At 35.8% G+C, this 288,358-nt stretch overlaps 4 protein-coding genes, 3 non-coding genes and 1 pseudogene across 9 annotated transcripts; 4 read left to right on the top strand and 4 right to left on the bottom strand.

The window, feature by feature from the left end:
• Positions 1 to 41,450: 41,450 nt before the first annotated feature.
• Positions 41,451 to 41,557, top strand: LOC124978390 (U6 spliceosomal RNA). Its single transcript, XR_007107421.1, has one exon. It is a non-coding gene; the product is annotated as a U6 spliceosomal RNA (small nuclear RNA).
• A 72,775-nt stretch (positions 41,558 to 114,332) lies between these two features.
• On the top strand, positions 114,333 to 157,598 carry Mis18bp1 (MIS18 binding protein 1). Its single transcript, XM_047542521.1, is given in 20 exon segments — positions 114,333 to 114,619; positions 120,942 to 121,436; positions 121,439 to 121,570; positions 125,489 to 125,521; positions 125,524 to 125,592; positions 125,866 to 126,201; positions 126,204 to 126,349; positions 130,292 to 130,365; positions 132,530 to 132,660; positions 135,481 to 135,568; positions 136,491 to 136,648; positions 141,022 to 141,158; positions 142,321 to 142,417; positions 144,587 to 145,457; positions 147,740 to 147,912; positions 148,582 to 148,739; positions 151,741 to 151,889; positions 154,989 to 155,076; positions 157,136 to 157,187; positions 157,489 to 157,598. Coding segments are annotated over 19 exon segments (3,399 nt in total). The 5' UTR covers positions 114,333 to 114,619; positions 120,942 to 121,033; the 3' UTR covers positions 157,593 to 157,598.
• A 3,363-nt stretch (positions 157,599 to 160,961) lies between these two features.
• Positions 160,962 to 230,424, bottom strand: Fancm (FA complementation group M). The gene is made up of 23 exons (XM_047539938.1): positions 229,831 to 230,424; positions 229,133 to 229,305; positions 226,756 to 226,833; positions 223,247 to 223,405; positions 221,740 to 221,871; positions 219,436 to 219,568; positions 218,965 to 219,090; positions 218,147 to 218,227; positions 215,475 to 215,659; positions 197,799 to 198,005; positions 194,733 to 194,946; positions 191,452 to 191,606; positions 190,054 to 190,206; positions 186,566 to 188,465; positions 181,662 to 181,756; positions 181,489 to 181,551; positions 178,987 to 179,115; positions 177,563 to 177,719; positions 168,801 to 168,907; positions 167,564 to 168,070; positions 164,607 to 164,973; positions 162,610 to 162,901; positions 160,962 to 161,231 (listed from the first exon to the last, which is right to left on the bottom strand). The coding sequence occupies exons 1-23, from the start codon at positions 230,336 to 230,338 to the stop codon at positions 161,096 to 161,098; spliced, it is 6,057 nt and encodes a 2,018-aa protein (XP_047395894.1). The 5' UTR covers positions 230,339 to 230,424; the 3' UTR covers positions 160,962 to 161,095.
• On the top strand, positions 221,963 to 222,819 carry LOC124973941 (F-actin-capping protein subunit alpha-2-like; annotated as a pseudogene).
• Positions 230,425 to 231,728: 1,304 nt separating the features above from the next.
• Positions 231,729 to 246,399, top strand: Fkbp3 (FKBP prolyl isomerase 3). The gene is made up of 7 exons (XM_047538650.1): positions 231,729 to 231,878; positions 234,199 to 234,300; positions 235,648 to 235,755; positions 241,817 to 241,952; positions 242,873 to 242,940; positions 244,583 to 244,680; positions 246,059 to 246,399. The coding sequence occupies exons 1-7, from the start codon at positions 231,771 to 231,773 to the stop codon at positions 246,111 to 246,113; spliced, it is 675 nt and encodes a 224-aa protein (XP_047394606.1). The 5' UTR covers positions 231,729 to 231,770; the 3' UTR covers positions 246,114 to 246,399.
• A 316-nt stretch (positions 246,400 to 246,715) lies between these two features.
• Prpf39 (pre-mRNA processing factor 39) lies at positions 246,716 to 277,078 on the bottom strand. 3 transcript variants are annotated; one of them, XM_047538647.1, is made up of 14 exons: positions 276,942 to 277,078; positions 263,276 to 263,628; positions 262,494 to 262,619; positions 261,712 to 261,830; positions 255,934 to 256,101; positions 255,348 to 255,513; positions 254,434 to 254,541; positions 252,789 to 252,953; positions 252,349 to 252,475; positions 251,714 to 251,982; positions 250,421 to 250,605; positions 248,994 to 249,068; positions 247,760 to 247,880; positions 246,716 to 247,454 (listed from the first exon to the last, which is right to left on the bottom strand). In XM_047538647.1, exons 2-14 carry the CDS (start codon positions 263,597 to 263,599, stop codon positions 247,398 to 247,400), a joined length of 2,010 nt encoding a protein of 669 aa, XP_047394603.1. In that variant the 5' UTR covers positions 263,600 to 263,628; positions 276,942 to 277,078; the 3' UTR covers positions 246,716 to 247,397. The 3 variants fall into 3 exon arrangements, with proteins under 3 accessions (XP_047394603.1, XP_047394604.1, XP_047394605.1); XM_047538648.1 differs by lacking the exons at positions 263,276 to 263,628; positions 276,942 to 277,078 and adding exons at positions 261,959 to 262,121; positions 262,225 to 262,293 and having other exon boundaries at positions 262,494 to 262,621; XM_047538649.1 differs by lacking the exons at positions 263,276 to 263,628; positions 276,942 to 277,078 and adding an exon at positions 261,959 to 262,121 and having other exon boundaries at positions 262,494 to 262,618.
• LOC124978546 (small nucleolar RNA SNORD127) lies at positions 251,570 to 251,654 on the bottom strand. The gene has a single exon (XR_007107522.1). It is a non-coding gene; the product is annotated as a small nucleolar RNA SNORD127 (small nucleolar RNA).
• An 8,976-nt stretch (positions 277,079 to 286,054) lies between the features above and the next one.
• On the bottom strand, positions 286,055 to 286,131 carry Trnav-uac (transfer RNA valine (anticodon UAC)). The gene has a single exon. It is a non-coding gene; the product is annotated as a tRNA-Val (tRNA).
• Between the last annotated feature and the right edge of the window lie 2,227 nt (positions 286,132 to 288,358).

The raw sequence follows: 288,358 nt of genomic DNA, 5'->3' as shown, positions 1-288,358 counted from the left end.
GAGCTTCTCCTGAAGAAAATGAATTGGCTTACAGAGGCAGTCAAGTAGAAAGCAGAAACCATCATTTTCTAAAGGTTTTCAAGGTAAAAATCCTCAGGGACAATCTTTTGTCAGTGTCTAAGGCTTGATTAACTGTCTTAATTCACTATGATTAATGACTTTTAGAACTCTAGAGCACCGAGTTTCTTTATATGTTGTATTATATGAACCTTGTAAGTGGAATGTTCTTCAAATGAACATCATAACCTACACAAAAAACACATCAACAACTGTAACAGGTAATTATGCATTATGTCATTCAGTTAGTAGGAAAGACATTTCCAAGGGAGGCCCCCCATTCATTTAAATAGAGATGTCAATTTCTCACCCCAAATGCACCATCTCATCACACAGAAAATATTTCTTTCACCAATAAATGACACTCTAATCTTTCTGTTTCCACTGTGACTATGTCTCTTTGAAAACCCATTAATGATTCATTTTCATCAAACCCAGATTTAAGTCAGAGCATTTAAAAATCTCTTTGCTTTTTAACTGCTAGTGACTAGAAACTATTAAACAGAAATAAATGAATATGAATATGCATGGAGTATCAAAATTCTACATATTCTTAAAGATAATAAAGTTCAAGTTCCACCAGCCAATGCAGATTATATAAAATTTGACAGACTACTATGATCTAAAGTGAATAGGACAAAGATTCCCATCTTTAATCAAAATTAGAATCAATCAGTCACAAACTTTGGTCACAAAAGTTGTGAAGCTACTACAAAAGTTATATTGACAATGCCACAGTCTTTCCCTGAGGGATGCAGAGAATGAAAACCTAGAACTTTCTTTAGATCCTAGTATAGACCTCAGAACAGAAGCCAAAGATGATAGCACTGTTGAGATTGCTTGGTTGTCTTCTTTAGATTCATTTACTCAAAACCAATTTATTTCAAGTGTGTATGCACACAGGAAAGCAGCCATGCCTCATGCAACTAGGTTCTCCCTACGTGTATCAGGCACATGCAACTCAAATTCTTAAGATTTCCTTATATCTGCCAGGCTTTAGAATAAGGATCATAAAAAGCAACCCAAATTAGTCAGGCACCAGAGCATCATCCTATTGGCACTATTGCCTTAAGGGATTTGTTTCAAAAGCATAGGTTAACTTTAGAGAGAGAGGGTTACATCGCACCTGGGCTGAAACTGGATATACGTATCCGATTGATTATATGAAGCCTTCAGAAGTTAATTGAAATTGAAAACCAAAACAGGGAAATTTTACAAGGAAATAGAGCCTCAATTGACCAACCTCCTTCCCTAAACAAACTTAAATAATTCTAGCTAGTGAAACAATTATAAATTATAATTTTCATGAGTCAAATAATTTAAATAGAAATTACCTCTTCTCTAAAGTTTATTTCATTCTAGATAGAGAATTCATCATTTGAATTATCTTCTCCTCTTCCAAAGGGAAATAATGAGTTTAATTTTACATGGTTGAAATGTGTTTATGATAGCTTTAAAAAAGAGTACCACAGGAGGACTTTATTCATGGAAAATAAAATTGTTTCAGAGAATGCACTGGATGGTCATTAGATTTTTTTTCTCTACATTTCTCTTCTATGTGAAGCTTACTTGATGATGCAGCTCAGCTATCTCTTAGAAATGTAAAACTTCTTTGATGTCAATTTTTTTAAAACGACAAATTAATTCACAAGGGGAAGAAATGAATACACAGACACAGGATCTTTAGGGTGTTGATAGGTGATCATTAATCACTCTTGGAAAGTTAAATAGTACAGGCCTCAATAAAACTCTGCAACATTTTCTTTAGTGCAAGGTCTGTGACAGATGAAAAATCCATTCTATTTCTTCCTTTGTTAATAAAATGAACAACTTATGTCCCTGAAAAGTTTTACAGCTAAACCTCGAGTGACTGACTTTCTGTATTGTATGTAAAAGGAAAATGTGCAGAATCACAGCCTTGGGAATGGATGACCTTGAAGAGTTTATTCATTGGATTATTTTAGTCTTAAGTATCAATTTGATGTAAGTGAATATTCACCATAAATAAAAGCATTGCTCTCTTTAGGCAAAAAGCTACATAACAATAGTGTATTTAAATATATACATATGTATATGTATATATGTACATATATATATAATTACCATATAATACACAATATTTTGCTAGCTGGTAAAAGACAAATGGACATTATCATGCTAGTATCAGTTAGCTTTTTCCAGGTATCAAACTACAATAAAACTTAAAAGCTTAAAACAATAGTCATATGTTATTATAGTTTACATGCCTGTAAATCTCCTTAGAGATTTGCTCAACTCAGTTGGGCTCATTATGCATCTGCTCATCCTACAATCAGAAAGTTATGCTGGTCACATCATGGTGATGGTAGAATTACTGGAGAACACAGAAAAATCACCAAAAAATACTTTTTATGGCCTCTACTTACATTATGACTCATAACTTCTCATTGGCCAAAGCAAATCATAAGACAAACACAAACTTAATGAGAGGCAAATATATTCTGCCTCTTTTTAGAAGGAGTGTCAAGTTTACATGGCAAAAAGCGTGGAAAACAAAAGGCAGTAAAGAATGGGGTCATGCAGGTAACCAAGCAGCTCATTGATAAGATCTGGTACACTATTAGCACTATTTTGTAGAAGGGAATTTTTCCCAAATTCTTGCTCCTCATTTTTGCAAGGGAGGTAGGTATCGAATGCACAGTTCCTCTAGTCAACATTTCCCAAACACTCATTTCATCAGGGAATAATTATTTCTAAGATCCCTTATGTCAACTAGCGAACATTTTGGTACTTATTTAGATAGTGATGCTTGAATTGTCTGCCATAACAACCTCTGGAATGTATATTCCTCATTAAGGTGCTCCAGAGAATAACCAACAACTTTGGGAATGTAAATTCTAATTAGGACATCTCTAATGTTAACTAACAGTCCCTTAGCTGTAAAACAAAATTAAACACACCGCTTACCTCATATTTTTGTCCTGAAATATTTAAAAATAAATTATAAGTAATATAATCCTCACAAATGTAAATTATAAGGAAAAAATCTTCAAAATATAGTCTGGCAGTATAATTACATAATCCCTCCTAATACTGTTCTTTTTCTCAGTAGTGAGATACCCAATAGTGGAATTGCTGGATCATATGATGGTACTTCTACTTTTAATATTTTGAGGAAAATTCATACTATTTTTTCATAATAGGTGTACTAATTTACATTCTTACCAGCAGTGTGCAAAATTTCCTTTATCAAAAAGATGAAAGCTAACAAGAATTGGTGAGAATATGACAATAAGATTCATTCTTCTCAAAAATCTCTCTGAAGCATTGACTTTGATCAACATCCCTTTTCTAACACTATCTTCTACAGACTTCTAATCCCCTCTGATGGTTCTTAAACTAGCTCCTCTGCATTCTCCTTCCCCTCATGTATGTCTGAACACCTCACCTCCCACCCCACACTTAGGCAAATCAGTTCCCCTTTGCACCTCTCTCAGGGAAAATTTCTCATTGACTTCATGAAAAGTTTACCTGCACCTTTCACCTTCATCTGTCATCACAAGATGGAAGACCACTAAGTTCACCTCTCCCACACACTGCAGCTGGTCTTCAACATCATGTCATCAATGTATCTCCTTTTCTCTTAAATTTCTCTCACCAAATTAGCAGTCATTCAGTCCTTTGTCATCCTTTCCAAATGTTCCAGTTCTCATTCCTTACTTTTTTAATAGTTGTTATGCTTTGTTCTCAACACATTTGACAAATATTTACTATTTTCTTGAGACACTGCTCAAGAAATTATGGATACAGCAATCAACTAGGCACCTTACGTAGACTTTCTAGTTCCCACCTTTCCTTCAAAGAGCCTTCTCATGATCAGAAATGCATCCCATTCCCAATTCCTACTCCCCTGTGGTTTTCTAATTCTAAAGTTCACTCCCATTTTTCCTTGGATCTAACCTGTACTTTATCATCTGACCCTTGACTTTAGTATAATTTTAATTGTGACTGCATTCATAAATAATTCATTCATATATATAAATGTACAGATGTTTCTCAACTTATGATGGGATTATTTCTCAATAATTCATCCTAAATTGAAAATATTGCACAAGTCAATAATGCATTTAATACATTAATGCATTGTCCTACAAACATCAAAGCTTAGCAAACATCAGAGTATCAGTTATTTACCCTGGTGATCACATGACTGATGGAAATGTGGCTTCCCATCACTGCCCAGCATCACATGAGACTACCATATTGCATATCACCAACCTAAGAAAATAATTCATGATTCAAAGTATGATTTCTATTGAATATGTATCACTTTCACACCATTGTAAAGTTGGAAAATTGCAAGTCAACCCATTGTGAAATACACAACCATATGTGTATTTAATGTATACATTATACAATTTAGACAATATGCAAGAAAGTATATGGAAATTTTTCCAATTACTTTGTAAGTTCCTTAAGAGATGACATATTTCTACCTTATTTCCCTAGCACAGAGTAAGAATATTAAAACATTTAAAGAATGAATCAATGAGAATACCACCAGAGAAAATATATATATTGGTGCATAATTGAAACAGGAAAAGCACTGACTTAATTTCTCATTGCAATACTAACAGGTAATTAATGAACACTTATGTATGCCAAGCATCACTATAAGTACTTGACATACATTTAATCCTCAAAAAATATTCCTATGAGAAAGTTACTATTATTATTCCCATTTTTATATGATAAAACTGAGGAAAAGAGAAGCTATATATTGCTTCAAAGTCAGTAAATTGTGGTATCAGAATTCAAATCCAGGTAAATTTGATTTCAAACTCTATTTTCCTACTGTCTTTCTTACTTCAGAATCCATAGACTTAGTCTTTTTTTTTTTATTTCATAGACTTAGTCTTTTGACACTACCAAATGCCTCTATTCTGATAACTTTCCTAAGTATCTGCATACTAATGTCATAGTGAAGGCTTCAGTTATCAATAAAAAAAATTCTCTAATAAATTCATGAATGAGACTTATATTAACATATCACCTTTATAGAGAGTCACCTTATAACTCTTCATCCAAATCAAGACACTTTTGAGAATGGAATGGTTCTGTATTTGTTCTATTTTGCTACATAAAAATTACCCCAAAATTAAGTATCTTAAAACAAGGAATACAATATCTTGCACATTTCTCAGAGTCATGAAGCTGGGAGAAGGTAGTAAGCTCACAGTTCTGCCTCGTGGTCTCTCATAAATTTGTCATCAAGATATAGGCCCAAGTTCTAATCATCTAGGCTTGATGGGCCCAAGATATGCTTCCAAAGTCACTTAAATGACTATTAACAGAGGCTACAATTCCTCACTCCGTAAGGCTACTGTTGACAAGGCATCAGGCATCTCCTAGCGGGAATGATGAGAGAGAGTCTTTTACAATCTAATCTCAGAATCCTTATTCTATAGTTAAACCAACTGTGGTACAATGTGGTAGGGGGTTTCCTATATATGAATACTGTGCAGAATATCACTGTATCATGGGTATTATTAATTATGCCAGTACAACAGGCATAAATGAGGCTGGTCCTTGACAAATCGAGGTTTATAGTCACCCTATCTTTATCTGTGCCTCAATTTACATTTATCACATCAGGAAATAATTTTCTACCTCTGAAATTATTTTGTTCTAGGACTAAGTCCCTAAAATTCCATAATATGAATAACTGCCCTGCTCTGTCCTACTCTCTCCAACCAAATCCCTCCATGACATTGCTGTGGAAGCTACCAGAAATCAACAACCAGTGGCTTCTCAACCAGCTCTCCTCTCTTCCAGAGCAAACACTACCCTGTTTTTCTCATAAACTTGCAATCCCAATCAGGCTCCTAAACATCTCTATGTGTCTCCTTAGAAATCTGGGAGGTTCATGAATGAGAAGATCTTTAGGGTCCTTGCAATACATTGATAATATTGAAATCTAATTAAGATCTAAGTTGGTCTTGATAAAATAAGTCCTGAAATAACAACCATGATTTTTCTATGATAGATCAATCTACTGGAATAGAAAAGCACTAAAATCCAAACATAATTGTCTAGTAATTATTGATACTCTCAACCCTGGGCATTTTCCCTTTTACAGTTATCTAGATCATGTGTTAATTTCCAAGTGAATTTGGTCCTGGTGCTAAAGTAAACTCAAACTCACCTTCTGGTCTTTAGAACAAAAGCTAAAGCAGAGATAACTATGTTAAGTAGTTTGGTTATTAGAGTTAGTTAATTCTCCTTAGTCCTAGATATATTAAGCAGATCTACCTATACCCTGATAGAAAACAAGAAAAATAATAATGACTGGTACTGTATTATTATTATTATTATTATTATTATTATTAAATCTGAAAACAATCTACCTTTCAATAACCATCAAAGTAAAGGCAAAAAAATATTGTGAATATTGGAATTATTTGGTACTCTGAAACTATTCTTTTTCACCTTGTGTATATTGTATAAGACTATCTATTCAGAGGAGAGCTCATTAAAACTGGAGAATATGGTGACTGTCTCAAATATAGCAATAGCCATGATCACATTAAAAAGCAATTTGGGAGCCAAGCTTAAAACCAGAGAGTTCATGAATGATTTAGAGCTATTGATATATTGATACGCTGGAGAGAGACTGAGGGCAGATGGGGAGAGAATAAGTAGAGGCTCCACCAACTTCCTTCTAATTGTTTGTTCAACCCCACAATCAGGGAAGTCAGGAACTGACTATCTGAAGAATGAAAGCAACTATAAATGTCCCATGAAAATCAAACAAAAAACAATGAACCATGGGAGAAAAGAAATAAAGCCTTCCACGGATGTCTATCATGATTCATTACTTAGATTCATCCAATTTCCAGAACCATCTTGACAAGCCTGTTAGTAAGGATAAAGGAAAGTAACTGCATGACCAGGGTATATTAGATTGCTTTCCTTCATTGCCCTTTCTTGTTGTGCTGGGGAAACAAGTTGTTTGCTATTTTTCTGGGATTTTTTCCCAGTTGATCATATATCTTCCCATCAATTGTAAACCCAAATCCCTTTTCTCATTTCAGTTTTAAAACAAACCTGCTGCCAGCTGAAGCTGACTTTGCCTTGCTAAAGGCTGAGTAATTCCTCTAGGCAACAGAGTAGCTCATCAGTTACTTGAATGTTGTTTTCCTTAGTGGAGTCCTGTCAACTAATTTTTTCTATTTCCCTGTAGTTTAGGGACCACTATTGATTTACCCTATGTTAAGTCAATTTACCCCTAAATTTTCCTAGCTGTGATTTGGGAATATTCATTCAAGTGCACAAAACACCAGCCATGAATCACATTTACATATGCCTTTAATCTTACACCTTCAAGCAGCTGCTTCTAGCTTCTCTCTTGTTTTTATGGCATTTACCCAAAACATTATTTAACAGGGAAGAAAACTTCAAATCTTTTCTTTGTTTAGGAGAGGTCATAGAATAGATATTCACATGTAGAGAAAATGTTTTATGTGTCTACAAACTGCATACAACTATTCAATTGTATTTGAAAGGAACTGTAAACTGATTTTATTCCTTAAATTGTGTTTTCTAGACAAATGGAGTTACTTTTTTGGTCTGTTTTAAATTGCCCAGTTTTTCTGTCTGGATTTACTGGAATTTATAGTAATATAGCTTGTCCTGAGACTGAATTTCTGATACAATCCACAAATTCCATAAAATTAGCTGTGTCCTATCAAACATGGTCCCTACTGTTTTTCCATTACTGGTTATATAGCAAGTTAGAGAGGAATGACACTCACTCACAGCAACATAAATATGGCTTTTGCCTTTGCGTATCCTTCTCACTTTCACATCACAATAATTGCATTCATATCATAAGTATGGAGTATCTGGTATGTGCTAGGCACGAAAAAGACAAAACAACACAGTCCTTTCTCTCCAAGTGAATAAAACTTCTGGAATTTGGGGATTATTTTAAATCTAAACCCAGTGTTGTTTTTCAAACTCTCTCAGATGGATTATCATTTTTCTTGAACCTAATAATATTTCATATATACCACAGATACAAGTTGAAAAGCCTCCTTAGAAGCAGATTGAATGGGGAGCAGAAATCTGGAGCCATGATACTCAAACTCCAAAGCAAAAGATGAGACAGTCACCTGATGAGGCCCTGTAACGCAAAAGAGCATCTTTTAAACCATGGATATTGCCAATCCACCAATTTTCCAGGTTAGAAACACTGTTTGATTGTAATCAGTCAGAGGTCCATCCAGAAGTATCCATGTCTCCTGACACTCAAGTTCTGGGTTCTTTTTTTTTTTTTTTTATTGTATACAAATGAGATACATGTTGTTTCTCTATTTGTACATAGAGTCAAGGCATACCATTTGTGTAATCATACATTTACATAGGGCAATGATGTTTATTTTTTTTCCCTTCCCCCCCCACCCCTCCCACCCCTCTTTCCCCTCTATACAGTCCTTCTTTCCTTCATTCTTACCGCTCTCCTTATCCCTAACCCTAAACCTAACCCTAAACCTAATGCTAACCCCTCCCACCCCCCATTATATGTCCTCATCCGCTTATCAGCGAGATCATTCATCCTTTAGTTTTTTGAGATTGGCTTATCTCACTTAGCATGATATTCTCCAATTTCATCCATTTGCCTACAAATGCCATAATTTTATCATTCTTCATTGCAGAGTAATATTCCATTGTATAAATATGCCACAGTTTCTTTATCCATTCATCAACTGAAGGACATCTAGGTTGGTTCCACAATCTGGCTATGGTGAATTGAGCAGCAATGAACATTGATGTGGCTGTATCTCTGTAGTATGCTGATTTTAAGTCCTTTGGGTATAGGCCAAGGAGTGGGATAGCTGGGTCAAATGGTGTTTCCATTCCAAGCTTTCTGAGGAATCTCCACACTGCTTTCCAGAGTGGCTGCACTAATTTGCAACCCCACCAGCAATGTATGAGTGTTCCTTTTCATCACATCCTCGCCAACACCTATTGTTGCTTGTATTCTTGATAATCGCCATTCTAATTGGGGTGAGATGAAATCTTAGGGTAGTTTTGATTTGCATTTCCCTTATTACTAGGGATGTTGAACATTTCTTCATATATCTGCTGATTACTTGTACATCTTCTTCTGTGAAGTGTCTGTTCATTTCCTTAGACCATTTGTTGATTGGATTATTTGTATTCTTGGTGTAGAGTTTTTTGAGTTCTTTATAGATTCTGGAAATTAGCGCTCTATCTGAGGTATGGTTGGCAAAGATATTCTCCCACTCCGTAGGCTCTCTCTTCACATTTCTGATAGTTTCCTTTGCTGAGAGAAAGTTTTTAGTTTGAATCTATCCCAGTTGTTGATTCTTGTTTTTATTTCTTGTGCTAGGGGAGTCCTGTTAAGGAAGTCTGATCCTAAGCCAACAAGTGAAGATTTGGACCTACTTTTTCTTCTATAAGATGCAGGGTCTCTGGTCTGATTCCGAGGTCCTTGATCCATTTTGAGTTGAGTTTTGTGTAGGGTGAGAGATAGGGGTTTAGTTTCATTCTATTGCATATGGTTTTCCAGTTTTCCCAGCACCATTTGTTGAAGAGGCTATCTTTCCTCCATTGCATATTTTTGGAACCTTTGTCTAGTATGAGAAAATTGTATTTATTTGGGTTTGTGTCCGTGTCCTCTATTTTGTACCATTGATCTACCTGTCTATTTTGGTACCAATACCATGCCGTTTTTGTTACTATTGCTTTGTAGTAGAGTTGAAGATCTGGTATTGCAATACCCCCTGCTTCGCTCTTGCTACTGAGGATTGCTTTAGCTATTCTAGGTTTTTTATTCTTCCAGATGAATTTCATAATTGCTTGCTCTATTTCTGCAAGGTACATCATTGGGATTTTAATTGGAATTGCATTGAATCTGTATAGCACTTTTGGTAGTATGGCCATTTTGACAATATTAATTCTGCCTATCCAGGAACATGGGAGATCTTTCCATCTTCTAAGGTTTTCTTGAATTTCTTTCTTTAGTGTTCTGTAGTTCTCATTGTAGAGGTCTTTCACCTCTTTTGTGAGATTGATTCCCAAGTATTTTATTTTTTTCAATGCTATTGTGAATGGGGTAGTTTTCCTAATTTCTCTTTCTGAAGATTCATCACTTATGTATAAAAATGCATTGGATTTATGAGCATTGATCTTGTAACCTGCTACTTTACTGAATTCACTTATGAGTTCTAAAAGTTTTCTGGTGGAATTTCCAGGTTCCTCTAAATATATAATCATGTCATCAGCAAACAGGGATAGTTTGAGTTCTTCTTTTCCTATTCGTATCCCTTTAATTTCTTTGGTTTGTCTGATTGCTCTGGCTAGAGTCTCAAGGACGATGTTGAATAGAAGTGGTGAAAGAGGGCATCCCTGCCTTGTTCCAGATTTTAGGGGGAACGCTTTCAGTTTTTCACCATTTAGAATGATATTAGCCATGGGCTTAGCGTAGATTGCCTTTATAATGTTAAGGAATGTTCCCACTACCCCAATTTTTTCTAGTGTTTTGAGCATGAAGGGATGCTGTATTTTATCGAATGCTTTTTCTGCATCTATTGAAATAATCATGTGATTCTTAACTTTAAGTCTGTTGATATGGTGAATGACATTTATTGATTTCCGAATGTTGAACCAACCTTGCATCCCTGGGATAAAACCCACTTGATCATGGTGCACTATCTTTTTAATATATATTTGTATGCGATTTGCTAAAATTTTGTTGAGAATTTTTGCGTCGATGTTCATTAAGGATATTGGTCTGAAATTTTCTTTCCTCGATGTGTCTCTGTCTGGTTTAGGTATCAGGGTGATATTGGCTTCATAAAATGAGTTTGGGAGGGTTCCCTCCTCTTCTATTTCATGGAATAGTTTGAGGAGTATTGGAATGAGCTCTTCTTTAAAGGTTTTGTAGAACTCGGCTGAGAACCCATCTGGTCCTGGACTTTTCTTTGTTGGGCTTTTGATGACCTCTTCTATTTCATTGCTTGAAATTGATTTATTTAAGTTGTGTATGTCCTCCTCGTTCAGTTTAGGTAATTCATATGTCTCTAGAAATTTGTTGATGTCTTTGAGGTTTTCTGTTTTGTTGGAGTATAGATTTTCAAAATAGCTTCTAATTATGTTTTGTATTTCACTCGTGTCTGTTGTGATGTTTCCTCGTTCATTCCGAATTTTAGTAATTTGAGTTTTCTCCCTCTTTCTCTTTGTTAGTGTGGCTAAGGGTTTATCAATTTTATTTATTTTTTCAAAGAACCAACTATTTATTTTGTTAATTTTTCCAATTGTTTCTTTTGTTTTGATTTCGTTGATTTCGGCTCTGATTTTAACTATTTCCTGTCTTCTACTACTTTTGGTATTGGTCTGCTCTTCTTTTTCTAGCGCTTTGAGCTGTAGTGTTAAGTCGTTTATTTGTTGATTTCTACTTCTTTTTTTGAATGCACCCCATGAAATAAATCTTCCTCTAAGTACTGCTTTCATAGTGTCCCAGAGATTTTGATATGATGAGTCTTTGTTCTCGTTTACTTCTAAGAATTTTTTTATTTCCCTCCTGATGTCTTCTGATATCCATTCATCATATAATAGTGTATTATTTAATCTCCAGGTATTGGAGAAGTTTCTGTTTTTTATTCTGTCATTTATTTCTAATTTCAATCCATTATGATCTGATAGAGTACAAGGTAGTATCTCTATCTTCTTGTATTTGCTAACAGTAGCTTTGTGGCATAAAATATGGTCTATTTTAGAGAAGGATCCATGTGCTGCTGAGAAGAAAGTGTATTCATTCTTTGTTGGATGGTATATTCTATATATGTCCGTTAAGTCTAAATTGTTGATTGTGTTGTTGAGATCTATAGTTTCTTTATTCAATTTTTGTTTGGACAATCTATCCAGTGGTGAGAGAGGTGTGTTAAAATCGCCTAGTATTATTGTGTTGTGGTCTATTTGATTTCTGGAATTGAGAAGGATTTGTTTGACAGACGTGGATGAGCCAATGTTCGGGGCATAGATATTTATGATTGTTATGTCTTGCTGATTTATGCTTCCCTTAAGCAGCATGTAATGTCCTTCTTTATCCCTTCTGACTAGTTTTGGTTTGAAGTCCACATTATCTGAAATGAGGATGGATACTCCAGCTTTTTTGCTGTGTCCGTGTGCATGGTATGTTTTTCCCCATCCTTTCACCTTTAGTCTATGGGTGTCTCTTTCTATGAGATGAGTGTCTTGCAGGCAGCATATTGTTGGATTTTTCTTTTTAATCCAATCTGCCAGTCTATGTCTTTTGATTGATGAATTCAGGCCATTGACATTCAGGGTTATTATTGTGATATGATTTGTATTCCCAGTCAATTGACTCATATTTGTTTTTGACATGATTTGGTTTCTCCTTTATTTGGCTATTCCTTTAGGCTAGCGCCTCCTGTTACTGATTTGCTTCCTTGTTTTTCATCTCTTCCTCATGGAATATTTTGCTGAGAATGTTCTGTAATGCTGGCTTTCTTTTTGTAAATTCCTTTAGCTTTTGTTTATCATGGAAGGATCTTATTTCATCATCAAATTTGAAGGTAAGTTTTGCTGGGTATAAGATTCTTGGTTGGCATCAGTTTTCTTTCAGGGCTTGGTATATGTTGTTCCAGGCCCTTCTAGCTTTTAGGGTCTGGATTGAAAAATCTGCTGATATTCTTATTGGTTTCCCTCTGAATGTAATTTGATTCTTTTCTCTCGCGGCCTTTAAAATTCTGTCTTTATTTTGTATGTTAGGTATTTTCATTATAATGTGCCTTGGTGTGGGTCTGTTGTAATTTTGTATGTTTGGAGTTCTATAAGCCTCTTGTACTTGGTTTTCCATTTCATTCTTCAGATTTGGGAAATTTTCTGATATTATTTCATTGAATAGATTGTTCATTCCTTTGGTTTGTTTCTCTAAGCCTTCCTCAATCCCAATAATTCTTAAATTTGGCCTTTTCATGATATCCCATAATTCTTGTAGATTCTGTTCATGATTTCTTACCATCTTTTCTGTTTAGCCAACTTTGCTTTCAAGATTAAATACTTTGTCTTCAATCTGAGGTTCTGTCTTCCAGGTGTTCTATCCTATTGGTTATGCTTTCTATGGAGTTTTTAACTTGGTTTATTGTTTCCTTCATTTCAAATATTTCAGTTTGTTTTTTTTTTCAGTATCTCTAACTCTTTATTGAAATGATCTCTTGCTTGCTGTATTTGCTCTTTTAACTGTTGATTGGTGCGATCATTTAATGCCTGCATTTGCTCTTTCATCTCCTCCTTCAATGCCTGCATTTGCTCTTTCATCTCCTCATTAGCTTCCCTGATCATTTTAATTACGTACATTCTGAACTCCCTTTCTGACATTTCTTCTGCTGTGCTGTCATTGGGTTTTATTGATGTAGTATCTAGGTTTGTTTGGGACATTTTCTTCCCTTGTTTTCTCATATTGGTCAGCTGTCAGTGGGACCCTGAGATATTGCAGTTTTCCGCTATTGGCTTATAGTGTCCCGGTAGATTTCCAGTGTATCACCTCCCAGCCTTCAGTAGCCTGATGTCTTGGAGGAATCTGATAAAGCAGCGCATCCGAAGAAAACTGCCCCTAGCCCCCTACTGGTTCCACGGTTTGGAGCTGGCTCTGTGCGGAAAGGCTCTCACTGTGGGCCTGCACCGTGCAGCTGGCCTTATGGGAGGAGCCCACTGCCGGAGTGTGGAAGGCTACCTTGGGAAGACTCTAGCTGCCCTGCCCGGCTCCAATAAGCCACCTCTATCTGGGCCTGCCACCCGGGCCGAGCTTTACCCAGTGGGCAGACTCACCTGTGGCTCTATTTCAGTCCGAGTCTCTCAATGCCTCCCCTTCTTAACTCCTGGGTTCTGGAGCGACTGGGGGTGCATTCTCCCTCTAGGCCACCATCTTGGATTGCCCCATGAAGAGAGCCTGCAGCCGGAGTGGGCAGAGCTTCCTGAAGAGGTCTCTGGCTGCCCTGCCCTGATCCCAGTGGCTGCTTGCAGATCAAAGCTCTCCGTTGGTTCGGGGACTTGTGGCTGGTTCTATGTAGAAAACCTCTCACTGGGCGGTCTGATCTGAGAAGCTAGCCTTGGAAGGCACCTCCCACCGCAGGGGTCCAGGCTACTTGGGGAGGTCTCTGGCTGCCCTATCCTGGTCCCTGAAGGTGCTTGTGCCGGAGTATGTTGCGCTGCACTGGCTCCGGGACTCGGAGCTTGTTCTGGTCAGAAAGGCTCTCACTAGCGGGCCAGTTCCGTTCCGAGTACCTGGAGAAGCTGGCTGTGTGGGCGGGGCCCACCGACAGAGTGCGCAGGGCTGCCTGTGGATGACTCTAGCTGCCCTGCCTGGCTCCGATAAGCCACCTCTATCTGGGCCTGCCACCTGGGCTGAGCTTTATCCAGTGGGCAGACTCACCTGTGGCTCTATTTCAGTCCGAGTCTCTCAATGCCTCCCCTTCTTAACTCCTGGGTTCTGGAGCGACTGGGGGTGCAGTCTCCCTCTAGGCCGCCATCTTGGATCGCCAAGCTCTGGGTTCTTTACCAGGAACTATAACTACTACTTATTTTGTGTACTGTTGATACTTTATTAGAAATATTTCTGCTTGTAAATATTTACCTTTTGGTGCTTTATTCTTAAAATATATTTGATTACATCTTAGAAGCAAAAAAGGAAAATTTTCCTGAATTAGTGATTCTTAAAGTTAGATCATAGTTGACCTTTAAATGCCTTATCTCTTCCACTAAGTAGATGCATGAAGAGGGTGTCTCATCAGTCTTCACAAGATGGAATACTAACCACTACACCTCAGAAGAAATAAAATGAAAGAAATTCTTACTGCTAATAACTCCTAGTAAAAAGAAATCAGGCATACCTCCAGGATAATAAATAATGAAATAGAAGACATGGCTGCATGTCCAAGACTGCTATTTTTCCAGGCTGTTTGTCTATTTCTGTCACTTTGGCCCTTTGTAGTATGCCCCCTACCCCATGCTTCTCACAACGTTTTACAATACCTAGAGGAAGGTGTCATGCCACAGCCTTTGCCCATGTCACACATCCTACTACTAACACAGCATCCCTATTGTTGAGAATACAGTGGATCTGGGGCCCTGTGGCCAAGAACAGCAACACTACCTCCCACAACAGTGGCTCAGTATTGATCATAGCTATGCAGATACCTGAACCATTGCAAAAACTAATTTGAGCTGGCCTCATCTCTAGCTTTTAATTATAATAAAACATTCTTTCTCATTTCGTCAATTAGTATACATTCATTGCCAGGAGTCTAGCACTTTTTTCAGAAGTTATTTCTAATCCTTTATTTAAAATAAAAACATTAACCATTACCCTATGCTATGCTGGTAAAACATTAAATCCAAGTTCTGAGGCAGGCTGTTCTTATACCACAGATATTGTAACATGACCCTTGCCATTATAGACTGATTAAAAGGGAAATTTTATGGCATCCCAGCATGTAGACTGCTTTCAAAGATTTTTTGAAAAAACAAAAAGAATGAAGAATAATGAATTACAAAGGCAGTTGGAGCTATCAAAAAGTGCTTAATTTTAAAAAGTATTTCCCAGAGTCGTAGTTCAAGATGTTGATGCTCATAACCAAATTAGTTTACAACTCACCTGCACTAATTGTTTAATTACTCAATTATTACTATGTATACTATTTGAAGAGTCAAATGACTTTCAGAATAATAGCTTCATTTATTTGTTTGTTTTTAATACACATTCAGTTCCTTGAAACAGCAAATCATGTATATCAACCGATCTCTTTAAGAAAGAGCTGAGCTGTGTGTTAGATAGTGTAGAGGCAAAAAGATATAGTTCCCTTATCTCACCAATCTCAAGGTAATGGCTCACACCCTTATAACAAAGACAAATCAATAAGAAAAAAGGATAACAAATTTATTTCATCAAAATTTTTACATGACACAGGATCCTTCAAACTTGAAGATCCAAATCCCCAGAGAAAATGATGTATTTTTATAAGTTGTATGAAGAATGGAGAGCCATGTAGAAATATGATTGAACAAAAAATGGTGTGAACAATTGATAATTAACTTGGGAGAATTTTAGCAAGGCTGCTTTTTTTCTTTTTTTAAATTATTTATTTATTTTTTAATTTTTTACAGACTGCATTTTGATTCATTGTACACAAATGGGGTACATCATTTTGTTTCTATGGTTGTACAAGATGTAGATTCATACCATTCATGTAATCATACATATACATAGGGCAATGATGTCTGTCTCATTCCACAATTTTTCATACCCCCCTCCCTCTCATTTTCTTCTACATGTTCTAAAGTTCCCCCATTTTTCTCTCACTCCTCACCCCCCACCCCCATTATATATCATTCTTCGCTTACCAGGGAAAACATTCGGCCTTTGGTTTTTTGGAATTGGCTTATTTCACTTAGTATGATATTCTCCATTTCCATCCATTTGCAAATGTCATAATATTATTGTTCTTTATGACTGAACAGTATTCCATTGTGTATATATACCACAGTTTCTTTAGCCATTCATCTGTTGAAGGGCATCTAGGTTGGTTCCACAACCTAGCTATTGTGAACTGAGCTGCTATAAACATTGATGTGGCTATGTTACTGAAGTATGCTGATTATCCCACTCCTTGGTTTATACCCAAAGGACTTAAAGGTCTCTTTTTTGAGAGTCTTCTTGGTCTCTTCACAAAGCATTATTCAGGAGCAGGGTTCCCCCTAAAATGGGGGTCTCCGAGAAAGAAGGCCAGAGAGTGGCAGTTCTAGCTTTTATGGTTGCTTTGGGGAGAAAAGAGTTCTAGTTTATATGGACAATCTTGGGAAAGAGGAACTCTGGTTTCTTTGACTCACTTCAGGAGACAGGAAGGTAGAAAGTCAAAGAGATCCTGCTTCTGAGGCCTTTCCAATCTCCCTCAATTCAAAGTTCCCCACATGCTAAACACGATGTTATATACTTTGAGATATTTTGTTCTGAGCCCCTAAAACAGTCAATGTAGTTTGGAAACTTTCCCCACAATATTCAGAAGTTATGTGTTTTAACACTCTATGATGTATTATCCTCATTACACAATTATCTTGTATAAGGAGTAGTCTGTTTTCATATTTGTATAAAATGTCATAACATAATCTTATCATAAAAGTGTACACTATAATAACAACTTTGCATGGTAACTACACATTGAATTGTTCATGGATCTATGGAGAACAAACCAGAAATGTACTACCCTTACTGTTTTAACCTCATATATGTACAGATGAAGTCTCTATAAATGTTTTGGATGTGAAGAAAGAAGATACCTAAAGTTTCCAGTAAAATAGTATTTAAATAGACCCAATCTATATTATGTAAGGTAAATTTACAGTAAAAACAAAAAGTATACAGATTCATTCCAATGCTTTAAAAACACCATAGGCCTCTGTTACACAAAGGATATGTCCTCAAAAATAGAAGGAAGACCAGTAGAGGATGGGGATCGGGGGGAGAGAAGAGAGCAGGGAAAGGGAGGTACTGGGGATTAAAATTGACCAAATTATGTTACATGCATTATGAATATATCACAATGAATCCAATGTTATATATAATTATAAACTACCAATAAAAAAGATATGTCCTAAGTCGTTCATGAATTCATAAATCTCACATTTGTGAATATACTGAAACATATCATTTCCTCTATAAAATTCAATGAGTTGCAACTGAAAAAGTTAGGTGATTATTTCAGATCCTTAATGATTCCATAAATATATCTAGTCATTTGTAAAACTATTAAAATGATTCTCAGGCTGGGGAGATAGCTCAGCTGGTAGAGTGCTTGCCTCACAAGTACAAGGCCCTGAGTTCGATCCCCAGTACCAAAACAAACAAACAAACAAACAAAATGATTCTCTAAAATAAACTCACAACTACATGCCATCATGTCATTACTAGAATAATGTAACACAAAATTAACCAAATTTCTACATTCGTAAAATGTACATTCATGCATAGAGTGAATTGAGTCTTACCCAGGGATGGATTGCCAAGTGTTTGTGTGGGAGTTGAAATCCATTCGCAAGTCTGAGTTCTGGACACAGAACTGCATTGGGTCAGCATCAGCCTTGTGGAAAGGGAAACTTCTAAAAATTATTATGGAAAGCCCCAAAGGAAAGATAGAAAAGAGGAGCTCAGGGTGAGAATGAGCCAGATGCTCCAGAAGACAAAGTAGGGTATAGTATCATAGCTAAAACCTGCAGCCTCCACCTTCACTGCCTGGGACTGGGGCATAAGAGACAGGGGATGAGCAGACTAGATGGAAAAAAATAAAAATAAAAATTCTTACAAAGACTCTTCAGGTTATGCTTAAAATCCTACTTCTCCCATTACCTCTGAACAAGCCACAGTTAGGCAAAATCATATAAGTAGAGCCCAAATTATCTTTATTAGTCTACTTGTCCACATCACTGCTTAGAAGGAAACACCACATACCTGGAATACTCTCCTGAGAGAAGTGGCTATTGACTAGTTTACTACTGTGTAAGGATTTGGACCAACCTAGGCAGACAGATGTTTGGATTGCTCAGCCTGTCCTTCCATCACCCAAGCAGGATCTCTTTTGTGGGACCAGGTAACTCGGCTTACTGAACTGCACTGAGGAAGATGCAGAACTGAAACAGTGCCTGGTATATTCTCTGGGATGAACTTTCCCAATAAGGTACATACTAAATGTAGGCCAGTTTTTATCTGATCCATTTGAATAATTAGCGGGGCCTGCGGGGAACGGTCTTCTCAGGTCCTAGAGAAACTTATGGGGAAATGTTCAAATGATGAAACTGATTTTTTTCCCAGGATAAGGAAAGAAAAAGGCATAGCTTCCAAGGTGTCCAAGAAACAAAGTTCCTTTTGCAAGGTTGTCCACAGTGCTCACCAAAAAGATCAAGGCATAGAAGACAGAGAACCAGGAGTCCTTTTAAGAGTTTTGACCAGGGTTAGATCCAGGACAGGTGAAAAATTGGAACAAGCACAGAAAACCTGAATGTAATGAAGCTAGGACAGATAGTCCCTGTGCAGACTCACCCAGATCATTCCCATAGCAGTGATAATAAAACTGCTAGCCCTATTGAAAAAGGATACCAGGGAGGACAAAATGAGAAGAGGTTTCCCCTTCTCTTCCTTCCCAGGGTACTGGACTGATTAAGCAACAGGTATACTGGGACCACAGGGGCAGATCTCCAGATGAATTTGCCAGGGGCTTCCAACTACACCTGGCCACTGGCCCAAGATAGAGCCATCACTCTGCCAAGAAAGGTAACATCACTCATATTTTTATTGGCTTTGCCTGAAAAGGCAGTTCAGCATAAATAAAATTTCCAGTTTAATATTTTTATCTCTAAATAACTCTATATTAAAATTCAGGTATCAAACTTTCTCCTTGAATCTCTAGGATTGTACTAAAAACCAGTTAGTTGAAATGTGTCCACAATTTGCTTCATTGGGAATATACGATCTCCCTGATTTTTTTTTAATTTGGAAAAAGGTCTGTCTTGTGTACATGTGCCCAACTAGACTGTTTGATATAGGTGTATGAGAATGTGAAAATCTCTACATTTAATTTTTTCCAATATGGGCAATATTCCTGTGCACATTTAATGCAATAGTTTTCAGAAAATTTTAACTAAACTAATGGATAAATATTGTTATAAATTTCTAACATTTCAATTTAGGAATGAAATGTTTTAACTTAGGTCTGAATGACACCCAACAGAAAGAGAGAAGGGAGAGTATAGTTTAACCAATATTCAGAATCAGGGTTATCAAAACATTCTTCCCAGAGCCTAGAACTTTTGAAGGTTTTTTTTCTAAAAGTCATTTTAGAATGTGGGCATGAGGCCCTGACCTCTGAGCATATCAACAAATTCTCACCACCTTCAGAATCCTTCATTAATAATGTTAGCCAGCTTTTTTGCAGCTGTGACCAAAAGATCTGGCAAGAACAATTACAGGAGGAAACATTTATTTTGAGGGCTCACAGTTTTAGAGGTCTTAGTCCATAGACTGCTGACTCCATTCTTTGCAACCCAAGGAGAGGCAGAATATTATGGCAAAAGAGTGACTATGATCTCTTTAACAACCACACATTCCTTAGCCCTAGTTCTATTTGTAGTTTTCTGGTCCAACTGTAAGTTTTTCAAATCTCTCTGCTTTGCTTTCTGTTCTTGGTTATCACAACAAACTTGGCTAAAAGTAGCCAGCATTATAAACACCACCACCTGAATATTATGCTGCCTAGAAATTTCTTCCACTAGATTAAGATGTTCATCACCTTCAACTTTATCCTCAAAAAAGTCACAGGACATGGGCAAACTGTGTATGACTTCTTAGAACATAACACAGAAGGCCTCCAGTCCAATTTCTGAAAGAGTCCTCCTTCTGCTCTGAAACCTTAAGAGTCCTGTCCTCACTGTCCACAGTCTTATCAGCATTCTGGTCTTCTGAGCTCCCACCACAATCACCCATTTAGCTCTACTTACGACAATCTGAAGTTTTTCTAGCTTGAGTCTCTAAATGTCTCAAAATCCCTCCCACAAATTTCAAAAGCTCCAAAAACTTCTAAGTCACATGGTCAAATTAACCACAGTTATGACCCCACTTCCCTGTACCAATCTATTTTTTCCAGCTTTCTCACTGCTTTGACAAAAAGACTTGAAAAGAACATTTAGAAAAGTTAATTTGAAGGATCACAGTCTTAGAGGTCTTAGTCCATAGACAGCTGACTCCATTCTTTGGGGCCAGAGGTGAGGCAGAACATCGGGTCAGAAGAGTGTGGTAGAGGAAAGCATCTGGGAACATGTAATCAGAAAGCAGAGACAGAGAGAGAGAGAGAGAGAGAGAGAGAGAGAGAGAGAGAGAGACTCCACTCGCCAGGGATAAAATATATACTGCAAAGGCATACCCCGCCACAGTGACATACCTCCTCCAGTTACATCCCACCTGCCTTCAATTACCTGCACTCAGTTAATCCCTATCAGGGGATTAATTCACTGATCAGTTTAAGGCTCTCCTAACTCAAACATTTCACCTCTAAACTTTCTTGCATGATCTCACACATGAGCTTTTGGAGGATACCATATATCTAGACCATAACAAATAGTGATTTTTTTAAAGAGAATAATACATGATGGAAATGCTTTCTTCTAGGAACTCTTTCTATTAAAATATTTTAATATAAAAACAATATTAAAAGATTCAATAGAAATGAGAAAGCAAAACAGTTTACTGACGAGATTGTGTGTGTGTGTGCATGTGTGCACATGTGCTCTTATTGTGCTGAGGACTGAACCCTGGGTTTCACACATGCCAGGCAAATGCTCTATCACTTTGCCATACCTCTACTCCTCAACTATTTTTGACAAATATTTCTGGTTTTTTTAATATGGTGTTCAGATTGAAGTTGCCTACATTTTAGGTCTAGAAATTCTTAGTCTAAAATCTTTAAGACTTGAAATGTATTTTGTTAAGATTTTATGTTCATTTATTCGAATAATGAACATTATAAAATGGTAAATTTCAAATAGTCTTTTTAGAGTGAACTAAAAATGATGAGAAATAAAAAAAGGTTGCCATTGGGTCAAGAAGGATCAACTCTTTAAAACAAGCCTAAGTGTCGGGATATAGTTCTGTGGTAGAGCACTTGCTTGGCATGTGCAAGGCTCTGGGTTAAATTCCCAGCAAACACACACACAGTAAAACAATCCTAGAGAATTATTTGAATCAGTCCCACATTTGCTCCCGTATTCCAGTCTCAAACCTTGAGAACTTTAGCTGTTTTGCAGTCCCTTCTGGTCTGTAGTTTTCAATACATATCAGTATCTACTAATGCTATTTAATATCACCTTATTTTTCATTTGCCATCCTGTCTCCAATATCACAAAATAACCCTGTCATTTTTTTCAGTAATTTGTAGGACTGATAATATGCAATTATGATTGTTGTCATGACCAGGTCAAATTTCTTGCCTAGCTTCTCTTTCCTTTTTTCTATTTCTGTCAGTATCTTTTGCTTGGTGCTAATGACTAAATCAACCAACTGTTCAACCTTAGCTCAAAAACCAAACCCACTTGACATCTATGCTAAAGTGATACCTTCACTTTAACTTGTTAAGTCAGTGCTTCTGACTTTGGGGTAACAAGAACTAATGAGTAAAGATACTAAAGCACCAACTGCAGTTTAGTTCTTAGTCCCCTCAGAAGTCATTATAGAGACCAAATCTCTTAGAGACATAGGTATCTTCTTACAATCTTTTCACATTTCTAGGACCTTGGATTTCTTCTTCAAATATTTGCTCTATCCTTATCAATTATAAAACGATTTTCCTTATAGAGGAGATAAAAGCAAAGTTAGATTTGTGAATTTTCCTTTCTCTTTTTTTCACCCATCTGTTTTTCTGTGAGTCCTGAGCAAGATATGTCATTTCAATTTTACTATACCCTAAATTTTTAAAAAGTATTTTTAGTCTCATTGTATTTCTTTATTTTTTCTTTCTTTTTATTGTAAACAAATGGGATACATGTTATTTCTCTGTTTGTACATGGAGTAAAGGCATACCATTTGTGTAACCATAAATTTACATATGGTAATGTTGTTTGATTCATTCTGTTATTTCTTCCCTTCCCCCCCACCCCTCCCACCCCTCTTTTCCCTCTATACAGTCCTTCCTTCCTCCATTCTTGCCCCCCTCCCTAACCCTAACCCTAACCCTAACCCTAACACTAACCCCTCCCACCCCCCATTATGTGTCATCATCTGCTTATCAGCGAGATCATTTGTCCTTTGGTTTTTTGAGATTGGTTTATCTCACTTTGCATGATATTCTCCAATTTAATCCATTTGCCTGCAAATACCATAATTTTATCATTTTTATGACTGAGTAATATTCCATTGTAGATATATACCACAGATTCTTTATCCATTCATCAATTGAAGGACATCTAGGCTGGTTCCACAATCTGGCTATGGTTAATTGAGCAGCTATGAACATTGATGTGGCTGTATCTCTGTAGTATGCTGATTTTAAGTCCTTTGGGTAAAGGTCAAGGAGTGGGATAGCTGGGTCAAATGGTGGTTCCATTCCAAGCATTCTGAGGAATCTCCATACTGCTTTCCAGAGTGGCTGCACTAATTTGCAACCCCACCAGCAATGTATGACTGTACCTTTCTCCCCACATCCTCGCCAACACCTGTTGTTGCTTGTATTCTTGATAATTGCCATTCTAATTGGGGTGAGATGGAATCTTAGGGTAGTTTTGATTTGCCTTTCTCTTATTACTAGAGATGTTGAACATTTTTCCATATGTTTGTTGATTGCTTGTAGATCTTCTTCTGTGAAGTGTCTGTTCATTTCCTTAACCCATTTGTTGAGTGGGTTATTTGTATTCTTGGTGTAGAGTTTTTTGAGTTCTTTATATATTCTGGAAATTAGTGCTCTATCTGAAGTATGGGTGGCAAAGATTTTCTCCCACTCTGTAGGCTCTCTCTTCACATTACTAATAGTTTCCTTTGCTGAGAGAAAGCTTTTTAGTTTGAATCAATCCCAGTTGTGGATTCTTGTTTTTATTTCTTGTGCTATGGGAGTCATGTTAAGGAAGTCTGATCCTGAGCCGACATGTTGAAGATTTGGACCTACTTTTTCTTCTATAAAATGAAGGGTCTCTGGTCTGATTCCGAGGTCCTTGATCCATTTTGAGTTGAGTTTTGTGTAGGGTGAGAGATAGGGGTTTAGTTTCATTCTATTGCATATAGTTTTCCAGTTTTCCCAGCACCATTTGTTGAAGAGGCTATCTTTCCTCCATTGCATATTTTTGGAACCTTTGTCTAGTATGAGAAAATTGTATTTATTTGGGTTTGTGTCCGTGTCCTCTATTCTGTACCATTGATCTACCTGTCTATTTTGGTACCAATACCATGCCGTTTTTGTTACTATTGCTTTGTAGTAGAGTTGAAGATCTGGTATTGCGATACCCCTTGCTTCGCTCTTTCTGCTAAGGATTGCTTTAGCTATTCTGGGTTTCTTATTCTTCCAGATGAATTTCAAAATTGCTTGTTCTATTTCTGTAAGGGTACATCATTGGGATTTTAATTGGAATTGCATTCAATCTGTATAGCACTCTTGGTAATATGGCCATTTTGACAATATTAATTCTGTCTATCCAAGAACATGGGAGATCTTTCCATCTTCTAAGGTTTTCTTTACTTTCTTTCTTTAGTGTTCTGTAGTTCTCATTGTAGAGGTCTTTCACTTCTTTTGTGAGATTGATTCCCAAGTATTTTATTTTTTTCGATGCTATTGCTCTTTCTGAAGATTCATCACTTATGTATAAAAATGCATTGGATTTATGAGCATTGATCTCGTAACCTGCTACTTTACTGAATTCACTTATGAGTTCTAAAAGTTTTCTGGTGGAATTTCCAGGTTCCTCTAAATATATAATCATGTCATCAGCGAACAGGGATAGTTTGAGTTCTTCTTTTCCAATTCATATACCTTTAATTTCTTTGGTCTGTCTAATTGCTCTGGCTAGAGTTTCAAGGACGATGTTGAATAGAAGTGGTGAAAGAGGGCATCCCTGCCTTGTTCCAGTTTTTAGTGGGAGTGGTTTCAGTTTTTCACCATTTAGAATGATATTGGCCATGGGATTAGCGTAGATGGACTTTACAATGTTAAGGAATGTTCCCACTACCCCAATTTTTTCTACTGTTTTGAGCATGAAGGGATGCTGTATTTTATCAAATGCTTTTTCTGCATCTATCAAAATAATCATGTGATTCTTAACTTTAAGTCTGTTGATATGGTGAATGACATTTATTGATTTCCAGATGTTGAACCAACCTTGCATCCCTGGGATAAAAACCCACTTGATCGTGGTGCACTATCTTTTTAATATATTTTTGTATGCAATTTGCTAAAATTTTGTTGAGAATTTTTGCGTCAATGTTCATTAAGGATATTGGTCTGAAATTTTCTTTCCTCGAAGTGTCTCTGTCTGGTTTAGATATCAGGGTGATATTGGCTTCATAAAATGAGTTTGGGAGGGTTCCCTCCTCTTCTATTTCATGGAATAGTTTGAGGAGTATTGGAATGAGCTCTTCTTTAAAGGTTTTGTAGAACTCAGCTGAGAACCCATCTGGTCCCGGACTTTTCTTTGTTGGTAGGCTTTTGATGACCTCTTCTATTTCATTGCTTGAAATTGATTTATTTAAGTTGTGTATGTCTTCCTCGTTCAGTTTAGGTAATTCTTATGTCTCTAGAAACTTGTTGATGTCTTCGAGGTTTTCTGTTTTGTTGGAGTATAGATTTTCAAAATAGTTTCTAATTATGTTTTGTATTTCAATCGTGTCTGTTGTGATATTTCCTTGTTCATTCCGAATTTTAGTAATTTGAGTTTTCTCTCTCTCTTTGTTAGTTTGCCTAAGGGTTTATCAATTCTGTTTATTTTTTCAAAGAACCAACTATTTATTTTGTTAATTTTTTCAATTGTTTCTTTTGTTTCAATTTCATTGATTTCGGCTCTGATTTTAACTATTTCCTGACTTTTGCTACTTTTGGTATTGGTCTGCTCTTCTTTTTCTAGGGCTTTGAGCTGTAGTGTTGAGTCATTTATTTGTTGATTTTTTCTTCTTTTGTTGAATGCGCCCCATGAAATAAATCTTCCTCTAAGTACTGCTTTCATAGTGTCCCAGAGATTTTGATATGATGTGTCTTTGTTCTCATTTACTTCTAAGAATTTTTTTATTTCCCTCCTGATGTCTTCTGTTATCCATTCATCATATAATAGTGTATTATTTAATCTCCAGGTATTGGAGAAGTTTCTGATTTTTATTCTGTCATTTATTTCTAATTTCAATCCATTATGGTCTGATAGAATAGAAGGTAGTATCTCTATCTTCTTGTATTTGCTAACAGTAGCTTTGTGGCATAAAATATGGTCTATTTTAGAGAAGGATCCATGTGCTGCTGAGAAGAAAGTGTATTCATTCTTTGTTGGATGGTATATTCTATATATGTCTGTTAAGACTAAATTGTTGATTGTGTTATTGAGATCTATGGTTTCTTTATTCAATTTTTGTTTGGACGATCTATCCAGTGGTGAGAGAGGTGTGTTAAAATCGCCCAGTATTATTGTGTTGTGGTTTATTTGATTTCTGGAATTGAGAAGGATTTGTTTGACGTACATGGATGAGCCACTGTCAGGGCATAGATATTTATGATTGTTATGTCTTGCCGATTTATGCTTCCCTTAAGCAGTATGTAATGTCCTTCTTTATCCCTTCTGACTAGTTTTGGCTAGAAGTCCACATTATCTGAAATGAGGATGGATACTCCAGCTTTTTTGCTGTGTCCGTGTGCACGGTATGTTTTTTCCCGTCCTTTCACCTTTAGTCTGTGGGTATCTTTTTCTATGAGATGAGTCTCTTGCAGGCAGCATATTGTTGGATTTTTCTTTTTAATCCAATCTGCCAGTCTATGTCTTTTGATTGATGAGTTCAGGCCATTAACATTCAGGGTTATTATTGTGATATGATTTGTATTCCCAGCCATTTGACTCATTTTTGTTTTTTGACATGATTTGGTTTCTCCTTTATTTCGCTATTCCTTTAGGCTAGTTCCTCCCGTTGCTGATTTGCATTGTTGTTTTTCATCTCTTCCTCATGGAATATTTTGCTGAGAATGTTCTGTAATGCTGGCTTTCTTTTTGTAAATTCTTTTAGCTTTTGTTTATCATGGAAGGATTTTATTTTGTCGTCAAATCTGAAAGTAAGTTTTGCTGGGTATAAGATTCTTGGTTGGCATCTGTTTTCTTTCACGGCTTGGTAAATGTTGTTCCAGGCCCTTCTAGCTTTTAGGGTCTGGATTGAAAAATCTGCTGATATTCTTATTGGTTTCCCTCTGAATGTAATTTGATTCTTTTCTCTCACGGCCTTTAAAATTCTGTCTTTATTTTGTATGTTAGGTATTTTCATAATAATGTGCCTTGGTGAGGGTCTATTGTAATTTTGTATATTTGGAGTCCTATAAGCCTCTTGTATTTGGTTTTCCATTTCATTATTCAGATTTGGGAATTTTCTGATATTATTTCATTGAATAGATTGTTCATTCCTTTGGTTTGTTTCTCTAAGCCTTCCTCAATCCCAATAATTCTTAAATTTGGCCTTTTCATGATATCCCATAGTTCTTGGAGATTCTGTTCATGATTTCTTACCATCTTCTCTGTTTGGTCAATTTTATTTTCAAGATTAAATATTTTGTCTTCAATGTCTGAGGTTCTGTCTTCCAGGTGTTCTATCCTATTGGTTATGCTTTCTATGGAGTTTTTAACTTGGTTTATTGTTTCCTTCATTTCAAGGATTTCTGTTTGGTTTTTTTTCAATATCTCTAACTCTTTATTGAAATGATCTTTTGCTTCCCGTATTTGCTCTTTCAACTGTTGATTGTTGCGATCATTTAATGCCTGCATTTGCTCTTTCATCTCCTCGTTTGCTTCCCTGATTGTTTTAATTATGTACATTCTGAACTCCCTTTCTGACATTTCTTCTGCTATGCTGTCACTGGGTTTTATTTATATAGTATCTAGGTTTGTTTGGGACATTTTTTCCCTTGTTTTCTCATATTGGTCAGATATCAATGGGACTCTGAGATATTGCAGATTTCCTCTATTAGCTTATAGTGTCCCTGTAGATTTCCAGTGTATCACCTCCCAGCCTTCAGTAGCCTGAAGTCTTGGAGGAACTTGATAATGCAGTGCTTCCGAAGAAAGCTGCCCCCAGCCCGCTACTGGGTCCAGGGCTAGGGGCTGGTTCTGCGTGGAAATCCTCTCACTGGGTGGGCCTGCTCCTAGAAGCTGGCTATAGACAGGGCCTGCCCCTGCCTGAGGGAGCCAGGCTGCTCGGGAAAGCCTCTCCCTGCCCTGTCTTGGTCCCAGAAGCCCCCTGCAGGCTGGGGCTGGCCGCTGGGTCTGGGGCTTGGGATTGGCTCTGTGCGGAAAAGCTCCCACTGGGCGGGCCAGCTCCGAGGAGCTGACTATGGATCGTGCCTGCCGCTGGAGGGAGCGGGCTGCTTAGGGAAGACTCTCGCTGCCCTGCCCTGGTCCCAGAAGCTGCCCACTGTCTGGGTCTGCCACCCGAGCCGAGCTTCACCCAGTGAGAGAGACTCACCCCTCGGCTCTATGTTGGTCCAAGTCTCTCAATACCTCCCCTTCTTGAATCCTGAGTTCTGGAGCCACGGGACATGCAGTCACCCTCTAGGCCACCATCTTGGATCTCCTCATTGTATTTCTATAAGACTCGAATTGTTTGAAGTTACAGTCCTGATTTTACTCTTAAAAGTCTATGCCAGACTCTCATTCATCCTCAGTCATGGGCTCTTGTTTCTATCTTTTTTTCGTGGATTTAAAAATCACTAGAGACTCCTCAGTGCATTCATGATGATTTCTTTGGGTTCTTCTGCCTTTTGTCTTCATTTATAATCATGTGGCAAAACTGCCTCTTTGGTAAAATTCTAAACCTTTAGCTTGTTTCTCATTCAGGGACTTATGCCATGTAATTATGCTGGGTTTTTTTTCCCTCAATTTTATAAAATCTACCAAAAATCTAGGTTCTTCACCATACCCAGTCTTCCTCTCACTGGTTATCATTTTGTCTGCAATCATGCATTCAAAATACTAGACTAGGAGTCAAGAAGACCTAGATAGTCACCCAATATTTTACTCATAATTTGATCATGGAGAAATTATATAATCTCTGAACTCCAATTTTGTCATTTGAAAAGGTATTCCAATTTGCTAATACCAACTAATCTAATTGATAGTTTGGCATTTGGGGATAGCAAACTGTACCAAAATCCTGGGTAGAAACAGGATTTGAACTAAGTCCATCCAACTCATGTTCTCTCCAAAATACCATGCCTATTTCTGTACTGAAATTAAATATAAAAAATTCTCGGACTACTGTCGGTCCACCTTTTTGAGGCTCACAAGAAATTTCATACAAAGTTTCAAAAATCAGAAAACAGACTTCTCAAGTGCCACACTGGAAGTTAAATGTCAATGCCATAATCCCTTCAAGATTGTCTCCTAGAATTTATTATTCCCCAGAAATATTTGCTAGACTTCTATATCAGTAAGTTAGACGAAAAGACAGAATGAAGACATTTTCAACACTTTTTATACATCTTCTTAAGAAGATAAAATTGATGAAATGCCTGATGTGTTTTAACATACTGGGAGGAGATAATAAATACTTATAAAATAAAACAAAGTTATTAACTTCAAGGAAAACAAAAATTTGTGCATACATGTCTTATGGTTCACTTTCAAGAGAATATACAAAGTCACGGTAATGTAATCAATGAATTTAGATCTGACCAAAATTACAATATAGCTCAATTGAGACGAGGCACAAGATATGTATATATGAGAGTATATATACATACTAGTGAATGCATATGCAGGAGGTAGTGTGAAAAGAAAAAGTAAATACTTTATTAACAGGAAAAGAAGATATCATCCTGCATAGAAGTGAGTAGATAGATAATACCTAAAACTGAAAAACAAACAAAAATATAAACTTGTTCAAACATATGGCAAAAGAGAATGGTTAAATTGCTGAAGATGTTTGTTTCTAAAACTGGATGGGAAGCAAGAGGATAGGTAACTCTTTTATTACTTGAAACAAGCCTTGGTTTACTATTTGACTCTTCAAACTCTGTAATTAAACCCAAAAGGAGTGGGGCCTTGGGATATAACTCAGAAGTAGAGCATTTGTCTGGCATGCATAAGTCCCTGAGTTTGATCCCCAGCATTTAAAAAAATAAAAGGAAAAAAGAGAAAAGTGAAAAGAGAAAGAAATCTCTAAAAAGAAAGAAGGAAGAAAAGGACGTCACTCTCATGGTTTAATGGAAGACATCAACTGATAACTGGTTAGGATTTACTAAAGGCATAGACTAGATGTTCAGGAAGATCATAATGTTACCTAAAATAAAGTCAACCTAGTTGAAAACAAAGAAAATTCCATTTATTTGGAGCTAATTAGGATTGTAATCTAGGAAAGCAAAAGCAATCTAGGAAAATAAAAGCAAACTAGAAAATGTGCTCTGCGGTTTTACAAACTGATAGCTGTATTTATAGCTTTGAAACACAGGGGATTTAAAATTTTTTCACTTGTTCGAAATTATGATTGACGCTGTGAAAAATAAAGGTTTTTGTAAGAAACATGTTGGGTACAGTGTCAGTCTTTCGAGGTTGGGGGAAGGAGTTCACTGTACAGAAGGCCAGCAGAGGTTAATAATGTTTCAAAGGTCAACTCACACTTGGACGTGGATGAGTCTGCAGTTCAGTGCAAAGGTTTAGCTACAGATGTGCCTGAAATTAGATTAACAATTGATACTGGTATTGATCAGATTAAACACCTGAGAAATGCCAAGACAAGCACAGAAAGCAAGTTTTATTTTAAAAAGTGACAGATACAGGAGTCTGGGGTCGTAGCTTAGTGATACAGCACTTGTCTAGCCCGTGTGAGACCATGGGTTCAATCCTCAGCACCACATAAAGATAAATAAATTAAATAAAGGTATTGTTCCATTTATAACTAAAAAAAAAAGTGATAGATACAGACTTCTCTGAAGAGAAGGGGCTTCCAAGCTGAAGATTCCATGGGAGGGTGTGCATCTTTCTCTTTTATAAAACCCCAGAACTCCTCTTTTTAATTATTGTCTTCTCTTTCTTCCCCATGTTCATGCCTGTGAGCAGGGATACAGAGGTTAATTGTTAGCAACCCAGAGTGTCCAGGAGCAGAGGTTAACAACCTCTTGGAGAACCATCATCATCCTCTCTCAATTATTATTACCTATACTGACAGCCTGACCTTCGCCCCTGCCTCAGTTTGCTGAGGAATGAGACGTATCCTGTCCACTTAGACCAGGAGGGGCTGCAGGGGCAGATCGTTTTTTGGTAAAGAAAGCATGGGGGGGTCAGCACAGTGTGCCCATTTTATAGAATTATTCCCTTAACCTCACGTTCCCACCGTTCTCATCTATCTGTCCCATTACATATTAACCTCCCAACTCCATTTTAAGTGCTCTGGCCAACTGAACTCTACTTTGATTTTTTTTTTCCTTGACAATAAGGTACAATTCATTCTTCCTTGGACAGAAATAATGGTAATAAACCACACAGATTATGTCTTCTTTGAGTAGAATATTAAATTTTTAATTAGGAGTGTTCTTGGCAGAATAAGAAGGGAAAGATCATCTAGTCAGGGCAAATAGCATTAGTAAAAGAATAGAAGCATGAAATCATCTTTCAATTTTCAGCACTCTGTCATTACTCTGGCTAGGATTTGCTGTACATTCAAATGAATGTTAGGTGATGTAACTAAAAAGCTTTACATTTCAATCTATAGCAAGATACTCTTAAAAGTCACAAATCCGACTATGTCAAGTGAATGATATCACCGTCTATCCAGTGTCTTACTCTATAACTCAGGAAGCCATCCTTCACATTTTCATGTCCTTAATCTGATTTTTTCATCCATTATCAACTGACACTCTCTCCAAATGGATGAAGTCTTGTAAGTGAGTGGAGCTAGAAGCTTTTGTGCAGAGCATTACTTTTCAGAAGTATGGGGCAACTTTGTCCACCTTAGTCCAAATTTCCACCATCTCTTACTTGTACTCTCACAAGAGTTTCCTAAACATCTCTAGGGGTGGCTCTTTTCCTTCCATTCTCCACTTGCAGTCAGAATGATCTCATCAAAATGCAAATTTCACCATCTCAATGCTTCTACCTAGAATACTTTAGTGACTTTCCATTTCTATTTATCTTCGAAATTATTTTCAAAGTTCTGCAGTCAGGTCTGAACAACATCTCCATCACATCCCCCCATGATATATCACCATCTCCACTCTCTAGCCACAGTGGCTTTCTTTCAGTCATCTAAACCCTACATGTACCCTCTACCACTGGGCCTTTGCCCATGATACTTCCTCAGCCTTGAACACTCCCAGTATATCCCACCACTCCCACCCCTCTTTCACATTTAGTTCATTTCTACTCATCTTTTACATGTGTGCCCCCAGGACGTCATGTGTATACCCTTCATAGCACTGGTCACGACTATAATTTTAAATTCATTTGTAAGGTAATTTGATTACAGTCTATCTCCCTACTATAAGTTCAATGTGAACAGGAACTATATCTACAGCAATGTATATATAACAAACGCATAAAGAAAGAACTTACTGGAATCTACAAAAAAGTTAAAGATCTTAGAGAACAACAGAAACTGCTTTCTTAGCAGCAATTCCAAAAGTAACTCTCTGATACCATGAGTACTATCTAAACGGATAAGTTGTTGTCCATTATATATCAATTAAAAACACAAAAAAATATACAAATAAATATAATTGGAAGTAATCTCTTAAGTGGGGCACTTAAAACTTTATGTCAATTAAGAAATGCAGCAGATTTTCACCATATTTTAGGTGGCTCACCCTTAATTCTCTCTGATTCCTATGTAATCTTTTTAAAAATCAGCACCATGCTGAGAACAGACTGTCAGGATGTTGATAAAAATACAAAACTTATTCAATAAGTAGTCTCTTCTTCCATTTCCTTCTGAGTAAAAAGAAGTGTCATCCTTACAAAGCTTCCCGCCGTCAGCAGGCCAAATAATCCATCTGTTTCTTTAATTAAACAGACTGAACACTGCTTCATTTGAATTGGACTCTCTCCAATCTTTCTAAAGATTTTCTACCCACAGAGGTGCTTATCTATTGAAAAAGAATTCAAGGATGATACCTCATTTTTCACTTTTTATTAAATGTAAAAAGTGATTTGCTGATGCATTTACTTCCCTAACTTATTTTAAACCAGATGCTATTTCTAGGGAAAAAAAAGAACAATGATTCATGTTTTGTTTTAACTAACTTTGCATGCTTAAGTGCTGTTGCATCCTCTCTTTTCAGATAAGTAGCAGGAACAACAGACAAAATTACCAGTAAATAGCACAAAAATTCCTTTATTCTCTTAACAATGACATAATAAGCCACCAAACAGCTATCAAGTTCATGAAGGAATTCACTACAATCCTCTGTTTATTCATTTGTACTGCAAAAGTTAATATTAAATACTTGTCAAACACTCGACTTGACTAGGGTCCCTGCCTTCAAGGAGCTTAGAGTTTAGTAAAGAGAAAATTAATGTACTTCATAGATGCCGATACGGATTTTGGTCATTCCAGATGAAAGAAAAGATTTATCTTAACAAAGTAGGAGACAAACAAAATTCAGACTGAGGAAACTACAGGAACCTTTGAAAATTAAGGGGCTATTGAAAATGTTAAGGATGAAAATAAAGGCTAGAAAGGTGAGTAGGATTTATGTTAAGAAAGACCTGGAAAATCATGCTTGAGAGTTGGATTTTATCCTGAAACTAAAGAGAACGAATCATAGGAAAGCTTGTGACATTGAATTTCTCATTTAGAAAAATTATCTTGGTGCTGAAGACAAATTTTAAGGGAAAAAAACTTCCCACAAAGTCTAGAAACAATTCCTAAAATAGAACACTGTTTCATATTACTATAAATATAAAAAGATGAATATTACACTTAAGCTGACTATCCAGAGAGGTTTGAAATATTCTTTTTGAAATACTCTTGCAATACAAATAATTATAGAAACCCACCAATCCCTAAGTTCTTTAAAAACTAAACATAGTCCTAAAATTATCAACAGCTAATTTCTAACTTTATTTTTAAAATGATAAATGCAGCCCTAACATTCTCTTTAGCATAACTAAATTTTAAACAAGTTTCTTCCTGAATATAGGACCCTGATCTCCCTTTACTTAGAAGCATTTACTATAGAAATTTTTCTTTCATAAATTCTTTCTCTGCCCCTTTGGAGATATAAATACAATCCAGGAATGTTCTCTAGGATTTAAGAGCCATCCCTTGGAAATACAATCAAGAAAGATAGCTACACTGTCTCTCAGTCTCCATAGTATGTAGGATCTTAACTTCAATAAGCACCAAGAACCAAAGATAGATGACCAACCTCCCTAATGTCCTCCAGTGCTTAAAAAGTCCTCCCACCTTTCATTTCAGTGAACTTGAATTCAATCTCTCCCATACGGCTTTGCTTAGAGCACTTATTCCTGTCCTTTCTGTCATCCTTTGCATCTCAGTTTGAATGTCCCTTCCTTTATGAAGTCTTCTAAGGTATCAGCTCTCCAAATGGAGTTCTAGTACCTTTCTCTACTTAATCTTGGATAACATTTATTATACTTTATTAATTTCTCATTTACTTGTCCCTAACCCTACTAAGTTTCATCAGGACAGAGAGAATATTTACCCTGTTTATCACACTACATAGAGTTTAAATGAGTACATATTTATTGAATAAATTAATAATGAGCCATGGCACTAAGACTCCAGAAATATCAAAATATAATGCTAATATATCATCTTATCTGTTTTCACACTATATGAACCTACCTTCAATCAAAATAGAAAGCATGAACAGTCCATGTCCATAACAAAAAGCTCAGAGTTGCTCTCCTCCTAAACTTAGGCAAAAGAGTTTGAGACAAATATCCCTAGAAGCAAACTACCTTTTCCTCTACATGTATAAATTATGTATAAAGTCTAAGAAACAAGAGAGTTCAACATTACTATGAAAATCAAGAGTCAAGAGTCAAGTTGAACCAGGAAAAGTCTACATGTTTGGACCATGTTTGTTTAGTTCTTCCAAGATTCACCTGAGACTCTACATCTGAAAACCACATGGACACCATGCACTTAGAGTTCTGTGTGAAAGGCACACACACACTTCTCCTCCCTTATACACATGCTGGTGCAAGTGTACACACTTTATAGTTTATTTGAATGGAATCTTCTGGATTTACATAAAGTGGTGGTCGTGGAATTACCTCCATCAAGTTGCTCTTTTAAGCCTCTAACTTTTGTGAATAAAGCTAGACACACAAGAATTCACATCTCAGTTTTCAGTAAATATACTATTAATGATACTGTCCTCTTCAATAATCAGTATCCTCTATTTGAAATCCCACAAAGAAGTGTATTCTTGAATTTGGTGTTAGCACAAATTCAGTGCAAGTTTCTCGGAGAAATGGAGGGCTGGAGATATAGCTGAGAGAACACTTGCATGGGATGTGCAAGGCCCCTGGGTTCAAGTCCCAGCTCTGCAAAAAAATAAAAAATGAAAAATGAAATATATAACCCATCTTGAGTCTAGAGAAAAATTCCAAAAGTTCCAAATCCTTCCCTTTCCCTCCCTGTCCTCATTCACTGTGCCCCTAAGGAAGAAGAATCCTGCTGTGGATTAGGCAGATTCCAAAATAATCTTTGAGTTACTGTACTAGGTATCTTTTGGTAATGTCTGTCATGAGGGTGGAGACATGAGATAGAGAATATCATGCTAAGTGAGATAAGCCAATCTCAAAAAACCAATGGACGAATGATACCGCTAATAAGTGCATGATGACACATAATGGGGGGTGGGAGGGGTTAGTCTTAGGGTTAGAGTTAGGGTTAGGAAGGGGGGCAAGAATGGAGGAAGGAAGGACTGTATAGAGGGAAAAGAGGGGTGGGAGGGGTGGGGGAGAAGGGAAAAAAATAACAGAATGAATCAAACAGCATTACCCTATGTAAATTTATGATTACACAAATGGTATGCCTTTACACCATGTACAAACAGAGAAACAACATGTATCCCATTTGTTTACAATAAAAAAAAAAAAAAAGAATTCCACTTGCTAGGAAGTCTTATTCTCCCCACCCATATCTCCTTCCCCTTTAGAAAACCAAGTGAGAACCAGAGTTAAGTCTGAAGTAAAAGGAGTAAACCTATTCTCGGAAGGGAAAGCAACATATAAGTAATTCTTAAAGCCATGCTAATGTGGAGTGAGGAAAGACATAAGACAAAATACATTTACTTAAACAATGGTAAACAATGAATGACAGAAAAGCAGCCTGCAAAGGCTTGAGAAGGAGTAAAACAAACTGGATGAAAAATGGGAGAGTGACATGTGAAAGCAGCTAGGTGGGGAGGGATTTTTTCAGACAGGAAGGAGTCTGACATTGGGTCAACAAAGTCCAGCACTACTGACAGGACAAATAAATTGAAAAGTGTCCATTGGACTCGGCTATAAGAAAGGCTGGACCTTGAGCAGAGTAGTTTAGTGAAGGGAAAGGAAGCTATTTGAAAAGAGACTGAAAAATGAATCAATTAAGTAAAAATCATTAAATAATGAACACTATGTTCAAGAGGTCCAAACAAAAACAGGAGGAGAAAGATAAGACAGGATTAGAAAGAGTTGTGGATAGTTGGGTGTTGTGGCACATGCCTGTGGCCCCAGCTATTCAGGAGGTTGAAGTGGGAAGATCACATTAGCTCACAAGTTTGAGACCATTCTGGGCAATGTAGAAGATCCCATATCAAAAAAAAAAAAAAAAAAAAAAAAAAAAAACAGTACTACAGAAATATTTTACTGATTTAATTGGTTGCTTAGTTGCATGTTTCATTGTTTTGATCTTATTGTTTGTTATGGTTTAGATACGATGTGTCCCCCAAAAGTTCATGTGTGAGATAATGCAAGAATTTTAAGAGGTCTTATTCTATGAAGTCTATGTTCAGGAATCCACCTAACTTGAGTTATAACTGGGGACCTAATTACATGAGATACCTATAATTTGATCACATTATATGTTTTTATTAGATGAAGCCAAAATATTTTCCCTTATGTATATTGCAGTTCTGTTTAAGAGGCTGGAAGACTTGTGTTAAATTCTAATTGTGAAGATCAAATCTCTGCTGTTACACAGTTTTTCACATTAAAATTCTCTTTGAGGAAAAAAATTCAGAAGTGAAATTATTACATTATGAGAGATAGAATGTAATCAGTGGATTAATCCACTAATATAAATTAACAGGGTAGTAACTGCAGGTAGGTAGGGGGTGGTTAGAGGAAGTAGGTTAATGGGGTTAAACTTTGGGGTATACATTTTGTCCCTGGTGAGCAGAGTTAGCCAAACTTGTCATAAGCTTTATTCATTCCTCTTCATTCTTTCTTTTTTCTCCTCTGTGTATTTTTAAATAGTTTGTCTTTGAAATCACTAATCCATTCTTCTGCTTGATATATCCTGCTGTATCTATCACATTTTACATTTTACTTTGTGTATATTTCAATTTAAGAATTACTGTTTGATTTTTTTTTAATTTCTTTGATGGAGTATTGAATCATTGCTCTGTGTTCTCTTGAAGCTCACTGAATTCCCTTAATACTGATGTTTTAAATTCTTCATCTGAAACTTCATCCCTACTGTTATTATCTATTCAGTTTCTGGCACCTTATTTTGTCCATCAGGTGAAGTCATGGTTCCCTGAAAATTCTTGAGGCTTATTTTTGTGTGTTTTCAGCTGGGCATTGAAGGATTGGATATTTATTCCAGTCTTCATAATCTGGCTGTTTTTTGCTAATTTTTCCAGAAATCTAAGCAGACTAATAATTTTCTTTGAGATTTTAGTACTGAATGGTGCCTTCAGTCCAGGTTTATCACTAGTTTGCTATTTGTGTGTTGTCACTGTTTCAGCACTAGATTATAGTTCAGGCCTAGATTTGCCCCAACTTCACAGTTGAATTGTTCAGCATGAACTGAGGGAGTGCCTAAAACATGTGCTTCTCCCTGTGGTTGAGGTAAGTCTAGATATGTCATCTATAGGTACTGACCTGTAGTCTCACCCTGAAGGATTCGGCCCGATTTTGAGCATTTGACTGTGGAGGGACCAGAACTAGGCATCTGTGCCATGCCTGTGGTCACCAGTGTTGCAACGCTGTACAATATAAACAGCCCCTTTATCACTCTTAATAATAACCAAGAAAACATTATATGCATGCCTTCCTGTTCCTTGCCATTGACCAACAACTGGATATATCCAATCTTTTATTTCCTCTTTATGAAACAACAGACATTCATTGTCTTTTTGGGAGCTGATCATAAGGTTTTCTTCTTCTGCCTCCCCAGATACTATTGAACCTAAGACCTTGCACATCCAGATATTCTGCATACCAATAGTTTTCTCCTTCTGTTGTATTTTTAACTTTTTCCTTTAAATACCTTAACCTTCTGTGTTAGTTACTTATTGCTGCATAACAATTTACCAGCTTAAAAACAACACAAACTTATTATCTCACAGTTTCTATAGGTCAGAAATCTCAGAATGGTCACACTGGGTGATTTTGGCTCAGAGTACCTCATAAGTCTGCAATCAAGATATCAATCAACTGAGACTGACAGTTGTCCAAAATAGTGACTGACTCACCTATAGCAATGTTGGTAGGAGGCCTTGGTTCCTGCTGTGACGGGTCTCTTGCTAACTGTGGGCAAAAAGCCTCAGTTCCTTGGTTATCTTCACAGGACTAGAGCATCCTTACAACTTGACTGCTGGTTTTCTACAGAGCTAGTGATTCAAGAAAGCAAGGCCAAATCACAATGACTTTTATAACTGCTTTGGGAATCATACACCATAACTTTCACATTATCCTATATTTTACACAGATCTGTCCTCTTCAGTATGAAGGATGAGGTTCAGATGGGGAACTACATAAAAGCAAAATACCAGAAAGCAGGGATCATGAGGTCATCATGTGTCAGGGTCTTAAGCCCCCTTGCTCTTCTCGACCAGCGACAAGGGAAGGGGACACTCCCCAACAAGGTCAGACCGGGATAGGTAGGGCCGACTGACCACCTGCTCCCAGCCCTCCAGGCAGAAGACAATCAGACGCGTCAGGGAGACCCGTCACAGCAGGAACTCGTTTACTGAGGAAGTCACACAGCTTTTATGTAGGGTGGGGGCTAGGCAGGAACCAATCAGCTTAAAGGTCAGCAAGGCTGGGGGTTCACACAGGCGAGAGTCCCATTGGACTATATGGCAAGCACAAGCTGATCACGTTCGCAGAACTGTAGTTAACCAATCCCTGATGGTGGTCCGGTTTATCGTCATTAACTATTAAAACCGCCTTTGAGACCTTGATCCTGCTCACTCACCAGGAAGTAAGGAGTCAGCCTGAGTTAGTTAAAGTGTCATTAGTCCCAACAATCATGGAGGCTGACTCCTCCACCTTCCTTTAAATACTTAAACATATTTTATTTTCCCCTATCTTAAACAAAACAACATTTCAGTCAGCTTTTTTATTGTTGTTGTTGCTGCTGTGACCAAAAAACCTGACAAGAACAACTCAAGAGGAAGAAAAGTTTGTTTTGGCTCAGGTTTCAGAGGTTCAGGCCATGTGGGTATGCTGACTCATATCTCTGGGATCCAGGCAGGGTATAGTGGAAGAAATTGGGTCACTAGAAGCATGTCCTTAAATTATATCTTGTCTCTGGCTTCTTTCTTGCTCACTTTGCTTCCCTCTTGTCATAAGTTGGGCAATTTTCCTCTATTATGCCTTTCCACCATGATGGTCCGTCTCACCTCAGGCCCACAGCAACAGGCCTGACCATGGACTGAATTTCCAAAACAGTGAGCTCAACATAAACTTTTCCTCCTCTGGGTTGTCCTTGTCAGGTATTTTGGTAACAGCAATGAAAAGCCGACTAAGAGAGTCAGGTTCAACTCAGCCAATTCTACTCTAAGACACATTATAGTCAAACTCTAAAAGATGAACGATAATGAGGAGATTCTTGGAGAAGCAAGAGAAAATAAACAACACATAAGGTCATCCAATTCACCTGACAGCAGACTTCTAAGCTGACACATTACAGGCCAGGATGGAATGTCATGAGGTTTTCATGGTACCAAAGGAAAAAATACTGACAATTAAGAACAACGTACCCAGCAAAACTATCCTTTAGAAATGAAAATATAAAGGCATCCCCAGAAAAACAAAAGCTGAGGGAATTTATCTCCACCAAACCTAATCTAAAGGAAGGGCCAAAGGGATTTCTGATTTCTTCAATCTGAAATAAAAAGATGTTAACATAAAAGAAAAAAAAAACATTGAAAGGTATAAAACTCACTGATAAGAGTAACTATACAGAGAAATTCAGAATGCTATAGTATTGTAAACACAACAAATAAACCATTTGTATCTTAAATATGAAAACTTAAAAAGCAATTAAAAATAATAACTACATTAATATGTTAAGAGATAGGCAATATGAAAGATTAAAAGGGGACATCAGAAGTGCAAAATATTGAGAGGCATGGGGGCAGGTGTATTTTATATTCATTTTTTTTCTTTCTTTTCTGTTGTTTTTATTTGTATCTTTATGGTCATATTAAGTTGCTATCATTTCAAAATAGCTTATTATAATCAAAACATTTTATGGTAAGCCTTAAGGCAACCATAAAACAAAAATCTATAGACTATAATCTAGTCAACGGTAGAATAAATTAACCAAAATAAATGAGTAAGTAATCAAAATACAGTAAATCACTTAGTCACAAAGGAAGACTGTAAGAAATAAAGAGAAATGAACTACAATGAAAGTAAAAAACAAGTTACAAAATGGATGTAATAAGACTTTACCTATCAATAAGATAAATGGATTATGGATGGGGATGTAGCTCAGTGGTAGAGCACTTGGCTGGTATGTGTAAAGCCCTGGGACTGATCCCCAGCACTGAAAGAGAGAGAGAGAGAGAAATAAAATAAGGTAAATTTATTAAGTTCCATTAAAAAAAATTGAGTGATTAAATAGGTTTAAATTTACATGTAAGACCCAACTACATTTTGCTTATAAGAAACTCACTTCACCTCCAAGGGCACACATAGATTGAAAAGGAAGACACGGAAAAAATATTCTATGCAAACACAATCCAAACGAAAGCAGGAGTAGCCATATTTATATTAAATAAAACACACTTCCAATCAAAAGTTGCAAAAAGATACAAAGAATGCCATTATATAATGATACAGGAGTCAATTCAGCAAGAGGAAATAATAGTTACAAATATATATGCATCCAATAATTGAGCACTCAAATAAATAGAACAAATATTAAACCTAAGGAAGAGATCAACTCTAAAACAATAATAGTAGAGGGATTTAGCACCCCACTTTTAGCAATGTATAGATTATCCAAACAGAACATCAACAAAGAAATAGCTAAGTTAAATTGTACCCTGGACTAAATGGATAAAACAAATATCTATAAAATATCCCATCCAACAACTGGAGAATACAAATTTTTCTCATCAGCATATGAAACATTCTCCAGAATAGATCACATGAAAAGCCATAAAACAAGTCTCAACTGATTTTTAAAAATTGAAATCATAGTATTCACTTCAGCAGCACATATACTAAAACCAGAATGATACAGAGGAGATTAGCATGGCTGCTAAGCAAGGATAAGAAGCTAATTCATGAAATGTTCCATGTTTTTTTTGGTTTGGTTTTGGCATCATTTCTTCTAGAAAAATTGTTTCCATTTATAAAAGATTAAATCAGGAGTACAGAAATCATGTTAAAAATAAAAGTTCCATATTGTGTGATTAAAAAGTTAAAATCATGTCAAGTAGCTCTTCCAACCAGAATACAATAAAACTAGAAATCAGTAACAAGAAAAACTTTGGAAACAATATAAACATGTGGAAATAAACAATTTACTCTTAAACCACAATGGATCAAGGGAGAAATAAAGGAAGAATTTAAAAGATTCCTTAAAACAAATGAAAATGGAGACACAACATAACAAAACCAATCAGATACAGAAGAAGCTGCACTGAGAGGGAATTTTATAACAGTGAGTGCCCACATCAAAAAAGTAGAAAGAAAAAAAAAAAAAGTAGAAAGATTTCAAATTTAAAAATCTATCACTGCATCTCAAGGAACTAGAAAAACAAGAACCAAACCCAAAATGAAAGGGATGGTCCAACATATGAAAATCAGCAAACGTGACAATGAAGGACAAAAGTCATATGAACACCTCAAGAAATATATTTTAAAAACTGATTAAATTCAACATCTCCCAAGATGAGCAGAAGATCAAAGAACAAAGAAGAAATAAATTAAATAGAAACTAAAATGCTAACACAAAAGATCAATGAAACAAAGACTTGGTTCTACCATCAATGAAAGCCCTAGAACAGATGACTTCATTGCTCGGTTCTAGTAAACAATTAACAATCAATATCAATTCTTCTTAAATTATTCCCCAAAAAATGAAAAGAAGGAATTTTTAAAACACATTCTATAAGGCCAGCTTTACTTTGATACCAAAACCAGAAAAGAACCAAAAAAGAGAGTTACCAGTCAATATCCTTGATGAATATATAAGCAAAAACCATGAACAAAATAATAACACACTGAATCCAATGGAAGATTATAAAAAATTATTCACCGTGGTCAAGTGGGATTTATTCCAAGGATGAAAGAATGATTCAACATTCTCAAACCATAAAAAAACACAATACAGCACTTTAACAGAATGAAAGACAGAACCAGGGCTGGGGTTGTGGCTCAGTGCCTAACATATGTGAGGCACTGAGTTCCATCCTCAGCACCACAGAAAAATAAATAAAATAAAGGTACTGTGTCTATCTATACTAAAAAACATGTTAAAAAAAGAAAGAAAGCAAACCATATTATCATCTCAATAGATTCAGAAAAAGCATTTAATAAAATTCAACATCAAGATTAAAAACACCGTGGGCTGGGGTTGTGGCTCAGTGGTAGAGAGCTTGCCTAGCATGTGTGAGCCACTGGGTTCCATCCTCAACACCACATATAGATAAATGAATAAAATAAAGTTCCATCAATATCTAAAATATATATATATTAAAAAAATTTTTAAGGATTAAAAACACTGAAAAAATTAGGTATAGAAGGATACTACCTTAACATATTAAAGACTATTTAAGACAAGCTAACAGTTAACATAATACTAAATAGGGAAAAGTTCAATATCTATTCAATCAAATCTAGAAGAAGACAAGGATACCCACATTCACATTTATTCAACCAAGTATTGAAAGTCCTAACCAAAGAAAATAGACAAAAGAAAGAAAAGGCATCCAAAATGGAAAGGTAGAAGTAAGATTGTCACTGTTTGCAGACGTAATCTTACATGGAGAGAACCCTAAATACCTTACCAAAATTTAGTAGAACTAATAACTCAGCAAAGTTGCAGGATACAAATCAATATACAAAACTCAGTGGTGCTCTAGTACGTCACTTGTCAATTATCTGAAATATAAATCAAGAAAGCAATCCCATTTACAATAACTCTAAAATATACAATAAAAATCTAGGAATAAATTTAACCAAAGAAGTGAACAACCTATATAATGAAAACTATAAAATATTGATGAAAGAAATTAAAAGAAGTCAAAAAAATAAGTGGAAATACATCCTAAAATCATGGATTAGAAGAATAAATATTGTTAAAATTTTGATATTACACAAAATGACCTAGAGATTCAATCCAATCCCTATTAAAATACCAATGATATTTTTTACAGAATTAGAAAAAATTCCCAAAATTTGTATAGAACCACAAAAATTCCTGAAAAATCAAAGCAATATTGAGTAAAGGAGAAATTATACTACCTGACTTCAAAATAAACTATAAAGTTGTAGTCATCAAAACAGGATGGTAACTTGAGCACAATGACATACCCAGCTAACCAGAAAGCTGAGGCAGGAGGATCACAAATTTGAGGTCAGCCTCAATAACATGGCAAGACCATGTCTCAAAATAAAAATAAAAATAAAGGCTGAACATACAGCTCAGAGCTCAGTGATAATACATCCCAGGTTTAATCACCAGTACCAAAACAAACAAAAACTCTGTATAGTGTTGGCATAAAAACAGATATGTTTTTTCTCAGCAAAGGATACAATCAAAAATGTGAAGATAAAGCCTACAGAGTGGGAGAAAATCTTTTCCACACACACACTTCAGACAGAGCACTTATCTCCAAAATTTTATAAAGAACTTACAAAACTTTACACCAAAAATACAAAGAACCCAATCAATAAATGGGTCAAGGAACTGGACAGACACTTTACAGAAGAAGACATACAGGCAATTAATAAATATATGAAAAAGTGTTCAACATCTCTAGTAATTAGAGAAATGCAAATTAAAACAACTCTAAGATTTCATCTTACTCCAATTAGAATGGCTTTTATCAAGAACACAAACAATAATAGATGTTGGCATGGATGTGGGGGAAAAGGCACACTTTTACATTGCTGGTGGAGTTGCAAATTGGTGCAACCTTTCTGGAAAGCAGTATGGAGATTTCTCAGAAAACTTGGACTGGACCCACCTTTTGACTCAGTTATCCCACTCCTTGATTTATACCCAAAGGACTTAAAATCAGCAAACCACAGTAACACAGCCACATCAATGTTTATAGAAGCTCAATTCACAATAGATAGATTGTGGAACCAACCTAGATGCCCTTCAACAGATGAATGGATAAAGAAACTGTGGTATATATACACAATGGAATATTATTGAGCCATAAAGAAGAATAATATTATGGCATTTGCAAATAAATGAATGGAATTGGAGAATATCATGCTAAGTGAAATAAGCCAAACCCAAAAAACCAAAGGCTGAATGTTTTCCCTGATAAGTGGAGAATAATATATAATGGGGGTGTGTGGCGAGCCGCCTTGCCACCATGATAAGATGGCGCTGGCTTCCTGAAGTGCTTTCTAGGTAAACAAGCCCATATTTGGTTGAGCTAACTGTTGCAAATGGGAGCACCTATGAACATAGGCCAAGTGGCAGGAGTAGATTGGCTATTGCAAGAGTATAAAAGTGTATGAATTCGGCTCAAGAGGAAGAAGAAGAAAAACCATGGTTTTATAATATTAAGGTCCTTATTAAACTGCTGAAGGAAGATTCCTGTGTCGTGCTTTCTTGCGGGCGAGGGACACGACAGGGGTGGGAGGGTGGGGAATGAGAGAAGAATGGGGGAACTTTAGAATATGTTGAAGGAAATGAGAGGGAGGGGGTATGAAAAATGAATGAGACAGACATCATTACCCTATGTACATGTATGATTACACGAATGGTTTGAATCTACATCATGTACAACCATAGAAACAAAATAATGTACCCCATTTGTGTACAATGAATCAAAATGCAGTCTGTAAAAATTTAAAAGATAAATTTAAAAAAAAAAAAAAAAAAAAACAGATATGCAGACCATTGGGACAGAAGAGAGAGCCTAGAAGTAAACTCCTGCATCTTTGGCCAACTGGTTTTCAACAGAAGTACTAAGAACACTCAGTGGGCAAAGCATTGTCTTCAATAAATGATACTTAAAAAAAAAAAAAAAGAATTGGATGGCACATGAGGAAGAAGGAAACTAGACCCCTGTCTCTCACCAATGACAAAAATCCATTCAAGACTTAAATATACCACCTGAAACTATGAAACTTCTAGAAGAAACAGGGGATATTGGAATAGGCCAGATTATCTTAGGGAAGATCCCAAAAGAATAGGAAAAAAAGCAAAAGTAGACAAATGGGATTAGCTCTAACTAAAATATTCTTCACAGCAAAGGAAGCAACAAAATGAAGAGACAACCTACCTAATGGGGAAAATATTTGCAAACTATTCATCTGACAAGATTTAAATACCCAGAACATATTAGGAACTCTACAAACTCAATAGCAAAACACTAAATAACCTGATTTTAAAAGGAACAATAGACCTAAATAGATATTTCTCAAAAGAAGACATACTTGTATATAAAAGAAATTCTCAACCTCACTCATCATCAGGGAAATGCAAATCAAAACCACAATGAGATATCATCTCACTCCAGTAAGAATGGTTATCATCAAAAAGAAAAAAGGATAAGACGTACTTACAAAGATTAGAGAAAAGGGAACTCTTGCACACTGCTGGTGGGAGTGTTAATTATTAAAGCCATTGTGAAAAACTGTATGGAAGTGCCTTGAAAAATTAATGAGAATTACTATATGATTCAGCAATCCTACTACTGGGTAAACAATCAAAGAAAGTGAAATCAGCATGTCAAAGAGAAATTTGCACCCCCATGTCTATTGCAGCACTGTTCACAATAGACAAGAAATGGAAACAGTCCAAGCGTCAATAAACTGATAAATGGATAAAGAAAATGTATACACAATGTATATATACACAATGAAAGAATGGAATTCTGTCATTTGTAACATCAGAACTGAAGATCTATGTTCAGTTAAATGAGGGAAAAAAGACAAGTAGATCACTCATGTAATATAAAAAAGTTTATCTCAAAGTTGAGAATATAATGGTGGTTAACAAAGGTTGGAAGGAGAAATGGGAGAGAAGGAGAGGTAGATGTTGGTTAGTGAACATTAATTTGTAGTATGTAGGAGTAATTTTGGTATGCTATAGATAATATAGGGTGGCCAAAGATAATGTACTATATAGTTCCAAAAGTTAGAAGAAAGAATTTTGAACATTTTTACCATAAAGAAATGACCATGTTTGAAGATGTTTACCCTAATTTAAATATTACCCAATGTATACAAGTATTAAACTATCACGAAGTATCCCACAAATACGTACAATTTTTATGGTTTTTAGGTATCAGTTAAAATAGATTTAATTTAAAAATAAAAAGTGATGAAGAAAGGGCAAAGGTTTATAAGTCTAAAGGTAATTTTTAAAAATTTAAGTAGCCGCTGTGGAGAATAGGAAAAGAGATGACTAGGGAACCCAGTGAAAGTATTTCTCAATAGCATTGAGAGCCCAGTTTGTGTCAGAGATTATGAATTTTATAGGTAACAATTCTGTGAATTTTCTCCAAAATAAAGGTGAATTACAGGAATACCTGTTGATTAAGCCTCACAGAGGAACTTTGAATCACACTTCAAATTGAGGTAAAGTTGTCTCCACTAAGGTCTAATCACAGCTTGGTTATCAAAAATGGCAGGTGTAACTAAGAGAAGCACAGTGGTTTACATCTAAAAGGTGGAAAATGGTATGGCTAATCCTCCAACCACTGTTACATAAAGTTATGACTATGTAACCATTTTTTTAGAAAGGGCAACCAATCTAATAGTGTGAGAAATTATTTGAAATATTTTCTAGCTATTATTAATGATTTATTATGTTTTGGTCTTTCATGTAAACAGCTTTCCCTTCTCTTCTAGTCTCTACTATTCCTTTGATAGGCAACTATTTATACAGCCTTATGAAACTGTCCAAGAAAAAGGTAAAAAAAAAAAAAATATATATATATATATACTTCCTTCATGTTCAGATTTAATACACTATATTTTTCAGAACTGGACTATTAGCTGTTTTACCAACTGAACACAAAAGAACATAAATTTAATAAATAACAGATAATGATTGCTATTATCTAACACACTAAACAAACATTCTCTAAAAAAATGTTCATCACTGGAATTAAAATGTCAACATATTACATAAACCACCTTTTCTATATTTTGGATCTGCTGTATCCCCAAAATACCTGTGTGTTAAAGGATTGGTGGCCAGTCTATAGTGCTACTGGGAGGAGTGGAACCTTCAGAAAGTAGAGCCTAATGAAAGGAAGTTAAGTCATTGGGGGGCATACCTCGAAGAGGTCATTAGGACCTGGGCTCCATCCTGTCTCTCTTTTACCATGAGATAAATCATTTCCTCTGAGACATGCTCCTGTCATGATATACTGTGCTGCCACAGGTCCAAAGCAACAAAACCAAGTGACCATGGACTGAAACCATGAGTCAAAATAGACCTTTCCTCCTTATAAGGAAAAAAATGCCTAATTATATTCACATGATGGAAAGCTGTCTTCAATTTAACTAGTTCTATTTTGCCTTTTTAAATATTATTTTTCAAATTCCAGTATAAACCAGGATTAGACTTGAAAAGACTTATCCAATCCCACCATGCATTTTTCTGAACAATAAGCAATGATACCTTAAATAAGAATACTGCTCTTCTATATTAATCATATTCATTACAGGAGAAAATGTTTCATAGAAACCAAAAGTTTTTAGGTTCTAAATTATAGGGAATAGTATTTTTCTGCCATAACTATTTTAAAGAAAATACCTTGGGCTTTATTTCAGTAAACAATAGCACACACCAATATAAACGGATACCCTGCCAAGTCATTATTCCCATCCTTATTAAGGCAAATAGTCAGTACCACAGACTAACCTGAAGCACTATAAATAATGAGAGTGTTAAACTGAATCCAATGAATAATTCATGAAACCTAATTCTTCCAGTTCTTTGGCAGTTCTCTCACAGCTAGCTGAAGCAATGCACAATGATTACAAGGATGTATCATCTATATTGTTGGAGCGTATGCCTTATCTATTAAACTAGCTCATTTATTTAAAAAATAATAATCAACTTGTGGCTACTTTACATTCTAAATGTTTGCTTTTGTAGGGTAGTGTAATGCAAATGTACCTTCCTGGAGTTTAAAAATGAGATAATGTCCAAGCAAAGTCTGCTTCACACTCAAAACCTGATTTAGAGGTTGAGTGGAGCTCCAAGGGTAAGACAGCACACCTGGTGACTCTCAGAGGCACTGGGTTACATTTCTGGTCCAGTACTTCATCAACAAGAAGGAGTTTAGTATGGACAAAAAAGAATCCTTGGAGTTAAGTGAGCTAAGAGACTGGTTCTATTTCTGGATCTGCCATTGATTTTATTTGACCAAAGTCATGTAACAAAATTGTCTAGACTTTCATCTCAAATTCTATCACATGAGAATGCAGACTGGAATAACCATGAGGTTCCTTCCAGTCTTCATATTCAACAATCTGCATCAACAACAAACAAATGCCCTTGCTTCCAGCCATATTCTACTAGGTTGCAAGAATCACATTTTTTCACCAGTGTAGAGCACAGCATCTAACCCAGGAAGTATTTAGTTACAAATTTAGTGCATAAAACAAATAGACCTAGTCCAATTGAAAAACACAATATCAATCCCAGATTTGTTTCTTCTTTAATACAATGTTTGATATAGCAAAAACTTAGAGCAGTCAAAATAACAAGTTACTCACAGAAGCCAAAGATAACAGAATAATTATATTCAGTAACAATTATCTTTGTTTTTAGTATTCTCACCAAACTATCAGTGCAACCTATTTTCCAACTTGCTGTGGAGCAAGATTTGAAATATATTTCCTAGGGCTCAGTATAGCTAGACTCAGTACTAAATTCTGAATAATCAGCTGACTATTCTTTTTGGTGGTAATCCTATAGTACAGCAATCAATCCTCTCCCTCTCCCTATACACATATAAACATAAACATACTTAAGCCTCTATCTCTTCTCAAAATACATACTGAATTATCATACCACTAAGAAGTTAAGTAGGCACTGATAGAGGATTCTAAGAGACTATTCCGTAGGTCCTGATCACTTCATACTTATTAAACCTATCTCTCTTGTGTTTTACTTCCACTGTTTGATTCAACTTCCACTCTATGGAACTCTGTCTAAGAAAATTCCAGTTTTGCCTTGAAATTCTGTCCAAGAGTTAAGGACTAACATTGTTCCCTTCCTCAGGAATTCTTCCTGACTTAGGTTAGCAGTGGCAGGGAAGAGCTTTTAAAAAGTTTTGGACTCACATATATTTGAAATTTATTCAAGCATATTATTATAACCACTCAAAAAAAGAAGTCGATCATTTTATATCTAATGCATAGTAGATGCTTTGTGCTACACTGAACTTTGAATAATAATACAACATGAAAGATTTTAGGGTAAACATAAAATATACCAGATAATCCCAGAACCATTCAATAAAAGTAATTGTAATGAACCTTAAGAGACACCCAATATTCATTCTACCATTGTCCCACTGAGTAACAAAAATACAACCTCTGAAATTTATCTGTGTTGAAATTTGCTAATGATGAATTCAGGAATGAGAGTGTGGCAGAATTATTATTAATTAGACATGAGAATAGAAATTCTGGAAGCTTCTAGAAATATTATATTTTTCTTATGCTATAGTTTGGATGCCAAGTGACCTGCAAAGGCCCATGTGGGAGATGGTGGAACCCTGCGGAGGGGAATCTAGTAGTAGTTCTTTAGGTCATTGGGAGTGTACCTTTTGGGGCCCTGACCCCTTCCTTTCTCATTTTCTTCCTGGTCATCAGGTGAGTGGTTATGCTTCACTACACACTCCTACCATGATGTGCTGCCTCATCCCAGGCCAAAAGCCAAGGAATTAATCAATCATGAACAGGAACCTCCAAAACTATGAGCTAAAATAAACCTTTATAAGTTAATTAAGAAATTTTGCTATAGTAACAGAAGACTGATTAACTTATTAACTAGTTTATTAAAGTGACAAAACCTGGTGTCTCTCTATAGCTGGACATGAACAAGAAGACATGTAGACCAGTTGCACCCATTTAAAACAGCAAAGGGAATCAGTCTTAGTTTGAAGTCTAACACTACAGATGTCATAATGAAAAAACAGAATGAGCATAGGCCATGATGCCATTAATTAGTCACTAAAGCAATTAAACCTGCAGACTACCTTACTTACAGATTCTCTGGCATTTGAGATCATAAGTGTCCTCATTGTTTATTTCAGCTAGGGCTTCTGTCACTTGCAGCCCAAAGAATCCTGTCTGATATAGTTATGTACATTTAGTTATCTGTTTATAGAGACCATATACTACCATGATTTCAAATATACATACAATCTAAGTAATTTAAGATGATTAATAAAACAAAGTCTTTAAAATAATAGTAAACTAATGAAGAGTTCAGTCATACATAATACCAAAAAATTAGACATTATCACCCACTCTAAGCATAGTTTACTAAGCAAATACTTTCAATTTGATTTACCAGGGGTTTTCTGAATATTCACAAGTAATTTTTTTAAAAAGTTAAACATAAACCAGTTGCTCAGGAGGCTGAGACAGGAGGATCACAAATTCAAAACCAGCCTCAGCAACTTAGCAAGACCCTAAGCAACTTATTGAGACCCTGTCTCAAAATAAAAAATAAATGACTGGGGATGTTGGCTCAGTGGTTAAGTGCCCCTAGGTTCAATTCATGATACCAAAAAAAAAAAAAAAAAAAAAGACATAAAAGAGTTTTTAGGAATAAAACTTTATGTGTCAGCCTCTCACTCTATGAAAGTAAGATTTATGAAAGTAAAAGATGGAAGAACTATCTGATTTGTACCTTTGCCAAGGCATGAATTTCTTATAACATATTTTCTCATTAAAATTATACAAAGGGTCTCAATCCTGAGGCATTAGTGAATAAGCTGATTTCTAGCTGGGACTGAAATGAGATTTTTTTCCCCCTAAGGAACAGTATTACAAATACGATCAAGAGAATTAACTGAAGAATTTCACCCTACTGTACAAGACTCCTGGTCTGTTCCCAGGTGATAATTTCTAAATACAGAGAATAAGGAAAGAGACAATGTTTATCTTTAAGAGTAAACTGGAAATTCAGAAGAGAAATTAAACAGAAAGTGTTACTTCATGCTCTCAATTTCCACCACAGCCATGGACAGATACAGTGTCCGTGTGTACTGACTTACCAGTTATAAGGACCACAAAACAACCCCAATTATCTAATTTGACCTCACTCCCTAATATTCATGAATCACATTAAAGTACTTAGACTTTACAGTTTCTTACAATTTATTTGTTCTCCCATGTTTTCATTTGTGATGGCTCCTTTGTTTCTGATTAATACTCCCTTCTGCCATTTCTCCCATATGCTTCTCCTAACCTTCCTCTTCTCTGCTCTTTTTCCTCTTTTCTATCACTCATTTCACCCAGTTCCTATTTACCATTTCAGGTCTAATTCAAATCTGACCTTCTGTTGGAAATGCTCCCTGAGCACTCCTCCAAATTTCTATGAAGTCAGCAACTCACAATTTCAAAGTGTACCAATTTAATAAGGCAAAATGGTATAATAAAGAGCTTAATCTTTTTTTATTTTTTGTACCAGGGATTAAACCCGAGACACTTAACCACTGGGCCATATCGCTAGCCCTTTTTATTTTTTATTCTGAGACAGGGTCCCACTAAGTTGCTGAGGGGGGCCTCGAATTTACAATCTTCCTGCCTCAACCTCCCAAGTCGCTGGGATTAGAGGTGTGCACCACCTCATCCAGCAGTAGAGCTTAATCTTTAAGACAAAAATTCAAAGCCCAACTCTGAAATTCCTTAACTCTGTGACTTTAGAGCAAACTCTCAACAAAGAATACTAATTAATAGTAGTAACAATAGCAATTAACAATTATTAAATCCTGATTCTGCTAGTGTCTTTTTGATCTTGAATAAGACATTTAATCTAACAGATTCTCAGTGTCCCTATCTGTAAAATGAATTACATCTGTTCTACTGACCTCATAGAATCATGAGAACTGAAATAAGATATTGAGTATAATAGTGTCTATACTGATTACAGTTGCTCCTCAACTTAAGATGGAGTTACATCCTGATAAGCCCATCATAAATTGAAAATACTATCAGCTGAAAATGCTTTTCATACACCTACTTTACCAAATTTCATAGCTTAGCAACACAGTACATCACAGAAGATCAATTGTTTACATGACTGACTGGGAGCTGCAGCTCACTGCTGCTGCCCAATGTTGACAGAGACCACGGTACTGCATATTGCTACCCTGCAAAAGAGATCAAAATTCAAAATTCAAAGGACAGTTTCTACTGAATGAATATGCATTACTTTCACACCACTGTAAAGCTGAAAAACAGTAAAACTTAAACTGGGTGCAGCGGAACATGCCTGTAATCCCATGGTCTCAGGAGACATGTCCCCTTGAGACAAAAGGACCTCAAGTTCAAGGCCAACCTTGGCAAATTAGTGAGATGCTGTCTTATATTAAAAAATAAAAAAGGCTGGTGATGTAGCTCAGTAGCAGAGGCCCCTGTTAGAACAGCCCTAGGTTCAATCACCAATTTTGAAAAAGAAAAAAAAAAAAAATTGGGTTGGGAGGGTTGGGAGAGTCAAATAGTTACCTATAGCTCTGCAAAGAAAACAAAAATTAAGTAAAAGATGTTCTCAAGAAACTCACTGAAAGAGATATAATTCATATACATGAAAAACGACCATTAGAGAGTATATATTAAAGAACTAAATTGTCTGAAATAAACTGTCTTCGGCAGTTTAAAAGTAGAAGAGATGAATCATTGGCCTTACTGAGAGGACCCATCTCTCTTTCTCCACACAACAATCCCCGGTGGCAATGGCTCCTAAGGCCTTGGGTCACATGAATTAAGTCAGAGATAATTTGGCTGAAAAAATCTAGGAAGATTTTAGAGAACATATCATACTTCATTCACATCAAGATCAAAGAGGATATCTCATCCTGAGGTGGAAAGAAGCTTTCAGTAATGTCTTCTAAGTCTCCACATCACACTAATTTTGTAAGTGTCCTCCCAAATCTCCCATAACACCTATATCCATGTAGCATGGAGAGAAGAAAGAAAGGAGAAAAGGAACTTTTGTCAGGAAAGAAAGCTTACAGTTTTTGTCCTAAGATGTTTCTAGACATATCTGGTTCAGTGTCTTTACCCTATTATTTTACCTTTCAAATAGGCGAAACAGTCCTTAATAACAACAGTCCTTAATACCACAAAATAAGATTCAAAAATCTTAAACGTATACATAGTAAAAGGAGTTAGTCTTTACCATGCCTTCTTTATCCTTAAAGTCAAAAAGAGCTGTAACTGACCCTAAGAAAAAGAGCCTTCACATCTCAACTGGTTTTTAAGTAGTAAAGTGTTTTTCAAACCATGCTTTGCCATTGTACAGTGGATTGTGAAATCAATTTTTTAATTATGTTATATATTTGTATGTAGGTATATGTGTGTTGGGTCATATAAAATGCATTGTTATATGAATCACAAGTCAAAATATTTGAAAATGACTGGTGTAATCTATAGGGAAAGAGATGAACAAATAAAATTCACTATAATGATACCCAGGCATACAAGCTACATTGATATAATTTTTAACAAACAAGGGGAGGAGGCAAATTATCTGATTTGCCTGATCTTAAAATTTATATCAGATCAGTGTCAATTATTAATATGACAGTTGAACTTTCTTCCCCCTCAAAGAAGGTTCTAAAGAAAACTCCAGATCTGTACATGGGATTCATTTCCCTTGACCATTTACTGTGTAATAGCTGTCATTTCCCCTGATCTGTAAATAAAGGCATAGCCTATGGGTATTGAAGAATTCATGTGTCTATGTACAGCATATGGAAGTGTAAAAATTATGTCTCTGTATACAGAAAATGTAAGTGTGAAATGGTATTTCTTGCTAATGTGAGCAGTACTGGATCTGTTCATAATAATTAAGTGTGTTCAGGAGACTTTATCTGGTAGACCACATGCAGCATAGGCCATTACCTCATAGAGTATGGGAGAGAATGCCCTTAAGAAAAAAGCTGCTAGTTATGATAAGCTGTCTGTAAGCAATGGATAAAAGACTGCAACCAGGTGGCTAATAGGACAGCTGACAAGGAAAACAGACCTGTGTATATGTGAAATTACTTCCTCATTCATTAATATCCTTGCTTACACTGGAAAGGTCAGACCCACCAATACCAAAATTACCTTGAATATTAATCCAAGCAACTGACTTCGTCACCATTACTGCTCATAATTTTATCATTTCTATTTCTTTTTCTCCCCTTCTTTAGATGATGCTATGTTATATGCTACATATTCTTAAGTGACAAATTCCTACAATTGGTTGTTACACTTCTAGGCTATCTATATAAAGTTATTCAAACAATACCTTCCTAGGAAAATCATTGTTTCTCATGATCACAGACTCTAAATCTAAAAGAAATAGAACTTCCCACAGAGCAAAATAAATCAATTTCACTTTAGTCTCATCTCTTTATCCCCAAATATGGTCAGTATGCTACTTAAAACTGACATAAGAGGAGAAAGAAATGCATGAGGGAGAAGAGGCTGGGTAGAAGTGCTATTAAATACCATTTTCATAGCTCTTAGCAATTTTATACCACTTATGCATGTTATAACTTTTAATCAAGATTATACTGTGGCACTTAAGGCAATATTATTAATGTTCATTTTTCAGATAAGGAATAGAGGTTCAGAAAGGTAAAAACAAAGCCAAGACTCAAAACACAGTCCCTCCAATCCCTCCATTTACCACACTGTTCCTCTATTGACCCAAGATGATTGAGTCTGGTTCAAAAGGAATGAGTTGAAATCTAATAAAACGCAAAACACAACTGTAGACCTTATCACCACAATCCCTTTGATCTGACCTGTAATTCTGATTCTCTGCAGCACTACCTATGTCTCATAAATATCTGCTTTGGTCACAGGTCTCTGCTACTACTAATTATATGGTTAAACAGTCATCCAAAATTATGGTGATAATTCTCTAAAACAGAGCAAACACTCCATTCCTGCCCATCTTCTCATAGCAAAACTAATTTCTATATTTGAACTTAACAGTTAATGAAATATAATGTTCAAAATTCTGGGTCAGAATCATGAAATGTTGTCATGTCTATCTGTAAAATACAGCTACAGAACCAAAGAACCTAAGTAAAGGTGGTCCTAAGTTGTGAGAACTGATATGGGTGGGGTTAGTGAGAAAATCTGCAAGATGTGAAAAGAAAAACCTTTCCCAACACCCATTCTTTCCTAATCTCCCACATCCAATAAAGTGGTAGAAAAGATTCTAAGCTTTGAGACAAGATCACTTTGATGAGAATAGTAGTTTATTTTATATATATATATATATATATAAAACATCTCTACCGTGCAAGGTTGTGCCTGCTACAACCACCGCAAAAACACAGTGACATTGGGAGAGATTCACAGTCCCTGGCAAATAGGCAGTAACCATTCTTTGATATACTGTCTTTTTCGTCCAATGCTGCTTTCTTTCTCATAAAAAATAGCCTGTAAATCTGACTCAGAACTAAAAAATCCTAATTGTAACCACTCATATCCACAGAAAGTCAGAGAATGAACACCTCAACCTTACTATTTCCTCTGATTTAATAATATGTAACATCTTCAAAGTGTTTTAAAATTATGTTAAGTATTCCCAAAGATAGTTTGTTATTGTTGTGGAGTTTCTTGGTTGCTTCTTTGATTTTTTATTTTGATTTTTGTTTGGGTTTTTTTGTTGTTTAGTGTTTTGCAATTATAACTCTATACAATAAGCTTTAATAACAGAAAAATACCAGAGAATAACACAAAGTGATTACATTCAACGTACACATATATATCACCACACACACACATAATTTCAACCCAAATTTAAAATAATCTGGGGCTGGGGATATAGCTCAGCTGGTAGAGTGGTTGCCTAGCATGCATAGGCCCTGGGTTCAATCCCCTGCACTGCAAATAAAATAACAATAAAACAAATAAATAAAATAAAATAATCTGAATCCATAAGAATAAATATCAGAGAGTAAAATATACTTGTCACTGCAAATAACAGGCTTTATCTTTTCTTTCTTACCATATTATTTTTATCATATTGGTGATTATTCATCTTACATACTATTTAGTCTTGAGGAGACAGAAGTAATACTTTTGTTTGAAGACAAATTTTATTGTGTATTCCAAACATGTATTCTATTTTAATAATTTAAATGGATTAGGAACATAATAGTTACTCAGTGATAAGCCTTTTTGTAAAAGGAGTATTTGTACCATGTTGAAGTTCCATATTCACAAACAAGTGATATAAAGGGTTGACCATGTGTAACATTTAATGCTAAGGAGACTGAAAATACCACATAACAGCCTTAATCTAAGATCTCATTATTATTCATTTCAAGTGACCCAGTAATGTATTACCAATGCAACAAGGACTTGAACTAGAATGTCTGGTTCTTACAATATTCCTCACAAGAAAAAAAATTTTAAATGATAACCTAAGCTAGCATGAAAAGGCAAAAATCTAATGATCTAAAATACTAGTCTTTCTTTCTAACCTCAATCTATCATCCACTAACTGAATATTACCATAAGTGAACTGAGGTTTACACAGATTGAAAACTGCTTAGCCTTTCTAGAGCAGCACATTCCATAATAAAGTGCATTTAAACTTTTTTGATTTACACAAGCTCCACTTAGTTATTCTCACCAGGTATCCATACCTTATTAGCTGAAAATCTCAAAAATCAGAACAAAACAAAACAAACAAACAAACAAACAAAAAACCTCATTTTCATTCTTGAATCTTTCCAGAGAAGGAAAAGAGACAATAAAAGTAAAAGAGTATCTAGTTATCAATCTCTCCCTTGGAGAAAGTCCTCAATGGTCTAGAAAGAGTTCAGTTTTTATGCTTTCAAATCTGCTCTCCCAGTGACTTCGGTGAAAGTACAAAGGGAAGTGATAAATCAGAATGAAAGGAAGTATTTCTTGCAAAGAATGAACAATTAAGAATTCCTTAAAGTTTTCCTACTGTTATAGGTCAAGGCCAGGTAATACAAAATCACTTTATATTAAAAATGGAGGAGAGCTAGTACAGAGGGGGCAGATGGCAAGAGGACAATGCCTCCAAAAGAGAGTTCTCTGCTAATTGTCCAACTTCACTTAAGTCTGTGGCAGATGCACAGCCTTCTAGGCCGGCAATGAACTAGCCCAGAGCCCCATCTGCATAGGGATCCTGTGCTCTGACTTGTATCTGCCCTTGTCTTGGCAATGCAAACTGTTTGTCTACTATTGAGTTGACTTAAATAGGTAGCAGCCCCACTTATTCAAATAAGAAAATTCTTGCATTCAATGCCTAAATAATAGACACCAGATAAATGACAAATGTCTTTTCTCTCTGCTCCTCAGGAATTGCATATGCCATAATAACTTCAGGCACACCTTTCAGGAAGACATAATCATAAATTTTATAATTCTAATAAAATAGATTATGCTTCCAAACTAACTACTTAAATAAGAAATCCAGTAACTTTTATGTTTTCCCTATCTCTGCATGAGAAATATGAAGGAAATACTAATAATCCTGTCTTAACATTTGTTAGAATTTCAAATTTCAAGTATTTTTACCTTTCAGAAAAAAAGGAGTTTGTTTAAATATTATTTCCAGAACAACAAATTATTATATATGATGAGCAACTGAATTGAAAATTTTTTAAAAAGTTATAGGTTACTTTTTCCAGAAATAGCAACAATGTGTAAAATCCAGGCACCTTACAAGATTCCTTTGTTAGGAATAAAACTTCCAAGGATAATTTTATGACAAAAAATAAATTAAATGTGCCTGTGTTTTTGTAAATATAGAGAAAGAGGGAATAATTATCTTTTCTGTCTTGTTGTGATTTTCATCAGCAGTTAGAAGCCCCTTATAGTTCTATTGCTGGTACCAGAATTTCATTAATTAGCTTCAAGAGAAAAATGAAGGTGTTAGGTTTAAATATTAAGTGTCTCTGAAAAGCTTATGTGTGAGACAATAAAAGAAGGGTTAGAGGTAAAATTGTTGGTTCATAAGAGTTTTAATCCAATCAGTGAATTAATCCCCTGATAGGGATTAACTGAGTGGTAACTGAAGGCAGGTAGGGTGTGACTGGAAGAGGTGGGTCATGGGAATGTGCCTTTGGGGTAAATAGTGAACTGAGCTGAGCTCTCTCAGCTTCCATGTTGTGCTGTCCTGAACTGCTTTGCTCCACCATACTCTTCCACCATGATGTTTTCTGCCTTACCTTGAGCCTTGAGTTGGAGAATGGAGTCAACCTTCTATGGAGACCTCTGAAACTGTGTGCCCCAAGATAGACTATCTTCCTCTAATTGTTCTTGTCAGGATTTTTGTTCACCACAGAGGGGAGAAAGAAAAAAACCTGACTGAAATAGAAGACTAGAAAAATTTGAAAAGCTCAAATTTTACAAAATGGAAAAAGGAAAGGACCATATAAGCTTATTAGTAAGTGACTATTGGGTCATGTAATGTTTTCCATCTTCATCTGACAACTCACTAACATTATAGTTATAAAAATAACAATGATTGCTCATAAAAAGGAGGCTCCATTACATGAAGGAATTATGATAATTTGCATCGGTATTTTAAGTTTCAGAAGTCTAAATTTACCGCAACATTCAAAGTTAACACATTAATTTTAGACTTTTTTTTTCCATTTAAAAGTTGGTAAAGAGAACTAATGTCATCATCTTAAATATAAATGAATTGTAATTCCTTATAGGAATTTTGCATTGTATAAAAGGAATTTGAGAGTTAGTTTGCAGTTCTGAGGATCAAGGACCTTTCAAAATACATATAATTTTCAATTAACTATCCTGTAGAATTTTTAATTGTGACACTGAAATGCTAAGCAGAGCATTAACATCTATTATCTTTATGAATTATTATTTTCCAGGACTACACATACTGTCAGTTCTACAATAGCATTTTAGGGCACATTTTAAGTTTTTGGTTTCATTTCTTAACCATGTTAAATGGTAGTGTTTAATTCTGATTTAACTATCTTTCATGTAATAACCAAGAGAGCATCATTTCAAATCAAGGAAATAATGGTTTGCTTAATTTAAAGGATAAATTTTTTTAATATTTTAGGACAACTTATATCATTTCAAAACCAGTAAGATATTGCAAATTTCCAATGCTGTGCTATAAGGGATTATAATCTTAATGTAGTTTCTGGCTCGTTTCATCCCGTCACCAAAAAAAAAAAAAAAAAAAAAAAAAAAAAAAAAAAAATTAAATGCTAGTCCTCCATCCCACTTCCGTGAAACAAGGCATCTCTGCATAAAAGTGCCATGGGTACAGTATAAAGCCAAATTTAAGTAGAATATTGATGCACCACCAAAGACTACAATGAAAAGAAAAGATACCAGATGGTAGTTAAGAGCCCAGTTGGTGAAGTCAGTAAGTCAGACAGAGATCTCCAACTTACTAACTCTGTGACTTTGGGAAAGTTTGATTTAACCCCTTTAAGCCTGTTTCCTCATTTGTAAAGTGGGAATAATAATAATTTCTATTTCATAGAGAGGCTATGAAAATTACTAGTTAATGCAAATATAGCATTGAATCCACTTCCTGGTCCCTAGGGAGTAATCAGCAAATGTTTAAATTTTATTACATTAAAAATATGACCAATCATCCAGTCATTTCTATGTTAAGTACAATTCCAAGACAATAAAGAGATTTGAATTTGTTTATACCTCCATCAATTGGTAGGAGTTGTCTGGAAACACTGTATTAAGAATAGCCAACAGGGCTAGTATTGTAGCTCCGTGTTAAGAGTACTTGCCTTGCCTGCTGGAGGTCCTGAGTTTGAGGCCCTGAGTTCAACTCCCTTCATTGCAAAAAGTAAAAAATAAAACAGAATGTTCCCATATTTTCCACCCCTGGTATAGATATGCATTTGTTGTTACTTCAGTAATATTTCTTGTTGATGAGATTTTTTGCTTTCTAATTAGTGTAGTCCTTGTGTAAACAGGAAAATCTACTCACAGGTGTGAAAGAGCAACTGGGAGCAAATCCACAGAAAATTACTAAATTAACTTTGGTCTAAAATACTCCAAAGTGCCAATGTAACACTACCAAGAAGTTTCCACGAACTGATCATCACATTAAAAATTTATACTTTAAAAACACATTATGAAAAAAAAATACATTATGCACAAATATTAGGTTGAATATATGTGTATATTGAAAAACAACATGTAGTTTCCTTTTTGAAATGTGTATGGGATGATGGAGATCATTTTCATTGCAGGAGTTTTTGAACAAAGATGATTTTTTTTAAAAAAGGAATGAAATAAAGAGATCAGTCACAATCTCGATATCCTACCATGCTGCTGCCAACTTCCCTAGTTTATAAATAGGTAAGGTTTTAGAAAAGCAAGTAATGCAAAGGAGGGTATATTTTTTAAATAACTTTAAAAACAGAACTCATCTGCTAAATTCATGTTACACAACTTCATTAGGTTTACAAAAGATTTTTGCAACAGTTCAGATTGTGTTCTATTCAATATTTATCTCCTGCTACAGAGAATATGCCAAACTATGGATTTTCTTACCACTAAAGTAGCACAACTAATTATAGTACCAAGTAAGACATGAAAGATCAAGCTATGTTCCCCCAAATATCAACACAAATAACATGTACAATCTATCAACCTAAAGTTATTGTTAATCTATCTCCACATCTACTATAATAAGTCAGTTTTATTGCAACACAATGCTACCACATATAGTTTTGCTAATAAAATGACATTTGTTCTTAATTCTCTTTACATTGTAACATATATTCCTTAATAGATATGAAGAACATTCCACTATTACCTAAAAAGTTGTATTTCATTCATGCATAACCCTGTAAAATACTTTTGGTAAAGCAAGTGGTCTAATGTAATTTGTGTACAATACTTTTCACTAATTATTACTTTTTTTTTTTTTTGCTTTCAAAATCATCCATCTTTTTTTTTTAATTTTTTTTTATTGTATACAAATGGGATACATGTTGTTTCTCTATTTGTACATAGAGTCAAGGCATACCATTTGTGTAATCATACGTTTACATAGGGCAATGATGTTTATTTTTTTTCCTTCACCCCACCCCTCCCACCCCTCTTTTCCCTCTATACATTCCTTCTTTCCTTCATTCTTACCACTCTCCTTATCCCTAACCCTAAACCTAATGCTAACCCCTCCCACCCCCCATTATATGTCCTCATCCGCTTATCAGCGAGATCATTCGTCCTTTAGTTTTTTGAGATTGGCTTATCTCACTTAGCATGATATTCTCCAATTTCATCCATTTGCCTACAAATGCCATAATTTTATCATTCTTCATTGCGGAGTAATAATCCATTGTATAAATATGCCACAGTTTCTTTATCCATTCATCAACTGAAGGGCATCTAGGTTGGTTCCACAATCTGGCAATGGTGAATTGAGCAGCAATGAACATTGATGTGGCTGTATCTCTGTAGTATGCTGATTTTAAGTCCTTTGGGTATAGGCCAAGGAGTGGGATAGCTGGGTCAAATGGTGTTTCCATTCCAAGCTTTCTGAGGAATTTCCACACTGCTTTCCAGAGTGGCTGCACTAATTTGCAACCCCACCAGCAATGTATGAGTGTTCCTTTTTCACCACATCCTCGCCAACACCTATTGTTGCTTGTATTCTTGATAATCGCCATTCTAATTGGGGTGAGATGAAATCTTAGGGTAGTTTTGATTTGCATTTCCCTTATTACTAGGGATGTTGAACATTTTTTCATATATCTGTTGATTACTTGTACATCTTCTTCTGTGAAGTGTCTGTTCATTTCCTTAGCCCATTTGTTGATTGAATTATTTGTATTCTTCGTGTAGAGTTTTTTGAGTTCTTTATAGATTCTGGAAATTAGCGCTCTTTCTGAGGTATGGTTGGCAAAGATATTCTCCCACTCTGTAGGCTCTCTCTTCACATTACTGATAGTTTCCTTTGCTGAGAGAAAGCTTTTTAGTTTGAATCTATCCCAGTTGTTGATTCTTGCTTTTATTTCTTGTGCTTTGGGAGTCCTGTTAAGGAAGTCTGATCCTACGCCAACAAGTTGAAGATTTGGACATACTTTTTCTTCTATACGATGCAGTGTCTCTGGTCTGATTCCAAGGTCCTTAATCCATTTTGAGTTGAGTTTTGTGTAGGATGAGAGATAGGGGTTTAATTTCATTCTATTGCATATGGTTTTCCAGTTTTCCCAGCACCATTTGTTGAAGAGGCTATCTTTTCTCCATTGCATATTTTGGAACCTTTGTCTAGTATGAGAAAATTGTATTTATTTGGGTTTGTGTCCATGTCCTCTATGCTGTACCATTGATCTACCTGTCTATTTTGGTACCAATACCATGCCATTTTTGTTACTATTGCTTTGTAGTAGAGTTGAAGATCTGGTATTGCAATACCCCCTGCTTCGCTCTTGCTACTGAGGATTGCTTTAGCTATTCTAGGCTTTTTATTCTTCCAGATGAATTTCATAATTGCTTGCTCTATTTCTGCAAGGTACATCATTGGGATTTTAATTGGAATTGCATTGAATCTGTATAGCACTTTAGGTAGTATAGCCATTTTGACAATATTAATTCTGTCTATCCAGGAACATGGGAGATCTTTCCATCTTCTAAGGTTTTCTTGAATTTCTTTCTTTAGTGTTCTGTAGTTCTCATTGTAGAGGTCTTTCACCTCTTTTGTGAGATTGATTCCCAAGTATTTTATTTTTTTCAAGACTATTGTGAATGGGGTAGTTTTCCTAATTTCTCTTTCTGAAGATTCATCACTTATGTATAAAAGTGCCTTAGATTTATGTGCATTGATCTTATATCCCACTACTTTACTGAATTCACTTATGAGTTCTAAAAGTTTTCTGGTGGAATTTCCAGGTTCCTCTAAATATATAATCATGTCATCAGCGAACAGGGATAGTTTGAGTTCTTCTTTTCCTATTCGTATCCCTTTAATTTCTTTGGTTTGTCTGATTGCTCTGGCTAGAGTCTCAAGGACAATGTTGAATAGAAGCGGTGAAAGAGGGCATCCCTGCCTTGTTCCAGTTTTTAGGGGGAACGCTTTCAGTTTTTCACCATTTAGAATGATATTAGCCATGGGCTTAGCGTAGATGGCCTTTACAATGTTAAGGAATGTTCCCACTACCCCAATTTTTTCTAGTGTTTTGAGCATGAAGGGATGCTGTATTTTATCGAATCTTCTTCTGCATCTATTGAAATAATCATGTGATTCTTAACTTTAAGTCTGTTGATATGGTGAATGACATTTATTGATTTCCTGATGTTGAACCAACCTTGCATCCCTGGGATAAATCCCACTTGGTCGTGGTGCACTATCTTTTTAATATATATTTGTATGCGATTTACTAAAATTTTGTTGAGAATTTTTGCGTCGATGTTCATTAAGGATATTGGTCTGAAATTTTCTTTCCTCAATGTGTCTCTGTCTGGTTTAGGTATCAGGGTGATATTGGCTTCATAGAACGAGTTTGGGAGGGTTCCCTCCTCTTCTATTTCATGGAATACTTTGAGGAGTATTGGAATGAGCTCTTCTTTAAAGGTTTTGTAGAACTCGGCTGAGAACCCATCTGGTCCCGGACTTTTCTTTGTTGGTAGGCTTTTGATGACCTCTTCTATTTCATTGCTTGAAATTGGTTTATTTAAGTTGTGTATGTCCTCCTCGTTCAGTTTAGGTAGTTCATATGTCTCTAGAAATTTGTTGATGTCTTCGAGGTTTTCTGTTTTGTTGGAGTATAGATTTTCGAAATAGCTTCTAATTATGTTTTGTATTTCACTCGTGTCTGTTGTGATGTTTCCTTGTTCATTCCGAATTTTAGTAATTTGAGTTTTCTCCCTCTTTCTCTTTGTTAGTGTGGCTAAGGGTTTATCAATTTTATTTATTTTTTCAAAGAACCAACTATTTATTTTGTTAATTTTTCCAATTGTTTCTTTTGTTTCGATTTCGTTGATTTCGGCTCTGATTTTAACGATTTCCTGTCTTCTACTACTTTTGGTATTGGTCTGCTCTTCTTTTTCTAGCGCTTTGAGCTGTAGTGTTAAGTCGTTTATTTGTTGATTTCTACTTCTTTTTTTGAATGTGCCCCATGAAATAAATCTTCCTCTAAGTACTGCTTTCATAGTGTCCCAGAGATTTTGATATGATGTGTCTTTGTTCTCGTTTACTTCTAAGAATTTTTTTATTTCCCTCCTGATGTCTTCTGTTATCCATTCATCATATAATAGTGTATTATTTAATCTCCAGGTATTGGAGAAGTTTCTGTTTTTAATTCTGTCATTTATTTCTAATTTCAATCCATTATGATCTGATAGAGTACAAGGTAGTATCTCTATCTTCTTGTATTTGCTAACAGTAGCTTTGTGGCATAAAATATGGTCTATTTTAGAGAAGGATCCATGTGCTGCTGAGAAGAAAGTGTATTCGTTCTTTGTTGGATGGTATATTCTATATATGTCCGTTAAGTCTAAATTGTTGATGGTGTTGTTGAGATCTATAGTTTCTTTATTCAATTTTTGTTTGGACGATCTATCCAGTAGTGAGAGAGGTGTGTTAAAATCGCCTAGTATTATTGTGTTGTGGTCTATTTGATTTCTGGAATTGAGAAGGATTTGTTTGACGTACATGGATGAGCCACTGTCGGGGCATAGATATTTATGATTGTTATGTCTTGCTGATTTATGCTTCCCTTAAGCAGCATGTAATGTCCTTCTTTATCCCTTCTGACTAGTTTTGGTTTGAAGTCCACATTATCTGAAATGAGGATGGATACTCCAGCTTTTTTGCTGTGTCCGTGGGCATGGTATGTTTTTCCCCATCCTTTCACCTTTAGTCTATGGGTGTCTCTTTCTATGAGATGAGTCTCTTGCAGGCAGCATATTGTTGGATTTTTCTTTTTAATCCAATCTGCCAGTCTGTGTCTTTTGATTGATGAATTCAGGCCATTAACATTCAGGGTTATTATTGTGATATGATTTGTATTCCCAGTCAATTGACTCATATTTGTTTTTGACATGATTTGGTTTCTCCTTTATTTGGCTATTCCTTTAGGCTAGCGCCTCCTGTTGCTGATTTGCATTGTTGTTTTTCATCTCTTCCTCATGGAATATTTTGCTGAGAATGTTCTGTAATGCTGGCTTTCTTTTTGTAAATTCCTTTAGCTTTTGTTTATCATGGAAGGATCTTATTTCATCGTCAAATTTGAAGATAAGTTTTGCTGGGTATAAGATTCTTGGTTGGCATCCGTTTTCTTTCAGGGCTTGGTATATGTTGTTCCAGGCCCTTCTAGCTTTTAGGGTCTGGATTGAAAAATCTGCTGATATTCTTATTGGTTTCCCTCTGAATGTAATTTGATTCTTTTCTCTCACGGCCTTTAAAATTCTGTCTTTATTTTGTATGTTAGGTATTTTCATAATAATGTGCCTTGGTGTGGGTCTGTTGTAATTTTGTATGTTTGGAGTTCTATAAGCCTCTTGTACTTGGTTTTCCATTTCATTCTTCAGATTTGGGAAATTTTCTGATATTATTTCATTGAATAGATTGTTCATTCCTTTGGTTTGTTTCTCTAAGCCTTCCTCAATCCCAATAATTCTTAAGTTTGGCCTTTTCATGATATCCCATAATTCTTGTAGATTCTGTTCATGATTTCTTACCATCTTTTCTGTTTGGCCAACTTTGTTTTCAAGATTAAATAATTTGTCTTCAATGTCTGAGGTTCTGTCTTCCAGGTGTTCTATCCTATTGGTTATGCTTTCTATGGAGTTTTTAACTTGGTTTATTGTTTCCTTCATTTCAAGTATTTCAGTTTGTTTTTTTTTTCAGTATCTCTAACTTTTTATTGAAATGATCTCTTGCTTCCCGTATTTGGTCTTTTAACTGTTGATTGGTGCGATCATTTAATGCCTGCATTTGCTCTTTCATCTCCTCCTTCAATGCCTGCATTTGCTCTTTCATCTCCTCCTTCAATGCCTGCATTTGCTCTTTCATCTCCTCATTAGCTTCCCTGATCGTTTTAATTACGTACATTCTGAACTCCCTTTCTGTCATTTCTTCTGCCATGCTGTCATTGGGTTTTATTGATGTAGTATCTAAGTTTGTTTGGGACATTTTCTTCCCTTGTTTTCTCATATTGGTCAGCTGTCAGTGGGACCCTGAGATATTGCAGTTTTCCGCTATTGGCTTATAGTGTCCCGGTAGATTTCCAGTGTATCACCTCCCAGCCTTCAGTAGCCTGATGTCTTGGAGGAATCTGATAAAGCAGCGCATCCGAAGAAAACTGCCCCTAGACCCCTACTGGTTCCATGGTTTGGAGCTGGCTCTGTGCGGAAAGGCTCTCACCGTGGGCCTGCACCGTGCAGCTGGCCATGTGGGAGGAGCCCACTGCCGGAGTGTGGAAGGCTACCTTGGGAAGACTCTAGCTGCCCTGCCCGGCTCCGATAATCCACCTCTATCTGGGCCTGCCACTCGGGTCGAGCTTTACCCAGTGGGCAGACTCACCTGTGGCTCTATGTCCGAGTCTCTCAATGCCTCCCCTTCTTAACTCCTGGGTTCTGGAGTGACTGGGGGTGCAGTCACCCTCTAGGCCGCCATCTTGGATCGCCCCTTGAAGAGAGCCTGCAGCCGGAGTGGGCAGAGCCGCCTGAAGAGGTCTCTGGCTGCCCTGCCTTGATCCCAGAGGCTGCTTGCGGATCGAAGCTCTCCGTTGGTTCGGGGGCTTGTGGCTGGTTCTGTGACTCTATTTCAGTCCGAGTCTCTCAATGCCTCCCCTTCTTAACTCCTGGGTTCTGGAGTGACTGGGGGTGCAGTCACCCTCTAGGCTGCCATCTTGGATCGCCCCGTGAAGAGAGCCTGCGGCCGGAGTGGGCAGAGCCGCCTGAAGAGGTCTCTGACTGCCCTGCCCTGATCTCAGAGGCTTCTTGTGGATCGAAGCTCTCCATTGGTTCGGGGGCTTATGGCTGGTTCTATGTAGAAAGCCTCTCACTGGGCGGTCTGGTCCGAGAAGCTAGCCTTGAAAGGCACCTCCTACCGCAGGGATCCAGGCTACTTGGGGAAGTCTCTGGCTGCCCTATCCTGGTCCCTGAAGCTCCTTGCGTGCCGGAGTACGCTGCACTGCGCTGGCTCCGGGACTTGGAGCTTGTTCTGGTCAGAAAGGCTCTCACTAGCGGGCCTGCTCCAAGAACCTGGAGAAGCTGGCTGTGTGGGCGGGGCCCACCGCCGGAGTGCGCAGGGCTGCCTGTGGAAGATTCTAGCTGCCCTGCCTGGCTCCGATAAGCCACCTTTATCTGTGCCTGCCACCCGGGCCGAGCTTTACCCAGTGGGCAGACTCACCTGTGGCTCTATTTCAGTACGAGTCTCTCAATGCCTCCCCTTCTTAACTCCTGGGTTCTGGAGCGACTGGGGGTGCAGTCACCCTCTAGGCCGCCATCTTGGATCCACTAATTATTACTTTTTCCATAGTTTTATTGAGGCAAAATTGAAGCACAATAAAATGCACATATTTGAAATATGCAAATTGATCAGTTTTGACATGTAGATAACCTGTACAATCAATATAAAAAACATTTCCATTACTTTTTTATTTATTTGAAATCAGGTAGACTGTTTCCTGTATGATTTATTACATTAGAAATCAATCACCTTAAGATATATAGAGCCTCACCCCCACCTATCAACTATTTCAAAATTAAATGGCACACTTATAGCTATCTCAGAGGTCAAAGAAGAAAGCACAAGAAAAGTAAATAAAAAGTGCTTTAAACTAAGTGATAAAACTTAAAATATCAGGATCTATGGGATAAAATAGTACTCAGATGAACATTTATAACAAAGTACTTGTATCATAAAGAAGCTAGAGTAATAATCAAATTATTTTCAAAACATGAAGTAGGAAGGAAAAAATAAGAGTAGGAGTGAAATATATGAAATAGAAAAGAAATAATACAGCTAAAATTTGATAAAAATCAAACAAGTCTAATCAAGAAAAAAGCAAGAGCACAAAAATTAATATCAATGGAAAGAGAGTTATCGAAATAACCCTATAGATGCTAAAAATATATTAAGGCAATATTACGATGGTATGCCAACATTTGTGATAGCTTACATAACATAGTCTATATTAGAGAAGAATCTGTGTGCTTCTGGGAAGAAAGTGTATTCAGTCATTGATGGACGAAATATTCTACATATGTCTGTTAAGTCTAAATTATCAACTGTATCTTTTACTTCTGTAGCATCTTTATTTAGTTTTTATTTGGAGGATCTATCCAGTGGTGACAGAAGTATGTTTAAGTTACCCAGTATTATTGTGTTGTGGTCTGTTCGATTCTTGAAATTGAGAAGGATTTGTTTGATGTACGTAGATGAGCCATTGTTTGTGGCATAAATATTTACGATTGTTATGTCTTATTGATGCATAATTCCCTTAAGTAGCACAAAATGGCCTTCTTTCTCCCTTCTGATTAGCTTTGGTTTAAAGTCTACTTTATCTGATATAAGAATAGAAACCCCTGTTTGTTTACATGATCCATGTGAGTATGTGTTTTTTTTCCATCCTTTCACTTTAAGTCTGTGGATTTCTTTGCCTATGAGGTGAGTCTCTTGGAGACAGCATATTGTTGGGTCTTGTTTTTTAATCCAATCTGCCAATCTGTGTCTTTTGATTGATAAACTTAGGCCATTATTGCTCAAGGTTATTATTGATACGATTTGTATTCCCGGTCACTTGTGTTTATTTCTAGTTTTTGTTTTGTTTTGCTTTGGAGGGAACCAGGGATTAAACTCAGGGTCACCTGACCACTGAGCCACATCCCCAGACATATTTTGTATTTCTTTAGTGACAGGGTCTCACTGGGTTGCTTAGTGCCTCCCTTTTACTGAGGCTGGCTTTGAACTCAAGCTCCTCCTGCCTCAGTCTCCCAAACAACTGGGATTACAGGTGTGCAACATCATGCCTGGCTTATTTCTACTTTTTAAGTTGAATTAGTTTCTCCTTTGATTGACTATTCCTTTAGTATAGTTCCTCCCTTTGCTGTATGCTAGGAATTTTCATTATAATGTGCCTTGGTGTGAATCTGTTGTAATTTTGTACTTTTGGGGTCCTATAATTCTCTTGTAGTTGATTTTCCATTTCATTCTTTAGGTTTGAAAAATTTTCTGATATTATTTCATGGAAAAGATTGTGCATTCCTTTTGTTCGTATCCCTGTACCTTTGTCTATCTTGATAAATCTTAAATTTGGTCTTTTCATGTTATCCCATAATTCTCGGAAGTTCTGTTGATGGTTTCTTAACATCTTCTCTTCATGGTAAGCTCTATTTTCAAGATTATATATTTTGTCTTCATTGCCTGAGGTTCTGTCTTCCAAGTGATCTAGTCTGTTGGTGATGCTTTCTATTGAATTTATAATTTGGTTTATTGTTTCCTTCATTTGGAGGATTTCTGTTTGTTTTTTTTTTCCAGAATTTCTGCCTCTTTATTAAAGTGATCTTTCATTTCCTGTATTTTCTCTCTGATTTCATTTCTTATGCCATCCTTTATTTTGCAGATCAGTTTAACTATGTACATTTTAAACTCCTTCTCTGACATTTCTTCCACTGTGGCGTTGATGGATTCTTTTACTGGAGTATCTTGGTTTTCTTGGGGTGGTTTATTCCCTTGCTTTTTCAAGTTGTTTGTGTGTCTACCCATCTAACAGTATGGATCTGAGGCAGTCCTGTTTCTGCTCTGTGAATTTATAGTGTCCCTGAAGGTTTCCAGTACCTCAGGTTTAGGGGAAGACAAATAATAACAATCAGTGCAAGCAATGTACAGCATTAAACCAAATAGTTCCTACTATGACTTCTACAATGTTAATTATCATAGTAAACATAAATGATATGCTCAGTGATTGCCTACAATAGAAAGAGAAAGTTTGCAAAAGGGTTTATAATTTCAAATGGTGAACAGGGAGAGAACAAAAGTGATATATGATGTGATGATTATAAGAGAGGAGGAGAGAAGCAAAAAATTAAAGGAAGAGTGAAAGAAAGAAAGTCAATAGAGATTTTCTGTTTGTAGAAGAAAAGAGAGAATCAAGAGAAATAAGTAGGAGGAAAAAAAATATATATATAAATAAAGTAAAAACTAAAAATTAAAAATAAAAGAATAAAAAAACTAAAATACACTGACCAAACCTCCTAGTTCACTAAAAAGCTAATCCATGAAAAATAACTTGCTTCAAAAATACTAGAAATGAAGAAAACAAAATATGAATATGTATAAATGTTCATGTACCATTAAGGTCACAAGTAAACAGAGAAAAAGAATTTTAAAAAAAAGATCTTAATGAAAAGTTAAAGAATTCTTTCCATTGACATTCAAAGATTCTCAGTTTCTCTTCTCAGCAGTTTTAGGTGGGTGGTCTGGAGCATGAAGCTCCACCCTCTGGATTGCTGGGTGAGAGAGGTCATCCTGTACCAAAATTCTTAGAGGCCTAGGCGGGCTCCAGACTCTTCACTGAATGCCAGTTGGTCTGGAGATTTTAAGTCAGCACACCCCCAGTGCCCAGTACTTGCTGGTCCCTGCTGGAAGAATGTACCCCAGGGACATCCCCTGGGTTCCACTCATGTGGTGGTGAACTAAACTCTTAGTCCTTAGTTGGGGCAAGATGCATCTCTCCCAGCAGGTAATAAATAAATAAATAACTATTATTTTGGTGAAAAGAAAACCCTTTTATTAGAATAAGGTGTATCTAAGAATCATAGAATCTTAAGGATAGAATATTGCTTTAAAAAGTGGTTACAGGTGATCAACAAATATATGAAAAAATGCTCATCATCTCTAGTAATTAGAGAAATGCAAATTAAAACCACCCTAAGATCTCATCTAACTCTAATTAAAATGGATATTATCAAGAACACAGGCAATAATAAGTGTTGATGTGGATGTGGAAAAAGGCACACTCATACATTGTTGGTGGAGTTGCAAATTGGTGCAGCTTCTCTGGAAGCAGTATGGAGATTCTTCAAAAACAGGGAATGGAACCACCATTTGACCCAGCTAGCCCACTCCTTGGTCTACACCCAAAGGACTTAAAATCAGCATACTACAGTGATGCAGCCACATCAATGTTCATAGCTACTCAATTCACAATAGCTAGATTGCAGAACCAACCAAGATGCCCTTAAATTGATGAATGGATAAAGAAACTGTGGTATATATACACAATGGAATATTATTCAGCCATAAAGAAGAATAGAATCATGGCATTTATAGGTAAATGGATGGAGTTGGAGAATATCATGCTAAGTGAAATAGGCCAAGCCCAAAAAACCAAAGGTTGAATATTTTCTCTGATAAGTGGATGATGATACACAATAAGGGGGGGGTTCCAGGGGGTGGGGGGGAGAAGAATGAAGGAACTTTGGATGGTGTAGAGGAAAATGGGGCAGGAGAGGATGGGGGAAGTAAAGATAGTAGAATGAGACAGACAGTATGTATATATATGATTACATGAATGGTGTGAATCTACATTGTGTACAACCACAGAATGAAGAGTTGTATCCCATCTGTGTACAATGAATCAAAATGCAGTCTATAAAAATAAAAATTTTTTAAAAAGTGGTTACAAAGGTTTTATCCACTAAGGACCTCTTTTTAATTTTATCTAATGACTCACATTTTAAAAGTTTTCCTGCATCCAAAAGACTGCATTTAGAAAAAGAATGATTAATTTTCTCACTCTTAACAAATACATGAAAATAAAAATGTCCACTTTTGAATGGACTTTAGGAATACTTGACTTAGTCCATGGGTAAGTGCGAGTGTGGTATGATGATAAATGGTATGATTTCTGGAGCCAAATGCCTAGGTTGAATCCTAAAATACATCACTCACTACTTATGCCATCTCTGCTTCTTTCCTTTAAATTATCATGGAAATAATGAGAGTAATTACATCAGAGGAGAAAACACCAATATGTACCAATTCCTCTTATACAATACATGACCTTACCTTCTCATGAACTGTGAACTAATATATTAAAACTCCCATTGTAGTCCTCAGGGACTACAACAGAACTTATCTTTTCTGTGTCCGCCTAGGTCCAGCATCCTTTTTTATAACAAACTTGACTGATGGTCGTTCATCTCCTCTTGAACATGACCAACCAATATAGTATGTGTCAACTATCTGTTGACACAGTAATACTGCATAATAAAGAACCCCAAAACATAGTGACTTAAAACCATAAGCATTTATTTAGCTCATAATTAATAAATGGGTCAGCAATTTAGACTGGGCTTGCTGAGGCAGTTCTGGGCTTGGTTACACTCAACGCAGATGTCTGGAGATCTACTAGGCCTCTAACTTACTAGAGTGACTTCTGATTCATGTGAATCTCATCGTCCAATAGTCTGGTCCAAGAATGTTCTCATGGTGCTGGCAGAGGTGCAAATGAAAAACTCCAATGTGCCAGCCTACTTCAATCCTATGTTTGTGTCATATCTCCTAATATCCCACAGGCCAAGCAGTTCACATGGCTCAGTGCAGAGTTAAGGGCAGGTCGAACCTGCCCACAGTGGTATGGAGTACTGTGGAGTCATATGGCAAAAGATATGGATGCAGGAGTGATGAAGGCTTATGTTATCATTGTCACTGTATTCAGGGAGTTTACTAGATCACAAAGCAGCCCTTTGCAAATACTAGACAGATACACTTGGGGCTGAGCCAAACTGTCCCTCTCTAACTTTTCTGATTTTCTCTAGAAAATTCTCTTGAGCTAAAATGCCTGTAAGCCTAATTGTTCTTCTACATGACATGAATTACTATTAAAATACTTGATTAGATTCTTCATAAATCATATCTTTTACAAACTAAGAAAAAATTTCATTTCTTCTATTGTACTTCACATAGCTTGAGAAATGATCCTGTTTATACCATCAATATTCCCCTTAAATCATGGTACTTTATGTCAAATATATTCTGATGTTACCTTAATTATTCTGAGTACTATACATCTTTTATTGTGTTTTTAAAAATAGCATAGGCTCTTTTGCTGCCATATCACATAGCAAATTTATATGAGCTTACAAACAAATAAAATCCCCAAGTGTTTTGCATAAACTTTAAGGTAACCTCCTCTTCCTATATATTCCCATTCCCTATATATTCCTATATAGTATAACCCAATAATAGACTCTACTAAGTATATGCTTCAGTTGACAAAAAATCAGTGGAGGATCATCATAATTTCCCTGTTACCAATTTGAATTGGCATGTTTATAAACTCAGTGATCAGTCTATCCCAAACATTGGTTCCTGCATCAAGTAGAAATAAAGAATGGATCTGGGTTTACTGTGTTTCCCTCAGAACTGATTTACATAATCACATAAACTTAGTGTTGGAAGGGCAATTTGGCCTGCTCTGACTTCCTACCCAATGCAGATAATGTTCAGTAGCCTAGATGAGTGAATCCAGATAGGGTCTCAAGAACTCCAGGGAAACATCCCTTTCATGTGACTCTCTTTCCTGCTTATAGGAATACCAGGAAGAGTTTGGGGGTGAGGGGATCCTTTTACCTAGTCCCTAATACTTGTAAAACCTTTTCAATTTAAAAGTGTTTTCTTATCTGGTATCTAATTTTATCTCCTTTAATGCACATACTCAATTTCCCAAATTACTTTAATAAGGCACAAAAACTTTAATAATTATGAACTTTGAAAATATTAATACCTCCATGAGAAAAAAATAAATTTATATTTACATCAGAATCTAAATTATCCATAGTATATTCATCCTCAGATAAACTTTTACAAAGTGAAATGGAACCACTGGGGAATTCGGAAAGGCATAAATTAGTTATAAATAAACTTTTTAAACTTCATAACTTTAGCTAGATGGGAAAGTAGTGATAGATTAACACTGGAGAACCTTGACTGTCCATTAAATAAAACTGTAATTAAAATAAGTAAAAAAAAAAAAGCCATAAGCAACAATTTTTGTTGCAATATAGCAACATGGTGAACAACCAATGAGATGACATTAAAATCAAAAACCCCAGCCCCAACCAGCCCCTAATAATAATAATAAAGGAGGAAATGACAGAGTATGTGCTGAAACAAACAGCCATTTATGAAGGAAGAAGTATTCACCTATAAACAGGCACAACCATTATATTGGTGTGAACAGGAAGAAAATATCTCAAATGGAATCTCATCTCCAAGCAAATGTGGGTATTTTCCCTATAAAGGAGGAAATGACAGAGTGTGTGCTGAAACAAACAGCCATTTATGAAGGAAGAAGTATTCACCTACAAACAGGCGCAACCATTATATTGGTGCAAACAGGAAGAAAATATCTCAAACAGAATCTCTCATCTCCAAGCAAATGTGGGTATTTTCCCTGCAGAAAGGATTATAGCAGAAGTCCTCTCCTTTTGTTTGGGTTTGCTTTGTTTGTTCTTTTGTGTGAGGATAAGAATAAGAACTTCCAGGGTATGGGGATTTTGACCCAGTTATCCCACTCCTCGGTTAATACCCAGTTTTAAAATCAGCATACTACAGTGACAGTCACATCAATGCTCATGGCTGCTTAATTCACAATAGCTAGATTGTGGAACCAACCCAGATGTCCTTCAATGGATGATGGATAAAGAAACTGTGGTATATATACACAATGGAATATTATTCAGCCATAAAGAAGAAAAAATTATGGCATTTGCAGGTAAATGGATGGAGTTGGAGAATATCTTGCTAAGTGAAATAAGCCAATCCCAAAAACCAAAGGCCGAATGATTTCTCTAATAAATGGTTGATGATACATAATGGGGGTGGGGAGGTAAGGGAAGAATGAAAGAAGGATGTAAATGGGGGGGCGGGGGAAGAAAAGATAATAGAATGAGACAAACATCATTAACTTATGTACGTGTATGAAGACGCAAATGGTATGACTCTAATTCATGTACAACCAGAGAATTGGTAGTTACACTCCATTTGCGTACAATGAATAAAATTTTTTTTAAAAAATGCCAAAAAGCTTTTTCTGATAAGTGGATGATGATACATAACGGGGACAGAGACAAGAATGGAGGAAGGATGGATTGTATAGAAGAAAATGAGGGGTGGGAAGGGGATGGGTGGGGGAAGGAAAGATAATAGAATGAGACAAACATCATTACCCTATGTACATGTATGATTACACAAAGAGTGTGACTCTACTTCGTGTACAACCAGAGAAACTTAAGTTGTACCCCATTTGTGTACAATGAATCTAAATAAAGAAAAAGAATAAGAACTCCCAAATATAAGTAAAATTCCCAGTATGTTGAAAATCCTCAGAAAGAAAATGATTGTTTGGTTTTGGATTTAAATTATTAAGCTGTATTCTCTCACTCTTTCACATTCCAGATTTTAAACCAAAAACAAAACTCCATGTTCCCAGAAAGAGAAGGTAAGCAAGTTTTATTTTTCCTACTTAGATTGTCAATACAATCAAACCACTTTGCTTCTCAAATGATAATCCAGCTTCTTGGATCTATACCAACAAAATGATGGTACAAACAACTTTACTGTGCACATTTCATGCCTCAAAAAACTTTCTTATGCTGCTTTTCCAGACAAGCTGCCTTTACGGGACTCCATTCAATGTAAATCCTTCTACTGTCAAAGCATTGACCATATTGTACTATGAATTATTTGTCTATATGTCCCTCTTCTCTCCCAGAATGGGAGCTCCAATTACATTTTATTAACTTTGTATCTCCAGTACCTAGCATAGAGATCTTATACATGGCATATCACTGAATGACCGAATAAATGGAAGACATTCTAATATATATATATATATATAAATAGATATAGATATAGATATAGATATATTTAGATGGACAAAATACCTTTATTTCATTTATTTATTTATTTATTTATTTATTTATTTATTTATTTATTTCCATGTGGCACTGAGGACTGAACCCGGTGCCTCACCCATGCTAGGCAAGCGCTCTACCACTGAACCACACCTCCAGCCCCATTCCCCTCCGCTTTACCTCAGCCTCACCTGCCACACAGGCTGACTCTTGGCAGCAATTGCATAGGCAAAAAATTGATTTGGTATTCTCTTACTAAGATAATCTTCCCTCTTCTTGCACTATTCTCCCTGACTCAAATCACCTACCTTGTGCCCCACTATTGACTATGCAATGATCTCTTTAAGACGTTCATCAACAATAGCAGAAAGCATTGAACATGGAATACCTTCTACAAGATCCCTGACAAGTAACTGAAGAGTCTCTGGATAAGTTCTTAGACTTTCAGTGATGAAAGAATTCCTTCTAAATAAACACATCCATTTTCAGATAACTCTTCTATTCAAACTATCTACCCTACCCTAACACCCTCATTCTACTTTTGCCTCTGAGGTTTCCCAGAATAAATCTAATACTTTGAGATGACAATCTTTCAGCTGTTTAAAGATAAAATCAAGTCCATCCAAGCATCTCTTTTCCATTTTATGTACTTTCCATTGTCTCAACTACGCCTCACAAGATGTGGTTTCATCACAGTCTTCTCCAGATTTACTCCAGTTGGTCAGCAATTTTCTAAATGTGTCACTGACAATTAAACACAAGCCACCAGATATGTTTTGTAGGAAGAATATTTCATTCCCTTTGTGATAGAACCAATGATTGCATTATGACTTTGGGATATGGCAGGGCAAGGGGACCTCATCACTACTTCATACTGTCAATTTATTTTAAATTTACAGTCAACAATACCCCTAGGATGTTTTCACATTTGCTACATTATGGACAAGTTTGGCGGTTGTTAGTCTGTCACCTTAAAAAAAAAAAAGCTGCACTCTAAAATTAGTGTAAGGAAATTTCATTTCTTTTTTTTATTTTTTTTTATTTTTATAGACTGCATTTTGATTCATTGTATACAAATGGGGTACATCATTTCATTTCTATGGTTGTACATGATGTAGATTCGTACCATTCATGTAATCATATATGTACATTTCCCTCTACATAATCTTAAGCTCCTCCATTCTTCTCTCACTCCCCACTCCCCCACCCCAATTATATATCATCATCCACTTATCAGGGAAAACATTCGACCTTTGGTCCCAAAAAATCAGCTTTTCCCTGATAAGTGGCTGATGAAATTTCATTTCTTTAAATTTGACCTTCCATCTCCAACTAATCATTAGGATCATTTAGATGTTAATTCTATTACTCAACATATTAGCTATGTCTCCGAGCTTCATCATTTGCCAATTTAATGAGTATGTCGTTTTAATAAAATAATTTTAAATTGTTGCATTCAACATTTCAAAGGCACATTACTAGAAATATACCTTAGGCATTATTTGAACACAGCCTGCAAGTCAGTTACAAATCCAATTTCTGCATTTTTAATGTACTATGCCTTGAAAGCATGTTTGTATTTTAATGTGAAATCTCTAAAAGACCAAAACCCTGCAAGACACATAGAAATTAATTTCTAAGATGAAACTTTAGAGTTGAAAGGGGAAGTTTCCTGCCAGGAGAGTTCTATTGTAGTTATCTGTCTATTCATAAGCCTATTCTGGCCAATAGTATCTTTACCTGGTATTTTAACTTCTTATTTCCACAGTAGTGACTGAGTTGTACTGGGTTTATTAAAAGTTTTATCTTAAGTAAGTCTGATTGTGGGGGCAGTAACAATCTGCTGATTTTTCTTAAGCATAAACTGTAATACATATCACTTATGAAAACATCTGTGCCAAATAGCTCCACATACAAAACCTATAGACTCCAGGTAATCACAAGGTTTATAACAACACAATATTAAAATGACTTCCCCATGTAAAATTGGGAAGATGTCAGAGCTTCCAGACATTAGGCTTGATTTTTGGCATGCAGAGTTTATATGAACATCTTCTAAATTCATTTCAGATTCAGAAATTTTATTGCTATTTTTATAATGCTCCTATGTCACTGATAGTCCTGAGAATCAACAGTGCTGACACAGTAAAAATGAGGTGACTCATAAACTACAGTTGTTTTATTTTTAATGTACAGCACAATCCTGAGGAAGTTGCAGATGTTCAGAGACCAAAAAATTAAAATAAAACAAACTAGTAAGGCCAAAATAACATTCCCTTGCACCATAAAGACAGTGCCTATTGTTACGTGAATCTTTTTTAATGTTTTTATTAGTGCATTATAGTTATATGTAATAGTGGGGTTCATCTTGACATAATCATACATGCATGGAATATTATTTCCTCCATTTCAGTCCACAGTACTTCCTCTTTTCCTGCCTATCTCCCTCCCTCTTTTCCTTTCCTCTATCCTGCTGGTCTTCCTTCCATTCATTTATCGTTTTTTTTTTTTTAATTGGTACTTTATAGATATACATAAAGGTGGAATTCACTGTGGTATATTCATATATTTACATAGCATAATTTGGTCAATTTCATTCCTCAGTTTCTCCTTTTTCCCATCCCTCCTCCCTCCCCCTTAGTCCCCTTTCTCTACTCCACTGATCTCCCCTCTATTCTCATGAGATCCACCTTCCCACTTTGTTGTTGTTGTTGTTGTTGTTATTTTGCTCTAGCTTCTGCATATGAGAGAAAACATTTGATCATGAATTTTCTGCATCTGGATTATTTCACTTAACATGATATTTTCTAGTTCTATGTGTTATGGTTTAGATACAAGTTACCCAAAATCTCATATGTGAGACAATGCAAGAAAGTTTAGAGGTGAAATGATTGAGCTGTGAGAGTCTTAACCTAACCAGCACATTAATCTACATAAATGGACTAGGTGATAAGGCAGGTAGGGTGTGACTGAAGGAGGTGGCTATTTTTTTTTTTTTTTTTTTTTTGGTACTGGGGATCGAACTCAGGGCCTGGTACTTGCGAGGCAAGCACTCTACCAGCTGAGCTATCTCCCCAGCCCAGGAGGTGGCTTTTTGAGGGGTGTGTCTTTGGGGTATTTTGTCCCTGGTGAGCCAAGCTTGATCTCTCTGCTTTGTGGCGGCCATGTCTTCCTCCACCACTCTCTTCCACCAGTATGTTCTGCCTCACCTCAGGCCCAAAGCAATGGAGCTGGCGAACTATGGTCTGAGGCCTCTGAAACCTTGAAAACCAAATAAACTTTTCCTCCTCTAACACTGTTCTTCTCAGGTCTTTTGGTCACAGCAGTGAAAACACTGCTAAAACACCATCCATTTACCTGCAAATGCCATAATTTCATTCTTCTTTATGGCTGAGTAAAACTCCACTGTGTATACATACCTCATCTTATTTATTCATTCATCTGTTGATGGGCACCTGGGCTGATTCCAAAACTCAGCTAATGTGAATTGCACTGCTATAAACATTAATATTCCTGTGGGGCTATAATATGCTGATATTAGTTCTTTTGGATAAATACAAGAGTGGAATAGCTGGGTCATATGGTGATTCTATTCCTAATTTGTTGAGGAATGTCCATACTGTTTTTCAAAGTGGTTGTACTAATTTACATCCCACCAACAATGTATTAAAAAAATGTATAAGCAAATAAAATGCAGAATCATTCTGGATCAGAATCTGCATTTTAAACAGAACACCAGGTGATTTCTAGTCACATTAAAGCTTAAGAAACATTTTCAGCATAGACTTTAAAGGTACTCTTCTAGCTCTGATCTTCCACAGCCAAAATTCTGTACTTCCATTTAAATAACTAAAACACATTAATAAAAGCAAAATTATTGAGTCCTGTGTTCCTTTTAAATGAACATAAAAAATTAATGAACTTGTCAAATAATGAACATATAACTGACTGTGGTGGAATCAATGAAGATTACATGAAAATTGTAATTGATCACGAAAACAAATCTGGTGACTATAACACATCTTTTCAGTATAGTTTACCTCTTTAAAGGTTGAAAAAGATACTACTACTTAAGATAAAATGAAGCAGCTACACAGAAATCAAAAAGCACATCCAAGAAAAAGGCAAGAAAGCAAACAGTGCCAAGGCTAAGTCTTATTTCAAATAGGAAACACTGTGATGCAGAAGACCCTGTTGGCCCGACAGTGACAAAGAGCACAATGAAGCAGGTCCCTCCCTCCCTTTTGACTTTTTGGCCCACCCTGTCCGTAGGTTGATGGGGAAAGCCTAAGTTCTATTTATGGACAAAATTTTTCTTAAACAACCCCCCACAATAGTCCACATAATAATTTTGTGTCAATTTCTTGAATCTCTCCAAGCTGTTACCAGGGTGAAATTTTAACTTTCATTGAGGTAAAACTGAAATACCAAACAAGCAAAATAAAAACCTGTATCTGTGTAATTTATACCCTCTATGAGTTCCAATATATGCGTGTGCCAATCGTCACAAAGTAGTAAATATATCCATGACCTCCAAAAATATGTCCTTTTGTATGCTTTGTTACATATTAAGAACACAATTTGAGATCTTCCTTCTTAACAGAATGTTAAGTGCATGATACTGTATTACCTACATAATCACTAGATCACTAGAATTTATTCATCTTGCATAATTGAAACTTTATACCAACAGAGCGACAACTCCCTACTTCCTCCTCCTTCACTCCAGCTCCTAGAAAATATTATTTAATGCATAGATTAGTTACTTCCCAGATTAAAGCCCTTCAACTAGGATTAAGACAAACACCCTTCATAAACTGCTTAAGATTTTCCAGGCTCCTCTCCTGCCACTTCCACATGCCCTGCCACAGTCATCCCACACTGCCACCTCAAATCCCAAAGCCTCTGCACTTTGCTCCTCCTTTGGTCCTGTTACTTTCCTCCTAGCTTTTGGGTGCTGCTCTTTCAAACCTCGGGTTTCAAGTAACTTATGCAGAATTACTCTTTCCTCTGTACTACCAGTGTAGAAGTGTATTCAGACTGAGTGGTATCTCTGAATTTTCCACTATGCTAAGTTCCTTGAGGACAGAAATGCCTTACTCGTCTCTAACTCCAGCTTCTAGTACACAGTCCAGCACTTATCACTATTCTCACTAGATATGTCTCCACATATGGATTCTCTACTTTTTAACTAATTTAATGATTAGCTGAACTTCTTTTGAAAGATCTTGATGGGTTTCTTTTTTCTCTTTTCTCTTAAAAGAACTCTTAAATGCTTATTCCCTGAATCCTTTGTATTTGAATGATAACATGGGTGGATATAATATTTTGTCTAAGAATGTGGTAGTACAATCAGCACTGAATGTTTCTGTAAAAAAAAAAAAAAATCTGATGCAAGCTTGAATTTCCCCCTTGTCAAATAACTTGCTTTTTTTGTTTTCTCTCTAAAGAATTTTTTTAATCCATAATAACAAAAAAAAATTTCTCAATGTTGATAATTCAGTATCTAATTGTCCTGTTAAATATAAGCAGTTGTTTTTGTTTTCCGGTTTTTTTGTTTTGTTTTGTTTTGTTTTGTTTTTGGTACTGGGGAAGAACCACTGAGCCACATCCTATCCCCTTTTTTGTATTTTATTTTGAGACGGGGGTCTTACTGAGTTACTTAGGGCCTCAATAAGTTGCTGAAGCTGGCTTCAAACTTGCAATCCTCTTGCCCCGGCCTTCTGAGGCATTGGCATGCACCACCATATGCAGCGTATGCACTTTCTTATTAAAGAAAATTTTTATTATTATATATCTGAATATTTTTCCTCTCCATCTATTGTCTACTTTGGAGATGTCAATTATTTTGTCAGTTGTCCATGCCTGTCAGTCTCTTCCTAGTTGCTTTCATCTCCATCTTGCTTTCATTTCACTGTTATGACTCTCTTCAATCACATTAATTTGAATTTTAACTGACTCTTCTGTTCCTTATTAATATATTTATTAAATTTAAAAAACCGTTTCACATCTGAGTGTGTTTCCTTGACTGCATTTACTTTTTCCCCCATCTTTTGTTTTATACTCTTACCTTTAAACTTTCATTTTATTGAATTTGTATTCGTACAAAATTCTTCCACAGCAGGAAGCACTCACGGAGAAAGTTTTTGTTACTTGAATTATGATTTCTTTTTTTTTTTTTAATTGTAAACAAATGGGATACATGTTGTTTCTCTGCCTGTACATGGCGTAAAGGCATACCATTTGTGTAATCATAAATTTACATAGGGTAATGTTGTTTGATTCATTCTGCCATTTTTTCCCTTCTCCCCCACCCTTCCCACCCCTTCCCTCCCTCTATACAGTCCTTCCTTCCTCCATTCCTGCCTCCCTCCCTAAACCCAACTCCAACCCCAACACTAACCCATCCCACCCCCCATTATGTGTCATCATCCACTTATTAGCGATATCATACTTCCTTTGGTTTTTTGAGATTAGCTTATCTCACTTAGCATGATATTCTCCAGTTTCATCTATTTGCCTGCAAATGCCATAATTTTATCATTCTTTATGGCTGAGTAATATTCCATTGTATATATATACCACAGTTTCTTTATCCATTCATCAATTGAAGGACATCTAGGTTGGTTCCACAATCTGGTTATTGTGAACTGAGCAGCTGTGAACACTGATGTGGCTGTATCTCTGTAATATGCTGATTTTAAGTCCTTTGGGTATAGGCCAAGGAGTGGGATAGCTGGGTCAAATGGTGGTTCCATTCCAAGTTTTCTAAGGAGTCTCCATATTGCTTTCCAGAGTGGCTGCTCTAATTTGCAGCCCCACCAGCAATGTATGAGTGTACCTTTCTCCCCACATCCTCGCCAACACCTGTTGTTGCTTGTATTCTTGATAATCGCCATTCTAATTGGGGTGAGATGGAATCTTAGGGTGGTTTTGATTTGCATTTCTCTTATTACTAGAGATGTTGAACATTTTTCCATATGTTTGTTGATTGCTTGTAGATCTTCTTCTGTGAAGTGTCTGTTCATTTCCTTAGCCCATTTGTCGATTGGATTATTTGCATTCTTGGTATAGAGTTTTTTGAGTTCTTTATAGATTCTGGAGATTAGTGCTCTATCTGAAGTATGATTGGCAAAGATTTTCTCCCACTCTGTAGGCTCTTTCTTCGCATTGCTGATAGTTTCCTTTGCTGAGAGAAAGCTTTTTAGTTTGAATCTATCCCAGTTATTGATTATTGCTTTTATTTCTTGTGCTATGGGAGTCCTGTTAAGGAAGTCTGGTCCTAAGCCGACATGTTGAAGCTCTGGACCTACTTTTTCTTCTATAAGATGCAGGGTCTCTGGTCTGATTCCGAGATCCTTAATCCATTTTGAGTTTAGTTTCGTGCATGGTGAGAGATATGGGTTTAGTTTCATTCTGTTGCATATGGATTTCCAATTCTCCCAGCACCATTTGTTGAAGAGGCTATCTTTTCTCCATTGCATATTTTTGGAACCTTTGTCTAGTATGAGAAAATTGTATTTATTTGGGTTTGTGTCCGTGTCCTCTATTCTGTACCATTGATCCACCTTTCTATTTTGGTACCAATACCATGCCGTTTTTGTTACTATTGCTTTGTAGTAGAGTTGAAGATCTGGTATTGCGATATCCCCTGCTTCACTCTTTCTGCCAAGGATTGCTTTAGCTATTCTGGGTTTCTTATTCTTCCAGATGAAGTTCATGATTGTTTTCTCTATTTCTATGAGGTACGTCATTGAGATTTTAATTGGAATTGCATTGAATCTGTATAGCACTTTTGGTAGTATGGCCATTTTGACAATATTAATTCTGCCTATCCAAGAACATGGGATATCTTTCCATCTTCTAAGGTTTTCTTTAATTTCTTTCTTTAGTGTTCTGTAGTTCTCATTGTAGAGGTCTTTCACCTCTTTTGTGAGATTGATTCCCAAGTATTCTATTTTTTTCGAAGCTATTGTGAATGGGGTAGTTTTCCTAATTTCTCTTTCTGAAGATTCATTGCTTATGTATAAAAATGCCTTAGATTTATATGCATTGATCTTATATCCCGCTACTTTACTGAATTCACTTATGAGATCTAAAAGTTTTCTGGTGGAATTTCCTGGTTCCTCTAAGTATACAATCATATCATCAGCAAATAGGCATAGTTTGAGTTCTTCTTTTCCTATTCGTATCCCTTTAATTTCTTTGGTCTGTCTAATTGCTCTGGCTAGAGTTTCAAGGACGATATTGAATAGAAGTGGTGAAAGAGGGCATCCCTGCCTTGTTCCAGTTTTTAGAGGGAATGCTTTCAGTTTTTCACCATTTAGAATGATATTAGCCATGGGCTTAGCGTAGATGGCCTTTACAATGTTAAGGAATGTTCCCACTACTCCAATTTTTTCTAGTGTTTTGAGCATGAAGCGGTGCTGTATTTTATCAAATGCTTTTTCTGCATCTATCGAAATAATCATGTGATTCTTGACTTTAAATCTATTAATATGGTGAATGACATTTATTGATTTCCTGATGTTGAACCAACCTTGCATCCCTGGGATGAAATCCACTTGATCATGGTGCACTATCTTTTTAATATGTTTTTGTATGCGATTTGCTAAAATTTTGTTGAGAATTTTTGCGTCGATGTTCATTAAGGATATTGGTCTGAAATTTTCTTTCCTCGATGTGTCTCTGTCTGGTTTAGGTATCAGGGTGATATTGGCTTCATAGAACGAGTTTGGGAGGGTTCCCTCCTCTTCTATTTCATGGAATACTTTGAGAAGTATTGGAATGAGCTCTTCTTTAAAGGTTTTGTAGAACTCGGCTGAAAACCCATCTGGTCCTGGACTTTTCTTTGTTGGTAGGCTTTTGATGACCTCTTCTATTTCATTACTTGAAATTGGTCTATTTAAATTGTGTATGTCCTCCTCGTTCAGTTTAGGCAATTCATATGTCTCTAGAAACCTGTTGATGTCTTAGAAATTTTCTATTTTGTTGGAGTATAGGTTTTCAAAATAGCTTCTAATTATGTTTTGTATTTCAGTCGTGTCTGTAGTGATATTTCCTTGTTCATTCCGAATTTTGGTAATTTGGGTTTTCTCTCGTCTTCTCTTTGTTAGTGTGGCTAAAGATTTATCAATTTTGTTTATTTTTTCAAAGAAGCAACTATTTATTTTGTCAATTTTTTGTATTGTTTCTTTTGTTTCAATTTCATTGATTTCAGCTCTCAGTTTAACTATTTCCTGTCTTCTACTACTTTTGGTGTTGGTCTGCTCTTCTTTTTCTAGGGCTTTGAGCTGTAGTGTTAGGTCGTTTATTTGTTGAGTTTTACTTCTTTTATTGAATGCACTCCATGAAATAAATTTTCCTCTAAGTACTGCTTTCATAGTGTCCCAGAGATTTTGATATGATGTTTCTTTGTTCTCATTTTCCTCTAAGAATTTTTTAATTTCCTTCCTAATATCTTCTGTTATCCATTCATCATATAATAGCATATTGTTTAATCTCCAGGTGTTGGAGTAGTTTCTGCTTTTTACTCTTTCATTTATTTCTAACTTCAATCCATTATGATCTGATAGAATACAAGGTAGTGTCTCTATCTTCTTGTATTTGCTAACATTAGCTTTGTGGCATAATATATGGTCTATTTTAGAGAAGGATCCATGTGCTGCTGAGAAGAAAGTGTATTCGCTCTTGGTTGGATGGTATATTCTATAAATGTCTGTTAAGTCTAAATTATTGATTGTGTTATTGAGATCTATGGTTTCTTTGTTCAATTTTGTTTGGAAGATCTGTCCAGTGGTGAGAGAGGTGTGTTAAAATCACCTAGTATTATTGTGTTATGGTCTATTTGGTTTCTGAAATTGAGAAGGATTTGTTTAACATACATGGATGAGCCACTGTTTGGGGCATAGATGTTTATGATTGTTATGTCTTGCTGATTTATGCTTCCCTTAAGCGGTATGAAATGTCCTTCTTTATCCCTTCTGACTAACTTTGGCTTGAAGTCCACATTATCTGAAATGAGGATGGATACCCCAGCTTTTTTGCTGAGTCCATGTGCAAGGTATGTTTTACCCCATCCTTTCACCTTTAGTCTATGGGTATCTCTTTCTATGAGGTGAGTCTCTTGCAGGCAACATATTGTTGGATCTTTCTTTTTAATCCAATCTGCCAGTCTATGTCTTTTGATTGATGAATTCAGGCCATTAACATTCAGGGTTATTATTGAGATATGATTTGTATTCCTGGTCATTCGGTTCATTTTTTAAATTTTATATATTTATTTATTATTTTGACACGACTTGGTTCCTCCTTTATTTGACAATTCCTTTAGGATAATTCCTCCCTTTGCTGATTTGCTTCTTTGTTTTTCATCTCTTCCTCATGGAATATTTTGCTGAGAATGTTCTGTAATGCTGGCTTTCTTTTTGTAAATTCTTTTAGCTTTTGTTTATCATGGAAGGATTTTATTTCATCGTCAAATTTGAAGGTAAGTTTTGCTGGGTATATGATTCTTGGTTGGCATCCATTTTCTTTCAGAGCTTGAAAAATGTTGTTCAGGCCCTTGTAGCTTTTAGAGTCTGGATTGAAAAATCTGCTGATATCCGTATTGGTTTCCCCCTGAATGTAATTTGGTTCTTTTCTCTCACAGCCTTTAAAATTCTGTCTTTATTTTGTATGTTAGGTATTTTCATAATAATGTGCCTTGGTGTGGGCCTGTTTTAATTTTGTGTATTTGGAGTCCTATAAGCCTCTTGGACTTGATTTTCCATTTCATTCTTCAGATTTGGGAAATTTTCTGATATTATTTCATTGAATAGATTGTTCATTCCTTTGGTTTGTTTCTCTAAGCCTTCCTCAATCCCAATAATTCTCAAATTTGGCCTTTTCATGATATCCCATAGTTCTTGGAGATTCTGTTCATGATTTCTTAGTGAATAAATTATTTAATTTCTGTAACCTGCTTTGCAAATTCTAAAATGAGAGTAATAAAAAACACTGGGGGGTTGGGGATATAGCTCAGTTAATAGAGTGCTTGTCCTCACAAGCACAAGGCCCTGGGTTCAATCGGCAGTCACCACAAAAGAAAACAAGAAAAATGCTTAATTTCACTGGTAGAGAAAGTGAATTAAACAAAATATGATCATACATAGGTATTTAATGTTTGTCAAATGAATGAATGAATATATATTCTTCAAATAGAACTATAAACTATCAATATATTTTTCTTTTTCTGACGAATAACTTGATTCTAAATTTGGCTCAATTTGTGAATCAATGCCTTTATTATTTTTTGATACAAGTGCATGTGTCTCAAGTAAAGATGTAAGTTTTAAATAGCAGCAATATTTTAGCTTGATGCCACTAAGAAATTGAAAGATGCTGCTTGCCATCTAGTGGAAATCTGTAAAATCCAATAACTCTTCTGAGTTCTGGCAAATTCTTGATTAAAGTGAAATATTCATTTTATAAAAACTGATTGAAGAACTCCTTCACATATCATTTGTGTACATTTATTGGGGGGAAATGTTCTGTAGTACAGCAAAATAATAATAATAGTAAACTCGAATTATCCTCTGATCAAACAAAATTTGCTTTACAAGATAACATATATCATGGTATCTTTAAGTCTGGCTTGAAAGAGAATTTTAGAAAAAAAAATTAACAGTCCAAAAAACACCTATTTAGTCAGGCATGTTGGAGCATGCCCATAATTCCAGTAACTTGGGTTGAGGCAGGAGGATTGCAAGTTTAAAGCCAGTCTCAGCAACTTAGCAAGACCCTAAGCAACTCAGAGAGACCCTGTCTCAAAAGAAAAACTAAAAAGATCTGGGGACGTGGCTCAGTGGTTAACAGACCCTGGATTCAATCCCTGGTACCAAAATAAATAAATAAACAAGAAAGACACATATTTGCTTAAGATGCTCTCAGAATTTCTTCCATAATGCCAAGAGAATAGGTAGGCTCTTGTTCCCAGGCTTCTTTCTGATTTTAAGCCTAGTTTCTTTGTTTCTGTTAGCAACTTCCTTTCTTTCTCTTTGCATTTATCTTTTTGTAGACAAATATCTGATCATAATCCCAGCAACTCAGGAGAATTACAAGTTCAAGGCCAGTCTCAGCAATTTAATGAGACTCTCAGCAACTTAGAGACTTAGTCTCAAAAAATAAAGTTCAGTGGTAAAGCATCCCCGAGTTCAATCCCCAATACAGAAAAAAAAAAAAAAAAAAAGGTTGATTAGAAAGTTCCAAGCTCTTTTGTCTTTCCAGAAACCATTTTCTTTTACCATCAAAAACATCCCATCCAGGGGCTGTGATTGTGGCTCAGTGGTAGAGTGCTTGTCTACCATGTGTGAGGCACTGGATTTGATCCTCAGCACCATGTAAAAATAAATAAAATAAAGGTATTGTGTCCATTAACAACTAAAAAAAATTTTTTTTAAATCCTTTCCAGGCACAGAGGCACACACCTGTAATTCCCACAACTCAGGAGGCTGAGGCAGGAGGATCACAAGTTTAAAGCCAGCCTCAGCAACTTAGTGAGGCCCTAAGCAACTTAGCAAGATCCTGTCTTAAAATAAAAAGTAAAAATGGTTGAAGATGTAGCTCAGGAGTAATGTACCCCTGGATTCAATACCTAGTATCAAAAAAATAAAAGAACCCCAAATAATTTTCTTTTTTTTCTTAACAGATGATCATGTTTGACAAGTCTTACCTGGTTTGGGTTTAATATTCCTTTAATCGCATAGATATAAAAACTCTGAAGACAACCCTTATGAAATTACCCTGATATCTTGAAACAAATTATACTGATAGAGTCATGGTCTGTGGCAATGCTGTGCAATTTGTGGGTCAAAATGATAACAAATCTACTTTCTACATGTTGAATAAGCTCCCTGCTCTAAATGGGAGGGAACTTTACAAAGTTATGGGTGATAATTCTGAAAAGAGGCAAGTAAGTGGATTTTATAAAATGACTTGAAAGGTTAATGGTTTTAATATGATGGAAGAGGAGCTGTGGTTAAGAGTGGAAAAGACCGTGCCAGTGAGATAAGGAAGAAATATCTGTGAAAAGGACGTAGGAGACCATGTTTCCCAGGACATTATGTCTTTCAAGGCAACCTTTGAATGAAGCCAGTCTTAACTTCCACTTATATACTGAGCTGATCTATAACTAAGCTTGTTTTTTTTTTTTTTTTCTTTATCTTTCAGATAGAATCCTTCATAAACCACAGGCATTAAGTGTTAGAAAAGGGCGTTGATGAAACAGTTAAAGGTGCCATGGTGGGTCTGTGACACCTACTCAGGAAGTATGATTTTGCCACTTTCTCATGCTCGTACTTGCTTCCAGAGGTACCACTTCCATCCTGCAGTGCACTGTGGCTGGGCCTGAATAACCCTACCATTTGATGAATCTGACAGGACTCAGCTCATGATAGCTATTTCTATATTGATAGTCATTTTTTGCTTCATGGCCAGGCATCCTCTCTCCATCAGGCACCAGGAGTACATCAAAAATTATATCATCCACCGAAGGGGCTAACATGATCTGCTTGCTGAGACTTACCACAAACTCCACCCAGCATCTTACCTCCCGAGTACCTTTAATATCATAGATTCTACAAATTGTATGGCTCAAGTGGCAAGCTTTTTATACCACATCACATACCTATTACTGAGCTCTTTCTCCTCTGGATCCCATTTGAAGGTGGCAGCCTTTTGTATCACCCAGTATGTAGGCTGGAGAAGTATCCCTAGTTATAGGGCTATGCTGCCTGTCCAACTCAAATCCCCTCCAGGTATTGGGCTTCTTTTTAATGTCTGAGATGCAATACTTTGTCTTTTACTTTGAGGATATATTCAAGCACATCCCTGATCGATAGACTCTTAAACTGTTTATAGTTGTGACAAGTACTTAAATCTTTATAGGGTTTATTTTCTGTCGGGAGCAGAGAATAAATCATTGCTTTGAACTCAGTAGCCCTGGACAGTGAGACACTGCTTCTGGGAATCTTTCAGTGTGATGGGGCTGAGAGAAACACCCATTTGGAGGTGGCCACTGTTAATGGGGTAGATTCCATGCTTGGTATGGAATTTATGGGTTTGATAGTTTTGAGTTCAAACGCCTGCTGCCTGTGGGGGGTGGTGGAAGAAATACGGGCATGCTCAGTAGCGTTGAGGTGCCAGCTGTAGGGAGCTAGAGAAGATACCTGCAAGCAGATGAGCCCCAATTCGCCTGTTCCTGCTCAATCTCGCTTTTGTTTGCCTTGAAGAAGCTTTCTCACAATAAATGCTTCTGATGTTTTTGCCTATACAATAAAACGCAGAGTCTTGCTTGGTGTTAGAGATCAGACCCCACTAGGGCTGGTTCACCCACCAAGTCTGCTTCCACCTATGATTGAGTCTTTGTATTTATTTCTTATATTCCTTATTTCCAATCCCCTCATCAGCCTTGGTTTAGAGAAACTGAGGAAACGTCATGCAGGTTGTGAGGATTTTCCACACTCTGGAGGACATGTCTTACCAGTACCTGCACTGTGCTATCGCTTCCAGATTCAACTTAATCAACATAATGTCGTCAAAGTAACAAACCAGTGCAATGCCGAATGTCAAAATGGCCTAAATAGGGCTGGGGATATAGCTCAGTTGGTAGAGTGCTTGCCTTGCAAACAAAATGGCCTAAATATCTTCAGGCAATATTATAACAGAAAGAAGGAGAGTTAAAACAGTCCTAGCACATACCTTCAAGTGAATATTATGCTCCATTCCATGTGAATATGAAATATTTCCTGTTCTCTTATCTATTTGGATAGAATAGAATATATTTCCTAACTCAATGGCTCCATACCACATACTTGAAACCAACTTGATCTTTACTAGCAGATATTTTTCGTCAGGTACAGTGAGTGCTCTCAGGGATGTTATTTTGCTGTGCTTATGACAGTCATTCTCCAAAATCCACCAGGTGAATCATAAAACATGATACAGACAACCACTCAACATCAAACCAGAAGTTGACATACTTGTTCTATAAAAGACATGACACCAGAATGCATTTTGATTCATTGTACAAATGGGCTATAACTTTTCATTTCTCTTGTTGTACACCATGTAGAGTCACACCATTCATGTAATCATACATGTGTATAGGGCAAGATGTTTGTCTCATTCCACTATCTTTCCTTCCTCCCTCCCCTTCCCTCATTTCCCTCTACACAATCCAACAGTCCTCCATTCTCCCCCTACCCTCTCACCCACTACCCCATTATGTATCAGCATCCACTTATCAGAGAAACATTCAGCCTTTGGTTTTTTGGGTTTGGCTTATTTCACTTAATATGATATTCTACAACTCCATTCATTTACTAGCAAATGCTATAATTTTATTCTTCTTTATGGCCAAGTAATATTCCATTGTGTATATATATATATATATATATATATATATATCACAGTTTCTTTATCCATTCAACTATTGAAGGGCATCTAGGTTGGTTCAACAATCTAGCTATTGTGAATTGAGCGACCATGAACATTGATGTGGTTGCATCACTGTAGTATGCTGATTTTTTTAAAGTCCTTTGGGTATAAACCAAGGAGGAGGATAGTTGGGTCAAATAGTGGATCCCATTCCAAGTTTTCTGAAGAATCTCCATACTGCTTTCCAGAGTAGCTGCACCAATTTGTAATCCCACCAGCAATGTATTAGTGTACCTTTTTCACTACATCCTCACCCACACCTATTGTTGCTTGTGTTCTTGATAATAGCCATTCTAATTGGGGTGAGATGAAATCTTAGGGAGGTTTTGATTTGCATTTCTCTAATTACCAGAGATGTTGAACATTTTTTCATATATCTGTTGATTGCTTGTATATCTTATTCTGTGAAGTGTCTGCTCAGTTCCTTAGCCCATTTATTGATTGGGTTATTTGTATTTTTGGTGTAAAGTTTTTTGAGTTTTTTATAAATTCTTCAGATTAGTACTCTATCTGAAGTGTGTGCAGTAAAGATTTCTCCCACTCTGTAGGCTTTCTTTTCACAATATTGTTTGTTTTCTTTACTGAGAAAAAGTTTTTTAGTTTGAATTCATCCCCTTTATTGATTTCTGCTTTCATTTCTTGAGCTTTGGGAGACTTGTTAAGGAAGCCTGGTTATAGGCCAATATGATGAAGCTTTGGGCCTACTTTTATTCTATTTGGTGCAGGGTCTCTGGCCTAATTCCTTGGTCCTTGATTAATTTTGAGTTGAGTTTTGTGCAGTGTGAGAGATAGGAGTTTCACTTCATTTTGCTACGTATGGATTTCCAATTTTCCCAGCACCATTTGTTGAAGAGGTTATCTTTTCTCCAATGTATGTGTCTGGTACCTTTGTCTAGTATGAGAAAACTGTATTTATGTGGGTTTGTCTCTGTTTCTTCTATTCTGTACCGTTGGTCTGCCTGTCCATTTTGGTGCCAATATCTTGACATTTTTGTTACTATTGCTCTGTAGTATAGTTTAAGGTCTGGTATTGTGATTCCTCCTGCTTCACTCTTCTTGCTAAGGATTGCTTTGTTTATTCAGGGTCTCATTTTTCCTAATGAATTTCATGATTGCTTTCTCTATTTCTATGAGGTACGTCTCTGCGATTTTAATTGAAATTGCATTGAATCTGTATAGCATTTTTAGTAGTATGGCCATTTTGACATTATTAATTCTGCCCATCCAAGAACATGGGAGATCTTTCCATCTTCTAAAATCTTCTTCAATTTCTTTTTTTAGTATTCTGTACAGGTCTTTCACCTCTTTTGTTAGGTTGATTCCCACGTATTTTATTTTTTTGAGGCTATTGTGAATGGAGTAGTTTTCCTAATTTCTCTTTCAGAGGATTCATTACTTAAGAATAGAAATGCATTAGACTTATATGTGTTGATTTTATATCCTGCTACTTTATTGAATTCATTTATGAGTTCTAGAAGTTTTCTGGTGGAATTTTTTGGATCCTCTAAATACAGAATCATGTCATCAGCAAATAGTGATAGTTTGAGTTCTTGTTTTCCTATTCATATCCCTTTAATGTCTTTGGTCTGTAAGTGCTCTATCTAGATTTTCAAGGACAATATTGAATAGAAGGGGTGAAAGAGGGAATTTCTGTCTTGTTCCAGTTTTTAGAGGTAATGTTTTCAGTTTTTCTCCATTTAGAGTGATGTCGGCCTTGGACTTAGCTCAAATAGCCTTTACAATGTTAAGGTATGTCCCTACTATCCCTATATTTTCTAGAGTTTTGAGCATGAAGTGGGTTGTATTTTATCAAATGCTTTTTCTGCATCTATTTAAGTAATCATATGATTCTTAACTTTAAGTCTATTGATGTGATTAATTACATTTATTGATTTTCAGATGTTGAACTAACCTTGCATCCCTGGTATGAAACCCACTTGATCATGGTGCACTATCTTTTTAATATGTTTTTGTATGTGATTTGCCAGAATTTAACAGCAAATATTTTTGACTCTGTAGGCAATAGAGTCTCTGGCAACTACTCCTCTCTGTCATTGTAGGACAAAAGCATAGGAATACATAAATGAATGGGCATGGCTGTGTTCCAAAATAATTTTTATTTACAAAGATAGCTATTAGACCAAATCATTGGATTATGCCATTAGATGGCAATAGCTATCCATTCTTGTTATTTTTATACACCCACTCTTCTTCCATAATCTTAAATGTCTAATACTTTTTACCTACTAGTACATTCTCCTCTACTCATTTACCCTCTCAAATCACTAAGAGTAAAAGCTTACCAATGAGTTACCACCTGTTTCAGAAGCTTTTTTGGATCTTCATCGTCTGCTTAGACAGTGAATGATCCAGTTTTTTTTTTCTTCTAGTGCTAAAAATCAAACAGGCAAGCACTCTATCACTGAATTACACTTCCAGCCCTTTTTATTTTATTTTGAGACAGAATCTCACTAAGTTGCTTGTGCCACCTCAAACTTGTGGTCCTGCTGCCCCAACCTCCCAAGCAGCTAAGAATACAAACATCTGTCACCACGCCCATTTGAGTGATCCAGCTTGAATAACCCATCTTATCAATTCCTTTTTTAGCCTATTCCATGAGCCAACTATCACCAGTCTGGGTTCTCTAGAAGCAGATGAGGATAGTGAGTTTGAGGAACAAGACATTTATTAAGGATCAACAGCTATGAAATAAAAGGGTGAGAAAGCAAGGTAGGACAGAGGCGGGGAGAATGGAACTGTGATGTAGGTCCAAAAGGGCTTAGTTTATGTAGCAGAAAGCTCTGGAGTAAGCATTAAAATGTACTGGACTGGGCCCAAATGACCAGATCTTTATACCTTTGCTTCACTTAGTCACCTGCCCAGAGAGGGCATGTTATAGTTTAGATACTAGGGGTCCCCCAAAAGCTCGTGCATGAGACAATACAAAAAAGTTCAGAGATGAAATTATCTGGTTATGAGAACTTTAACCTAATCAGTGCATTAATCTGCTTGTAGGGATTAACTGAGTGATAATTGTAGGCAGATAGGATGTGACTGAAAGAATTAGGTTATTTGGGGGCATGCCTTTGGGGTATATATTTTGTCCTGATCTGCAAAGCTCTTTCTCTGCTTCCTGATAACCTGTTCAGAGCTGCTTTCCTCCATCATACCCTTCTGCCCCAATGTTCTGCCTCATTTTGGCATAGAGCAATGGAGTTGGCTGTCTATAAACAGAGACCTCTAAAACTGTGAGCCCCAAATAAATGCTTCCTCCTCTGCATTGTTTTTATTGGGGTTTTTGGTCACAGCAATTAAAAAAAAAAAAACTGCTTAATAAGAGTGAGACTTCAGGTGAAGCGGTTCTCTACAGCTGAGGCAAACTTTGGAAAGTCCTTAACACACTAACTTCTGGAACCTGTAAATGTTACCCTATGTAGAATAAAAGACTTTGCAGATAAGATTAAGAATCTTAAAAGGGGAGAATATCTTGATTAGGGAGGAGATAAATCAGAATTAAAAGAGAAGGCAATATGGTGATAGAAGCAAAGATAGGAGTGATGTGCTTTGAATATGGAGCAAGGGACCACAAGCCGGGGGATACACATAGCCACTAGAAGCTGAAAAAGCAAGGATCAAGAATCTTCCCCCAACAAGCAATCAACAAATATGTGAAAAGATGTTCATCATCTCTAGTAATTAGAGAAATGCAAATCAAAACCACCTAAGATTTCATCTAACTCCAATTACAATGACTATTAAGAAGAACATAAGCAATAATAAGTGTTGGCATGGATGTGGGGGAAAAGGCACACTCATACATTACTGGTGGAGTTGCATATTGGTACAGCCATTCTGGAAAGCAGAATGAAGATTCCTCAGAAGACTTGGAATTGACCCACCATTTGACCCAGCTATCCCACTCCTTGGTTTATACCCAAAGGACTTAAAATCAGCATACTACAGTGATGCAGCCACATCAATGTTTATAGCTGCTCAATTCACAATAGCTAAATTGTGGAACCAACCTAAATGTCCTTCAACTGATGAATGGATAAAGAAAGTGTGGTATATACACACAATGGATTACTACTCAGCCACAAAGAAAGACAAAATTATGGCATTTATTGGTAAATGGATGGAGTTGGAGAATATCATGCTAAGTGAAATAAGCCAATCCCAGAAAACCAAAGGCTGAATGTTTTCTCTGATAAGTGAATGATGATACACAAAGAGGGTCGGGGAGGAGGTAGTGACAGGGGACAGGGGCAGGAGGGGACGGTAAGAGAAGAATGGAAGCACTTTGGATTGTGTAGAGGGAAATGGGGCGGAAGAGGGTGGGAGAAGGAAAGATAGTAGACTGAGACAGACATTATTACCCTATATACATGTATGATTAAACAAAACGTGTGAATCTACATTGTGTATAACCATAGAAACGAAAAGTTGTACCCCATTTGTATACAATGAATCAAAATACAGTCTGTAAAAAGAAAAAAAAATCTTCCCCCAGAGCCTCCAGTGAAACTGATCTTGAACTTCCATCCTCCAGACCTATAAAAAGAAACAAAATTTTGTTCCTTTAAATCAATTAGCATGTGGTAATTTGTTACAGGAGCCACAGAAAATTATTATAGTCATACAGCTGGTTGATATATGTCCCTGTTCACTGCACCATGTTTAACCATGAAGTCTCAGTCTCTGGGTCTCATAGGAGGCAGATAAGCTCTACTAGACACTTGTGCCCCAGAACCCACTTTATTGGAAGAAAGAAAAGGAAGGATCAGTAAATATGATTTCTTGAGATTAAATACACTCTGTAAGTCATAAGGAATCTGAATCACAGTCTTCTATTTATTGGCACTAGTGATTCCCTGGAGATTAAAACAATGTTGGTATTGGCAATAGTAGCAAGACTCAAATATCAGGAACTCCACTGGAAAGGAGATTAGACACTAGAGTCTAAGCTATTACAGGGAGATGAAAAACTAGCTGACATTTGTATAGATCGCCTATTGATAAGATAATCAACAGATCCTTTCCCTTATGCTTCAAGGAACACTAAACCAGGAAATAGCTGCCAAAGACTTCTAAAATCATGAGAATGGGGTATTCTGTAAGACTGCAGCTGTACAAGACCATCAGTGGAATTCCTCAAAGTTCATATTCTGCCATGCCCTATATATTTAGGAGACATTGGTCCAAAGAATAAAACTTACACAGATTTTACCAACAGGTTGGTAACAAAGTTTAATGAGACCCTGTTTGGTTGAGAGAAACTAGTATCAAATTGTATTAAAGTTGTGAATGTAGAAAGATAAGACCAAAAAAACTCCTGCCTCTAAGGTAGCAAATACTCATGTTCTTGGCATTAAAAAAAAAAAAAAAAAACCTTATTACTCTACTAATTCTCATCTTTTTCATCCTCAAGAGAGTCAGAGAAATAGGTTTGACTCTGAGGAAGTTGACCTAAGAGAATAGCTATCAAGTCAATTACAAGAACCCCAGACTGTGATAAGAGTTTTGAGCTTTTCATTCCTTACCACCTAACTCATGCCTAAAGGAGGAGAAAAAGTTTAAGACTATTACAGCAGAGGCAAAAGGATTATCTCTTATGGCATATTTTCTTCTAAGTTAAAGGCAGAAATGAGAGATAAAACTAATACTGGTTCAACTACCAGTTTAATAAGTCAGTACATTTATCTCTGGTTCATGTCAAGAAGAATGAAATTACCTTTATATTTATGATATGTTTTGAACCAAAACTTTTTCAATATTTGAACCTTGGACATCAATCAGTATGGCTTTGGCTTCTGTTTTCCAAGGCAAGACAAACATCTGCAGAAGAAAATCTTTAAAGTCCAACTAAATAAATTTTATATTTTTAAAATTCTATTCTCAGGGTCCAGTGTGATGATGCTCATCTGTAATCCCAGCAACTTGGGAGGCTGAAGCAGAGGATCACAAGTTCAAGGCTAGCCTCAGCAACTTAGCAAGGCCCTAAGCAACTTAGCAAGATCTTGTCTCAAATAAAAAATAAAAAGAAGGGGCTGAGGATGTTGCTGAGTGGTTAAGTGCCCCTGGGTTCAATACCAGTACCAAAAAATAAAATTTTATTCTCAGCTCCCAAGATTAGATAATTATAAAGAAAATCTAAAGAAACATTTTTCTAAAGACTCTTCTTTAAGATGACTCAGGTGGGAAAAATAAATGGAGGAGGGGAGGAAAAGAAAGATGTTGAGGGGCTTAAAAAATAAAAGGGCAAAAGACAAGCTGTGTTATAATTTTTTTAATTGCACAAGAGCAGAACTATGCTAAATAGCTGTCTGATCAGGCAGAAACATGACATTCATTAATACTCTCACTCATCTATTAAACAGGCATAAACCAATCAAAAGAAAGGGTATTTCATACAGAAAAAAAAACTGGATGCTTCATGTCATCTGTTAAAAACCTTTTAATTGATGTTTTTAATCAAGTTTAACTTTTGAAGAAAAATTTAGAATCTGGGATGTAATTAAATAATATAATTGTTATTGTTTAATCAGAGTTGGAAATTTTTTTAAAACTTCACAAATATAAGAAATTATCTTGCTAAGTAAGAGCAAATTAATGTTTTTTAAAAATCTGTATTTAACATATAGAGGATTAAACTTATGTTCACATCAGAACGTTAATATTTTACTTGTGTGTGAAGAAAGGGTCACCTTTACAAACTTTCTACAACTGGCACAAATCTTTCTGTCACTCATACAAACCTTCCCATCACATACTCTGACCTTCTTGTCACATACTCAGACCTTCTCTTTCCCTTCACAAGCCTTATATCTATTTCCCTTCACAAACCTTATAGCTCTTTCCTACTTGTTGATCCCTTTTTAAATTCACATTCTGAAACAATCCTTTTGAAATTTCTGAATTTTTTAAATTACTCCACTTAATAAGAGAAAATACTTTATGCTGTTTATAGTACTTTAATTGAAACACAGTTGAAACTCTTTGGATCCTTTGCATATAGAATTATACCTGTTAGGACTTTAGCTCTTAGTGATTTTACTTTAGTGAAGATCCAGAAAGATAGCACTCTTAAACTCCTTTTTTAATTTATCCATTTAAGAAAACATATTTATGAGGATTAATCCCATTTTTGTTAAATCTAATTTACTCATTTTGACCAAAAGAATTAAAATATTAGACAAATGTAATTAACAGTATTAACCATCTCTTTCCTGAAGAAAAATCCTAGAAGCAATGGATATAAAATTACATTTTAGACATTTTGTAGAAATTAGCACTTTATTAATTGTCTGACCACTTAGAAAAAATTTGTGAGTTAGAATTTTAAAGATATTTTATTTTATCTGATTATTTGATTTGAATTATTTGGATCCATCACTTTATTTAAATTTTAATTATTGATCACTCATTTGTCTAAATGCCAATTTTGATATCATGTACATAATATAGACCCAACACCCAACAACACAATACACACTTGTGCACACATACACAAAACAGACAAGAAATAAAGATTTTATAACTTTTTTAAGTGGAACTCCACAGGTAGAAGTCAAACTATTGATGTATATTGAAGCTTCTATTAGATTAACCCATTAAAAATTAAAATAGAGCCCAGCAGACTTTAATATTTTGACCTACATATAGGACAGACCTGTCCAATTGAAAATGTTAGGTATAAAATCCAACAGCCATAATGGACTCTGACATCAAAGATTTCAGGTAGCCAACTATTTGTCCTTGATGGTTATCAGACTTACTCCCAACATCACCATGTCTACGTCCTCCTTAGGATTTAGTAAAAAGAAGTTTTTAATGTATTTAAGAGCTAACCCTGGAGAAATTTGCTTCTGAACAAAAACAGAGTATAAAAACCTTACTAGTTAGATAAAATATACTGATCAGAAAAAATATATTAATTCATGTGAAACTTAAAAAAACAGGAGTTTTCTTTTTAAAAAAATTACATGGGGGACTGGGGATATAGCTCAGTTGGTAGAGAGCTTGCCTCTCATGCACAAGGCCCTGGGTTCAATTCCTAGCACCACAAAAAAAGAAAAAACAAGATTACATGGCTGCAATATTAACATCTTCATCAAGTGAGAGTGTATTTTTAGTTCAGATAAGTGTCACTTTAGATATCTAAACAATGTGAAGTCTGTGAATTTCTCAGGAAAAAAAAATAAGAAATTTTAGCAAAAATTTTGCTTCTTAACTGAAAATAATAATGGAATTCTTCCTATGGCAAAGACTTCACATCTCTCTGATCAGTTTTAATGACTGCATAAGTATTCATTTGAATAAGGTACTATTTTTATTTATAATCTTATCCTATTGATAATAATTTAGATCATTTTTCATTTCTTTAGTGAAAACAATAGTAACTGCACTTGTGCATATATTATTCTCTATTTGTGCATTTATTAGAATAAATTTCTCAAATTGGAATTGTTAGATTAAGATATGTCCATTTAAAATTGTGACAGTTATTATCAGATTTCCCATTTATATTTGCAGCAACTGCATGGGAGAGAGTCTGCCACTTTACACTCACCAGCACTGGGCTTTTTATAGTTGAATCTTTGTCAATATAGTCATCACTGGGCTGTCCTGTTGCTGTTTTCATTTTCACTTATTTAATTGTTTGAAAGATTGAGCATCACTTCATATCAATTAACATTTACATTTATATTCCTTTCTTTTCTTCTTTCCTTCCTCCTCTTCAATTCCTCCTCCTTCTTATTTTTGAGAATTGCACCCTATAACAAACATAATACTCTAGGACCAATATACCAGAACAAAGCAGGGATACTGATCACCTCACTTATTCTGAATATTTCTGGTATGCTGTCATATGTTATAAATGTTTTCAATGTCCTAAAAATTGAAACTTTTTTGATTTTGACAAAAGCTAACCTGAACTGACTTGAGCAGAAAAAGAAACAATTAGCTTACACAACTAAGAAGCTAAGAGTTATTATTAGGTTCAGATACAGCTTGATCCAGTAGCTGGTTTCGCTGTCTCCAGATCTTTGGGTTGGCCTATTTATTCTGTGTTCATTCTCTTCTCAGACAAAACTCTTCACATGTGATAGCACAAAAACCACCGAAACTGCCTCATTTAAGATCATAACAAAAAAAGAAATCCTACTTTTCTGACAACAAATTGCCCAATATCATCTTTGAGTGGACTCACCTAGATCATTCACCCACCCTGAATTAAACACTGTGAGCACATCAATGTTCATAGCTGCTCAGTTCACAATAGCCAGATTGTGGAACTAACCTAGATGTCCTTCAATTGATGAATGGATAAAGAAAATGTGGTATATATATACAATGGAATATTACTCAGCCATAAAGAACGATAAAATTATGGCATTTGCAGGCAAATGGATGAAACTGGAGAATATCATGCTAAGTGAGATAAGCCAATCTCAAAAAACCAAAGGAAGAATGATATCGCTAATAAGTGGATGATGACACATAAGGGGGGGTGGGAAGGGTTAGTGTTGGGGTTGGAGTTGGGTTTAGGGAGGGGGGCAGGAATGGAGGAAGGAAGAACTGTATAGATGGAGGGGAAGGGTGGGAGGGGAGGGGGGGAAGGGAAAAAATGGCAGAATGAATCAAACAACATTACCCTATGTAAATTTATGATTACACAAATGGTATGCCTTTACGCCATGTACAGACAGAGAAACAACATGTATCCCATTTGTTTACAATAAAAAAAAAAAAAAAACACAGTGAGCAAGTAGCGTGATGTGCTAACTGATTAAAGCCTGGGTCACCTATTCCATTCCTAGGGCCAGAGGTGAAGCACCATCTGGAACCATCTAGGACTGAGGTTGGGAAAGAATGGATTCTAGACACAATATCTGATACTGTCACCAAAAATGGGTGAAAAGATACTAGGTAACAATCAGCAAATGACCACTACAGATGGTCAGGTATACTATTGACTAAATGAAATGTCCCTCAAAACCCAGCATTCTGTTTCACAAATAAAGCCGTGACCTCCAAGTCTTTTCTTGGAAATAGGACAAAACTGTCTATTTTCCTTAGGGTTACTATTGGTGGAGAACAGAGAACACAAATATTTGATCTAGAGCCCTAATTAAGAATTTAAGAATAAAAGAGATATAGATAAATGTAAGCATGTATGATACTCATTGATTGGAAGCAATATTGTCAATTCTCCCCAAATTGATCTAAAGGTCAATTGGGAGCAAGATATAAATATACCCATCACCCCCAAAAGCTTTCACATCCCCTGTTGCAAACTTTCTCTTTTCCCTCTTCCTTTTCTCTTTCCCTCCCTCCCCTTTTGTATTAACCTACTTGGCTCCCATAACAAAATACCATAGACTGGTGACTTAAACTACAGCAATTTATTTTCTTACAGTTCTATGGGCTAGATGTTCCAGATCGAGATACTAGACAATTCAGTTCCTGGTAAGGGTTTTTTGCCTTGTTTGTTTTGTTTGCTTGTTTTTTGTTTGTTTGTTTGTTTTTCTTTATTTTTTGCCTCTCTTGCTGTACCCACATATGTACTTTCCTCTGTTGGGCACCAAGAAGAGAGAAGAGGGAAAAAGAGGGAGGGAGGTAAGAAGGGTTAGGAGGCAGGGTGGAGAGGGGGAGAAAAAGAGAGATCTTCCTCTTCTTATAAGGCCACCAATCCTATCAGGATACCACCCTTATTACATCATTTAACCTAATTACCTCCTTAAAGGCCTCATATCCAAATATAGCCACATGGGGAGTTAGGGCTTTAACATATAATTTTGGGAAGGGCAAAATACAGTCAATCTATAACATTCTGCTCCTGACTCACCCCACCAAAATTTCCATGTCTTTATTATATGCAAGACACATTTATTTCAACCTAAAAGGCTCAAAAAATTTAACTTATCCCAGCATCAAATTTAAAGTCTAAAATCCAAAGTCTCATCTAAATACCATCTAAATCAGGTGTAGGTGAAATTTAAGGTACAATTTATCCTGAAAAAAATTCCTCTCCAGCTATGAAACTGTGAAACCACACAAGTTACATGCATGCTTTCAAAATACAATATTGGAACCAGGCAAGGTAGTAGTAGCATGGCTGTAATTCTAGGTGCTCAGGAAACTGAGGCAGGAGGATGCCAAATTTGAGGTCAGCCTAGGCAATTTAGTAAGACGATGTCTCAGAAAAAAATTTAAAAGGGCAGAGGGTATAGTATAGCTCAGTGATAGAGCACCCTTGAATTCAACAGCCAGTACTGCCAAAAAAAACCTATGATTCACTATACATAATATACCAGGCATGGTTGTATACAAAATTAGGGTCTGAAATTAGAGGGGAATAACGTATCAATGTAAATTTCCTGATTTCATGGTTATTTTGAAGTTACCTAGGAGAATGCTCTCATATAGGAAATGTATACTAAAGTATTAAGGGATCTAACATTCAAATAGCTGGCTTTTTTAAAAAAAGGTTTTGTACTGTACTTGTAACTTTTCTATAACCTTAAGATCATTTTAAAATAAAAAGAAGCAGGAGCATCAAAGTGAGCTCAGAGAAGCAAATTGGAGAAAAAGCAAGCAAAACAAGCTAAACTGTTTTATCATAATAAAATAACAGGAATTTTAATTTTTCTATTTTCTAGTTTTTGCATTTCTTTGTGATAAATCTCCCCATATTCTGACAGGAATATCCACGTCTTAAGAACACTTATGTGTATTGCAGCAGTAATGCAAATGAAAGGAAAAGCTAATATTCAGCTTCCGGGAATCAAAATAGGATTTTGAAACCAGTCTTGAAATCAAGGTTTGGTAATTTCTAAACTGATTCACTCCCAAGAGCATTTCCCAACAAAGACTAGGTATATAAGGACAATCTGGCAGAAAGGTCAGAGGATGCCATCCTTTTGGCTAAAATGTGTAGATCTACATAGCAAGATTCAGAACAGCAATTCTCAAAGTGTGATCCAGAAACTCCCTAGAGATCCCCAAGATCATTTTGAGAGGTCTATGAGGTTGAATCTATTTTAAAAATACATTAAAATGTTATGCACTTTTTTCACTCATTCTCTCCAAAGTATAGAGAGGTTTTCCAGTGGCTATATTATGTGTGAAATTACAACAAATTGAAAGCAGAAGCAGATATGAGCTTCTAGTAAGCTATCTTCTACTTAATCAGACATCAAAGGGAATTGCAGAAGCATAAAATAAAGCCACTCTTTTTTTAATTGTATTTTACTTTGGAAATAGTTATATTTCATAAAGTATTTATATAATACATACAATTAATGAATAAATCTCATTAAAAATTGTTAATGTCTAATATGTCAAATATTGATGAATATGACCCAAACAAACCAGAGGTTTTTGGAGTCTTCAATATTTCTTAAAAGTATGAAGGGGTCACATAATCAAGAGGTTTGAAAATCACTAATATGACATGGAAAGTCTATCCCTTCCAGAACAAAGGTTTATAGAAGGAAGAAAGAAGACAAAGTTAGAGTCAATAAATTAAATACTTGGATTCTAATATCTTTCTTTCTCCCTATGCCCTAGTGCTTCTGTGAAAACACTGAGCTTAAAAGATCCAGATAGGTATGGGTATGGGAAACTCAAGAATATTGAGTCCCATATTAGAAAGTAACTGAAACAAGAATTCTTACAATTTTTGTGCCATGGACCAATATGAGAATTCTGATAAGGTTTGTAGACCTGTTCTCAGAATGCTTTTAAACTCACAAAATAAAATATATAAAATTTAAAGAACTATTTTGGGGTACATTTCTACCCACATGCCCAAATTAAGTTCTGCATATGACTACTTTCAACATGGCGCAAGGGGACAGTGTAACAGCAACTGCAGGCAGGTGTGAATGGATAATTAAACTGGGGCAACACCCTGGTCTCATTTGGCCAGTCATTTTTATGTACAGAATTCATATATTCCCCATTGAATGAATAAAGAAGACTGAGAGACTTATGATAGAAAAAGAGACCAAGGTGTGGATATTTCAAGACACCCCAAGATGCTAGAGGCCATGCATGCTAGCATGAGAAAATTTATCATATTACCCCTGGCAACAGATTCTGATAATGAGGGAGACTATTGCATGTATGAGGGTAGGCAGCATATGAGACATTTCTATATCTTCCTCTCAAGTTTGCTGTGAACATAAAAATGCTCTAAAAGCTGAAGTCTATTTTTTATGCTCAGCAATATTCCCGTTGCTCATCTCTAAGTGTATCTAAACATTTAAAATCACAATACCAGATAGCAAGCCCAGAATCAGACAGATATCAACTCAAAGGATCCCTTGTAAGCCACAGCAAGGATCTTGGACTTACCCTTAAGGCTCTAAAGAGGCATTGAAGGATTTAAAATTCGAGCTTCAGATCAATCATGCTGAAACAAAAATGAAAAAAAGTTTATATAGATACTACAAGAAGATGAAAGACATGAATACACGGTAGAGAAAAACAACTGCAGTGGTTTCATTAAGAAATACTGAAGGTCATCACTCAGACAATAGTAGAGGAATAAAAGAACTAGACAAGAAATTAGTGGTTATTTGGAATTGGGGAGCATAATAGGAGAAAGAGGAAGAATGCAGAATGACTCTTCAGGTTCTGACTTAACCTTTCACAGAAAGAGTAGAGAGAATTTAAGAGAGAAAATCATTGGGAAGGGTGTAGCAGAATAATGGAGAGTCTATTCTGAACATGTTGAACCTGAAAGAGTTTGGGGAAATCTGAGAGAAATTGTCCCTGGGATTAACCTTCTCAGTGTGGCGGACATTGAACACTTGGGTTTTCTTCTCTCCTTAATGAGGCAAACCAGGTCCAGATTCGCAGGGGGGAAAAAAACCCGGAGCAAAACTGCAATATAAGGCTCCCAGTGCAGGTATCCATTCAACCACAAGATGGCATCAGAGCTAAACTACAGAACAGCCTCAGTCAATTTCAGGGTCACAAAGCCATCACTTAGGTTGTGGATTTTATCAGCAAGGAAGGGCTATTCCCTGGTGAACATGGTTGAAAAGAGACATTTGGAATCTAAAAATTACCAATGTGATATGTACATAAAATGCAATATTGTTTAGCCATAAAAAGGAGTGAAACACTGATTCACACTGCAATGTATATGAACCTCAAAAAATTATGTTATGGGAAGGAAGTGAAACAAATATTTTATATGAAATATCTGTACCAATACATTCATAGAAACATAAAATAAATTGGTCTTTGCCAAGGACTGTGGGAGGGGAGACTGGGGAGTGACTACTTAATGGGTATAGGATTTTCTTTTAAGTAATAAAAATGTTTTGTAGGTGATGGTGCAGAACATTGTAAATACACTAAATGTTACTAAATTTATATTTCTAAATGTTTTTTTTATGTCACGTGAATTTTAATTAAAAAAAAAACTGAAAAGCCAATCAGGCACAGTGGTACATGCCTATAATCCCAGGATCTTGGGAGGTTGAAGCAGGAGGATTGCAACTTTCAAACCAGCCTCAGCTACTCAGTAAGACCCTCAGCAACTTAGCAAGAATCTGTCCTCCCCCCCCAAAAAAAGTGGGACTGGGATATGGCTTAGTGGTAAAGTATCCATGAATCTAAACCCCAATACCAAAAAATCAAATTAAAAATGAAAAGTTGACCATGCAGAAAGATTAAAATATTCACATTATACTACAGTTGTATACAACATGCATTTTTAAAAATAAATAGAATATAACAACATACATTGCATAGAGTAATGGTAAGCAATGTTTTTAAAATTCTTTAAGTGGATTTTTGTATTTGCTTGCTAGATTAAAATACACAACATTGCCAGGAGTCAACCCCAGCAACTTGCCGGTTCTGGGAAGAATGGGTGGAGTCAGCACAGAGGAACCACATGAACCCCTGGAGCAACTTGAAGCAAGTGCTGCTCAGATTTATTTTAGCTCTTCTTTTATACTATTAAGTAAAGCAGGATTAAACAAAGTTATAGAGAAATTACCACAAGATTTTTTATTAATCACACTTTCCAGCAGGTGTCTAACACATAGCAGGTACATTAAGGTCAACTTGCTATATTTACTTGAAACCACTCACATAAGCACATTACAGTGAAAGGTAGTGTCCTCTTTTCATCCTACTGGCCTTTGTTTACCCTTTGGTGTCAGACCTATTGTCAGCATAATGACTCTATTTTGTTTTAAGCTAATTTTACCAAACTGCTAAGCAAAACATGCAACTTAATCTTTAGCTCATATTATTATGTTTTTGATTCAACCTTAAAGGTCACCTCTATCACCTAAACAAGCTCAGTTAAAACTAAGTTAGGTTATTTACTGCCAAACAATCAGTGTAACTGCTTAATTTTTATCCTAATATTCTTCATGTTATTGATTTGTCCTCTACCTACTGTAATACACATGTGAGACCTAAACCAGCAAAAACTACTCATAACCAGTTAACATGCAATGAGGCATTTGATCTTAAGACAATATTTTCCTAGTTGTTTGCATATGATGTTTCTTTGTTCTTTAGTCCTACATTTCCAGGGTGGCCCTTGACGTCCAAGCCTTTGAAGGAAGGACAAACATTGGACATTTGTCCATTTACCACTAATATTAATTATTTATTCACCATTTTCATTGTACACTCCTGTATAGGGAAGAGGTGGATCTGTGGGAGGTGGGTCCTTATACTTATTTGCTTGTTCCCCTCTAGGTGGATACCAATCGTCCCCCAATCCTGTAAGCTAAGTAGGGCAGTCCTTGCACAACAAGTCTCCTGTTCTGCTTGTCAGGCTGTTTTGCTGGTCAAGCATTAACTGGGGCAGGTGTGGTCAGCATAGGAGAAAGTAATTCCTGTAACTGTAGTTTTTTGAAGAATTCCTCAAACTCTATACCTTCAGACTTATTATGTGTGATATTGGTACATTTCTTAAAGCATTCCTCATCCTCCCCCAAGCTCCGCAGACTCATTGAGGTTAAATTCTTATCACAAAAATCCAGGGAATATGATTTGCAGTTGTATTGTTATAAGTATGATAATTACAAGAAAACACCCAATTCCTAGGAGAGATGAATAGCGGCAATTTCCTGGAATGGAGGCCTTGCCAACCCTTCCCCATGCTCGAAACTTGTCAAGCAGCATGGCAGAAACAGTCCCTGCCACAACATATTTCTTCTGTGAGTTGCAAAAATACAATAAAATTTACATGATACATAATAACTATTTAGAAATGTACAATTCAGTGACATTTAGTACATTTACAAAGTCCTGTACCACCACCTACAAAATATTTCTATTACTTAAAAGGAAATCCCATACACAGTAGGCAGTCATTACCTATACTCACCTCTCACGGTCCTTGGCAAAGGTATTATACCTACCTGCCCTCCTCACAGTAACTACTAGAAATAAAATCCTTCTACTAAGATCTTTTAGTTATCCTTCTATGGCAGCCATGGAAGTATGCAACTGTGATCTCCTTTTGTAGAATGCCATTGAGCTGTGAGGAATGCAGTTTGCCTCAATACCTTTGAGTCTGTAAAAGGCTTTGAGTCAAGGCATTCTTCCCAGGAAATCTCCAGTGAGCAGATACCAGTGTCTGGGCCATTTCTGCCCTCTGCAAAATTCCTCTGATGAACTTCCACAAATCTCTCAATTCAGCTTCCTCCAACCATTCCTATTAAAAATGTCAGATCTGCATTAAGACATGAAGACTGACAAGGTCCAATACTCTTCCCCTTTCATCTTTCTCAGTACTTATCCCACAGTGAATTATACTCCTACCTCTGCCTTAGCTTCCTATGGAATCTGAGGTGATATATTTTCATAGCACTTATCCCATTTATAAGGTTTTCTGATTGTATGTATACTCTCTCTGTCACACAGCAATCTCTAAAGCAAAATCTAAATCTTCCATAGCAGGAACCTGTTGACTCCCTCTTCATCCCTCTTCTAGGGATACACACTACAGGTATTACTGGTTATACAGTTATGCCTTACCTAAGGGCACCTAACTGAGAGAGAGTGAGGGAGCTAAAATCCTATTTCAGGACTACATATGCCAGAAGTGGGATTTCTCAACCTTGGCACTGCTGATGTTTTATCTCCTCCCTGATGTTTTCTGTTATCCATGCTTCATTCAATAGCATATTATTTAGTCTCCTGGTGCTGTAATAATTTGTTTTTTGTTTTGTCATTGATTTCTAATTTCATTCCATTATGATGTGATAGAACACAAGGTAGTATCTATTTTTTTGCATTTACCAAGGGCTGCTTTGTGGCATAACATATGGTCTATTTTAGAGAAGGAGCCATGTGCTGCTTAGAAGAAAGTGTATTTGCTCACTGATGGATGGAATATTCTATATATGTCTGTTAAGTCTAAGTTATTGATTGTGTTATTGAGTTCTGTTTTCTTTGTTTAGCTTTTGTTTGGAAGATATATCCAGTGGTGACAGCAGTGTGTTAAAGTCACCCGGAATTATTGTGTTGTGGTCTGTTTGATTCCTGGAATTGAGAAGTATTTGTTTGATGTACATGGATGCACCATTGTTTGGGTATAAATATTTACAATTGTATGTCTTCCTGATTTATGGTTCCCTTAAGCAGTATGAAATGTCCTTCTTTATCATTTCTGACCATTTGGCTTGAAGTTCACTTTATCTGATATAGGGATTATTTTCTTCCCTTGTTTTTTCATGTTGTTCACATATCTTCCCCTCTAGCAGTGCTGATCAGAGGTATTGCAGTTTCCCCCCTATAGGCTTATAGTTTCCAAAACCTCTTCTTTAAGGGGGAGATCAATATTAGCAGTGCCCAGCACAGACAATATGCAGCCCCCATACCAAGTAGCCGCTATGAAGAAGTTAACAATATTGTCGTAATAAACAAAATGAGTTCAGTTATTACCTACAGTATAACAAATAGATTTGCAATAAGGTCTGCAGTTTCTAATGGAGGACAAAGAGGATGGGGAGGGGTGTAGGATGTGACTGTTAGTGGGATAAGAAAAAAGTATAGAAATTCTAGATTGTAGAAAGAGTGAAAGTGGAATCAAAAGAAGTTCATTGTTAGCATGAGAAAAGGGAGAAAGTGACTCTGAGGAAACGGGAAAACAAAAGGAAAATAGAGCAAGAAAAGTAAAGTAAAAACTTAAAATTTTTCAAAAAGGAGAAAAAAAAAGAAAAATCAAAAAACAAAAACTACACTCTAACAGTCATATAGTGCTCAAACTTCCCAGTCTTCAGAAGCCTGATGCATGAGAGGTATCGCACAATGAGCTTCCAGACTCCAGCAGGTGTCTCAGGATAAGATTTGCCCCACCTAAAGATGGGAGCTACCACTTCCAGGATAATCCAAGATGACCACTCTAACTTCCAAATGTGTTGGCAACTGGGGAGCTGCAGGTCGGGGTGTGGATGTGGTCGGCTGGGGTTCCTGGAGGTGGGGCACGGTCAGTGTGTCTGGGGGTCCTGGAGGCAGGGTGTGGTCAGTTGGGCTGAGGGGTCCTGGAGATGGGGTTCAGTCAGTCCAGCCAGGGGTCCTACAGGTCCTGGCTGTTGTCTCAAAATGGCAGTAGCCACACGTAACCAAACCTGTGGGTTCTGTGACAGTGGACTTCCAGGCAACAGTAGGCAGCTGTCGATCCACTGGTGGTGGTCGGTCTGCTGGCTACTGGTAGACAATCAGCAGATGGACCTCAGGTGGTGGGTGATGGGTAGGTGAAAGGCAGGCGATGGGCAGGCAAGAGGCAGGCAAATGGTGGATGATAGTCACCACAGTCAGTGAGCAATCTGCACTAAAAAGGAGTCAATATGCTGGCAGACTGCAGGTGATGGACAAATGAGGTAAACACCAGGGGATCGATAAGCAGCAAAGACTGCCTCGCCGAGAACCAGATGTCCTCTGCTTGAAACCTGAGTTACAGAGCGACAAGGAACACAGCCTCCCTCTAGTCCGCCATCTTGGATCTCCACTGCTGATGTAGACTGAATAATTCTGTATAGTGGAGAGGCTATCCTGTGCATTCTAGGATATTTAGAGGATGTCCTCTACCCACTAGATTCCAGTCGCACTCTCCTTAGCTGTGACAATCATGAATAGACGTCTCTGGATATTGTCAACTGTCCCCTCAGGAAGCAAAGGTGTTCCTGGCTAAAAATCACTTGACTTGAAGAAAGAACATTTTTCTAATTCCCCTAAAAGTGTAGATCAGTGGTAGAACATGAACTTAATCACAACCAGTGCCAAAATTAATCAATAAAAGTGTAATGGTCATTTAGTCCTGCTAGAACTTATCATGGTCCTGGGAATATTCCTCCAGGTTAATAGTCCTAGATGCCTTGGCAGCAACTTTGACACAATGTGAAGCTTCCAGTATCTTCCTCCTGTCTTTTCTTTGAAGCTTAGTAGGGTCTGTATGTGTTCTCATGAGTAATAGGCCTAGAATGGGACAGATTATTCCAGGAGGTTATGAGCTAGAAGAAGCTCTTTCCTCCAGGCAGACAGAAATGTAAAAGAGGGCCCACCCAGGCCAGCATGCTGATATCCCAATGAACTGATATACATTGTCCCTTAGCCTCTATGCCTTCTTACCAAATTTTGTTACCCACAATTATTTTATATAGTTTTTCTTGGAAAATCATTAGTCTTTTTTTTTTTTTTTTTTTTGCAGTGCTGGGGATTTGAACCCAGGGCCTTAGTGCTTCTGAGGCAGGCACCCTACCAATTGAGCTATATCCCCAACCCCTCATTAGTCGTTCTTATGGAAGTTCTTATCGTTCACACTGGAGTATAAGTAGCTAATTAAAAAAAATAAAAGTCTGAAATTCTGAGCGTTTGCTCTTAATATTTCAAGGGTTCCTATTTTTGTTTTGTGTGAGCCATGACTATTTCCATCATAGGTTTAAAAACCTCTCACACCTCTATTTCAGACACTTCGGAGGTTAAACGTCTGTCTCTTCAAAGTCCCTCTATCCCACAATGTGTGTTTTGTAGGTGTCACTTAATCTACAATTTAAGTCTGATGTTTCCCAAACTTGGTGCAAATACATAACCAACCCATTTTCTCATTATGCTGTAAAGACAAGAAACTATTTTATTCAAGTAGATTTGCAGCCCTTTTCCCTACCCTTGTAACAGTGGTCCACTTTAACTTTTGAATATAGCCATCCTTGCTCTGAGGCTTATTTCTAAAAGGACATGTTCTTTTCTTTCTTCTCCCCTCTCCCTGACAAGATTAGGGAGACAGTGTTACCTTCTCTTCCCCTAGTTACTGTGCATGAACACAACCCCCACAGGAAGGAGATATCCACCAGAGGATCTAAGAAGTGAATTTCAACACACCTTCTGGGCGCACCTGGGACACCCTGTCAGGGCACACCTGGAATGTAGCCTTTGAATTGCTTCTTTTAAAGCCCTCTATTCTGGTTAACTAATTTTTGCCAGGACCATTACTGATTGAGCAAATAAATTCAACAGTCATGGGGGGCGTGTTTTTCTGATGGGCAGAATCACTGCCTCAGGGACAGAAGTCCCCTGTTTCTCCTTTGCTAGCAAAGCAATAAAACTTCTTTCCTTTTTCTCAAAACCTTGTCCTCATTATAAACTGGCATTAATAAGCATTAGGGACAAGGACTGAGCTTTCGGTTACACCACCAACTAGTTTCTTCTCCTTACTTGCTTTCATTTGTATGTTTAAAATTTATATTTTGGGTTCAAAGAATTTGGTGTGCACAAATTTAGCAGACACAGAATTTCGAAGAGGGGACTGAAAAAGCCACTTCTAATTTTCAATCCATAACAACCTTTTCAGTCCAGTACTTAACAGGGAATCGTGATAAATGACTATATAGGAAGTTGAGGGTTTTTTTGTTTTTGTATTATTGTTGAACCCAGGGAAGCTTAACCACTGAGGGCTAAACCAGGTGGCGCTTAACCACTGAAGTACATCCCTAGCCCTTTTTAATTTTTATTTCGAGACAGGGTCTCACTAAATTAGTTAGAGCCTTCCTAAACTAAGGCTGACTTTAAACTCTTGATCCTCCAGCCTCAGGTTCCCGAGAGGCTGGGATTACAGGCCTGCGCCACCTCGCCAGGCAAGGAACTTTCAAAAAAGCTTTCCTGTCCCAAAAGTTGATTGATGAATAGAGGGACGCAGGTCATGGAGCGATGATGCAGATTTGGAGTTATAGGGCTTCAGGACTCAAACTAGGTGTCCTACAAAACGCTCCCAGCCAGGGAAAACGTCTTGCGCAGCTGACGGAGCAGACGGTAACTGGCTGCGATGGAAGGCGGGGCACCATCTGCAGACACGGTCACAAAGCACCTCCCAGCCTACCGCAGTCAGGATTCTTGTTTTACTACATCCCCGGCCCAAACCGAGGGAAATCTGAAATATGAATGAACGAAGGCTTTTAATTATCAAGAACTCACCGATATTGGTTCTTCAATTGTAACAAATGTACCACATGAATGCAAGATGTTAATAAGAGAAATTGCCCGGTGGGATGGCGCCCGCCTGTGACTCCAGCGAATCCAGAGGATCAGCCCCAGCAGTTTAGTGAGGCCCTCCACAATTTAGTGAGACCCTGTCTCAAAATGAAAAATAAAAAGGCCTAGGGATGTAGCTCAGTGACAAAGCACTTCTGGGTTAGATTCCAAGTACCAATAAATGGATAAATAAATGCAAATGCAAACCGATTACAGGAAGCTCTAAGGGTCGGGGGAGGGGTGGGCAAGCTCCATACCTCGCTCAAAATGTATGTAAACCTGAAACACCTTTAAAAGGTAGTATTTTTCCAAAACAATATTAGAAACGATGTTTAGAAATACAATCAGGATTTTTAAAAGTCTACAAGACAATAGAACACAAGATACACCAAATGCTTCTGTTTTTTAAAAAAGGAATACTTTTAAAAAATCCGAGATGCTCGGATTAAAAAAAAAAAAAGCCCCATCTCAATATTAAATTGTGTATGTAACTTTTGCATTCGGTCTACTATGTCCCAAGAACAAAGCGTTCTTTCTTAGCCTCAAATATGTACAGCATTGAGAAAAATTATCTCAAATCCACTTGGCGAGCCGGGTTCCTCCGAGACGGAAGGAATGGATAACGAAGGCACCTAGCGAGTGGGGCGGTGCAGGAGCAGGGAGGCGGGTGGCCGGGAAGGGCCAAACTTAGTGACGGCCTTTGCGGAGCGCGCCCGCGTTGTCTGGCGTCGGCCCTTCGGAGGAGGAGCATTATCCGAGCAGCGGCGGAATACGGGGTGAGCGCGCGCCCTATAAAGACGAACCTAACTCTGCGCAGGGCGCGCGCCCCGTGCCGCGGCAGCCTGGGGTAACACCCATCTTATGAACACAGTGTGGTCCTCGTGGCAGCGGGTTGAGTCCCTGCGAGACGCACGGTGATGCAATTCCTGAGCGTGCCAATCCCGGGCTAGCTGGAGGGCGGGCCTTTCAGATTTGAAATCCTAGACTGTTGTGAGTGGGAGGTGAGCGTCGCTTCGCGCCGCGCTGCTGCGGACCGGGGGCGCTGGGTGCCCTCGGCGCCGAGCCCAGCTGGGACTGCGGCACTCTCGCCCTGCCGGGCCCTTCACCCAAGGTACGAGCCCCGGCCCCGCTGCCCTGGCCTCCCGCCGCGCGAGCCGCCGCCTCCGGTGCGGCCGCCCCCTCCGCCTTCGGGGCCCACGCGGGCTTTTGTATCCTTCTGGCTCCGGCAGAGGTTTCACGACTGCGCACACTCGCTTGTCGCCTCTCTGCTGCGGTTGTCCGGGGCAGAACACGCATTCATTTGGATGGCGAGCGCACAACTCCTCTGCTCAAAAATCAATTCTAGGGAAAGAATCTTAGGTTAGAATAATTATCAGGTAGGAAAATTGTTTCCCCTCGGTGCCCCACTCTTCACCGTGGGACCAGGACTCAAAGGGACATAGAAATAACGGACCATCCAGTTTTTTTTGTGTGTGATGGGGGGAAGGGTATTGGGGGTTGAACCCAGGGGAGCTTTGCCACTGAGCCACATCCCTAGCCCTTTTTCCATTCCCCCCCGCCCCCCCCCCTTAAGACAGGTTCTCACTAAGTTGCTTAGGTTGTCGCATTTGCTGAGACTGGCTGTAAACTTGGGTTCCGCCAGTATCAACCTCCCAAGTCTGAAATTACAGAAGCAAGCCCATCCAGTTTGTTTCTTCTAAAGAAATTACATGTTGGTTGCAAACATTTTCAAATGCTAATGGAAGGCCTCTTCATCCTACTCTTTTTTTTTTTCCCCCCCGGTGGTGGTGCTGGGGATTGAACCCAGGGCCTTGTGCATGCGAGGCAAGCACTCTACCAACTGAGCTATATCCCCAGCCCTCATCCTACTCTTGAAAAATAAACGGTTTACAGTTTATTACTTTTTCTTCCAAATTCTCCCCCAATGTTTATGCTTAATATGTGTTTATTTTTTTAAGAAATGAAACCATACGTCCTGATATGCTTCCTTTTTTTAATTTAGAATTTCCTAGAAGCTTGCATATTAGTACATACATTATTTTTTTTTGTTGTTATTGGATAGATGGAATTAAATTTTTAAGATTTTATTTTGAAGTTTATTTTGTCCAGTGTTGGTGGACGTTTAGGTTGTTTTTGATTTCCTTGGTACTGCAGTGAAGGTCATTGTATGGTGGTAGCTTTTATTGCCTGCTGCTGTAAAACTTAGGCTTTGAAGTCGAGTAGACTTGGTTCCTGCTCTTTCTCCACCACTGATAAGTGTAAACTTGGGCACACCACTTAATCACCTTATTCCAGCTGGTCACAATAACAGTGCTTACCTCATAAGAGTTGCAGTAAGTTTATTTAGTGACAGGCATGATGTAAATACTATTAAGTAGATATTGACTATTATTAATATATATTAGTATTAACACTAATGTATTTGCATTCTTATGTAGATGTTTCTGTGGGGAAAATAATTTAGAAGAATTTCAATATTAGTGTTATACAGACCTATATTTTGAAATTGATCTTTACCAATCTGATAAGTAAAACATTTTAATTTGCATCTCTTCATTTATTAGTAAAATAGGGTGTTGGATGACTCATTTATTGGCTTTTTAAATTTCTTCTGTGAATTGCCTTTCATGTACTTTGGCCATTTTCCATGTTGATTATTATTTAAAATTGATTCATTGATCTCATTGAATGTCATGTATATTACCCCTTTGTCTTATATGCTAAGCCCTTTGCCATATCCACACACGTTTATTTGCCCATTAACTTAATTTGTTTCCCTAACTCCATCTCCCAGTTTTGGTTAGTGTATTCTGGGATTTTCAACCCATTCCATTATAGTAATTTTTACTACAGCTACCACTGCAGTAAACCCCAGAAGAACTTTATTTTGGGGAGGAGTAGCATTCAGTATCATACACACAATTAGAGTAGTTTAACCTTAATTCTTTACATATACTATTTATTGCCCACCATTTCATAAATATGGTTTTCCAGCTACTGAGTCTTTGTGATGAATAAAGAGCACTTTTTTCCCTACTACATCAGCATTTGTCAGTTTCTAAAATAGATTTTCCAGGGCCGGGGTTGTGGCTCAGTGGTAGAGTGCTTGCCTCCCATGTGTGAGGCACTGGGTTCGATCCCCAGCACCACATTAAAAAAAAAAAAAAAAATAGATTTTCCAAACAGCCATAAGCAATTAAAGAAAACAGAAGTATACCATTTTAGAATTCACCTTCTCTAGTCTGAGAAGGATCTTATGTAGAAAAACTTTTTCTCAGTAGTGATTTCTGTTACAGAGCTGGGGCCTTCCAAGAAACTGAAGTAGCATGAAGACCTTCTTTTCAAACTCCATTTCTTGCAATCAAGTCAGAACAATTTCAGAGATGTCTCTCAGAGTAACAGGCATAAGTTTTATTGAAAGGATAGGAAAAGGCAAAGGGAGAGAAAAAGTGGGACCTCTCATAGAGGAGAGGGACAATGTACCTCTCCTGCACTGGATTTTTATTGTGGATCCTGGAGAATTTTCCATAGAGTCTCCCCAGGTCTACCTCTTGACTTTCCACCAACAGCAGAGTGACATCAGACTTTTACATATCTATTGCCATGACAATTCTAGGTTCCCTTGACCCATGCTGAGCTGTCTAATTGGATTCTTAATCATTTTTACAAGTTTTATGTTAGGAGGAATTATCCTCCCGGAATCTAGTCTGTGAACAGGGTCACAAAAGTTTCTTCCTTCAAAGTAACTTGGGTTCCTCTTACCAAGGTTATTTCTTGCCTGCATTTCCTTGCAGATAACAGGTAGTTTGCTGAGGAGTGTGACATACCCTGTCCACTTAGCCAGGCAGGACTGCATGTAAATTGCTTTTTGTGCTTTTTGGCAAAGAAAGCATATGAGGGTCAGCACAGTTGGTCCATTTTATAGAATTAGTCTCTTAACCTTGTGTTTACACCATCCTCATCTGTCTGTCCCCTAAAAATTTCCATTCTATTAGATCCAGTCTATTATGTTCTATTCTTTGCTTCACTTGAAGGATGCAGTTATTTATTTTTTGAAGAGGTATTATTTCGACATAACTTCACATATATGTCTTGGCAGTGACTTTTTTGTCAACTTTCCTTGCTACTCAAGTATGTCAAGTTGCTTTTTATTTCAGGAAAATTGACTTGCACTATTTGTTCATTTCCATTGTTTTGCTTTTCTTTAGGGATTCCATTTATGTGCTTGTTGAATTACCAATGTCCTCCTTCAGTTTCTTTATAGCTTACTTTATAATTTCATCTTCTCGTTTCATTTCTGTTTTTTAGCTGTTTTTTTTATTTTCCACCTATTTATACTCCCTTATTCTCCTCCACTTCCAGTTTAATTTCTGTGATTCTTTTTCTTGTTTTTATTGATACTTTGTGTATATTTGTTGGCTATAGTTTTATGTTTCAATACATGTATACATTGTATATCAGGGTAATTAGTATATCTGTCACCTCACAAATTTTGTCATTTCTTTGTGGTGAGAACAAAAACTTTCTTCTAGCTATTTTTAAAAATATGTCTTAGCAATAAAACTTCAGAACTTATTCCTCCTAATTGTAACTCTGTGCCCCTTGACTGTCTTTCCTTCCCCTTCTCCTTGTATTCCCTCTTCCCCCATTCCCATCTCATCTCCTCTTTCCCAACTCCCTTCCCATTCTCTGGTAACTACCTTTCTATCCTCTACTATTATAATGTCAGCTTTTTACAGATTCTACATGAGTAAGCTCATTCAGTACTTGTCTTTCTGTATGGGGTTTGTGTCACTTAACATAATTTTATCCAGCTTCATCCATGTTGTCTCAGATGACAAGATATCATTCTTTTATAGCTGGATAGTATTTCATTTTGTAGTTGTACCACATTTTCTTTATCCATCGCTCTGTTATTGGGCATTTAGGTTGTTTCCAAGTCTTGGTTATTTTTTTTTTTTTTTTTCCAAGTCTTGGTTATTGTGAATAGTCTTCAGCGAACAAGAGTGTACAGATTTCTCTGCCATGGGGATTATTGGATCATATGATAACTATTTTTAATTTTTTGAGAAAACTTCATACTGTTCTCAGCAACAGTTATACTAATTTACATTACAACAGTGTGGAAGGGTTCCCTTTTCTCCACATCCTTGCCAACAGTTGTTTTCTTTTGTATTTTATAGATAATAGCCATTCTAACTAGAGTGAGGTGGTATCTCAATGTGTTTTTGATTTGCATTTCCCTGATGATTAGAAATGTTTTGAGTACTTTTTCAAGTACCTGTTAACTTTTTAATGTCTTTTGAGAAATATTTATTAGGGACTTTTGCCCATTTTTGTAAAAAAAAATTTTTTAGACTTTGATAGATCTTTATTTTATTCATTTACTTATATGTAGTGCTGAGAATCGAATCTAGTGCCTCACACATGTTGGGCAGACACTCTACCACTGAGCCACAACTCCAGCCCATCTCTTGCCCATTTTTAAACAGGATTATTCTTTTGTTTTTTGCTGTTGAGTTCTTTATAGTTTCTCATTTTCTAACCTCTGTTTCATCAAAAGCTGAGCATTAATAATTAATGATTTGTTTTCTTTGTTTTGCTCTTTTAACTAGGAGGGGAGTGGGGCTTCAGATCTTTCTTGGGTAACCTATATCCATTGGTTTGTTTTTCTTCTATATGTATTCTGCAGAGACTTTATGGTCAGAAAAAATCCTAGGTGACTCCTTCCCCAACATCTTCTCATCCACTAACTACACCAAAACCACTGGCATATGTTTAGCTTCTTTAGTATTGCTATTACATAGTAGGAAAAAAACGATTCCTAGAGGAACTTCTTGTGTCTTTTGTGGGGAGAGTAGAATTTGAGGATTTTGTCAGAATCTTGCTTGTTCACCTTCATCCTGCTACTTGTTCGAATTGGTTGGGGTGAGGGTAGGTTGTTGGGAGAAACTCTGAGCCTTTCAATGTGCACATAATTATCAGCCTTTAAATTAAAGCAGTTCTTTATGTCAGTACAGAATGGGCCCATTTTCAGTGCAATTAGTTTGTTTGCAATTTCTGCTTCCTGTTAGGCATTTCATAGGGTTTGAGGAATTGAGACTGGGAAATCTTGAACACACTTTGCCATTTTCCCCTGCATTTGTCCATAAACATTTTTGGTTATGAGAAATAGTACTTTCTTATTGATACTGTTTAAGGTGAACAATAATGATTATTATAACTCCCAACACTCACCTTCTGACACCTAGCACATTGACAGACATAAAAATATATTCATTAATGTGAATTTTGTGAAACAATTACAATAGTTTTTCTGTCACAGGACCAGACTTCCAAGATACCCTAATAATAGCTATTATTATTGAGTAATACTTTCTTTTATTTCCCCTTTCAGTCATAAAGTATTGGATAAAATATTTTGAATATGAATTTTTAAATTGATTATTTAACATAGAAGTTTCTGTAGATAGACATACTTGATGTCTTTTTGATCTGATTGCATTATTATTTTCTCTGATAGGCTTTTTATAATTAGATGATGTAAAAAAATAGTGTAATAGTTATAAATTCAGTAGTAAGAGATGCTATAAATCTTGATTAGTAAGTTCCAGGCCCCTTGGATTGAAATATCTTATTTATTTTTCCAAGAATTACTATATGCAACTTGTGGTTTCTCACCTAGAATCTTAATTTCTAGGTATGGGAAATAAAATTTATATATAAGAAGCAAAATTTAAAAAGTCTGATTGCTTCTTGGCCTTTTGACTAAGATCAAGTGTAAAACAAGTTTAAGAACTGGTATGTTCAAGTACATAATTTTCTCCAAAAATTCTAAATAGCATTCCTTTTTTTCAAAAAATTAAAATAAATATAATTTACTTTCTATTTGAATGTTTTCAATTAAGACCTCAGTTTAAGTGTTCTGGAGCATAAAAGTCAGGATTGGAGATTACTTAAATAATTGAATAGAATTTTCATTTTTTTTTTTTTTTTGAACATTTTATGTGCTGCCTTAAAATTTAATTGCATTAAGGGAAATGCCACATTTGTGAAACTTAGTCTTTTATGACAATATAATACTGAAAGATGTCATTCCTTTTTGATGAATATATTAGATTGAAACATCTAAAACTTCATATTCAAATAAATTTCAAAAACATCAAAACTCAGTAGAGCTATTGTTTGGTGAATACTGCTTTTCGTAAAGAAGTAAAATTAAAGATTAAATTGCTTACCTATTGAAAAATAATAGAAATGAGACTTTAACAAAATAAATAAATAAAATCCTAGTCTGATTTGTGAGCTATATAGATTATCTAGTGTTTTCATGAACAGTTGATCCTTTTAATTAGGATATTGTTATGGAAAGCAAATAAAAAAAACTTTCTGTACCAAAGCATGATGATAATTGTTTTCCCATTGAACTACAGGTTTCTCTGGACCCCTGCTGACATTCTGTCCTGAAAATTGTGCTTGATTGGATTCTCTGTTAGAGAAATTTTTTGCTACTGTCCTTATCAAGATGATTACAACACCTTTAAAACATCCAGGAATTCATTTGTCTTCAGAGACATCTCAAAAAAGAAGTATGCCCCTGGATGCAATCTTTTTTGACAACATTCCTTCAGGCACACTTACTCCTATAAAAGATTTGGTCAAATATCAGAACTCCTCTTTAAAATTGAATGACCATAAAAAGAAGCAGTCTCTAGAAATGACAACTTCTAACAATAAAAATATATTTCAGTCTACCATGCTAACAGAGGCTACTACCTCTAACAGTTTTCTTAACATCAGTGCTATCAAGCCCAACAAGGATAGATTAAAAAGTAAAGCAAACTATGAATCACCAGGAAAAATATTTCAAAGAATGAAAGAAAAAGTACTGCGTGATAAGCAAGAACAAGCATCAAGAAACAGTGGTTTGTGGAACCACCAAAAAGTGAAAATCATAAAATCTTTACTCCTAACAAAGATGAGAAAAGACTATTGCAGCATACCTACCTCTATGAAGAAAAGGAAAACAAATCATTCTTATCAGATAACGATTCACTAAGAGGTTAGTTTTATTATGTGTTGGTTAAAAAGCTATAAAGTCCTAAGTGTTTTAATGTGTCAGATAACTTAGGTGCTTGGGATACATCAATGAGCAAAATGCACCAAAATCTCTGCCTCTGTGAGCATAGCCCACATTCAGGTAAATTAAAAGAGTACTTTTTATAGTATAATTGAAGAGGAAACGTAGAAAGAAGAACAGAAAGGAAAAGCAGAGTAAAGTGATGGGGAGAGTTGGAAGATGTAATTTTCAGTGGAGTGGTCAGAGTAAGCATCAGTGAGATGGCAGTTGAGCCCAAAAACTGAAGGAAGTGATAGATATTTTGGGAAATGGAGAAGGATGATCCAGACACCTACATAACAGCTGATATAAATGCCCTCAAATAGGAGCATGCCTGAAAAATTCAGGGACAAACTATAAAGTTATTGTGTTATGAAATAAGACTGTATGATAAGAGAGGGTCAGATAATGTAGAACTTAATAGATTAAAAAAAATGTAAAGGCTTATTTTTTACTGAGAGCAAAATAAGGAGCCATTGGAAGGCTTTGAGCAGAGGAATGGCAAGATCTACCTTATGTTTTTGAAATATCACTCTGGCTGTTGATTTGAAATAGAAAAACTACAATAATGCATGTGGCAGATAGTACCAACTTGGTCCAGATGGTAGGAGTGGTTAAATTAAAAAGTGGTTAGAGTCTGGATATATTTTGAAGGTAGAAACAACAGACTTGGCTCATAGGTTGGGTGTAGAATGTAAAAGAGAAAAGGCATTATAGAGAATAATTCCAGGCTGGTTTTGGGGTTTTGGGTTTTAGCCTGACCAACTGGAAGGATAATTTAACTGAATTGTTGTAGATTGAAGGAAGAATGGTATAAGGAGTTTGTTATTTTTTGGTCAGGTTAATTTTGATATGTCTATTAGAAATCTAAGTGTATATGTCAGTTAGACTGTTAGAAAATTATAGGTGGAATTTAAGAAAGTAATACAGGGAAGAGAAGTTCATTTGGGAATTATTAGCACCAAATAATATTTAAAGCTGTGAGATTAAATAAAAGCGTTAAGTGTAGAAAGAAGAAATGTTCAAGGGCTGAGCCCTGTGGTATTCCAACATTTAGAAGTTAAAGAGTAGAAGGCCCCTGAGAAAGATGATCAGGAAGAATGAGAACCTGGAGAATGAAGCTGAAGAAACTGAGAGCACAAAATGCTCAAAAATGGAAGGAGTCATAAACCGTGTCTGACTCAGCTAATAGGTCAAGTAGACTGAGATTTGGTCCTTGGATTTAGCGATGTGGAGGTCACTGGTGACTTGAATGAGGGCAGTTTTGGTGGAATGGAAGGAGTAAAAATGTTACGAAAGGGTTCAAGAGAGAATTAAGTAAAGAAAGTAGACATGGTGACCATAGATAAGTATTTCTGATGAGAGCAAAGAAATAATGAGAATTGTTAAAGAATTTATGTAGTTTTTAATATTTGGTGAAATAACAGTATTTTATATGCTTTTGTGAATAATTCAGTGGGAAGCGATGATCAGATTGCTTGTTTGATGTCCTTGAATAGTTAAAAGGAAATAGAATCTAATGCATAAGTAGCAATTTGACCTTAGCTGGTACACTCACCAATAGTTAACAAGAACAAAAGCAGTATATAAATACAGATACTGGTGGGTCATTGTAAAACTTCACACATAGTCTGAAATAAGAAGTAAGATCATCAACTGAGAGTGAGTATGGGATACAGTATTGAAGTTTGAGGAGGTGGAAGTTTGGATAGTATAGGAGTGGGGAATAGTTAATTATCTAGGCTTAAACTTGAGTTTCTGGGTAACATTAAAGAGCTATTTGAGATTTGTGGGCATGAAGTTGAAGTGGAACCAGTAAATATGGTTGTAAGTTTTCCTCTAGCCCTGTTTAACTTCATAGATGCTGGTGTGGATAGGCAGGGAGTTAAATTTTATCTGGGTTATAGTTTTGCCAAGTAAATGAATGACAGAAGGACAAGAATTGAGGATGAGTACAGAGGTATAACCACAGTCAGCCATGAAATTTAAACTGATTCAAGAAAAAGAACATCTGAAGGAGATCAGGAAAGTCTTGTTGGGATAGTCAGTGGATTTGAGAGAATGACCTGAAAAGACAGAAAATGTCAGAAATTGGAGCACATGAAACAGGTTTTGAGGAATTTCAGTAATTGATAAAGAACAATTTTACAAGTGTTCTCTCATTTAATCTTTTCAGTAAACACCATGGATAGATGTGCATTTAGCAGTCTTATTAAATAGAACTGGCAAAGAGCCCATTCTCTTAACCACTACACAATAGATTGTAAAGTCGATCTCAAAAACAGTAACATTTTCTAACAGGGAGTTCGGAGTAGAGGTAGAGGACCACACAAAATAATCTATTTCTTATGTAGCCTAAGAGAAAAGGGAAAACGTTTCATATACATACAATACAGAATCTGAGAAAGGAAGAAGTATGTGTCTGTTTTGAGACTCTGATAACCCTTTCACCAGAAAATGCACACAAATTTTGTAAGTAATTTTAGAAACATTTTGTAGCTCCTGCATGAACCTTAGAAACCAAAAAATAAAGAACCCATGTTCTACAACATATATTATTTAATCAAACTACCCACTTGTCTTAAATATGTTGCCCTGCCATTCCAATGGAATGAGTTAAAGAAACAAACTAGTCACTTCCTTTTATGACATCATTATAATAAATTCTTTATATTAAGATTCATAAGTCCTATTAAAGCATAGTCATTACCTATTTTTTCAAGTATAATATTTGATATCAAACATAAAATAATTCAGGTTTTCTTTCTCTAGCACAAATTTAAGTCTATAATCATCCCCTTTATGGGTGAAAGCAGTTCATTTCTATTTATAAGAAATATTAAAGATCTAGGATGTAAATCAGAATAAAGTGTAAGCAATGCTAGTAGTACTTATTTGTCTAGGTGATAGACTTCTGTGCCTCTGAAGGCCTACAGAAGAGAATTCAAAGGTATTTAAATTTTAGTTAAGTCTGCTGTGATTAGGTTTTCAACATGTTGATTTTTTAAAGAATAAGTTACCACTCTTCAACTGTTCTTTCATGTTCTAGAAATTTATAGCAAACAGGTTGGGGATATAGCTCAGTTGGTAGAGTGCTTGTCTCGCATGTACAAGGCCCTGGGTTCAATCCCCAGCACACACAAAAAAAGTGTCTCACGAAATTTATAGCAAACAGAAGTAGAAACTTCAAGGCTGGATGGTACTTCATGTGTAATCTTAACACCCAATTTGTGGCAACACCAGAATTTAATTCCAGATTTCAGTTTTCTGAGTCTAGTAGTATATTATTTGCTCCCTGTCTTCTTTACTCCCAAAGTTCTTGGCTGGAGATGTGGATCAGCTTGCAGGCCACTGTGTGGGACTGTCCATCTGCCTTTTAGTCAGATTCTCCAAGCAGGGCTTAGGCCCAGCCACATGGGACCTTGAGGTTCAGTGTAGATGCTGTAGGCTGATGTGTGTTGCTATATGGAGGTCAAGCCTGTCCTAGGTGCCTGAACCAGGGCTCCTGGAGGCCATACCCTGAGCCTTGCCATCTCCTGTATCCTCACGGAAGGTTAATAGTATACTTTTGTCTACAGGATACTCACAAAAGGCTAATAGTATACTTTTGTCTACTTCAGGCGGATTATACCTTAGAGAAATTTTTAAGTTTTTTTCTCAGCATTATATATGTATAAAGAATGAAATAAAGGCATGAGAAAATAATAAAGGGAAAATTTTGTATGACTCATATTGCAAAAATACATTGTACTGGTCTGATCATTATTAAACCTAAATGACTTTATTTCAAGATTTTAAACATGCATTTTTTTTCTTATGTGTAACTAATATAATTTAACTTCTTTTTTAAAACAATATCAGTCTCAGTCCAAGAAGTTCCTCTAGAATCATCAAATATTCTTCCGTCAAACAAAAGAGTCAAGACCAAAAGGAAAAGAAAGCACAACTATGCAATTTAACTTATGGTAAACTGTTGGTTATTTTGTCTGTTTTTAGTTTGTTAGCTCAATGTATTGCTAGGTGTTCTTGATAATTATTTTTCCTATCGTAAGCAATAAGTATTGGCCATGGACAAAGGGTTGGATTATACAATCTAGAGGTCATCAAAGAAACACTGGGTAGAAGGGAGGTACATTCCTAATTTGAAGACTTCTTTTTAATATAAAAGAGTTTTAAATTGTTATTTCTTTCTTTTAATTTCATATGATTCTTCTTTAAGTTTTGTGATTTTTTTGCAGAACTTCCAATTCTAAACCAAGAACAAGAAAATGTTTCAGCTGCAGAAGTCTCAAACAAGGCATTAATTAGAGCTCAATTGACAAAACAAATTCTTCACTCAAAAGAGAATACAATTGGAACCACCACATCCAAAAAGGACACATTTGTTTTAGAAGACAATGATTCTACTTATGAAAAACTCCAAAATTCTAATGTTAAGACTCTTAATACTAATTATGTTCCTATTAAAAATAGTAGTCAATTACTGGTTTCTGATACTGAGGTGACAACAGAAGGGACTTCACAAGGAGAAATTGAGGAACAAAATGAAAAGTCAGTGTCTAGAAAGACTACTCTTCAGGTTCCATGAAAGATACATGTAAAATTGTACTTGCAAGTCCAAGATGTCATATAACAATACCTCGGAATTCAAAAAGAAATATTTCAAAGCTTTCTCCTTCGAGTATAATTAAAACTATTACAAATGAAGTTAAAAAAAATAAGGTAGGAAATTTTTTAAGGCAGATATTTGTTTGTACCACTCATTCTTAGCTGTGTTTTATGTTTGTTTGTGATTCTAGGGATGGAACCCAGGGCCTTGTGCATGCTAGGCAAGCATCCTACAACTGAGCTACCCCCAGCTCTGTTACTCCCCTTTCTTTCTTTTTTTTTTTTTAATTTATTTTTTTAAATTTATTTTTATTGTAAACAAATGGGATACATGTTGTTTCTGTTTATACATGGAGTAACGGCATACCATTTGTATAATCGTACATTTACATAAGGTAATGCTGTTTGATTCATTCTGTTATTTTCCCCCCACCCCTCCCACCCCTCTTTTCCCCTTTTTTAAAGAAGTTGAACTCTCATGCCTATTTTCATTTTATATTATTATTTACTGTAGCAACAGTGTGGTATGATAAAAAGAACGTGAACTGAAAGTAAGAAGACCCAGGTGTTAATGTTTATATTTCTCTGTTTTTCTTATGCATAACTAATATAATTCAACTTCTAGTTGCACATTCTTCAACAATTTACTTAAGGGCTTTAAGGATGAACGCTGAATTCATTCCTGCTCTTAATTTTTTTCCCCTGATTTTGGGGTACAAACAGAATATTTGAAAAAGAAAGGAATTATAGCATCTAAAGATTTCAAGATTTACTGATGTAGGGTGATCCATAAAAGACTTCTTAAGAACATCAAACTGTTACATTAGGATAAATTCTCTGAAGGAAGTGAAATGGAAATACAAGTTTAAAAAGAAAGATACAAGTTTGCCCATTTATTTTAAAATAGGTGATTGTGGGTATCAAATTGAAATGGTATTCAAATTTCATCTTAATTTTACTTATTTTTTGGAGGAGTATCAGTAATTGACCCCAAGGGATTTTAACCACTGAGCTACATCTCAGCCTTTTTTTATATTTTATTTAGAGACAGGGTCTTACTGAGTTGCTTAGGATTTCACTAAGTTGCTGAAGATGGCATTAAACTTGTAGTCTTCCTGCCTGAGCCTCTGGGTTTACAGGCATGTGCCACTGCACCCAGCTCATCTTAATTTTAAAGAGTGATATAATAATTGCAGTTTTATATTTCAATATATTCACCAGAAATGCATTATTTGCAAATACTTAAACTTATAACGAAACATGTTGTTGACAAAAATGTGTGAAGTGGCCAGGCATGATAGCACTCGCCTGTAATCCCAGCAATTCAGGAGGCTGAGGCAGGAAGATCCTGAATGCAAAGCCAGCCTCAGCAGTTTAGCAAGGCTGCAGGTAACTGAGTAAGACTCTCTCTTAAAAAATAAAAAGAACTGGGGATATGGCTCAGGTTTTACATGCACTGAAGTAAATCCCCAGTACCAAAAGAAAGTAAAGTGAGTTGAGCAAAAACAGTCTGAAGACAGCTATTCTAAGAGATTCCATAGTACCAATTCCTTTCTGTCTGCAGTGCTGCTTATCTGTTACAAGAAGACCAAGCCTCCCATGACTCATAGTATAGTTCTATATATCCCCTAATTCTGCCCAATCTCATCCTCAGTTCTTGAAATATTGCATTGTGCCCTCTTGACCTCGAAATGTCATCAGCAAAATGTTGTATTGTCTATTTTCTTTTAAAAATTTTTTTAGCCAATTTATTTATTGTTTTTATGTGATGCTGAGGATCGAACCCAGTGCCTCACACATGCTAGGCAAGTGCTCTACCACTGAGCCACAACCCCAGCCCGTGTTGTTTATTTTCTGTGAACATTTCTTAACCTTGCTCTAACCAAAATATGACTCTTACTAACAACTCTCTTCCGCTTGATTTCATCATTACTCTTTTTATTCCTGGTACTAGGAATGTAATTCAGGGCACTTTCCCCCTGAGCTATATCCCCATTCTTTTTTTATTTTTTGCTTTGAGACAGGGTCTCACTAAGTTTCTGAGGCTGACCTCAAATGTGTAATCCTCCTTTTTCAGCTTCCTGAGTAACTGGCAGATTTCTTCATCTTTAGTGACCTTTTTAACTTTTTCTCTCTATTCTTACTTTGTTATTACTAGTACATACAGTAAATTCTCACTTCGAAGCATCCCTCTGTCTCACTATCAGTTTCTATTGTTCAGGATCATTCTGCCTCCAGTATTCTTCCTCTAAACCTTACCATCAATACTTTGACCTCACTAAGATAACCTTTAGTCCATCTATGTTCAGGTCCTCATTTACCTATTTACCCCATGTAGATCCCTGGGTCCATCATTTTATAATCATTGTAGGTTATAACACTCAACTCTTTATCTCATAACAGCATCCCAAGAAAAAGCTCCTAAGCCTTCACTGTGATTTATAGCACTCCACATTATGATCCTAGAGAAAGATCTCCACCATCACCTCTTTTTCCTTTTGTTTACTCCCTTCAAGTTACTGTGCTTTCTGTGCCACCTATGAGGATCTTGACACTTGTCCTTTGCTTAGAAAAATCTTACAGTTGTTCATGTAGCTCATTCGTCACTTTGTTCAATTCCGTGCTCCAAGACCTTCCTTAACTATCATACCTGAAGAAACATTCCATTTATCTCATCCCTTAAACTTATTTCTACCTGTAATTATTATCTGCTGACATCTTAATCTTTATTTGTCTGTTTGGATACCACTACCTTATGTGCCTCTTCCCTCCATCTCCCCTAAACACACCACACACACATACGCACTATATGAGGGCATCATTTTGTTTTTTGCTGAATCCCAACTGTCTAGAACAGTATGTAGAACTCAATAAATATTTACTGAATAAGTAGTAAATGGGCATTTTGATGCTTTATTTAAGCATTGTAGTATAGGATTGTAGAGCAGAATTCCCAGATTTGTGACCTTTCTGTGCTTCTAATTAGATGTGTTTAACATGGGTAAGTTATTTAACTAGATTTTATACTTTCTGTATCTGTAAAATGAAGGTTATAATACCTGCCTCTTCTTGTTGTAAAGATATCACCTAAAGTACTTGGAACACTGTTAGTATTCATTTTTACTGTAATATTATCTCCATCTGACTGATGCTTCGATGTATCTCAGGTGGTTGCAGATGTGGGGAATAGGAAAAAAAGGAATGTTCTTTACTGTCCCTTTCCAGGTCTTACCTATAATATTTAAAATGAACATAATTGAGCAATAACAAAGACCATCTTCCCAGTTTAACATCTTTTCCTGATACAGTATAAAACCAACACTAGAGAATTTGTCTTTATATGTAAATTTATAATTTCATGTAATGTATATGATGGTTCAAATTAGTTATCCTATTAATTTTGGCTTTTGTTCTCATCAGAGAGTTCAATCTTACATTGGTAGAAATATAAACAGTTTTTTGCACAGATGTTCATAGGAAGTTTTCCACTTGAATGAGATTTTACCCACACTAAATAAAAATGAGTTTTCTGACCTATTCAAATACTTTTGCTTTGAAATAGAATGCTATTAAATGTATATTACTAGCAGTCACCAGAGTTTATAGAAAACTGAAATGCAACTCTAAATCAACTTTACAAAAAAAATGCTTTAATTGATTTAGGGTCAAGGGTTATGGTGTACGACACAACTCTTTTTCCTTCCAAGTTATTGGGTTCTTTGTGAGAATTGGTGTTTTAGTGTATACCTTGGGATTTTCCCTGATTTCGCACCCCACAGCGGTTAAGATATTTGATATAAGAATATTTGAAATACAATTGCTTCTGGATTGTAGGATAAGCTATGCTGTGCAACGTCAGTTTAGTCTCTTAATATTTTCTGATCATCATACATAAGAATTTTAACAATTACTATTTAAAATAGATTAACATTCTTACACTGATGGGTATAAGGAATTGCTAGGATTACTTAGATGAGTTTTTTCTTGTAATTTAAGTTGTAACGTTTATGCTGCAAGTAGAACAAGTAATATGTTCTTTGCTTAATATTTGATTAGGTAATCCAGCTTCAAGAATGGATGATTAAAATCATCAATAATAATACTGCTATATGTGTAGAAGGAAAACTGATGTAAGTATAACATTTAAATATTTTTGTAATAAAATGTAAGAAGACAGTTTTCTTGGGCTGGGGATATAGTTCAGTTGATAGAGTGCTTGCCTTGGAAGCACAAGGCCCTGGGTTCATATCCCGCGCACCACAAAAAAAAAAAAGAAGAAGAAGAAGAAGACGACAGTTGTCTTTAAAAAGTTAAAAAGTAATACAAGAGAAACCAGGCACAGTGGTACATGCCTGTAATCCCAATGATCTGGGAGATTGATGCAGGAGGACTGCAGGTTCCAGACTAACTTCATGACTTAGTCCCTACGCAACTTAGTGACATCTTGTATCAAAGTAATAAAAGGAGCTGGAGATATAACTTAGTGGCAAACCATCCCTGGGTTCAGTCTCTAGTACCAAAAAGAAAAAAAGAGAAAAATGATATCTTTCTATAAAGCTATAAAAACTTTCATATAAGATTATAAAGACAAAAATATACAATGACTATGAAAATACTCGCCATGTTGATTGCCACCAGTTTTCTTATTTTTTCCTGTTTTAAGTTGTTCTTTAAATAGCAACAGCTCAAATTGATATGGTGCTTTATTTTTTTCTGAGGTTCTAGTAAGTAGACTGGTATTATCTGCTTAGTCATATATGATCCTTTAATATTTTTTATTTTCAAAACCTATTCTCAGTGATAACACAGATTTTTTGATAAAACAGTATATGATATCAGTATTTAAGGTATGTACATGGAAGTTTATAAAGTTAAGTGTATAAGATCTTCATTATTCACTTTGCTTGCCTTGTGCCCATTTTCTTAATATCCAAGATGTAGCCTAGATTGTCTTTGTAGGAATCCCATTGTTGATGTTTATACCAGAATTACTTAGGTAAGTTACTTATCCTCTTTCAGACTCAGTTTCTTTATCTGTACAATGAGAATATATTATTACCTTTTTATTTTTTTTCGGCAGTACAGAGGATTGAACCCAGGGGCATTCTATCACTGAGCTATATCTCCAGCCTTTTCATTATTTAATTTTTATTTTGAGACAGGGTCTTACTGTCATTTCATTTTTATTTTTAAGATGTGGTCTTGCTGTGTTGCCCAGGATAGCCTCGAACATGCTATCCTGCCTCAGCCTCCGGGATTTCAGGTGTGAGCCACCACACCCAGTCCTGTAGGTCATTTTAAGAATTAAATGAGTTAATATTAAAATACTAAAGGAGAGTGATTTTAGAGTATTATTTAAAACTTTGTTAAATAAAGCAAAAAAGAATGCAAGAAGAGAATACTGTATTAGGGTATAATATATAATCCATTTGACTGGATTAAAAGAACTTCCTTGCTTATTATGTTTGTAAATATATGTTATTATCTGATGAATGAGAGAATGTTCAACATTCATCTAATATATCTTCTTAATTTGTTCTATTTTATATTTATTCTTAGCTTCATTTAAAGAAATATGAAGAGTAGATTTTTGGGCCAATGATTTGGATAGTTTGGTTTTTTTCCAACTGGAATTTCTTTTTTAGTACTTTTCCAAAATGAAAGGTAAAAACATTTGGTTATATACTGTGGGGAAACACACACACACATACACACACACACACACACACACACACACACACACACACAAGATTAGATGGTTCTGATATGTTTCTGCGCCTAGCCTGGTGATGGACACCTGTAATAATCCTAGTTATTTGGGAGGTGAAGGAAGAGGATCACAAGTTCAGGCCAGCCTGGACAAAATAGCAAGACCACAACTTAAAAAACAAACAAACTACATTTCTGCACAAAAGTCAAAATAAATTGAAATCTGAGGGAGAGAATCACGGAAAATGTTCTTTGGAAGCTTAGTATCAGTTAAGCTGAAGCTGCAAATATTACCTGCACAACTTATTTAGAGAAAGCTCTGCTTCCATGCTAATGATGTATTTTATATCAGGGACATGGTTTAGTCACAGTACTCAAGGACCACATTAGTGTAGCAGTTAAGTTTTGCTGCAGTGTTTGTGACGCAAATATTTTGTAATTTGATTAACAATATTGCTATTGTTGCTATAGCCAGAGTGCAGATTACTGCTTTCTATTAGAAATTTGTAGACTTCTATATGTATATTATGACTCCTGGTAAAATGTGAATATTCTGGCCTTCACTAAGTTATTTTTTTCTTTTAGAGACATGACTAACATATATTGGCACAGTAATGTAATTATAGAGCGGATTAAGCACAATGAAGTTAGGACTTTATCAGGCAACATTTATATATTAAAAGGATTAATAGACAAGATTTCCATGAAAGAAGCAGGTAAATCAGTATCATTGTTAATTAATAAATTATTTTAATAAGTGAAGCAATTAACCACATTGCTAACAGTGATACATGTGTGTATGCGTTTTTAAAATTATGAGTAAATTAAAACAGTTGATCAGATTGTGTAAATTTGCATAAGAATTATCATTTTTGTTGAATTTCATCATTGTTATTCACAGTTTAAGTTTCGTGATTTAAAAAATTTAAGTGAAATACTCTTATTTATAAGGAACTGCTTTATAAGAATATAACTGAACTCCTTGGTTTCCATCTGTTGAACCTAGCTGACATAACCCCAGTCCTGGTATAATCTAATTTGCTGCATGTTCCTTGCATATAGCTGACTATAGGTGGAAAAACATACCCAAATAGTCTACTTTAAATTTATGCTTACCAGCAACAAGTTATAGTCCAGTTCTTTAGTGGGCCCTTGTGCTGCTTGGCATTCTACTGTATTTCCCTAATTTTTATTTACTCTCCCATCCTTCCTGATTACTATTTCATGTTTTTGGAAATCTCCACTGCCTTCTCCCTCATACTTTCTCAGGTAACAGGATAGAATAAGAGGGGAGCACCTGAACAATGGGAACATTCGGAAGAGAATTTCCCCACCACATTTACTTACCTTTTTATATCTATATGTTCTTTCATTGTGAATGTACTATCCAGGTTCCTGTATATGTCAGTCTTTCCATTTATATACTAGCTCCCATTTTTATTCTTCTACTTGAGGAAATCACTCCAGTAATTTTCTCTTCTGCTGTTTCAAAAACAAAACAAAACACAGCTCTTTTAAGCATACTTCTTTCAGCCACTGCTCTCGTTTACATAAAAACAACTCTCAGAAGATTGTCTATATTTACTATATCTGATTTCTCTTGAGTTCTCTCCCTTTTTTTTTCTTGAACTATTTAATTATGCCTTAACCCCCGATTCTTCTCCAAAACACCTATATCAAAGTCACCAGTGGCCTCTGCATTGCTAGATCCAGTATACACTTAATAGAGTTAATCTACCTACTTCCTTGAGATACTTTTTTTATTTGGCTTCTGGAAAACAATATTTCAGTTTTCACGTTCCCTCACTGCCTGTTCCTCCTTAATTTATTTGAGTATTTCTCTCTTCTTTGCCTCTAAGTAATAGGGTAACTTAGGAGTCTTTCTCCACTCCTTTATGTGCTGATTCCGTTTAGGCTTGAAATGACAAATGCCAGTGTTACAATTCTTTTTTTTATTTTTATTTTTATTATTATTTTTTTTAGTTTCCAGTGTACCTTTATTTTATTTATGTGCAGTTCTGAGACTCAAACCAAATGACTCACACATCTAGGCAAACAGTCTACACTGAGCTACCACCCCAGCCCCCAATGTTATATTTCAAACCAAGATCTCCCCTAAGGGTCCAGTTCATCTATTTGATATCTCCATTGGGATGTTTATAATTACCTCAAATGTAACATCCAATCTTCCTTAAATTTGCTTGGCCTATAGTCTTCCCCCTTTTTCCATGCTTCTACTGACTTGCAAAATCCTTGGAGTCATTTTTTGGGATAGGAGAATACTAGGGATTAAGCCCTGGGGTGCTCTGTTACTGAGCTACATTCCGGCACTTTTAAATTTATTTTTCTTTTAAGGTAGGGTCTCACTGAGTTGCTGAAACTGAACTGGAACCTGAAGTCCTCGTCTCAACCTCCTGAGGCATATGCCATCATGCCCAGCTCCTTGGAGGCATTTTTAAATCTTTTAGTTTCTCTCATACCCACATCTAGTGTATCAGTACATCCTGTTGGCAGTATCTCGAAAAGAACTTTAAAACACAGACCTCTGCTGCACCACTGTAATCTGGACCTACCTCATCTTTTGTCTCAGTTTTTTGTTTGTTTTAATACTGGGGATTGAACCCAGGGGTGCTCAGCCACCAAACTACATCCCTAGCCCAGTTTATATTTTATTTTGAGAAAGGCTTTCATTAAATTGTTTAGAGCCTCGCTAAGTTGCTGAGGCTGTTCTCATATTTGCAATCCTCCTGCCTTAGCCTCCTAAGTCACTGGATTACAGGTGTGCATCACCACACTCAGCCTTTTGTCTCAATTATTATAATTGCCTCTTATTTGATCTCGTTCTTTCTCCACTCATACTTCCAGACTCTTCTCAAAATAGCAGCTAATCCAGTTTTATTAAAATAAGTCAGACCCTGTAGCTCTTTTGCTCAAAGTCTTTCCATAGCTTCCCATCTTACTGTAAGTAAATGTCCAGGTCCATAAAATGACCACAAAGCTTCAGATTATAATCTGCCGTGCACTGTGTCCATTTGAGTAGCCTACTAATACTAACCCCTCACATTACTTCTACTCCACTGATTTTATTATTCCACAGACAGACCAGGTATCCTCTTGCCTCATGGCCTTCACTTTCCTCTGCTTCTAACATTCTAATTCCATATTGCCACATGACTCATTCCCTCAGGTTCTTCAGGACTTTTGCTTAGCATTTCAGTAAGGTCTTCCCTGACTATCTGTTTTCTAAATTGCTGTTCTCCCATGAACATCCTTATCCCCGTTCCCTGCAGAACCATCTGGCAAACAGAACATTTTACTTATTGGTTTGCTTAATTGTACATACTAGAAGGCCAGTTCTACAAGGTCAGGGATTTTTGTCTACCTTGTTAACTGCTGAATCCTCAGTATCTATGACAGTGCTTGGTAGATAATAAACAAAAATACATGCTTCCTGACTGATTTAGTGAATTAATGATATCTCTTTAAAATTCTAGGCTTTTAGATAATTGTTGTTGTTGTCATTTATCCTTAAATAGGATATCCATATTTTCTCACAAGGAAATTTATGTTTGGATTTCCAGAAAATTGGAAAGAACACATTGATAATTTTCTAGAACAATTAAGGTAAAGTATTCTTTTAAGATTTTAAAAATGAATATTATTAAGGTATAACTTATATTTAATAAATGCATGCATTTTAGATATAAAATGTAATGCACTTTACAATACATACATATAGTTGTTTTTTGGGATGGTACCAGTTTTGAAGTTCTCTTTGATCTCAAAAGAGTTTCAGAGAAAAATAACACTTTGTAAGAATTTCTGTCATGTTGATAAATCTAAAAGGGAAATAAAACTTTCAGCATTTTTCCAGAAATCATCTTCATTCACCTACCCTTTGAAGGGCATAAGGGTGTTTAATACTAGCCTGAAAGTTCGTGGTCCTTTTTTCTTTTCATTAATTCTCAGTAGTTATTCACTGTCAGCTACTTAGCAGACATTGTAGTTGGTAGTAAGAAAACAAAGAAGAATTTAAATAATTCTTGTTCTTAAGGTGCTCATAGGGGATACAGAGCTTAAAGTTAATCATAGTACACATAACTTATAGGGACAGATGGTAAGTATTTGTGTGGATATGTTGTCTCTATTGCAACCACTCAGTTCTGTCTTCTTGGCAAAAAAGTAGCTATAGGTAGTATGTAAATAGGTTAACATGTCTATGCTTCAGTAAACTTTATTTACAAAAACAGACAACTGATTGAATTTGCCCCATAGTTTTCTTATAATATCAGCTTAAGTAGGAAGTAAGAGCATACAGTAGGAAGCAGTTAGGTTTTATGAATCCTCTGACTCAGCATGTTGCACTTGAGTTCTCTGTGGAGTAGGGGATGGAAATCTGGAAAATTTTAAATTGTAACATTAAAAATACAGTTTGGCTGGGAGGGGGGAGCTTTATCTGAGGGGGTTTCATTCATTTATTTGTGGGTTTAGTACTTTATTTTTTGAGAAATAAGATTAGAGAAAAAAATAATATAGTTGTCTTTAGGGCTGATGAAAAGAACAGGGAAGAGACCAGAAGAAAAGAGAAAACTGCAGTGTTTGCCTCTCACACACGAAAATCAAGAAAAAATGATGCTGAAGAAAACCAAACAGATACCGTTCAAAAGGCCAGCACCACTTATGACCTTGATAGTGATAATTTGGGTATGTTTGGTCTTTTCTCTATTGGTATAGAGGTAACTGACAGACTATTCCATTTCAACCTTTTGCTAAACTATATAGTCTGTCTTGTATGCCACCCCCCCCAAAAATGTATGAACATTAATTTATAGCCCTTTCTAAGTAATATGTATGAGTAAAAGTTACTAAAATCTGTTTTATACATTTCTTCCAAATTTACCTTGACCTATAACTAAGCTGTACAGAACTTATAAAACTTTTAAAAGACTTAAGGATTGTTTCTGCCAAAAACTTGACACACTGGATATAAATGAATCTGTATCTCATTCTAACCACTCCCTGCCCCCACTTTGGAACTTCCCTCCTCTTTGAAACTTTGCTTATCCTTTCCAGTACAAAAAAAGGAATAATTTAAATTTACTTGCCTTGTCCTAGCAAAAGTTCACTATAACTTCACTTTCTTCTCAACTCTTCCTTTTATCAAAAAGTCACCTATTACCTCTAAATTAGGCATATTACTTATTATTATTGCTAGCCCATTTTGAGTGTTCTGGAGTCCTAGAACTATAGCATCTGATATTGACTTTTTTACTTTTGAATCAAAAATATCACTGAAAGTATATCTCACTTTCAATTATTTATATATTTTCTTTTGTCTTAAACCTTAAACTCCATCTCCCTTCCCCTCCATTCAGAGCAGCAGTTTTTAGAAATTTTAGCTGAATTGCAGATATGCTTCATAAAGTGTTTCAGAAAACAAGGGGCAAGTAGGTTCTATGGGGGTTTCAGCCACATCCATTGTGGATGAGGGAAGGGTTAACTGTCTGAGGATGATGCCAGCAATAAATCAATCAATTACTAATAAACTTATCTAATCAATAAATACACAAGAGCCAATACTCTTTTCAAAAGGAAGGGGGTGTGAACGGTGGGCCATACCAGATTTGGCCTCCAACAAGATGGAGAACCCCACCTCCATCTTTATTTATAGTCACACAGGTAAAGGGACCCAGACCAGGAGGGACTCCTTCTGTGAGGAACAGGATGGGGTGGAGTTAGGGAAGCCAATTGCTTAGGGAACTAGTATATCCCTAGGTGGTGAGCCACTCCCATACAGGGCCACCTATTCCCCAGCGGTCTGGGACTTAGACCTCTATATCCCATGGCTCAGCCAAGTCTGATTCTGCTAGACATGAATGGCTCCTCACATATTCCCCCTTTTATATTTTTTAAAATGCAAATGATGGGCAGTTATTTTGAGGTTTCGGATCTTGGTTCTGAGGGTATGGCAACATATTATCATGATACAAAAAAGAATTAATAGCACATGTACCATTCAATTTAGGAAGTATTTGATCAGCTAGAGATGTAGAGTCCATGAGATCAGTTTTACTTTTTGAATATCCTGGTTGTGGCAATGTGATTTTATAAGATCCAGGCTATTATTATTGCTATGTCAAATGTCCATTAGATGAATCTTAATTATCTCTTAGTTCCATTGAGAAGTATGATATTTAGTTGTAGCAACACAGACATGCTTACAGTCATTATGGCATTTTATCCTTTGTTTAGATTGGAGAGTGAAAGGCTCATCACTGATATTTGTAAAAGTAGCTGTTAAAAGAATTTAATTTGATCTCAATCATTTTATGACAGAAGGAATTATGCCCCTAGATATAATGAATGTGGGAACAGATAGAAACCTAAAAGAAAGCATTAAAATATATAGGACCCAAATTATCATCAAATAAGAAATAACTATTAGAATATAAATGTGAATTGTTTATCTTTCTAGTGTACTATCAATCCATTTGTTGGATTCTAATTTGATCCTTATTACTTGGTTACCAGCAGTGCAAAGTAATATCCAAACAATAGGGACTAGTCCAAACTGCATGGAGTTTCAAAATCAGAATGATTGTATACCTAATCTTATTTTGTATTCTGAAAATAGTTTTAAATAACTCAATTGTTTGCCTAGTTTCTTAGATCTGTCTTTTAGCAATTTTTGAAGATCAATCCAAAAACACATCCACCACTTTTAGAGATTTATGTAGTATTGGCAACACATTTGTATATTTTATCCATTTAGGAAAGGTGCCAGATTTTATTGCAGAACAGTTAAAGCAGTAAGATATTGGTGGATATTTCATAGAAATAACTGGCTGTTTTATAAGAAAGTCCCATCCTAATAACTGTTTGAACATACAATCTTACATTCCAAGGGCCAATATAATTGGCTGGCCTAGGTATTCCTTATGCTGTCTTTTCCTGAGAAGTTACCTCTAGACAGCCAGAGTGTCTATCATGTGACCAGCATACAGATAAGCTTCCACTGTAGCCAGTATAGTTAAATCCATTCACATGGATGGGCATAATGTACCTATAAAACCCCCCATCATATGAATATCATCAATAAATACTGGGATTGATTCTCCAGTCCACATCGTTGGGTGTATTAAAGGTGGATCTGAGAAATGGGCCCAACCAAGTATGATTCTGGTAGACATGGATGGCTCCCCACAAAGTTGGAATACAAATTTAAAAGGCTAAAATTTAGTAACCTGTTTTGCATACTAGCTGTGTCTATAGGAAAAACATTCAGCAAACAATTTAAAGCACCCTTTCATGGACCTTGGTCTATATTAACTGTTAGGAACTTAGGGATGAATAAGATATGATGCCTCCTTCAGGAAGTTCACGTTAGGGTCAGATACTGTATTTTATTATAGTCATATCATTTTCCTATTATGACTTATTCTTTGTTTTATGAAACTTAAGACATTGAGTGTCCTCATGTCACAAATTATTTTGAGTGGTGTTGGTTGGTACTGTTACTCTTTTTATTATTGTTATCATTACATGGTCCATGAAAAAACTAAATTAAAACTGTGCCTGACATTAAATAACTTAAGATTATATAGAGTTACCAATCCATAATTTAAGATAATGTCATTGTGTGTGTCTTTTAATGATTTACCTAAAGTAGTTTTGCCTATTTGGTATTATAACCTCTACATTATAGTATTACTGTTTACATTTACTGTTACTGCATTTACCAGAGTATATTATAAATGATCTAAAATATCAGCCTCCTTCACTATACAGTAATATTGTCAGGAGTTGGGATCATCTATTATACATCTTTACAACTTCTTGAGGAATAATAAAAATGTTTTTGTAATTTTATAAGTATTTTTAACTTATATAGACTTTTAGCTCAATAACCATTTGTTGAGATATATTATACTGTGGGATCCCTAAATAGGCCACCCTGAAATAAATTTCTTAGGCATATTTCACGATGGCTCTTCTGAGAAGCTACAGTTTGTAGGAAATTGCTTTTTTAAAATTTGTTTTGTTTTGGGTTCTGGGGATTTAACCACTGAGCTACATTGCCAGCACTTTTTATTTTTTGAGAGAGGGTCTCAGTTGTTTAGGGCCTTGCTGAGTTACTGGGTCTGACCTTGAATTTGGGATCCTTCTGCCTCATCCTCCACAGCCACTGGGATCCCAAGTGTGCACCACCAAGTGTGGCTGAGAAAGCCTGCTTTTTTTGGCAAAAGAAATTTATATCTATAAAGAATAGGAACAGGCTTTTCTTTCTGCCTGAGAAAGATCTGTGCACATGAAGAAGAGATTAGAATCTGACATCTAGTCTAGACACAGTTTATCACTGTGTCTTATGTACATAGCAGACAATCCTTGCTCACTATGAACCTCCCTATCTCAACCTTTTATAACCTGCCCCCATGGGCTCCCTTCCCCCCAAAGCCCAAGCCCTATCTCTTTGTTTCGCTCTTAAGGAGCTTCAACAATCTAGTCCTTTCAATCTCCTACTTATGTTTGTGGCTCTCATATTTAAGCCTTTTAAAAAATCTTGGGGTTTGTTTGTTTGTCTGTTAATCTGGTCAGTTCATCTCATAAACTAAAATTATCAAACCTTTTAAGAAAAAAGTAAATTTATAGCTTCCCTACAATATATTATAAAATGTTTTTCCTTAAAATTTTAATTAGCATGAATTTAGTTATACATTGGAGTATTGAAGAAATATAAGAGTATTAGCTTTCTACTTAGTTGACATGCAGTTAGGATGAATAGGAATTTGTATTTACAACATGAATTAACATTACTATTCTGTCTTCAGATGTGACAAGAAATTCAAACAGTTATGAGTATGGTTCTCCTTTTTTTTAAGAAAATAAAAGTGATTGAAATAACACCTAACTATACAGATTGATTCTATCCAGTAAAATTGCTTTTCAGCACAATATAATATAGTGAATATTTGTGACATTTGGCTAGACAATTTTTTTCAAAGTTGGCTCTTTAATGTAAAAGAGCACCTTATCTTTGCTGTAATCATTTATTGAACTGTCCATCATTGTGTTCACAGAACTGGGGAATAAGTGCAGTGGATTGCCAGGACCTACAGGAATAAACAATGGCTATAGTAATTGTCAAAATAAACCGCCACATAACCAAGTAAATAATACTACTCAAAATAGAGGAGAATCTTACTTTTCTAATCAGGTAAGGCATTACTGTATATTGCTTGTTTAGAGGGATAGTGTACTTAAAAAGGCTTAGAACCAACTTAAAAGACACAAGTTCTGTTTAAGTACCAGTATGAATTTTGTGGATCAGTCCAACTTCAGAAACTGTAAAAGTAAAGGAACTTTATTGGGATCTTAAGGATTGCAATTCAGGAAACCCAGATTCAGATAGCTCTAAATCAGTGTTCCATAGAAGGCTGGGAAAAGTGAGAATTTATGTAGAACAAATAGTGTTAATCTACTACAAGACAAAAAACAATTTTTTTGTGTGAAGAAACTGCTTTTGGTGTTGAGAAAACAGGTGCTAGCAATAGGGGCCACATAACCAAGAGAAAAAAGAAAAAAATGTATATATGTAGTAAAAATGTCCATAGACGAGTCCACTAACTTGTTTACGCATCTTGGCTCTGGGTAGAATGTGATTATCTGTTCTAGCTGCCTGAAGTTAGAAGGCAACCAAACTTTACAATCCTAGGTCACAGCTGGACTCTTGCACAAGTCTTCACTTGAAGGCTCCTGAATCCATTTTGAAAAGCTCTTCTAATGTTTCCATTGTGACTTTGCTATATATAATTCTCATAACTTTTCATTAACTTTGGAATGATAGGTAAAAGTCTTGATGTTTATTTTCCCCGGTCATTAGTTGAAAGAGTGAAGCTTAGAGCTGGGTGTGGTGGTGCATGCCTGTAATCCCAGCAACTTGGGAGGCTGAGGCAGGAGGATTGCAGGTTCAAGGTCCACCTCAGCAATTTAGTGAGGCCCTAAGCAACTTAGTGAGAGCCTATCTCAAAATAAAAAACACAAAAAGGGCTGGGGATTGGTTCAGTCGTTAAGCACCCCTGAGTTCAATTCCCTGGTAACAAAAATTTTAAAAAGTGAAGCTTAAATGAAATTATATTTTAAAAGCACTTGAAAAATGACCAAGTAGTAAGTCAGTAAAGGAATTATATATAATAGTGTATATCCAGATGGTACTTCTAATGAGTTTCTGAATGCTTCTACTAATGAAATTTTTAGAACTACAAGTACCAAGAAGTTTGTAGGTTTGATGCATGTTGTGAAAATGCTTGAGATCATGTTTAAATGGTAATTGTTGAAATAAAAGCAAGTCATCTTTTCTTTTTTTATTTTTTTTTAAGAAATTGATTGGAAAAAAAGAATATAAAAAATTATCTTCAAAGAAACATGAAAATTATGAAGAGATAAATGAGAGGATAATTGAAAGTCAGAAGCAAGGTAATATATCTTTAATTCTTTTGTAATGATAAGGAGGAAGCTACTGTTGAAATGCTTTTAATATGATAAAGGTGATCTTTATAAATTTTCTAATCTAAACTATTTTAATGGCTTTAAATGTTTGGTTTTGGTATTTTTACATGAAATGATTTGCATAATAAAATAATCGGTTTCTGGACTAGGCTTATAGCTCAGTTTGTAGAGTGCTTGCCTTGCAAGCACAAGGCCCTGGGTTCAATCCCCAGCACCACAAAAAAAAAATAATAATAATAATAGTCAGTTTCTTTAAATACTACATTATGCACAGGCCTGCCTTTTCTAACCTGGGTACAAAGTAATTTTATTTAGATCACAAAATTATATGTATTCTTAAATATGCTTATAGGAATGTTTAAAGACTGAATCCTTTCATGAAATGAATACCATGAATTAGTTTTGTGTTGTGTGGATTTTCAGAGAAATTTAATTGAAATCCTGTGTATCAACACTTAAAGAACCTTTCTCTAAATATTAGTGAGTTCAAAATTGAATATTTATTTAAATCCATCAGTCTAATAGCATTTTTTCTTTTTATGTTTTTTATTCCTATATCTGAAAAGAAATGAAAATGAAGAATATTTATAAATGTGAAGAGGAAAGCAATACTGCTTAGTCTGCCAGATTCATATGTATTAGGCTAAAGTATCCAGAATAGGCAGAATCTTTATTAAGATTATTTAATAAAATGGCTAAAAATATTCTGAATAGAAATGTTGTGTTCAAAATTAGAATTTCAGAATTTTCTAATTTTTAGTTGAACACTTGAATTATATGAGGAATTAGGGGAAAATAATTTGCTCATGATTTGAAGATATATGATGCCATTGAAAAATCTTACAGAAATGTTTGGGTTACTTTTGATTAGTACCACTTCTTCATGAAATATAATTTAGAGATTTTTCTTCCCAGATTCAGTATTTTGAATTAGTCTTTCATTTTGTTGTCTATCTTGTCAACAATAGCATATAAAATGTGTAGTCTGTTGTGGTATGATGATTTTTGTGGTGCTGGGGATTGAACCCAGGGCCTAGAGCTTGTGAAGCAAGCACTCCACCAACTGAGCTATATCCCTAGCCCCTTGTATAATGATTTTAAATTTATATGAATTTATAATTACAATAGGTAATTTAGAATTTCAGTTAATTTATCTTCTGATTTCTCAAGTTTCAAATTAGAGAACTGTAGTCAACATATTTTCTTTAGTGACATATGATATGATAAAGAATCTCCAGTTATTTCATTTTGGTTATTTTCCCATAATTCATGGAGTTAGCAGAGATTCAGCAAAGGTTTGTCTCTGACTACCATCAGGGTTGAGGTAGAGCCATACAGATTGAAGTTCCATGTTCTCTTAATTCCATCCTTAACTAGCACAACTATTGTTTCATATTTTACATGTCTAGTAAGGTTTAGTGATCCTAGTGGTGTTCTTAATGTCTTCTAAATATTTTAGCTCCAGAGAATAAATTTAACAGGTTTTTTTTTAGTGTCCGCAGTATAAAAATTTGTACGAACAACAGCAAAAATATCCAAACATGAAAATAAAGTTCTCATTATTAATTTTTTTCCAGTCTAATTAAAAGTCCAGTGTGCAATTATAATGCAGGACACATTCTCAGACATGGTGTGATTTTAAGAGTATGCTGGAAGCTTAAAGAAGAGCTTTCATTCAGTTGAGGGGATCAAGACAAAGTTTGTGGTTTAACTGGGTTAGAGAATAAAACCAAAACAGGTAGTTTTTTGGTTTGTAGAAGGGTGAGGAAACTTTACAAATACAGTGAAAAGCATTAAAGCCAAGAACCAAGCAAATCTGAGAAACAGCAAATGGTCTGATAGAATATGGTGCAGATTTGAGGACAGTGAAAGACTGGCACTCTATTGAAGGCCTAGTAGAGGAGCTTTTATGTATACCATTAGACTGAGAGGTCATTGATAGGTTTATGTAAATAATTTTGTTTATAATTGAAAGAGCAATGATTTGAATTTACCTGTGCTTCAGGAAGATTAATAAGACAGTATATACAATGGAACTTGGGAAGAAATATTAATGTTAAAATATTTTTCTATACTTAAATTAATTGAGAGCTAATTTGAGATTTTGGTCTCTGGTTTTTTCTTGTGAAATTAAAGAGAGAACTGAAGAACTGAATGTACCCATTGATATTCTAACCTCAAGAGAACAATTTTGCTCAGATGAAGAAAGAAAATACATGGCGCTCAAGCAGAAGGAGGCTTATATTTTAGTAACACCACTTAAAACTAAAAAATTGATAGAGCAAAGGTGCATGAAGTATAATCTGTCCTCTGACACCATTAAAGCAGTAACAGACTTTGCAGTACCAAAGTATCAGGAAGAAACTTACAAGTCAGACTTAAACAAAACTGTGAGTCCCATGAGTATAGCCACAGAGACTTCGGAAAATACATTTGAGTGTAGTGTTTGTCGTAATAATAATAACAAGGAAGATTGTGAGGAATGTCATCTACTCACTGTCAACCAGAAAATTAAAATGCCTAACCCTATAAATGAACAAATGGTCACCTGTGACTTTCAGGAAAATTCCAGATCGCTATCAAAATTGAAGAAAATTGAAAATCAAGTAGCTATGTCTTTTTGCAACCATCAGTCCTCACTGAATTTGTCAAGTGAAGAAAGTGAAACAGAAAAGGAAATCAGAAGGAAAGTAGAGTTTAAGAAAACCAGAGCAAGAAATACCAAAGAAACAATGGTTCAGCAGAGAAAAAACACAAGAAATACCACAAGGAATATCTCAGTGATTTCAGAATCTGAAACTGAGGAAAGTGAAAATGAATTTCATATTAAACAAAAGAAACCTAGGTCTTCTGGTAAAGAAACTATTCTGAAATCTGATGTTAGGAATAAGCTGCCAGTTATTGAGGGAATGAGATCTGATAAAACTAACAAGCACCCCTTAGAATGTTTACCTTCCTTAATTCAAGATGAGGAATGGAATGAGGAGGAGTTACAGAAACTTCATTGGTAAGTAGTTAAATATAACTCTGAACTATGTACAGTGGCTACAAGAGTTAAAAACAAAATACATCAATAAGGAACTACTCTAGTGACTTGTAACCATTATTACTATAAGATGCCAATAATTAGTTTTTCAAAAGAGTAGGATTGATTTGTTGTGGCTAACTCAGGTATGGTTAGAATTGGATTTGTCTACATAGACTTGACAAGCAGTTTGGGTAATGTGGTAGTACAGAAACCAGGCCCTAATTGAGTGATCAAGAATGAATGGGAGAGGCTGGGGCTCAGTGGTAGAGCGCTTGCCTAGCATGTGTGAGGCACTGGGTTGATCCTCAGCACCACATAAAAATAAATAAATAAAATAAAGGTGCTGTACCCAACTACAATTAAAAATATTAAAAAAAAAAAAAAGAATTAATGGGAGGGCAAAGACATTAAAGACAACTAGATGGACAACCCAAGAAATCTGGCAACAATGGGAATAGAAAAATTCAGGGGGACCAAAAGCAAATGTGAAGATAAGGGAAGATGTTTGTTTGCTAACTTGCTTATTTGTAAGATGGCTGATGACAGAGTATAGCGGTATGCTGATGGAAATGATCCAGTGGAAAAAAGGAAGATGTGATTAATAAAGGAGAGGATAACAGGAATGTTTCCTTTGTATCCCTTCAATCTTATAACATTTGGTCAAATCTGGTTTCTTGAAACATTTTTTCCTCAGGCATCTCCATAACATTATATTCTTCCGTTTCCCAAATGTTCCTCCTCTGCCTTATATTATTCATTCGTTTATTCATTTTTTACTGAGGATTGAACCTAGGGGTGCTTTACCACTGAGCTACATCACCAACCCTTTTTAATTTTTGAGATGGGGTCCTTAGTAAATTGCTGAGGTTGATCTGGAATTTGCATTCCTCCTACCTTGGTCTCCCTAGTTGCTGGGATTACAGGCATGTACTACCACTCCTGGCCTCTGCCTTCTTTTCAGACAGAAGGTAATCTTCCTTCTTACTCTTCAGTGTTCTTGTTCTAAGCTACTTTGTGTGTGTGTGTGTGTGGTGCCGGGGATTGAACCCAGGGCCTTTTGCATGGGAGACAAGCACTCTACCAACGGAGCTATATCACTAGCCCTAGGCTGCTTTCTTTATGGTGTCCTCCTCAGTGATCTTTTGTCCTCTCATATTCCAACTCTTCTTTTTTTTTTTTTTTTTTTTTGAATCATTTGAGTTTATAGTAAAAATGCAAGCAATAAGTGAGCAAATAAGTAAAAAAAGGTGCAGTGGCACATGTGTAATCCAAGTAACTCAGAAGACTAAGGCAGGGGGATCACAAGTTTGAGGCCAGCCTGGGCACCTTAGTGGGACCCTATCTCATATAAAAAGGGCTGGGGATGTAGCTCAGGGGTGAATCCCCCTAGGTTCCACCATACTGAAAAAAACAAAAACAGACTCTACGCTTGTAGATTTCAGTTCAGTAGGTATAAGATGACAGTAATTTACATATTCAAACTCTCTAGTGATTATTTGGTCCTGCAGGCAGAATTGAAATTGTTTTTTGTTGTTCATAAGAAAGAAGAAAAAAAAAAACAAAAAACGAGAAGTAAGGCTACTTCCAGAGTCCAGGCAAAAATCATCAAAGGTCTGAAAAGGAGTAGTGTCAAGAAAATAAGCTGTAGAAAGAATGACCCTATGGAATATCTCTTTGGTAATTAATGAGATTAAAAAAAAATCAATAACGTCGAAGAATTTAAACCTAGTTTTAGAAAGAATTACATTTCCAGAAATTAAAATGGGCAGGCAAAGTGGGTGGAGGCATGGGAAAGTTTGTTTTTATCAACCAAAAATAAAGTTCTCAACCTTAATTGTATTAAGGCAGACCTTATACAGTGATATCCAGCAGGGAAAAGTTAAATACAAATCTAAATAAAAGAATTCAGGGCCAGAGAGATAGATTTGACAGTCACTGTATTAAAAAAAAAGTTGGAGGGCTGAGGATATAGCTCAGTTGGTAGAGTGCTTGCCTTGCATGCACAAGGCCCTGGGTTCAATCCCCAGCACCGCAAAAAAAGAAAAAAGAAAAAAATATTCTAATAGATACATAAAATTACATCTTCATATTTTAAGCACTTAGAATAAGTTACTAAGCAGAGGAATAATATCTTTTTTCCAAAAAGTTATCTAGAATGATTTTGGTAAAATTCCTTCAGCCCAGTAAACCTCATTTACTCAATGGTATGCTTTCAGGAGATTTGACTTTCTTCTTGTTTAACTGATTTTGGTCTTCCATAGTGCCGTTGCATCTCTTCCGAAGCACAAACCTGGTTTCTGGTCAGATGTAGCTATGATGGTAGGTTCTCGAACTGCTAAGGAATGCCAGAAGAAATATATGGAAGATCCTCGAGGAAAAGGTCCTCAGAAAAATGTCATTAAGAAAAAGCAAGCCAATTCCAAAGACCAAAATGGTAACCTTTGTAATTTTTCCTAGTGCTCAGTACAGATTTCTTATCACTCACCAGTATATTTTATATTTACCCATGAGTCTTATTATAGTATGTTATAGGTATATTATAGGTATTTTTTAAAAGTGTTAACCTATATAGCTACTTCCATTAGTAGTAGTTTTGTAGCCTTTCAATTTGTTCTAGGAAATCTGAAATTAAAGATTCAGTACCTGAATTATTATTCTGAGAATCTAATTTGATTGACACCACTTGTCTAGGGCTCTGTAGTAACTCACAAGAAAACTGAGAATAAATTTAGTCCTTATAGTCCCAAGATTACATGCTCACGTCCATGGTTCTAGTAAAAGGTGTTTTATGCAAAAGAAGTCCTATAATAAGATTCAGAGAGATAATTCACTAAGTTTTACATTTTAGCTAAATAACCAAATCAGACATTTAGTAGCAGAGTTGTGGGACATAGCCTCTCTCGCAGGGTAACAATCTCTTTAACCTCATCCTGCCTAATCTTAACATAATTTAATGAGTTTAATGTAGGCTAATCATACTACCCAGATGTCAATGTAGAATCTTTTGTTATATAGGAGACTTAAAATAATAGAAGCTGTTAACTTTTTAAAGCAGTTAATATATGACTAAATCCTAATCAAAATGTTTTTGATAACTCTTAAGGTGAGAGAGACAATGATAAAAAGCAGAGTATTAAGATAACTGCCAAAGTGGGAACTCTTAAAAGGAAACAACAAATGAGGAATTTTCTGGAACAGTTGCCAAAAGATGACCATGATGATTTTTTCAGTACAACACCTTTACAGAATCGAAGAGTATTGGTAAGAGTCTCAAATACATGAAATCATTGTTTTCTTAACCTGTGCTGATTTTTTGGGGTTTTTGGGGTTTTTTTGTACCAGGGATTAAACCCAGGGACACTTTACCACTGAGCTACATCCCAAGCCCTTTTATTTTTTTTTTTTGGAACAGGGTCTTGCTAAGTTGCTGAGACTGGCTTTGAACTTTTGATCCTTCTGCCTTAGCCCTCTAAGTCACTGGGATTAGAGGTGTGTGCCACCACACCCAGCTTCTTATATTGACTGTATTTTATACCTTTCATTTTTATGTATGGTTAGTGTTCATAACTAATATTTCAGCCAAGGATGAATAACTTTTATAGATGTGACTAAAGAATAGGTTAGGAAGCGATCTTCTGGTATATGCCATTTTCACCAGTTTCTAGAGTCTGTCCTTCAGTGGTTCAAAGGTAATATTGTGAAACCAAATAGAAAAGAAAGAAATAGGTCAAAACATATATGTTTAAAATGTAAGGAGATTCCAAGATGGCCAAATAGAGGTTCTCAGCACTCCTTTTCTTTTTCCACACAGAAGACCAGAGCAACAGATAGATAACTACATTCCAAGAGCCTAGACTGCTGTAGTTTGACACCATCTTGAGAAATAGTCACAGTTGGAATTCCTACTGCCCTAGGGGACCAGAAGCCTCTGTATGTCCCCATCTCATGGGCCCCATAGATATTCTACTGTACTAAGACAGAGGGCTTCAGCCTCACAAACCCAACTAGACCCAAGGTGCAATTGACTGCACCACCCACGCCTGCATAGTGCCCTAGGCATGTGGTTAAACTCAGCAGTAGGGGATACCCCCAGGACCCAAGATACCAAGGCACTTCCCCCCTGGACCTGGTACCCATACCTTTTCACTTGCTAACATTACCACCAGCCCCATTGGCCACCTACCCATTGGCCTGAGAGCATATGCCCCACACTGCCTCTGCCAAGTGTATATACTCAGTAGTTCCAGCATTGCTACAGCTGGCATTACTAGATGCCCCTCCCAGCAGTGGAGCCCACACCAGTGGTGCCTTAAAAACCACTAAGAGAAACTTAATTTGTACATGAAAACTAAACATACTCTTGAATTAACATTGACCAGTGAGGAAATAAAAAAGTAAATTAAACAATTCCTTGGAACAAACGAATAAGAGCACAACATACCAAAACCCAAGGAATACAGTAATACTAAGAAGAAAGTTAGCCATAAACCCCTACATTAAAAATTAGAGGGCTGGGGAGATAGTTCAGTCGGTAGAGTGCTTGCCTTGCAAGCACAAGGCCCTGGGTTTGATCCCCAGCACTGCAAGAAAAAAAAAAAATGAGAAAGATGCCAAATAAATAGTCGAACATTACAACTCAAGAAACTAGAAAAATAAGAGTAAATCAAACCCAAAATTAGTAGGAAAGTAATAGTAAACATCATAGCAATATTTAGTAGAGACTAAAAAAGAAATACAAAAATCAGTGTAACAAACAGTTGGGTGGGGTTTTTTGTTTGTTTTAGTTTTTTTCCTAAGTGCTGTGGGCACATGCCTGTAATCACAGCAACATAGGAAGCTGAGGAATGAAGGTCCCCAAGTTTCGAGGCCAGCGGGAAACTTAGTGTTTGGTCTCAAATTTTTCAGAAAACATGGGGCTATGCTCAGCGATAGAGCCCTGCTGGTTCAGTCCCCAGTAATACAAAAATATATATGTATATGTATAGGTATAGGGAGGTATATATCTATATACCTTCTATATTATAGACTGTTTTAAAAAATAAGTTAAAATGTCCACAGCACACAAAAGAAAGACTGATATTGATGCAGTCTTACATCAATGGGATCATACCTTTTAGAAAGCATTATGGTAATATATTACAAAAGCTATAAAGATAAATTCTGTTCTTAAGAGTTCATCCTAAGAAATTTAGAAGCTTAAAATCTTTGCAAATACTCATTCCAGATTTAGTTTTATAGCAAAAAATGGAAACAATATATATAGTAAATGTTTTTCATAAGCTGTGAAATACAGTACAAATATTAAGTGCAAATTTAAGACTACTTTATAATCTAAATGTTAAATATATTAAGATTAAAGTAATGCACAAATATGTGGCTGTGACAATTGAATTAATAAATATGATAACTGAGTGTGATTTTTTTCAGCTACCTGTTTCTTGGTATTGTTGTCAAATCATTTTCTAAAATTTAACAAGGCTAGTACTCAGTGCCTGGCAGAAAATAGTAGTGGCATTATTTCTGCCTCCTTTTTGCTTACACAAGTTATAGAAGGATGTATTTTAAGGGCACCAACTGAGGCCTTTACTGGGTTCCCTTCACAACATCCTGGTCAGTAGGGGATATACCCTTTATGTTATCCCACCATCATTTCATGCTCTAGACATGGATGTTTAGGACTAAATACAATAGTAACAACATTAAAAGCAGATAGAAATGGAAAGTGAATTAGCTCATTTTCTATGGCATAGGTCTACTTTATCTACAATTTCAGTATAAAGATCTTTAACACTGCATGAGTCCCTACTAAGGGCCGATTATAATAGTGAATCAATTAATTGTTATTATTTCTACACCTAAAGTCAGCAAACTGTGGGTCTTTTGGTCAAATTCAGTTTATCATCTGTTTCACAGAGGTGTCCATTTGTTTGCATATTATTATCTACGTCTGCTTTCATGCGAGTGACACATTTGAGTAGTTGGGACAAAGACTGTGTAGGCCATAAATCCTAAAGTATTTACCATCTGATTCTACAAAAATCATTTGCATACTTCTGGTCTACACAGCCTTTAGTCTTTAGTGTTACTGTCTCCATTTTACATGCAAAAAAAGTGTTTTGTTTTTAGTGATTCTGTCATCTGCTGTTTTTAATTATCTAATTTGGAAAATTATAAGGAGGAAAACAATTCACTAAAAATCATTTTATGATAATGAAAATAAATTCATTTTTATGTGTGTCTGCTGAAAATATTTGTTTTCTAGTTACCAAGTTTCCAGTACAGTCAAGATGCTGATGATATCCTGCCAAATATGGACAGAAATCCAACAACTCCATCATCAGTTATCTTTCCACTGGCAGAAACTCCTCAGTGTCAGCATGTCAGTCCTGGCATGCTGGTCTCTGTAAAAAGGTGAATATTTATGCATGTGATATGTTAATTTTATGCATCAGCATATTGAGCAACATTTGAATATTTCATGAGTTGAGGAACACAGATGTAGTAATGGGAAGAATTATCATTATTTAAGAATGATGGGCCAAGCATGATGGTGCACACCTGTAATCCCGGCTACTCAGGAAGCTGAGGCAGGAAGATGGTATGTTAGAAGGTTTTTCTAACTGTGATGCAAAGTCCAGAAGCCACAAATGAAAAGATTCATAAAGTCAGCCATATAAAAAAATTTTATGCGTTTCACCTGGTATTAACTACCACAAACATTCAAAAGACAGATAATCTCAGAAAAGAATTTACTTCAATTTATCACAGTCAAAAAAGAATTTACTTCAATTTATTCCCTAATGTTTCCTACAAATTAACAAGAAAACAGAAGCTTTTCTCATGCATTTCTTAATATAAAGGTAAATCAGTGCAATCTGCCAGGTGCTGTGGCACACACCTATAATCCCAGCCACTCAGGAGGATGAGGTAGATTGCAAGTTTGAGGCAAGCCAGGAACTTAGCAAGGCCTTGTCTCAAAATAAAAAATAAAAAGAACTTTGGGGGAATAGGTGGCAAAATTCCCCTTGGTTCAATCCGTAGTTTGAAAGAATAAATATAAATAAGTAGACTCTGCAACAATTTGTCAGGATCTGTTAATGTGTATAAACATACATGACCTTTGACCCAGGAATTCTATTTTTATTTTTTATTTTTTTAGGAATTCTATTTTTGAATTGTGAATGTACAGCATATTCATTATAGTATTGTTACAATGGCAGAATTCAAATCCTTATCAGTAGGGACTCTAAAGATGAATTCTGATATATTATGCCATCATACAAATTAATGAAGAAATTTCTTATTACTACTATGGTCAAATGCCCAAGATATATTAATTAAAAACGTATGATGCAGTGAATAATTTGTTATTATTTGCATAGAGGCCCTATATATGCATATGTATGTGTATACTTGCTTTTATTAAATTAAATATGTCTTGACAAGATAGGTAAGAATCTGAAAAATTTGCAATCTTTAAGGAAGGGACCCAGGGATGAACGAAAGAGTGACTTTAATCTTGAATTATGTGTATATAAGAACAATTTGAAATATAAATAAAATTAAGAAATAGGAGTGTCCAATAGTCAGGTGTCACAATGATGGCTATTCCATTTGGCAATTAAAAATGCTGATCTTAGGGGCTTGGATTGTGGCTCAGCAGTAGAGCACTTGCCCAGTACGTGTGAGGCACTGGGTTCGATCCTCAGCACCACATAAAAATAAATAAATAAACTAAAAAAATAAAAATTAAAAAAAAAGCTGATCTTAGTAAGATCCATTTCTATACTGTGAGAGTCAGAAGCCAAATAATGACAGAAAAACTATTCAGTACACTCATGAAGCTCAATGAAACTTTAATTTACATTTTTATTGGAGGAAAAATTATATTTCCTTCTCAATTCACAAATTTTATTTTAAATTTTGTTTTAATATTTAGTGCAGGTGAAAGTATACTGAGAGTATAACTTTGAGCAGTTTTCATAAGCATGTTGTCCAAATCATGAAAAGCTTTAAAAATATGAATTTTTTTCATCAGCTTTAAGGAAATAAGAGATCTAGGCAAGCATGTTTTTATATTTGTCTGAACAAGGATATTCATGACAAAGCATACTGAAAATATGAAAATAACCTAAAAGTCAAAAAATAAGGGAACATTAATGAAATTTTTGTCCAATTAACAGAAAGATATGTAACATTAAAAATCATGTCTTCAAAAACTGTTGACATGGAATAATGTTCAGTGGATATTAGTTTTTAAAAATTAAATAAAATAGCATACGGCATGATCTCAGTTTTATACAATATGACTTCTTAAGAGAAAGGAAATATTTTGACCAAAACATCAACAGCTATTATCTGTACACTGTGGAATAACACTGGTATGAGTCTTTTTGTTTAATCTTCAAGGGAAGGTTGTTTTCTGTTTATACCGCTTTTATAATAATGTAGGACTTTTTTTTTCCCTTATAGGGCAAATACCTAATAGACTACAGTGAAGCTGTCTTTCCTAAAAACTTTTGTACTTAAATTGAGTTTTCTAAACCTTTGCTATTTCTTTTTTTTTTTTTTTTATTGTAAACAAATGGGATACATGTTGTTTCTGTGCTATTTCTTGATTTCACCAGCTCTACTACTTTTTACAAGAATTTTAAATAATTAAATTTATCACTTTAAAAGTGGAAGACTTCTGTTTTGTTGTACAATATACTTAGGAGGTGCTGAGATCTCAGGGCTAAGGGAGAAGATAATTGTTCAGCTGATGTTTACTATCATAAGTAGAACTAGGAATTGCAGGGAATTGAAAACAACCATTATGTTTTGGCTTCAGTTTTCATCTGTAAATTATAAATCAATCCTATTTTCTGAGACTGAGCTGGAGTAGAGATAAGGTAACAAGAAATGAAAAATAAAAAACTTCATAATTGGCATGGGAAATATATAATTATGGAGAAATAAAAGCTGAGCAATTGAAAACCAAACACAATTGGAGAATATAAATTCAGAGTATACATCACCAGGCATAGCCTTAAAGTTATCAGCTGTGAAATTCAATCTGTCCTTCACTAGAAGGACATGAGCAGGAAAAAGGGGTAAATATAACAAAAGGGAGTCTAACAGGAAGTCTTTGAGAGTTTTAGAAAAGGCAGCAAGATAGAGATGGGAAATGTTCGATGGCAGCATTTTGTTCTTTTCCATAGTATACATTCTCATCTTCACTACTGAAAGTCTTTTTTTTTTTTTTTTTTTTGTACTGGAGACTGAACCCAGGGGCTCTGAACCACTGAACCGCATTCCCAACCCTCTTTTATTTAATTTTTTATTTTGAAATAGGGTCTAAGTTGCTGAGGCTGGCTTTGAACTGCTAGGATTAACAGTTGTGTGCCACCTGGCCCAATGAAAATCTTTTTTAAAATTGAAGTAGATTTTAGATTTTATCAATTACTTTTCAGCGTGTAGGTAAAAATATTACAGTTAATGTTGACTTGAAATTATTTTGTATTTGAACAGGGATGATTGTGATAAGTATGTTTATCGTATGCAAAAAAATCATAAAAGTAATGGTGGGATTGTCTGGGGCAATGTTAAGAAAAAAAAGGTAAGTATTTTTATTATCTTTTCCAACATTTATCTGTAAAACAACTATAAGATATGATGTGTTTTATAACTATATATAATAGCTATATAATAGTTCATGCCCTGCAGGTATTTAAAATCTAACATAAATGAATTCTAATATGTGGCTATGATAACTACTGTAAGATTATAGATGGCAGCTCAGCATTTGATCAAGGTGAGAATGAGTAAAAGTTTCCACTTGGGAAGTGAGGTACAGTGGGGAAAAATATAGCTCAGGGAAGGTCATTTCAACCTGTATTTAAAAAAAAAAAAAAGATAGTATCAGGCTGGGGATGTGGCTCAGTGGTAGAGAATTTGCCTGGCATGCATGAGGCCCTGGGTTTTGATCCCCAGCATCACAAAAAAATAAGTATCTATTCAGTTACCAGGGAGTAATCAGACTAATTGAGTCATGATTTTCATAGAAGACATTTCATCAACTTCCATACAACTTTAAAATAGTTTCAGATGGTTTTCAGATTCATCTACTTAATTTTTTCATTCCAATATTTAAAATCCAATTACAGAAAAAAACTTTTAACTCAAGGTTGCCAAAATAGAAAGATATATATACCCTTGAGAAAAAATTAGGAGAATCCTTTATTCCCTTGAATTGTTTTTATTTACATTTTTACTTTCTGATTTTGTTACTGATAACCAGATATAAGTAGTAGGATTTTAGAAAATCTAATTCACCTCAAATTTCCTCAAAGCTAATCTTGCAGAATAATTTATGGGGGCAGATTAGGGGAAATTGATACCCTAAAAGTACTCCTTTAAGGCCAGGTTATGGCCATCTCTTCTTCCCTAAGAAATGTTTATGCAGCATACTGCCTAGAGTATAATTCCTCTCAGAGTCTTTAAATATTAGGATTACATAATCACATCCATGTTCCTGGGCTTTACTTATACACAGGAAATAGTAGGTACCTCACTAGGACCTTGCTTTAAAATCAGTCTGGAGATTCTATTCTTCCAAAGAAATATGAACTCCATATGAACTAGCCAGACTCCTCGTGATCCTTAAGATTCCAATCCCACATTCCTTTGGGAAAACAGCCAGGGACTGAACCCAGGGGTGTTGTACCACTGAGCTACATCCCCAGCCCTTTTTGAGACAAGGTCTCACTAAATTACCCAGGCTGGGCTCAAATATACAATTATCCTGCATTAGCCTCATGACTAGCTGGGATTCCTACTGTACACCATGCCCAATGCTACGTGAGCTTTTTTAAAATTATTATTTTATTTTTTAGATGTTGCTAGACCTTTATTTTATTCACTTATTTACATGTGATGCCAAGAATCAAACCCAGTACCTCACATATGCTAGGAAAGTTCTCTACCACTGAGCCACAACCCCAGCTCCTTGAGCTTTTTTTTTTTTTTGTGGTGCTGGGGATACAACCCAGGGCTTTGCGCTTACAAGGCAAGCACTCTACCAACTGAGCTATCTCCCCAGCCCCTTCTTGAGCTTTTTAATCTTATTTCATGTGTTGTATGGCAATGGGATAATGATATTGTTTTATGTTAGTGAATTATTTTGAGGGCTGAATGATGTAATAGTGTTTTTCCTCTTCACACAAAGGGGGAAAAAGGTACATTTGCATCAGTATCTATGACCATGAATTTTAATCTGAAGTTTCTCACATCAATTCTTAGCATAGGAGGTTTATTGTTATATTTTCTAGTCTATTCCAAATATTCAGTTATTTTGATTATGATAAAGTATATTTTAAGTTTACTAGCCCAGGATTATTAAATATTTAAATGAAATAAATACTTAGTATACTGGCAATTTTTAGAAGCTTTAGCCATTGTAGCATTCATTTATGTTTTCTTATAGTAATGTTTGCCAACAATGAGAAACAGCATTCATTTTTTTGCCCTGGATGAACTCAAGAGAGAATTAGGCTTTTGACAGATAACTAAGTGATGTAACTGTTATTCTGTGGGGATAAAGCATACTTAAATTTGTCTAGACTTGAGGAGGCATCAAAGTACATACCATTTAGCTACTAATGAGAACTCTTTTATAGGTTGAAACCAATTTCCCAACTCCAACATCAAGAAAAATCCTGTTTAACCAAGGTAATTTATTCATTCATTTTGTAGATAAGGATCTATTACATGGTAATTTTTTAAAAATATTTTTTAGTTGTCAATGGATCTTTTATTTATTTATTATATATGAGGTGCTAAGGATTGAATGTAAGGTCTCACACGCACTGAACCACAACTCCAGCCCTCTACCGTAATCTTTATTTAGATGATCCTAAAATTAATTGGCTCCAAAGAGACCGACTACTATTTAGTTCCTTCCACTTATCTTCAGTTTCACTAAAATTAGTTGGATATGTATTAATCCTTTTTATTAAACATCTCTTTACAGATTTAGGAGAAAACTCTGGTATTGGAAAACTTTTCAATAATGCTGTGGAACCTTTAGATGATGAAGAGAAAGATTACTATTTTTCAAATTCTGATTCTGCATAGTAAAAGTGAGAAAATTTTAAAGGTTTTTATCATGAAGCAGTGTATTAGTGTCTTCATTTGGTGAATAAGCATTTTCTTCATAATGTAGCTTCATATGAATATGGATTATTTTTTCAAAGGTGTTATGTTTGTATTCAAATTAAAATATCCTGTATAATAGTCCTCATTGCTGCAACTTTAGATAGCTGTAAATCTGGTTTTATAATATTAAAATATAGTTGTCTCTTATAAGCATCTAAGTCTGTTTACTTTAATGATTTAATGACATCATGTCCCAAATAGACTTTTTTAAAGTTTTGCTACCCTAGAAAGGGGAGGTGGGAAGATGAAAGAAGTTGGATTGGTGACCACTAAATTCATGAAAACTTTTTAGCCTTTGTCACTGCCTGTTGTTATAAGCCAGAGTTGATTTAATGTTTAAATTACATGTTGTTGGAACTGTTTGATATTTCTCATTTTTTAAAAAACTGATTGATCTCTATACGAAACCTATATAACTTTATTAATGTATAAATATTTTACCAGAGAACAAATTCTGTTGCATTCTACAGCCCTCCTTTCATTTGCAGACATAGCTTAAATTTTGTTTCAGTAAAAAATAAATTATACAATCAGTGAATTGATCCACCATTACAAGAGCCAAGTTAATGAATGTTGTATCATAGTAAACATCCTTTATTTCACTTACAACTCTTTAGAAATAACCTTTTAGCTTAATTCTGTCATCATGTTAAAAATTTGACAAAATATTTCCCTCTGTTTATAGTATATATTCATCGACTCTCTCGTATTAGACTGTTCAAATAAAGTTAGTTTTTGTAGTATTTGTTTCTAGGTTGTTTTTTTTTTTTTTTTAAACAGATCAGAGAAATAAATATACGTTTTGTTAATGGTGCTGATTAAGTTCCATGCGAAAACTATCTGAACTTTTAGTAGAAAATAACATTTTCTTGTTTCTAAAGAATGTAGTCAGTAATAATCATTTATATAACTATAGCACTTCTAGAAAGATTAAAGTAGTACAATTGGTCTATCCTTCTTTAAACTACTATGATTATTTCTGCCCCCCAAACCCTTAGTAGATGTAGGATGGAATAAAGAAAAAGAAAGGTATGAAAGGTTTATTTTGTAGTAGCCCTAAAAAATACCATATAAAACTTAGTTGCCAGTATTTGATATGTTATGTGCTTGAAGTTAATGTAGTGTTTTAGAAGTTAAGAAATCCATAACACAAAAGCAGTTTATAACAGAAAGCAAATTTTAAAAATATATATATTTTTTAGTTGTTGTTGGACTTTTATTTATTTGTACATGGTGCTGAGAATCAAACCCAGTGCCTCACACATGCTAGGCCAAGTGCTCTACCACTTAAGCTTCAACCCCAGCTCCAGAAAGCAAAGATTAAAAGCCAAATCCCATAACAGAAAACAAAAAGGTAATTTTGGAATGGCATAGACTTAACCCAGATCCAAAGTCTGACCCTCAGTGCTCATATTCCCCATGTCCTGTCAAAACTCCTTCAATGTCCTTTTCTACTCTTTTTTTTGTATCCCACCCTGCCAGGTTCCTGGTACTCGTCCATTTCTGTCAGGTCATAAAATAAACTAATAACGTTTAAGATAAGGTAAGTAACCTCTGAAGAACGCTTAAAAGTGAAAAAGCCAAAGACTTTAAGGGCTGAAGGACTAAAATAATAAGATGGATTAGTAATCAGTAAGATTAATAGATTAAGGGACACCAATGACAGTATAGAAGGAGGCTGTTGGAAGCCAGAATTAAAGCAAGCTCTCCACATAGCAAACATAACAAATTCTTTAGATTATTCTCTCACATCACGTTAATTTGTGCAATGTTGAGAGGACATATGGAGAGTCAGAGAGTATGTGGTATCTTTGGGAGATGCTTACAAAGAAGTCACCCAGCCCAGGTCAGTGTGAAATTGTGAAGGGACGCGGCATACTTCCAGCATGTAGCTGGGGCAGAGGACCCCAACACGTCCTCACCCACACTTACCACTGATGGACCACGTGCAGGAGTATGAAGCAGCACAGCGGAACCAGCAAGAAAGGCCCTTTTCTTCTGACAAAGCTTAGCATTATGCTCACTGTAAAAGAGAAATGCTGGGGCGGTACGGGGAGCATCCAATCATTACAGCAAAACAGATACTAAGGTATGACTTTGGATCCAGTAAGTAAATACAACACCAGCCAGTAATTCACAATGTTTCTTTTCTCTTTGGCTTTGACATAATTTTGGACAGCAAATAAGAGGTCAGCTATTGTTGGAAATCAGAATTTATACTATCTCAGAAACAAAGTTCAGAATTAACTTTTGTCAAGAGTGAAGGAGAACTCTCTAGTTTCTTGGTCGCAAGTGTGAGACCAGCCTCTGCAACTTAGACACTTCTCTAAGTAAAAAGTACAAGGGATGTAGCTTAGTGGTTTAATGTTCCTAGGTTCAATCCCTAGTACTACACAGACACACAAAGTGTCATTTTTTTTCTATAATGTATAAATAAATCTACTTTGATTAAAGACAAACTGAAATTAGCAACTTAGTGAAACCCTAACCCTGCCTCAAAAAAATGGATGGGGTAAGGTTGGGGATTTAGCTCAGTGGTAACCCAGTTCAATCCCTAGTAAACCCCATCAAAAAAAAAAATCTACCAAGTCCAAACCTTTGTGCCACTTAGAATATCTTTCAACAACAAAAGTAATAGCTTGGAGTTCATATTTTTTATTAATTTTTCTAATTCTAATTAGATGTACATGACAGTAGAATGCATTTATACTGGAGTTCATATTAATGGGACTTGAATGTACTTGTATGCCTTTGGTGGAGGTGACATTCAGTTAAATTTTCTACTTTCCTAGTGACTGGGTCATTTATCTGATACTTATACCTTACTCTATATGTATATATGTTTAGATTCAATACATTTCAAATACTAGTAATATTATAATTCATATACAGGAAAAATGGTTTATGACCACCAACTTGGCAGTAGTCATGGACACTATTCATGCTAATAAATGACAATGACAATACATCTTGCAGGGCAAGTCCCAAAACACATCTCAACTCAGCTTTTATTTTCTCCTCAATAGCACCTTTAACAAACCTTGATTTATTAAATAAAAAAATTAATTTCATATTCTAGTCAAAATGTTTACTAAGCATCAAAGAATTTCTTTTAAAATAATTTGTATAATAAATAAAAATGTACACAAAATGATCTCTAAGTGATAAGGAAATATTCTCTTACATATTTTAAACTGATAAACACAAACCACAGCAATCATTATTGAAGTGCATTTTTAATTTTTTTTAAAGATATTTTTTAGTTACAGGTAGACACAATACCCTTATTTTATTTTCATGTGGTACTGAGGATCAAACCCAGGGCCACATGTGTGCTAGGTGAGCACACTACCACTGAGTCACCACCCCAGCCCTGAAGTGCATTTAGTGAGTACAATAACCATATCTTGAACAGTCTCTGATCATGAATCAGATTTTGATCTATCTTTAAGATCATCTGATAACATTTCCATGTCAAATATGTAGTGAATATATCTATAGATCTCCTCAGCTTTTTGATGAGTTACTTGTGCATAGGTGGAGATTTCTTGAGGTGAGCTGAAATATAAATGTGACGAAAACATTAACCTTTGGTTTCTGTAAAATTTAATATTCTTATCTTACCTAAAGAACACCAAATAGCATTTAAGAAAATCATCTCTTCCTTAGCATTACACATACAGCTGATAAATCTGTAGCATTAGTTTAAATAAAACAAAAACTTGTTTCCTTTACATAAAATCATCTGCACTAATGACTTCAATATCTGCAATCAACAGAATATTTGAGTCTCCCAAAAATTCATGTGTTGGAACTCTAATCCCAATGTGATGGTGCTGGTTTCTGTCTCCTACCACCACCACCAAAAAAGGTTCCTGTGTAGAGAACATGGTCCCCAAGGCAGCAGTACTGGAAGATAGTATGGACTTTTAAGAGGTGGGGATTACTAGGAGAACCTTAGGTTACTGGAGGCAGCACTGCCTTTGGAAAGGATTGTAGGATCCTTCTCTCCCTGTACCTGGCTTGATGAAATTATTTGCTCCTGCATGCCTGCCATTGCTATCCACTGCATAGGGTGACACAACAATCACTGCAGAGCCTTTACTGTGCTGACTGAACTGTGTTTCCAAAACTGGGCTAAATAAACCTTTCTTCATAAGTAGTCTATGCCAGTTACTTCATTAGAGTGATAGAGGGATAATAATACAGGTGATATTTGGAAGTGGGGACTTTGGGAGGTAAGTAAATCATAAGGTAGAACCCTCAGCACCCTTTTAAAAGAGGCCCCAGCTATCTCTGTTTCTGCCCCCGTGAGAATACAGGAAGTCAGTAGACTACAACCCAGAACAGGGGGCCCTGCCAAAACCCAACCATGTTGTCACCTTGACTTCAGTCTTCCAGCCTCTAGAACTCTCTATAAGTCAGCCAATCAGTTTACGGGATTATTGCTGCCCAAGTTAAACAAGACACCACACCTTTTGTGGAATTTTAATTAAAATGAACTTATGTTCTAAAATATTCCTCTGCAAGCAACATAATAATCAGGGCCAGGAGTAAGGTTCAGTGAAAAAGTACCTGTCTAGTATGCATAAGGTCCCGGGTGTGATCCCTAGCACTTTAAAACAAGCAAAACTAGTACAATTCTCATCTTGAACATTGTTCTAGTTACAGAACTGAATGGCCCAGAACTGTTAGAATATAAGGTCAAACTGTTTATTGTCTATTTCCCCATAACTCCTTAAAGGCAATGCTTACATTTTTTCCCCCATTAGTGTCCTATCTTCGTGCATTAAGTGATACCTGGTATCAGTTAACAGACCCCCCCCCACCAAAAAAAAACAGTTGCTATATCTTTTGAAAATATTAAAATTCTATGAAATGCTTCTAAGAACCATTTAAAAGTAATCATTTTAAAATATTATGAAAATAAACATACCTGTTAGCCATCTCTTTCACAGATGTAAACTGGTGACACATATTTAATGCAGTTATATAACTTATACTGGGAATACTTAAATAAAATTGAAGTGCCTCACATTTATTACTATTCACTACTGTTGGAATATGAATACCAACATTCTTTCTTTGTTCCACTAAAGACAGTTCCTTTAGTAAATCTGCAGTTTCTTCTTGGCAGGAACTGAAAAGAATTCGGATTCCAGCGCCAATTAAGGTGGTCAGCAGACTGTCATAGCTCTTTGTTCTCCTAAACATCCTTGATGTGTCTCCTAAATATTTCATATTTAAGAAAATGCAAACTTCAGTAACTAACATTAACTACAATCATTATATTTTTTCTTATGTTTCATTCTTATTAATTTATATTTTTAAAATCCCAAGAACGAACTAGTGCTATGTTCTACTAATGAGAAAACTTATAGTAAATGTTTTAAAGTGACTCTCCAATATCTAAGAGATAAAATAAGAACTTAAACTGAAATCAACATAGGAATGTGAACAGGTAAGGGAGAATTTATATTTATATCCAGTAGATAATTCATTTTTGAAAACCAAGGCTATATTATTAATTTCTTATTTTTCATGCTGGCACAGATGAAGGGCTCCTTAATTACTGAGTTAACTGATATCAAAAATTATCTCATGTATTTATTCCAAATGTTAACTACAGAAATACCCTGCATGCCCATTTTCATGTTACCTCGTCATTAACTTATTAGCCTTATAACATTCCTGTTCATTTTCTTTTCCATATTCTAGTTACATCCTGTTTTTGGCATTCCCCCTTATGCCCACCCCATTAGCACCATTACCTAACTGGCCAGTAACCAAGAAGCTGGTCAACTAAGAGTAATTCCATAATTTTTTTTGCCATGTTACTTTCTCTGTTCTATTTCCTTCAGCCCTCACTTCTTGAATTAAAAAGGAAAAAAATTTTAAAAAACCCCTGAGTTACTGAAAGATAAAATTGAGTTATCCAAGGTCACATGGTTCACCAGTGATAGTGTGGGGGATGAAAAAGTTGCCCAATTCCCAAACCAATGTTTTACATAAACTACACTATTTCCTTTTATATGTAAGTCTTCGATTTCTCCATAATGGCTTTGGCCTACATGATTTCATTTAATGCTCACAATATGATGAAATGAATGGTATAAGTATATGGTTATACTTAATATACTTATCAGAGGGAGTGATCTGTCAATGTAACAAACATCACATAATCACATAACTATAAAGAAGTCAGAATTTTTTTTTTTGGGTAGTTCGGGTGATCAAACCCAGGTCCTCAGGAATGTCAAGCAAATGCTCCACTACTGAGCTACATCCTTAGCAAGACACTAGAAATCAATACATCTGATTCCATTTCCTATGATCTTTTCACTACTCTCCGGAGTTCCTCGAGTTCCCAATATACAATTAAATAACCACAGAAATTCCCTAATTGTAACTCTAATTTGACATTTCCAAATGTATCTGAATTTCTGAATTCAATGACCTGAATTTCAGGCCTGAATTTCAATGACCAATCAAAAGTCAATCTTCATGTTCAAAATTGAGTTCCCTTTAAATCTGCTGCTTCTCTTATAATCATATTGCAATAAACACCACCATTACCTAACTGGCCAGTAACCAAGAAGTTGTTCAACTAAGAGTAATTCTCAACTCCTCCCACCAACTCCTACAAATCCTGACTCAAGCATCTCCTTAATTCTACTTCTCTCTTCCATTGCTTGCTGCCTTATTGGCCCTCCTCTCTGGGATTCCTCAAAGTCATGACTGGTTCACTTGCCTTCAAGTCTCTCATAGGCTTCATTTAAATACAATGACTGATGATAAACATAATGGCATTAAAATGTGAAATGACATTCATGGAGTCAAGTATTTATATTTTAAGAGTTTTCTACTGCCTGACAGTAGAATAATAGTCAAGTTCCTTTACAGGCTCCTAAACAAATATTTAAAAATACAAACCTGTTTTTTCTCTGTCTTTTTCCACAATCACACATATTCTTTCAAACATGTTCTGCAGGTGCTGGATCTGCTCGATAAGCTTGTTCTTATTGATAGTATTTAACATCTCAGATTGAGACCTCCTTTCCACCACCATGCGGTTACTCACAATGTAATCACATCCATTTAGAGGACATACCTCTACTTGTAACCCATGGATTGCTCTTAAGGAAGAAATTACTTCTAAACCAGAAGTGATTTCACGACTGTCTACAAGAATACAGGTTCTTTTTTCCTGTGGGAGTTTTAGAGAAGTATGCGTCTCAGTCAAATGTGGTCTTGAATTGGAACTGTATGAAATTCTAGAATCCTGCAGAGCACTACAAACCTAAAAGAGCAGAAAAACACTGATCACAGGCTGGTTAAATAACATAGGGCCACAAACTTTTCACACCTCATGTTGATTTTCCGTATTGATAATGCAGGTCATTTCCTTCGACAAGTCTAATGTGACTGTGATTAAAGAACAAGTCACTGCTGCAAGTCAAGCTGCATGGCACGATATGGCAAAACTAAGAGCACAGGAGTGAGAGAACAGCATCTGATCCAGTACAGGAATATGACATTCTTCCTAAACGAGAAACATTGAGCTCAGTGTTCATCATGACTTTATTAGAGTCATGGAAGTTCTAACCAAAGCAAATAAGCATGGGCAAAACAAAAATCCAAATTGGAAAATAATAAGTAAACTACCTCAAATCTCATGAATTTTGGTAGTAACATCATCTTATGTATAGAAAACCCCAAAGAGTATATCCCCCAGTGACTTTAAAGTTTTGTTTGGTTTGGTGCCTCTTCCAGAGTAACCTTTCTCAGGGACACTGATGAGTCTATGGAGCCCCACAAGTGGTTGCAGCAAATTCTTGTGTTTACAACTCAGAGGAATTCTATAAACTCTAAAGCATTGCCTTTTGCCATTCATTAAATTTTTAGCTGAGTTCTTCTTACTAGATTTAATGGTATCCAGTAACTGCCCCAAATCTGTAAGTCTGTCATTGGAGATGCCTGACATTCCTCAGATATCAACCTAAAATGGTTGCCTTACAAACTCAGCTTTGTAATGGTTTCAAGAAAACTTATGATTTTGTAGTTTACATGGCTTTTTGTTATCATTGTAAGGGTGGGAGAGCAGCACTCTTCCACTTTTGTATATCCTCAACTAAGATACACATCCAAATCACTCAGAAATAATCTTTTATATTAAATATTTAATTTTATATAGTATAAAAGAATAAATGTAATGAAGAACTGGCCACTAGAAAACGAAGAGAAAATATTGGAACTACTTAAATAATCTTGGAGTACGGCTTTCTAAACATGACCCTGAAGTCAGAAAGTATAAAGAAAAAAAAAATAGGAACTGCATAAAAAATTATTTTCATATAGCAAAAAACACTAAACACAAAAGGCAAATGCAGACAAGGAATACTGTTTGTAACATATAACAAAGCAAATGTTAATATTATAAATCTGAAGGCTTTTGACAAATTAGTCTATTTTCCATCTTCTCAAATTTACCTGGAATTCCTTCCCCTTCTAATTTCAAGTAAAAAAAAATCCTACTGAATGCAACTCTATTAAATAATAAAAAAAAATCTAAAACACATTTCTGTCAAAATCTCCTTATACTTTTTCACAGTCCTTAAAGTTTTACTAGCCTACACCTAATTTCCAGTTAGGATATAACAAAGTAGAAATGTTCTCTAAAATGATAGTACTTCCTGGTTCCTAAAGTATTGTGAACACATTACCCAATCTGTTCGTATATTATTACTACAGATGAAGATACTGAAGCTCAAAGAAACTAAGTGCTTTATGTTCTCCAGTATATTACAAGGTTTTAACCTAGTCAATTTTATCCTAATTATGTCTTCAAGAAATAATTTTGTTTAAAAAAAAAAGAAGGGGACGATTTGGAACTAGAAACACCAATTTGGCAACAGGTATGTGGATACTGGGGCATGTTTCTAAGGCCTAGAACATCTTGGTAAGAAGCACAGAGTACAATGTAATTTACTAGGGCAGTGGGGCAAGGATGCTAGAGATGTAGATCAAATAATACAAAATTTTAGTTAGCTAGGAAGACACAACATGGTGACTATAGTTAATAACAATGTGTTGTACACCTGTTCTCACTACAAAAAATTATAAATATAGTAAGTATAATTAGCTTAAACTGGCCGTTCCACAATGTATACATATTCTAAACATTTTATACACAATAAATATAAACTTTTTGACAATTAAAAATTTAATTTTTTAAAAAGTTCTGTGTTCAATCTCATTCCCAAGATAAAGAAATTATCATGTTAAGGGATTCCTATTACTATGACTTTAACCCCTATTTAGCAAAATTACTGTAACTATAAACTCTTAAAAACTGAAAATGATTTTAGTATTTCTCTTAGTAATAGCAAGATGGGGAAAAGGTAAAACTGGACTATTTATCAACAATCTGTAAAGAAACATAAAGGGAGGAAACCAGGTACTGATTGTAAACCCCTTTGCCTAATAAAAAGATAAAATTTCTGTATTCAAACTCTTTTGGGGAAAAGTTAATCTTGTTTAACAATTTCTAAGCACAAAATTTCTATTAATTTCACTTTACATGAAGCCCTATTTTCCTACATGTTCTTAAATAAAATTGTCAAGTTTTCTAGCAGAGTGCTATTAAGAAAGCTATTAATGCACTTAAAAATTAAAACTTAAGTATCCTACAAATTGTCCATAATTTAGTGTTCCATTTTCTAATTTGAAAATTTTTTCTTCAAAATACTCTTGCTAATTTTTGTCAACCCAATTATTTAAAACAAAACAGAAAAAAACAACAACAACAACAACAACAAACTAAGACAAACCCAAGAAATAACCTTTTTGGCAAACATATGAAGGTTTTTTTCTTTTAATTTGATCCATACCTTCAACCGAGTTGGAAATGTTTTACATTCTTCCTGTAACTCAACAGTAGTACATATTGGTGAGGTATCAGAAATTGTATCCTTTGAATTAAGTGGTGTCCCTTGTTTCTGCTTTGGTGATTGATTTGCTATTGGATTATGAAGAACTTTGAGCTGCAAAGAAGACCCAGAAGGCTTTAAATTCAAACAATGGTCCTGTTTGTTCTTGTTAACAGTGCTTGGGCTGCCCACAATACTGGTTTCTCTTTTATCATTTACACTGTTTTCCTCTTCACTTGAATCATCTGGTAAAATAATTCTGGATAATTTCTTTTCTGAACGTGCACAATTTTGCTTTAGCATTACTGCACGTCGGGTTTTATATTTTTTACTCCCATTTACAAAACTATCTTCAGTTATTAAGTTAAAGTCAACACAAACTTCCTCTCCACTTGATTGGCTTTTACAAGACTCTTCTTCATCAACACAAAAACTGTCCTCTAAATAGGTTTCATCTTGTTCAGGAATCTACAAGAGAAACACAAATAAAATATTTTAAATTTATTTCATATAATCAGCATGTATTTACACATTCTTTTAAGCATGAATGTTCATTTTACATGTTCCTTAACTCAGTAACTTATTCAACTAACACATACTAGTACATTCTTTATGAAGGAAAATGAGAACTTGGGGGATAAAGAACTGATTTACCCTCTAGAAATTTATAGCCTAGGAAGGACAGTCAAAAAAGTAAGCAATGATAAAAATGTAATGAGTGCTGTATCATAAATATATGTACAGAGATAAATGTATGTATACTACCATATAGAGATACAAATAACCATACTGTCAACCCAAATATGGCAATTTAATATAGAAATGTTATTCATAAATCAAAAATGACCTATAAATTTTAGAATGTCTTATGAAAAAAATTAAATTTTAAGAGAAATGACATGAGAATTAAAATTTTAAATAGTAGATGATAAATTTCTACTCACTTCCTTTAAACATTCTCCTAACTGGAAAAAAATTTCATAGGATATTCGAACTGGCTCAAAATAAAGGATAATTTGATCCAACAGGGCCTAAAAGGGATCTTGAGAACAAATTTAGTCCATCTTCCTGACTCTAATCAGAAATCCTGAATAGCTCTAATAACCCGATTTTAAAAACAAAATGGAGGATCATTAACAGGAACTTATTTCAACATAAGCATGATGAAATTCTCCATTTTTATTTCTATAGTTCATACCTGTGAGAAAATGTTTATGTTACTATGTTTCTGATGGACCATTTTGTACTTATTGCTCATCAATGGACTCTGCAAAGATTTCACGTAAACAGCTCTCATTTCAGAATCTGTATAAAGATAAGAATTTAAGATAAAGTAGAAATATTTTAAATAAAAATTGATAAAGACAGATCCAAGAGGGCGGACTAGAGGGAGGCTGTGTTCCTTGTCGCTCCATAACTCTGGTTTCAAGAAGAGGATGTCTGTTTCTTGGTGAGGTAGTTTTTCCTGCTTATGGATCCCCTGCTGTTTACCCCATTTGTCTGCTGTGATCACCTGCAGTCTGCAAGCATATCGACGCCTTTTTTGAGTGCAGATTGCTCACTGTCAGGCATCTATCATCCACCATTTGCCTGCCTCTCACCTGTCCATCGCCTGCCTTACACCTATCCATCACCCAACGCACAAGGTTCACCTCCCGATCGCCGACAACAGTCAGCAAACTGATCGCCCACCGCCAAACGAGCACCAGCTGCCTGCTGTTGCCTGGAAGTTCACTGTTACAGTACCTGCAGGTTTGCTTACACGTGGCTGCCACCATTTTCAGACAACAGCCGGGCCCCGTAGGACCCCTGGCCAGACTGACTGAGCCCCATCTCCAGGATCCCTCAGCCCGACCGATCACTCCCTGCCTCTGGGGCCCTCACATCAACTGACTGCTCCCTGCCGCCAGGACCCCTAGACCAACTGACTGTGCCCTATCACCGAGACCCCAGACCGACTGATTGTACCCGGCCTCCAGGATCCCACAACCACACCACACACCCGACCTCCAGGACCCCTGCCTGACCAACCATATCCTGCCTCCAGGACCTCCTGCTGACCACGTCCACCCCTGAGTTGCAGCTCCCCATTTGCCAACACATTTCGAAGCCAGAGCGGCCATCTTGGATAATCCTGGAAGCCCTAGCTCCGATCTTTAGGTGATGCAAATCCCATCCTGAGACACCTGCTGGAGACTTGAAGCTCACTGTCAGGTACCTCTCATGCATCAGGCTACTGAAGACTGGGAGGTTTCATTACTATATGACTATTATACTGTAGATTTTCTTTTTTTCTCCTTATTGAAAAAATTTAAATTTTTATTTCTTTACTTTTCTTGCTCTCTTTTCCTTTTGTTTACCTGTTCCCTCAGAGTCTCTTTCTCCCTTTTTTGCATGCTAACATCCGATTTCTTTTGATTACACTCTCACCCTTTCTATTATCTAGAACTTCTGTATATTCTTTTCTTATCCCATTAACAGTCACATTCTACATCCCTCTGCATCCTCTTTGTCCTCCATTTGAAACTGCAGACCTTATTGCAAATCTGTTTGTTTTACTGAAGATAATATTTGAACTCATTCTGTTTATTAGGACAATTTTGTTATTGTCCTCATAGGTGCTATTTGGTCTAGGATTGCATAGTGTCTGAATTGGGCACTGCTACTATTGATCTCCCCTTAAAGAGTTTTGGAAACCTATAGGGCCACGATAAGCCTATAGGGGGAAATCTGCAATACCCCAGATCTGCACTGCTAGAGGGGAAGATACATGAACAACATGAAAAAATAAGGGAAGAAAATGATCCAAACAAATTAGATTCGATATTCATAGAATCCAATGACAGTATGTTAGAAGAAATGTCAGAAAAGGACTTCAGATTATACATGATTAAGATGATTCGCGAAGCAAAGGATGAGATAAGAGAGCAAATGCAGGCAATGAACGATCATACCAATCAGCAGATGAAAGAGCAACTGCAGGAAGCAAAAGATCATTTCAACAAAGAGATAGAGATTCTGGAAAAAAAAAAAGAAAAAAAAAAGGAAATCCTTGAAATGAAGGAAACAATAAACCAAATAAAAAACTCAATGGAAAGCATCACCAAAAGACTAGACCACTTAGAAGAGAGAACCTCAGACAATGAAGACAAAATATTTAATCTTGAAAATAAAGTTGACCAAACAGAGGAGATGTTAAGAAATCATGAACAGAATCTCCAAGAACTATGGAACATCATGAAAAGACCAAATTTAAGAATTATTGGGATTGAGAAAGGTACAGAGATACAAACCAAAGGAATGAACAACCTATTCAATGAAATAATATCAGAAAATTTCCCAAACCTGAAGAATGAAATGGAAAATCAAATACAAGAGGCTTACAGAACACCAAATGCATAAAATCACAACAGATCCACACCAAGGCACATTATAATGAAAATGCCTAACATTCAAAATAAAGATAGGATTTTGAAGGCCACAAGAGAAAAGCATCAGATTACATATAGGGGGAGACCAATACAGATAACAGCAGATTTCTCAACCCAGACTCTAAAAGCTAGAAGGGCCTGGAACATATTTCAAGCTCTGAAAGTACATGGTTGCCAACCAAGAATCCTATACCAGCAAAACTAACCTTCAGATTTGAAGATGAAATAACATCCTTCCATGATAAACAAAAGTTAAAAGAATTTACAAACAGAAAGGCTGCGCTACAGAATGTTCTCAACAAAATATTCCATGAGGAGGAAATGAAAAACAACAAAGGAGGTCAGCAAAGGGAGGAACTACCTTAGAGAAAAACCACTCAAAGGAGAAAACAAGCCAACTTAAAAACCAAAAATAAGCCAAATGACTGGGAATACGAATCATATCTCAATAATAACCCTGAACGTTAACGGCCTAAACTCATCAATCAAAAGACATAGACTGGCAGAATGGATTAAAAAGAAAGACCCAACAATATGCTGCCTGCAAGAGACTCATCTCATAGAAAAAGACATTCACAGACTAAAGGTGAAAGGATGGGAAAAAACCTACCATGCACATGGACTCAGTAAAAAAGCAGGGGTTTCCATCCTTATAGCAGATAAAGTGGACTTCAAGTCAAAGTTAGTAAGAAGGGATAAAGAAGACATTTCATACTGCTTAAGGGAACCATAAATCAGGAAGACATAACGATAGTAAATATTTATGCCCCAAACAATGGTGCATCCCTGTACATCAAACAAATCCTTCTCAATTTCAGGAATCACATAGACCACAACACAATAATTCTGGGTGACTTTAACACATCACTGTCACCACTAGATAGATCTTCCAAAAAAAAAACCAACCAAAGAAACCATAGAACTCAATAACACAATCAATAACCTAGACTTAATAGACATGTATAGAATACTCCATCCATCAATGAGCGGATTCACTTTCTTCTCAGCAGCACATGGAATGTTCTCGAAAATAGACCATATGTTATGCCACAAAGCAGCCCTTAGGAAATGCAAAAAAATAGAGATACTGCCTTGTGTTCTATCAGATCATAATGGACTGAGAGTAGAAATCAAAAAAATAAAAATTAAAAATTAAAAACAGAAATTACTCCAACACCTGGAGACTAAATAATATGCTATTGAATGAAACATGGATAACCGAAAACATCAGGGAGGAGATAAAAAAAATTCTTAGAGGTCAATGAGAACGACGATACAACATATCAAAATCTCTGGGACACTATGAAAGCAGTACTAAGAAGAAAATTCATTTCATGGAGTGCATTCCAGAAAAGAATGAAAAGTCAAAAACTAAATGACCTAACATTACAGCTCAAAGCTCTAGAAAAAGAAGAACAGAATAACAGCAAAGGTAGTAGAAGACAGGAAATAATTAAAATCAGAGCTGAAATCAATGAAATTGAAACAAAAGAAACAATTCAAAAAATTGACAGAACAAAAAGTTGGTTCTTTGAGAAAGTAAACAAAATAGACAAACCCTTAGCCACACTAACAAAGAGAAGGAGAAAGAAAACTCAGATTACGAAAATTTGTGATGCAAAAGGAAATATCAGGACAGACAACAATGAGAAGCTACTTTGAAAATCTGTATTCCAACAAAATAGAAACTACCGAGGACATTGAAAAATTTCTAGAGACTATGTTCCTCCCAAACTAAACCAGGAGGACATACACAATTTAAATAGATCAATATCAAGCAATGAAATAGAAGAAGCCATTAAAAACCTACCATCCAAGAAAAGCCCAGGACCAGACGGTTCTCAGTCGAGTTCTACAAGACCTTCAAAGAAGAACTCATTCCAATACTTCTCAAAGTATTCCAGGAAATAGAAAAGGAGGGTACCCTACCAAATTCATTCTATGAGGCTAATATCACCCTCATACCCAAACCAGGAAAAGACACATCAAGGAAAGAAAATTTTAGACCAATATCCTTGATGAATATAGATGCAAAGATCCTTAACAAAATATTGGCAAACCGTATCCAAAAACATATTAAGAAAATTGTGCATCACGATCAAGTGGGGTTCATCCCTGGAATGCAAGGATTGTTTGACATCCATAAATTAATAAACGTAATCCATCATGTCAATGGACTTAAGTATAAGAATCATATGGTTATTTCAATTGACGCAGAAAAAGCGTTCGACAAAATACAACACCCCTTCATGCTCAAAACACTAGAAAAAATAGGGAGAGTAGGAACATACCTGAACATTGTAAAGGCTATTTATGCTGAGCCCATGACCAACATCATTCTTAATGAAGAAAAACTGAAACCATTCCCTTTAAAAATGGGAACAAGACAGGTATGTCTTCTTTCACCAATTCTATTCAACATTGTCCTCGAAACTCTAGCCAGAGCAATTAGGCAGACTAAAGAAATTAAAGGGATACGGATAGGAAAAGAGGAACTTAAGCTGTCACTATTTGCTGATGACATGATTCTATATTTAAAGGATCCAAAAACCTCCTCCAGAAAACTTCTAGACCTCATCAATGAATTCAGCAAAATAGCAGGCTATAAAATCAATATGCATAATCTAAAGCATTTTTACACGCAAGCGACAAAACAGTTGAAAGGGAAATAAGGAAAACAACTCCATTTGCAATAGCCTCAAAAAAAAATAAAATACTTGGGAATCAATCTAACCAAAGAGGTAAAAGATCTCTACAATGAAAACTTCAAAACACTGAAGAAAGAAACTGAGGAAGACCTTAGAAGATGGAAAGATCTCCCATGTTCCTGGATAGGCAGAATTAATATTGTCAAAATGGCCATATTACCAAAAGCGCCTATACAGATTAAATGCAATTCCAATTAAAATCCCAACGACGTACCTTACAGAAATAGAGCAAGCAATCATGAAATAAATCTGGAAGAATAAGAAACCCAGAATAGCTAAAGCAATCCTTAGCAGAAAGAATGAAACAGGGGGTATCACAATACCAGATCTTCAACTATACTACAAAGCAATAGTAAAAAAAACGGCATGGTATTGGCACCAAAATAGACAGGAAAATCAATGATACAGAATAGAGGACACGGACACAAATCCAAATAAATACAATTTTCTCATACTAGACAAAGGGGCCAAAAATATGCAATGGAGAAAAGATAGCCTCTTCAACAAATGGTGCTGGGAAAACTGGAAATCCATATGCAACAGAATGAAACTAAACCCCTATCTCTCACCCTGCACAAAAATCAACTCACAATGGATCAAGGACCTTGAAATCAGACCAGGGGCCCTGCATCTTATAGAAGAAAAAGTAGGTACAAATCTTCAACTTGTTGGCTTAGGATCAGACTTCCTTAACAGGACTCCCATAGCACAAGAAATAAAAGCAAGAATCAATAACTGGGATAGATTCAAACTAAAAAGCTTTCTCTCAGCAAAGGAAACTATCAGCAATGTGAAGAGAGAGCCTACAGAGTGGGAGAATATCTTTGCCACTCATACTTCAGATAGAGCACTAATTTTCAGAATATATAAAGAACTCAAAAAACTCTACACCAAGAATAGAAATAACCCAATCAACAAATGGGCTAAGGATATGAACAGACACTTCACAGAAGAAGATCTACAAGGAATCAACAAACATATGAAAAAATGTTCACCATCTTTAGTAATAAGAGAAATGCAAATCAAAGCTACACTAAGATTCCATCTCACCCCAATTAGAATGGTGATTATCAAGAATACAAGCAACAATAGGTGTTGGAGAGGATGTTGGGGAAAAAGGCACACTCATACATTGCTGGTGGGGTTGCAAATTAGTGCAGCCACTCTGGAAAGCAGTGTGGAGATTCCTTAGAAAACTTGGAATGGACCCACCATTTGTCCCAGCTATCCCACTCCTCGGCCTATACCCAAAGGACTTAAAATCAGCATACTACAGAGATACAGTCACATCAATGTTCATAGCTGCTCAATTCACAATAGCCAGACTGTGGAACCAACTTAGATGTCCTTCAATTGATGAATGGATAAAGAAACTGTGGTATATATATACAATGGAATATTACTCAGGTATAAAGAAGAGTAAAATTATGGCATTTGCAGGCAAATGATTGAAATTGGAGAATATCATGCTAAGTGAGATAAGCCAATCTCAAAAAAGCAAAGGATGAATGATCTCACTGATAAGCGGATGATAACACATAATGGGGGGTGGGAGGGGGGCAAGAATGGAGGAAGGAGGGACTGTAGAGGGAAAAGAGGGGTGGGAGGGGTAGGGGGGAAGGAAAAAAATAACAGAATGAATCAAACATCATTATCCTATGTAAATATATGATTACACAAATGGTATGCTGTTACTCCATGTACGAACAGAAACAACATGTATCTCATTTGTTTATAATAAAAATAAATTTAAAAAAATGGTATTTAACTTTGACTTACTCCCAATTTCATGATTCAAACAATGTAAAAACATTTTATACAAAAGATACTAATATATATTTTTAAAAAATCTAAAAACAATTACTTGAAAATGCAAATTCAGGACTTGCTTCTGAAATCAGATCATCTAGTTGGGTGATCACGAACAACATATTTAAGCTCTCTGCCTTGGCTCGCTCGCTCTCCTAAAATGATTTAAGACAGTGCTTTTCCATTCAAACAAATGTATATGAGGGGCTGGGGAGATAGCTCAGTTGGTAGAGTGCTTGCCTTGCAAGCACAAGGCCCTGAGTTCAATCCCCAGCACCCAAAAAAAAAAAAAAAAAAAAATCAAAACAAATGTATATGAAAACTGTATCTCTTAGGACTGTATCTCATTTAGAGAAGTATTCTAAAGACCACAAGAAGTTCAGGCAGAAAAGAAAACATGTATTTAAAAACAGTTAAAATCTGCAGCTAATTTTCATGATTTTCAGTTAAGTAAAAATTGGGAAATACAGGTTTTTATTTATGCCTATCATTTTTAAAAGTTATAGCAAAGGGGACTTTTTTTAAAAAAGTTTTGAAATCACATATATTTCAAATGTACTATGTCTGAAATGGAGATCTCCCCATTCTCCATCCAAATTTCTCCATCTATTGTCTTCTCAATATCAAATAACAACTACACCCATGCTGCTGCCCTACCCACTGACTCTTCTCTTTCTAATCCATCAGAAAATCCTGTTAGCTTTACCTATCCAAAATCTAATCTTTCTCACCTTCCTCAATATTATCCTGGCAGAAGACACTATTATTCTTTGATTGGGCTTGGTTTACTACAACAGCATACTAGCTGGTCTCCTACTTTTATTGCCTTGTAGGTCATTCTCAATATAGAAGCTAGAGAGATTGTAATTCAAATATGTCAGATCATGATCTGACTATACACTCGGTCTCTGATCTCACTACTTACTACTTGCCTTCCCCCTAATACCACTCACAATGCTATTCCTTGAGTAGGTTAGGTACACACCCTGCGTCAGGGAACTGAACTGGCTTCTTATTTTTCAATCAACATTCTGCCACCAAGATTATGGTGCAAACCCACAAAAAGCACTTCAAGTAATGAGCATCAGAGGTATAAAATCTTATTTTGCAAATCATATCAGCATTAAGGATAATCAACTTTATCTTTAAACATCTTTTTATTTAAACTCATGGACCTTGGTAAGCTTTGCTGTTGTAAATCATTGGCTAAGACTGCATGAGCAGAATAAATGACAAAATCTGTGAAAGACCAGAATACTGAAGAACCAATCAGTATTTCTCACTTCCAGTATAGCCAATTATAATCATTAGCTCTAAGTGTCTGATATACAAGATATGTTCAGGTACTGCTTGAAGACACTATTTTCTGAAATCAAAACTCCCTTACTTGGCAAATTCAATAAGTTTACCTTTTTTCTCAGATTTTTTATTAATACACATTGCTAAACCCCTCTTCTAGTGACTAATTGAATGTCATCTTCTCAATGAGGCCTACTCCTACATCACTTTACTTAAAATGGGAACTTGTCCATTATTAATACCTCCAACCCCAGCCAACCCAATTCCCTATATTTTTATTTTTTCATTTTTCTGTAAATGTTTCATCTTACAATACACTGAGTAATTTACTTGTTATATGTATTCTGTCTCCTTCCATTCAAATATAAGTTTAATATGGAAAACTTTTTGTCCCCTTGTTCACTGCCTTATCTTTCCCAAGTGCCTCATATTACCAAACACTAAATATTAGCTAAATGAACCTTTGACACGTGAGCCAGTGAGATCAATCTGGAGAGAACTATTCTAAATAGGCAGAAGCCTATAAACAAACAAGCCTAAAATAAAGCAAGTACTAACAGGATTTAAATGAAAATGACAAATAAATATTTTTCACATACCAAATTTAATTCCCTTTAATGTCTAGTTTCATTGAAAATGGCTTAAAATATTTAAATGATATTAGAAACATTGAATGAACATTTTTTTTAAAAAAGCATCATTATAACACTTACCATTTATAGCCTGTGAAAGCTGAGTTTCATCATTTAAGAAGCCAAGTAATGAAGAATCTTGTTCATTTTCTGACTCATCTTTTTCATCTGATGAAACACATTCAGCACCTTCTTCAGAAAGTTCTGCTTCATCATCAAAAAACTTCTTAGCCATATGCTAAAATAAATTAGAAAACACCCATTTTATTTCTGGAAAATGAATTTTTAAATTTTTAACCGATACCTAATTATATATATTTATTGAATCATTTCAATACACGTACATAATGTGTAAAGATTAAATCATGGTAATGGTAAACACCATTTCTTTGTGTTGGAAACATTCAAAATATTCTCTACTAGCTATTTTGAAATACACAATTAACTATAGTTACTCTCCTGTGCTGTAGAAGTTATTGCGCTTAAGAAAAAGGATTTCTTATCAATGCTTTTAAGATTTAAAAGAAAAAAAAAAAAACCCAGGCCCAATGGTGCATGCCAACAATCCCAACAACTTGAGAAGCTGAGATAGGAAAACAGCACATTCAAGGTTAGCCTCAGCAACTTAACGAGACCTGTCTCAAAATAAAAAGAGCTACAGATATAGCTCAGTGGTAGAGTACCCTGGTTTCAATCCCCAGTATAGGAGTGGCAGAGGGTGGGGGGAAAACACCTGCAAGAAGAGATGACAAAGTAACAAATCTAAAGTTACTCCTGATGATTTTAAGTAAAATATTGTATAAGTCATTGTTTCATGCTCAATGTTTTTAATTAACAGTGTCCTGAGTCTACCAGGAAAAATACTAAAACAAAAAGGATTGATCAGGAGGGAAAAGAGCTAAGAATAAGAACTCTTCTTCAAATATTTGAATTTGGACAAGAAAAGAAGGGCAATATAATGACTATAAAAACAAATGTCCTAAAACTCTGATTTTTGTCTTTATATCTTCTTCAATATGAGCAATAAATTATTAATATATTTTAATTTCTTCATTTACTCATTCAAAATAATGCAACACTAGAAGATAAAGTATCAACACAAAGGGGAAAAAAAACACACTTGGACATTTTAATTCCAGGAAAAAAAACAAGATTGTAGCAAAATACTTTTTAAAAAATTGTGGCATTTTTCTGCAGGACATGGTGGTGTGCACCTGTAATCCCAGTGACTCAGAAGGCTGAAGCACCAGCCTCTGCAACTTAGATACTGTCTAAACATGAAACAATAAAAAATAAAAAGGATGGGGGATACAGTTCAATAGTTAAATGCCCCTGGGTTCGATCCCTAGTACAAAAAAATTTTTAAAAAAAAGAAAGAAAAGGAAGAAATTGTGGCATTTTTCTATAAAGAAAATGTATGAATAAATTTATTTAACTTGTTATAAAAGCTAATGATCCTTACTAATAAAATATGTATATGTAAAATATACTTAAAAAAAAATTACCTTTAGGTGACTCTGTGTCTTTTGGACTTTGATGACTCTTCTAGCATTTCTGTTAAAATCCTTGAAATCTTCTAATTGTGAATGTGGTCTGTGAAAATTCTCACTCTCATCACTAGATGATAATTCTAACTATAAAAATGCAACAAAATTCTTACATAAGCAAAAATACTTGAATTGTTTTTATCTTGTGTATCTCAAGGGTTGTTGCTTTCATTTTCACATTTTTAAAAAATATGTGGCCCAAAATTCTCTTAGGAAAATAAAATTGATCTCACAATTCAGAGTCATTGTTATAAATAAATAATATTTAAGAATTTTAAAACTAGTAAGTTGAATAATACTACATGCCAATTACCAAATTAGGTAATGTAAATAATATTAGTATATATTTTTATTCAATTTGGCATTACACCAAATATATTTGGTGAAAATTCTTATTTTCAGTTTAATTTCCTTTAGAAGATCCTTAAGAGTTTTCTCATAATTCTTTCCAAACATAAAAGAATCCTTTGAAACCAACACATCAATATAACAGTAACAAATTTTGACTACGAGACCTACCACTACATCTCTTGTAATAATATAATAAGATATTATTATTATAATAATATAAAGCCCATCAAAAGAATCAATAGTTTAACAAAATAATTTCAATTAACAGAAATAATTTTTAACTTAAAAGAGATTGATCATTAGCATTATCAATACTTTACTTTTTCTTTTGGTACCGGGGATTAAACCCAGGGGCATTCAACCACTGAGCCACATCCCTAACCCTTTTATTTTATTTAGAGACAGGGTCTCACTGAGTTGCTTGGGGCCTTGCTAAATTTCTGAAGCTGGCTTTGAACTAGCGATCCTCCTGCCTCAGCCTCCTGAGCTGGTAGGATTACAGGTGTGTGTCATTGTGCCCAGCTTCATTTACTTTTGATAAATTATTCAGACATTTTAATTAAGGTAACAAGCTAAAGCAATTTTTCTAGAGAAGTTCTATGAATATACAAAGTTAAAATGCACTGATTGTTGGGGCTGGGGTTGTGGCTCAGTGGTAGAGCACTTGCTTAGCATGTGTGAGGCACTGGGTTTGATTCTTGGCACCATATATAAATAAATGAATGAAATAAAGGCCTATCTACATCCAAAAAGATTTTTAAAAAAATGCACTGGTTGCATTTTGAATTAATTTGGCCCAAATTATCCTAAATTGTACTAGAGAATTAAAATTCACAAGATGTGCTAGTGTCAAAATTTAGCTATCAACTATAAGCTGATGACAAACGAGAATCATTAGAGCCTTAAGACTTGTCCACCATCCAAACTTCAGATTCATATAGTTGTCAATGCCTGTCAGAAAGAACCTCAAACTCAAAACATGTTCAACACCAAACTTATCACTCTTTCTTGTGTTCCTTAAATTTGTGACCTATTTGCTAAACAACCCAAGCCCCAAATCAGTTATCCTAGACTCCTTTCTTTCATTCTTCAAAACCCTTCAGTAATCTAAAGAATAAGGACTTCCAAGGCTGGGAATGTGCTTCAGTGGTAAAGCACCTGCCTAGCATGTACGAGGCCCTGGGCTCGTGCATAGCACCACAACAAGCAAACCAGATCAAAAAAGAATAAGAATTTCCAAACACTGACCCAGATTTTTTTTCAATGTTACTTCCTGGAACACTTCTGTCTTTCAAGCTAATAATAGATATTTGGCTTCCCAACTTTCAGTCATTCTTTAAGCTGTTCATTCTGTCAAAAATGCCTTCCAGGGCTGGGGAGATAGCTCAGTCGGTAGAGTGCTTGCCTTGCAAGCATAAAACCCTGGGTTCGATCCCCAGCACTGAAAAAAAAAAAAAAAAAAAAAAAAAAAAAAAGCCTTCCTTTCTCCCTTCTTTTGCTGACTGCCATATACCCTTTAAGATTTCACTATGGGATTGATAACCTTCAAGAAGCTTGCCAGAACTCTCAAGATCTAGGCTAATGGCTTATCTTTTGCTACCATTCAACTTAAAAAATTATACCAAAATTATTTGTTTCTCCTATTAATTATAGGCATATAGGATATATTCTTTTTTGCAGGGAGGGGGTACTGGGGATTGAACTCAGGGGCACTCAACCACTAAGCCACATCCCCAACCCTATTTTGTATTTTATTTAGAGACAGGGTCTCACTGAGTTGCTTAGTGCCTCACTGTTGCTGAGGTTGGCTTTGAACACAGTCCTCTTGCCTTAGCCTCCCAAACCTCTGGGATTACAGGCATGTGTCACCTTGCCCAGCAGGATATATTCTTGATAATATTCCCAGCATCTTAACATAGTATTATGCTTAGAAAAGTTTACAATAAATACAGCTCTGAAAACTAAAAGGTGGAAATTCTAATCAACCAGATATAGTATCAGTTTTCCTGTTAACTCCATACCTATAGATCAAATATAACTATATCTATACACACATTTAAGATTTATTCTAAAAGGATCTTAATTATTATACATTATCTATTTACTTACTCTAAGAACCCTGCGCTTTTTGGTAGCATGAATTGGAGAATCAACTTCACTATTTTTCTGATCCTAGATAAAGTAAGCAAATGGATAAACAGATTGAGAAAGGTAATACAAAATCCTTAAGGGAAAAAAATATTCTTTTATGATTACATTAATGTGATTACTGAATGACTCACCTCAGGTGATTCTAAAACATTTCCTTTTCGTTTTTTACTTTTTCTTAGGAAAATCTCATCATCTTCACTTTCATTGCTTATTAGTAATTGTTCATCTGTAATTTATTTAAAAAATTAATTCAGTTAAAAGATTTAAGTTTACCCAATCATAACAAACTATTTTATTAATGGTTACGATAATAAATACTGGCAATCTCAACATTTACTTTTTTAAAAAGTTTTTTAAAAATCAGCCTGGGAAGAGACAAAAATAAAAGTGCCAATGAGGAAAACAGAGACCATAACTTTTGCTAATACATATTTGAATGAGATTCAACTTTATAAATTAGATGAAATGAGAACAAGAGAAAGCAAGATGAAATTTTTAAAAAATATTTTTTAGATGTTGATAGACCTTTATTATATTCATTTATTTATATGTGGTGCTGAGAATCAAACCCAGGGCCTCACACATGCTAGGCAACTGCTCTACCACCGAGCCACAACCCTAGCCCAACAAGATGAAATTTTCATCTAGAATTCACCTCCAAACCTGTTATGGTCTTTCTGCCCTTTTTGCTTTTATCCTCTTTCTAGCTGAATGAATTAAATCATTAAAATGCAGTCTACAAAATAAAGTATTAAAAGATTCTTTTTATTTCTGTGTGTACATGTGTACATAAACATGTATGTTTAAGCTTAAGATTAAAAAAAATGGTAAGATAGTCACCAAAATAAAACTAGCACTACATATTCAGAGGGAATGTAAAAATGAAAACCTCAGATTTGTGGTATAGTGCAGTTGTAAAGCACATATTTTGCATGCACAATGTTCTGGGTTCAATTCCCAGTGCCAAAAGAAAAAACAAAACAAAAACAAAGTCCTCACACAGAAAATTAACTACTTCACATTTTTAAGTATTAAACTTCCATAAAATTTCTATTGAAGACACCCTTTTGTGTCTTCATGAGACCTATAAGAGCCTTGTGGTAGTTTTAAGATATGTTCACAAGTTCTTGTGAAGGTATATTATTTATAAATCTAAATCATAAGAAGAATTGTCTTCATCTTTGCTCTTTCTCTTGTATTACCTACACAGGAAGAAGCCAGATGCTGTTTTTTTGCAATGTTGTCCAGATCTCTAACTCCTAGGTTCTCACCTCCACTTCCTAAGTAGCTGGAACTACAGGCAATCACCACCATCCCTAGCTACCACATGCTTTGTTTTAATGACATATCTAGGACCCTGTGGAGCACTCCCCATATCAAGAAACAGGTTTCCTACCAGTAGTAATGTAAAAAAACTTAAAAGCAGATCCTCCAAACCTACTCAAACTTTCGGATAACCACTGCCCTGGTCAATGTCTAAACTACAACCTCTAAAATATTCTGAGTCAGAACCACTCTAAACCACCCTGAATGTAAGTTATAAACTCATAGAAACCCTGAAAAATAAATGGTTTTTGTTTCAAGTCATTATATTTTGAGTGTAGTTAATGTAGCAATAGCTAAATAATACAGATTTTGGTACCTCCAAAGGGAGTTGACATAACAAAAACCTAAAATGGGGAAGCAACTTTGGAACTAGATAGTGGATAGAAACTGAGAGGGTTTTTGAAAGTTTTTATTAAGTCTTAAAGGGCCTCAAGGAAATTGTAGGAAGATTACTCCTGTTGAGGAGTTCATAGGTGAGAACTTAAAAACCTTATTGTAAATAGGAGGAAAGGAAATTTTTTATAAATAGTGCCAGAAAGTTGGAAACACTGTAGTTAACATGGAAAATAGAATATGAACCTACTGACTGAGGTGATCTCACTAAAGAGACTTCTAGATAAAAGTTTTAAGATATCGCTTGTTGCTTCTTGCTGTTACAGTAAAATACAAGAGAGAAAGTGAACTAAAGAAAGAACTATTTTTATTTTTTATTTTTATTTTTTTGCAGTACTGGGGGTCGAACTCAGGGCCTTGTGCTAGCGAGGCAAGCACTCTACCAGCTGAGCTATCTTCCCAGCCCCTAAAGAAAGAACTATTAAACATGAAACAGGTAAAACATGGTACTTCTGAAAATTCCAGACCTCCCTCAGGGGTACACAATACTAAAATTAGAAAATCTTCGAATCAAACTGTAGAGAGCAGTGAATGAAATACAGGTTTCTTTGAACTGTCCCAAAGCATAAGCGATGCTCTACTAAGAACTCTTGGTGGAAAGGTGCTGGTTGAGATTGCTTAGTTGATGGTGGTGCCTGTTCAAAGGGGACTCTGTGCAGCTCAGAATTTATTGGTTCATGGCCTTGAGTTCAAATACCAGCTGCCTGGAGGTAGAAGAGATATGGGTGCAAGCAGATAAGCCCCAATTAGGCTGTTTCACTCACAACTCCATTTTTGTTTATCTTGAGAAAGCTTTCTCACAGTAAATCCTTTTGATGTTTAAACCTATATAATAAACGTGCAGAGCCTACTTGTGGCCAGTCTCTCTCTCTCCCATCAGGAGTTTGGTCAGCCCAACCAGTCCCGCTTTCTCTACATTTGTGTGTTTGTCTTATTCCAATCCTCTTACTGCCCCATTTGAGGAAACTGAGGCAACATCGTGCGGGCAGTGATGTCAAACATCAAATCAATAAGTAAATCACCAGCAAAATATTAAGAAGCTGATGGTATAATTGTAAATGCTTTGTTAAGACTTTGGAGAAATCAAAGATGGTGCCTCAAGTTGATGCAGTGATGAATGCATGTAACACCGCAATTCAGGAGGTTGACACAGGAGAATTACAAATTCAAGGTCAGCCTGGGCAAATTAGCAAGTCAAAGGCTAGGGATGTAGCTCAATGGTAAAGCGTCCCTGGGTTCAATAACCAGTAGCAAAAAAAAAAAGAAAACGTGATGCCTTGGAGTATTGTTCAGTCAGACAAAAGGTCCCTTAAATATTTTAAGGATGTTCCTCAAAGTCTCTGAAAAAACAGACCTTCTAAGAAGCTTAAGAAATTATCTTCTAGACATCTCAGCAAAAGTCCAAGAAGAACTTTTTTATCCCAAAAGATTAATGGGCATAGACAATATCTAATGCAATGACTCCAAGAAGATTTATAAGATATTCATCAAAATTTATAAGAAATTATATTGGAAGATAAATAGCTCCAACTGATAGGGATAAATAGTATAAATTGAAAAGAGAACTCTGGACCCCAAATTTTTAACAAAAAGAAGCAGGTGGGAGCTACCTGTTGAAAAAGATCAAACATTCAGAGGTTGAAGCCAAGAATCACTGAGAATATTCCCCTATTTTGAGATCCAATCAAGGAACTTCCATTCTTAGCCCTGTTAGATTTCAGAATTGCTACAGACTAATAATTCCTGTGTACCTTCTACTGTTCCCTCGCCCTTTTTGAACAAGTCATCTTGGAAGCAGATTCTCCATGCCTAGTCAAGTCTTCAGATGACTGCAACTAGAAGAAATCCTGACTATAACAACTTCATGAGAAATCCTATGCCAGAAATCACCTAGCTAAGCAACTCTTGAATTCCTGACCTATGAAAACTGAGATAAATGTTATTTTAACATGAATTTTGGGGTATTTTGTTACACAGCAATAGATAATATAAATCCACACAATAAGCTTCTCCTCACATTCTTTGCTAGTGAACATCTACCCAGACGGATAAACTTGAATGGTTTCCTTTTTTGCAAAGAAGCACTAACTAAAAAGAATTAAAACAAACAAACAAAACATTCTATGAATAAACCACATATCTGTGACCAAAATACAATGATTTAATAAACCAAAGATGAGATTATGGTGGGAGCCACAACTACATAATCCAACTAGTTTTTTTCCTTTTTTCATTACCTTATAAGGAAGTCAGAGTTAAATTAAGGGTTCAGCTACAGTAACAACTGATTTAAGAAGGTTTCCTTTTTAACTGCCTTAGTATTGTTTAAATGAGCTATTTTTTAATATATACATAAAATGGTAAGTGATCTTAAATCCTTAAAATTAGATGAAATGAAAAGTACTAAATACATATTCCCTAATAAATAACTCTCTAGCATGTGTACAGGATTACATTGCTCATGATTAGTAGTTAAGTTCAATGCTAGAAAAAAAGCTTTAACATAAATCTGACTCAAAAATAGAAAAATGACCTCACCCATTAACAAGGTCTTAATATAGACACATTAAAGCCAATATCAAAAACTCATAGGCAATACACACTTAGTGAAAATACATATGTCAGGACACATCCCAAACTATGCAGTTTCATGTTTTGAAAATTAAACCTATTTCCAGAACTTACCTTAAACATGCTTTCTTCCTACATAGAACATTCATGAATGATGCCTTCAATACTAATGAGAATAACATAAGGAAAATATTTACAGAGGAAACTCTCATTTTAGACTACAACTATTCTTTTTCTTCAGTTATAAGGAACAAAATTCATAAATGGCCTAATAATTTCTAAATAAGAGTTTGAGGAGATAAAATGATAATCAGCATATATATGAAAGCTTTCCAATCTGATTTAACTCAAAATTTTGTCATCTCCTGAACCTCCTGAACAGCCACTATCAACTTATTGACATGTAATTTCCACATTTACTGATATATTTTCAAATCTATGCTATATAAATGTTTGTGTTTTACATGGCATGCAGATAAAAATCTTATATTAGTAAGCATCATCTTAAGAAAAATACAATTATGTGGAAAAATTATAGGCATATTTCTAGAGTAATTATTCTAGAAAGAGTTATGGGTTTTATAAAGATAGAGTCTTTTTTAAAAATTTTTAGTTTTAGATGGACACAATACCTTTATTTATTTATATTTATGTGGTCCTGAGGATCAAACTCAGTGCCTCACACATGCTAGGCAAGCACTCTACCACTGAGCCACAATTGCAGCCCCTAAAGACAGAATCTTACCTTCAGTAGAATAATGACAGGATTGATGTAGAGAAATTTGATCACTGCTTTTAGCCTTTTCTGGAGAAAATTCTGAATCATCAAAAACTGAATTTGATGTTTCTTTGAAACACTGTAGATTTACTTCTTTCTTATTAGAATCTGGTATCTTAAGCATATCCTCTCTTATCTTTGAAAATGAGTTCAATTTTTTTTTAGAAAGTGGTGTACTCATAACTTTTTCTCCTACTGGCAAAGAAAACTCAGAAAAACTAGGAGATGCAAACTCTTTACTCTTTGCTGCACTCAATGGAAAATGTGCAAACTTTGGACTGTGTATATCTTCACTTGATGGGATAGTTATGGCTCCACTGGTAAAATTCTCAACACAATCTCTTGGTTGATTTGAGACATAATGTTCTTCCTTTGCCTCCTTCATATTTACATTTCTTCCAGATGGATCATCTTGAAGTCTACTGTTATTTGTATCTGATGCATGATCTGATATTTCACCATCAGAATCTGAACTACAAAAGCCTAAATCAAAGGTAATGGAAAATAAATCCCCAGAGCAATCAAAAACATATTCATCACTCTTCAGTTTTTCCTCATGGATATCTTTCAAATCTTCATGAGATTTCCAACTATTAGTACCACTGATAATTTGATCTCGGGGTTGAGAATTATCACATAAATGTTCATCAGAAATTAAGAACTGAGAGACAGGAGCCATTTCACTTAAAACAGTTTTTTCTGACACACAAAAAGATTTGCAATTACTCTTCAAAGGAGAAAGGCTCACCTCATTAAACTCTTCATTACCCTCTTCAAATAGTAGTAAACTCTCATTCTGATCAGTTAACAATACTGGAAAGTCACTGTTAACAATATCACAGTTATTTCTGTCAACTAAGTTCTTTGCAGGATCTATGTATATTTGAACATGATTGTTAGTTACTAAATTTTCATTTTTAAAATTTTTATGCACTTTATCATCACAGCCACTGAAGCATGACTCATCAGAAATATTATCGTTAGTTGCACCAAAGAGACAACTTTTTTCAGAAGGATAATTGATAAGTTTAAGTGAATCTGATTCTAATTTTTGTTGAGAATTCATAGTTGAATGTGACATCAAAGAGGTGGACTTACAATTTAGTAAATGCTCTGCACAGGGTAGGAAAAGTAAATTCTCAAATGTAAAACCCTTAGCAATTTCATATTCCAAGTCTGAGAGTTCACTGAGAGGTGGAGGAGAATGAGATAAAAATTTCTCTACGTTAGCAAGTACCTCTTTTGTCAATGAGTGACAATTATAAAATTGATCATCTGTTCTATCTATATAAAGCTCTTCTTCAAATGGAAGAAACAAATTAGATGAAAGAGATTTCTCATCACTGAAACTATTATAACCAGAGTCTAAAAAATTTCCAGCAAAAGAACTAGATTTATTTGCAAACTGACCCTCTGTTACTAACACACCTGGCTGATTAACATGATTTTCATTAATAGTACATGTGACAGAAACTCCATCTGCATCTGATGTTTTATCATTTGTTAAGTCTACCTGAAAAATAGTTTCAACATTAGAATTTCTATCAGTATCTAAAGAATCCATATCATCATTATTTTCTTCATTAGGCCAGTCTTTCTTCATTTCTTTAGAAGTTCTTTTATTTGCAGAAACAATTTTGGTAGGTTTGATGTGAGTTTGTTTAAAAATTTCAGCATATTTCTCATCAGATTCTGTCACTGAAAGTGAACTGCCTTGGTTTATATTCTTTGTAAATGAAGAGTTCTTGTCAGTAGTTAAGGTATCACTGGCAAGATTACTACAGTTGTTCCTGGGAATGCTGAAAGCCAAGTTAACATCTTCCATTTGTAAATAAGATTTCATTTCCAATTCATAGCTGCATTCATCCTATAAATAAGGAACATGAGAAAGACACAGGAAAACAAAACCAAATTATAATTCTAATAAATGAGTTTCACTCTACATTAAATACATTGTAAACAATATTACATTATTCAAATGATTATCTTTTAAACCTTAAACATTATTCTTATAAATCAAAACAACAAATGACATGACTGTGAAATTAATAAATTATCTTTAATCAGTTAATTATTTTATACCCTGTATTTAATACACAAAGGGCCCATGATAGTTAGTCATACAAAGAACAAATTAAATGAATATATAATAACAAAAATACTGACTTTTTCCACATCTAACATTTAACTGAACGATTATACTAATTTCCTAAAAGTATGTAGTTAAGAAATTAATACATATTGATGAAAAAAAATACATACGTCAAATTTATTCTTTCAACAGTAACCTAAGAACAGTTTTTACAAACTCTAAAACAATGGTACATGTATGTCTATTAAGCTATGACTTTGAATGTATTTCTATTTGTAACAAAGTGCCCAACCAAAAACTCATAAAGTAAATTTCTAAGTTTTTCTTTTCTCTGAGCCATTAAACTAAAATTATAATTTTTCACCATGCCTCTTCTTTTCCCAAAATGCTACTCTACTCAGGATTCCTCCCCTACTCATGAACTTAAGCAGTTAGCTCCCCACTTTTTTGAATAATCAATACAATAAATATTAAAATAAGCAGTGTGTCTCCCTGCCAGCAGATATGCTGCACACAGAACGTTTTATCTGATTTATTCGCTGATGTGGCCATAGGGCCTGAAATAGAGCTTGGCATATGGTAAGCACTCAGAAAATACAGGTTAATTTGATGTCACCTGTTTTGCTGGAATAAACAACTAATTATTTTACACATATTCACAAACAATAACTATAATAAAACTAGCAGCTACAATTCATTGAGAGCCTATTATATGCCAATTAGTATTTCTAAGTATCTTACATGTATTAAGTCACTTAATCTTCACAATAACCCTATGAAGTAGCCATTATCATTATTCCTATTATACATGTGAAACTGAGGCACACAGAAGTTAAATAACTTAAACATAAGCCTAGTAAGAGAGAGTTTAGAATTCCAATCCAGGCATTATGGATTTCACTCTCATAATAAGTTCACTATCTTGACTCTCTTAAGGAAGAACAATTAAGAAACTGCTTAAGAAATCCATAGTTTAGGGTAATTTAATTCTCTATCACCAGGATACAAGAGAGACACCAAATGACCTGCATGATAGAGAATATTTCAGTAAATCCCAGTCTATCAAGAATCTTACATTAGCTTGACAGTTTACACAAATCTTTAAATATAATAAAACTTTAACTGATCTAATTATAGATACCACTGATATACTTCTAATTAATTGTCTATTTCTTCTGCTAAGGCAGAAAACTGGTTCCTTAATGAGATCACAAGGAGCTATACCCAAAAAAATATCAAAATATTTCTGGCTATAATTACTTATAATAAATACTTTTGTTTCTTATAATAATGACTTCAAATTAAGCAAAATAAAGGGTATTTTAGTTTATCACAGCAACAAAAGAAAGTTTTATAAAACTACCTCTTCATGTCTCATTCCTTCTATCATTTGCATAATGCTTACAAAATGGTGGCATCGATCTGAATGGTCAACTTGATGTGTAGGAAAAGGATGATCCTGCCACACTCTCCATTCAGAAAGAGAGAGTTGATGAATCCCAAGAGTTGGTAAAGCCTTGATTAATTATTCAAAAAATAATAAAAATGATAAAAAGAGACAGTGAGATTTCAAACTGATTTTAAAAACAATGTGCAAACAAGTCTAACATAAATAATTTGCATTCACTTAGGCATTGACAACTAAAATCTCAAGGAAAATGATTTCATATAAACATGCCCTTTTAAATATATTTTATTTTATTTTTTATTTTTATTTATATATATATATTTTTGCAGTGCTGGGGATTGAACCCAGGGCCTTGTGCTTGTAAAGCAAACACTCTACCAACTGAGCTATATCCCCAGGCCTTAAATATATTTTAAAGTAATTGTTATATGAGTTACAACTTGACCATATTCCTATATATATAGTTTCACGTTAAGAGCAAATATTTAAGCAAATATGTTTGGCTTCAAAATTACTATATTGTTAGAGTTAGACTCCACAATATAACAAGGAGACATTCATAATCTCTTGTCTTTTGGTGATACTAATCGAAACTTTTCATGACCATTTCCATTCCTCACTCTTCCTGTTAATGAGTAAAATAAATTCTGATAACTATATATTATAGGCTCTATAAATCTTAAAGAAATCATTCCTCAGGTTGTTTATCCAGCTCTAGCAATTATATATGCAACCCCTGATCAGCTGTTTTGGCTTTCATTAAGCTTGTCAATGTGTTCATAATAAATAAAAAAAATGAGTAGCATCCAATTTAAAATTTTAACTATACTTTCAAAACAAAAATCAAAACCAGTTTGTACAAAAATGCACATGCCAACATAATTTATGTTAGTACAATATTTAAAAAATTCAAAAACACAAAAGGGAACAAGAGTCAAGCAAACTACACATATTGCAGAGTAAAGTGACAAATATGTAATATGTCCATTTTGAAACAATTTTATGAGGCTGGGCTGGGATATAGCTCAGCTGGTAGAGTGCTTGCCTTATAAGCACAAGCAAGGTCCTGGGTTCAATCCCCAGCACCACAAAAAACAAAAACAAAAAATAAACAATTATATGGGGGAAAAAATGGAAGAAAAAGTATAACATAAACAAAAAATATCAGTTAGGTTTACATATAATAAATAAGAAAATTAGTAATTTTTAAAACACAGACTTGGTTTCTTATTAAGCTGATTACATTCTTAATTTTTAAAATAAGTTGATACTCCCAATCACAAATATCTCTCATTACTCCCAAATCTATTGCATAATCACTATAAGGAGTATCTGAAACCACGTTCAACTTACTGATGTATTTTCCTCATCCTGTAAAGATGCAAACTGTACTCGAGGCAGTGTTATTTCCTTAATTTCATCACTGTCTCTTAATCTATAGACTCTGTTCCATAACTTAAATTCTTCTTCTGATAAAAACCAGTTATTTGAGTTATTTTGCCTCATTCCTGTAAGTGAAAAAATTATTGAAAAAGGGCTTTTAAAAATCTGCAAAGCCAAACACAAAATATATCAACTTAAACTGTTTTTTCTATTTACCTCCTCTAAGTCATGATTCAGTTTCTTAAACTACAATTTGTCATATAAAAGGAATCTGTTTCTTACGTTCTGCTTCTACATATCTCCTAAACTTCTCTCATCTCTTTGAAAGTACCCCTCTGGCTAGGAACTAACCTTTAGCAATAATTCATCTGTATTGAGTCAGAGTTCCTGATTTACACTGTTCATTCTTTTCTACTTTGGTTATTTTTTTTCCTTTAGAAATTACAGAACCCAAGAAAAATTAATTTTCTATGCAACATTTACTCATTTATTTCAGTCCAGGAGATTGTCCCAGAGGCACTCTACCACTGAGCTCTATCCCCAAACCTTTTATTTCTTATTTTGAGACAGGGTCTTACTAAGTTACCCAGGTTAGCCTCAAACTTGTGATCCTCTTGTCTCAGCTTCCCAAGTCACTGGGAAACAGGGATGCAGCCAGTTCAACTCAGTTTTTATGCTCAGAAACCTACTGCATCTTGCTAAGTTGCTGAGGCTGACATGGAACTGCCTCAGCTTCCTGAGTTTCTGGGATTACAGGCCTTGTCGACTGCCCAGTCTATTATGTAGCTGTTAAAAAGCTTATTATTATATTATTTTTTTAATTATTTTTTGTTATGTCATTTTTTTGTTTTTTTTTTGTTGTTGTCGTTTTCTGACATGGGGATTGAACCCAGGGATACATTACCACTAAACTACATCCCACACCCTTTTTATTTCTTGTTTTGAGGAAGGGTCTCCTGAAGTTGTTGAGGATGAACTAAATTGTAGATCCTGCCACAACCTCCCAGGTTTGCTGAAATTATAGGTGTGCACCCACCACACCCAACTTATTATGTCATATTTTTCTGTTTATTGGTTCTTTTTAGTTATAAATAACATTAGAATTCATTTTGACATAATTATAAAAGCATGGAATTTGCTAATTTAGTCCCCAATACTTCCCCTCTTCCTCTCTTCCTCCCCATCTCCCTACTACCTTCCTTCTACTCTACTGATCAATTACAGATTTTTAAATTTTAGTTATTATTAGTATGTCATTTTTTGAAGTACCAGGCCTGTTCCCCTTGCTTTTTACTTCTCTCCCTGATCAACCTCTCACCATCCACATCCCTGCTCAGCCTCTGGTAACTACTACTGCACCTTCTACATCTATGAGACAGATAAAACTTTTAGTTTCCACATATGATTGAGACCATGAAACCTCTATTCTCTCTGTGGAAAGCTATACTTTTTATCTAGAAGACAAAATCAAGTCAACTGGAAAAACATACAGAGATTTTTCAACATAAGTTAAAATATTCTACAATTACATAAAGTTGTTCAACAATGAAAAGAACCCTCATTAGAATAAGATATATTCCATGTTTGTTTAAATACATCAAAATAGATTTTACTGTAATATATAACTAAAAAGAATTTTTTAAAAAACAGCCCTCATAAAGGAATAAAAATTTATTTTTTTCTTTTTCTTAAAGAGATAGGATCTATATTACAAAAGCTGGTCTCAAATTTCTAGGCTCAATCAATCTTCCTGACCCAGACTCCTGTATAGCTGGGACTATAGGCACAGGCTACAAAGCACAGGGAAGAAATAAAATTTATTTTTTTCTTTTTTTTTTTTTTTTTTTTTGTTGTGCTGCAGATTGAATCCAGGACCTTGTGCATGCTAGGCAAGCATTCTACCAACTGAGCTATATCCCCAGCCCCTAATATAATTTCTACTAACAGAAATTTTCAAGTTAAGACAAGGTATGCATTTTAAAAAGATGTTGCAGCAAACATTCCTACCCTGATAGTAGTGATGATTCCTATGAGTCCTTCCAAATCTTAAAATATAATTATATTTATGATTATTTGAAAGCCCCTTTAAGATTAAGTAAAATCCAGAAAATTAAACTTTTTTATTTCTCATTTTCATAGTGCAAATATTTCGAGACATTTTCTTGGGGGGCTGGGGATGTGGCTCAGGAGGAGAGTGCTTGCCTAGCACACGGAAGGCCCTGACTTCAATCCCTAGCAGAAGAAAAAAAAAATATTGTCTTGGTATCAGCAGAGTCTCTTCAGTTTCTAAGCTAGTGATTCTTTCATTACTGTGTTCTTGGCAAAAATATTTATTTCGACACATGGTTTCTTACTCTCTCAGTATTACCAGTAACTGCCTAAATTCACACTATCTGTTATAAGGGTAAATACTAAAAGTTTTTTTCCTCTGTATAAAGGAAAGGTGTTCCCTTTCCCTTAGAACATTTCCAGAGACACCCTAATGTTTCCAAATTCTTTAACCCTTTGACATATATGTAAATCTGTATAAAGAATAAAGGAGATGCTACCCAGTGTTTCAAACCAGAAATGTTCATCTTAAGAACTGAGGAGCTATGCCTTTAAAATGTAAACATCAAGGAAGACAGTGTCCCTACCTTCCAGTCACCATAAGACTTTAGCTTAGGTACCTTTCTGGAAGCTGTCTACATCTCATTGTCATAGAAGTAAGAGAAGTTTTTTTTATTCCTCTGGATAACGGCAATTAGTTAACACAAACAGCTATCTCAATTCAGGTGAATTTAGGATAAATTAGGAAAGAACGTATGGTAAAAGTCCTCTTATATGAGGACAAGTTACTATTAATCTTAAGAACATATGTAAAGGATTATAATCACTCAGGGATATATATAGGGAGAATTTCTGTCTTTATATTATCTTAGAAGACGTCCATAATGCACATTGTAATCTCACTTAACGCTTATTCAATTTAAAAAACCGATTTTCTTTCCATATTTTGTGGAGAGGATTCTCTGGGTTGGTGGGATATTTTCCATTTTCCCCAGCCCTGGGTTTCTATCCCTGGACTTCTGCCAATATGTCCTTCCCACTGCCACATGAACAATCTTTTATCCTTCCAAAGAGAACATCCAAAACATCTTAGAAGACATACTAAGATTTTCAAACAAGAAATATTATATCAAGATATCACCAGTCTTGTCAAGATAAGAATAAGGGGGTGAAGCATACGTCAAATCAGAAACTTCATTTACCATTTCTATAGGAAAACAGAGATGACTTCCGCTGTACATTCCGAGAGGGCTTCTCTGGTTTATATACCTCATGTGTGATGAACATTTTATGTAATTCTGGATTGATTCCATCAGGAACCATTCGCGGACTTCTTTGGTAAAACTGAAGGACCTCTCTATTACCTGAAATAGCTTTATAAATATTTCTTTTGTTGGACTGACTCTGATTGTAAGTCTGCAAAAAACAGATATAAAATGTCAACCACATTGTTTCTATAATAACTACTCAGCCAAAACAAGCAATTGTTCTATTAGTTTGAGCTAATTATAAACATTAAACTAAACTCTGATTCACTTAAATGTATAGAGAATAAAATTTCTATTGTCCCAAATTTTAAAGCATAGCAGTAAACAATTAGAATAATCATTGATGAGGTATTAATTTCCAAAATATACAAAGAACGCAAAAAGCTTAACACCATAAAAGCAATTAACCCAACCAATAAATGGGCAAAGGAAATAGATACTTTCCAAAAGAAAAAAATATGAACAGTCAACAAATATATGAAAAATTGTTCAACATCTCTAGCAACTAGAGAAACTCAAATTAAAACTGCACTGAGTTTCACCTCACTCCAGAATGGCAATTAACAAGAATACAAGTAACACTGGGCCCAGCCTGTAATCTCAGTAGCTCGGGAGCTGAGGCAGGAAGACGCTAAGTTCAAAGTCAGCCTCAGAAACTTGGCAGGACAGTGTCTCAAAATAAAACATAAAAAGGGATGGGGACTAGCCCAGTGGTTAAGTGCCTATGGCTTCAATCCCTGGTCCACCTCCCCTCAAAAAAAGAAAGAAAGAAAGAAAAAATATGAGTAATAATATATATTGGCGAGGATGTAGGGAAAAGGGTATACTCATACATTGCAGATGGGACACTGGAGAGCAGAATGGAGATTCCTCAAAAAACTAGGACAAGAACCACCATTTGACCCAGCTACCCCACTGCTGGGTTTATACCCAAAGGACTTAAAATCAGCATACTACAGTGATGCAGACACATCAATGTTTATAGCAGCTCAATTCACAATAGCTAAGCTATGGAACCAACCTGGGTGCCCTTGAACAGATAAATGGATAAAGAAAATGTAGTGTGTATATATACATATACATCCAATGGAATATTACTCAGTCATAAAGAAGAATGAAATTATGGCATTTGCCAGTAATTGGAATGATCTGGATACTGCCATGCTAAATGAAATAAGCCAATCCCAAAAAACAAAGGTTAAATGGTCCCTCTAATATGTGAATGCTAACACACAACAGGAGTGGGGGGAATAGAAGTGCATTGGGGAATGAAAGGAAGGAAATGCCAATTCCCAGCCCTTTATATGTTTTATTTTAAGACAGAGTCCTGCTAAGTTGTTTAGGGCCTCCCTAAGTTGCTGAGGCTGACTTTGAACTTGCTATCTTCCTGCCACAGGCTCCCAAGTCACTGTGATTACTAGGAATAGGAAAGACAGTGGGAATGAATCTAACATAACTTTCCTATAAATATACCACAGTGAATCTCAACATCATGTACATCCACAAAACTGGGGTACTAATAAGACATATTCCATGTTTGTACAAATGTCAAAATAGACTCTACTATCATATAACTGAAAAACAACAACAACAACAACAAATAGAAAAAAAGAATAAACCTTGATGAAAATCATTTCAAAGGCTATTATTGCAGCCAGGTGCAGTGACTCACACCTGTAATCCCCCAGCAGCTTGGGAGGCTGAGGTAGGAAGATGGCAAGTTCAAAGCCAGCCTTAGCAATTTATAGAGGTCCTAAACAACTTAGTAGGACCCTGTCTCAAAATAAAACATAAAAAGGTCCTAACCTTTTATACGCTACCAAACATTTCATTTATAAGGATCATTTTGTGGATAAATTGGATGTTACAAACAAATGTGTTATAATCACAAGGAAAGTATTAGGGAAAAGAATTAATTAATGAGGCTGATTTTAAAGAAAATATAAAACATTTCAAATCAATTTTTAATCTGAGTGCAGTGATGCACACCTATAATCCCAGTGAATCAGGAGTCTGGGACAAGAGGACAGCAAGTTTGATGCCAATCTCAACAATTCAGTGAGACTCTGCCTATTTAAAAAAAAAAAAAAAAAAAGGAGTAGGAATGTAGCTAAATGGTAAAGTACCCCTGGGTTCAATCCCCAGTGCCAAAATAAATAAATTAAATTAATTCATATTTTAAAAACTATCATAACTGAGATCTTTAATAGGAAACCAAATATTTAACATTGAACTTGTCTCAATAAAATGAAAGTTTGTTAACATTTTAGTGTAACAAATGCAAGATACATATAACATTCAGGAAATTCTACTATCCAAGATTGTAGCAAAGTTATGGATATAATTCAAGTTCTTCATCACTTAGAAAATACATCAACAAATTTTGATAAAGGCCAGAAAATAAATATCTCAGGTTTCACGGGCCATAAAGATTGTCTTTGGTACATATTCTTTGGTATTGATTTTGTTGAAAAACATTCTCCTTTTTAAAAGTTTAAAAAAAAGAACTAAGACAAACAAAATGCATCCAAAAAATCTTAGAAATACAGGGAAATAATAAAACAAAGTAGTACACATTAGTTGTTATATCTAGTTGACTCTGAATTAATACTGAAATACTAAAATGTGGGAGGCTGAGTAGTTTGTTTTGCAAATATTGAGGATTGAATCCAAGGTTGTTCTACATTCCCAGTCCTTTTTGATTTTGAGACAAGGTTTCGCTAAGTTGCCCAGGCTGGCCTCAAACTTGTGGTTCTGCATAGGCATTTGCCACCATGCTCAGCAAACATGTTTTTTTAATATGGATAAAAATTGGAAAACTGAATGCAGTCAGAAATTCTTATAATAAGAAAAGAATATTCAAACCCAATATAAAGGGAAAAAAATAAACCACAATTACCTACAGATTATTTGGATGTAGAATGCTAAATTATTGGCAGTAGTCTTTGAACTGTACTTCTCAAATTTCTAATGTCAAATCATGTTTTTATGTCTACTTACTCGCTCCTCTCGTCCTTCAGCAAGAATAACAACAATCCTGCCTTGACGTTTACGGCCAGTTCTACCCATTCGTTGTATTAGACGAATTGGGCTCTTCTGGGCATCGAAACATATTATGAGATCAACTTCCCCTATATCCAAACCTTCTTCACCAACACAGGTAGAAACCAATGTGTTGTAACCACCATCACGAAACTGCTTCACTACCTAAAATAAAAATGATTTAAAAACTGCTAGATACAAATAAAATTGCAGATAAAAACATATTGTTCTCACTCATTCCAAAATGGTGAATTCAGATTAAAAATCAGCTTTAATGATACCAAAGAACATGAAAAAAGGCACAAAACGGCAATCTAAGCCAAAGGAGTTTTCATAAAATGGAAAGAACAGTCCCAATTGTGACTCTATAAGGATTTGTCAACGATTTTAAGTTTCTCACTCAATGAGAAAGTTCTGATTTTATTTTTTAGCACCACTGAAAGGGGCATAGAGGTAAACAGCCTACAGCAATTGATGCTATTTGTCACAACTTAGACCTAAATGTATGATTAGGTGTATCTAAATAAGAATGCTCCCAGGATTAATATCATAAACTTTTTATAATGCCATTTCAGGAATTCTCTCTGACCATTTTATGAAACCACAATAGTATAAGAATGAATTAATGAAAAAGTCAGCAAAACTTTCTGAAAAACTTTCTAAAGACTTATAAGCTTAGGTCTCAACTATATGAACCCGTTTTTCCATACATATCAACACCACCGCTGGCACATTTGCATATGGTAGAGTAATAGTGGTGGTAATTAAAAGAGATAATGCAAGTTAATGTTGAATTGGCTGATACGACAGCTACTATGTAGAAGGGAGTACCAGGTACTAAACTTATTGATAGACCCTTTTTTTTTTTTCATTCAACTATATGTGGTGCTGAGAATCAAACCCAGGGCCTTATACATGCTAGGCAAGCATTCTACCACTGAGCCACAACCCCAGCCCAGTACTAAACTTGTATACCAGTTAGTACTCCAAACAACCCTATAAGGTAAATATCATCACTTCATTTTATTAAAAAAACTGAACATCTGAAAGGTTAGGATATTTGTTTAAACTTTCACAAATAACTGTCAGCATTTGAATTTAGATATCTGACTCCAAAAATTTATTATTTTAGTCCTTCTAATATCCTTATAAACAACCACCTGAAAAGTGAGGTAATAAATATAAACATAAACTTATAAACCCCTTAGCAGTATCATTGGTCAAAGGATTTTCCTTCAATATGCAAAACCTCAGAAGAGGGAGAACCAATGATTAAGACTGGAATCTGTAAAGGATTAAGACAAGGGAAGATTTAATATTATCCCTATCTCACTTAATAACACAGGTGTCCTTTTTCACCAGAGAAAGGGAAAACAATGGGCTACAGTGCTAGAGATAGAAAAATAAAACTTTTTACTATAAGTAGTCAACAGATTAATAAAGGATGTTAACAGGCAAAAATTCAAGTGTTACTTATTTGCCTAGGATTGATCTGCCATTGCATATTCACTACTATGAACCTTTCCCATGCACTCAAGACATATATATTCAGTTGTGTATTCAGCATCTCTATTGGATGTTTAAAACAGTGCTACTCAAAGTGTGCTCAATTATCTGTTTACTACTGTGCCAGCCTGTGAACTATTTACTACCAGTTGACAACAAGATAAGTACAAAAATTGAAAGTAAAGGTTTAGAAATTTGACAAAGTTTTTTTTTTTTTTTTGCGGAGCTGGGGATCGAACTCAGGGACTTGTGCTTGCAAGGCAAGCACTCTACCGACTGGAGCTATCTCCCCAGCCCCAGAGTAAGTTTTATAGTTGATGACTCCTAACGGAAAAAAGCAAAATGGACTACAGCTTTGTTTTTTCGGTTTTACTATTTAGCAATTCATATTTATTATATTCTTCAAAAGGATCAGTTTGTGATGCAGTGGAAGGAAATAAACTGGTCATTATCAGTTTTGGAAAAACATTAATCTAATAGGCCTGACAAAATTAATACATCCAAAACCAAGCTCCAAAGAGGTTTCAAGATGGCGGCCTAGAGGGCAGCTGCATTTCATGTTGCTCCAGGAAGCAGGATTCAAAAGAGGAGATAGTGAGAGACTTGGAACCAACTCAAAGCCGCCGGGTGAGTCTCTCCCGTTGGGGAGGCATCCCGGATGGGGCGGTAGCCCCGGAACGCAGGGAACTTTGTGAAGTAGAGTTGCTCGGCAAGACGCCCCTCCCCCCACTGGAGCGGTAAACACGGACCACTGGGATCATCGTAGAGGAGGCGGCTCAGCACAGCGCTTGGACTCAGAGCAACCACTGGGGCTCTGGGCAGCTGCCTCAGGAGGAGCTGCATGGCGAGCTGTTTGAACTCAGAACGACCGCTTCCGAACACGGGGGGGGGGGGGGGGGGGGGGGTGCCCGGAGGAAGAGGACAAGCGCAGCGGGTCGCTTGGTATAGGAGTGACTGCATCAGAACTACAGGCAGCTGCCTGAGGAGGAGCTGCATGGTGAGCTGTTTGGATTCAGAACGACCGCTGCTGAACACTGGGGGTTGCCCGGAGGAAGAGGAGAAGCGCGGTGGGTCGCTTGGTCTAGGAGTGACTGCATCAGAGGAGGAGGCGAGTGGTGAGTTGTTTGGACTCAAAGCAACCACTCCTGAACACCCGGGGGGCTTCCCCGAGGAGGAGGAGGAACAGGGTGGGTCACTTGGACTCGGAGTGACTGCCTAGGGCTACAGGCGGTTGGCGGGAGGAGGAGACGCGAAGTGAGTTGCTTGAACTCCTAGTGACTGCGTCGGAAACCGGGCGGCTGTCCGGAGGAGGAGGTGTGTGGTGGGTCTCTGGGTCTCGGAGCTATTGTACGGGGCTCCAGGTGACGGCTCAGAGGAGGGGCCCCATAGCCAGGCGATTAGGTGCAAAGCAGGGTCCTAGGACCGGCTTCTTGCTGGAAGAGCCGCACAGAGACACGCCTAGGGGCAGGGCAAGTTTCCAGGACTGCGGGCAGATTCTCTGAGGAGGGGCAACCTAAGGAGACTCCTCTGCAAAGGGTGAGGCTCCCAGGCCCAGGAGGTAGGTCCGGGCCCCTGGGAACATTGCAGAGGAAGACAGCCCAGCCCAGGCGGTAGTTGTAGATTGAGGGGAACCTCTAGGAGGGGAACTGATCAGCGAGACCTCCCCACTGGGTGAGACTTCCCTGCCGGGTGAGGTTTACCCACAAGGACGGTAAAACCAGAGACACAGGCACAAACAGGACTTGCCTCAGCCCGCAGCCTAGTTCCCCTTTGGATGACCATTGGTCAACAAGTGGAGGCACCTCTGCCCACTATCAGGGAATATACCCCACCTGAGGGTCACTGTCCCTAGAGAGGCAGCTTCCTTGTGGAGCACCGCATTATCAACTTCCTCCAAGACTGCAGGCTACTGAAGGATAAGAGGGGATATACTAGCAATCTTCAGGGACATTATAAGTCAATAGAGGAAATCTGCAATATCTTAAGGACCCACTGATTCCTGAACAATATGAGAAAACAAGGGAAGAAAATGCCCCAAACAAATCTAGATGTTACATCAATAAAATCCAACGACAGCATGGCAGAAGAAATGACAGAAAGGGAGTTCAGAATGTACATAATTAAAATGATCAGGGAAGCAAACAATGAGATGAAAGAGCAAATGCAGGCACTGAATGATGAGATGAAAGAGCAAATGCAGGCATTGAATGATACCACCAATCGACAGTTAACAGAGCAATTTCAGGAAGCAAAAGATCATTTCAATAAAGAGTTAGAGATATTGAAAAAAAACCAAACAGAAATCCTTGAAATGAAGGAAACAATAAACCAAATTAAGAACTCTATAGAAAGAACAACCAATAGGATAGAACACCTGGAAGACAGAACCTCAGACATTGAAGACAAAATATTTAACCTTGAAAACAAAGTTGAACAAACAGAGAAGATGGTAAGAAATCATGAACAGAATCTCCAAGAACTATGGGATATCATGAAAAAGCCAAATTTGAGAATTATTGGGATTGAGGAAGGCTTAGAGAAACAAACCAAAGGAATGAACAATCTATTCAATGAAATAATATCAGAAAATTTCCCAAATCTGAAGAATGAAATGGAAAATCAAGTCCAAGAGGCTTATAGGACTCCAAATACACAAAATTAAAACAGACCCACATCAAGGCACATTATAATGAAAATACCTAACATACAAAATACAGACAGAATTTTAAAGGCTGTGAGAGAAAAGAACCAAATTACATTCAGGGGGAAACCAATACGGATATCAGCAGATTTTTCAATCCAGATCCTAAAAGCTAGAAGGGCCTGAACAACATTTTTCAAGCTCTGAAAGAAAATGGATGCCAACCAAGAATCTTATACCCAGCAAAACTTACCTCCAAATTTGATGATGAAATAAAATCCTTCCATGATAAACAAAAGTTAAAAGAATTTACAAAAAGAAAGCCAGAATTACAGAACATTCTCAGCAAAATATTTCATGAGGAAGAGATAAAAGACAAAGAAGCAAATCAGCAAAGGGAGGAATTATCCTAAAGGAACTGTCAAATAAAGGAGGAACCAAGTTGTGTCAAAAAAATAAATAAATAAATAAAATTTAAAAAATGAACCAAATGACCAGGAATACAAATCATATCTCAATAATAACCCTGAATGTTAATGGCCTGAATTCATCAATCAAAAGACATAGACTGGCAGATTGGATTAGAAAGAAAGATCCAACAATATGTTGCCTGCAAGAGACTCACCTCATAGAAAGAGATACACATAGACTAAAGGTGAAAGGATGGGGAAAAACATACCATGCACATGGACTCAGCAAAAAAGCTGGAGTATCCATCCTCATTTCAGATAATGTGGACTTCAAGCCAAAGTTAGTCAGAAGGGATAAAGAAGGACATTTCATACTGCTTAAGGGAAGCATAAATCAGCAAGATATAACAATCATAAACACCTATGCCCCAAACACTGGCTCATCCATGTATGTCAAACAAATCCTTCTCAATTTTAGAAACCAAATAGACCGTAACACAATAATACTAGGTGATTTTAACACGCCTCTCTCACCACTGGACAGATCTTCCAAACAAAAATTGAACAAAGAAACCATAGATCTAATAACACAATCAATAATTTAGACTTAACAGACATTTATAGAATATACCATTCAACCAAGAGCGAATACACTTTCTTCTCAGCAGCACATGGATCCTTCTCTAAAATAGACCATATATTATGCCACAAAGCTAATGTTAGCAAATACAAGAAGATAGAGACACTACCTTGTATTCTATCAGATCATAATGGATTGAAGTTAGAAATAAATGAAAGAGTAAAAAACAGAAACTACTCCAACACCTGGAGATTAAACAATATGCTATTATATGATGAATGGATAACAGAAGATATTAGGAAGGAAATTAAAAAATTCTTAGAGGTAAATGAGAACAAAGAAACATCATATCAAAATCTCTGGGATACTATGAAAGCAGTACTTAGAGGAAAATTTATTTCATGGAGCGCATTTAATACAAGAAGTAAAACTCAACAAATAAACAACCTAACACTACAGCTCAAAGCCCTAGAAAAAGAAGAACAGACCAAGACCAAAAATAGTAGAAGACAGGAAATAGTTAAACTCAGAGCTGAAATCAACGAAATTGAAACAAAAGAAACAATACAAAAAATTGACAAAATAAATAGTTGGTTCTTCAAAAAAATAAACAAAATAGATAAACCTTTAGCCACACTAACAAAGACAAGAGAAAACCCAAATTACTAAAATTCAGAATGAACAAGGAAATATCACAACAGACACGACTGAAATACAAAACATAATTAGAAGCTATTTTGAAAATCTATACTCCAACAAAATAGAAAATTTCAAGGACATCGACAGGTTTCTAGAGACATACGAATTGCCTAAACTGAACGAGGAGGACATACGCAATTTAAATAGACCAATTTCAAGTAACGAAATAGATGAAGTCATCAAAAGCCTACCAACAAAGAAAAGTCCAGGACCAGATGGGTTTTCAGCCGAGTTCTACAAAACCTTTAAAGAAGAGCTCATTCCAATACTTTTCAAAGTATTCCATAAAATAGAAGAGGAGGGAACCCTCCCAAACTCGTTCTATGAAGCCAATATCACCCTGATACCTAAACCAGACAGAGACACATCGAGAAAAGAAAATTTCAGACCAATATCCTTAATGAACATCGACGCAAAAATTCTAAACAAAATTTTAGCAAATCGCATACAAAAACATATTAAAAAGATAGTGCACCATGATCAAGTGGGTTTCATCCCAGGGATGCAAGGTTGGTTCAACATCAGGAAATCAATAAATGTAATTCGCCATATCAATAGACTTAAAGTCAAGAATCACATGATTATTTCAATAGATGCAGAAAAAGCATTTGATAAAATACAGCATCCCTTCATGCTCAAAACACTAGAAAAAATAGGGATAGTGGGAACATTCCTTAACATTGTAAAGGCCATCTATGCTAAGCCCATGGCTAATATCATTCTAAATGGTGAAAAACTGAAAGCATTCCCCGTAAAAACTGGAACAAGGCAAGGATGCCCTCTTTCACCACTTCTTTTCAATATTGTCCTTGAAACTCTAGCCAGAGCAATTAGACAGAACAAAGAAATTAAAGGGATACGAATAGGAAAAGAAGAACTCAAACTATCCCTGTTTGCTGATGATATGATGGTATACTTAGAGGAACCAGGAAATTCCACCAGAAAACTTTTAGATCTCATAAGTGAATTCAGTAAAGTAGCGGGATATAAGATCAATGCACATAAATCTAAGGCATTTTTATACGTAAGTGATGAATCTTCAGAAAGAGAAACTAGGAAAACTACCCCATTCACAATAGCTTCGAAAAAAATAAAATACTTGGGAATCAATCTCACAAAAGAGGTGAAAGACCTCTACAGTGAGAACTACAGAACACTAAAGAAAGAAATTAAAGAAAACCTTAGAAGATGGAAAGATCTCCCATGTTCTTGGATAGGCAGAATTAATATTGTCCAAATGGCCATACTACCAAAAGTGCTATACAGATTCAATGCAATTCCAATTAAAATCCCAATGATGTACCTTACAGAAATAGAGCAAGCAATTATAAAATTCATCTGGAAGAATAAAAACCCAGAATAGCTAAAGCAATCCTCAGTAGAAAGAGCGAAGCAGGGGGTATTGCAATACCAGATCTTCAACTCTACTACAAAGCAATAGAAACAAAAACGGCATGGTATTGGTACCAAAATAGACAGGAAAATCAATGGTACAGAATAGAGGACACGGACACAAACCCAAATAAATACAATTTTCTCATACTAGACAAAGGGGCCAAAAATATGCAATGGAGAAAAGATAGCCTCTTCAACAAAATGGTGCTGCGAGAATTGGAAATCCATATGCAACAGAATGAAACTAAACCCATATCTCTTACCATGCACGAAACTAAACTCAAAATGGATTAAGGACCTCGGAATCAGACCAGAGACCCTGCATATTATAGAAGAAAAAGTAGGTCCAGAGCTTCAACATGTCAGCTTAGGACCAGAATTCCTCAAGAGGACTCCCATAGCACAAGAAATAAAAGCAATAATCAATAACTGGGATAGATTCAAACTAAAAAGCTTTCTCTCAGCAAAGGAAACTATCAGCAATGCAAAGAAAGAGCCTACAGAGTGGGAGAAAATCTTTGCCAATCATACTTCAGATAGAGCACTAATCTCCAGAATCTATAAAGAACTCAAAAAACTCTACACCAAGAATGCAAATAATCCAATCGACAAATGGGCTAAGGAAATGAATAGACACTTCACAGAAGAAGTTCTACAAGCAATCAACAAACATATGGAAAAATGTTCAACATCTCTAGTAATAAGAGAAAGGCAAATCAAAACCACCCTAAGATTCCATCTTACCCCAATTAGAATGGTGATTATCAAGAATACAAGCAACAACAGGTGTTGGCGAGGATGTGGGGAGAAAGGTACACTCATACATTGCTGGTGAGGCTGCAAATTAGTGCAGCCACTCTGGAAAGCAGTGTGGAGACTCCTTAGAAAACTTGGAATGGAACCACCATTTGACCCAGCTATCCCACTCCTTGGCCTATACCCAAAGGACTTAAAATCAGCATATTACAGAGATACAGCCACATCAATGTTCATAGCAGCTCAATTCACAATAGCCAGATTGTGGAACCAACCTAGATGTCCTTCAATTGATGAATGGATAAAGAAACTGTGGTATATATATACAATGGAATATTACTCAGCCATAAAGAATGATAAAATTATGGCATTTGCAGGCAAATGGATGAAACTGGAGAATATCATGCTAAGTGAGATAAGCCAATCTCAAAAAAACAAAGGACGAATGATATCGCTAATAAGTGGATGATGACACATAATGGGGGGTGGGAGGGGTTAGTGTTAGGGTTAGGGAGGGGGGCAAGAATGAAGGAAGGAAGGACTGTATAGAGGGAAAAGAGGGGTGGGAGGGGTGGGAGGGGTGGGGGGAAAGGGAAAAAAATAACAAAATGAATCAAACAGCATTACTCTATGTAAATTTATGATTACACAAATGGTATGCCTTTACGCCATGTACAGAGAAACAACATGTATCCCATTTGTTTACAATAAAATAATAAAAAATAAAAATTAAAAAAAATAACCAAGCTCCAGATACTCTCTCTAAAACCTGTTTTTACTGCAATCTATCCAAGTTAAGAGTTCTTTCAGTTGTTCATGCAAAAAATCTTGGACTCAGCCTTGGAGTTAGACTTCATATTCCTTTATCTCATACACTATTCTAATTTGTCAGTAAGTCTTGTCAGTTTGACCTTTTAAATATACCCACAACTCAACTATGTCTCACAAATTTTCCTACTACCACTCTAGTTCAAGCCATCATTATCTTCAGTTTGAATTTTTGTAGTAAGACTTTCAACTGGTCTCCCAGCTTCTATCAGGTGATTCTTTTAAAATGTAAATAAAATCATGAACTTCCTCTGCTCCAACCCCTACCCCAATGGTTTCTTCTTATCTCATTTAGGATAAAAACCAAAGTCATTACAATGGAAATGACCAACAGGGCAGTAAAGAATCTGCCTCCACTTTTCCTCCCTGACTTAATCTGTTTCTAAATAAATGGATAATTTAATTACAATTATTTTGCATAAAAGCCCATTTCAGAATAAAATGGCTGTTATAAAAGTAATTATATAAAGAAGTAATAAAAAGAGTTGTTACTTTGGCCTACATAAAAATATTATTAAGGAGATCCAAGATGGCAGACTACAGTGAGACTGCATTCCTTATCTCTCAGTAACTTGGGATTCAAGCAGAGGAAATACTGTTTCTCTGCCAGGCAGACATTACTGCCAACTGATCCCCTGCTGTTTACCCTCATTTGTCCACTACTATCAACCCGCATCACCTGCCATCTGCCAGCACATCTGCATTTTGAGTGCGGATCGCTCACCGACTGCAGATATCATCTACTATTTGCACTTCTGCCTGTCTTTTGCCTGCTCATTGCCCACATTTCATCTACCCACAGCCAGAGATCCACCAACGATCAACCGGCTATCAGCCTGCAGATCGCCAACAGATCACCTGCTGCCTGCTGTTGCCTGGAAGTCTATTGTCACAGTAACCGCAGGTGAGGTACTGGTAGTCTTCAGGGATGCTAAAAGACTACAGGGCAGAATTTGTACTGCCTCAGCTTCATACCAACAGATGAGAAGACACACAAACGACATGAAAAAATAAGGGAACAAGTGCCTCAAACAAACCAAGATGTTCCAACTACAGAATCCATAGACAACAAAGTAGAAGAATTGTCAGAGATGGAGTTTAGAAAGTACATAATTAGATTGATCTTCAAAATAAAGGATGGTATTGGAGAGAAAATACAGGAATGAAAGATCACTACAATAGAGGCAGAGATTACAAAAAGGAATCAAGCAGAAATCCTTGAAATAAAGGAAACGATAAACCAAATTAAAAATTAAATGGAGGGCTGGGGAGATAGCTCGGTTGGTAGAGTGCTCGCCTCGCAAGCACAAGGCCCTGGGTTCAATCCCCAGCACCGCAAAAAAAAAAAAAAATTAAATGGAAAGTATCACCAACAGACTAGACCACTTGGAAGACAGAACCTCAGACAACGAAGACAAAATATGTACTCTTGAAAATAAAGTTAACCACACAGAAAAAAAATGGTAACAAACCATGAAAAGAAATTCCAAGAAATATGGGATAATATGAAAAGACCAAATTTAAGATTTATCAGAATAGACAAAGGCGTGGAGATACAAACCAAAGGGATGCACATTCTTTCCAAGGACATAACATCAGAAAACTCCCCAAATCCAAAGAATGAAATGGAAAATTAACTACAAGAGGTTTACAGAACCCCAAATGTACAAAATTACAGCAGACTCACACCAAGGCACATTATAATGAGAATGACTAACATACAGAATAAGGATAGAATTTTAAAGGCTGTGAGAGAAAAAAAATCAAATTACATATAGGGGGAAACCAATTCAGATCTCAGCTGACTTCTCAGCACAGACCCTCCTTGCCAGAAGTTCCGGGAATAACATATATAAAGCTCTGAAAGAAAATGGATGACAAGAGAGAATTTTATATCCAGCAAAATGAAGCTTCAGATTTGAAGATGAAACAAAAACCTTCCATGATAAACGAAAGTTTAAAAAATTTACAAATAGAAATCCTGCACTACAGAACATTCTCAGCAAAATATTCCATGAGGAAGAAATGAAAAAAAGAAAAAAAGAAAAAAAAAAGAAAGAAAACCAGCAAAGGGAGGAACTACACTAAAGAAAAGGTTAATCAAAGGAGAAACTAGGTCAAGTTAAAAGACAAAAATAAACCAAAATTGTAGGGAACATTCCTCAAGCTTATCTGACAGCAGTCGCTGACACCATGGTCTAAGTAAGCCAAACAGTCTGGACAGAGAAACTGAGGTCATGGTAAAGACTTCGCCATGGAATGAAGGTCTTTGCAAGTTGATGAGGCTGAGCTAAGAGCTGAGGGGAGGCCTCTTTCTTCATGATTCCCAGCAAGCTGTGATGTGAGCTTGCCTGTGCTGCCTTGCCTCATGCTGTGTGCTGGAGCTTACCATCCCCCCAGTCCTTTGTCTCAGACCTGTTGTTGGGCAGAATTAGGCATATTGGTTTGTTTACATTATCTCAACATACAGCTTACCTAAAGGCCGATTCCATTATGCTTTAAGGAACGTGCTAACCTGATTGGATAATGTGCCTACATATGTCCTGTACAACCCTAAGGAAAATTAGATCTGTGCCTTCAGAGTCTGGTCTCCGGTGTCTGAACTGAAGTAGACATCGTAGACCCTCACTCTCAGTGGGACCACTAGTCTCCAAACATCTACACAAAATGACCAGGAATACAAATCGTATCTCAATAATAGCCCTGAATGTTAATGGCCTAAACTCATCATTCAAAAGACATAGACTGGCAGATTGGATATAAAAGAAGGACCCAACAATATACTACCTTCAAGAGACTCACCTCCTAGGAAAAGACATCCACAGACTGAAGGTGAAAGGTTGGGAAAAAATATATTACTCACATGGACAAGCCAAGGTTTCCATCCTCATATCAGACAAAATGGACTTCAAATCAAAGTTAGTCAGAAAGAATAAAGAAGGACATTTCATACTGCTTAAGGGAATCCTATATCAACAATATATAAAAATCATAAATATTTATGCACCAAATAATGTAGCATCTACATACAATACACAAACACTTCTCAATTTCAAGAATCACACAGACCACACATAATAATACTGGGTGACTTTATCACACCTCTCTCACTACTAGATAGATCTTCCAAAACAAAAACTAAACAAAGAAACTATAGAATTAAATGATACATCGATGTGGCTACATTATTGTAGTATGCTAATTTTAAGTCCTTTGGGTATAAACCAAGGAGTAGGATAACTGGGTTAAAAGGTGGGTCCATTCCAAGTTTTCTGAGGATTCTCCACACTGCTTTCCAGAATGGCTGCACCAATTTGCAACTCCACCAGCAATGTAAAAGTGTGCCTTTTTCCCCACATCCAGGCCAACATCTATTATTGTGTTCTTCATAATAGTCATTCTAATTGGAGTAAGATGAAATCTTAGAGTTGTTTTAATTTGCATTTCTCTTATTACTAGAGATGTTGAACACTTTTTCATACATTTATTAATCATCTGTATATCTTCTTCTGTAAAGCTTCTGTCCAGTTCCTTGGCCCATTTATTGATTGAGTTCTTTGATTTTTGATGTAAAGTTTTGTAAGTTCTTTATAGATTTTGGAGATTAGTGCTCTATCTGAAGTGTGGTATATATACACAATGGAATATAATTCAGCCATAAAGAATAATAATATTATGGCATTTGCAGAGAAATGGATGGAACTGGAGAATATCATGCTAAGTGAAATAAGCCAATCCCAAAAAACCAAAGGTCGAATGTTTTCCCTGATAAGTGGACAATGATATATAACGGGGGTAGGAGTTGGGGGGTGAGAGAAGAATGGAGGAATTTTAGATTATGTAGAAGGAATGAGAGGAGGGGTATGAAAAATTGTGGAATGAGACAGACATCATTACCCTATGTACATGTATGATTACACAAATGGTATGAATCTACATCATGCACAACCATAGAAACGAAATGATATACCCCATTTGTATACAATGAATCAAAATGTAGTTTGCAAAAATTTTTAAAAGGATACAATCAATGATTTAGACTTAACAGACATATATACAGTATTTTATCCATCATCCAGTGAGTACACTTTCTTCTCAGCAGTAGTACATGGATCCTTCTCTAAAATAGACCATATGTTATGCCATAAAGTAAATTTCAGCAAGTACAAAAAAATAGAAATACTACCCTACATTCTATTAGATCATAATGGAATGAAACTAGAAATCAATGATAAAATTAAAAATAGAAGCTACTCCAACACCTGGAGACTAGCACGCTACTGAATGATGAATGGATGAAAGAAGAAATCAAGGAGGAAATAAAAAATATTTAGAGGTAAATGAGAACACCAATACAACATATCAAAATCTCAGACACTATGAAGGCAGTGTAAGAGGAAAGTTCATTGCACTGAGCTCCTACATTGAAAGAATAAAAAGTTGACAAATAAATTACATCTCAAACCCCTAGAAAAAGAACAAATCAACATCAAAGGCAGAAGAAGACAGGAAATAATGAAAATCAGAGCTATAATCAATGAAAATGAAACAAACAAACAAAAAAACAAACAAAAAATTGACAAAACAAAAAGTTGGTTCTTTGAAAAAAAAAAATCAATAAAACCTTTAGCCACACTAACAAAGAGACAGAAAATTCAAATTACTAAAATTCATGATGAAAAGGGAAATAGCACAACAGATATTACTGAAATACAGAAGATAATTAGAAACTATTTTAAAAATTTATACGTGCCAAAAAAAGAGAAAAACTTGAAGATATCAACAAATTTCTGGAGACATATGATCTACCCAAACTGATGCAGGAGGACATACACAATTTAAACAGATCAATTTCAAGCAATGAAATAGAAGACACCATCAAAAGTCTACCAACCAAAGCAAAAGCCCAGGACCAGATGAATTCTCAGCCAAGTTCTACAAGACCTTCAAAGAAGAATTAACATCAATACAGCTCAAATTATTCCATGAAATACAAAAGGAGGGAACCCTTCCAAACTCATTCTATGAGGCTAGTATCACCCTGATACCAAAATCAGACAAAGACACATCAAGGAAAGAAAACTTCAAAACAACATCCCTCAATACTTCAGGACAACACCCCTCATGAACTTAGACACAAAAATTCTCAATAAAATTCTGCAAATCACATACAAAAATCTAACAAAAAGAAGGCACCATGATCAAGTGAGGTTCATCCCTGGGATGCAAAATTGGTTCAACATATGAAAATCAATAAACAATACATCACATCAATAGACTTAAAGCCAAGAGTCATATGATTATCTCAATAGATTCAGAGAAAGCATCTGACAAAATACAGAACCTCTTCATGTTTAAAACACGAGAAAAACTAGGGATAGTAGGAACATACCTCAACATTGTAAAAGGATCAATGCTAAGCCCATGACCGACATCATTCTAAATGGCAAAAAATTGAAAGCATTCCCTCTGAGAACTGGAACAAGACTGGGATGCTCTCCTTCACCACTTCTATTCAACATCGTCCTTGAAACTCTAGCCAGAGCAATCAGACAGATAAAAGAAATAAAAGGAATATGAATAGGAAAAGAAGAAATCAAACTATCACTATTTGCTGATCACAAGATTCTATATTTAGAGGATCCAAAAAATTCCACCAGAAATCTAGAACTCATAATGAATACAGCAAAGTAGCAGGATATAAAATCAATACCCAGAAATCAAATGCATTTCTATACATAAGTGACAAATCCACTGCAAGAGAAATTAGGAAAACTACCCCATTCACAATAGCCTCAAAAAAAAATAAAATAAAATACTTGGGAATCAATCTAACAAAAGAGGTGAAAGACCTCTACAGAACACTAAAGAAAGAAACTGAAGATCTCTGAAGATGGAGAAATCTCCATGCTCAAAGACAGGCAGAATTAATACTGTCAAAATGGTCATATTACCCAAGGTGTTATACAGGTTTAATGCAATTCCTATTAAAATTCCAATGACCATCTTCATAGAATAGAAAAAGCAATCATGAAATTTATTTGGAAAAATAAGAGACTCAAAATAGCCAAAGCAATCCTTAACAAGAAGAGTGAAGCAGGAAGAACAATACCAGATCTTAAACTATACTACAGAGCTACAGTAACAAAAAGGGCATGGTATTGGCAACAAAACAGACATGTAGAACAATGGTACAAAATAGAAGTCACAGACACAAACCCACATAAATACAATTATCTCATATTAGACAAAGGTGCCAAAAATATACACTGGAGAAAAGACAGCCTCTTCAACAAATGGTGCTGGGAAAACTGGAAATCCATATGTAACAAAATGAAATTAAACCTCTATCTCTCAACATGCACAAAAATCAACTCAAAGTGGATCAAAGACTTAGGCACCAGAACAGAGACCCTGCATCTAACACAAGAAAAAGTAGGCCCAAACCTTCATCATGTCAGCCTCAGATCTGACTTCCTTTTTTTTTTTTTTTTTTTTTTTTTTTTTTTGCGGTGCTGGGGATCGAACCCACGGCCTTGTGCTTGCAAGGCAAGCACTCTACCGACTGAGCTATCTCCCCAGCCCACTGACTTCCTTAACAAGACTACTAAAGCACAAGAAGTAAAATCAAAAATCAATAAATGGGATGGATTCAAACTAAAAAGTTTCTTCTCAGCAAAGGAAATAATAACATGAAGAAAAAGCCTACAGAATGGGAAAAAAATCTTTACCACACACAACTCAAATACAGCACTAATCTCCAGGATGTAGAAAGAATTCAAAAAACTGAACACCAAAAAAATAAATAACCCAATCAATAAATGGTCCAAGGAACTGAACAGACACTTCACAGAAGAAGAAATGTAATCGATCAACAAACATATGAAAAAGTGTTCACCATCTCTTGCAGTTAGAGAAATGCAAATCGAAACTGCTCTAAGATTTCATCTTAACTCTAGTCAGAATGACAATTATCAGGAATACAAGCAATAGTAAGTATTGGTGAGGATGTGGGGGAAAAGGTACATTCATACATTGTTGGTGGGACTGCAGATTTATGCAACCACTTTGGAAAGCAGTATGGAAATTCCCCCAAAAAACCTGGAATGGAACCACCATTTGACCCAGCCATCCCACTGCTGGGTTTATACCCAAAGGACTTAAAATTAGCATACTACAGTGATGCAGCCACATCAATGTTTATAGCAGTTCAATTTACGATAGCTAAACTATGCAACCAACCTAGACGTCCTTCAACAGATGAATGGATAAAGAAACTGTGGCACATATACACAATGGAATATTACTCAGCCTTAAAGAAGAATGAAATTATGGCATTTGCAGGTAAATGGATGGAACTGGAGAATATCATGTTAAGTGAAATAAGCCAATCCCAAAAAAACCAAAGTCCGAATGTTTACTCTGGTAAGTGGATGCTGATTCATAGTGGGAGGTAGGTAGAGAAGAATGAAGGAACTTTGGATTGTGCAGAGGGGAGTTGTGGGGAGGGGTCGGGTGGTGGGGATGGGGAGGACAGTAGAATGAGACAGACATTATTACCCTATATACATGTATGAAAAAAGTGTTTTTTAAAAATAGTTTTCACTGTCAAAAAAATATAATAAAAAATTTTGCCATACCACATATTACTTTACTAAGATAACTGAAATGTTTATTTTCCTGTTTCCAAATGAAATTGATGTGTACTTACTAAGAATAAAAAATAATATAAAATTTAAAAAATAAAAATAAATAAAAAATATTATTGATATAAATAAATAAATTCTAACTCACTAAAATCAGTTAAGTTTCTTATAGTGCCTAACAAGCTCAGGCAATAATGACTTCACATAATACTGAAACTGCAAAGACCAGATTGAATTATTTCCAATAGGTACTGTGAGTATTTCAAATACTGAAAATTCCTGACTCCCCCAAGGCAAAAAATTTACTTTATTTTTCATTTATATGTAACTGTTAAGACTAGTAATAATCACTCACTAGAAGTCTAAACCCTTTAAATTACTTATAATCTTATGTTACAACAGGTAAAGGTGTTGTTATGATCAGACTCAGGAAGTTTCCACACCATATTCAGTCAGATTAAATGGCTTCTTGAAAGTACAGTGGTGACAAGTCTAACAGTATTTAAAATAAGACTGGAATTCCACAACTACTACTGTCAAGAATCAAGAAAGGTGCTGTCAAAATGAACTGAACATTAAAGACAACAACTATTTGTAAGTAACTATTGATATATGGACCTATAGACAGCTAATCTGCAAAAATCTGTAGAATTTATAAAAATCGATAGTCTAAAATTCCTCTCAAAATCTCACAGTACTTCTAAAATTTATGACCTCTTATTCAGAGCATTAGGCTATCTGAAAAACCATTATGGTTTCCTCTAACCATACTTTTAAAATGAGATTTTTAAATAACTGAATAAAGAGATATGCTCAGTATAGGTTTAGAAGAAATTATTAAAGTGACTTAAATAGAAAACATTTACTATGAACTCTACAATAAGATCTCATTTAATACTTACAGCAAAGCTATGAAGTACATTTATAAGTAAGTAAAGAAACTTGTTAAGTGGTAGAATGCCAACCTAGATTGTATAGACCCACAGCCTTTCTGCTTAACTATTATACTTCATGTTACTTAAAAATAAAACTTTCAAAACCACTAAAACACTACTACTACTTACTATAAAATTATTTTAAGTAGATAAATGACCAGTGAGTTAAAACAAAAATAACCTTAAATACAAAGGTAATCAACTTTAGTTTTATTTCATTACCTCCAAAAATAATTACCTCCAGTTGCTCCTTTTGGGTAAAACCTTTCATGCTTTTCCCTGAAGCATGGCCAACAAAAGTCATTACCCTAATAATTGGCTGATGCTGTAAAAACATTTCTGCAATTTCTTGCACACTATCTCGAAATGAAGAGAAGATCATAACTCTGGTCTCACCACATTTCTTTTCAGAGATGTTTTGAGCTATATAACAGAAAATATTTCAAATAAAATTTTTGAAAAACATTTAGACAAGAACTAGTCAAGACAAGTTTGAAACTATATACTAATAAACAATAATTCTTTTTAAAAATATTTAAAGATATTTTTAACTATTTTTTTTACTACATTTTCTAGTAATTTTTAATAATGTTGGCTCCCTATTTCTCATTGGCTGTCATAAAGTCCTAAACATAAGAATTACCTGAATCACTTTTGACCAGTTCTTCAATTCAAGCATAAAGGGTTCCCACTAATTTCATAAATCTTTTCTTTCTATTTACTGATGACACTATTTTAATACAGGCCAGGCATCCAATCTGCTATACTTGCAATTCTCCAAACATAAATGCAGAATACACTCTACAGTGAATTCCAAAGCTGTTCCCAATGTCTCTATGCTTGGGAGGCAGTAAACGAACTAATGAGAACATGATTTTTGTGACTGAGCCACTTTCTTTCTGGGTGACTGTATTAAACGTGATAGGTATTAAATAAACATAATAGGCATTAAATTTCTTCAAGGTTTAGTTTCTTCTTATCTAAAAAGGATTAATGATTAATAGGAAGTAGAAAACAGTTTTGCACATAAAATAATTGATCAATAATTACAACTTGAATAGAAGTTTTGGTTATTATTTCTTTATCTGATAAAGGATAATAAGGGGCAGGGGGCTGGGGATTGAACCCAGGGGCACTTTAACACTGAGCTACATCCCCATCCCTTTTTATTTTTATTTTGAAACAGGATCTCATTAAGTTGCTTAGGGCCTCACTAAATTGCTGAGGCTGAACTCGAACTTGTGATCCTCCTGTCTCAAGCTCCTAAATTGCTAGGATTGTAGGTGTGCACCACCACACCCAGCTTGATTATTATTATTTCTTCTGTTTATAAACTTGGTTAGGATATTTACAATCCTTCTCTTCTTTTTTTATGATTTATATCATAAAAAAGTGCCAAGGACTACACTAAGCATATTTTATATAACTCATTTAATCTTCACTACAACCCTAGTGACTAATTTAACACATATAAATTACAGTACATTAAGCAATAAGCAAGTTCACAATCCAAACAAGCAATAAACATGATAAGCAAAAAGTAGGACTTGAAGGAAACAGCTGTAACAAGTAAAATTATTCTAGACAAACCACCTTTGAATTGTCAGCATCAAGCCTTTATGTATGACCAACTCCTGAAAAATTGCTACTTTCACTGCAAAGCCAATCTCTGACTTGCTGAAGCTTGCCTTCTACCCTCATTTCAATGAAACTCCCTGTAGCAAAGCATCTGCGACTTCCATATTGCCAAATTCAATGGACACTTTTTGGTTCATTTTACCACATTTCTCAACAAAATTGAACATTGTTCACTCTTTCCTACTGATATAGACTCTTCCCTCAGCTTCTCTCATACTTCACTTGGTTTCCTCCTCAAGATCCTTGGTAGTTTTTTTTCTCTGAACTCTAAATGCTGTTATTCTTCAGGACACCATTCTGGACCCTCTTCTGTCTCCAAACTATCTTCCTGGTGATCACATCCATTCCTGAAACTTTAAATATTATCTTTATGCTGATGACTCCAAAATTTATTCATATATATGCAAATACATAAAAACAGCCCAGAACATTCTTCCAAAATCCAGATTTACTTGTCCAGTGCTTACTTGACATTTCCACTTAGGTGACTCAGAACCATCTTAATATGTTTGCTCTTTCCTCTCTGTTGTTCTTGTATTTTTTAATTAACAAATAAAAATACATTTATGATATACAACTTTTTTTATATACATACATTGTGGAATGGTTAAATCAAGCTAATAAACATACGTGCTATCTCACATATTTATCTTTGTTGTTCTTTACTGCTAATGATGGTTTCAAAAAGTACAAACATCCATAGATTAAAAACTCAAGTTTTGACTTAGCCTACCAGCCAAGCATGATCTGGCCTCTGGCTACCTCTTACCTATACCACTCTTATCCTCATTCATACCACTCTAGCCAGACTGGTCTGCTTACTGGTCCTTAATCATCATACCAAGCACTCTATTGCCTCAAGGTCTTTGAATCTGCTATACTCTCTGCCTGGAATGATCCTCCCCTAGAAATTAATAAGGCTTGCTCCACTATCACTCTAGAGACAGGTCTTCTCAGTTTCCCTATAAAATAACACTCCTCTACAACTCTCTCTCTCCTTTCCTACTTCACATTTCCCTGCCACTATATTATAAAAAGTTGTATTGCCTTCTTTCCCTATGTTGCCCAAACTGAATTTTTTTCATATAATTAATTCTTAACATTTCCACCATTTCCCTCACTCCTACCCTTCCAAACTTCCTCAGAGATTTTTAAAAATATTCACTATCCAGAATAATTAAAAATCCACCTTCTTCATAAGAAATTAGTATGAGCTAATGAGTTAAGTTTTAGTCTTTCAAAACTCACCTTGGACTATAAATTATTACCTACCATTCCATGACCGGAAGTGATCAACTACGACTTCTTCTAATTTCTTTAACTTTGGATGACTATAGAAAAACTCTTTATCTCCTGTGGAAAAAAAAAATCATTGTTTTAGTATTTTTCCATATTATATTAATTATATTAATGTATATTAAGTTATCCTCTTCAAATTACATATGCTAAAATTTATTTTTTTTTAATGGTACCAAGGATTGAACTCAGAGCATCAAGCATGCTACCTAAGTGCTCTACTGCTGAGCTACATACTCCATCCCTTTTTATTTAAACAGTAAGTAGCATCCACATAGCACATAAGCATAAAAGAAAAAAAATATTGGAATTTTTATGAAAGTTTCATTCTGAGAGAGAATTCAAATAGAAAAAGGGGGAAAAGTAAATATTCAAACTCTAAATCAGTTTTTGGTAGTTCTAAGAATTTTCATTACTAGTAACCACTAATATCTATTATATATGTTTTTGAATATGTATTAATTCTAACACTTAAAGAATAAAATCTTTAAACCTGTTGTTACATAAATAGAGGTGAGCATCAATGGAGCAAAATTTCAAAATTAATCTTAAATATATATATATGTATATATATATATATATATATATACACACACACACACATAAAATCTTATTTTTTATTAGCTAATTATTTATTTTGAGACAGGGGTCTTACTATGTTACCTAGGCTGTCCTCCACTCCTGGGCTTATGCAATTCTCATGCCTCAGTTTCCCAAGTAGCTGGGACTACAGGCATGCACCACCACGCCTGGCAAACCAATATATACTTATAATTTTTTTTTTTAAATCAGACCTTTTTGGACAGCAGAAACATCACTTGCTGAAGTATCACTTGTATGTGCAAATATGCTCTCTAGGTGATTATAGAGTTTCATGAAGTCTTCATTTCGACTAAGCTCATTTTTTGCCCGTGTCATTCCTTAAAAATTAAGAAAAAGTTTTACAAATAAACTTAATTGCAAACCTAGTCAGATCTATTATTTATTAAAAATTGTCAACTTCAACAATGAATGCAAATTTAAAAACAATGAACTTATCAAATTTAAATATGAAAGTCAGAAACTTTTTCCAATTCCACATTCACATATGTATTAATAAAATATGCTCCCTTTTCAGTAATTTATCAAAAACAAATACAGCCATTTATTATATCACTAGTCCATTGCTTTTAAAAATAAAGCATTTTTAAGACATTAAAACTGGTCAATGTCTTTAACCAAAATGACATATGCATTATTTCTTTAAATAATTTCATATGATTTACCTTTTGTCCCATCCATAATTCCACAAAGGAAGAAATATAATGATCTCATTCCCATTTGCTGCAATAATTCATAACCGTGATACAAACTAATACAAATGGCAAACTCTCCCTCAATTATTCCTTGTTGTATTCCCTAGAAAAATAAGCATATATTACATTTAACCAAAGAAATGAAGGCACATCCTCTATGCCTAAGTTATCAAGCCAATATTCAGTGTATCATTTATAATATAATTAAAATTATCATAATAATTATTCCCTTCTATACTAACATTTACTGGTTCTATTGAAGAGCATGGTATAGAAAGGTACACTTTCCACATGAAGTCTGATGTTTCCATATAAAACCTGCCCCCTTATTTTTTTTCTTTAAATCAAATGAAAACTTTACATTTTAAAGAAAAAAAGAGAAACATTTATCATATATTGTTTATCTTTACAGATGAATTATTAGTAGTCCACAGATTTGTGTCTTTTCTATTTTTTTTTTTTTAATGTTTTGTGCTGGTGATTGTAGCCACAGGCACTCTACATCCCCAATCCTTTTTACTTTTTTATTTTGAGATCATTTTGATAAGTTGTTGAGGCTGGTCTTGAACTTGTGATCCTCCTGTCTCAGTCTCCCAAATTGAGACTGAGACCCTGTCTCAAAATAAAAGATAAAAGGGGCTGGGTACAGATCAGTGATAAAGCACCTCAGGGTTCAATCCCAGTACCAAAAATAATAATAATAATAAAGGCCATTTATTAAGTACCTACAATATGCACTAAGCTGGATATATGACGTACAATAGAAATGGACATGTCAGTCCTGGACCTATCCTTGTGGAAGTTCAGCAAAAAGACAAATGTTTAATCAGACTGTTGAACACCAAGTTTATTATATTATAATTATATTAAACCAGGTATACATTTCATCATACTATCTGACACGGAGCACTAAACATGTTCTAAATATATTACCCAAACAAAATAATTTAACATTTAGGAAGTAGGCACTATTGTTACGCCCATTTACAGATAAGAAAAGCTCAAAAAGTTAATAAGTAGTAGAGTTAGTACTTAAAACCAGGAAATTTGGTACAGAGGTCTTGTACTTCAATCAATAGTTACCCTTGTGGGAAAACGTAGTACACATTCCTTTCACAGGAATGTGCAGCAGGTGTATTCACATAAGATAGTTTTAAAAAGAAGACCACTAAGAATATATTTTAGTTATTTCACTTTATTCAAGATGAAGACTGTGTTCTACCTTACATTTTTAGAAGCATTTAACATTAGTGAGTCATTTTAAATTTTTCCAGGAGACCAATAAAGCCTAAAATGGCACCCTAATTAATCTAAAAAAGTAAATTCACCTTTCTATAAAATACAAACCCTTACCAATAAGATCAAGTTCAACAAGTGTGAGAGCATTATATAAAATTTCAATGAACTTTTAGCTCCTATGAGAAATTAAAATCTTTTTATTCAAGTTTTGTATAACACACTAAAATTTCACAGAAAAGGATCCTTTAATTTTTGATACAGGGGTTTGAACCCAGGACAATTTTTTAATTTTTGACTTTACAACAGGGTCTTCCTAAGTTGCTGATGAGGGTCTTGCTAATAAGAAGTTGCCCAATCTTGCCTCAAACTTGTGATCCTCCTGCCTCAGTCTCCCAAGTTTCGGGAATTACAGGTGCACATCACTGCATTCTTTTAATTGGCTCTGTTCTTTAGATCATGAATCACCTCCCAGTTCAAGAATGACTCATTGCCTTTTTGTGCTTGTGAGTCTCTCTTCTGACCTAGCTTGATGGATATTTTTCTATTCATCTACTTTTTTCCCTATGAAGATTAGAAAAAAGAAGCTTGCTATGATGCTTCCTCCAACTTCTAATATTAAGAGTAAAACTAAATGCTCAGGGTCTCAAGTTTAGTAAGAATATACCCTCTCAGGGATGTATGACTTTACAAAATAGAAATGGACTTAAAGAACAATTTTTTATTAAAAGTTACAAGATGGGCTGGGGATATAGCTCAGTTGGTACAGTACTTGCCTTGCAAGCACAAGGCCCTGGTTTAATCCCCAGCACCACAAAAAAAAAAGAAAAAAAAAAAAAAAAAAAAAAAGTTAAAAGATAAACTTATCTTAATTCAAATCATTAAACTGTATTCGTTAAACTTTTTCATACTTTTATGAACTATATAAATCATATCTAAGTCATTAATGAGTTAGTCTATGATTAAAAATCATCATTTACATTTTATTCTGGCTCTGAGCAAAAAATTAATCATCAAAACTTATTTTAAAATACCTACCACAATATTTGGAGATGGATTTTTCCTAAATTGATCTCTTGCCAGAATTATCTGGTATTTTGTTAGATTGGGGATATCCCTTCTCATCAGAACATTCTTCTGAATCAAAGAACTGGCAAATGCTTCCAAAATCTGTAAATTAAAAAAAAAAAATTTACTTTAAGCTTATTTTAAAGTCCTTTTTCAAATACAATCATTTCATCATATATCAAAATATCAAGATATGTTTAATAAAGTTTGTATTTAAATGAATTAAATAAATCTAGCAAAGATAAAAAAATAACAAAATTTAGAAGTACCTGACATGCAACCTTATAATATCCATATAAGTCAGCACAAGGAATTACTTTGTCAGCTACATTTTAATAACATATTTATTTATTTATTAAGTCATCTCCCTGTCAACCTACACACACTGTAAGTACCACGAAAGGAAGGCCTTGGGTTTCTCCACTACTGCATCATCAATGCCTAGAACAAAGTATGCCACATAATTCTTCAGAAAATATTTGTAGCCTACTGAACTAAGACCTTACGAAGCAGAAAATGTGACTGAATCATGGAGAACTTCAATAGAAACTGCTTTTCGAACTTATATAAAAGAACATTACCCAAATGGGGTCTGCACTGTTTACAGTAAAAAAAAACAGATGGACAATAAACCATTATTGCATGCATAGAAAGTCATCACTTCCAAGCAAAAAAACTTTTTGGAATGGTTGTCGGAGGTCAAAGTGGAAGTTTACAATCACTCCTTCAACCACTCAAGTGGTTGGCATCTTGAAAATTCAGTTTCATTATTATGAAGATAATAATGTTTATCTGAGTAATGTTCACCTGAGTCACAAAGACATACAAGATTACCTAACAGTGTCTAGTGAGGTGCAGACAGCAAAATAATTTATAAAGATCACAGAAGCTGCAGAAAATGAATACCAGACTGCCATCAGTGAGAATTATCAGACAATGTCAGACACTACTTTCAAAGCTTTATGTGGATAGTTGCCAGTTACACGTACAAAGATTGATTGGAACAAGATTCTTAGCTACAAGATTGGCAAAGAGAGTCAGAATGCGTAAGATGAACATTGCATGATCAGATCATTTTACTGTCTTTGCGTAAAAAAAAATTGTTTCAAAAGTTTTCAGAACTGTCAAGCTGGCCAGTCACTGTGAGCTATTGCAATCTAAAATCACTGTAGGGCTGGGGATATAGCTCAGTTGGTAGAGTGCTTGCCTTGCAAACACGAGGCCCTGGGTTCAATTCCCAGCAACACAAAAATAAAATAAAATAAAATAATAAAATAAAATAAAATAAAATCACTGTAATTAATTAATTTGGTTAGAGCACAAAGCTTGGCTAATCAACCATTATTTTTCAAACAATTTCTCAATGTTAATTATACAAAATGAGATACTATATATCTCACAACCAATTCTGCTAGCTGAAATAACTATAAAACCAGTTCATTCATCAAAACCCCAAACTGTGATAAAAATGGTTTACCAGGATGTATGTCTTTTGGATGGCTGCAAGTTCTTCACCAAGGGGAACAACAAGCTTTTCTACTCGTCTTTCATGAGAGTATGGCAAGATATCTGGAGAATCTTCAGAACGAAGCTCTATCTGACCAATTAGTAGGTTGGTAATAACCTGCTGCACTGCCTATGCAAAATCAATTATGACCATAAATTATATAACATTAAACTTAGGGGGTTTAACTTACTAATGAATTTCAATAAAATTTTAAAAGAAGCACTAGAAATTCATATCGTTAAATTTCAAAAAGAAAAAAGACAAGTTCATAAACCAAGTATATCATAAGTAGTTCAACAGGGGAAAATACTTTTAAACATCATCTCTCCCCACAACCTTTCAAGTCAAGCATCCAAGAAATAAGAATATTAGTAAATGCCCAACAAGTTCCTCAAAAGTATTTTGGCACTTTCCAAATGGAAATATACTCAGACAAAACCAAAGTTTTAGATAAGCAAACTAAATCCCCAAAACCTTATAAAACACAGTTATTTCAGAGCCAGAACTTGAACACAGGTTTCCTGATTCTCTGGCATAATATTTTTTTCTATTGATTTTTTTGTGGGAAAAGCCGAGAGAACTCATTACTATTAAAGGAAACCAATACATATTAGGAAGAGTTTATAAATTGGTTTGTTAAGAGATTGAAGGCCTACACTATATCAACTTTTAATAAATTAGTAAAGTATTTTTCACTTAAATTAACATAAGTGATGTGATTAAATTTCTGTGCTAAATTTCATTCATCTAAAGCTTAAAATGGCACTTAATTATACAACCAGGGAACTGGAGCAAAAAGACATAACCTTTAGGTATAAGCAACTACATCAGAAGACTATAGCACTCAAAATGTGATTTAATGGTCATAAAGAAAGAAACAACAACAACAAAAAAAGGGAATCTAGAAAATAGCCTTTTTTTTTTTTTTTTTACACTAGACCACCTCACCTCAGGGGCTTAGTTTAAATAAAAAACACCCTAGGACTGTATTCCCAACACATGGCACAGTGCCTAAAATAGCACATTACAGTTACTGAGTATCTATCTATATACATTCAAAATCTAGAGTGCATTTATTACTATTTCATAAATTAAGATTTCAATATTTTTAATAAATCATTAATTCAACCAACATTTGAGTAATACCACAGGTCAGTCACTAAGTTAGTAATAGAGATAAAACTAGAATAGTCCAAACCAATATATTCATGTAGCTGATATTTTAGTGGATAGACAAACCAAAAAATGGGCAAAAGAATGACAGACGATGAATAATGTCAAGAAAAAAATAAGATAGGAAAAGCTGACTTTCGATAGCTTAAAAGTTAATCTTTCTTAAAGGAATGAAATTTAAGCAGAGATTCAGTACCTGACTAAACAAAATTAAGCATGTTTAAACAAGGGGTAAAAGATAAGACAAATTTCTAAAAATCATCAAGGCTATGGACATAGAAAAGTCTTTCAGCATAGCAGGGGTAAAACTTTCTTAGGAAGTATCCAAAAGAATCACTATCCAGGGGCTGAGGAGATAGCTCAGTTGGTAGAGTGCTTGCCTTGTAAGCACAAGGCCCTGAGTTCGATCCCCAGCACCCAAAAAAAAAAAAAAAAAAAAAAAAAGAATCACTATCCAATACAGAAGACCATTTAGAGGTACTACAATCAAGATGATATGGGATAGGGCTCAAAATTTTCCATCTTGGGGACTGAGGATATGGCTCAGAGTAAAATATGTGCTTAGTAAAGTGCAAAGTCCTGGTTCAATCCCAGCACCAAGGACAAATCTGCAATTTTACCATTCTCCAGTAACAATAACAAGAGCTTCTGGGAGAAATGGTTGATTACATGCCCGAGACAGAAAAAATGCTAAAATATCTTGTGATGTCAGAAAGTTAGACATGCTTTAAAAAGGGGGGAGCAGTATGTCTAAAGGACACAGGAGCCAGGAGCCATCTTGAAGGAGTTCCCCATGGCCAAAGCTGGAACATTCTGAAAAACAAAACTGCTATTAATAGTGTTGGATTGTAGTACACAGAAAAAAATAAATATCCATTAGTCTATATGGATATAAATAAAGAACTGAAATAATAAACAAATGGAGGAGAAAAATACAGCTCATTATAGAATAATTCAAATTAAGAATGTAAAAGAAATGGTAAGAAGAAACAAAGATTAAGCAAACACTACAGAAGTAATTGTTGGCAGTGAAAACCATAGGTAGATGTAAAACAGGATATTACATAGTCTCAAAATATCTCCCCCACAAAATATTTATAAAAGGAAAATTAATTTTACAATGGAGAAACCCAAAGACATCATCTTAACCAAGTCAGGATTAGTAGCAACATTAATAAGACAAATCAACATCACATGTTCCTTATAAGATACACTGAGAAAGTACAACATCACTTCTAGGATATTCTCACAAAAATGCCAAGCCTTACTCCATTATGAGAAAATATCAGACAGATCCAAACTGAATAATATTCTACAAAATAACTAGCACCTACTATTCAAAAGCATGGAGCTCATGGAAGACAAGAAAAGACTAAGGAACTCTAACAGACTGGAAGGGAGGTAAGGAGACAACAATTAAATGTAATGTGAGATCCTAGAATTATACCCTAGAACAGAAAAAGAAATGGCTGTAAAAACTGCCAAAATCTGAATAAGACTGGCAGATTAATTACTAGTATATTAATGTTAATTTTATTGGACAACTGTACTAGTTTATATAAAGGCTAACATTAGGGGAAGCTAGGTGAAGGACTTACAAAGTCTGCAATTTTGGCAACTTTTCTGGAAGTCTAAAGTAAAGCTTTTATTAAGAAAAACTGAAAACAGTAACAATTCTTTTAAACACACTATTAAGCCTGGCAGGTGGCACACACCTATAATCCCAATTACTCAGGAGGCTGAGGCAGGAGGATCTTCAGTTCAAAGTCAGTCTCAGCAACAGAGTGAGGCCCTGAGCAACTTATTGACTCTGTCTAATAAAATATTAAAAAGGGCTGGGGATGTGGCTCAGTTGTTAAGCACCCCTGGGTTCAATCCCTGGTACCAAAAATAAAACAAAGCAAAACAAATAAATACATGACTGAAACTTCAGTGCTTTTTAACAAATAGCTTTAGGTGATTTATGCATACTTAAGTCAGAAAAGTACTAATCTCGTAGGTAGCACAACTTGTACAGTAGTACCAGTTGCTCTAGAGGACAAAGCAGGAAGATTGTTTGAGCCCAGGAGTTCAAGGCCAACTTGAGCAACATAGTCAGACCCCATCTCAAACATAAGTAAACAAACAAATAAATAACCTAATTTAAAGAGATGCCTGAAAACACAGAAGAAAAGTTAGGCCTGTTACAGGAAACACCATAGTCCTAAAGTCAAACTATATAAATATTAGAATGGAAAAATGATCTGGTCCCATACAAAAATTCTTATTTTCTTAAATGTTAATAAATGGAAAGGCAGTTTACTTACTTTTATATCACTACCTGGTGTAGCACTAAGAGCCAAGATTCTAAAGTGATTTGTGTATTTGACCAGTTCTCTGACAACCTTAAAAAAAAAATTAATTTCATTAGTCCAAGGCAAAAATAATAGTAGTTTTGTTAAATAAAGCTATTCTCTCTAGTCTATTATCATTATTCCAATGGCACAGAGATAGTTCCGAGTGGAACTATCACTTGTCTATTATCTGAAAAGCAAATGATTTAGATGTAATAAGAATCATACTGAATTCAGATTAAGACTCAATAATATTATTTATGTAAGACTCAATAGGGTGCTGGGGAGATAGCTCAGTCAGTAAAGTGCTTGCCTTGCAAGCACAAGGCCGTGGGTTCGATTCCCAGCACCACAAAAAGACTCAATAATATTATCTATGGAATTTTTAACATGACACAGATTATATATAAAGAAATAACATTATACTCAATAGAGACCTAGGTAGAAATATTCTAATTAAGAACTGATGCAAGCTCTGGGGATTTAGTTCAGTAGTAGAACACTTGCTTAGCATGCATGAGGCCCTGGGTTCAATCATCAGCATGACAAAAAAAAAAAAAACTATTGGAACACAAATATCCCTAATGACCATTTCCATTTTGCCTCAGTGCTGGAAGTAATAAGCGATGTCCTCAGATATCACAGAAGGATAAAAAATCCAGCAAGGAAGATATAAACAGATCACTTGTTGGATTGATTGAAAACACCCAGACACCACTCCGGACGCGGGAACTAATGCAAGAGATTTTATTAAGCAGACAGGCAGAGTGACTGCCCACAGGGTGAGAGGGTGAAGAAGGGTGAGAGAAAGGGTGAGAGAAAGGGTGTGAGAGAGAGAGAGAGAGAAAGCGAGTGAGAGTGAGGAGGAGAGGGAGAGAGAGAGAGAGAGAGAGAGAGAGAGAGAGATAGGTAGCGGGGAGCTATTCTTAGTGGAATTTCACGGGCTAATAACAACAGACCAATGACTGACTAGGGAGTTCATGCGCTAACAATCTGGGTTGTAAAGTGGTGTTGGGGAGGCAGAATAATACAGACAACAAAATGGCAGATCTGATGCCAATATTGATGGTTTTTAAAAATCATTTTGCTTGGGCTGGGGATATAGCTCAGTTGGTAGAGTGCTTGCAAGCACAAGGCCCTGGTTTCAATCCTCAGCACTGAAAAAAAAAAAAAAAATCCTTTTGCTTGATAAGCAGAATTCAAAATGCTCTTTCAGATTATAAAGCAATTCTGGCAGTTCTGAATGGAATAGTTTCATTGTTATATGCCACAGTACCAACAGACCTACCAAAATTGTTACACATGAAAAATAAGCCAAATACATTACTTCTTTTCAGGAGGGATTCTTAGGCATCTTTGAAAAGAGGAAATGGTGCTGTTTTTTCTTAACACAGGAAGCTACATTCATGGAGCTATTGTGCCTATTGGAACTTAACTCTGGAATCTTCACATAGCGTAAATTCTTAGGGTTATGGCTATTTGGTTATTGATAAATTCAACGCATGTTTGATTGTATAAAATAAACAAAACCAGAAGTTAAGAAAATCACCTAATACCTAGAAAATTTCTGAAGATAAATAAGTTAAATATAACTTACAAAATGAATTCCATATAGTTATAACAAAATTTTTAAATATCCCTCTAAAGTAGAAATATCAACAGATAATTAGAAAGACATATCCATTTCCTGGATATATTTAAAAAGATCAAATATAAGAAAGATGAGAGTTCTCCCTAGGATATTAGAGATAAAATATAATAAAGTCTGCAAGGAAACTACAAATCCACAAAAAGCAGTGAAAATGTCTCCACATTAAATGAAATCAACTTTCCCTTATTTTTCCCTTTTCTATTCCTAACATTAGCAGCTATAGGGTTTTACCTACTACCTAGATGTTGATGATTCCCAAATCTGTACTTCCGGCTCAAAACTCTCCACTAAGATCCATACTCTATCACTTACTGTCTAATGGATATCCGTACATAGATTTCAGAGACACCTCCAAACTCAACATATTTAAAATGGCACTCAGCATCTTTCCATGCTCACCTAAATCTGCTCTGTCTACAGAACTTTCACATATTAAGTTCTCCATGTCAGAAACATGGGAGCTACCCTACAATTCTATCTATATAATATATCTTATATTCTATCTAGATATATAAGGAGAGAAGTATTTATTTACTTGAATGGAGAAGGGAATTATTTACAATCACAATCTGTCAGGAAAATAAATAAATCTAAGGCTTTTACAGTACTATTGGTAAGTCCCTTTACCAATAACAATCCCCCAAAATACTCCTTAATAATATGGGTACACTTCTATATACCACTTTACAAAATTATTACCTGACAATAAGCATAGTTTCCAAGAGCCTTATGTGCTTCATCAACAACTAGACACTTTATATCAGCAGCAGGACAAGTTCCTCTAGTAAGGTCATTTACCATGACCTGAGGTGTAAGAAAAAGGACTCTCTTACTGCACCATATTTCCTTCCTGGTAAAAGCTTGAGTAGAACCTGTAAATAAAAGTGGAAATCTAAATTTTAAACTCCAGACCGATTATTTTAAATTAAAAATAGTCTGATCTATTCAAAATGTAGTCACGCTTTAGAAATGTGCTTAAGAACAATGTAACAATTCACTGAAATGCTACATGTTAAATCTCTGATATGGCCCAAATGTCAACGCCGGCTTTTATCATGGAGCACATTTAAATGAACTGTCCTTATAATTTCTTCAAAAGGGCATAGTACTTGAAGCGAAGCAAATTCTTCAATTAGGAAATCATTCTTAGTTAGAATGCCCATGGGATATAATACACTAATGCTTCAAAATCTCTGACAAACTACGGAGATTCTCTGAAGGTTGAACATCAGTGTTGGACCTGCTACACTCAGAAAGAATGTAAGGTAAGAATATTTGGATCTGGTAAGTAATCCACCTGGGTCAGGAATTTCTTTAGCTCTATTTCCACCACAACGTATGTTCATCCCTGGAAACTAAACCCTTATTTTCAAATCAACCCATTATTTCCCAAATACCTGTCATTTCGGCCATGTGGGACTGCGGAATACCCATCACCTGGTAGCAAGCCTCCATCTGCTGTGTCACCAAGGGTTTCGAGGGGGCCATAAAAACTACCTTGCCGGAAGGAAACCAGCGGTAGAAATTATACATGACCACGGCGGCAATAAAGGTCTTTCCCAGCCCGGTAGGCAGGCACACCAGAGTGTTGCAGAACAGTGCGGATCGGGAGATGCGCAGCTGGTAGTCCCGCACCGGACAATTGGTGGGGTAAATCCACAGTGCGCCCGCTGAGGTGCAGAATCCGTCATTCTCTAGACTCAGCTGCCGCTCAGCCTCATAGGCAGCGACTAACAACACATCATCGTCCGACTCCGCCTGAGCCTCCGCCGCTGCAGGTAAACGCGCCTTTGAGCTGGCAGGGTCCTGAGGCCGCTCAGTTCCAGAGCTGCAACTGGGAGTCTCAACCGATCGGAAAACGCTTGCGCCCCACGTCTGGAAAAGCGTTCTTTGCCGTCCGCTCATGAGGCCGACGACCACCAAAAGCTTCGCTCAGTAACCGGGAGCCACAGCAGCTTTACTCGCTCGGTTTGGATCCCCATCGGTTTCCTTCACACAAAGATAAGGAACAAGAAGGCGGAACCATAGCCAGATCATCCAGTTGAAAATGCCGCCATTGAGTTTGCGTTGTGAATATGATTGGCTGGCTTCCCGGAAACCCTTAAGGACCTCCCGGATACGCATGCGCATCGCTAAGGAGTTACTCTAAATTTAGTCCCCTTCACAATTTTACCAGGCTGAATTTGAGTTCCGCTTCCACCGATTAGGCGTATGAGCGAAATTGAGAACGTGATATCGTTTACAATAATAAAACAAATGACCTTGAGATCCCGAGGACAATGGAATGCTCATAATTTTGTGAACTTAACGTTATTGGGCAATTAAATCAGGTGATGTGAAGAAAATAAAAAGAGCGTGGATAAAATTAATGATATATCTCATTCCACTATCTAGGCAGAAAACTGCCTAATCGTTTCGTTGTCTTGGGAGTGGCAACTCATTATTCTATTAATTTACTGTTTAAAGGGAAGTGAATGTAGTCTGGTCCCGTTATTCGTTAGAAAATTAATAAAAGGTATTCTGATGTTCCACCATTTCATCTTTACTACAGTTTTAGAGCAGTAAACGTAGGTGTGCAATTATTCTGTTAGTTATAGCTTTCCACCTGGACTTGGATGCAATTCCTGGTTTCTCCATTCTAAATCTAATGACAATATATAAATTTGATCCCTCTTGTATTGATGAAAATTACAAACACACCACGTAGCTGCAATAAGAATTAATGCCACCCATCATCAGTAAGTCGCATCCTGAAGTACAGCTTCTTTACATTAATTTGTTGAAATTTCTGAATAAACTTTTTGTTTTGGTTAGGGAGGAGTATGTATTTACGTTTCATTTATGTGAGCTTTAAAAGGGAGTTAGCGAGGTATGGATTGTTCTCATGGACAAGGACAGAGTCAATTCAGGGATGAATCTTTAGGACAACAACTAGATAAAATGAGATTAGTAGTCTGAATGCTGTTTTCTTAAACAGGTTATAGACTGGACCTTTAAGGTAGCGCAGGCCATAAGTAATGAACAGTGTGGGTAATGGCTGGTAAATATCACTACCCTCAGAGGTTGTCCCGCAAGGGGTCCAAACGAGAACGGAATTCTGCTGGATGCTTTCTGCGCAGCCAGTCGGCGTGGCCCCTTTTGCAGGGTTTTAACACCCACTCAACAAAGAAGCCCTCATAGCACAACCTTGACGTCAATCAAGAACAGGCACCAATCCCGCCCGGTAATGCAGTGGGCACGCCCCCTCGAGCTCCGTGGGGCCCACGCCACGCCCTAGAGGCGGGGCGGTGCCGAACTGAAGCGGGCTGGCTCAGTAAAGCAGAGGCAGCGGGGGAAGATGGCGGCGGTCGTTCCGCAGCGGGCGTGGACCGTGGAGCAGCTGCGCAGTGAGCAGCTGCCCAAGAAGGACATTATCAAGTTTCTACAGGATCACGGTTCAGACTCGGTACCTGAGGCGGCTGGGCGGCCGGGCTGGTTCAGCTGAGGGACTCCTCACCCCCCCGGAGATGCCCATACATTCCGTATTCCTCTGTGCCCCCGCCCTCGTCCTCCGGCGGCCCGTGGCGCAGAAGGCCGGAGCGGTTCCTGTGCGCTCCCGCCCCACGAGCTGGCCCTGCTTCCGCGAGGGAACGGCCTTATTTCCTGGGGCATTTAGGCTGCAGAATTAAAACTCCATTGGAATCCTTAAATGAGGGTGGAGGCCAGAAAAAAGGAACCCGGAGATATTGGTGGCTGAGGTGGGAGCCGAGGAATAGAGGATTGGATGAGACCCGGGAGCGGAGTGCTGGCTTCTAGGGAAATGGGGAGGGATTTGAAATTTGCGTGGGAACTGTATGTGCACCTTTCCTCACTAATTTATTAAATACCGAATATTAATCCTTGCGACTTTTCAAAAACCCGTAGGTTGTGGTTTAAATTTTTAGAAAAATATTGACCCTTTAACTTTTTCATCTTTATATTTAAGGAGTGTACATGTGCATTTCTTACGCAGTGGTCTCCCAGTGTTACAAACATCAGATTAAGAAATTTTCCTGTTGTTATGATGTGTACCCTGCATTTTTTAGCAGTCTCCATCTTAAGTACCAATCTGTAGTCACTGGTTATTTTTGGCAGACCTGACTTTTTTGTCCTTCAGAAATTAAGATCCATCATACCCTTCATAATTGCTGAACTACTTGTACATATCGTTGTGCAGACAGCATCTTCCACATCTCTGAAACAAGCAGCAGCCTGGATGGTTTCTCTGTGGTTCTCTTAAATTTTAAAATGGAAAATATAAAATACTATTTCTGTGATTCTATTTTATGGCAGTCATTTAAATAATTATTCTGTAGTGATCATTCACATGCTTAAACCTGTTTTACATTTTTTCTGCATTTGGGGATAAGTGGAAAAGACCCTATGTCGAGGATCTTATACTATTTTAATGAAATTATTTTCTCTGAAGGGAATATTTCAGCTGAAACAATAGACATGAGTAAACATATTGTAGCAATGCCTCAGTACTGTATTTCATTAAATTCTTATAAAACAGATCATCCCAATGTAGAATCTAATGTTAGACAGGTCAGATACTTGGATTATCATATTTTTATAACACTAATCATTTAAATGCATATTCTCTGCTGATCATTCACATATGTAAACCTATATTTGCTATGTTCTACAGTCATTTTATTGAGCATTTCAAAGAGATATTTATATTTTAGATATTTTTCATGAACTATTAATTCATGAGTGCTAATGCAGTTGATTATTTCTCCGTAATCAACTTTATCTCCTTTCTCCAGTCAACCTTTATCATTTAGAACATTTTTCCAAAAGAAGGAAAGAAAGCAAAGAGGGGGAAATGGAATAGTGATAATGTTAGAAAAACTATTTGAAGGATTAGGAATATAGTTCCATGGTAGAATACCTGCCTAATATGCTTGAGGCCCTGGGTTTAATTCCCAGTACCACAAAAAGAAAGACACCAGAGGACAACTTTGAAATGAGAATTCCAACAAGGACTACAAAGCAAGAAAGGAAGGAGAATAAGAGAAATGATATCATGAAAATTACATGACATTAACAATACATGATTTTGAGATGAACATATTACAACTTGATATTTCAGTAGTGGTATTTTGGTGTCCATTTGTCAACTTACAGTCTTATGTTTGAGAGAAAAGGAAGTTTTATTACTGTGAGCTATTTATTACATTATAGCTAAGAGTTCTTAGTATGCATCAGGCTTTTAGCTAAATGTATTAAATGGACTATTGCATTTTATTCTTACCACAGTTCTTTAACAGATCCTATTATTAATCGTCCACTACAGATATGGAAAACTTGGTCCTCTGTACAAGATCAGAGTTGATTTTAACCAAGATACTATGACTTTTCAGTCCATAGATGGTTGTAGCTATCTTGACCTATCTGTAACTCATTCTTAACCAACTATGGGTTACAGATAGATCAGGAGAGCCATACCCAGCATGGCTGTAGGCTCCCCAAAGTGTTTATTTCATTTCTTCTTTATTAATACTTTCGAAAACATAACTAACATTGAAAGGTCAGTTGCTAATTTCTTTTTTATTCTTTTTGAGACAGCGTCTGGCGTGTTGCCCAAGTTGGTCTCGAACTCTTAGGCTCATGCAATCCTTCTGCCTCAGCCCCTCATGTAGCTAGGACCACAGGCACACACAAACACACTTGGCTCCAATTTTTCTTTTAGAACCTTCTTGAGGGAAATTATTTTGTCTAACCGGCTTTTTTCTTTATAGTTTCTTGCAGAACATAAATTATTAGGCAACATTAAAAATGTAGCCAAGACAGCTAATAAGGACCATTTGGTTACAGCCTACAACCATCTGTTTGAAAGTAAGGTGAGTATTTTTACATTCTATGAGCAGGAATCATTTTAGAAGTTTTATTTCGAAAGAGAAGTTTTAAATGCATTTATTTGCAGAATTGGGAGTTTTTCCACCTGCAATTTTTCTTAATTATAATCATAACTGGACTAGCTAGCAAATCTAGCAAGACTAATCTGCAACATGGCAGAATATTTTGGAATTTTGAGGGTTTTGCTTTTTGTTTTGTTTTGTTTCTGTGGACTGGGGTTTGAATTAAATTGCCAAGTCTGATCTTGAACTGGTCATCCTCCTGTTTTGGCCTCCCTCAGTTGCTGGGATTGGAGGTAGTCAACCACCCTGCCCAGCATGTTTTGGTATTTTGAAAGGGACCAGATTTTGCCTGGTGCAGTGGCGCACACCTGTAATCCTAGCAGCTTGGGAGGCTGAGGCAGGAAGGAGTTCAAAGCCAGCCTCAGCAAAAGGAAAGCTACTAAGCAACTCAGTGAGACCCTGTCTCTAAATAAAATACGGAATAGAATGGGACTGTGACTCAGTGTTTGAGTGCCCCCAACTTCAATCCCCAGTTTCCACTCCCCAAGAAAAAAAGAAAGGGACCAGATTTTTTAAAATAATTTTCTAGTAGTTTAAATTGAGACAACAAATTCTTAAATGATAAATCCATTAGTCAGTTGGTATTATATGAAGCGTTTATACTGCATATAAAATGTTGTATGGAGAAAGTAAGTTCCATTTCATTATAGAATTTAATGACAGAATTCTGATTTAAGATGAGCCTTTAGAAAAACATTTTAATATATTCTTCAATATTTGTCCCTATGAAATCTTCATCTTCCACAGAAAATAATCTTTATTAAGAAGCCATGGGGGCTGGGGAGATAGCTCAGTTGGTAGCGTGCTTGCCTTGCAAGCACAAGGCCCTGGGTTTGATCCCCAGCACCGCAAAAAAAAAAAAAAAAAAAAAAAAAAAAAAGAAGCCATGGGAGGGGGGGGAGATATCTCAGTCGGTAGAGTTCTTGCCTTGCATGTAAAAGGCTCTGGGTTCGATCCCCAGGACCAAAAAAAAAAAAAAAAAAAGCAGCTGTTTGAGTAGTGTTCATATCTCCAAGTCTGAGTTGTCTTTTCTAAAAGTCTTGGTTCTTATTTTAGAATTTATATTGTTAGCTAATCTAAGCATCATGCTTTATTAAAATACTTAACATATTTCTTCCTTTGTTCTTGTGTGGTTTCCTTAGGTGATTTAAATTTGTGTTACATAATGTGTATTCATCATGCAGATGCTTATTTGAGAGGCTGAAAATCTGGATGCCCATCCTAATTTTTAGTCTATCCTGAATGTTGATGTTAGAATATTTTTTACAGCGATTCAAAGGTACTGAAAGTGTAAGTAAAGTGTCCGAGCAAGTGAAAAATGTGAAGCTTAATGAAGATAAACCCAAAGAAACCAAGTCTGAAGAGACTCTGGATGAGGTTTGTCTGCAGTATATTCCTATTTTATTATTTATGTCAATTTTAGAAATATTGTTTCCTTTATAGCACTGACTTCTCAAAGGGAGGGATGATTGAATACAAACACTTTCAGTGAGCCAAACTCTGAATTCTAGTGTGCCATCTCTCTTAGGAATTGGGATAGAAATCCAAAGAATCACTTCTTTACAAGTAGTAGCCTATCCTGTGAAATACTTCTTTGTATTATTGCCTCCACGTCTGGCCAGACCTTCTGAGCTTTGAAAGCTATTTAAAGGACCTGATTCTCTAGCCAAATTGGACTGAGTGAAAGAAACTTTTTTTTTTTTTTTTAACTATTTTTAGCTTTTTCTAATGTACATGGTGTCCCTGGCAATGAAAATACTCTAATCCTGGCTGTAGGGTGTAGATTCATTTGTCTTATCTTTCCCAGCTCAGATTTTATATTTTGGTAAACAGATGTAGAGAACCAGATAAAACCATTTCTGCAAATGGAAATCCTGAGAGCTAAGGATATCTACTAAGAACAACTTAAAGCTGAATTGACTATAATCTTTCATTTTTTATATTAACATACTAAGAACACTCATTGATAGCAGTCTTAGTAATAGTAATTTATTTTTACTTCCTAATAAACAGGTATAGTTTTTGATGAATACAGCATTTGGGTATTTGTAGACGGAGTGTAAATTCAAGTATAGAGTTATAGATGTTTATATGAATAAAACTAATTTTGCATGATCTCTTTATATTGGTTGAAAAAAAATGTTTTTGGGTATATACACACATAAAGTACTTTGGAGGTTTATCACAACTAATGTTTGGTAAATGTTATATATCCTGAGCAGATTTTCAGCAGTTACTAAGGTAAATAGAACCATAATTACTAAAGGGTTGCAAAAACAATTGGCAGCATTACCTTCCAGAAAATTGGGATAAGGGTGGTATTAGGAGGCAGATGTTACGTGCTTAAAGGATTAAGAAAAAGCTGCAAATGAAAGCCAAATTCTTAAGAGCTAAAGACAATACAGAGAGGTCACGTGGGAGTCCTAAACAATCTTTTTATGTTTCTTTTCATGATCCTGGGGATTGAACTTAGGGAGCCTTGCAGATGCTAGACTGGTACTCTGCCTCTTATCTCTAGCCCTCAGCTGTATGATTTTCTATAAGACCTGTAGTTATAATCATTCCTTTCTTCCCTGCTTAAAAGTTCTGTGAATGTTTGACTCTCCTTTTCCTTTGCATGTCTATAACTATAAACATTCCTTTCTTTCCAGTTTAAATGTTCTCCCTTCTCATATCTCCTTCAGGACTAATGCTCTTAAATATAATCTTTCTTTTAAAATCTATCCTATTAATATTTTCAAGCATCCAATGGCCTCAGAAGGTTTTAGAAAAGCTGATTTCTTGCCTTAATTTTCTTCATCCACTTAGTATAAAAATGGCCATTCCAATAAGGTGTCTAAAATGATACTTTGCCAACCACACCTAATTGAAGAAAAAGAAGCCTTAGTACAGTAATTCTGTGCTCTCTCAAACTATACTGTTCGATACAGTAGTGACTACTCTTGTTATTCAGCTTTCCATCACTGACAAAATACCTGAGTTAAACAACTTATAAGGAAAAATGGCTTATTTTGATGGTTTCCATCTATGGTCAATTGGTCAGTGGCGAGCACTTTGTGGAGGAAGCCCTCACTTCATGACAGCCAGGAAGCAAAGAGAGAAACTGGCAGGGTCTGGGTTAACAGTCCCCTTCAAGAGCATGTTCCCTGTGAGCTAATTTCCTTCCACTGGGGACCTACCTCCTAAAAGTTCTACCACTTCCTAGTAGCACCACAAGCGGGGGGCCAGGCCTTTGCCACATGGGCCTTTGGGGGACTTTCAATATCCAAACTATAAACCAGGAGCAGTGGCTCACACTTATAATCCCAGTGGCTCAGAAGGCTGAGGCAGGAGGATTGCCAGTTCAAAGCCAGCCACAGCAATTCAGCAAGACTATCTCAAAATAAAATATAAAAAGGCTTGGGGCCAGGTATAAAAGAGCATGCCTGTAATCCCAGCTGCTCAGGAGGCTGAGGCAGGATTGCCAGTTCAAAGCCAGCCTCAGCAACTTAGCAAGGCCCTAAGCAACTCAGTGAGACGTTGCCTCTAAATAAAATATGTTTTTAAAGGGCTGGGAATGGGCTGGGGATATAGCTCAGTTGGTAGAGTGCTTGCCTCACATGCACAAGGCCCTGGGTTCAATCCCCAGCACCAAAAAAAAAAAGGGGGGGGGGGGGCTGGGGATGTGGCTCAGGTGTTATGCACCCTTGGGTTCAATTCCTGGTTAAAAACAACAACAACAGAAAAGATCCAAACTGTAGCACTAGCTCTGTTGCTACTGAGCACTTTGGCTAGTTCAAATTTAGATGTACTTTAAGTTACTTTCTTAGTACACATTTTATTCAAGCTGTAGCTTTTGACTTAGGGAAACGGCTTACTTTTCATTGAAAGTAATAATCCTCACACTGAATTAGATAGGGCTAGTTGCACTATCCACATCTTTCTCTCTAGAAGATGGAGAAAACACCACTTTTCTCATCAGTTAAATGAATTAACATAAGAAACTTGTATTAATACCTGACACCCTATATGTGCTTGAGAGGTAGAGAAGTGGTTAAGAGCATGGACTATGTATCCAGTCTGCCTACTTCCAATCCTCAGCCATTCAAGAGTTGTTAGACCTTAAGCAGGTTACTTAATTGTTCTGTCCTCATGTTTCATTATCTTTATGTATTACCTACCTTATAAGATAGTGACTGTTACAAGAGTTAATGCATGTAAAGCATTTGGAATAGTACTAGGTAATATAGAGGAAGCTCAGAAATTAACTGTTGTAACTATTAACATCAGTAAACATTAATTATCATTATCACTAATTCTTGAAGTGTTGTGGTATAATGGAAAGAACAGGGGCTTTGGATTCAGACAAACCCGTACTTCTCACTAGCTATGTGAATAAATTCCTTGACCCATCTGCAAAATAGTAAGTAGATGATAGGCTCTTCAGGGAACAGCTGTTAGGTTAAATGTGAAGAAAAGTATGTGTTAAGTGATTGACAAATAATAGGTATTTAATGTCCAGTTTCCCTGTTACTTACTAAATGTTCTTCATTGTAAAAGCCTATATATTCTAAAGTTTCAATGCATATCGAGTAAAATATGCCAAGCAGATATTAACCCATTCATCACATTTTTGGGGGGTGGAGGTTGCTGGGGATTGAACCCAGGGGTACTCTAGCACTAAGCCACATTCCCAATGCCCCCTCTTTTTTTGAGACAGGGTCTAAGTCGCATAGGGCCTCAATAAGTTGAGGCCTCAATAAGTTGTTCTCAAATTTGGAATCCTGCCTCAACTTCCCAAGTCACTGGAACTACAGGTGTGCACCATTGGGCCCAGCTCATCAAATTTCTTGATATGTTAATAGTTTTTAGTTGAGGACAGTTAATAGTTAATAGTTTTTAGTTAGTCTGGACAGTATCTTTTGGATTTTTGCAGTAGTAGGGATTAAACCTAAGGCACTTATCATCCCCAACCCTTATTTTTTGAGACAGGGTCTCCCTAAATCACCCAGGTTGACCTTGAAGTTGTAATCCTCCTGCCTCAGTCTCCTAAATCACTGAGATTATAGGTGTGTACCACACCTGGTTTAGACTCCCCAATCCCCCTTGCCCCAGGACTGGGGATTGAGCTTGGGTGGCTTTACCACTGAACTGCATCCACAGCCCCGCTTTGTATTTTATTTAGAGACAGGGTCTTACTGAGTTGCTCAGCACCTCACTTTTGCTGAGGCTGGCTTTAAACTCTGAATCCTCCTGCCTCAGCCTACAAAGGCACTGGGATTACAGGTGTGCACCACCACACCCACTTCCCCAGCCCTTTTTTTAACTTTTTTTTTTTTTTTAATTTTGAAGCCAGGTGCTAGTGGTGCACAAATATAATCTCAGCAAATCTGGAGGCTAAGGCAGGAGGATTACAAATTCAAGGCCAACCTGGGCAATTTAGCAAGACCTTGTCTCAAAATTAAAAAGGGCTGTAGCACAGTGGTAGAGCACTTCTGGTTTCAATCCCCAGTACCAGAAGGTCTCGCTAAGTTTCTGAAGCTGGTCTCAAACTTGCCAATGCTGGCAGGGCTCAGTGGTGCACACCTATAATCCCAGTGGTTTGGGAGGCTGAGGCAGGAGGCTCTCATAGTTCAAAGCCAGCCTCAGCAAAAGCAAGGCACTAAACAACACAATGAGACCCTGTCTCTGTAAAATACAAAAAAAAAAGTGGAGGCGGCGCTGGGGATGTGGCTTATTGGTCGAATTCCCCTGAATTCAATTCCTAGTACTAAAAAAAAAAAAAAAAGAAAGAAAGAAAAGAAAAGAAAAGAAAAAGAATCCAAAGCTGGCTTCTAATTTGAGATCCTCCTGCCTCAGCCTCCCAAGTAGTTGGGATTACAGGTATGTGCCACCAAGCCTAGCAGAGTGACATTTTTCTAGGTCTGTAAACCAAAGTGAACTGGAGGTATTTGTAAATTATTCTTCAGTAAAGCTGAAAAAACAACAGTGACTGCAAGATATTTTAGACCTACAGCCCTTAAAAGAGACGTTTCCAGAAAGCATATAATTTCATAACAAAGAATTTAATGCTGAGAATTCATTGCTTGCATTCACCCCATTTATAACAAAAGATATTTGATAAGTGATTAAAATACACAGCTATAATACTTAGTACAGAGATCTTTAATAGGAAAATTTTTAAATTTTCTTACTAGTGATTTCTTAAATCTTTGTTTTATGAAAATTCAAATATGTATTAATCTAAGAGGGAAAATTTAGTCTATCCTAAAGGGAAGCTTTCTGATAAGATCACATAAGATAGCATGAAATTATTGAGATTACAGAGTGCTTATTTTGTTTGTAAACCACATGTTAATTTCCAGCCCAAATCACAAGAATAATCAAATTCCAATTTATTGCTTATAGTGGGTATTCATATGGGCTAAAGATATATTTTCTGCCATATGAGAAGTCAGTTCATTTACTTTGTCATTCAACATTTCTTAAAAGTCAAGTACATTGTAGAACAACATTTCTCAACCTTGGCATTTTGGATGAACAATTAATTCTTTGTTGTTGGGGCTGTCCCAGGCTGAAGGATGTTTAGTAGCATCTCTCACCCTTGCCCACTAGGTGGCAGGAGTATCCTGTCTTCCCCAGCCCTTCCTAGTTGTAACAATTGAAAATGTCTCCGAACACTTGAGATGTACCTGGAGAAGCAAAATTGCTATAGTTTGAGATCCACAATTCTAGACCTTGGAGTTAAGAGATTACAATATGGGGGCTGGGATTGTGGCCCAGTGGTAGAGTGCTTGCCTGGAGCCTGTGGGGCACTGGGTTTGATCCTTAGCACCACATAAAATTAAATAAAATAAAGGTACTGTATCCATCTAGAACTTATATACATTTAAAAAAAAAAAGAAATTGCAACAAGTGTAATCAGGTGTTAAAACAGAGGTGTTAAAACAGAGGTTTACAGAAGGCACTGTAGAGACAGGAAAGAATAGCTGCCAGTTCTTAACTTCACTCCAACAATTGAATGAAGGACTGACTGTGTAAAAGGTAAACAGACATTAAAGTTGTGAAAACAGATTTTATTCAGTCTACTGGCAGTAGAGGAAAGAGAAGTTCCACTGTGAATTGTGTAAAAGTGGTTGGGCCTTTTTGAGGAAGTAAGTTTACTATCCAGCCCTTGAAAAGTTTTAGGCTACTAACCTCCCACACACACTGGGAGATTGGGGGCTGGGGGATTCCTATCCAATATTGGCTAGAATGAACAGTAAATTCTAAAGACAGCTTCGAGTTTTCTCAGGCAGGCAGGCACTTTAAGGAGAGAGAGGTCCATCCTAGTAATTAGATCTTGAGCTGTTTGAAATTATTAGTGCTTGTTTAAGACATCACAGGTCTTGGTTGAGTCTTAGGTTCAGAAAAGGCTTATGAAATTAATAACTCTATGTTGTTTTTTGTTTATTTTTAGGGTCCGCCAAAATATACAAAATCTGTTCTAAAAAAGGGAGATAAAACCAATTTTCCCAAAAAAGGAGATATTGTTCACTGCTGGTATACAGGAACACTTCAGGATGGGACTGTTTTTGATACCAATATTCAAACGAGTAAGTCATAATGTAATCATACCTTTTTGCCTTAAGACATTACAGCACATTATGTAGTAGACAGATTGAACAGTTGGCAGTGCCCTTTTTTAGTTTTTAGCCTACTTGTTTCCATGTCTGGTGTACCTATGAGTTACTTGGAGGAAGATTCAATTCACTGACTACTGTCTGGTTGAAGAACTTGTGGTTATTGGAAAACAGAAAATGAAAGGAGTATAGTGTAAATTTGGCTAATGTCTTATTTTATGTCCATTTTCTGTTGCTCTAATACATTGAACTCCTGAGACTAGGTAATTTATAGAAGAGGTTTATGTTGGCACAGAGTCATGCTGCTCCAAGCTTTGTGGAAAAGTAGAAAAAGTGTGAAAATGAGAGGGATGGTCCCGGGCTTGCTTTATTGACAATCGCCTCTTGAGGTAATCAGTCCAGGCCCATAAGAGTAAGAACACTCCTCTGAGAAAAGCATGAATCCTTCTTAGTGGCCTAATCGCCTCTTAACAGACCCAGTCAACACTACTGCATTGAGGACCAAGCCTCAGTACACCATAGCAATATCCTAAAGTGATTGTTTAGTGTTTTAATATAAAAGGCAAAAGTGTGCTATTTTAGTGGGATAAATATAGGTCCTAATCTTATACCCTTCATTTAGTTTTTTTGTGTGTATGGTGCTGAGGATTGATCCCAGGGCCTTGTGCATACGAGGCAAGCACTTGACCGACTGAGCTATATATCCCCAGCCCCCAGATCATTATTTTTACATCCAGAATTTTCTTGATGAATTTACCTGGCTTTCTGAATTGATTTTTCCTTTTCAAATACACTGTATTATAATTCTTAGGTCAATTAAATCAGTTTCCACTGGATCTTAATTTCTTAAAACTAGAGTATATCATTAATTATAAGAAAAATCTGTTTTACAGGTTCAAAGAAGAAGAAAAATGCCAAGCCTCTAAGTTTTAAGGTTGGAGTAGGCAAAGTTATCAGAGGGGTAAGTAAAGAATGACAGTGAATCAATAGATATTGCGTCACGTACTACTTGTGGTACAGGACTATACAAATAAGAATTAGGGGTATAATGAAAACAGTCTTTGGAGTCTGACAGATTGGGTGCCAGCTTTCATGTCAAATTAAGTTGTTTGGGTCTCGCCGCAACTATATAAAAAATAGTATTGCCTAGCTCAAATTTGTTACAAGTTTAAATGAACATAACCAAGCACATAATATAATAGGAATTCAAATATTAGTTTCTTCCATGTCTAACCCTTTTAATATTTTTCTTCATAAATACTTTGTGAGAATATTTGACCCTCTAAATCTGTCTTTAAGATTTGGGGCACTGGGAATTGAACTCACGGCTGCTTTACCAACTGAACTATATCCCGTCTTTAAGATTACTGCAAAATGTTACAATGTACAGAAAAGGTACACTGAAGTACTTGTAAACCAGGAATTTGTTTCTGTAAAATTCTTTGAAATATAAGCCTGCTTTAACCCACCTGTACATGTTAGAGATAACAAAGGAAACTGAAAAGAAGTTAGGCTTGAGTTGTATTGACCAGGATAGTATATAAAAGGAGATGAAAGCAGCTGTCCTAAATTAGTTTTCCATGATAAGACCTGCCGCTGTTCTCAGTGGAGAATATCAAACATGAATAACTGAAATGTCTATTTAAATAGTTGTAAGAATTCTTAACATAATACCTTTGTACTGTAGGTGTAGTTCAGTCATATCCAAAGCCTAAATCAGAATATAAAACATTGAAACTAAAGGTTTAGTAGCACATAATTTTAACTGATACCTGCTTTTACAAAGTTGATAACAACTATATATCAAGTTCAGCAATTTTTCTAATTCTGTAACTTATTTACATACTGGTAAATTTCTTCTAGTTCACCATATTATTAATTTCCAGATATAAAAGATCTTTATCCCTTGAATTTCATGTGATTGTTGCATATTTCAACAGAGTATATGATGTTAGGAATATACTCTGTATTTATTTTGTGATACTTAAAACTATTTAAATAACTGGCTTTAAAATCCAAATTTGGGGCTGGGGAGATAGCTCAGTCAGTAGAGTGCTTGCCTTGCAAGCACAATGCCCTGGGTTCGATTCCCAGCACCGCAAAAAAAAAATTCCAAATTTGAAAACCATGGGAGGCAACCCAGAAGCCTTTATCATTTCTTTGAAAAGTTAGTTTTACCTTCAGCAAAAAGAGTTTCGTGCTGTAACAGGACAATTTAGTAATCTTAAAATTGTAGAATGCTTGCTAGTTTATCCCTACAAAAATAAACTCCTGAGCCTTGTCCTGTGGGCATAAAACAATTTTTTATAATGGTGCAAATAACAAACTGGTTTCCATAATGCATTGCATGTTGCAGTTTACAAAAGTGATTTACATTTGAGGAGTTGAGTACCGCATTGGAAAAAATATTAGTATATCTTTTTTTTTTTTTTTTTTTTTTGAGGAAATTGAAGTTTTAGGGACTCAACCAAGGATATTACCATTAGGATATAATAAAATCCAGAATCTCTTTTTAAAATCTAATTCATGTTTGCTGTTCTTATATTGCTTTTTTTCCTTTCTTTTTAATATCATTACTTTTTCATTTTGCTTTTGGCCTTTAGTGGGACGAAGCACTCTTGACTATGAGTAAAGGAGAAAAGGCACGACTGGAGATTGAACCAGAATGGGCTTATGGAAAGAAAGGACAGCCTGATGCCAAGTATCCTTTTTGCCCTTCATAATAAAAGAAAAAACTTGGGAAAGATCACCTGAAAGTTTTGGGAAAGAGGCTATCTAGGCTAGGCTCCAGATGAGAAATGAGGAATCAGACTAGTCTTCCTGATATATCCAACACATACAATATAGAGAAGCCCCCACCTCTTTTTTTTTTTCTTTTTTGAGATGGGGTCTTGCTGAGTTGCCCAGGCTGGCCTCTAATTTCTGGGCTTAGAAGTGATTCTCCCACCTCGGTCTCCCGGTTAAGCTGGGACAACAGGGCCATACAACCATGCACATCAGATAATAACTTCAATACTTTCTTTTGGTACAAATTATTCAGGCTTGAGCTGGACTCGTCCTTTTTGTCTCTTATTCAACTTATTTTTAGGATTTTCACTGCAAATTTTAAGCTTTCCTCTTTGAAAGGCAATTCTTAATATTTTAGTAGTTGAAGGATTTATTTCAATAAGTTACAATGTCCAGTACAAACATCCAACAAACTGGGTTTTAAATACAGCTCATGGTAATTTTATGATACATTATAATTTAAAGTTATTAAATTAGTCATGGCTTAGAAATAGGAAACACGTTGGGGATTATAAGTGGAAATGAAGAAGACCACAGGACTGCGTAGTGTTAATAAGCATTTATTATCAATACTTAAGACAGTACTTCTCTGATAGGCCCAGTTTGTGAACATTTAAAATCAAAAAGGCAAATGACTCCAGACCATTCACACCATACCAGTTCAGCAGAAAAATGGGAATGTAGTTATTGCTGTCGTTGGTTCCATTCCTGTTAGCCCTGTTCAATTTTAAGTTTTGGTGAAAAAAAAAATTTTAGAAGTCTTACCAGTTAAATTTATTTGAGAATAGTTTTCAGCCTTTTAAAACCAGATGGCCACCTGGAGCTTCCTCTCAAATGTGAAGCATCTTAAGTCCAATCTGATACACATAAATCACACCCTTCTGTGCACTTGGCATCTTTAAATTCACAGCAAATACCATGAGTTATCTCATGAAACTTTTTTACAGCATATATACTCAGTAGAATGCTATCACCATTTTTATTTATTTATTTTACTGGCTAGTAGTTTTCATAAAGGGATGGCTAATTTGGCAGTACTACTGAGCTATCTAGGTTAAGGGGGAGCCCAGTAAGTTCAGCTCAACCTAGTCAGCCTACATTGTAGGTTATGATTTCTGTTTATCATTAAAGAAACTTTAGGAATCTCTAGGCTTGTTATGTATTAGCTTCTGAATCAACTACAAAGCTTTTCCTTCTAGATGTCTAGAGCACATAATTCTAATTTTATATTAAGGTTGTTGGGGATAGAAGAGAGGTACTTTTTATCAAATTTACCTTGACTTTTTAAACAGAATTCCACCAAATGCAAAACTCATTTTTGAAGTAGAATTAGTGGATATTGACTGAAATAACCAAGTACTTGAGACTTAAAGATGACAACAACAATGATAAAACTTGGCCTTGAAACTTAAGAGTTTGTTTCTGTTATAAGGGAAGAGTCAACTGGAAAATTCAAAGTTAAATTTTATTTACTTGACCAACTTTTAAGAAATGTAATCCCTTATAAGTCCCTAAAGTCTAAAATATTTTACTATAGCTGCATAAAATATTGGTTAAGGAGAAGAACTGTTTGGCCTTTTACCTCATGTAAACTAAAAGGCTCAATAAAAATATCTCTAGTGTCTTGATTTGACTCGTTTGGTATTACTGTGTTAATGTTCTGATTAGGTAAACAGGACTAGGGACTTATTCAAAAGGCAATAACTCAATAAAATTAACTGGACAGCCTTGCCATGTACATTAAGTCATCATAAAATCTTGAAATATCATTGTGTGATGAGACGTCAAAGACACAACTTGAAGCAACTTGAAGCCCAGTTAAGGGCGAAGAAATCTTGGCAAGAATAGATAAGTTTAGGTAAAGTTCACTTCAAGACCAGTGAACCACTGATGCCGAGTATAAAATACTAGGTGCTCCCCCCACACAAAATAAATTCATAAACAATTGCTGGATGAGTCTTCAGTTTTATTACAAAAATGAAGATGATCAGTTTGATCAAAATGAAAGCTTGCTCACAGTTTTACGTGAATAATCTAAATACAAAGTCTCCTGAAACAACATACTTTTGATATGATTTTCATTTTTAAAGGGATGCAAACATGACATTTTCTCATTTATAATCTATTCCAAGGCATATTTCAATAGTGTATCTTTTCTGCAGTTACATCCAAATTCACAAGTATAACTGAAACACTCAAGACAACCTTGTCAGCAACAGTTAAAAATCATTTTTTGTCTTACAGAGGAGGTAAATCCTTAATAACCAGCCCTTTTGTGTTTTCAGAATCTTGTACTACACTGACATGATTTGCAGTCAGTTTTTTTTTTTCCTACACTTAAGGCTACAAAACTGTTGCAAATGCATTGCAAAAGAATTCTAGACCACGTAATGCAAAAAATAAAAAAAATATTTCTCCAATAAAAAGTAAATTTTATAAATGGTAGGAAATAGTATCTGTGGTAAGCTACTAATTGATATTTTCCCCTATTACTAAACAAATCATGTTACACAGAAACGGAAAACAAGTTATCAAATACAACAAACAAGCTTATGCTATGTTTACATCCCTCATTTAAAAAAAATAATTTCATACTTTTAACATATTCCATCTGAAATTTACATTTTCGCATCAGGTTGGAGGGGGAGGATAATACTGTCCATAATTCCAAGGATTCTGGTAATTGTACTAAAAAAAAAAAAAAAAATGTTAGCATACTATAACTATGGTTGAATCCTGGAAATAAAGCAACTATGTTTAAGAAAGTAAGCATGTGTTCTTTGCTGAAATTCTAAGATTTGGCTACAAATTTGAAACAAAGATAAGGAGTTTTAGTTTGTAGAGTGCTTGTATGTCAAGTCCAAGGCCCTGGGTTTAAATCCCAGCACCACAGAAAAATGAATAACTACGTAAAAGATATGTTTAAAAAAAAAAAAAAAGCTATACAACTATACATTTTTAATAATATATTTGAAGAATTAATGTGGACTCACTTGATACCAGGCACTATAGTTATATGCAGCTTGATTTGCCTGTAAATCACCATCAATCATCTGAGTAGAAGATGAAGTTGTATCTTCTGTGTGTACTTTCTTTTCTTCTGGTTCCTCTGATCTATGTAAAGTCAAAATGTAAACTTTTAAAACTTCCACAGAAGAACCTTATTAGATGAGTGTCCTCTGCGTACATTTCTTTTATGGAGTTTTCTACCACTTTTTTGGTGGGGTGGGGAAGGGTTTGTTTTGGCTGAAGCAAAAGTGATGGGGAGACACCTAGTGGCATAAATGTATAGCTCTACAAATTACAGATTAACAGGCTGAAAACTAAACTTGATGATTCAATCTTTTCCATAGAAATTCCTCAAATTCAATAATCTACCCAAAGAACTTTACCTAATATCTTTACATGACATGTGGCCTCTCTAGTATGTTAATCAACTGACATCTAGAATAGCTGCTCAGATCACTTTGGTCACTACCCTTCTCAAAAAACCAGCAAGGTAATCAAACCCCTTTTCACTCTGGTCCCCTAGAGACTTTCAGCCATGCTTCCCACTCTCTACAAACCTAAACCATCCAGCTACATTAGATGACCTCTCACTGAGATATCACACTCAATACATCTCTATGCCAGAAGTGGTAAAATAATGGCCTGGGGACTAGAAGTGGCCTACAGGTAGGTATTTTGTTTGGCCTAGGTAATGTTTTTTAAAGATTTACATGTAAAAATGTATATTTCTGGCTTTAAAATGATGTCTACACAGCATCCATAGTCCTGAATTGCACTAGTTGGAGCTGAGCAGTTATACCCAAGATGGAATACATCACCTGCCTCTACTTTTAAATTTCCTACACCAAAGCAGTTGCACTCATGTCATTGCTGCCAGCCTGCCTTGCATTTGTGATCCTCTCCGAGGCTTTTGTTACATCATTCCCTTGGCTCAACTCTGCACTCATTCTAATGGTTTTAACTCCCAGGATCCTCTTCAGGTTCAATGGAATCCTAAGTGGGGACTTCAAGGAGGAGGCTGCCAGACAATCAGGCTGAAGGCCTTCACTCTTTAAAATCAGTTTGTCAACTCCCATTTTCTATGATTTTTTTTTTTTTGAAAGTCATAATATAAAGTATTTAAGTTACCACAACATTAATGTAACACTTAAAAATTTGTCTTTAAAGGCATTTCCAGTGTCTTTTAAGTACCCCTTTGTGATTTACGAAGTTACATACCCATTTTCTGCTTTCCTTTTCAAAGTATCCTGTTCTTTTAGGAGTGTTTGATGTTCATCATAAGCATTAAGAAGCCTAAGAAGGAAGGGGAAAAAAATTCTCTGGAATACTCAATAACCAAACCTTACTTTTTCAAGGTTTGTTTTCATTTAGGAAACTGCCTATATAAATTTCTAAGTGATTCAATCTTAGTCTACCTACAACTACAAGGGCCTCAATGATATCTTTTTTGTTGAATCTCCAATTTGTCTGCCTATTACTACCAATTCAAAATAATACCATTAGATTTCACTGGCCCAAACTCAAGTAGCTTGTTATTATGAACTAACTACTGTCTGTCCTCTGAACTTTCAAGGCACAGCACAATTAAGATCATACTTCCAGGCTGGGGTATATTTCAGTTGCAAAGTGCTTTGCCCAGCATGTGTGAAGCCCTGGGTTCAATCCTCAGCATTACCAAAAAAAAAAAAAAAATTTACACTTCCAGGATTTCACCAAACCCTCCAAACAGATGTTACTTTTATATGAAATTTAATCTGTTTCCATCATCATGCCCTCTCCTCGGCTTATCATTAGAATCCAGTAGCAGCTAAATGAGGTTCCACCTCCCTTTATGAAGCTTGACTTAAGTTTCCTCTGAGAATTGTACCAGTCAACTAAAAGGTAGAATTACATCATCTCTTTCCCTTCGTATACCTTCGGCAATATAAAAATTAAGAGCAGAAACTTTATAAAGCAGGTTCTGATCCCAACTCCACAAAGCAATATAGCTAAGGGACCTTGGAAAAAATTGCCTAGTGTCTCTAAGTCCTTTCTTTGTCTATTAAAACAACAGTTCCTATACTCACTATACTACAAATTTTACATTAATTATAAAATATCTGAATGAATCCAAAGCACTTGAATATTAGTAGCAGTATTAGTTTAACTGAAATTTAACACAGCCACAAAAAGGTCATTCATAAACCCTGATCTTTGGGACCAACCCATCTATCCTCTTCTCTAATCTCAAATAAAATGTCATTCCTATTCCAGACTAATCCCAATTCTGTTTAGTGACCTACGTACTAAATGTTTATATAAATAATGTGTTTATATAATATAAATAATATATAAATGTGTTTCATAGTTCAATCCTTATTTCCCTTCCTATGAGACTGTTGCTTCTTACCTTCTCTCATTCACTCCTGATTTAAATCATCATTCTAAAACTAGGAAATCAGTTCTGAAAGGAAAACAAACCATGTCTTCCTGCTAAGCACATATACATTTATGAAACTGAATTTACTCCCACATATATCTGAAGAAAAAGTAACCAAAGCAAACATTTTAAAATTTAACAATATATTAATCTGTAACAGTCATCAACTTCCCATCCAAAAAAAGCAATGTCATTTACCCTTCAAATAATATAATTAAGATCTTACTTATTAACATCTGAGCCAAAATCTTCAAGAAATTCCACTTTTCTTTGAGAAAATGTAATTCTCATTTTAATAGGTAACGAGCCATGTATAGCTTTGTCAAAACAATTTAGAATATTTTCTTCATTTTGTTTGAGGTCACCACTATATTCCATTTCAAGTAAATTGAGGTATAACTTCGTATTCTCCTGTGTAAAAATCAGTATCAATTAATTTTTCTAAAATATTTTGATTAGAGCAGATATTTTAAAATGCCTTAATTTTTAATTCCAAAAATCCATTAAAATACACCTCATATTAACTGTTTTCAGCATATAACTAAAAAAGTAAAAGAAAAAAACTCCAGCATATTGATAGGTAGCGATATCCTACTCAAACTATACAAACTGTTAAATGTGAATAAATTCTTTCTTGAATTTAATATGACCTGACCTACAATGACAATTAGAAAACAAAACACGAAAGAATTATTTCTATGATTCCAATTTAGTTCTACTATGATCATAGATTATTTTTTAAACTAGTTAGAAAAGATCTGTTATGGGGCTGGGGAGATAGCTCAGTTGGTAGAGTGCTTGCCTTGCAAGTACAAGGCCCTGGGTTCGATCCCCAGCACCCAAAAAAAAAAAAAAAAAAAAAAAACCAGTACTGGGGATTTAAGTCAGGAACTCACATGCTACACAAGAACTCTATCACTGAGCTACATCCCCAGTTCTAATGTTTTTTTGTTATGAGACAGGGTCTGACTTAAGTTGCCCAGGCCAATCTCAAACTTGTTATTCTTCTGCCTCAGCCTCCTGAGGAGCTGGGATTATAGGTGTGTGCCACCACATCTAGCTTAAACCTTGAGTCTTAAACTGACTTGGCAATAGCTACAAACTTAAAAAAAGTTCCATATACTGCCTTTTACCAACTATTATATAAAAGGAAATACTTCGGAAAAGGATAATCATTTCACTGCTACATTTACTACTGGTTAGACTTTTGTTTATGAAGTGTTCTCCCAACCCCTCTGTTCTACTTAATAATCATAAAACTTTTTGTAAAATTTCAAAAGAGAAAACAGAAGTACTATGATATTGGCAACGCTTTTCAATCCAATAATCTTAATTTTCTCACTTTTAATTCAAAATAATTTGAAAATAATTTTAATGGCAACATCAGTTTAGAGGGACTGTTGTCCTCATTTAGTAATAAAATATATTACATACAGACCAGTGTTTCATCATAGTTGCCAAAGTGAAAAACCAACCATTGGTCATTTAAGGAAGGTATTTAAAGAATATAAATACATACTTTATCTCTTTCAATTGCTTCCAAAAGCACCTTTCTTGATTTTGGAAGATTTTTTTGTATTTTGAAGAGATGCCGGGCTAGTTTGATAGCATAAAATGATGATTCATTATTTGATTTGGCGTTCTTAATAGCATCCTGTAGCAAATGTTCAGCTTCTTCCATGTTTCCATGCCGTCGTTCTAAACTTACTCTTCGCAATCGAACCATTGCTAATCCTAGAACACACTCTTCAAATGTTCTCAAGATATTTCTGGCTTCATTAATATTACCTACAAATAATAATTAAATGTTTATGTTTTTGTTTAAACTTCTGAAATATTCTTTATGCCAGGTATTGAAAAACATTAGCCCACAGGCTAAATCTTGCCCTCTGTTTATTTTTGTTAAAAAAAAAAAAAATAACAACCATGCTCATTGGTTTTACATTGTCTATGGCTGTTTTGGGGTTATAATCACAAAGCTAAGTTGTTAGGCAAGAGATAACATGGCCTGCAAAGCCTAAAATATTCACTATCTGACCCTTTACAGAAAAAGTTAGTGAAATTCTTCTTTATCCCTCAACACTCAATTATTATAATTTTATCCTGAAGTAACTCAAAGTCTCAAGAATACCAACTAAATTCCCTTATTCTTACCCTGCTGTTCCTCAAAAGCTGCCCAAAGCATATGCACCATGGGTTTCTTTGGAAGATGAATAGTACAAGCTCTGCTGAAGACATGCCTCACTCCTTCAATGCTATGGTTTTCCATGTACTTGGCATACTACATACAGAAAAAAGGAGATACTGAATAATTTACAGTTGAACAAGCCATTAAATATGTGACAGAACGATAAAATTCTATTTTTAAACCCATTCAGCACCTTTATTGAACCACTAGACTAGTTTCTGTAAGGAAGGACGAAGAGAGGCAACGAGGTTGGCATATGCAGCAGTCAAATCTGGTTGCAAGCAGACCATCTCCTAATGCAACAGATATAGTTATATGAACAACATTCAACAGAAGTACAAAAAAGGTTAGTCACTAGATCAATGTTTGTAATATATTCAAGTTTAAGAGCATACAATTTTCTTACCTTAATCCAAAACTCCTCATAGAGGGCACATGATATGACACATCTTTCAAAGAGAACCACAACCCGTTCATGAGTTCCATTTTCAATTTCAAATTCTAAGTATTCTTTCCAGTTTTTTAGTTGGGCCTTTTCCAATGGTTTCACATGAAAATAAGGTCTTTTAATCTATAATAAAATTATGACATGGCAATGAAAGTAAATCAATACCAACACCAAAATATTTATAAATACATTAGATATACAAATCATTTAAGATATAATTCATGATAAATTAAAAAATTTCAATCATAATTTTTTAAAATTCTAAATTCAAATTCCTTTAATTCCTCAGGTTTTACAGATGGACTACAATGCATTTTTCATTTACTCATTCATTTTATGGAACTACACACACTTTTAATGTATAAGAAATTTTATTCTTTGTTGAATATTTTTAACTTTCCTTTTTCTCTCTGCAGTGCTGGGAATTGAACCTAAGGTCCCATGCATGCTAAAGTAAGTGCTCTGCCACTGAATTACATACACTCTCAGTCCTTTTTTTGGGGGGTATAGGGATTGAACTCGGACACTTTACCACTGAGCCACATCCCCAGCCCTATTTTGTATTTTATTTAGAGACAGGGTCTCACTGAGTTGCTTAGCACTTCACCATTGCTGAGGCTAGCTTTGAACTCGCAATCCTCCTGTCTCAGCCTCCTGAGCTGCTGGGATTACAGGCGTGCAACACCTCCCCCAGCTCCTCAGTCCTTTTTTAATTAGATTTTGAGGTAGGGTCTCACTAAACCTTCCTAATGGCCTCGAATGTGTGATCCTCCTGGCTGAGCCTCCCAAGTAGCTGGGATTACAAATATGTGCTACCAGACCCTGCTCACTGAATTTTTAAAAACTGAATAATTATACCATAGTGACAAAAAACAGACAAGTAGCTATCTGGGCCTAGAAAATGCTGCAAAGTGACCAAGGGGTGATAGAATAGTTCTATAGCTTGATTTCTGTGGTGATTACAATTTAGATATATTTTTCAAAATTCATTTTACAGTCAGCCATAAAACATTACATACTATGCAATTCCCTTCATATGAATGGTCATTATAGAAAATCAAAAGAAACCAACTACAGACTGCTGGTATCTTAGGGCTGAGGTTGGGGATATTGTAGGTGAGCTGAAAGTTAAGTGGATTCTTTTTGAGGCAATAAGAATATTCTAAAACTGTGGCGATGATGATATCTATCTTTCATACCTATACTAAGAAATGTTAAATTTCACACTTTAAAGTGTGAATGATTTTTATGGCATGTAAATTATATTTTAATAAAGCATAAAAAAAGAATAAAGTTTATGAAAAACAAAAATTACTATACATCTCTAAATGAGTGCATTTTATTGTACAAAGTATAACCAGTGAAGTTGATTTGAAAAATTACAGTAAAATTGTGCAAATTAAGTAGACATTACAGTTCAAAACTGAATGCAAAAATTGATAATGGAAATGATTAAAACTGATCATGGTAGAAATAAATGAGATGTACATCTTATTACTGTAATATACAAAAATAAGAAATAATGAGAGCTATTGCCATCAAGTGAAAGAAAAATGTTATTATTCCTATCCGTATTTTGAAAATTATAAAACAAAACACTTACACCTTCTTCAAATGTCCACCTTTTACTAACTTCATGCTCATTATAATTAAACATTTCTTGATGAATTTCAATAATTCTATGTCTCATGTTTTCTATTTCAGTAATTAGCTTGGAGAAAAAAAGAAAAAAATTTAAGTTAAAATTTAGTTAGGTAAAAATCTTCAATATCATACATTTAAGTTATTATCCAGATATTTACTCTTAGAATAGCAGTATAAGTTTATAACTGTCAGCAATTATTATTTTTAACTCAAATTTATGTAACAAAACTTCCTAGTAAAATACTTTCTCATTTTCTTACATGTTTTCTCTTTCTGTTTTTCTTAGTACTAAGGACTGAATCTAGGGGCACTCTATTACTAAGCCTCATCCTCATTCCTTTGAACTTATCATCCTCCCTGCCTCAGTGTCCCAAGTCCCTAGGATTATAGGCATGTGCCACAGGGATTCATTAAAGTTGCTTTTTTGTTGTTGTTTTTTTTTTTTTTTTTTTTTTTTTGGTACTGGGGATTTAACCCAGGGGTGCTTTACCACTGAGCTACATTCCCAACCATTTTTATTTGTTTTTTAATTTAATTTTGACACAGGGTCTCACTAAGTTGCTAAGTGCCTCACTAAATTGCTGAGGGTGGCCTCAAGCTTACAATCCTCCTATTTCAGTCTCCTAAGTCCCTAGAATTATAGGCATACACCATGGCACCCAGCTGTTTTGTTTTCTTTTGTTTTGAATAGGACTAGTAGATCACAACCTATGTAAAAAATTTCCTTCTCAACTAAGTTATTTCCAGGTGTCTCATAGTAAGACAAATTCTCTACCTTAAATCTATATTTAAATCATAAGAACTAAAGGGCCAGCTATATAACAAGGGTCTAATTTCTCATGCACTGAATAACTTTTGAATAAGTATCATTACCTTTGCTGGATCAGTTATGTCTTCAATTCCTGATGGTAGATCATCACCAGGCGGACCATCATCACCACTATGTCCATTTACAGAAGCTAATTCCCTTCTCAGCTGAATAAACTGCTCACCAGTTAAAAGATCTCTAGGCAAGTTATTTTGTACATGTTCTTTAAATCTAACGGAAGAGATAAAAATGCATGTTACATTTTACAACAAAATTTAAATTCCACCTTAGATACCTACTACATATTATTCTTCTAAAGGAACTCAAACTTAAAGGAGAAACCAAAATATATCTCCTCTTCTTCCTTTCTATTATAAAAACCTATTGAGGCTTGATATAATAGTCTATGGACATCTCCATTTCCTTCTTGCCTTAGCACTGAAATGGAGAAGAAATAGGTATGAATTCAAACTCCAGTTCTGTATGTTAGTTTTCCCCCTCTCTAAATTGTGATTACATAGTCAAAAAAAAAAAAAATCCTGTTTACATCTAATAAACCCATACAAAACATTTCCAGAGAACAATACTCAATCATTAGAAATTAATCACCTGAGAAAATAATGATATCAAAAATCAGATTTTTCAACCTACCTCTGAAAATGATGACTATACAGTTGTGTTGGAATACCAAGAATGCGATCATATATAGCTGTAACTTCTCTCAGATTTCCTTGTTCATTTTCCCAGTTTATATACATTTCCCATAGTCTGTCAGATCGGAAATCTGTTCCTGCAGCTAGAACAGCATGCTCAAAAGTTCTGAAAAATTAAATTACTCTTAAGTTATCTTTCCAAAATAAAAATCGCTTAAAAAATATTATTTCTAAATTTAGAAAAAATGTTAAATTCAAAAAGTTATATTCAATTGTTTCACATGCAAGTAGAGATTAGAGTAGGAGAATAATTGAAAGTACGCAAAAGTGCTTAAAAGAGTGAGGATGCCTAGCATGTATGAGGCACTGGGTTCGATCCTTAGTACTACATAAAAATAAAGGCATTCTATATATCTAGTACAAAAAAAAATTTTTAAATAGAAAAATTAAAGCATATAGATTTACTTTGTATGTAATTTATCTCATATAAAAGCACAACAAATAAAAAACAATGTAATGGTCTATGGTTGTAGCTCAGTGGTAGAGTGCTTGCCAAGCATGTGTGAGGCACTGGGTTCAATTTTCAGCACAGCATATAAATAAAATAAAATCCACTGACAACTAAAAAAAAATTTTTTTAAGTATTTTTAAATTTTTTTTTTTTTAAATTACACCATAACGCATTCACCTTGCAAACAAGAGATACTCAAAGTATCTGTTAAACTTGATATGTCAATTGTATAGGTTCATTTAAGGCAAAAGACAAAATAAAACAAGAATTTACACGAGAGGTAAATTTTACCTCAATTTAAAGAATTTTAGCAAAATAACTCTCCAACAAACGACCCAGCTGCCTTGTGAGGTAATGAGAATTACACAAATATTGAAACTCTCAAAAGCCCCTCCCAATTCTAAAATGTTATCATTAAAATCTAATGCAAAAGTGAGTATTTTAAAATACCTAGTTCATGTCAAAAGATTTTTATAACAATTTTAATCACTGAATCTGATATCCTAACGAAATAAAACCTTTGGATACATGTTTTCAAAATAAGTACCTTAAAATCAAGAGGGGAGGGCTGGGGAGATAGCTCAGTTGGTAAAGTGCTTGCCTTACAAGCACAGGGCCCTGGGTTCGATCCCCAGCACCACAAAAAAAAAAAAAAAAAAAAAAAAAAAAAAATCAAGAGGGATTTTTTTAAACAGTATAAAACTGCACAATCCCACCCAATCAAAGCACCAATGAATTTTGGGTGGAACAGAAAATTCTAATTCTGATATTTATCTAGTCTTACAAAAATGCAAAATGTTTCCATAAAAAGACAATACAGCAGTCATTTTCCTGAAAGATATCAAGCTACATTATGAGTATAGTAATTGAAAAATGGAGCAACAGAACAGTACCCAAGAAAATAGACTACTGTACGTGTATTTAGTATATGATAAAGGAGGTATTTTCAACCAATATAGAAAGGTTGAATTATTCAGTTAAAAGGGAAAAAATAAAAGGTTAGTGTCTTTCTCACAACAGCCAGACACATGAATGACAAAATGTTGTTAAAAAAATTAGAATATACAAAATATATTCTCGGTGAGAGGCAAAAAAACTCAGAAACCAACATAAGACTGAAAAGTGAAAGACATTACCAAAAAACTGTATGATAAAAGACACTCTAAGTAAAATTAAAAGACACACTAACACTGCAAAAAATGTTTTATATACAGAAATAAAAAGTATCTGTGTGTGGATACATGCGCATGTTCTGTGTGTAGTTAGGGAGAATAAAATAGGTATTACTGTTCTCAAAGTGATTCAGGAAATTAATGTATCAAAAATACTGAGAAAAGCATGAAGAAGGAGATAGGAGGACAGCAGTTAATGAAATAAAGACAGAGGGTTTAAATGCAGGTTTGTTTAAAGAATGGTTAGAAATCTTCACCTCCCTTTCCTGCTTTCCTCTGGGATTCAGAAACTAGGTTTGCATTCCCCAGGCAGTTCAGACGATCATCTTCTGAAAAAACTGCTTGGGTCTGGAATAAGACCAACATGGGGCTACCCCCCAAAAACAGTGGCCACTCGATCAACCTACTCTGAAGCCTTCCAGGCCAGCAGTCAATGTCCCATTCAAAACACACAAACCTTCCATATAGCTTATTAATCTAATTTTTCACATCAGAAATTCAGATCAGAAATGGAACCACCATCTGTCCCAGGTATCCCACTCCTCAGTATATACCCAAATGACTTAAAATCAGCATATTACAGTGATGCAGCCACATCAATGTTTATAGCACCTAAATTCACAATATGGCTAAACTATGGAACCCACCTAGGTACCCTTCAAAAAAGAGGAATAGATAAAGAAAATGTGGTATGAATATACAATGGAATATTAGCCATAAAGAAGAATGAAATTATGGCATTTGCAGCCAAATGGATGGAACTGGAGACTATAAATAAGCCAATCCCCAAAAACCAAAGGTCAAATGTTCTCTCTAACATGCAATGTTAACACACAATAAGGGGGTGGTGGGAAGTCAGAAGGGAAGAATAGAAGTTTACTGGATTAGACAAAGGGGAATGAAGGGAAGAGAGAAGAATGGGAATATGAAAGACAGTAGAATGAACCAGACATTACTTTCCCACATTCATATATAGTATACCAAGATATATTATATATTACTATATATTATATATACTATATATATTATATATATAGTATATCTATGTTCATATATAGGATACTAATTCGAACAATCTATACTCCATGTACATATGTTAAAATACACTCTACTATCATGTATATGTAAAAAGAACAACAAAAAGAACACAGAAAGCCAGATCAGCCATTTTATTTTACAATAAATGAACATAAGAATTTTAGAAGAAATAGTGCTGAGACATAGAAATAGGTTATCCTTAATATCCTCAAAGAAATAATAAAAAGATATTCAGATGTGAAACAAAAATAGGAGGCTATAAGAAAAGGAACTTTCAGGGTCTGGGTTGTTGCTCAATGGTAGGGCACTCGCCTAGCATGTGTGAAGCACTGGGTTTGATTTTCAGTACCACATATAAAGAAAAAAATAAAGGTTCATCAACATGTTAAAAAAAAAAAAAAAGGATCATTCAAAGAGCAAGATATTTGGATATTAAAAATCTAGGGCTGGGAATGTATCTCAGTTGGTAGAGTGCTTGCCTCGTAAGCACAAGGCCCTGGGTTCAATCCCCAGCACAACAACAAAAAAAAAAAAAAAAGAAAAGAAAAGAAATCTAATACAAGGATCAAGGAAATATAAGACTTCTAATATCTATTAAAAACAGAAAACCAAGGGAAGAAAATTCAGAAGTATATCCACAACAGTAACATTTCTAAGAACAGAAGGAATGAGCATCCCCAATTTTAAAAACAAAGAAAACCAATGAGTAAGCACAATGAATGAGAAAAAGAAAATCCATACCAAAGCATATCATTATAAAATTATGTTTATATCAAAAACAAAGAAAACATACTAAAACATTCCATGGAAAAAGCTAAGTAATAAAAGAATCCCAAAAAGCAGTATCACACTTCTCAAAAGCAGCATTATAAGCTATATATATATGTAAGAATGGAGAGTGGGCTAGGGTTGTGGCTCAGTGGTATGGGCTTGCCTAGCATGTGTGAGGCACTGGGTTTGATTCTCAGCACCACATATAAATAAATGAATAAAATAAAAGTCCAACAACTAAAAAATATATATTAAAAAAAATGGAGAGTACCTTCAAAGTTTTTTTTTTTTATTGTAAACAAATGGGATACATGTTGTTTCTCTGTTTGTACATGGAGTAAAGGCATACCATTTGTATAATCATAAATTTACATAGGGTAATGGTGTTTGATTCATTCTGTTATTTTTTCCCTTCCCCCCACCCCTCCCACCCCTCTTTTCCCTCTATACAGTCCTACCTTCCTCCATTCTTGCCCCCCTCCCTAACCCTAACTCTAACCCTAACACTAACCCCTCCCACCCCCCATTATGTGTCATCATCCACTTATCAGCAAGATCACTTGTCCTTTGGTTTTTTGAGATTGGCTTATCTCACTTAGCATCCATTTGCCTGCAAATGCCATAATTTTATCATTCTTTATGGTTGAGTAATATTCCATTGTAACCTTCAAAGTTTTAAGAAAAATGACTCTTGATCCCAACTTCTATACCCTAATGGATCTTAATTATTCCAAGTATCCTTTTATTAAGAAGTTATAGAAAAAAATAAAGTTATAGGATATACTCCTGAAAGTGTAGTGCATAAGTCAAGGAAGAGTGGGACCTAATAAACTCCAATAAACAAGGCATGAAATTCAGGAGTAAGGTAAAGATATCTCCGAGAATCATTGCAAGGAAATCCCAAGATTAACTACTATACAGCAGAACTAGGAGAGCAACCAGCTTAAGTTGCAGAAGGGTAAGGGCAAAAAAAAATTGCAATTACAGATTATCTCATAGGTCTCTCTGCAAAGCTAGACATAAAGCCTTTTATTAGACAAATGAGAAAAATCAGAGGGAGAAGTAATTAACTCTAGGAAAAACAAAAGGCTATAAAATATTAAGAACGATATGATGGAAAATATTTATAAATCCAGAATGAGTAAAACACATATACAAATACAAACATAGGAAAAAATTAGCTAAATTCTCAACTACCATAACACACATCTGTCTACAATAAAGATAGAAAGCAGTATAGAGCCACTCTTATATATATAATGAAAATTTCAGAAGAATCAGTTAATATTTGAAGGAAGACAAAGGGACTGACTACTTTTTGTTATGAGTAGTTTAACAGTGGTTAAATAGTTCAACTATATCAACATAGCTTTTTTGAAAACAAAACAAAAAAATACGTTAACAAATTCCTGTAATCAATAACAAAGACATAATTAATGGGCAAGTAAGCAACAGAGCTGCAAATGAAGCTAAATAAATATGGGCAAGTAAGCAACAGAGCTGCAAATGAAGCTACATAGTAAGAGTTCTTGCCTTGCCAATACAAGGCCCTGGTTCCACCAGAGTACCAGTAACACAGATTTAAAAAAATAAGATGATGATAAACTGATATAGAAATCTAGATATACACAAATTACAACAAAGAGGAGAAGAAAAATAAACAAAAAAGGTGATATGGCTATGGGTAGGGGAAAAGACTAATTTTATGCACGAAGTTTAAAACTAATACCATTTTTTTTAAAACTAATACCATTTTTGAGGAACATTTGATAAAACTTATCTGTATATTCCCTTTGACCAAAGTTCCTCCTCTAGTAGTTCACTCTACAAAAATAATGACTTTATAAAAATGTTCACTACAGCACTGATTTTTCTTACAAATACAGTATTTTGATATCATAAAATATTTTTGTAACATTTAAAATTATATGGTAGGAAGAATTCCAAAACATTCTGTTAAATAATAAAATAAGTCAAAGAACAATATGCAAAATACACATACAAATATGTATACTACATATATCTGAAAACACATACATCAAGTCATTAACCATGAGGGAAGTGGAATTAGAGACATAAGGGGAAACGGAATGGAAGAGGGCTTTATAATCTGCATTTTAAAAAATAAGCATAAATTTATTACATGTATCTATTTTATTAAGTAGTGGGAAAGACGCACAAAAGTTAAACTTTCAAGTTAACATTCATGAACAGTTCTATTATCAATATCAAAATTCTTAAATTTATATCTTCAAATACAATTGAATATCAATGTCTCACATACCCTCTTATGGTACTGTTTGTCTCAGGATCACCTGGGTCCAATGTTTCTTTTAAGAAGTTTATATAATGAATCCAAAGGTCAACACTAAGAGGTATTGCCTGAAGCCCCCGGCGATACACCTAAGAAGAAAACAAGAAACTGTACTTCAAGTATTTAATTATTTCTTAACAGAGAGGCAACACTGTGTTATCCGGTGAACCTTAGAAATACTAATTACTGGAATTTTGTTTAAATAATCTACCATTACCATTTGGGTGGAGGTTGGATAGAACATGGCAATGTTCTGATCCCCACGTGCAGAGTCTTGATCTTCAAAGCGCAGCAGTCCCTGCATTCTGACCGGGTTGTGTGGGCAGGCTTTGGGTTACAGACCATAGGGCACAGACCCATTAGAGCATCAATGACAGCGTCTGACCAAAAATGCAATAAGACGTAGCAAATGTGACTAGCAAACCAACTATATTGTTTGGAAAATGAGAAATAAATGTAAGTGAGAGAAAAGCCCTGCCCTACTTGTTAAGCTGCAGTGTAATACAGAGGCTTGCACTGCAAAGCTTGACAAACTGTAGAGGTTTAACGCACCTGCCAACAAAGAGAGAAAATATTAGCTACAAATGCCACAAGAGTGACAAATGCAAATAAAATACCCTATAAAAATTGTTTGACCATAAATGGTAGGTACTGCCAGCCAAAAAAAAAAAAAAAAAAAAAAAAAGTCTGCTTTTGTTATTAACTGGCTTACAGTACCTAATGGAATCAACTTTATTCAGTGATGTACGCACCTCATCTGATTGCTTAATGTTGTCATGTCGCTTTTCAAGGTCTGCATACTTTTTCCAGTAACCATAGCAATACGGATAGTGTATGAAAAATTTGTCAAATGCTTTCCTGGCAGCCATCAAGTGATTCTGATAAAAATAAAACAAGGCATTTAAATATCTTGAAGTTTCTGTCAAAAAGGAAAAAAAAAAAAAAAAGTAACTTTGTCAATTAGCAAAGATAACTTTTTATGATGGTGCTTTGGTATAGAACCCATGGCCTCAAGCGTTCTAGGCAACCACTCTACCCTGAGCTATATTCCCATCCCCTTAAAGTAACTTTTTATTTCAGGAATTTTATACACACATATATATATATAAGAACACCATCATTGCACATTAGGCTTTTTTAACTATACTAACTCTCCATAATATACAAATATGCTTTATTTTCAAAACAAAAATGGATGTATTTAATGTTATTCAAGTTAATCTGAAAATTATTTATTTTTTGTGATTCTGAGAACTAAACCCAGGAACATTCTGCCTCTGAGCTATACACCCTCAGTTATTTTTAAAATTTTTTTATTTTTATTTTAAGACAGGGTCTTACTAAATTGCCAAGGCTGGCCTCAAACTTGTGATCATCCTGCCTCAATCTCCTTAGTCACTGGGATAGAGGCATGTGCCACCAAGCCTGCCCTGAACATTTTTTTTTAAATCAACTTTAATTACAAAACAGTAAGGTCTAAACGGATATTATTTAATTAATATGTTCCTCTGAAACTGTTTTAATAATTACTAACCTCCTGTTCTACATACTGAAGCAAATATACCCAGCCTGTAAAATCCTGAGGATTGTTTTCTACAGTTTTCCAAAATTTTTCATATTCTGGAGGGAAATTTGTTTCCGTTTCTGTCACTGTCACTGGAAGGTCCACAGCATTTGCCATTTCACTTTCTTCTGTAGATGCGTTCACACTGGGAGAGCCATCAGGTGACTGTTCCATTTCCGTAACATTCATAATCTCAGTATTGAAATCAGCTGGATGTTCTACCGCTACCTCTGAACTGCTGCCTGTGCTGTCATTATTAGAATTTCTGTACTCATCCATGTGAGAATTTTGCATAGTTAAGTATTTTGTCTTCAGTTAATAATCTGTGGAAACACACAAAAAAGGAGAAACATCTTCCAAATGCTAATAAAATTATTTGGCATCAACACCAACTTTTCTTGACTGGCAATTGAACCCAGGGGCACTGTATCACTGAGTCACATCCCCAGTCCTATTTTATATTTTATTAGAGACAGGGTCTCACTGAGTTGCGTAGTGCCTCACTAAGTTGCTGAGGCTGACTTTGAACTCAGGATCCTCCTGCTTCAGCTTCTGGAGCTGCTGGGACTATAGACGTGCATCATCACACATGGCTTCAACACCACCTTTTAAAGCCCTATTTACTATTAAGAAAATACAGTAATTTGAATCTTGATCAAATTAATTCTTTTGTCTGCAAATAATAGAAAATCTATGTATTGATGACAGTGTAAGCCAAAAGAAATTTATTTTCTCACAAAACAGAAGGCTTAGCAGCTGGATGATGTTCAAATTCAAGGTAGGACGAAAGTTAACAGATGAACTACATTAGTTACAACTGTTTCTTTTTAATCAGAAAAATCAAAAGCTTTCCCAGAGAATTTTTTTTTTCAGTTTCACTATTCCTTATACAGGATTAGTATATTGATACCCTTGCCGCATCTATTTCCTGCCAGTCCGTAATTTGACAAGGTTCTGTAGGAATAGAGGACTCAACACTTGACACGGTCTGTTGATCGTCCTCCCTCTTGGGGGCCATAGGCGTGGCATATCTCCATGTGTAGTTGCTTTTTAATATTAATTATCAATATATCATTAGAAACTTATTGGAAAAACATTGGGAAGGTATTACTGTATTAGGACACAAAATAGTACACAATAAAAATTTAACAGTAATACATAGATAATATATATGAAAATAAACAATTGTAGCTGTGCTCAAAAAGGAGACTATGATTACTTTAGTGTAATAATTTCTCAATATAGATGGATAAAGAGGCATTCCTCTGAGCTTGGATGCGGTGTTTAGCCTTTGTTTCTTTTCTAGTTTTAATAGTTGATTCTAGAGATACTTTACATAATAAAAATATTTGTTAGTCATAAATATAATTTGTGTTTTTCCTATGTTTAGTCTAATTCTTTGAGAATCAGAATAAGAGTGTAGTCTACCATTATATGAAATAAAATAGATTAAATATTAACTATAAGTTGATTTCTTTTCCCCTTAATAATAGTAAAAACTTTTCACTGTTAAATTTGTTTTTGCTATGTTTAGTCTAATTCTTTGAGAATCAGAATAAGATTATAGTCTACCATTATATGAAATAAAATAAACTAATATTTAACTATAAGTTGATTTCTTTTCCCCTTAATAATAGTAAAAACTTTTCACTGTTAAACACTGGAGTTCATGGTAGGGATGGTTTCTCAGAAAATCTAGTGATGTGTTCTGAAGGTTGAAGGCTGGCAGATCATGGTGCCCTCGGTTTAGCTAGAAGGCAAGTTTATTTTTATTTAGCTGGGAGACAAGGTTGTTTTAATCTAGCTGGGAAATAAGGTTGTTTTGGTCTGGGCTGTCATACGGAGAAAATGTGTACTTTGAGAAGAAGCATAGATAGTACTTTTGAAGGTTTTTCTTATTCTAAACTAACCATAAAATGATATAATCATTACTGAAGAAAAATATCTATGAAAAGGTTGGCCGAAAAAATAAAAACAGATTCAGCCACAGAACACTTGGTGTCTCTGTGTGCTGTTTCTCCATCGCGCCAACGCCTCCCATCCACCTAGGACCCCAGACCACTGCTAAGGCTAGACCCTGGCATTCCCTGAACAAAATTAATGTTTTATTTGTAAGAGAGATGGTGAGAGGGGATAATGGATAGGTAACAAAGTTCCTTCAAATGACATGCACTGTTTTTGTCATTATCCTCTCAAATCCAATCTAAACTTATAATGTGACCCAGAAGTTCTACTGCACAGTTTACCTGTGGTAAGGATTATTTAGAGAACTTGAAAGTAGTACAAGTTTCTGGGCCATACCTTAGAATTAAAGTCAAGGAATCTATATTTGTTTTAAACACCTTTAGTTGACTTCCATGGGAAGTCAGACTTGAAAATTTCTGTAGAATGTAATGATACCCTGATTTTTAAAGTAGTTATAAAATTGCAAAAAGAAAGCAAAACAAAACAAAAACAAAAAAATAAAATAAAAATAATCCCTGAAGCCAACCATTCTGTAGCTGGATTTTCTTTAAAATGGCAAAATCACTTTCTTTCCCTAATTAAAAAATTGCAGATAAGCCAAACGAACACAACACTCATCCAAATTTTGTAAGGAAAACAACTGTTAACACCAAATTTTTTATTATATTTTATTTATTGGTGTAAATTCTGACAGATTGTGTGTGTATGAATATAGTGTGTGTGCATATGATATCATCAATACAGATATTAGACTACCAGAAAAATAAGTTCCCTTCTACTTGGATGAGTTTGATTAATGTCATGAACTTTTTCAAAGTTAAAACCACTTTAGGTCCTATGAAAAGACAAATTTCTAAATTTATTTTTCCCTTTTCTCTCTCCTTCAAAAAAAAGGCACATTTAAAGATCAATTTTTCATATGCAAGTTACTAGTTTGTGGTTAATTTCATAGTTCAGTTTAAGAGAAAAGAAAACTGCTTGTTGATACACTATTGGGTGGGGGGCGGTGTGGTACTGAGGACTAAACCCAGGGGCACTATACCACTGAGCTACATCACATCCTTTTCCATTTTGAGACATTAGATTTCCTATGTGGCCTGGGAACTTGCAATTTTCCTGCCTCAGCCCCAAAATAGCTGAGATTACAGGGGTGTGCCACCTGCACCTGGCAGTTGACAAATTCTGAGTCATTTATCACCTAACCTATTCTAATTGAATATTTAAGTGGGATATGTAGGGGTTTTTTTTCTTTGAATCAGCAAATTTACCACACCCTTGCATCATGAAAGAATCCATACATTGCAATTACTTGTTGTGAAAGAATTAAGAACATCAGTCTTACCCTTAGGGAAATCATTTTGATGATTACTTCATAAATCACAGGGCCAAAAGAAAAAAATACACTTATTTTTAAAACTATTCCAAGTCAATTATTAGTACTGGTTTATTCTTAAAGAATAGGAAAAAGGAGAGTTATTGTTATAGGTATAAAATTTCAGTTTACAAGATGAGAAACTTCCCTGAGATGTTTCCCAATCATGCGCATATACTTGACAATACTAACTGTACACTTAAAAATGGTAAACATTATAAATTTGAGCTTAACTTTCCCCCATGCCTTTGGCATGTAACAAATTGTTCTTTTTCCTGATTTAAGGGGAAAAATTATAAATTCTGTTATGTGATTTTACCAAAATTATAAAAAGGAAAACATTATAAATTATAACCAAATTAGGAAATATAATGTACAAAAAGGAACTAAAATTTTGCTTCATTTATTAAATTTTAAATAAGCAGGAAATTAATAATATTAATAATTAATAATATTAATATTTAAATAAGCAGGAAATCACTGACCTGAGGTTGTCTCAGTATGTTGAGTTCCTATACAACAAACTGCAGTCTAACTTCAGCATATAAACAAATGGAAACCTAACTTAGAAGTCTAATTTTTCTTAACAGAGAGCTGAGTCACAGCCAATCATAAGCAGCAGAGCTTCTGCCAATCACAGGCAGCCAACTAATCACACTATATCCAAATAAGGAAACCACCTAGATATAATCAATCAAGCTATTTCCGTGATTACTTCTGTATTCTGTCTATAAATACTTACTGTCCAGTGGTACAGACCAGAGCCTGTGAACTTCTGATTTACAAATTGTCCTTTCCTCAAAAAACTGTTAAATTTTCAAAAGTTTTTCTTTGAATACATCATAAGACGTACACTATAGTTCCAAATATAAAGTACAGTATAATAAATATCAGATAGCAACCAGGGTGTGATCTCCTACATGTCCAGTTACTCAAGAGGCTGAGAGAAGAGGATCACAAGTTTGAGGTCAGTCTCACCAACTTGCAAGACCCTCAGCAACTTAGGGAAACCCTGTCTCAAAGAGTAAAAAGGACTGGAGATGTAGGTCAGTAGTAAACATCCCTGGTACCAAAATTTTCCAGTACCCAAAAAAATTTTTTAAAAAAGTGTTTGTGTGTGTGTGTGTGTGTGTGTGTGTACCTATGAAAGAAAAAGGGGAAGTAAAGTGAATCTTCTCTCTCTCCCTTAATAGCTGTGTGATCTCAGGTTAGTTTTTTATTTTCTCACTTATAAAGGGGACTAATAAAACTTACATTACCTGCTTCAGACGTTTGTTAAGAACATCAGATGAAATAAAAAACAGGAAATTCTTATAAAACTATAAATTCACATAAATGAAAGCATCACAGCAAAACACTGTAATTCCTTGGGAAGTACCACCCCAATAAGATTTTATTTTTTAAAATAACTAAGGAAAATAAAAATGACCCTCATGATGCACTTCATTTTTTTACACTAAAAATTTTAATAGGAAAAAAAGCTATCAATTTTGAAACTGGTAGTGAGCACAGAGTTTATCTGGAGGCATATCTTATTTCCAATTTTTTTTTTTTTTGCTAGAAAACAACTAGAAATTTAGTTCTTAAACTAAACATATAATACTTTTCTCTTATGTTCCTAATATAATTCTTATCAATTTGGGGTTAAATTCACATTCAGTTTTACATTAGTTATGTTTCTGTAAATACTTTTTTTTTTTTTTTTTTTTGCGGTGCTGGGGATCAAACCCAGGGCCTTGATGCTTGCAAGACAAGCACTCTACCAACTGAGCTATCTCCCCAGCCCCTTCTGTAAATATTTTTAAGCTAAACTACCTGATATACTATAATTATACTTTCTTACTTCTAACCATTTAAATCTTACTATTTTCATTTGCCTCCTTGTCTTTCAAAATTGCGACCATATCCTCCAGGAGCTCCTGTAATAGTCCTTCAAAAACAATGTCATACATATTTATCAGTTCCGGGCTGGGGAGATAGCTCAGTCGGTAGAGTGCTTGCCTCACAAGCACAAGGCCCTGAGTTCGATCCCCAGCACCGCAAATAAATAAATAAATAAATAACTTCTTAAACTGATAAATAAAAACAGAAAAGTTTTACTTATGGGTACCATGTGATGTTTTGGTACATGTATACACTTTTTTTTTGGCAGGGGGTGCTGGGGATTGAATCCAGGGACTTTAGTATGCTAAATGCATACTCTACCACTAAGCTACACTCCCTGCTCTACTTGTAATATTTAAGTTTACCATATCTATTTCCTCAAGCATTTGCATTTCTTTATGGTAAAAACATTCAAAACCCTAGATATTAAGTATATAGTATGATAGCATCATCTACAGTCACCCTACTGTGCAACAGCATACCAAAACTTTTTACTCCCTAACTAAAATCTAGAAGGTCTATTTTTATTTATTTTGCAGTAGTGGGGATTGAACCCAGGGCTTTGCACATGCTAGACAAGTGTTCTACCATGAGTTACATCCCCTTCCCTAGACAACCTATTTTAATCTAGATTTTTATGATATTCAATTCTTAGAAATGTTTTAAGTTTTTTTTGTTTTGTTTTTGTTTCTGTTTTTGGTGGTGCTGGGGATTGAACCCGGGCGTGCATTCAAGGCAAGTACTCTATCAACTAAACTATATTCCCAGCCCATGTTTTATGTTTTTTGATAAACTATCCCCACTTCATTTATTTCTCTGTTACCTGTTTGATGAACTCATATTATTTAGACGTTGAACCTCCTGAATTAATCCTCTTTTTATCTTTTTAATCTTTTTTACTGATTTGACTCAGTCTACTCAAAAGATAATTCCTTACTCCTTCTACTGGATTTTTAATAATAGGCACAAAGTTAAAATTTTCCATTTCTTATTCTCTGATTCTTTTTGAGTCTTCTGTTCCTTTTTCACTAATGCAATATCTTCTGTCATTTCTCCAAAATTCACTTTAAATTTCCTCTGTTCTCAGCATTATGTGTTTCTTCTAATTGTCTTGACTGTGTTGATCTCTCAAGTACAGTGATCTTCAAACTTATACATTTCAGGAAGAAATGTTAAACATTACAAAGTTAGATGGGCTTCACAATTGCTGGATCTTGGTTCAGGATGACATTCTGCTGAGGGAATCCACTAAATATCAGTGCTATACATCTTTCCACCAGTTAAGTTTCCCCAAAGAATCTTTCAACTTTTGGGGCTGGGGAGATAGCTCAGTCGGTAGAGTGCTTGCCTTGTAAACACAAGGCCCTAGGTTTGATCCCCAGCACCCCCCCCCAAAAAAAAGATTCTTTATCTTTCAACTTAGAAAAACAGAGCAACAACAACCAGCATTCTGGGAGCAAAGATGACAAATGGGGCTTATGATCTCACCATTCCAATCCATTCCCATTCTCATTAAGACCCTTTACCCATGCCCCGCATTCCATGACATGTCAAAACATCTGATTCCATACTGTTTGAACAATAAACATCTAATTTTTCACTGGTTATACTGGACAAAGAAGGAAAATTCAAATGGAGTCTAAAATACTCCAGATTTTCAAATAATCTTATTCAATTATATTCAGCACTGTCATCTTCAGAGACCATAGTTAGAAATAATTCTTTTTAAAGGAATTTGGAAAAATCAATATGAACAAGGGTGTTCAACTGATGCACTTTCTCTCTTTTTAAAAATATTTAGTGGTAAATGGATACAATACCTTTATTTATTTTTATGTGGTGCTGAGGATCAAACCTAGTGCCTCATACATGCCAGGTAAGCACTCTACCACTGAGCCACAACCCCAGCCCCTGAAGCACTTTTTCTAAGAAAATAACCATCGGCTGATATACTATGCAGTCCAATACTAGTATTACAATGGAAAGTACTAATTTTTCATAATGATCTAGTTGACACAATAGCCAACTAGATCTCTACATTCTCTATCCCCTTAAAATTTCTTATACCTTAGGTAGTAAACCTATTATACCAGTCTCCCAAAACTCTCAATTTATAATCTTTCCTCCTTTTGGCTCTCCAAGTATTTGTTAGTATCTTTCTTGTGATACTTGCAACAACAGTTGAAATACATAATCATTGTGTTTCTATACTCTCAAAATTTCTTCAGACCATAAGCAATCAAGTGTGACTTCCTCATTTTTCCTACTACCAAATTTCAACTCTTAATGCATCTGAAACTTCTTTATCACAATGGATAAAGGTCTCTCTGCTTCTACCAAAAGCCAATATCAGAACTTAGGACTTAAAACTTCTCCCACCCACCTTCAAGAATTTTATTTTTTAATTTATCTCCACTTTCCCATTCTTATCAGTCCCTCTTGGTGCATTAGGTTACTTATATTAGCATTAAAAAATAAATATCCCTCATCTTTCATATGTAATAATATATAGGTATACACACATTGTAACTAAAAAAATTACCAAAAGGTAACCTTGTGTATTCAATTTACACTTCAATTTAGATTCAAATTCACAATTTCCTAGTTTATAGATCCAGGTGGACACTTTTCATTCATATTTCTACTCTTCAGTGTTCAACAGAAATATGACTTCTTATTCAACTCTCGATTTTTGTTGTTGTTGTTGTTGTTGTTGTTGTTGTTGCAGTACTGGGGATTAAACCCAGGGCCTTCCACACACTAGGCAGGTGCTCTATCACTAAGCTACATCCCTGCCCTTTTATTTTGAGACAGAAACTTACTAAATTGCACAGGCTGATCTCCAACTTGTGATCCTCCTGCCTGAGCCTCCTAAGCAGTTGGGTAGCCAGGATATCAGTTACTCACCACCATGCCTAGCTTTCTTTTCTGACTCATCATATTCGCCTGGTTTTCCTCCTGTCTTGGGTGCTCTTTTTCTGAAGACTCTTTTCTTCTCACAGTCCCTACCAGGTGCAGTGGCATATGCCTGTAATCCCAGAGAACTGGGAGACTAAGGCAGGAGGATCACAAATTCACAGTCAACCTCAGCAACTTAGTGAGGCCCTAAGCAACTTAACAAGACCCTGTCTCAGAATAAAATATAAAAAGGGCTGGGGATGTGGCTTAGTGGTTAAGCACTCTGGGGTTCAATCCCTGCTGGGGTGGGGGGTCATGGCGGGGGTATTAGTAACTCCCAAGGTTTTGTCCTCAGTCCTCTCCTTGCTCAAATCAACACTCTCCCTGGGCGGATCACATTCTCCTCTTTGATATACTTTCTTCACTTAGCTTCCAGATCATACCACATCCTGATAGTACACATACCTCACTATCACTTCTCCTGATTGGCAATCTCCTGAGATGAAGCGGGTGCTCTTCTTCTTGACCTTTAATGTTGGAGTTCCCAAGGAATCAGTCTTTGGTCATCTAACTCCATTAACTCTCAATCTTACATGGCCTAAGATATAAGTATATGCTGACTCCCAAGTGTTTATTTCCAGCCTATGCCTCTTTTCCAAACTCCGGTCATATATCTAACTGCCTACCTACACATCACCAGCATATATAGAATCATTTCAAATATTAAATGCCCCAAGTTTATTCCTGATCTGTCCCCCAAAATTTGCTCTACCCACTTTCCCTATCTTCAACGACAGAAAAGTCCTCCTTCCCCCTGCTTAGGTCAAAAAATCTTGGAATCATCCTTGCCTCTTTTTATTGCACCCAATCAATCTGTTAGGGAATCTTTCAAATATCCTTAGAATTCCATTTCTTTTTTCTATTAAAATCTTTTTTTATTTTTACAGACTGCATTTTGATTCATTGTACACAAATGATATACAACTTTTCATTTCTATGGTTGTACACAATGTGGATTCACACCATTCATATAATCATACATTTACATAAGGTTATAACTGTCTCATTCTACTATCTTTCTGTCCCCCACCCCCTCCCACCCCATTTTCTTCTACACCATTCAAAGTTCTTTCATTCTTCTATTACCCTGCCACCCCCTCCACCTATCTGGGAAACATTCAGCCTTTGGTTTTTTGGGCTTGGCCTATTTCACTTAGCATGATATTTTCCAACTTCATCCTTTACTAGCAAATGCCATAATTTTATTCTTCTTTATGGCTGAATAATATTCCATTGTGTATATATATCACAGTTTCTTTATCCATTTGTCAACTGAAGGGCATCTAGGTTGGTTCCACAATCTAGCTATTGTGAGAATCCCATTTCTTGTAATCCTTTTTCATGCCACCTGTCCCTCAGCTATAATACTTTTATAGACTTCTATAACCTTTTTTGGACCTCCTGCTTTTTCTCTTGCTCCACCCCCATTCTTAAACTCCCTGTGTTCAGTCTATTCACAATACAGCAGTTAGTTATGTTTAAAAAATGTAAATCAGGGGGTTGGGGATATAGCTCAGTTGGTAGAGTGCTTGCTTCACAAACACAAGGCCCTGGATTCAATCCTCAGAACCGCAAAAAAAAAAAAAAAGAAAGAAAAAAAATTAATCAGGGGCTGGGGATGTAGCTCAGGGGCAGAGTGCTTGCCTAGCAAGTGTGAGGTCCTGGGTTCAATCCTCAGCACCACATAAAAATAAAACATAAAATAAAGGCATGCTGTCCATTTACAACTACAAAAAAAAAAAAAAAAAAAAAGTAAATCAGACTCATTCTACTGCTCCATCTCACAAAGTAAAAGTCAATATCCTTCAGTGGTCTGCTGCCCTGTAATACCTCTTTGACTTCATCTTCTACTCACACCCTCTCAGTTCCTGCCATACTGACATCTTGTGTCTCTCAGAGTCCATACTCTAGACACTTAAAGCCTTTGCACTGCTGTTCCCTCTGCCCAGAGAAAATGCCCCATACCAACACAGCTGTCTTCCTCATCTCCTTTAACACTTTGCTAAAATGTCATCTTCTCAATGAGGTCTATTTGGGTCACCCTATTTAAAGTTGTAACTTGTTCCCATCTGCAGCACTCTGCTATACTTTTATTCATAGAATTTACTATATTCCAAATAGTGAATAATTTATTTAGTAGACCCTACTATGACCCCAGTGTAAGAATTAACTGGCTCCTTTTTAGTCACACTATTATTGATACAATTTATATATCCATTACCTCCCAACTGTAACTTTCAAACTGCAGATTGCTTTATACCAGTTTAAAAAAAAAAAAAAAAGAATAGAAAAAAATTTTATCATAATGCTTTGCATAAAGATATGGAAAAATCATAATGTTTCATGACTTTTTTTTTTTTTTTTTTTTGCAGTGCTGGGAATCGAACCTAGGGCCTTGTGCTTGCAAGGCAAGCACTCTACCGACTGAGCTATCTCCCCAGCCCTATGTTTCATGACATTTTAACACAATTATACACACATGCACAAAATTCAACTACTGTATATTGACTTGCACACATAAGACACTATTTTTGAATGAGTGAATGAAGGCAGGCATGTCATCAGGCAGGTACTGCCACAATTTCAATTACTAGTTATCAATAATAATACTAAAAGATGCTATTTAGTGATCAAATATTTTGTTAAATGCCATTTTCCCACTTTTAAGGATGGAGAAACTAAAATTTATTAAAGTAAAACAACCTAACCAAGTTTATATGGGTTGGAAAGAACAGAGTGAGGATTCAACCCCATTCTAACACCAAAAACTCTTTGCCTTTTCTCTACTAACTTTTGTAGGAACATCCACGCCCACTCCCAGTTCCACTGTTTTGGGATCTTAGTGTAGGCTGCCCCTTCTATATGAAATGCTCTTCCAACCCTCTACTCCACTCTCACACTATCATTTAGTGCCTTCCAACTAACTAAAGCCTATTCATTCTTCTGAGTAAAGTTTAAATATCACTTTCTGAAACGTATTCCCATATTCCCCAAATAAGTTAGGTTGTCCCTAGGGACAATCCCACAGCATTCGTTTTCTCTGTAGCACATACCACAATTGTGATACTTGTTCATTGTTTACCTTCACTACTAAATTACAAATTTCTTGATGGTAAGGGCAAGACCTACCATATATACAGATATAGTACACCTTGAGGTCTAGTACACCATAATTAACTGACAAATAAGCAATTAACACCAGAGTCCTTACCCATACTAAAACCTGGCATATTACTTTCACAACCAAATGGAAAGTGGCAGGTGCTTGGTGGTTGGAGGACAACACACCTGAAAGAACCAGTCTCCCTACTTACTAAGGAATTTTTAACAAGTTATTTAATCTTTTAAAGTCTCATTCACAAAATAATCACACATAGCTTGATATAAAAATTAAATATCTCCTCCTTTTCATTAGTACTAATATTTCAGTTTAAGTGGCAGATTGTATCAAACCAGTTTCCAATTTTAAATGCAAAACAAATAGAAAAAAATCAGAATGTATAAACACACATTAAGGGCATATTGTGAAATGCATACTTCAACTATTGATTACAGAGTTGTAATGTCACATGTATAACTTTATGTGGGCTGCAGTCAAAAAATTGAAAACATTGCTGGACTGTTGCTACAGAAAAACAAATATTACTAGAACATTTAAATTCAATGAGAAAAGAATCTTGATTTATTCACTGTTGTGTTCCTAGAACCTACAATAGTGGCTGGTGTGTAACAGCACAATATCTCTGAACAAATAAGTGATCTATCCAGTTCTAAATTAACTTTCCAAACATATTAATCTAACAATATTCTTCCTCACTGCCATTTCCAGAGCACATTACATTCTTCATGCCTATGCCTTGGCACATGTATTTCCCCGGACTAAAAAGACTCCTTTTCTCAACTCACCAAACCAATTGATATCTTTTTTCTAACTACATTATACTTTCTTAAAAAATCATGTAAGTGTATGATTATATGAATGGTGTGAATCTACATTGTATACAACCCTAGAAATGAAAAGTTGTACCCCACTTGTGTATGATGAATCAAAATGCAGGCTGTACAAATAAAAAATTTAAATAAAAAATAATAAAGTCATATAAGTATGAAGTACAGAAGAAAACATGACAAATTACAAAATATTCAGAACACATATACATAAAAAAGTTGTTTTACCCACAACTATTAACATAGCACAGAAGGTTCTGTTCTTTCGCTTGAAAATAACAAACACAATTTTTATCATTTGACTTACAAATTCTTTATCTTAAATATTCAACTATATTACCAAATATTCTGAGACTAAAAAAATTCTGCTTTTCTATGCTCATTTCAAATACCTCATACACCTACTAATTAGCCATCTCTAGTCAACCCCTAATTATTTCAGAGTTCACAATCTAAAAACCAGTGGTCTTTAGTATAACCTCTTTCAGTCACTTTACTCTACCAGAGAGAGAAGAGTGAAGTTCCAACTTTTTCAACATTAAAATGAGGTTATAAACCTGAAGGAAGGAGGAAACCTGATAGTAGTTGCTTGGGTTTTTTTGTTTTTCCAAACCATTTAAAACTCTCACAGAGCCCAAAACACTTAAGTTCCAACACAAGCTTCATAGTCCCCTGTATAAGACATTTTCTTAAACTTCACCCTTTCCAGCTGTAAATTTTAAAGTATTTCTGAACAGATTAAATCAGTTACCAAATACTGAGCTCTCAAATACGAAGACCTCATGAATACTAAATTTAAAAATAACATCTGAATTGGCATAAAATTATATGGTATTACAGCATCATCAACAATACATTAAGTAACTTCAAGAATTATTTATTAACTTAAAGATGTGATTTTGGAGCGAGGAACACACCAGTGCTGGTCTCTGATTACGAAAGGTAAAAGGACTCAGATTCCTTTACAAGATACTACTAGGATTTTTCGTGCCTAGTTTTTGTTTCTATCCTATCCTGCCAAAAGCTCCGACTGATCTTTGGGGTGCTTGTGACTCAGGATCCCAAAACTGTTGCATCTGCAGTTAGAACGCGGAACGCACCCTACAAGGCACCCAATTGCTTTAGTAACAGAAGTTATGTTTCATCCTCCCAATCCTCCGCGGCTCCAAAGAGCCCCCTCCGGGCTTCCCGGCCACGCTGGGGGAAGCGAGGGCTTCAGATTTATTCCCAAATCCCTTCCTCAATCCAGTGGAGGCGGCCCACATTTCCTCGCCCGATCTACTGCACCTCTCAGGAAAAACGTGCAGACTAAGAAAAGAAACCTCGCACTGCTCCACCCAACAGGTGGGACCGGAAAAGGAATGGACAACTGGGCGCCAAGCCCAAGCCAGGCCTCAAACAGGGCGGGAGAGGAGGCCGCGGGCCGGGGCGGCCTGAGGTACCTCAGGCCCCTTCCTGACCGGAGTCCCACCTCCTCCCGCCAATTCCAACGTGCCGGTTCTGGCTGACCTTAGGATAGATGCCGCTCGATGCCATAAGCCGAAACCCCGGTCAACCCTGCCGAAGATGGCACTCCCACCGCCTTGGTCCTCACAGCCGCCGCAGCAGCCACCACCAGCGCCACCGCCGCCTCCTCGAGAACGCGGTGCGCATGCGCTGGCATCGGGAGGCGAGCGGGTCACGTGGTCTCCGCGCGCAGGCCTCGCCGTCTGCGGGATCCGGGCGGCAGGACTCCCGGCCCCGCCCCCGCCGCCCGCGAAGGCTGCGCCGGGCTCTTGGGCTGTTGGGTGCTGCACTCTGGGGATTTCCCAAGCCCAAGGAGAGCGTTTAAGGGCCTCCCACACCCCGGTCTTGCAGACAGCGCCCTGAGCCCATCCCCACTCCGGAAAATAAATTATCGGTATTTTTCAGCAAATTTTCTAAGAGTTTCATATTACCCAGGCTTTTTCCTAAAAAAAATTTACCTGAAAAGAGCAGAAATTCAGCATAAAACCTCCATACCTCAAGATGGTATGGACCATCCCACCCAGGTTTCTCTGAAGATGAAACTGTCCTGGACCTCGGGGTTTGAGAAACTATTAAAATCTCTGTAAAGCTATCCTCTGGACAAAGGGGGACAGGCAGCTTTGTGTTGACATCTTAGCAGTCCTCTTCACTTGTACCTCCATCCCCACCTCTTAAGCAACTTATTTTTCTTTTAAATCTGTCTTCTCTCCAGTGAAGATCGTATTACAGGTGTACATGTGTTCAGTCATCCCCTACCAGGAAGTCTTGTTCAAAGTTCATTAATATCACAACTGGGTTCTGAAATGGAAAAGAACCAAAGGAATGCTACTTTGTTCTGACCTGACTCCATTTTATGCTTGCTTATGTTTTCCTTTCAGCCTCCTGAAGCTGTATCTATGTTGACAGTACAGTGAGATCTTCCTGTATCCCTATGGCCCTGATGTACAACAAAAATGACTCTGAAACGTGTAATCAAAACTATTCACTCATGTAATCAAAATATCTGTCTCAACAAGGTCTTTTCTGACCTACATGTGCCTCAATTGTCCTTTGGGTTTTGTAAATTTTGCCTTTATAAACTCTGTACTTCCAAAATTCAGGTACTGGGAGTTCCAGCCATTGCTTGCGTGGCATGCCAAAAAAAAAAAAAAAAACAAAAAAAAACTTTTCCCTTTGAATATGGCTCAATATCCTTGGTAGTTTGTAATTCTTGTGCACCCCCTTACAGGCTCCAGTTTCGTTCCTGGAATCTACCTCCAGAAATGTTTCTCTGTAAGATGTTGTTGTTTACCTGTCCAGAACTCCATTAATCATCACTTCTCTCATCTGCTTCCAAATATCACATCAGTCTTAACTTCTGCCTCTCACTTTCATCAAACTGCACCTAGTTACAGCTTTCCCTTTCTGTTTCCCTCTTCTCTTCAAGCTAACTTTTTTGGTTTCTTTGGCAACCTAACCATGCCTACAGATTTCGTCAGCTCCCATGCCTACAGATTTAACCTAACCATTTACAGATTTAATCAACAGCTCTCAAACGTTCACTGTGGGAAGGAGCAGTCAAGGGAGTGAGATGTCCAGCAGACAGGCCAGAGTTTGTGGAAAGCACAGTCAGTGGCCAGGGCACAGCCTTCACTCCTTTTCTGATTCCTTCAGTCTTCTAAAGTGGCCTCAAATTCTTACTAAGTAAATAAGATTATTTCTGAGATCCCACCTCCTCCAATAACCATTTTGTAAAAATCCTGCTTCTTGAACTTTCGGTGACTGGAGACGTGTTTCCTTCATCTTGTTTTCTACATCTTTCCTTTCAAGTCAGTTCTATTGCCTTCTTTCTCTCCTTAAAAACTTACATTACCCTATGTATATGTATGATTACATGATTGATGTGAATCTACACTGTGTACAACCATAGAAATGAAAATCATACCCATTTGTGTACAATGAATCAAAATGCAGTCTGTAAAATTTAAAATTAAAAAAAATAGAAATGAAAATCATACCCATTTGTGTACAATGAATCAAAATGCAGTCTGTAAAATTTTAAATTAAAAAAAAAAGAAAAGAAAGAAAAGGAAAAGAAACTTACACTGGTTTTCCTTGCTATTTATAGGGAAAACCTGAACTCCTTAGCATGGAACATGCAGTCTTTCATAGTCACACTGTAACAGTAGTCTACTTTATTCTTTGAATATAACCCTTGCTGCTCTGCCATTGCAACTTTTTTTTTTTTTTTTTTTTTTTTAATGGTATGGTGCTGGGGACCAAACCCAGGACCTTGTGCTTGCAAGGCAAACACTCTACTGACTGAGCTATCTACCCAGCCCCTGCAACTTACTTTTCAAAAGGACATGTTTCTTTTTCTTCCTCTCTCCCTGCTCCTCCCTCATCTCTCCTCCTCCCTAATCTCAGAGGAAACAAAATTACCTTTCTTCCCCATTTTAGCAGATTTATCTGTCCTTGAGTACCACCCACCAGAAGAACAAAGTAATCCAGCCTTTGGGGTGATGACTGTCTCCCCAATTAAGTGAATTACAACTCCACCAGAGAACAGGTGCAATGTAGCCATTGAATCACCTCTATAGAAGCCCCCTGTTCCTGCTGATGGGCAGAATCAGCCTCTGGGCAGGAGTGCTCTGTATTTCTCCTCTGCTAGCAAAGCAATAAACCTCCTTTTTCCTTTTTCTCAAAACTATATCCTTATTATTGGATTGGCTTCAGGAATGAGGACCGAGCTTTGGGCAACAATACCGGCCTTCTCCCTGTTTCTGTCTCTCCATAAATCTACAGAACCTTCTACTCCCAGAGCCCTTTCACGTCCAAAATATTCAGTGTGCTTTTTCCTTTAACTAGAATATGTTCCTCACCAATGATAACATTAATGAGTTTGGAAAATTGATTTAGCCTTAGTTCCTTTAAAAGAAACAATTCTAAGCTTTGGGAGGGGTGGGGGGCAATTCACCAAATACTGCGATTTAAGGTGTAGTGGAATCTAAAATACAGTATTTAAAGTGATTTCAGAAGCAGAACAGATAAAATAGGAAAAGATATTCTTTATTAAAGTCACGTATTTCCTCCACTTTTCCCTCCATATTAACTGTCTGACCTACTCCAGCATGCTCTGTTCTCTGGAAATTGACTTTTGCGACTACATGAATGTATTCCCTTGCTCCCTGGTGAAAGCAAAAATAACTGAATCAGGGACAGACCTGGACAGATCAGCAAGGCTTTATTAAGGAGCAGAGTGGCACATTTTCAAGAGGGAAAATGGCAAATGGCTACAATAAGGATCTGTTTTATAGGGTTTTAGAGGGACTGAGTCCTAGCAGGCAATGTGTTGGTTACAGCTGGAGAGAGACTTTGGGCGGTGAGAGGAATGGTTGTAGATAAGGAAAATTGCAACATGTTCAGAGTCCATTACTCTCCCTTTCTCCTTGGGGGTTGTTATTTTCTATGTCCTTTAAAGGGTGTGGATAGAGATCATGGGGGCTCAGTACTGGGGACAGCCAGTTCTGCTATAGGTGGGGGTCAGGTGCCAGTCCCTTCTTTGCTCTTCCCATTTTCCCTTCCTGCCTTGCCTTCAGATGAGGCCTGGGCTTCTAAATGACAAAAGCTCCACTTTACCACAAACATCTCCCTGGGTAGGAAGGCGGGTGGAGGAACAGCTGCAGATAGGGGGAAATGCCTTGAGGCTCACTCTCTATGTCCTTCCTTTACCTGGGCTTTGGTTGCATCTGGCCAAGAGAACTGGCAGAATGGAAGGAAGGATTAAGGTCAGGGTATTTATTATCCCAGTTCTCTCCATGTGAGGATCTCAGCTCTGATCTCTCCATTTCGCTTTCTTCTTCCAGATTGTGGGTTTCACTAAACCCTGCCTTTCTAAACAGTCCCTTATCAACCATTTCTCAAATCCTGATTTGGATATTCCGGCTTCTTTCTTTCTGGAATCCTGATTGATAAAATAGCAAAATACGTCTTAGTATACTCAGGATTAATTAGAATCTCTCTCTGGGCTATTAAATTCTCTTCAAAATATATCATGCAATGAAAAACACCAAATGACTCATTTAATTGACAGAATACATTTGCTTAGGGAATTGAATTTGTTAATTAACCTTGTAAATAAATCCATCTCCAAATAAATTGTGATGGTTCTTCTGTTAGGAACATTCGGATTTCTATATTTAATGTTTCTCCTCACAGATTAAGCAAGTAAAATTAAAAGTGGTGACTCTAAGAGATTTAAATCCAAATGCAATGCAAAGCTTATTCCTTGCTACTATACAATCTTTAAGATTTAGTTCAAATGATTTCTCCTGAGCTTAGTGTTTCTGAGAGTCATTTATTTGGGTCCCATGTTGCTCCTACTTCTGAATAATTACTTAAATTATTAATTTGTATAACATCTTTACATCTATAGAACTGGCAGAATTTTTTTTTTTTCCATTTCCCTATTCCAGGTGTTTTGTGTTCTCTTATGACAGGGTTATAAAGCAGTCTGTAACTGGTCTTAAATTCAGCAATTGTCAAGGATTGTGCTAGGGAAAAGAAAGAATTATTTAGGGCTAGATGACTGAGTTCCAGGCATACTTCCTTCTCACCATGGCCTGATCATGTTATGCACAGGATTTTCAGGAACAAACAGGTTCTGAGGGGCTGGGGAGATAGCTCAGTCAGTAGAGTGCTTGCCTTGCAAGCCCAAGGCCCTGGGTTTGATCCCCAGCACCACCAAAAAAGAAAAGGAAAAAAAAAAAAAAAACAGGTTCTGAGAGGAAAAGGGGAGTCAGGATGAAGCAGACTTGCATACCCATGCTTAAAAATACAAAAATAGGCACATGACTTGGCTGCTTCTGCCAAGCCAACCTATCCTATATGGAATTAAAAATTCATTCTGTAACATTTAGACTCTTCTGGTGATGGTTTATGCAGAGGGAGCAACTACATCTATTCTTCAGAAGTAATTTAGGAAGCAATTTTGGGCCAGCTTCCAACGTGGGAGGAGTGTGTGACATTAGCTGTAGAAGTTTTGGTAGATGTGCTCTGTAAGTATGGCTGTCCTATCCCTAGGACAGCCCTACAATGCAATTTAGATGTGCTTTCTGGGTATCTAGTCTCCCATCCTCAAAAAACTGTGTGTAATGCTACACCTATTTTATAAACCTCTCTTCCATCTAAAATAGGTGTGTGTGTGTATGCACATAATATGCATATATAAGAATCATGAATGATACGGAGGTAAGTATAAGGATAGTTGCAGATAACAATTGCAGAAAATAGGAGTGATACCGCTGTTTACCGGTGACGAGTCCTGCTTCCTCAGGTGTTGAAGTATAACGCCGGAGAAGCACGCCGAGGCAAATGTAGAGTGGAAAATGCAGCTTTATTAAAGAAAAGGAAAAGCAGACTTCTCCCGGGTGGAAGAAGGGGACCCAAAGGCGGAATCCATGGGATGAGCAAATCTCGTTCTTTTTATGGGTTTCATTCTCCCATTCTTTCCCCTTATCTCTTCCCTTCCTGCCTGCGGGATTAGGCCTGGTTTTGAAATGTAAAAAGCGAAAAGCGGATGGGGCAGAGGGAGGGTCAAGGTGTCTCAGACAGGCAAGGGCCCAGGGGGCATTGATTAGCACCTTCTTGCCTGCAGTCTCTGGCAAGGGCAGGTAAATTTGGTTATCAATGGGTTCTGCAGGTCCTTGACATTCCATTCTCCCATGGCAGTCTCCAACTTCCAGAGGCGGATGGCTTGATGGCCTCTATTTTCTCGATCTGACCCGATTTCCTATTTCTACACTAACTGCCTGTCCCCAATTCTGGCTTCAGGAGGAAATTATATTGGGCATAATAAGGACTGAGGGCAGAAAAATTTCAGCTAGTATCAACACATCCTTCTGAGACTCATGGCAAAGAGCGTGTAAAAGAATATGCACCACTATAAAATGATTGGCTGTAGCCAATAAGGATGAAGTCCCCTGAAGGTAACTCTGAATGGAAGTCTGAGGTGAAGTAATTATTTATACTAACACAGGACAACTTACAGGGAGTGAATGATAGACTTCTACTTCTAAATTCTCAACTGAAAGCAGGAACCAAAAACCAAGGACTTTCTCTAATGGTATGGAAAAACACTCTTATGTTGATTGATCATGGGATCAAAAGAGCCAAACATATTCAAAAGTTTGGGCCCACAGATTGCCACATTACAATACCAATTGAATTTACAGTTTTTTCAGGTCTCTTCTGCCAATATTAAAGCAGAAGAGGAGGACACCAAATAAATGGAATGAGCACATGGTAGAATTCAAATAATTTGAAATACCCTGAACTCAACCTATCTTTTGGCCTCAGTTACCCATCAGAAATAGCTCCATCACTCCAGTCTGAAGTTATATTCCCTGTCACATTTAGAAATCTGTTTAGCCTTTACCTAAGAGAGTTACAACACAATAGGAGGCCAATTTCCTCATTCCGTATTCCCAATTCTCATTTTTTTCTAAACTTACACCAGAATCAGACACTAGTGCATCATGAGAGCCAATAATGGTAAACCTCTATAGTAAGAAAATGAAACTTTACAAGCTATGCTGACAAAAATGTGGAGACAACATGAGAAAGTGTATATGTATATATGTGTATAGATACATTTATGTAAACATATGTTTATATATGTATATGTTGATTCAGTGTGCTAGCTGAAACAGCCAGCAATTGTTCTAATATTTTATTTAGTCAAAATGTTGGCATAAACTCTTCATGGACAACCTTCCATTCACCTGTAACTATGTCTTCTGAGTGCTAGCTACATTCCCTTCAGGAAAAAATTAAGAAATACACAGATGAACAGCAAGACAGCATTTATAGTATTGTTCTCTTTGGCTTCAGATACAATGGTAGATTCCTCCTAGAGAGTATGATTTCAGTAGCAATACAAACATTTTTGAATAGCAGAGAACTCATCAGATCATAGAGGGTACAGTTAGAAGGGAGAAACAGTCTTACAGTTATTGAATGGTGTGTTAGTCAGCTTTTTATCACTGTGACCAAAATACCCGACAAGCACAATTTAGAGGAGGAAAAGTTTATTTTGAGCTCATAGTTTTAGAGGCTCGGTCTGTGGTTGACCGATTCCATTGCTCTGGGGCCGAGATGAGGCAGAATATCATGGCAGAAGGGCACAGTGGAGGAAAGCAGCTCATCTCATGGCAGCAGGGAAACAAAGTGTGGGGAGGGAGGGACAAAAGATAATCCCTAAGGGCATGCCCCCACTGACCTACTTCCTCCAGCTATGCCCCACCTTCTTAGTTACCACCCAGTAATCCATTCAAATTATTAATCCATCAAAAGGATTAATCTACTGATTAGGTTACAGTTCTCAATCTAATAATCATTTCACCTCTAAACACTCCTGCATTGCCACATTTGCTTTTTATTAAAAAATATTTATTTTTAGGGGCTGGGGAGATAGCTCAGCTGGTAGAGTGCTTGCCTCACAAGCATAAGGCCCTGAGTTCGATCCCCAGTACCACAAAAAAAAAAAAAAAAAAAAAAAATTATTTTTAGATGTTGATGGACCTTCGTTATATTCATTCATTTATATGTGGTGCTGAGAATCGAACCCAGTGCCTCACACATGCTAGACATATGCTGGAACACTGTTGTCTCTGTTAAATAAAATTGGTCCAAGCCAGGCATAATAACAGATGTAAAAAGTAGAGAACTATACCCCTTAATGGGAGGAACTCCATCCATCTCCCATTTTAGCACAGTAACTGCTTATGACAGCAACCATGATTTCTGGATGTTGTCATAGTTTCAATACCTTCATGATCTCAGGATGCCTCCCTGCCCTATCCCTTAACCTGGTTTTCTTTTTTTTTTTTTTTCCCAGAGCTGAGGATTGAACCCAGGGCCTCGTGCTTGGCACTTTACCAACTGAACTATATCCCCAGCAGAACCTGGTTTTCTTTACCTTTAGAGAAGATAATCCAGACTTGCCTTCAATATTCTTTCACCACTATCAGGATTTATTTTCTCTGTTAATGATATCACCACCCACTTACTTGCTTGAATCAGAAACCTAGGAGTCATTTTAGTCTTTTCTTTATTTTCTCAGTCCAAACATCCAATCTCTTACCAATTTTTGTCAATTCTTGAAATCCTTCTTCAACTTTCCAAATCTGCTCCTTCTCCACACTTAACCTTAGGTAAGATCACAGGCATTTTTCTCCTGGATGTTTAAAACAGTCTCAAATAATTCATGCTATGTTGAGTATTGCACCATTCTGATGCCTGGGCGTAACCAGATTGATTTTACTTCATTGCTTAAATCTCAGTCCTGACTTCCTTTAGCAAATCCTAGGGATAAAAATCCAGGTTCTCCATCTTGTTTTTGTTCACATCTCTATTTTCATCTGGAACCACTCTAATGCTTACTTTGACACATTGGAAGCTTGACTTCATAATCTTTTTTTTTAATATATATATTTTTTAGATGTTGATAGACCTTTATTTTATTCATTTATTTAATGTGGTGCTGAGAATTGAACCCAGTGCCTCACACGTTAGGCAAGTGCTCTACCACTAAGCCACAAACCCAGCCCCGACTTCATATTCTTTATCTCTGATCTTTGTAGGTGCTTGGAATGTGCTTCTCCATTCTTCTATCATTGTTTGATTAACTCAGTGTTCAGAGATTATTTGAAATGGCACTTCCTTAAATATAGCTTCTCTTACCCCACAAGCCTAGGTAATGATACTGTTATTTTATTATTTTGTTTTAAAACCATGACACATTTTTATTATGGTTGTGTCAGTTGTAGACTTGGAAACTCAGACATATTATGTTCAAGATTGAATTGAGGTTATGTGCTAATTAAGGCATAGGGAAAGATAAGACCTAGAAAAATCCATATTCTTCACAGATAATGCTGCAAAGAGAATAATATGAATGCAAGAAAAATGCATATGAGAATTATTCCTTCAGGGTGACAGGATTTTCAGCCTTTAACTTTAACAGCTAAATCAACTGGAATACCACATTCTGAATAGACATTTACATGTATGCTAATTATTTCTATATTAAATATTCCTATGTACTGTTCTTTTATTCTTTTTATTTTTTTATTTTTTGGCGGTGCTGGGGATCGAACCCAGGGCCTTGTGCTTGTAAGGCAAGCACTCTACCAACTGAGCTATCTCCCCAGCCCCTCCTGTACTGTTCTTTTAAAAATATTAATACTGCTGGGTTAAGTATATATTTTCTTTTTAACATTTTCAGTTATCAGACAGCAATGTGCCCAATTCCAGAAATTGAATCAGAATCTGTTCAAACAAATCATGGTAATCTCATTCCTATTTGCCAATGACCGATTTAGGGAAAACAACATGAATCAATTCTGGACAGTGAGACATAAAGAGAAATTAACTGTTTCTGTAGGTGAAGGAGAAATTCATTTTAGATGACATTATTTGAACCCTGAATCAAGTCAGATTTAAATCCAGAAACTTTGACTTTTCTGCTACAAGCACAGTAATGAAGTTTCCTGTTCCTCTTTTGCCTGTTTTTTATTTATTTTTTTCATTTCATTTCATTTCTTCTTCTTTTTGTATGTGTGTGTGTTGGGGAGCAGGTACTGGAGATTGAACCACCCAGTGGCACTCTACCACCAATCTACCAGTCTTCCCAGCCTTTAAAAAAAAATTATTTCATTTTTTAATTTTGAGACTGGGTCTTGCTAAATTGCCCAGGCTAACCTTAAATTAATAATCCTACTGCCCTGGCCTTCTGGTAGGGATTACAAAGTCTTGTGCCACCATATTCAGTTGTGTTTTCTGTTTTGGGTAGATTTCACTGTGTATATTTAAGGTGTACAATATATGACGGGATACATTTCAAGTGATAAAATGGCTACTATAGTGAAGCAAATTAACATCCATCATGTCACACAGGTACCCTTTGTGTGGGGGGTGGAGTACAGGGGTTGTTAAGAGCAGCTAAAATGTATCCATTTAGCAGAAACTCACAATATAGTACAATATTACTAACTACCTTCCCCATATAGCACATTAGATCACTACACTTGTTCATCCTTCATATTTGTTACTTTGTATTTTCTGTATTCTCCCCCCATTCGCTCACTGCAGTCCCCCAACCCCTGCTCCTGGTAACCACTGTTTTATTCTCTCTGTGTTTGATCTCTGTTAATATTTTTCTTTCTGAGTCTGACTTATTTCACTTAGCATAATGTCCTCTAGTTTCATCCATTTCCCTATGTTTTCAAGGGAAAAATTTGGGCAAAGACTTTTTTGAACCTAAAAGCATAGGCAGCAAAAACCAAAAAAGACAAATGGGCATCAAACTAAAAAAGCTTCTTCACAGAAAAGGAACTAATCAACAGAGTGAAGAGACAACCTATGGAATGAGAAGAAAAATCTTAAACCATAATTCTGGTAAGGGATTAACATCTAAAATGTATAAGGAGGGCTGGGGAGATAGCTCAACTGGTAGAGTGCTTGCCTCTCAAGCACAGGGCCCCGAGTTCGATCCACAGTACTGTAAGTAAGTAAGTAAATAAATAAATAAATAAATAAGTAAATACATAAATAAAATGTATAAGGAACTTAAAACAACTAAATATCAAGAAAACATACCAAACTAAAAAATGGGCAAGGGGCCCAAATAAATACTTATCAAGAGAAAAACATATATTGGGGCAACAGGTGTATGAAAAAAATGTCCAATGCCATTAATCATCAGTAAAATGCAAACTAAAACATGTGATGTTACCTCAAACCTGGTCTTTTCAAAACAATAGAAGATAAATGTTGGCTAGGATGTGGAGAAGAGTGTACCCCTATATAATGTTGGCAGGAATTTAAGCGCACCCATTGTGGCAAATGATATTTAAGTTTTAAAAAATTAAAAATACTATGGTGGTACATTCGTGTAATCCCAGCAACTTGGGAGACTGAGTCTAAATTGACCCTGTCTCAAAACAAAAAAGAAGAAGAAGAAGAAAAAGGAACGGGGCACAGTGGTGCATTCCTGAATCCCAGCAGCTGGGAAGGCCGAGGCAGGATTGCAAATTCAAAGCCAGCCTCAGCAACTGAGTGAGGCCCTAAACAATTTAGCAAGATCCTGTCTCAAAATAAAAAATAAAGAGTACTAAATGCCTGTGGGTTCAATCCCTGGTACCAAAACAAAAATAGGCAGGGGCACTGGGAATGTAGATCAGTGGTAGAGTGCTCCAGAGTTCCTAAAATAAAAATAAAAATAGAATTACCATACAACACAGCGATTCAACTTTGATGTATATTTCCAAAGAACATGAAATCAATATGAAGAGATAACCGCACTACCACATTCATTGCAGCAGCATTATTCACAATAGCCAAGATACGGAATCCACTTAAGTATCTATCAATGGATAAAC

The sequence above is a fragment of the Sciurus carolinensis genome, chromosome 2 (assembly GCF_902686445.1).
Source record: "Sciurus carolinensis chromosome 2, mSciCar1.2, whole genome shotgun sequence".
Classification (NCBI taxonomy): Eukaryota; Metazoa; Chordata; class Mammalia; order Rodentia; family Sciuridae; genus Sciurus; species Sciurus carolinensis.
This window is presented reverse-complemented; position numbering and strand designations above follow the sequence as displayed.

Bases quoted from the DNA above. Each gene is read 5' to 3' on its own strand.
- Prpf39 (XM_047538647.1), bottom strand. From the start codon at position 263,599: ATGCAAAATTCTCACATGGATGAGTACAGAAATTCTAATAATGACAGC. The intron at 262,620-263,275 runs GTTAGTAATTAT...TATTTTTATCAG, and splicing joins TTCAGTATGTAGAACAGGAG to AATCACTTGATGGCTGCCAG. The intron at 247,455-247,759 runs GTGAGTCCACAT...TTTTTTTTTTAG, and splicing joins ACTATAGTGCCTGGTATCAA to TACAATTACCAGAATCCTTG.
- Fancm (XM_047539938.1), bottom strand. From the start codon at position 230,338: ATGAGCGGACGGCAAAGAACGCTTTTCCAGACGTGGGGCGCAAGCGTT. The intron at 229,306-229,830 runs GTATTTGGGAAA...TTTTATTTACAG, and splicing joins CCACATGGCCGAAATGACAG to GTTCTACTCAAGCTTTTACC. The intron at 168,908-177,562 runs GTAAGTGTTATA...ATCTTTATACAG, and splicing joins GCTTTCACAGGCTATAAATG to ATTCTGAAATGAGAGCTGTT.
- Fkbp3 (XM_047538650.1), top strand. From the start codon at position 231,771: ATGGCGGCGGTCGTTCCGCAGCGGGCGTGGACCGTGGAGCAGCTGCGC. The intron at 235,756-241,816 runs GTTTGTCTGCAG...GTTTATTTTTAG, and splicing joins CTGAAGAGACTCTGGATGAG to GGTCCGCCAAAATATACAAA. The intron at 244,681-246,058 runs GTATCCTTTTTG...CTTTTTAAACAG, and splicing joins AAAGGACAGCCTGATGCCAA to AATTCCACCAAATGCAAAAC.